Raw genomic sequence first — 257,377 nt, forward strand, 5'->3', positions numbered from 1 at the left:
GTCTCTCTGTCTCATCCCTGTCTCTCTCTCTCTCTCTCTCTCACACACACACACACACACACATACACACACTACACAACACACACCATACACAGACACCCACCACACACACATACCACACAAACCATACACACATCTCACACACACACACCACACACCGCACACACAAAAAACATACACACATACACACATCCCTGCCTGCCTGGCCCCCCTCCCTCCCCTCCTCTCTCCTATTCTCCATGGTGGAGGTGTTCCCTCAGGCCCATTTTTCTCATTCTTCTGGCGGCCTGAGCCGAACTGTGAAAATCCAGCTCTCCCGGGCCAGGCCCGGGTTATGTAAGAGGCCCCAGAAGCCCGGGGGAGGGGCAGATAGAGCCCCCATCTCCAGCGTGAGCAGGGACAACTCTCAGCTCCCACTTCAAGCCTCTCTGTTCGGGGTCACCAGGGCCATTCCTACCTACCCCCTCCCTCCCAGCCTCAGACTCCCTCACTGCCTACTCACAATGCCCCCACGCAAAATCCAATCTCTGCCAATTCACCCATCCTTTTTCAAAACCAGCATTCGGGAATGCCAGGGAATCAAACACACCCAACCCCCCACCCCTGCAATCCCCTGAGAGTAACCCAATTCCCCTACCTGCTGCTTGCCAGACGACCACCCCTAGGTCTGAGAGGGGATGCACTTCCTTCCTGGTGTGGGGCAGACAGGAAGTCCCAAATCTCCCACAACCAGAAGGAAGGGTATTACCAAGGAGAGGCTGGTCACATCTGCCCCCAGCAGGCTTCTCGAGGGACACTCACCCCCAGGCATCCATGCCAGCTAAGCCCCCTGATCGAACGGGTCTGAGGGAGGTGAGTCCAGCTTTAAGGAGCAGACCCTCACCAATGGAGCTCAGAAAAGGGTATATAAACCAAAACACCAGTGTGGAAGTGTCTGTCCCGTGGGTGGCACAGCTGGATCAGCATGGCTCCACACGCCCCCTTCCCGTGAACAGGCCTGCTGGAAGCCAAAACGGCATCAGAGGTTTGCCCACTAGTGAGGCAGAGGGTCAATTCGATGCTTCATATAGCCTTGGGGGATGGAACTCCTTGCCAGGGGTCGCCTAGCCGGCCAAGTCTCTCTTCCCTGGACACAGTCAAGATGGGAGTCCGAGACTCACGCGGTTCTCCCTAGATGGGTGAACACGTGCTCTGTTAAGGCTTGCCAGGCCCTGGGACCAGTCACCTCATCGGGGAGCCTTTGCCAGCCTGTGCTCGGGTCCTGCATGCAGTCACTTCCTAGTTCAGCTCTGAGGGCAGCTCTATTTCCGTCAGTTCTACGTTCTTGGATGGCACCTTGCTGCTGCCCCAAGGTTCAATTCGTGTGGGGGATCCAGGAATGACTGCAACTCTTTCCTGGATCCTGGACAGCAGGGAAGGGAAACGAGGGTGTGGATCAAGAAGGGTCCCCTGCCCTGCCCCATTTTCCAGGCTCAGCCACGTACTTACTTGTCCCCTCATTTCAGTAGCTGGCAGAGAGTCATAATTGAATTTGCAGTAGGGCTGAGAATGAAAAAAGAAAACCCTTTACATGTCTGGGATTAATTTATCCCTGATGATGGCCACATTCACACGCTCCTTTCTGCTTAGGTTTCCAGAGCATTCTGGCTGACAATGTGAAACACACACACACATACACACAGAGAGAAAGCATGTGTGCCCTGAGTGCACGCTGGGAGCGTGCGTGCGCCTGCATTCGTGACTGTGTCTGGAAGCATGGGGCTTCCTGGGTGGGTCTGACCATGACAGATGTAGCCGTCTGCATGAGGGGGTCTGTATGGGGCAGAGGGAGTCCTCTAGTGTGCACATCCGTAGGGATGCCCACTCTGGTCATTTGTGGGCAACTCTCCCGCAGCTCACCAGAAGCCAGAGTGGAATAACCAAGGCCGTGCTGTTTTGCTATGAAAGGAAAGCCCAGACGTGGTGGCCGAGACAGGATGGCACAATGGGCGCCACCAGGGGGTCAGGGGAGCCACATGGCTTTACCACCCCCTGTCCTCATGCAGAGAGCAGCAAGCCCAGTCCCCCCGGACAGAGAAATGGGGTCACCATCACCCCCACACTGGAGGCCCCCCCCCCCGAGAGACAGGAGCCATCTCCCACCTGTCCTGTCTTCTTCTTTAGTGCTCTCCCTCCTCCCTGAGACCCAAGTCAGCACGGAGCTCCTTTTCAAAATAAATTGAGCGCTCACTATGTGTCAGACAATTTGCATCATCTTGGGTAGTCCCCACAACACCTTGCTAGGGAAAGACCACCATCATTCCATGTTGCAGATGAGAAAATAGAGGCCTAGGGATAAAGTGACTCATGATCACACAGCTAAGTGGCAGAGGCAGGGCTTGAAGTGCTGTGTGCCTGCTGCTAAAAGCCACCCTCTGGTGATGGGGATTAAGGAGGGCACTTGTGGTGATGAGCACCAGGTGATGTATGGAGGTGTGGAATCACTACACTGTATACCCGAAGCTAACATTACACTGGACGTTAACTAACTGGCATTTCAATAAAAACCTGAAAAATAAAAAAAAATAATAATAATAGTAAAAGCCACATTCTTGCAACATCTCTTTTGACATTCCTTCAAAAGGCTGGGAATCCTTCTAAGAATGAAGAAGCCTTTTGGTCCTCGAAGCTCTGTTCCCAGACGATGTCTTCCAGGTGAGTTTGGTTGTCCGCAGTGGGAGTGCTCAGAGGGCAGGCCTCTCTGCATTCCCACATCCAGGGAGACCCAAGAGGGGTGCCCTCCTGGGGTTTCAGACAGTATTATCCTTCTGCCTTCCCTGTCTTGAAGGGTCTCTCGACACCTTCTTCCTGTTCTCTGGGTAGTGAGCCTGGATGGTAAAAGTGCTCCAGGAAAAGGAGAGGAAAATGTAGGTTACAAAGAGGTAAAATATACCAGCATTACCCATCATAAGTGTGGGTAGGATGATTTCTTTGTGGATTTTGCTCTTTTGTCTGTTCTTGGTCAAGTTCCTTTTGAAAAGATTCCAGAACATCTCTGCCAAAGCCAGCAGTAAAGGGAAGAGTTTCCTACATAGGCCTCAGCTGGCAGAGGGATGGAGTGGGCCCAGGAGACTGGGGATAGGGTCATAGGTAAGCTTCTGGAGGGCCCCACAGGGATCCCCTGTGTCTGCAGGAGGAAGGGGCAGCCAGGCTCTGGCCCCAGGCTGATGGTGGAAACATGGAAAACCGGCCAAGCTGGGGCAGCATCCAGCCCCTCTGCACAGGAGCTGAACCAGCCATGGCCCCCAACTCCACCCCACCCCCAAACACACTCAAGCTAGCCCTGCAGAGCCAAGGGAAAACATGGAACCGGGTGATCGATGGAGCCTACCATGAACTACTGTGCTATGAGGGAAATGTGACATGAGGCTTCCCCAACTGGATTTGGGGGGACTAGCTCAGGGGGCTTGTCTCTCTCTTCCTCCCATATTCTGTTTCTAATCGAATAAGTCTGGGAGCCAGTGCCGGTGGGGGGGAGGGGTGGTTAGAAGGGAGCCAGCTCTGGCCCCTGGTGGAATGACAAGCCAGCTGAGGAAATGCTCCAGCAGTTGCGTGAGGTTCTGGTCTCTTTCCTGTCCCCGTTGCCTGCCACAGTCATCTGTCTCTGTCTCTGTCCCTCACCATGAATCTGTGTCTCTCTACATCTGTCTCATCTGTTGTCTCTCTTTTACACACACACACACACCATGAAAAACTGAGACCAAAACAAAGGCAGAGAAATGGTATGAAACCCACATTGGGCCAAGCCACAGGGAATAGGAGCTACAGCTGGTTGTCCTGGAGGAAAGAACAACAGCAAATGGGGAGAGAAGGGAGAGGAAGTTCCCACCTGTCATGTCAGTATCTCAGCCGCCATTTAAGGACAAGCACATCAGGCTGAACCCTGGCCCTTACCCTGTTCTCTTCAGCAAGCGGGAAACATTGCCTGGGCTGTCCCCGTGTCCCTGTCAGGGGATGCCCACCTGGCTCCTCTGGAAATCCCATAATCCTACATTTATGAAACACGTGGAGAGAGGATTGAGACAAGTTTGAGTTCCCTGGAGGTGGAGGCAAAATGGGGAGGGGTGTGTGGGCCCAGGGGCAGGCCAGGGCTGTGCTTATAGCTCTTTCTGTCTGTCCAACCTCCCTGTCACCCTTCCTGGGCTGTCCACGTAGCCCTAGAAAGGGAAGAGAAAATGGTGTGTGTGAGCACACACACATATGTGTGCATGTGTGCACACAGAACATCTCTCTCTAAAACACTGACAGAGAAAGTAAAGGCAGGGAACCGAGTATCCTGGATACAAAGGGCTTATCAAATTCTACTGAACCATTTTTTGTAATGTTTATTTTTGAGAGAGAGACAGAGAGACAGAGACCAGGGGAGGAGCACAGAGAGACGGAGGCATAGTATCCGAAGCAGGCTCCAGGCTCTGAGCTGTCAACACAGAGCCCCACGTGGGGCTCGAACTCACAGACCGTGAGATCATGACCTGAACCGAAGTTGGAAGCTTAACTGACTGAGCCACCCAGATGCCCCTTTACTGAACCATTTTTTAACAGATGAGAGTTATTCTCCACCTTGCAGCAAGAGTGGGTCTCAAATGTTGAGAACTAACTGAATTTCATTTAGAACATAAAGATCCCTTTTGAAATGGCTCTGAGAGCCTGGCTATTTAGAGAGAACTTTCAGTGAAACAGTCAAGTCCCTTTAGTGAAGGAAGCAGACATCTCATTAAGGTCTGTGATGCGATTTCAGCCCTGGAGGCACAGACTGAGGGTGGGAGAAGGCAGAGAGAATCATGTTTGCAGCGGTGGCTGCAGGTCAGAGGAAACACCCCGGAGGAAGGGCCAAGCAGAGACCTGAGGGATGGGCAAAGGCCAGGTCTGAAAATGGCTCAGCTCAGCAGAGCAGAGGGAAAGGCAACAACAGATGACACGAGAGAGGCAAGTGAGGAGTCGCCTCTGGAGGAGCCCTGCGCCACTGTGATTGACCTCCCTCCTTTCTTTCTCTTTTTTTTTTTTTAATTTTTTTTTCTTAACGTTTTTTAAATTTATTTTTAGGACAGAGAGAGACAGAGCATGAACGGGGGAGGGGCAGAGAGAGAGGGAGACACAGAATCGGAAACAGGCTCCAGGCTCTGAGCCATCAGCCCAGAGCCCGACGTGGGGCTCGAACTCACGGACCGCGAGATCGTGACCTGGCTGAAGTCGGACGCTTAACCGACTGCGCCACCCAGGCGCCCCTTGACCTCCCTCCTGAGGACGGTAGAGAACCAGGCCAGGTTCAGTTTCACTGCTTGTGGACAGTGGGTCAGTGGAGAGGAGGTGGGCTGAAGAAATGATCCTCGGACTTCCATAATGTGGGCCCAGTGGTGGCCTCATTGCAAGTGGAGGTGGTGCCAATGGGAAGAGAAATAGCTTGATTCAGAGAGACTTGAGAGTCAGAATCTGGGATTCAGTGATGTCTTGGATAAGGGGTTAGGAGGAAGTAAGACTCAAGGGTGCCTCCCACACGTCCAGCTCCAGTGACCAAGCATCTGCAGAGAACAACAGGGCAGCAATGGTTCTCATGGGGTGCAGAATGCAGTGCTGGGTGGGAGGTCTTGAGTTTGTGGAGCCTGTGAATGACCCTTGGGGAATTGCCCCTTGGGTAAGACGCTGGATAACATGGCTCCAGCACAGAGCAGAAGGGGGGGGGGGCGGAGGTAGAGGTAGGGATTCCAGGGTCAGTAGCCTCTGGAGCACAGTGGAAGCCATAGGAACATATGAGGCTGCAGAGGAGACGTACAGTGTAAAAAGAACAGGGGGCCAGGGCAAGAGCTTGGGGAACACTGTAGACCAACAGAGAAGGATGCCTAGAAAGAGAGGAGAAAAGTCGGACAACTGTGATGTCACAGAAGCCAAAGACTGAGAGTGTATCACGAAGCAGAGCGATATTCGGTGCTGCCGGCTGCTGCCCAGACACGGGAAGGGTAAGTGGCCACAGACTGAACAGCCAGGGCTAGATGGGGCCCCAGTGTGAATTAGAAAAAGGTGCCCCTTCCTCAAGGTACTTTACTTCTATCGGCAAACTACTGTAACACACTGATTTTATTAGAACAAAACACTTTACTGCCATCTGTAGGAAAATTGTTATAATAAATAATAAATGTATGATGTCTCAGATGTGGTGCCTGTGCAGGGTAGCCCTAGTTATTGGCGATGCAGTAAAAACGGTGTTCAGGAAAGCACAATATTTGCCAGGGAGATTGCTGTGAGCTGTGGGTAGCACGCTACATCGTCAAAGATGGCTTAAACAATAAGGAATTTATGACCCCATGTAACAAGACGACTAGAAGTTAGGGCAGTTTTAGAATCGGTTCTTTCTCAACGGCTTCATGGAGAACCAGGTCCTTGCCATCCTGTGTGTGCTGGCTTTCTTCCTCAGGCTGGTCTCCTCATGATCACGAGGTGCCTGCCATAGCTCCGGTCATGACAAGATGAGAAGGCAGAAGATGAAGATGTATCTCCTTGTGTGTCCTTCGTTATTGGGGATAAAACTTGCCTAGAAACTTTCCCAGCTGCTTCCCATCCCCCATAACCACCACCACCACTTCCCTTCAAGTCTCACTGGTCATAAATGAGTCACATGCCTCCTCCTAAGCCAATCGCCAGCTAGAGGAATAGCATCAGTGTGATGGTTTGAGCTAATAAGACCCTTCCGGCTAGGGCTAGGGCGGGGCTCCTTTCTCAGCACTTGGCCGTGGAGAAAGCTGAACAGTATGAGGATTCTTTCAACAAGGAGGCAAAGAGAGGAGTGTGCCACAGGCATAAAGTCAGGCCACAGTGGGTGGAGTGCAAGGTGTGGACAGGGAGACACAAATGCAGAGGATGCTTTCTAGAACTTTGTGAAGGGAGAGGAGATACCATAACTGCAGGGACACGTGACTCTGCCCTAAACACGTCTGAACTTTCTTGTCCAAAATTGACTTCATGAATGGTACCAACCCTCATAAAGCCAGAAAATTGAGATTTATCCCATTTGGAATTTATCTCCTATCATACCTCACCCCACTCCCAGTCCTAACCAGTCAATCCTCTGGGACTATCAAGTCTAATTTTCAGTTATTTCTGGAATCCGCTATCTCTACACCAAAGGTTCTCAACAGCAAAAGAAATGGCCGATTTGGACTGGATAATGATTTGGGGTAGGGGGTGGGGGCTGTTCTATATGTTGAAGGATGTTTAGCAGCTACTGGATGCAGGCAGCACCCTCACCCCACCCCACTCTCCAGTCGTGACAATCAAAGACATCTCCAGGCACTGCCAAATATGCCTGGAGGGGTAAGACTGCCCCTAGCTGAGAACCACTGCTCTGTGCCTACATGGAAATTCGTATAGATCTTTGAGCTAGTTTCTGGCTATGGCTAGTCTTCACACACTCTGTTCCCTCTATTCTCTTTTCTACTTTCTGCCCTTGACCCTGTAACCCCTGCTCATCCATCAGTGCTCTATAATTGCCTATCTATTTATCTTCTCCTACTCAATGGTGAGATGTGGGAGGACAGGAACCACCTTTATAAACCAATGTTTATCTTGATCAATGTTGCATTTCTAGAGCCTAGCCCTTTGCCTGGTGCACAGATGGCCACACATAGATACACACACACACACACACACACACACACACACACACACAATATTTCTTTAATGAATGAATGAAAGGCATGAATGAATTAATGAGTGATTGACTCCTGCCTGAACTTTCAGAGCCTCCCTAGCTGGATATTGAAGACTACTTCCAGCCTGAACCTCTCCTGAAGAGAGAATTACTCAGTGTTTGACATATAGTTCACCCAGAAGGGTCCAGGACATCAGCCCTGTGCCAATCAGGTGGGACAAGGCAGAGCCTCAGTCTGGGTCCCAGAGTGAAGAGCAATGAAGAGCCAAGTGCCCTGGAAGGATCACTGTGGGGCCTCAGCGCCCGGGCCAGGGGAGCAGGCTCACAGCAGGAAACAGGAGAAGCCCTCCTCGGTAACAGAAAGGGAGGCAGCCAGGCCAGCCGCTGTGCTCCAGAGTTCCAGCCCCTCAGGCGAGAGAGGCAGAGGCCTCTTTTGGAAACACAATGTTTTCAAGCGCTTTGCTTTTTCTCTAAGTGTGTTTCTGCTGCCCCCATAGATTAAGCCTGATTCCTGCAGGAGACGACAGACACGCCGCTTCAGACCACAAGAAAAGGTGTGTTTGTGCAGACCCGATCTCTTAAGCAGAGTAAGGAAGCAGAGGGACGGAGTCACAAGAAATCCCAAATGTGTAAAAGATAAGGTCACAGCTAAAGGTCCAGGAGCCCTCCCTACCTGGAGAGTTTCTGACCCAACCCTTTCCATGGTGACCCACTTGTATAAAGTGCATCCTCTTCCAGGGCGTGGTCAAAGAAACTAGAAGGTACAGGTAACGGCCCACCTAAGCAGAGCACAACCTGGGAAAGGAGGAGGAGAAGCCTCAGTGAGGATGGGCAGGGGGTAAGGGGAAAGTCCTGGAGAACCAGAACAGCAAGCCTCAAAACTCACCCACCTCCGACCAGTCTTGTCAAAGGATAAAGCTCCACTCAGAATGCAGAGCCAGAGATGGCCCACACCCCACTCACACCCCACCCACCCAGACACATCCTCTACATGGTCACACCTCATTCAGCGACTATAGGGACACACATGCCAACATGGCCCTGTGGTTCAAACTGTTTTATACTGAAATACATATGGGCTGATCCAAAAAGGGCTGGGTTGAGGGGAAGAAAGAAATGATGAAGGTGGTGGGGGGGGGGGGGGTGGTGATCCCAGGGCTCGATGTCACCAACGCTGCAGCATGTGCCAGTCTGTCTGTCTGTCTTCCCTGGCATGCCGGCCAGGCCTAGAGTTCTGGAGGAGCTCAGCTAAGCTGGGTGGATAAGGCAGCCAGTCCTGGGCCAGAGTCCTCAGCTGAAGGGCTTCACCAGCTTCATGGCAGCATAGTTCTGGAGGGAGGGAAGAAGCAGGGACATGTGACAACAGCTGCCAGAGGGGCCAGAGCTGGGAAAGGAGGCTCACCTACTCAACCACCTGCCTATACCTTACCCTCACCACCCCCCATGCCACACTCAGCTCAACACCCCACCTCCTGGCCCTCTGGCCAATCACACAAGCCCATCCCCCTCCAAAATTCTGCTTGCACCCTCCAACCTGTGGCCGCAGCTACCCAAATTGCTGTCTTCTCCCCCACCAACCCAAGGCCCACTCCCATGTTCTAACCACCTGTCAAAAAGATTCTGATCATCCAGGGCCTGGTCAGGGCAGGCCTGCCCTGGCCTCTTCCATCAGACAGGTGGCCTGAAGGCATGGCCATAATTCTCCCCATCCCCCTCCCATACACCCCCGACATGGGAACCCACACAGGCTCATTGGCCACCACACTTCTGTCCAGAAAACAGAGAAAGAGGGTTGGGGGTGGGGTGTACGGGGACGATCTACCATGCAGGTCAGCACCAGAGATGGGTCACCCCTGATTAAGCCCTGCCTGATGTAGGACTGACAGGAATCTCCCCTCTCCGCTCCTCCCCCCCAAAAACCATGAAAACACATACAACACAACACAAGACTCCTAATTGGGACAGTATGTTCCCCAGCGCCGGCCCGGGAAAGCCAACTCTGGAAACAAAGCCGCCGCTCCTTCCCTGCCAGATCGCCTCCTGCCTCCCTGTGCTGGCCCTGCTCCCGGCTGGCTCTGGTGGGGGGGTGGGGGGTGGTGAGGGGGGTGGAGCTGGTAGGAATCAGAAAGGCTGCCCTCCACGTCCCCCTCCCAGGGCAATTTCCAAGAGCGTGGGAAGTTAGGCCAATTGGAGGAGAGCAGCGGTGGCTTTGGGCCCCTCTCTACCAGGCCCTCTGCCCCCAAGGCCTAAAGGCCAGGTGAGGGTCTGGGACCCACCAGCTGATTGAGCGACTTGGCTGGAGGAAAGCAGGATTTACCCAGGTGGTAGACCTACAGACAAAAACAGTGTGCAGCCTCAGGCCTAGGCTGCCCAGACCCCTCACCTAGGATCTGACCCTCACAGAGGGTCAGAGTTGGTATTTTAAAGAGGGCAATTTCCAGCAGGGCTCAAGGAGAGTGAGGCCATAGCTGGGGGACGAGACCGGGGAGGGGCTCTGACCAGGGCTACTGGCCAAAGTGCTTCTCCACTCCTGCCCACAGGGCCTGGGGCTAAGTCTGCCCCAGAGACGAGGAAGGACCACAGGCTGACACTGACACTGTCCCTCTCCTGGCCAGGTAGTAGGCCTTCTTTCCCCAGGCCCCTGAAGTGCCACCCAAGTGCCTGGCAGGACAGGGCCCAGCTGGCCAGGGGCTGGAGCTAGTCACACAATGGGCAGTGGTGACACTTTGGACTCGCCCCTGCTGGATTGACGTGCAGCACCCTCAGAGAAGGCAAAAGAGCTCCCCTAAGCACAGTGCTGTCACAGCAGGACAGAGCAGTCCTAGCCCAGCCTCCTCCTCATGAAGAGAGACTTGCCAAAGCCAAAGTCACACAGGAAGTCACTGGCAGAGCCAAAATCTAGCCAACATCTGACTCTAGGCACAGAGCTCTGTCCTGCACAGCAGTGAGTCACAAACCTCAGTATGTCCAGGGCAGATTCCCCTCCACAGACCCAGGGCCAGTCCAGGCCTCTGCATTTCTAACCAGCTCCCTGGAGCTGTTGCTCCTCCTCAGACCACCTCCTTGAGGAGCAGGGGTCTGCACCAGCTCTCCTTTGCCTGAACTCCCCTGGCCTGAGCCTCAGGATAGAGGTAACTGAACAGTACCCTGTCCCTCATTCATGGGCTTCATGTGTCTCCCGGAGAGCCACAGAGCTCCCCAGCAGCACAGAGCTCATCGCCTTCTCCTTCATCCCCACAACACTCCCTCACCTCCTGGACACACACCCTTTGCTTAGTGAGCTCTTCACCTGAACTGGGTGGCATCGGATATACCCAAAACAAAAGGAAGTGAGCCTGAGGACAGGTGGGCAAGAGGAACCATGCCTCCCTGACTTGGCAACCTGGGCCTGCCCAAATAGGAGGAAAACACTGAGGCAGAGTCCTGGGCCTGACTCCTGATGCCAGGCCACCACATTCGCACGTGCCCTTCCATGGTCTGTGATTTTGTGATTTTGTCTTCCTTTGCTTCAAAAGGGCCCCCAAAACTGCATATGTTTCAGGGCCCTACAGCCTGGACCCTCCCCTAGACCACGGCCATATTTAGCCAATTGGCCATGACTCTTCCTGGAACACGTTTTAGCCTGGTGCTCCAGGTGAGCACAGCCAGCTTAGAGGGCCTGGCCTGCAGCCCGACACATCAGCCATTCTGGCTCTAGATCCTTCTTTGTCACTTATGGCCCAGAGAGTAGAGGGAGCCTGGACGTCCAGACCAGACAAAACCCCTGCTATTCCTCATAGTCCATGATATTAGGAACTGAAGCAGATGGCTTTGTGGTTTTAACTGTCTTCCTGGAGGAAGGTGTATGCTGCTCACATAAGGCCTCACCAACCACAGAGGGAGAGAGCTCTCCATTCTCCTTCTCCTCCTAGAGGATTCACAAAGCAAAGAGCACACAGACAAGTAATTCCCAGAGCAGACTGCCCACTGTGGGGACAGTGCCCTTGGCTGGCAGCTTGGTGCTGACCAGGACTGAGGTGCATGGTGGCCGGCACTGTGGACTCGGAGCTGTCTACAGATTGCTGTGCAGACCTGAGCCAGTCCCTTCCCTTCACTGGCTGTCTGTTTCTTTGCATTAGAATCAGGGTGACATGGGGTTGATTATGCCATTCTCTCTACTTTTATATCAGTTTGAAATTTTCATATGAGAATTTTTTTTTTAATTTAAAGAACATTAAAAATCAGGAATTAGCTAGGGGCACCTGGCTGGCTCAGTCGGTTTAGTGTCCTACTTCGGCTCGGGTCATGATCTTGCAGTTTGTGAGTTCGAGCCCCACTTCGGGCTCTGTGCTGGCAGCTCAGCGCCTGGAGCCTACTTTGGGTTCCGTGTCTCCCTCTCTCTCTCTCTGCCCATCCCTCACTAGTACTCTGTCTCTTTCTCTCTCAAAAATAAATAAAAACATTTTTAAAAAATCAGGAATTAGCCTGAGAACACTTCAAGGTCTGACGTTCCAGAGACACAGTGGGATGGGGGGGCTGGAGCATCTTTGGGGCTCCCCTGATGAGCTGTGAGGTTGGGGAGCACAGACAGGGAACACAGCCCCTGATACTTCTCCCTGGAAGGGGCCCAGTGAAGCTGGGGGTACATCAGCCTCACAAGAGTGGCCCCTGCAGCTCTTTGCCAGGCATCAGCTGGCTTCTTACCAGTGCCACCAACGTTGCCCTGGTGAGGAGCTCCTGGGCCAGCCTCCTGCCAGCCCACACCTTCTCCCAAACCCAGCTCCCGGCAGGAGGCAGGACACACTCTATCAAGGTCCTCAGGTGGACACTAAGAGCCTCTCCCAGCCCTAGGGCCTCCCTTCCTCTGGACCTCAGCAGGTGCCATTCTTACAAACAGAGCGGCCTTCACCTTTGCCCTGCCATCCACATACCAACTTACACACACTCCTTCAACAAGGTTCCCCTGCCCACCCCTGCCCAAGGTGCCTCACCTTCTGCCAACATTGACTACAGATTCTACGGGCTTGCTTAGGACAGCTGTATCTCCCCATTGAGGGCAAAAACTCAGTTTCTCTCACTGGACTAAGAGAAGGACTTTGTCCCAAGGGTAGGACTTTGTCTCTACCAGATTGAGGACTCCCCAGAGTAGGGGCTATGTGTCCCTTATCAGGCCAGGGGCTCCTCCAAGGCAGTGTCTGGCCCTCCCCTGAGGCCTACTCACCGGGAAGGCATAGACGAAGATGCCCAGGAACAGCAGTAGGATGAAGAGAATGATGAAGAGAATAATGGCACACCGGAAGCGCCGCCATAGGATGAACTTCATAGTCTTGTACGGAGAGGTGAACCAGAGGAAGGAGGTATCAGGGCGCCTGGAAGGAAGACCCGAGAGGTCAGCAGGGCACCCCCCTACCAAGGCTGCCTTCTCCAAACCCTGCTCCCAGATCACCCTGGCCCTCCACCATTGGTCCCCAGAACCCACCCAGCCTCAGGGCCCCTAGCCCTCTGAGCCTTTGTCACAGCATGAGCTTCCCCATGCTCCCCTCCTCTTCTTGGTGCCGCCAAGCCCTATGCGCCCTCAGAGACCCAGTTCTCAGCCACCAGCTCCCCTTCCTGACCCGGAACTTAATCACAGACTAGAGATTTGGGAGCCGGGCAGAGCCTCAAAGGGCTGCCGCATTAGGTGAGCTATAGCCCAGTGAGCCCCAGCTAAGCCAAACTACCTGCCTAGATGCACATGGCTGGTCCACGGTCAGGGAAGGATGGTGGGACATGAACCCAGAAAGCTGATTTTCTCTCACTCACAGCCAAGAACCTCAACACCTTCCCCTAGGTCATCGTCCAACTTAAAGAGCAGGCAAGATGCTGTGTCTCAATACTGGCTGTTTTAACATCACAGTGCACACCACAGGGTATACCAGGTCTCTCTCGCTTTCCACCCAGGGCAGGGCAGGGACACCTCCCACAGCTCTGCCGGCCCCATGGACTAGGGATAGCACTGAAATCAAGTGGTCCATGTGTGCCTAGTCTGACCTGAGCTGGGCTGTGGGGAGGGACCCACCAAATGCAGCTGTCTCCACTGCCCCCACAGCCGTCCTCCTGCCCCTAATAATCGCTTTCAAGCCTTCCACATCCACTGGGTTGGTCTACATCCTTAGGGGCCTATGAAGTAGGGAAGGCAGGGACTCACAGATGAGAAAATTAAGATTGAAAGGCCATTTGAAAGCCACATTGACATCACAGGTGAGCCACAGAAGGCAGCTTGGTCAAGGTAAAAACCTTGATTGGGCTCCAGAGCCAATCAGAACAGGTGTGAGAATTTTAGCTTCACCACTTTCCTAGTGTAATGACCGCTATTTAACTTTGTCAACATGATTTCCTCATCTATAAGATGGGAATAGTAACAACCCAGCAGGGAAGGTTCCATTCTACACCATATACATACCATGTGACCGCATGCTCGGCACACAACCAACAGCTACCCAACAGTCTCTGCTTCCTGAAAGAGCTGAGGAGCCTGGTGTGCCCTTGAATGATGCCTGTCATCTGCCCCTAACTTACCGTGTGGCTTGAGACAAGTCACACCCCGCTCTGAGCCATGTGGGCCTTGTGACCTCTGCATGGCTATGCAGTGGTTGTCTCCTGGACCACACCTCCCAGCCCCCAAGCCATCAGGGGTAAGGAGTGGGCACTAACCTTGGGTCCTCAAGCTTAGGGTTCATGTTGGGTTCATCCCGGCCCTGGCCAGCAGGCCGCTCCTCATGCTCACTCTCTGCTACGATCTCCAAGGTCATTTCCAGTTTGCCCTGAGGAGACAGAAGGGACCTGGTCAGGGGCACAAAGGCTCTGCCCCATGGCTTGGAGAGGAACCTGGCCAGAACAGACATAAGAGCCACTGTATTATTTTAAAAAAGAAAGAAAGAAAGAAAGAGAGAGAGAGAGAGAGAGAGAGAGAGAGAGGAAGGAAGGAAGGAAGGAAGGAAGGAAGGAAGGAAGGAAGGAAGGAAGGAAGGAAGGAAGGAAGAAAGAGGAAGGAGGAAGGAAGGAAGGAAGGAAGGAAGGAAGGAAGTAAGAAAGAAAGAAAGAGAGAGAGAGAGAGAAAGGAAGGAAGGAAGGAAGGAAGGAAGGAAGGAAGGAAGGAAGGAAGGAAGGAAGAAAGAAAGAAAAAGAAAGAAAGAAAGAAAAAGGAAGGAGGAAGGAAGGAAGGAAGGAAGGAAGGAAGAAAGAAAGAAAGAAAGAAAGAAAGAAAGAAAGAAAGAAAGAAAGAAAGAAAAAGGAAGGAGGAAGGAAGGAAAATGATATAGGGTTGATCTGATCACAAAAGCGCTACTGCTCCTTGCAGAACATTTAGAAACTTCAGAAATGTATAAAGGAGAACATCACCCATACTTCCACTATGTGGAGATGAGCACCGTTCGTATTTTTATGCATCACAACTATTTTCCTCTGCAAGTATATGAAATACCTCACTGTGTATATAGAGTTCTAGAGCTTGCTTCTTCCACTTAGAAATATATTATGTTTCACTATATAATTATATATTCTTTAAAGTTTGCTTTTTAATGGCTATAAAAACATTCTATGGGATGGTTGACCACAATTTATTTAGTAAACCACTTATTTTGGTTCATTTAGGTTGTTTCCAACTCTTTGATGTTATAAATAATGCTGCAAGAAAACACCCCAGAGCCTACATTTTTAATTGTGTCTGTTTATTTCTTTAGGAGAGATTTTTAAAAGTGGGATGACAGAGTCCAAGGGCATAAATATTGTTAAATCCCTGGCTATATATTACCAAATTGCTTCCCTAAATGGTAAAACCATTAGCCCTCCCAGCAGAAGTAAATGAGGGGTCTGTCTCTGCGTCTTCACTAGCAATGAGCATTTAGATTTTTTAAATGTCTAATTTAATAGGCAAAAAAATGTTTTCACATTTAAAATTATTCCTTTAACTACTAGGGGGAAATGAACCTTTTTTTTTTAATGTTTAATGGCCATTTATACTTCTTTTGTGTATTATCTACGTACGCATGCCCTTTGCTCATTTTTCTTTTGAGGTGCTAATATTTCTTAATAAGTGTTCCAATTCCTTCTTCAACAAGAGTATTTTATTTCAAGGTCCACTTTAGAGGTTGGCTGGCTGCCTGTGGTTTCTCAGTAAGCTGTCAGGGATTCACTTCCTCTCCAGAGGAAGGACTGTTCTCCAGGGTGTCACAGCATCCCTGAGCAGACCTCTGGGCCAGGAGAGTAGTACAAGGATGGTCCCTGGTAGAATCCTGCTCAAATGGGAGAGGCACTCCCTCGGTTCTCCACAGGATGCCCAGGCCACAGGGGAACCCAGGACACAGATCCCCAGACACCAAAGAGCAGAGTATAAATTAAACAGGATCTGCAGGAGGTGAGGGTATCTTTCCATTTAAATAGGCTTCCTGGGATGCAAGCCTCAAGGAGAGGAAGGCTGGGAACTGAAAGAGAAGAGGGACAGTGCCTCGAAAGACAGAGAGAGGCAGAGCAACACGTATGTGCCCAGTGATATCTACAGAGGAAGCTACTTGGGCACCTGCCCTAAGCCGGAGGGAGCCGACTTACCGCCAGGATCTTCTTCTCGCCCTCTTCTGCCACACAGGGCCACCAGCCCTTCACAGTTTTCTGTTCAAAAAGGGACACAAACCACTCTGGGTGGAAGGTGCCATCCAGCTGGTCCAAGGAGCATTTCTCAGCTGTCTTGGCAGGTTTGGGCATGTGGTTGAGGTCCAGCTGCAAGGAGCCTGAGGCAGAGAGAGGTTCTTTGGCCAACGGTTTCTCAATCACTGCCAGCCCAGGGCTCCCCTGGGGCTGGGCAGTTTCAAGAAAAACTGCCACCTCCTTCATTTTGATCCATGGGCTTAGCCACGGGTCACATCCCACAAACTCTCCATTTCCCCACCCATTGCCTCTCATTCCACATACACAGCTTCCCATTCAACTACTCACATATCCATATGCTCATTAATCCACCCTTACTGGTTCACCCTTTACGGGGCTTCCCACATGCTCCATTTCAGCTTACGTTGTACAGATCCATTCATTCACCCATTGTCTCTATCCATCCATCCATCCATCTTTTAAATTGCTTTTATTGTGGTAAAATATATACAAAGTTTGTCACTTTAGCCATTTTTCAATGTATAACGGAATGGTGTTAATCACATTCACAACATCGCGCAACCGATCACTACTTATTTCTAAAACTTTTTCGTTCTCCCAAACAGAAACTCCGTACCCATTAAGCAATATCTCCCCATACTCCCCTCCTCTCGGCCCCTGATATTCTCTAATCTCCTTTTTGTCTCTATGAATTTGCCTATTCTAGATACTTCATGTAAGTCGGATCATAAAATATTGGTCCTTTTGTGTCTGGCCTATTTCACATAGCAGGCTTTCCAGGTTCATCCATGTCGAAGTATGTTCTAGTACTTCATTCCTTTTTATAGCTCAACAGTGTTCCATGGTGTGGATGGACCACACTCAGTTTATCCATTCGTCTGTCAGTGGGACCCTTGGGTTGTTTCCACCTTTGGCTGTTGTGAATAGAGCTGCTCTGAACTTTGGCATACAAGTGCCTCAGTCTGGGTTTTCAATTTTGGCGGGGTATATAACTAGGAATAGAATTGCTAGGTCATATGGTAATCTCTGTGTTTGGTTTTTTGAGGACCTGTCAAACTGTTTTCCACAGCAGCTGCACCATTGTACATTCACACCAGCATGTCTGAGCCTTTCCAATTTCTCCACATCCTCTCCAACACTTGTTGTTTTCCACTTTTCGTTTGTGTTTTTTTTTTTTAATTTTTTTTTCAACGTTTATTTATTTTTGGGACAGAGAGAGACAGAGCATGAACAGGGGAGGGGCAGAGAGAGAGGGAGACACAGAATCGGAAACAGGCTCCAGGCTCTGAGCCATCAGCCCAGAGCCCGACGCGGGGCTCGAACTCACAGACCGCGAGATCGTGACCTGGCTGAAGTCGGACACTTAACCGACTGCGCCACCCAGGCGCCCCTTGTTTGTGTTTTTTTTATAGCCATCCTGGTAGATGTGAAGTGGTATCTCACTGCAGTTCATCCATCAGTTTTTTCACCTGCCAACTGATTTATCCAAGCTTCTTTATCCATCTTCCTATACTGTTTATCTATTATTTTAATCCATCAGCTCCCCGTATAACTCCATCTGTTTGGTTACACCATATGAAAATGGTATTCAACCATCTTTGACCTATAAAAGCAGCAATTTCATGTGGTTTCACCTAATCCAATCACAACAACACGGATGAAGTCAATGGGATCGGAGCATAAATTGCTGAAGCGATTAAGTGAGAGACAAATCTAAAAAATGTTTTCTGAGGCCAAATTAAAGAAATTCTTGAATACCATGCAAAACAGATTAGGACTTTTCAGTGTGGAATGTTCAGTTATTGTAAGTATCCACTGATTGGATCTATTGTTCTAGTTTTCTTTCTTTCCACTCATCCATTTATCCCTCCACCCACCCATCTGCTTTGATCTAACTATCTCCATCCCTCTATAGCTACCATTTGTTGAGCATTACATCTACCCATTAATCAGGCTATTATTCTATCCATTCATTTGTTCAATTCTGTATCAACGTTCATATATCTATCAACCCACCCACATGTCTCTCCATCTTTCAAGCATAGATGAATGTTTATTTCCCATTTTAAATATGGTCCTAATATAATATTAAGAAAAATCAGGATATTAAACCATACGTGTGTGTGTGTGTGTGTGTATGTATGCATACACGAAATTATCCCAGCATGATCCACATATAAGACTCTAAGGAATCACAGTATTATCTCTGGATGGCTAGATTATAGATCTTAGCTATTACTTTTTTTTCAAACTAGTATTTTTAAAAAGCAAAATATGTAACTAGAAACACATTATGAAGGAGAAAAAAAGTGCTAGTTTTAATAGTTTTATTTTTATTTTTAAAAACAAAAGATGAGCCCATTTAGTTTTATTTGAACACCATTTTCTCATTCAGTAAAAATGCAGCTTTCTTTGTTTTTCTTTTTAAAACTAATTCTCTAAAGCCTCATCTCATAAAGGAAAGATTGATAGAATGATGCCAAAAGAATTTTTAAGTCTGTAAGCAAAAAAGACTCCATAAAAAAATTAAAAAGCAGCTGAAAAACTAGGAGAAATTATTTGGAATGTGTCCTTACTATATAAAAAGCTCTGGGGGCGCCTGGGTGGCGCAGTCGGTTAGGCGTCCGACTTCAGCCAGGTCACGATCTCGCGGTCCGTGAGTTCGAGCCCCGCGTCAGGCTCTGGGCTGATGGCTCAGAGCCTGGAGCCTGTTTCCGATTCTGTGTCTCCCTCTCTCTCTGCCCCTCCCCCGTTCATGCTCTGTCTCTCTCTGTCCCAAAAATAAATAAACGTTGAAAAAAAAAAAAAATTAAAAAAAAAAAAAAAAAAAAAGCTCTGAAAATCAAAAATGAAAGATTAACAAGTTGAACAATACCATGAAAAATAAAATCCCACCAGTAATATGGATAATAAATACATTTTAAAGTTCTACCTTACAAGTAATGAAGAAATGCAAGTAAAAAATTAAAACAAGGTGTTAGATTGGCAATTAAAAAAATTTTTTTTTTTGGTAGCAAAAGTTTGGAGAAAATGGCAACCTTCTCCAAAAAGGACACAGGTGGGAGTAAAATGTAAACATAAAAATGTAAAAATATTCTAGAGAGCATTTGAACAAAGTATTTCAAAAATCACAAAAATGTATAAAGACCCTAAAAATCTACTTCTTACAGTTCGGGAAAAATATGTACAAAGCCTTCAGAGATGTGTGCTGGAGGGTGTCACTCACACTGTTAGATCTAAAGATGAGCTGAGTACCCACCAAGAGAATATAGGCAGAAGAGGGTCCACCAACAGGCAGGAATTAAGCACGATGATGCAGATATAAATGTAGGCAGAAAACTGCTAACAGAAAGGATGTTCTTGAAATATTAAGTTTTCCCCAAAAAACCAGGAGATAAAGCATGTGTGATAAAAACTCATTTTGCTCTCTCTATATGCCATGTATGATTACACATATGTATGTATAAATACACATATACATATATGTGTTTGCTTATACATGAAATAATATATGCCAAAATATTAGTGGAGGTTATCTCTGGGTAGAGAAATTTTAATACATAAGTAAAGGGAGACATTGTTGATCTACATTTTCTGTTTTTTCTACAGGAATTATGTATGGCAGGAGAATTAATAAAATAACGGAAGTCCCATCGATGCCCTGATTTTGACAGGCTGACTCTTTTACAGTGAAGTTTTGCAAAAGTCCCCCCATCCTCTGAGGGCAGGTGACCAGGCCGGGAGTGACAGGGGTGGGGTGGGGAGTGGAGAAAACAGCCCTCCTCCTCACCCCTGCTGGGGCTGCTCCTCAGAACGTCCCTGCAGGGGCTCAAGGGTTCAGCAAAGACCAACTCACCTTCCTGCAATCAAGGGCCACCCAAGAAGGGCTCCAGTGATCCATCCAAAGCTGCCCTGTTCCCAAGTGGCAGAGTGGAACAGGAACCCAGGACTGCCTTTCTCACAAGGCTCACTTCTTTTTTTTTTTTTTTAACGTTTATTTATTTTTGAGACAGAGAGAGACAGAGCATGAACGGGGGAGGGTCAGAGAGAGGGGGAGACATAGAATCCGAAACAGGCTCCAGGCTCTGAGCTGTCAGCACAGAGCCCGACGCGGGGCTTGAACTGACGGACCGCGAGATCATGACCTGAGCCGAAGTCAGCCGCTTAACCGACTGAGCCACCCAGGCGCCCCTCACTTCTTTTTTTTAATTGAGTTAAAACTCACATAACATCAAATGTACCATTTTAACCATTTTTATGTGTAAAACTCGGTGGCTTTAGGATATTCAGAGCTGTACCGCCACCAGCACTATCTAAGTCCAGAACATTGTCATCACTCCCAAAAGAAACCCCATCCCCATCGGCAGTCACCTTCAATCCCCTCCTCCCAATCCCTGGCAAGCACGAGGCTACTTGCTGTCTCTGGATTCGCCTACTGCAGACGATTCATATAAATGCAATCATACAATATTAGTCCTTTTGTGAAGGGCTTCCTTTGCTTAGCATGTTTTCAGGGTTCATCCGTGTTATAGCATAGATCCGTATTTCATTTCTTTCTATGGCTGAATAAAATATCCAATTGTATGGCCAGACCACACTTTCCGGGTAACTCTTACGGTTGTGACAGGGCTGTTACTCACAGTCCCACCTGCTGGCCCAGTACAGCCATCCTCCTCGCCCCACATCTCACCCTGTCTTTACCACATCCTTCAGCCCAGCTCAGGTTTCTGCACTCTTCTCCCCCACCGGAATCCTGCCTGGGGGCTTGGAGGATGGAGCTGCGGTGGCTCATTCACTCATCACTCAGGCACAAGGGTGAAGACTGACTTGAGCCCCCCACTACTTGGGCCCAGTCTGCCCAGTCTAGACAGGGGTTGAGGTGGGGGCATCCTGTCAAGTGTGAGGCCAGACAGCCGGCGACAGCCAGCTCATGCTTGCGCTGCCTTCAAACATGTGCTTTTCCTCCCTTCCTTACCTACCTGACTCATACCATCCAACGTAGCCCAGCGTTCAAGGCCACCTCTGCAGACAGGCAGCTCTGACCACTCAGGCACTGCTCTGTGTCACAGACTTTACTCAGCACCAGGGAGCAGTGACCCTGAGCAACCTGAGGACAGAAAGTAGGACCACTCCTCCTGCCAGCCTCCCAAGAGTGGCAAGCACACACACACACACACACACACACACACACACACACACAACGGGGGTTCTGGGTCAACTCCCAATGTGCAGGATGGTGCTGACCAGAGACGGTGCTCACCTAGAAAGTCGTCAAAGGAGAACTTGTCATTGTCCCAGATCTGAAATACAACTCGTGCTGGGATTTTGCTCTCAGTCTTGTCCAGCCTCCAGAAAGCATCCTGGCCCCAAGGAGGAAGCAGGGAAGCAAGATTAGAGAGAAACAGTGGTCCCTTCCAGCCTGGAAGGCTTCCTAGAGGAGGCAGTGAATGGGACATCTCTTAGGGATTTGCCAGAACCAGATCTTGGTGGGAAGATTGCTAAGATCCCAGCCGACAGTATTCAAGGACCCAGGAAGGAACCATGCAGGCTGACTTCACATGAGGTGGCTCCTTTAAGTCTCCCAAGTCCACGGGCAGAGGCTTTGCTCCCATTTTACAGACGATGAAGTGCAGACTTGGAGAAGTTAAGAATTTGCCCAAGGTCTGACAGCTAATAATAATAATATTAATCTGCACTTCCTATGTGCCAGCCTTTTACCACTATGAGCTCATTTATCCTTCCAATGAGCTACATGGGACATGCTGCTGGCCTTACAGCTGTCAAAACCAGAGCAAGTAGCTTGCCTGAGTCACACCGCTAAGCACTGAGCCGGGATTCAAACCCAGGCAGTCAGGTTCCAGTCCTGCTCTTGCCTCTAAATCCTGCTTTGCCCATGTGCTCTTAGGGACAGGGTTGGCTGGCTGGGAACCTGGGGCCCCCCACCCAACCCTTGCTGTCACCAGAAGGATCCCCCTGACACACTGGTGGAAGGAGCTGACACCAGGGGACGGTAACCCCAGCTCCTCCCTCAGCATGGCCACCCACCCCATCTTTACCTCCAAGAGCTTGCCCTGGAGCAAATCAAAAGCCCCAGGTGCTGGCAAGTTCACCACCTTCCTGCTCTTCCCACTCCACCTCCCTCAGACCACTCAGCCTGGACCAGTGTTATCCTGGGTTTCGTCCCACAGAGGCCTTGCAGAGCAGCTGAGGGGTAAAGACCGGCATGCTGAGGCCTGAGTTCACCCCTGAATCCAGCCACGCTTAACCCAAAGGACTGTCACTGGGGCTTTCCTGCTCCCGCTTGTCCTCTGTCCTCTTGCTGGAGCTTCTGCTGAGTGAGTGGCAAGGACAGGAAACATTGTGACGATCCTACAGGCAATGGACATAGGATCTTCAGACATCCTGAGTGCCGGGTCACAGTAGGGGCCTGGACAGAGTCCCGGGGGACACACTATGGGGAGTCGGGGACCACTTACTAATACAGAGGCTTTGCCTGCCCCCGGGCGCCCTGTACACACAGGCTTGCACCAGCCAGGGCTCTGCCTGCTGTGCGGCCACCCCAGGTCACGTAGACCCATGGGGCTCCTGAACCAAAATCCATGCCCTGTGAGGAATGGTCACCTTGCAAAGCACACGACTGCAGCTTGGACTGCTGCCTGATTTGGCGAGGGGCTCAGGCCCCCAGCTGGCCCGTCTGGTGCCTCCCCTCTTCCGGGCCCCAGCCCTCCTGCAGGTGCCTCCCTTCTCTGGCGGGGCTTTTATGGCCAGCTCCGCAGGCCCGCCTGCACAGGCCGCCAGCATCCTCCATTCCTCTGGCCGGCCTGGTTTATGGGCTCAGTAATGAGCCAGAGGTTCAAACGGCCCCTGGTGGGAGCAGCTGGGCTGGGGCTCCAGCCTGGGGAATGGCCCCCCAGGTCCCAGGCGCTCATTACGCTCCCGGTCTGGGCCCTTTTACTAGCTGTTTATTTGCAGGGTGGGTGCCTGACGCGCAGGCAGGCCCCAGTGGGTGTGCTGGGCTCCAGGTGGGGAGCCAGGCCAGGGCAACCAGCGGTGGTTCAAAGCAGCCGGATGAAAGGAGACCTTGTGCTTTACGACAGTCTCGTCTGGTTAATGGGGTCCCCGAAGGGCCTGCCTGCCAGAGGCCCCGAACCCCTCGGCAGAGGGCTGGCTCTGCAGCAGAACTGGGGAGCCCAGAGGCTGTGCGGTACCTCCACACCGTCCCACCCCCAGACTCAGTCCTTTGGCCCAGGCCAGCTCATTGGTGCCTTGATATGGGCACAGCTCCACCTGCCTCCTGGGCCCCTTCCCCCACAAAGGGACCAGCTAGCTCTTCCTGGGTCAAGCCAGTTCCTCCCTCACTCTCCTGGTTGACTTCAGAGCCCCCTGGAGTCTGTTTCTCAACCTCCTCTTCTGACCTCCTCCACCCCTACCTCCAGCTACCCTCTCTTGGAGTATGGTACTCCCCAGAATTCCATTCCTCTTGCTACCCTGGGGGCCTCTCCTGGACTCCCTGACCCCTCTTCCTTCTCTCTACCCCAGCAGCCCTGGTGGCCTTCTCGTTCTTCCAGGACTAGCCCAAGCCTATGGGTTGTGCCATGGTGGGTCAGCCCAATTCTCTCCTTCCTCGCCAGTGCCTGTAATACCGAGATGAAACTCCATCATTGCCAGAATGGAGCCACCTCAGGTTCGTAACCAGCAACTCCAGCTGGGCCCTCAGAACTTCCAGGTAACTATCTCAGCATCACAATGAGCTCTCTCTCCATCTCCCTCTCCCTGTCTCTCCCTCTCTCTCTCTCTGCTCCCTCCCTCTCTCAGCACAATGGCTACTTCAAGCCTTTTTCACCTGTCTCAAGTCAGCTGCCTCAGTGCCAGGAGATTATCTCTCCTCCTACTTTGTAGCAAAAATAGAACCTCTGCTTCCTGTGACTCCTTGCCCATATCTCCACCTGTCACAATGAAGGGGGTAGTCCCACCTCCCATTTAAACAGGCCACTCTGCATCTCTCAGCCTCAGTTTCCCATCCACACCTGGCCGCTTGTATGCCATGCTGAGCACTGGAGATGGCATGCAGGATGCCTGAGCCCTCCCTTCCCCTTTCCTAGCCCCCACTTTCCCTCTGCCCACAGCAAAGACAGGCAGCGTGTGTTTGATTTGGAGCTCTTCCCCAACAAATGCAGCATTTGCTTTGTTATGGAAACAACTTGTGCTAGACAAACACACTGAGCAAAGGCAAACGAGATTAAACCTACAAAAAGGCTAGGCTTTCCTTGACGGCACAGAACCCAAGGCTGTTGCTAAATTCTGCCTGCTGGCAGGCACTATGCGGCAATCCCTGGGTGAAAGCATTCATTTAACCTTGTTTAACCCCCTTTGCTTTTCTGCGATGGTTTCAGAATGTTCCGTGGACCGTTTTGGTTTCTCTAAAATGCAATGATCCCGTGTGTCAGGCTGGGAAGGGGTCATGGGGAAAGGATGAAGTGAACAGAGCTAAAAAGACCTAAGCAGCACGTAAGAAGTACATTCTGTATTTCCCTCCTTTAAGTCACTCAAGCATTCAGGAAAGAAATTGGCATCACAGAAGCTTTGTGGCTTGAAGCCTTAAGCCACTTCAGGAAGGAAATCGGACCAGTGGAACCTCAACACCAGAGCGGCATTCATTTAGTTGAATAGAGAACACCTCAAGATGGATTGGTTCTAGGTGGGATGCAGGTGATCAGAAGCCCCAACAGGGGTGCCCCCTGCCTCCACTCAGCCCGTGCTCTGTGGACGCTCCCCAAGGGCAAGTGCAGTGCCACCAGAAAAGAGGCTGTGTGCCTCGGGATCTGCCTACTTTAGGAACAATGAATTTGTTGCCCAGATAAGACCTAAATGGAGAGGTGCTGAGACACAGAACTTGAGGTCCCAGAACCCACCTCTGCCCTCTGGCTGATGCACCAGGTCCGCCAGGTGCCTTCAGCCTGCAGTGAGGTCAGGGAGGAGGGCAACGGCTTCCGGCCTAGAAGACCACAGCTGCTCCCAGTAACTTTCCAGCTTGGACAGTGATCACAGGCACCAGACACAGAAAGGTGGGGGACAAGGCAGCAGGAGGGACTTATGTAAGCAATCCCCAGTCCTATGGAGAACCCAATCCATAGGCAAAGCCCTGGACTAGCACCACGGCGGATGGGAACGATGCTCACCTTCTTAGAGACAGTGCAGACTTGCTCAGCTGGCAGGTAGTCAAAGGGGAAAATGAACCTCCAGTTAAAGTTGCCTTCACCTCCCAGGGAGCGATAATGCACATCTGTCTTTTGCTTGTGTTCTTCAAAGCCAACCATCCAACTAGACAATGTTTTAGAGAACATTTCTATTTAAGGCTTCCACCACACTCTGCATCCTCAACTTAGGCAGTTAAGAAGGTAAATGAACTTGGTAAAGGATAAAGCAAAAATAATTCCCAAGAAATCTCCATGAAGTACCAAATGTGCCATAAATTTTAAAGCCTTCCAACTTCTCTCTTGAGGGACATCCTCAAACTTTATACGTTCAACACAGAGATTTTTGCAAAAGAAGAAATATGCTAGGAAAACAACTCTGCAAGGGCAGAGACCACCCTCTTTCCACCACCCCAGAGGGAGCAGGGCAGCACCATGGGGCCAGGGACAGGCAGGAAGGGGCATGACTCCCCACCCTTTCACGTAAATATCGCTCATCTTCTCCCCCGTGATGCTGAGGTCGTCCAGGATCACGTCCTTTGTGTTCCAGATAATACAGCGCAGGAAAAACCTGTGAAGAATGGCTCAAGTCCACACGGGGTTCCCACCAAAGGGTGTGCAGTCCTTGACTGAGAAGCCAAGAAGCCAGCTCACCCAACAAGACCCCGATGCTTGCCTCCACCTGGGCACTTGGCCAAACACACACAAGAGCGGTACCCCGTGGCCCAAGTGGCCCCCCACCCGGCCTAAGAGTGACCTCCAGGTCCCACCCACAGCTGGCTGCAACCATTCTGCCACTCTGCTCAGCTCCAAGCCGATGGCTGGGGTAAGTCACCTTCTGGCTCTCCGTGGGGTGATGTTGAAGGGAGGTCCAGGCCTCCCCAGGGCCTTTGGAAATAGGTCGATCCACATCTGCAGCTTCCCCTACGGAGACATAACTCTGTTCTCTCCCCACCTTTTTCACTCCACCAAACCTACCAACTACCTGCTCTGTGCCAGATAGGTGGGGCACAGAACAGAGAACATCCAGGCCCTGCCACGGAGAGGCTCACCAGCACCCCGAAGAGGAGGTGCCCTACATGGGACTACAAGGCCGACTGCAGCAGTGAGCCCCCTGCCGCACAAGGCTGATGACGTGGACCTGTGCCTTAGGGATCGGGGGTCAGGGCAGGCTTCTCAGAGACGATGATGTTTGAGTTGAGTCTCAGCATGCCAGATGGAAAAGGGGTGAGGGGCATTTCCAGCTGAGAGAATGACACACACAAAGTCATGGAGGGTCAGAGATCACAGTTTAGTCAGAGGGGGTCCAGAGGATTTCCGCTACAGGAAACCACGCTACCTGCCACCCCTCGGCTCCTTTCCTCTCTGCAAGCTGGGTATTACTTCTGTCCCCATCTCATAGAGAAAGAGAAGGATTGAAGTAACTTCTCCAGGGTACGTAGCTAGAAAATGAAAGCTCACATTTCAACACCTGCTGTGCCATTCTGGGGTGTCGGCAGCCCCATACCAAGGAAGAGAGCTCAGTTCCAAACAGCAGAGATGATGTCCCCTGCATGTCTACGAAGGCACCTTCATTGCTACCTTGGCTTGTCTCTGCCCGTAATCTTTTCTCTCCTCCTCCTCCTCCAAAACCTAGCCCCGACCTCACTTCCTCCAGGAAGCCTCCCAGTCTCAGCCCTGGGCCTGCTGCCCCTCTGCTCACCCTCCCTCTGCACGGAGGATGCCCTTGGCCCTCCTGGTGACTGCTCTCAGTGACAGCTCTGCCATTCTGTCATAGGGTGCCAGTATCCCTGTCTGAATTCCCCACTGCAGCCCAACCCAAGGCCAGCCACCTGGATGTCACTGACCAATGGTAGGGGAGTGCATCCTGGGGCCAGGCTGAAACAGCGAGGCTTTTGAATGCCTCATGGGAAGTCAGAGGTCTATCCATGGGGATAGAGGAGGTGACTCAGGTTCTTCCCCAGGTCCTGAGGGCTGTAGATATCTGGGGGCAGGCGGGGGCAGGTCTAAGAGCTCCCCTCATGGGCTAACAGCAGTCACCACCCAGACTGTGGAAAAACACGTCAAGGAGGAACTGGCCAAATATTGAGCTTCCCCATTGGTGCCTCTGGCATATCCATGCTGTCCTTGGGGCAGGGCTGGCTGGGGGGCAGGGCTCAGGGGCCCAAGGTTCACTGTCCTACCTGCTCAATGTCTGGCTGCAGGGGGCTGTAGAGGGGCCGGGACTCCACATGCTCAGGGACCAGGCCCTGCTGCTGGAGGACATACAAGGCCAGACGCTCTTCCACTGGGCCCAGGTGTGGGTTCGGGACCTTGCCAGCCTCTGCTCCAGAGAGAAGACAAAAAAGTTGCCGGAGCTGAGCGAGCAAGGGATGGTGGGGCTGCCTGGAGGCCTCAGGAAGCCCCTGACCATCCCCCTCCCCCTCACCTCCAGCCAAGACATACTTCTGATCCACAGGTCTCACTCTCTGTAAGGGAAGCCTTGCTGTCCACTGGCTCCAGGCTTAAAATCCAGATTCCTCATCGCCATCATTTCTACCAAGCTTCTTCTGTAAAGCTCTTCCTCTTTTCCACCAATACAAACCCTCCCTGCCCACCAAAGCTCACCCCTTCCAGGAAGCCGTCCCCGACTGCTCCAAATTCTGAGCCTCAGCAACCTATGCTCCCAGATTGGGCATCTACGTGCTTTTAGTACTACCATTCTCTACTTCACACAATCTGTTCTATTACCAGTAGTAGCTAAAACAATTGCAGTAATAGTGAACTGGAACAGGAATCAGGCACTGTTCTTCATAGATATTAAGTTATTAAGTTCTATCCTTACAATAACCCTATAAGGTAAATGCTATTAGGCCCATTTTACAGATGACAGAGATGAAACACAGAGCAGTTACACAGCTGGTCAGCAGGACAGCTGAGATGCCACCCTCATTTAGGAAGGTGCATGACTGGATGTGAACACCCTTCCCTATCCCCTCGTGCTTCCCAGGTACAGCTCCTCCCTGCCAGGCAGTGGGTTGAGCGCTGGTGCTGTGGATGAGATGAGGACACAGGGGTGGTTCTGACCCAAACAAGCCTGGCCAATCAGCCAGCAACATGAACTTGGAGCCCCCACGACAGAAGTTTTGACTGGAGGTAGGTGGATCCACATTTGTCCAAACACACATGTACACACACAGGTGTGTGCACCATGGTGTGCCCATGTTCACCAGCACAGATTCTCATGCACACCACACACACACACACACACACACCCCTATCAAGCCTGCTCTGCCCACTTCAATAGATGCCACAAAGGAAGCGCCACAGCACTGCAGAAGGAACACTGGGCCAGGAATCCAGTTCTGCCCCTAACTGTCTGGGTGACTTTGGGCAGGTCGTTAGCCATTCTTGGGCTCAGTGGCCTCATCTGCAAAAATAGGCAGATCAAGAGCTTTCTGGCTTTCCTTTCTTATGAATTTATGACCATGAGCCCTGGTCCCTGTGCTAAAGCTGCTCACAGACTAGCAGAAGGAAATGAGACCACCCCGAAAACAGATGCACATTCTATGGGAAAGGAGAATGAGGGTTGGGTTAAGGGCTAATGGAGAGGAGCTGGCTCAGCCACGACCTAAAAGAGTCAGAAAAACAGAACGAGAAGGAGGAGGGGGTTGGGGATGAAGGAATCAAAGCCGCCTTTCCCCTTTTATAACCTCAGCACCAGCTCTGACATCAAATGTCCCTGAAACCAGCAGGAAGTGAGGGGCCCCCTGGGCCTGTAAACACCTCCGGGGAGTCTGAGCTGCTCCTGGTGGGCAGCGTAGGCCTGTGGACATCCCAGACACACAGGGAGCATGTGGTGGAGTTCTCAGGTGTGAGCACCAGGCAGATCCAGGGGCGAGGGTGGAGGCTTCAGGCTCTCTGGCCGCCCTTTGCCTGCTATGAGTGTTGGGGATGGAAGGAGGGATGGGTGGGGCGGGGCTCGGAAGATACCACGAAGGCCAAGCTGGCAACCTAGTGCAATTCACGTAGAAAACCGTTTCGCAGAAGTAGTCTGCACCCCAAACTCCAATTACAGTCTGAGCAGCCAAAGCCAGAAGCAAACGAATCCTAACCACGACCTGGCCCCTGGCCCCGCCCTGATCCCTGACGTAGAGGGAGAGCCCACCGTGGTTCTGGGGTCACGTGGCAGCTCACCTATTTCCTCAATGGCGTATTCTTTATCCTGAAACACCACGCGGTCTGTGTGGTACACAGGAGCCTTGACTCTGCGCTGCTGGCAGAAGAGGTGGAGGAGCTGGGAGGGGCGGAGCTGGTCCCTCCACTGGTTGGGTCCAGAGCTGAGGCCCAAACACAAGGCAAAGAAGAGACACTCCAGGGCACCGCCGAGAGCAGAGTGATGTGCACTGCCCTGCGTACCACATGCACAGCATCACCCACCCTTCACTTTGACATGGGAGCCCTCACTCGCTGTGTCTGGGGCGCCCACTTTACACACAGAGAAACCGAGGTCCAGAGACGACGGGACTTGCTTAAATACTTACTGAGTTGGGGGCGGGGGGCGGCACGTGGGTGGCTCAGTCGGGTAAGCATCCAACTCTTGGTTTCAGCTCAAGGCATGATTTCACGGTTTTGGGGTTTGAGCCCCATGTCAGGCTCCACACTGACAGCACAGAGCCTGCTTGGGATTCTCTCTCTCCCTCTCTCTCTCTCTCTCTCTCTCTCTCTCTCTCTCTGCCCTTCCCCTTCTCTCTCTCTCTCAAAATAATTAAATAAACTTTAAAAAATAAATACTGAGTTGGAATCTAAATGTTTCTCATTTCCAGATTTAGAGAATCAGACCCCAACGAGACCCAAATTGGCAAGAAGTGGACAGGGGCTGTCCATACATGAGTTCACCTGACATTAACCCCCTCAGGCTCAACTGGCACCCATGTGTCCCACTGTCTGTCTCCCTTCACCTTTCTCTTCTTCTTCTTTTTTTTTTAGTTTTTTTCATGTTTATTTATTTTTGAGAGAGACACAACATGAGTGGGGGAGAGGGGGGCAGAGAGAGAGAGAGGGAGAAACAGAATTCAAAGCAGGCTCCAGGCTCTGAGCTTTCAGCACACAGCTTGATGCAGGGCTTGAACCCATGAACTGTGAGATCACAACCTGAGCCAAAACCAGACGTTTAACCGACTAAGCCACCCATGTGCCCCTGCCTTTCCCTTCTTGATTCTTCCCTCTACAAGGCTCGGTAATGTCTTAAGGAGAAGTGGATTACAACAATATGATGAAGAGCCAGGTTCTTAGAGTCAGACAAACAGGTTCAAATCCTAACCCCACCATTTGCAAGCCATAATATTTCTGGGCCTCAGTTTCCTTATCTGTACAATAGAGATAAGACCCTAATTGGATTGAGCAAGAGAACACCTATAAAGTGCTAAGCACAGGGCTGGCACACAGTAAGTGCTCCACATTTGGGGGGCAGGACTGTTGGCAGAGAAGCAACCAGCTCCCGTACACCTACACACAGTAGGTCTGTGGGAGTCCACAGCGAGCTCCAAACTTGGACAGCAGCCTATTCTCCAGGTCGATGACTGTCTCCCCAATCTTTTCATCTTTGGAGAGGAGGTCATAGTCATAGAGAGTGATCTTCAGGTCCTTCTCCAGAGGCAGAGTGCAGGTCAGCTCGAACATCCTGCAGGGAGCCCAGGACAGATGTCAGAATGCTGTAGGCTCCCTGATATTGTTGGACACAGCGGGTACTCAAGGGAGGGAGAGCAGGACAAGAGCAGGGGCTTGAAAGCCTTCCTTGGCCCCTTCCTCCCCTCCCAAGAGTGGTCCTGGGGTCCACCCTCCTGGGTCTCCTATATATCTTAAATTATTACCCCCAATGCTCTACTGATGCTGGGCTTTTCAGGGAGAGAGACAGACAGACAGAGAGAGAGAGAGAGAGAGAGAGAGAAAGAGAGAGAGAGAGAGAGAGAGAGAGAGAGTGTGTGTGTGTGTGTGTGTGTGTGTGTGTGTGTATGCACATGCACACGTGTATCAGATGCTCCCAAATCATCTGGGCTGAGCATATGGTATGTACCTGCCTGATAAACCACAAAATGAACCAATGAATTGGAACGGAAAGTTAAAACTGAAGCTTCTACCAGGACAACCGGAAGCAAGAGGTGTGAAAGTGCCAGTGCTCTGGAATTTACCAAGGGGATGGCCCAGAATCCACTTTGGGGACACTTAGGGCTTCACACCTGCTTGCAGGGTGGGAAGAAGGAGGATCTGTAAAGAGACTTCTTGGGAGAGAGTTCCTGCTGTGCTCTGAGATCCCCATCCCCCACCCTGGTCAAATGTAGATGTAAAGCCCCTTTCCCCCTGAAATAGTTCCCTGCAGGCGGGAGGCAGAAGCCTGGCACCCGACTCCTACTCAAGGAAGAAAAGCAGCTGGCAGCTGAGAGGAGGAGGAGAGAGAGGCTATACACTGCTCCCATCCCGGCTGGGCCACCATGATGCCCAAATGGAGCCACCCTGAATCCTACCCCACGGGACCTGGAGCTCCAGCAGTGAGACTCCAGGCCCATCTGAAAAGGGCCACCAGTAAAAGGACATAGCATCTGCCACATCGTGGGAGCTTCAGTGGGTGGGCTCAGAGGAGACTTCTGGAAAGCACTCACAAGAAAATAAATCAGCTTTAACATCTGCCACCCAGAGAGTGCCCAGAAAACAGGGGCAGTGAGCACATGGGGCTCTCCTCTCGCAGAGGCTCCCCTAGTCCTGTCCCTGCACGAACCAGAACCTCGGCAGCTAGTCTGGGATTGGCAGGAGACGTTAGACAGGACAGGGCGAGAGGCAAAGCCCCCTCCTTCCCTTCACACACACACCTACATGCTGCATGCATCTGTACCCAAAGTAGTACAGCTATACCCAGCTGGGAGAGGGGACAACTACCCTAGAGCCAGTCAGGTTCCTGATGGCACACGGAGGGACATTCTGGTTACCACCTTGACACTGTGGGTTTAGAACAAAGCGACTGTGTACAAGTAAGCAGAAGAGTCACCTGCCTGCCCTGTTTCCGCTCAGGAAATGAGGAAGGTAACCCCCATGAATAAATGTTTACAGGATATTGGCAGACAAAAACAAAGTTGTGCTTTCATTCAATTCCGTGAGTTGTGCTTGTTCACCACGTGAGTTATACAAAGAGTTTCTGCACTCACTCTCCCACCTCGCCCTGGGCCCTGACACTCACCCCCGCCCCACTTGTGGAACCGGCCACATCTTCTGCCCGGTCACCATTAGCCTGTGGTTCACGCAGGCCACTGGACCTCACCAAATAGAGCTCCTCCCACCTCCTTCCCTGTAGCCCCTCCCTCCCAGTCCAGCTTGCTGCTGGCTCATGACTGGCAGGACCGATTCACCTTCAAAACCAGCAATTCTCCAGGCTGACTAGGCCCTCGCTGCAGAGCTCAGTGACCATAGCTAAATCTATAGATACGGGTTTATGAATTCAATGCGTCATTTGACAACATCAAAACAACACATCTTCGCCTACCGATGCCAGAGAACTAGCCACCAACTTCCCTCTGTAACTCTTTCTCCAGCCTAAACAAGCTCACATCCAAACAGCAAGAAATTCAGGATGCCTGGGAGCTACTCCCATGCAGTGGGCGCGCATCCTTCCTTTCCCTGTTCTTAGATTTCAAGAAGCATCTTACTACCTTGCTCTATCTATCCGCTAGAGACGAACATGCAGCAAAGAAGAGAACAATTAGTAAATGCAACATGGGATCCTGGATTAGATCCTAGAACAATAAAAAGACATTATGGGAAAACTGGCCAAATCTTAATAAAGTCTAGAGTTTAGTAAACAGGAATGCACCACTATCGATTTGTTTTAAAGTTTTGACAAATAAGGCAGGGTTAGGTTAAGATGTTAATGGTGAGGGAAATTGAGTATAAAGGGTATGCAAAAATTGTACTATCTTTGCAACTTTTCTGTAAATCTAAACTTACTCGAAAGTAAAAACTAATCTAAGAAAAATAATAATTAGCCAGTGCGCTCTGAGTTTCCATTCAGATTTCTGATCTTTGAGGTAACTGTTTATGTGGTCAACTAGGAGCTTCTGCCAGGACTCATGTCTTCAGCACATAGTGAAAAGCTAGCTGAGGTTACATCCCTGTAGACACACAAGATCATCAGAGCACAGCTTTGCTGCAGGACCTGGGGACTTCCCAGAGGCGGCCACATCTCCACGCTGAGGTGGAGGGGGGAGGCGGGGAGGGGGGAGGGCGGGAAGGGGGGCAGGGAGAAGGGGTGGCGGGGCAGGGGGGGTGGCGTTATCCAGATTGGTACCTCCACCCCAGCACCAAAGCTGCCCCCAACTTACTTTCCAAACACAGGCTCCAGAGTACAAGGAATGTAGTTATCCTGGTCACTCACTGATTTCTTCCCTATGGAGATCTTGATGTAAGGATCACACTGAAGGAAGAGACAGAAAGACTTCAGTGAATTCACTTTCCCAGCACATCTCTAAGGCTTCTTCAGTCCTCTGCCTCCCGATGGGGTTAGGAGGCCAGCCATCAAGAAGCTGCCATCCTGCCATCATGCCAGGCCAAGGGCCCCGTCCTGCGCACTGCCACACCGGTTGGCCCTGACATGGACTTCTAGTCACGGACCGGCAGTGGCAATGGGGTACCTGAGTCCTCCACACTCCCAAACCACTGCCCCATTGGGAGACGGTGGGTGAGGACAAGGCTCATATCCTCAGAAACACAACGGCTGGTATTACACATGTGACTGAGCTAGCTGGGGTCCTCTCTGTGACCTCTGCTTCAACAGATCGAAGGGAAAGAGATGGCCAGACTTGATCAGCCCAGCCCAGCCAGCCTGGCCTTCCCCATGCCTCCTGCAAGCACTAGCTCCCGGGAGCAGCTGCGGCCACAGATTGCCCAGGGTCAGAGGTGGCATAAAGAAAGCTTGAAGTGTATGAACTGAACACTGGCCACGGTCACATCTTGGAGGCCGCTGGTGGTGCCTGGGCTGGAGATGGCTCTATTCCGTCTGCGCTTTGACTTCCCAGCAGGGCAAGGGCAGCTGTGACTTCTCACCTTGAAAGGCAGGGCTCCAGGGATAGGACACCAGACCTCCACCCACAGCCTCAAGGACATACGCTAGGCCTGCACCCATCTAAGGGGATGAGAGAGCACCTCTGAACTCCAATCATCCCTGCCTGGTCCACTTCTTTCCTCTTTCTCTCTTCCCAAGTTTTCTCTACCCCTCCCCCACCACCTCCCCAGAGCTCCAGACTCCTTCCTGACCGCCCTCAGGCCCAGGAGCAGAGCGAGGGGATGAGATACTTGCCTCAGACACAACATTTGAGTGAGTGCCAAAAACACTCAGTAATCAAGATAAACACATTTTGATGCAATATTCAAAAAGCTAAAATCAATGCCAACAGGCCATGATGAACAAAATACAAAATTTTAAATAAAGACAGGATCGGTATTACTGATTTTTCCTTTTGCCTCAGGCTCCACCCTGGCTAGGCACTGCAGTTACTGAGCCTTTTCTCTCCTCCCCATACCCCCACCACCGGAAGCCCCACAGACTCCAATCCCAGCCACACCTTCCACGTGGCCTCCTCCTGTGCCTCAGCCTCGTGCTGAACAGACACTAAGCATTCTTCTAACAAACTCTTGCCGAGTTTTTTGGCCCGTGCTAAAATACTACTTTCTTCTTCCTCCCAGCCTATCAAAACCCCATTGATCCTTAAGAATCCTATTCCTTCCATGAAGCCTTCCTCATTATTCCCAAGTCTTATGCTGCCTGGCCTTTTCGGACCTCCTGGAGCACTTGGCCCTCGACAGAACTGCATCCCGTCACCTCTCAGCGCTGTGTGTGCTCGGCTGGTTTCCACAGCTTACTGTGAACTCCCCAGGACAGAGTTGTTTCAAGATTCCGCAGTCCATTTGTACCCCTGCCTGCCGTTCGGGAAGAGGTGAGAGTCCCAGGAATCTTACCTTCCCATTGGGGTCCTTGGGCTGCAGGCCGAATGCTCGGATGATGTAGATGCGGACCAGGCACTCCTGAGGCCCCTGGGCAGCCAGCTGGTGGAACTGTCTTGGGGGCATGGGAATGGCAGGGTCCTCTGGGAGGGGATAGATTTTGAAGAGGCCCTGAAAAGAATGAGGGGCCAACTCATTCATCATCACTGTCACCAACATAAACACCATCATGACCATTAATTACCCTCATCTCTGTCAGAGTTGTCTCACCAGGGACCACCAAGCCCACCGCCATCCCTAAAGGGATGCATCAACAGCATCAACCGTGTCAACAGCATCAACCGTGTCAACAGCATCAACAGCATCACCCTCACTGTGACCACCTGTCACCTACACAGTCACCAACATCAACACCACAGTCATTACTGTAGTTACTACGGTATTGCTGCTCCTGCCCCCTTCACTTACTTCACAGTCTTAGGCCTCCCAGTTTGGGACAAGTCCTCAAGGACTTACCTTGAACTCCCCAATAACAGATGGGTCTTCGGTCTCCTCCTGAGTCTTGCCCCGGTAGAGCTTGAAGGTGTTACAAAAGTCAGACAGGCCCTCGAAGGCTTCTACATTCTCCAGTTGTGTGTCATAGACCTGCCACATGTGGGGACAAGAGGAGGAGACAAAGGAAAGAGAAAAAAAAGGGTCAGCAAAGAAAGAGGAAACATGACAGTATTCAAGTGAAGAAGCATGAGAAGGCACGGAGAAGAAAATGAAGGAAAAAGGCCATTTGCAAATTCAAGAAGCAAAGGCAGGCAGGAGAGGTGAAGGTCAGAGGCCAAGAACAAAGAGGGCAGAGAAGGAAAGCACAAACGCAGAGGTTAAAGAATGCAAATAGTGGAGAGTAAAGAGAGAGAAAGGTGAGGGACAGAAGTGACAGGAGAAGGGAGGAAGAGGGGAAGGCTCTGTTCAGCACCACTAGGGAACAGTTTTCTGTTTAATCCAATGTTCTAGGTATCTAGGAGTCATCATGTACATAGGGTGGTGTATTTTTTTAAGAGAATAAAATCAAACAAATAAATGAAAAGCTAACTTGAATGTTATCTGAAGATCGCAACAGAACTCTAGAAAGTTTACAGGTCTGCATTTCAAGCCACAAATGCTCACTGTCCAGGATGCCCGGATGGCAGTGGTACCAGACCTGGCCAACAATGACTTTTGAACACGACTTTAAATTTGTGAACCTGATTTATCGATTTCATTCCCCTTGAATTCCCACTCACTTTTACATGCTAGTGTTTTGGAATTGCTTAGGTTTAAATGAAGCAAGAGTTTCCTATTATAGATGATTAAATGTACCTAACAGTTAATGCTATTAAAAACTTAATATACAGGGGTGCCTGGGTGGCTTAAGTGATTAAGCATCCGACTCTTGATTTCAGCTCAGGTCGTGATCTTGCAGTCATTGAGATCAAGCCCCGCGCAGGACTCCGTGCTGAATGCGGAGCCTGCTTGGGATTCTCGCTCTCCCTTTCTCTCTCTCTGCCCCTCCCCTGCTCGCTCTCAAAATAAATATACAAATATTCAAAACAGAAGACCTTAACATACATGCTAAGTTGGTTATACCTGAAACTGATAGACAAGACACTTCAGGTAAATTCCTTTCTCATATTGCTGAGTATTATTTCTCATTTAGGCCTGGACCGAGTTCTGTTCCTTCCAAGAAATCTTTAATGATGCAAGTGGAGGCGGATTCATTGTTAAAAATTAGTCATATGAGTAAATATAAAGTAAATATTATTATCGCCTTACATTTTGATTCTCAAAAATAACAACCAGTTATTTGGTTAATATTTGACATGTGTCATTTTGAGTGTGCTCTTGACCCATTTACATAGTTTATTTCTTTCAAAGGACAGTTCTTTAATTTGTCGATTCTACCATATCCTCTGTTCCAGTTCCTTATTTCTGCTTTTATTTTTATTATTTTGTTCTTCCTACTATTCTCAGGGTGTTTTTTTTTTCTTTCTGTTCTTTGTAACTTGATCAGTTGAAGCTTTCTTTACTTGGCTCCCTCTGTCCTGATAAGGAAAATGCTTAATGCTATGAAATTGCCTCTGCTCACTACTGCCTTGGCATTTATCCATTTGTTTTGATTATAACATTATCATATTCATTTTCTTGGCATGCCATAATTACAGTTTTTTTTCATTCTTTTGTTTTAATTAAGCTTTTAAGGCTATAAATTTCCTCTGAATGCTGCTTTAGCTATAGCCAGCAAGTTCTAATAGGTAGCATTTTATCATCATTTCCTAGATAATCTGCCAGGGTGGGTTTATATTTTCTCTTCTACCAAGAACTGTTAAAACAGAGGTGTGTGTGTGTGTGTGTGTGTGTGTGTGTGTGTGTGTGTGTGTGTTTTAATTGTCTAGATAGAAGAGAACTTTTGGGCTTTTGATTTTGTTATTATAAAATTCTCATTTGGGGCACCTTGGTGGCTCGTGAGGTGTCCAACTCTTGGTTTTGGCTCAGGTCATGATCTCACGGCTCATGAGTTTGAACCCCACATTGGGCTCTGCACTGACAGCACAGAGCCTGCTTGGGATTCTCTCTGTCTCTCTCTCTTTCTCTCTCTCTCTCTCTCTGTGCCCCTCCCCCGCTTGTTCTGTCTCTCCCTCAAAATAAATACATAAACTTAAAAAAAAATAAGTTCTCATTTTGTGGCATTATAATCAAAAACATTGTCAGTGGTATGCCACTTTTTGAACTTTATTAAAGTTTTCTTCATGGCCTGTTACGTGGTCAATCTTTGTAACTGTGCCAAAGGCATAGTCTCTATTTTCAGGCTACGGGGTTCAATCAGGTGAACGACTAGGCCGGTTCTCTATATCCTCTTACGTTTGCGCCCCCTTGACCTGACATGAACCAAGAGGAGAGAAAAATAAATCTCTCCCTACCTACTATTTCTTCCTTTGTCTCCTGTAACTTCTGTTTTGTAAATATTGATATTGTGTTATTTAGCACATACGTATTTTCATAGCTGTCACCTCTTGGAATGGCGCCATTTAATGTTATTCTTTGTCTCGTTCATTTGGGGGACCTGAATCTGCTCTCATCTAATAGTAAAACTGTGACTTCTGCTTTTTTTTCATTTGCATTTGCCAGGCACACATTTTCACAATCTTTTATTTTCAACCTTCATGAATCTCTTGAGATCGGATTTAAATTTTGTAATTAATGAATGATTGATATGATATGCACTGATATGATAGATATGTTTGATCTGGGTTTATATTTATATTTATGTAGTCATATAATATGTTTATGTTACATTTCCCAATTTCATCAATTTTTTAAAAATCTTTGCCTGCATGGTCTAGTGTGTGTGTGTGTGTGTGTGTGTGTGTGTGTGTGTGTGTGTTTCTGACATCTAGGATGGGCTGCATTTATATTCTAATATTATTATAGATTTACATATACTAGTAATTCTCTAAGTATTTATGTCTTTAGGGGCAGTATTTATGAGTTCCCTACTATAGCAATAGTAAAATAATGGAATTTTATTTCCCTCCCCCTCCCTCTCCCTCACTCAGATTCAGGCAGTATTGTCTTCCTTAGTATTTACTCTGTACTATTTGCTTATAATTTGCTTATGCTCCTGTTATTTTATTTGCCAGTTTTAAATACAATCTGTCAACTCTATTTATTCTACAACATGACAATCCATGTCCTTACTCTGTATGCCATCATCTCTCCTCCTTCTGTGCCTAAGTTTTGTCAGTTTTGTCACTTCCATAACTTCACCATACATATTTATATTCTGTCCTGTTACCCTAATCCTGCCATTTATTTTCAGTATAGGTCAAAGATAAAATATGATCACAACCTGTCCCTTCGTTCTGGCTTTCCCCATTATCTCCCAACAGAGTTCATTCCCTAGAACTTCCTCAAGATGGGGGCATGAGACCCATATCCCCAGTTTCTGAATATGCCACTTGGGTGTCTGTAGCCATTTTGCCTGAAGTGCAGCTTGGCTGAATGTAAATCCTGGGCCACCCTTTCTTTCCTTGATGATTTTACACATGGTGTTTTACTGTCATTGAGTATTAAATGTTGTTGTGGAGAAACTGAAGCCACCTTGATTTATTTCCTACTTTACAATGACTTAATTTAAAGTCATTTAAAGAGAGAAAAGAAGAGAAAAAGGTATGGCTACCACAAAAATTCTTTATCTCCAAAGTCCAATAACATATACCAGGATACATCTCAGGGTTGACCGATCTGGGTTGATTTTTCCTGACACACAGTGGACCTTAAGAGTATGTATATTCAGGTATTCCTTCACTCTAGTGACATTCTATACACTCTTAAGTGTTTTTTGTTTTAGTTCACTGTTTTGGTTGTCTTTCTCCGAGACTCCAATTATGCAAGTGTTGGATCTCTTTTCCCTGACTTCTATATCTGTTATTTTCTCTTTATTGTTTTATAGTTCTGTTTTTTATTTCCATATCCTTTTGCTGACTTCCATCATTTCTGTCCTCTGCCCCTTCCTGTGTGCCTATGCCCCTTCCAAACTGCTGTGTTCTCCTTTCCTGAATCATACCAGTTCACATATCAGGTCTCCTCCTCGCACCATCCCTTGAGTTCTTTCATCTCTGCTTTGGATTCTGACTGTCCTACTTCTGAAAAGTTCACAGCAAAATATTTCATTTCATCTGCTCCCTGGAAAAATTTGCCTGGTGGGTATATACCCTCTTCTCTAAGTTTTGATTTGTATTTTCTCTTTTTCATAGTATTTTTTAATTAATGCCCTGAGAGTTCTTTTATTATTACTCATCATGAAAGGTGTTGGATTTTTCTAGCCTGATTATTTCTTTTGCTCCTCTCAAAGAGGCAGACTGCTTCCCGCAAATATGGCTCATCTGTGTGATTCTTGGGTTGCTCCACCTTCTCTGCTTCTCTGAACCAGACCAGGTCTAAGGAGCATTTATCTTCAGCCTGAACCTTACTCCAAAGTTCCCATATCCATTACTGCGAACAAAGGGGGATAACTTTTATATTCCATAGTGAAATCTCTGCTTCAGGAACTATATATATTTTTTTTAATTTTTTTTTTCAATATTTATTTATTTTTGAGACAGAGAGAGACAGAGCATGAATGGGGGAGGGTCAGAGAGAGGGAGACACAGAATCCGAAACAGGCTCCAGGCTCTAAGCTGTAAGCACAGAGCCCGACACAGGGCTCGAACTCACGGACCGTGAGATCATGACCTGAGCCGAAGTCGGCCGCTTAACCGACTGAGCCACCCAGGCGCCCCAGGAACTATATTTTTTAACTACTTATTATGAAAGTTTTTAAGGACACACAAAAGTAAAGATAACAGATAATAAGCACCCATGTGCCTATAACCTGTCTTAATTAATTCTCAACATTCTTTTATTGGGAAGGATGGGGCTTTCTGAGACCTGCTACCACTATGACCTTTCATCGTTTTCTCTTCATCTACTGCCTACTGGCTTCTACCCAATCTTGGTTGCCTTTGGACAGCCCTTACATGTATTTTGGAGTCTGCGGGTTTTATTTGTTTCCAACTTTTACTGAAAATGGAGTTTGTGGGTTTGAATGATTTCCAGAAGAAAAGGGGGAAAATGCTGACTTATGCAGCCATGTTCATACTGGAAGTCTCAATAAAATACTTTTTAAATTTCCAAGTGGTTGGTCTTTTTGCTTAAACTTTTGTTATTAACTTCTCATTTTATTGCATTTTAATCTGTCTTGTATGATTTCTGCTTTTGGTAATTTATTGCTAAACTAATATGTGATCAGGTTTTGTAAATATTCTCTGAGCATTAGGAAAAAATGTATTCTCTATTTTTTTTTATTATTTTTCATTCCCTATTTTAAAGCTAGTTTTTATGTAGCTTAAAAAATATTTTACCTTGTTATTCAGACCTCTTATTTACTTATTTTTTACTTGTTGCTTCATCTGCCTGGGAGAGAGATGCATTAAAATTCCCACTGCAACTTTAATTTCTCTCATTTCATATATATATTCCTACCATTTTTGCTTTAAATATGTCTAAGCTCTACTGTCCTGTACATAAATGTTTGGGTGTTTTCTCACTAAGATGTGTATTTTTTATTTATATAAAACACCCATTTTGTTTCCTTTGCTTTTTACTTTAAATTCTGTTTCTCTTTTATCTGCACTTACCTTATTTTGTTTGCCATAACATTTATTTTTTAGCCAATCTAAGTTGTACTGTTTTAGACATACCTCCTAAGGACAGTCTAATGAGTTTTGAATTTGATATAGTCTGAAAGTCCTTATCGCTTAATAGAGGAGTTTAATCCATTTTCATTTATTAGGAAAACAAATATGTTTTATTCTTTTTCTGTTGTGTTTTTCTATGATTTCTGGTTTTTGTGCTTTCTTGTTTGTATCTTTTGTTTTCTATCTTTTGCTACTGAGATTATGGGTTGTATTTTCCCCCATGCTAGTAATTTCTAAAATATGGGTTGTTTTTTTTTTTTCTCTACCCATTGTGTTCTCCATTCTCTCCAGAATGCTACAGGCTATTTTTCAAAAACTCATGGTGGTGGTGGTGGTGGTGGTGGTGGTGGTGGTGGTAGTGGTGGTGGTTTTTTCTATTTACTTATCCTTAAAGGACAAGTTTTCCTTCCAGGTCTGGTTCCAACCATCCCCCCCACCCCACCCGAAACAGGTTGAATGCCTATTGTTTTGGACGGTTCATGTTCACTTGGACACTGTCAGAGATCTCCTCGGAGAGGTCAGGCTGGAGGGCTGGGTGCCAATTCTATGTCCAGCATCTGAGGGAGCAGCAAAGGGGCCAGGGCCATGGGCCACACTGGCAGGAGTCCTCATTCTTGGTTTCTCTCATTTTCTGGCAAGGCCACAGTACCACATGCCAGACCCAATGTGTCGGACCTTCTTCCTGGTACACAAATAGTTCAGTCTCTTTGCCCAACCTCACACACCCAACTGCAAGTCAACGAAGAATTTGCTGCCTCAGGAAGACTATGTCTTCAGAGCCACTGCCACTGCCTGAGGCTTCATCTCTGCACATCCAGGCTTCCCGGCACCATTCACTCAGAGGCCCCCAATCTATCAGAGACAATTCTTGCCACCTTGTGGAATCATCCTCCAGAGTGGCCACCAAAGGCTTTTAGCCAGCAGAACTACCTGGAAGCCCAGACCACCCACCACTCGAACTGGCCTCAAATCCTGTTCATCTGGTCCCCTTCCGGGTGCTCCTCAGGGCACCTCCCTGCATCTAACAGTCCTTGCATACCTTCTCTAAGGAGGCTTGCCAGACAGAGCATAGCAAAATACAGAACACCCACTCAAATTTGAATTTCAAATAAATAACAAATAATTTTGTTAGATAAGTATGTCTCATGTAATATTTGAGGCATAAGACATATTTATCTAACCATTATACAAGATACTTACAATAAATTATTATTCATTATTTTTCTGCAATTCAAGTGTAACTGAGCATCCTGAATTTATTTGGCAACCCTCTCCAGGACCCTCTACGATTCCTTTGGGGTGTAACTTTGAGTCACCTCTGGTTATCTTTTTTTAAAGCAGTGTACTTTTAAAAAGCATAATTGTATTTGTGGAATTTCCTCAAAATACCAGAATTTGGCTGACTCATCCCTGGTTGTTTTTGTTTGGTTGGATTGTTTGGGGGGCTTTTCTTTGCTTTTTTTTTTTCACAGAAACGAAGTTTACCATATTTTTGTATTTGCTAAGCAATTTCTGTTCCAATTGTAGGGGTGAAGGAATCAGAGCTCCATTCTCAAGCTGACTTTCCTCTTATTTTAATACAATTTTTTTATTATAGAAATGTTCAAATAACTTTAAAAAACAGAATAGTATAACAAATCCCTAAGTATCCATCCTCAAGTTTTAACAATTTTAAATATTTTGCAATTTCAACAATTTTTAATATTTTGAAAATCTACCAGAGGGCCACTCACATCATCTATCTGTCTTCCCTTTTCCTTTTCTTTCCTTTCCTTCCTTCCTCTCTTTCTTTTTTTTTTTTTTTCTTTAGCATTGTAAAACAAATCCCAGGCCAGGCATGATTTCATCCATAAATACTTCAGTATTTTTCAACATTCTTCCAAAAGTACTTTCTTCATTGTTCCAGCCCACACTGACTTCTTGCTCTAAATCAGGGGGTGACCTCTCTCACCTCAATTAGCTCATCAGGATTCATTAGCCCTCATGCACCAAATGAGGAGATCCTTTGGATACACGTGTTCAAAGGAGGTGACACACATGCATATGTATTGTCTTCCTGTGCCCCTCCCCCCCTCCACTGCATATGCCCAGGGGCTGTTAGACTGAAGAGCACACTGTGGAAAGGCCTCACCTTTAGAGTGTCAAAGCCCTTCTCCAAGTACTGGCCACACTTTTCCCTCTCCCCTGTGGAGGCAAAGAATTTGCTCCACCAGTCGATGAACTCCTCCTCCTGAGTGGGGAGAAAGAAAGAGATCACTTCAGACACAGAACTTGCCAAGCAAGGTCCTTCTGGACCAGACACCTAGCAAGGCTGATGGGCTAGTGTGCACTTCCAAGCTCTCCTGCTGGGTTGAGTTCAGGGGAGCAGAGAGCCACAACTCCCCACCTCTCCGGGGACAGACTGCACAGATCAGACCACAGCACCTACGCGGCATTCAGAGGCAGAGGCTCCAGCCCTGCTCTGCCCCCCATTCATTGTGTAATTCTGTTAAGCTCCCCGGCCTCCCTTCTCCTCTCTGTGATGTGGACGTTATCATCACAGTGCCCCCTCCATTCCAGGGACAGACCGAGGCTGAAATCAGAAGGTACATACAGTAACTCTTTGGAGGAAAATGTCAACAATGTGTCATTTATGAATAAAATGACCCAGGGATGTAGACCCAGGGAAAACTCAGACCTCAAAGAGTTGTCCTGCCTCCCCAACCCCAGAAAAAGAAAAAGCATCGGAAATCAGAACTTAGCCCTCCCAAGGTCAAATCAAGACAGAGTCCCTAAAAGCCAACAAATGCTTACTAATTACCCATTATTCAAATGGAACACTATCTAAAAGAAAAGAAGTTTGTGACAACCCACTCTCTGCCCTGTCCTTCTCTGCTTACTCATATTTGTAGGAAAAGATGGACAGGTCTGTTGTGGCACACACTGGTCTCCTCACCTGCACATGGTGGGTCTATAGGTCCTCTCAGCTCTGTGTCTAGAATGCTCCTCCAGCCGTGTCCTACCTGTGTGTCCTATCACCCAGGGAGTCAGCAAGCTTCCTGAAGCTGGGATGGTCACTCTTCCTCAGGTCTCTCTCCAAACCCTGCCTGGAGCTGGGCGCTCAGTCTGTGCCCGTCAATACCATTAAAACTCACCCAGTTCAGTGGGCAGGGCCAAGGATGAGGTGTTAGGAGAGCGCATCTGGAGCTTGCTTTTCCTCCTCTGTATGAGGGAATATGCTAAATCTCCCAAAAGTCTGCTCTGATTCTATAAAGTCAACCGAATGTCTATCACTGAGTTTCTGGAAATGGCCGTGGCTCCCCTTAATGCTCAGTCCTTTGAGTTCTGGCTTATTAAGGGTGAGAACAGGCTGGAACCAGGCCAAGGGTACCTGAACAGACACCATGGGGAGAGGATAGGATGAAGTTCTCAAAGTCTCCACCCATCCTGACAGTGTGGCCCTAATACCACTGAGTGGCCAAAATGTGATCCCCAGACACACAGCACAGAGAGTAGGTATCAGAGCAAGGCTGAGTCTACAGAGTCACTGTTAGACCCACTTACCAGGAGGGGCTTCTGCAGCCAGGAGAGAGGAAAAGCCATTCAGATGGGTTAAGGTACAGTGTAGCAGAGCTTTCTGGCTTGTAACCACTCTAGAAAAAGCCAGCATAGAACAAGGCCAACCCTAGCCCTGATATTTTAAGTTCAAGTTAAAGAAAAATATGCCATGGGTGAATAAACATATGCAGACATATATATCAAGCTCATAACACAGAAAAATATATTTATACAGACATGCCCAAGAGACATGTATATACTGCAATGAACATACACCCCCACAAAAATACACACACTAACACACAGGCATATATATGTGCATACAGGTAGAAAGAGTTAGACTGGAAGTCAGTTTAGCTGTCTGATTCCTCCTAAGTCTTTATTTTCTTCCCCAGCACGGATACTTAAAGATTTGAGTGTATGATTCAGGGTCAGAGTCAGGCACAAATAGGCAACCGACCAGTGTGTTCTGTACAATGAAATAACAGAAGCACTAACAGAAGGACAGTAGTTGTGGGAAAGTTGTTACACTTCCCGCGGTCTTGAAAAACCAAGTAAATTAAAAAAAAAAAAAAATAGTATGGAGACAGAGAATCTGAACAATACCATTAACAATGTCAATTAAGAAGACAACATTATGGGATCTAAAAATAGAAAATATACCTTCTTTTCCGGCACCACTGGAGCACTTAGAAAAAATTAAAAGCCACAAGCAAAGCTCAATAAAGTCTCTTTGACCATAATGCATAAAACTGAAAACTAATGAGAAATTTAAGAATTAAAAATCTGAACCTTTTAAAAATTTAGAGCCACACTCTTACAACCTTCCTGGGTCAAAGAGAAAACCAAACCTAAAATCATAGATACTTAGAAAATACCAATAGTGAGAGGGTTATGCCCCCAAATTTGTGGATTATAGCTAAGTCTGTCTCAAATTCAGTCTCAAATGCTCTTGCATTTATAGAAAGAGAATGAAAATAACTCATCTGATAGCTCAAGAAATTCGAAAATGAAAAATAGGAAGACCAAAATTTGAAAATGATAGGTAGAAATTAATATATTAAAAAAGGACAATATTATAATTTATAATTAAATCTCAGAGCAAACTTTCAAAAGGCCAATAAAATAAACATTTATCAAATCTAATGTTTAGAAGTAGGTACACCATTAGGAATGAGAAAGATCAAATAAAACGATATTATGGGGAGAATGAAAATATTAAAAGATTTACCATAACCAGTGACAAAATGAAAAATGCAGATGAAGCAGAAAATCTTCTAGAAGAATATAAATTCCTGAAATTGATTCAAAAGTAATAGAATACATGAAGAGATCAGTAACTCTAAAAGCTCTCAAAGAACTACCCTAAAAGAGATATCAGGTCAAGTTGGTTCCTTTGGGATAAAGTTCTATCAGTCTTCCAAAGAATAAATCAGGGACACCTGGGTGGCTCAAGTCAGTTAAGTGTCAGACTTCAACTCAGGTCATGATCTCAAGGTTCATAAGTTTGAGCCCCACGTGAGGCTCTGTGCTGACAGCTCAGAGCCTGGAGCCTGCTTCGGATTCTGTGTCTCCCTCTTTCTCTGCCCCTCCCCACGCCCCGCACTCTATCCGTCTCTCTATCTCTCTCTCTCAAAAATAAATAAACATTAAAAAATTTTTTAAACAAAGAATAAATCATGGTTTACACACACACACACACACACACACACACACACACACATTAATCCCATTCCTGAACAGTCATTAAGATATTAATAGATTACAGGATGTGAGGGCGATCTGGCTACAACATCTGTCACCCCACTGATCACCAGGGTTGATTCGGCTGATCTGGCTGGCTAGGCGGGTGTCCCCTTCCTCCCTCACTGCTCTATGTGTGTCCCTCCTGAAGCTGTGCGCTCCGCTCGGTCGAAGATGACAACCTTCCCTGATAGAGGAGGACCGTTCTTCGATCAAGGGTATACGAGTTGCTGTGCTCCCCTGCTAGAACCTCCAAAGAAGCTCTCAAGATAATAATAGATCACAGCAGTAGATCTGCCATGGTCAAGCTGGATTATTCCAGGATGCAGGAGTGGTTCAATGTCACTGAATAACAAGGAGAGAAAACCCACAGGATCATCTATAACAGAAATTCGCAAACTATTGCCCACTCACCAGCCACCTGCTTTTGTAATTTAAATACTGTCTGTGGTCGCTTTTTAGTTACAACAGCTGAGTTGAGTAGTTGAGACAGACACCTTAAGTCCCCTAAACCTAAAATATTTACTCAATGGGTCTTTAGGAAAAAGTTTGCCAATCCCTGATCTATAACGTGCAAATATGAAATGGGGAGAAAGGAATGAGAAAACTTTTCAGTTATTCCTAAAGGAAACTCTCAGTTCATTCACCCTCATTCATTCGTTTTCATTCAATTAAGAAGAAAAGGAAGCTTTCTATCTTAAAGCAATGGCCAAAAATAGTGCCAGAAATTCTCCCTTCTGGGCTTCTGTAAATAGGGCTGCCTCTGCCGATAATTCTCATTGATGTGGGTATAAAAAATCACTTGAGGGGCACCTGGGCGGCTCAGTCAGTTAAGTGTCCGACTTCAGCTCAGGTCGTGATCTTGCGATTCATGAATTCAAGCCCCACGTTGGGCTCTGCACTGACAGCTTGGAGCTTAGAGCCTGCTTCAGATTCTGTGTCTCCCCCCTCTCTCTCTCCTTCCCCTGCTTGTGCTTCTCTCCCTCCCTCCTTCTCTCTGTCTCTGTCTCTCTCTCTCTCAAAGATAAATAAAACATTTAAAAATTTTTTTAAAAAGTTGAAAATCAGGGTGGTTTGGGAACCAGGAACTTGGGAGCCAGACTAGCAGAGTTCAAATCCTGCCACCCCTACCTGTGTGACCTTGGAAAACTACTTAACCTCTTTGTGCCTTAATAATCTATAAAATGAACAAATAATAGTACCAATTTGGTAGAGTTATGGCAAGCAATAAATGAGTCAATTGGTATAAGGACCTTAGAACAGTGCCTAGCATGTAAGTGCAATGTCTGTGTTTATTGCTATCGCTGATCATGGTATTGTTGTTTCTTTGGTGCAGACCGGGTTAGCTTCTTGGCCAAGGACTGGCTATCTCACAAACTGCCAGCAGGCACATAGCTAAGCACAGTCTTTCCAGAAGGTAATTTGGCTGCAGGTCTCTACAGCCTTAAAAGTGTGCATACACTTTGACCCAACAAGCTGTTCTAGAAATCTATATACACAATGGAACACTATGTGGCAATGAGAAAGAATGAAATATGGCCTTTTGTGGCAACATGAATGGAACTGGAGAGTGTTATGCTAAGTCAAATAAGTCATACAGAGGAAGACAGATATCGATATGTTTTCATTCTTATGTGGATCCTGAGAAACTTAACAGAAGACCATGGGGGAGGGGAAGGAAAAAAAAAGTTAGGGAGGGAGCCAAACCATAAGAGACTCCTAAAAACTGAGAACAATCTGAGGGTTGATGGGGAGTGGGAGGGAGGGGAGGATGGGTGATGGGTATTGAGCAGGGCGCCTGTTGGAATGAGCACTGGGTGTTGTATGGAAACCAATTTGACAATAAATTTCATATTAAACTAACTAACTAACTAACTAACTAACTAACTAAATAAATAAATAAATAATAAACTTTAAAAAAAGAACAAAGAAAGTAATCATAGGCATAAAGATTTAACTTCATTTATAATAGTGAAAAATTGAAAACAACTTAAGCATCCATCAATAAGGAACTGTTTGGGTAAACTGAACATCCACATGATTAGATGTTATGCGACATAAAAAATTATGCTGTTGAAATAGCTTTATTGATATGGAAAGCTATTCACAACTGATGAGATTGATACAAGGTTAAAAAATGAATAACATGATTTCATTTTAATAAAAGGACCAGAGCCTAAATGTTCATAGCAGTTACCTCTGAATGATAACATTATGGATATTTTGTTTATTCCTTTTATTTTTGTGCACCACTCAGAATTTTCTAATTCTTCACTGTGTGCATGTATTCCTTACACAACTTTAAAAATTAAATATTTTTAAAGTAAAGAGCAATAGCAGGATGCTTTAAAAAAAAATCACCTGGCACAAAAACAGACACATAGACCAATGGAATAGAATAGAAACCCCAGAACTAGACCCACAAACGTATGGCCAACTCATCTTTGACAAAGCAGGAAAGAACATCCAATGGAAAAAAGACAGTCTCTTTAACAAATGGTGCTGGGAGAACTGGACAGCAACATGCAGAAGGTTGAAACTAGACCACTTTCTCACACCATTCACAAAAATAAACTCAAAATGGATAAAGGACCTGAATGTGAGACAGGAAACCATCAAAACCTTAGAGGAGAAAGCAGGAAAAGACCTCTCTGACCTCAGCCGTAGCAATCTCTTACTCGACACATCCCCAAAGGCAAGGGAATTAAAAGCAAAAGTGAATTACTGGGACCTTATGAAGATCAAAAGCTTCTGCACAGCAAAGGAAACAACCAACAAAACTAAAAGGCAACCAACGGAATGGGAAAAGATATTTGCAAATGACATATCGGACAAAGGGCTAGTATCCAAAATCTATAAAGAGCTCACCAAACTCCACACCCGAAAAGCAAATAACCCAGTGAAGAAATGGGCAGAAAACATGAATAGACACTTCTCTAAAGAAGACATCCGGATGGCCAACAGGCACATGAAAAGATGTTCAGCGTCGCTCCTTATCAGGGAAATACAAATCAAAACCACACTCAGGTATCACCTCACGCCAGTCAGAGTGGCCAAAATGAACAAATCAGGAGACTATAGATGCTGGAGAGGATGTGGAGAAACGGGAACCCTCTTGCACTGTTGGTGGGAATGCAAAATGGTGCAGCCGCTCTGGAAAGCAGTGTGGAGGTTCCTCAGAAAATTAAAAATAGACCTACCCTATGACCCAGCAATAGCACTGCTAGGAATTTATCCAAGGGACACAGGAGTACTGATGCATAGGGGCACTTGTACCCCAATGTTCATAGCAGCACTCTCAACAATAGCCAAATTATGGAAAGAGCCTAAATGTCCATCAACTGATGAATGGATAAAGAAATTGTGGTTTATATACACAATGGAGTACTACGTGGCAATGAGAAAAAATGAAATATGGCCTTTTGTAGCAACGTGGATGGAACTGGAGAGTGTGATGCTAAGTGAAATAAGCCATACAGAGAAAGACAGATACCATATGGTTTCACTCTTATGTGGATCCTGAGAAACTTAAGAGAAACCCATGGGGGAGGGGAACAAAAAAAAAAAAAAAAGAGGTTAGAGTGGGAGAGAGCCAAAGCATAAGAGACTGTTGAGAACTGAGAACAAACTAAGGGTTGATGGGGGGTGGGAGGGAGGAGAGGGTGGGTGATGGGTACTGAGGAGGGCACCTTTTGGGATGAGCACTGGGTGTTGTATGGAAACCAATTTGACAATAAATTTCATATATAAATAAAAAATTAAAAAAAAATAAAATAAAATATAAAAAATTTTACTTAATAAAGTCATATTTTTCATGTAAAAAAAATAAAAAAAATAAAAATTGTTTTGGATATCCTTTAAAAAAAATAAAAAAAAATAAAAAAAAATCACCAAGAAAATGAAAATATAATTCACAGAACAGGGGGAAATATTTACCAATTATCTATCTGATAAGAGATGTGTCACCAAAATACATAGAGAACTCGCACAATTCAATAATAAAAAGACAAATAACCCAATAAAAAAGGAGCCGTGCATTTAAACAGACATTCCTCCAAAGTTGATAAGCACATAATAAGCACGGGAAAAGGTGTTCATCATTAGCCAAAAGGGAAATGCAAATCAAAACCCCCATGAGAAAACACTTCACACCCACTAGGATGGCAATCATAAAAGAGTCAGAACAAGTGTTGGCGAAGATGTGGATAAATTGGAACACTGCTGACGAGAACATAAAATGGTACAGTCACTTTGGAAAACAATCCGGCAGTTCTTCAAAAGGTTAAACAGAGAGCTATCCCACGACCCAGCAGTTGGACTTCTAGTTATATATCTAACAGAAAGGAAAACTTACATCCCCACCAAAACTTGTACAGGAATGTCTGTGGCAGCGTTATTCGTAACAGGCAAACAGCAGAATCCAGATGCCCATCAATTGATGAACGGATAAAGAAAATGAGATACATCCATACAACGGCATATTATTCGACAATAAAAAGCAATGACGAATTGATGCACAGCATGGATGAACCTCGAAAACATGATGCTGAGTGAAAGAAGTTAAACAAAAAGACCATACATTGTATGATTCTATTTACATGAAACGTCCAGAATAGGCAAATCTGAGGCAAAAAGTAGATGAGTTGTTGCCTGGGGCTGCAAGTGGCTGGGAGGAAATGGCAGATGACTGCTCTTGGGCACAGGGTCTCTTTGGAGAGATTAAAAAAAGTTCTAAAATTGATTATGGTGATGGCTGCACAACTCCGCGAATATACTACAAAACATTGAATTGTACACTAAGTAGGAACTTTTATTACGTGGATTATCTCAATAAAACCATTCAAATAAAAAAGAACAAATGACCAAATACGAGCTTATAACCTTTAAAATGACAGCAAAAGCGGCAATCTCAAGCACGTACCCTAAGGAGATAAGAGTTAAATTTTTTTTCAGAAGAACAATCAAACGATCACCAAAAAAAGACCTAAATCTTCGCACACCCACTTTTCCTCGAGAAGCTCTCTCAGCTGCAATTCCGTCATCCCTCAAAGTTCCAGGCAGTGTCCAGTGGCTGAGTTTCCCCAGCAGACCCATGGCTGGCGAGGAACACAGCCCAGGGCGCCTTCCTAACTCCCGGTTGCACCAGCTGTCCTGCCACTCAGTGGCTCGTGTCTCCCCTTCTCTTCCTGCATCCCACAGGCTAACCTCTTCTAACTCCACCCCCTTGGCAGAAATTGTATGTGCAGCAGAATCACAATTTGTGCATTAACTTGTTTATTTTTTGCCTCTACAATCCTGTTTGCCCCTTTGATCTTCCCCGTGTCTACTCCCTTGCCCCTCTCTGGGGCACTATCATACTTCCAGCCAGCCCAACCTGCCGTTAACCCTACTGCGCATCTGCCCCAATGTGGCTGAGGGAAAGAGCAAACCAGGGGCTCCGAGTTCATGTCACTGCTCCAAGTGGGTCTCGGGGCTGTCCATCCGCCCACCTCAGTTTCCCACTCCTGGAACTCTCCTGTCCCCTAACGCCACCATCCGGTACTTTCTGCTTTGTCCTCAGACCCCGGGCACCTCCTCCCTCTGCTCACTCTTGGCCAGTGACCCTCCTTCCCTTGGAAAGCAGAAGCAGTCAGAAAAGAACTGCCACGAGCCCTCACCAGCATCTGTACCATATTCTGCCTTCCATCCTGTCACCACACATGCTCTGTTTGCACCCCAACACAAGGCCAACTCCTGCACTCATGCCCTGGGTCCTGTGCCCTCTGCCTGCTCAAGGACACCACTCCACGATCCTCCTTACCCTCGCCCAGGCCATCCCACTCGCATCTCTACTGGGCCATTCCATCAGCACTCAAACATGTGACACTAGTTCCCTGTCATTCAAAGAAAACTCTCTGACTTTCTCCTTTGGCTCCCAGCTCATTTCTTTCTCCCTTTTACAGAAAAACTTACAGAGAGAGTAATCTACACTTGTGTCTAGTTCCTGCTTCTCCATTGTCTCTGCTCAACCAAAACTTGTCAAGGTCACCAGTGACTTCAGTGATCAATCCAGCAGCAGTATTTGATACAGGCAGCCACTCCTCTGCCCTTGAAACATCCCCCTTGCCTGGCAGAGGACCAGGGTGGTGTCCTCCCCTGTCACCGGCCAAGCCTTCTCAATCTCTGCTGATTCTTCCTGGTCACTCACCCTTTGGTCATCTGAGTGCCCCGGGGCTCTGTGCTCAGATCTCTTCTCCTCTCCATCCACTCTCACTCCCCGGGGTTCCCCTTGAGACTTACATCTTTAAATGGCAAAGATGCTAATGAATCCCACGCGGAGCTCTGTGCAGCCTGGATGACTTCTCTGAACTCCAGCCCCCCGTTTCACCTGTCCCACTGACATCTAATAAGTGTCTCAAATGCACCACATCCAGAAGCCAATTCCTGACCATCCTCCACCCACCTGCTCCTTCTAGTCTTCCTCGGATAAGTCAATGACACACCTTCCTTCCAGATGCTCAAGCCAAAATCCCTGCAATCACCTTTTGAGTCCTTTCCTCATGTCGCATGTTCAGTCTAACAGCAAACCCGTTGGTGCCACCTTCAGTACATATTCAGAATCAGACGCTTCTCCCAAATAACTACCACCCTGTTCTCTGTTATCTGAAATATTACACCAGTCTCCCAACTGGCCTCCCTGCTTTCACCCTTGCCCTCAAATCTATCCTCAACACAATAGCGCGCTACCCCCCCCCCCCCCCCCCCCCCCCCCCGCCCCATGCCGGAACGCATCAGCCCTCAGTGCAATCCCTTCAGTGATTCACCAACTCAACTCAGGACAAAGCTAAGCCTCCTGGGATGCAGTCTCCTCACCTCCCTGACCTCATGCCCTTTGTTTTTCCTCCTCATTCATGCTCGTCCAGCCACAGTGTCCTGCTTGGCCCTTGAGCACTTCCAACACCTTCATGCTCTTGCCAGGAGCTCTATTCCTCCTGTAGATCCATGGGTCACTTCTTCACCTCCTTCAAGTCTTGACTCAAATGCAATCTGCTTTATCCACCACCACCATATTTTAAATGACCACCTCTTCCCCCAGCAAATCTTATCCCCTCTTCCTTGCTTTTTCTCCCCAGCAACCATCACCATCTGACATTACATATATTTTACTTAGGTATTAGTTTGTTGTGTCTCCTTCCCCATGAGGGCAGAGATCTTTAGCTTTTTTAACACTATATCCCCAGTACTTAGAACACTGCCTGGCACATATTTTGAGTTCAGTAAATATTTGACGAATATGTGAATGCCTGAACAGCGGGAATGAAGGAGGATCTTTGGCTTTTAAATTTCCAAAGGAAGATAACATTGTTATTAAAAAAAAAAAATAGGTTTAAGAGGATGTTTTGTCCAGCCAGTTTTCCCATACTCTGCAGAGGAGATGAAAGTGTAGAGGAGGAGTGGAAGAAAGAACTAGAGATTTGTGATAGTTTCGATAAGGCATCCCCACACCTGGACCCCAGGTTAGCTCTGAAGTTTATATGGAAGAGACCCCTCCTTAACTTCAGGGATCTGGTAAAGGGAGGCCCAGAAGTTTCCAGAAGCATTGGAACATGAGGCACTTGGCGGAGATGGCTGCACGGGCGTCATGGGAGAGAGAGGCACGGAGCCCTCAGCATTTCCTGTAGACCCCAGAGTGTCACGAAACAGCTACCAAATTGTAACGTGTCCCCCAGAAGGGCTTGAAAATTGGTCGAGAGAGAGAGCCAGGGGATCTGAAAGGGTCTTGTGCCCAAGAGAATAAGCTATTGTCTGTGTGGTCCATGCACCCAGAAATCAGTGGGCCTATAGATACAGGGCAGACACATACTGGTGACCAGGGGACCCTGTCTATGGAGGCCATGACATTATGGAAGCTCAACCCAGAATGTAGCTGCCTCCAAGGGTAAGGACAAGGAGGAAAAACCCAAAACTGACTCAGCTTAAACCTGAACTATTGAAGGACACCAGGGCTTTTCTGCCATCAGGAAAAATATGGGCTTAAAAAGGAGATTGCGTTGAATTACAGAAAAACAAAGTTATGTTTTTAAACACACTCACAGACGTGACTTGAAAATACCATTCCTGCTATTTCACTAATTTGTCTTCTGATAGAGTTATTTCAAGTCCACTTCTTCCTTCCCTTCCAGCCTTTACCCTGATGTGTCAAAGCCAACCAACCCTCTGATGTCAGTGGAATCCCATAATCCAAAACTCCAAAAGAGTAACCGCCATATGTTCTCAGATTCCAAGTGTGCTCTTGACCTCATTTTCAACAGCTAAGCATCCCGTCTTGGAACATGGCAAACAGGAGAAACAAATGCAAAAGGCTTGATTGCTAAGTGTCATCTCAGGCTTTTGCAAGGAGTCTGGCCGTTAAAACTTTATATCCCCATGCCCAAGGTTCAAGGCCCCTCATCATTCAGCCAGCCAAGCAAGTAAGTCTGATCAAGGCACGGACTGGCAGTCTCTCCAATTTCAGCTAATAGCCAGCATTCAGTTCCTGAGCAACCAGAGCTTTGTAACAAAGACATGCTTCTCTGGGCTTGATCCAGTGTAATGGGTACCCTAATCCCTCTGAAGACCCAAATCAGCACAGCACATTCTGAACATTTAACCTCCCATTTTCATTCAGTGGGCCGAACACATTTCATGAATATAGACAGCGAAATTGACAACAATAATTCTAAGCCTGCCTTTCTGTGAAGTGAGGAAAACTGAAAGGGGGAGGGGGAGGTCTCACTGGTGTTCTCTCCCAGGATGACCAGTTGAGTCAAACAGAAAAATTCCTGGTCAAATCCATTTATCACCAAAGTTGTAATGTTAAACTTTGCTTGGGTCACTGTATGGAACTACCCATACCCACCTCTAAAACAGAAGTCTTTTTTTTTTTTAATAGTTTTAAGCAGGCCTTCATTGCCTATGGTTGACCCCTAGACTGGGTTGAAAGTGATTTCTCTCTTAGCATAAATCATTATCATCAAGATGGTAATAATGGAACCCAACACTGGGGTTACTGCGAGGCTGTGAGTCAAAGTCTGCAAAGAGACTTTATGACCTATAAAGTTTACCATGAAAAATATCCTTGTTGATACAGCCAACATCCCCAATACCACTGCCCCAAAACTCAACATCTGCATCACTAGAATAATGATATGATGCCTCTAATTCTTTAATTAATGTCCTAAGTTTTGAGCAACTGAGACTATTTTCTCATGCACAAATACAAACACAGACGTAACACACAACCACTTATGTACATATAGACAGACAAACCCCCAGACATGCAAGCACCCTGATTTCAAACCTGCCACACCCCATACATACTAAACCTCTCATGCCCCCCCAAACCGCACAAACATATGCCCACAGCCAGCTACCATGTTGATTCAGCAGAACTCCACATACTCATCACAAAATCACTTAATTATTTCCACAAGTGGAACACTAGGCTTTCAACCTCTTGTTCACACTCCCTGTAGTCCTGCCTCTGTGTCTGTCGTAGAGATCATTATTCCACTTATTCTCACTTCAAGCTGGACCAGCAGAGGTGGGAGGGAAGGGAAGACCTTTAACCAAAATGCTGAATTGTTTCCAAAAGGCCCAGTGAGTAAGTGTGCCCAAAATCTAGCAAAGTCAAGCAGATGGTGAGCAGAGAAGGGTCAGGGCCTGATAATTTGACTATTGGCCTGTTCCAGATGGGAGACACAAGTGGAATGGAAAACCTCTGGGGAATTCTAGCTTACTAGCCCTCTCCCGACCCTGGAGTCTACGGTAGATAAGATACATGAGCTCATGACTTGGTCCTCCAGGGACAGTATGACCACATATACCCATGCAGGAAGCCTAGAGGAATGGGGATCTATCCAGCAGGGTGAATAAAAGAAGGTCCCATCAGAGTCCTCTAACCTCTGAAGAAAGCAATGAGACATCACTAATTCAGGATTTGTGATGATTCCAATAGGGCCTGGGCAAAAGCTTTCCCTATCTTCTTCATTCTGCTTATGTAGATGGTTTTGCTTAGCAAGAGTTCCAACAATCTACTTAAGAGAAAAACTATTTTTGAAGGCTTTCCCAGGACTGCTGAAGCATTCATCAAACTACAGACACTAATCTTAGCTATCTTAAATTCAATTTTAAAAGTATTTTGGGGGAGCCTACTATGTGCCAAAGTCAACCTACTTTCTAGTTACTGTGTGCATTTTCATACACAAAATCACATTACTTTTCAAATATTTCCTATTTTGAACTTGCTGCTACTTCAGTCTGGTTTCCCCAGCCCTCGGTCAATGTAAGAGAGGTGTTAAAGACCCTGGGTTGGCTAATAAGCTTCAGTGAGTATACTTGGGGGATTTTTACTCAGCCATGAGCACTGTACCAAGTTCTAAGCACTGTCCTGACCCAGACTAGGGGGCAGGAGGGGACAGGGACAGGACAGTCAGGGGTAGGAAAGCATATAATTAGACCTCAGAGAGAACTTCTTGTCCTGCAGATTTCCACAGAAAGTGAGCATTTTTTCTCTGAGAAGCGATGAACCCCTTTTCTCTGGACGGGAAAACAGGTCCCCCATGGACCAGGGGAAAGACCTTTTGGGAAAAGAGGAGTATGGTGGGGTGGAGGCAGAGACAAGGAGGGCAGGTTGAAGGGGCTGGGGCCTCCTCCTGCCTGATGAGGCCCTGGAGTTTGCCAGACAAGTTTCACCCCGGGCTGTCCCCCCTGCAGTGTGCATCGAGGGAGGAGGGGCGCACCCCCGAGGAGACCACAGGAATGCCAAGCAGGGGAAAGGCGCCCGGAGCCAAGGGCTCCGGCAACGAGGATCCAATATCGGCGGGTGACTCCAGCCCCCGTAACAGGAGAGACCGTAAAGTATGTGCTCTGCTTCCCAACCAGCAAACACAGCAAATAACCAATTACTCCAAATAGCTAACAGATTTCGGCTCTGATTTCCCTCCCCTTGCCTCCCCTGTGCCTTCACTTGTCATTTGATGGGCGATTTGTATTTGCTCTGAGAAAATGAGAGAAGGAATGACTCACAAAGGAAGGTCCAGATTACACGCAGTGACAGGCATCAAACCTCCCTCATCAGAACTAATGGGAGTGGGGGGAGGCCAGGCTGCACTGGCAACACATCTGAACCGGAGATATTTTTAAAGAAGTACAGTTTTGTACTTTCGAGCACATACAGTAATTCTTGCTAAACCAATATTGCCAAATACATGTCCTCAGGAAACCTACTTTAAAGAGAGGAGAAGTATCTTCCTAATTAGCACATCTGCTAGATACCAAAGTATAGGTAAAACCATTTGTGTTATTAAAGTTAAAATACTCCCCCTCGAACTCTCAAGTTCAAAGGTGCAACCGTGAGGTTCTGAGACAAACTGCCTCGGATGCCTTCTGGAAATGCTTCCTCACTTGGGAGCCACACCCTGTAATTGATTCCTTTGCTCAGAAAACCTTTGCTTCAAAGTCTTTGGATAAATTGTTGTCAGTATTCATGAGCTGCAATGAGGCATTCCCCCAAAACTTGGAATGAAGGGAAATAGGGCTGCCCTCGGAGAATTAGACCGTGAAATCAATGCATAGTGGTTCAGAGCAAGGACAGGCAAAATCACCTCAAAGCAGAAGAGTGGCTCTTACACTAAGCCTTAACCCTAAATGGGTAGGCTGTATTAATACAACCCGAGAAAGAAAGTGAAAACAAGGAATTGGCCAGGCCTGGAAGTACAAGAGAACGAAGGGTTGGCTGTTGACAGTTGTTCACATCAGCACCCTCAGGGGATGGTCCCGACCTTTGGAGATAGATGGATCTGTCCATCTTGGTCAGCTGCTGCTAAATTGCAAGTCACAGAACCCATCTCTCCTCATTCTAATTCTTTACTCATCTCCAATCACAATTTGGCTTCCCAACTGCTGAACCTATAAGATACCACAGGCTGGACCACAATCCAAGGTCATGTCCCATGGGCAGAAGTATTTCTCACTATAAACTCATAAACTGGCAACCTCAGTTTGAGGCTTGAATAATAAGTATCCAGCCCAAAGAAAATGGGCTCATCAGGTGTCTGAACCACAAGGTTGAGGATCCACTCACAAGACTGTTGACACCTCCCTAAAGAACACCCCTGTCTGTGGGCCTGGCGGGAGAGGGTCAGCTCTCCTTTACTTCAGAAACTCCTTACGGTAGGAGGTAGGAGCCGACAGGCAAGGACCTTGGCCCTGACCTAGCTAGTTAACACCTCGCTGCCACAACAAACATAGAAAACAAGCCCTTCAGTCCCATGGAAAAGCCTCTGATCCTGCTTTCCTTCTTGCTTCTCCTATCCTGCTGGATTCCTAATTGGCAAGGTAAAGATACAGCAACCTTAGATTGTTCTCTTCTCCCTTTTATAAAAGTTTGAAATTAGAAATGGGGCCCATGCACTAATGGACAGAACCATCTGGGCTCCCAGTACGTGAAGCAAGGACTTTTCTCTGTAAGGACAGATAGAAAGAAGAGGATAAGGTTCAAAGGAAGGGGAGCAACATGAGGACTAAGGCAAGGGTTATCTTAATGAATTGAGTAAAAAGACAGAAGGAAACCAAAGACTACCTTATGTTCATAGAAAGTCTCAAGAGGATACAAGAAGTTAGAGCATGCAATCCTGAAGGAAATATAACCTGCATGGAGACAAATAGGACTGTCAAAAATAAAACTATAATAAAGACATTGATTTCTAGCAAAATGACAAACAAGAAGGCCAGAGAAACTCACTAAGTAAGAACACCTAAATTAACAGATAAGAAATCTTTAAAATCCTTTTTAAATGCATGCTAGAGCTGATGGGAATGTAAAGAAAATCCATGGGGGCAAATGAGGAAGCAAAACCGCAGCGAAATAAGGAGCCAAAATGCAAACTAACTGTGGGGCTCAAGAAGCCCAAGCTGAACATTTAGTTTTAGTGACTCTGGGTTTGTCACATTTTCAGGCATCTGGTAAAGTAAATGCATACCCTCTGCAAAAGAATGTTAACTTTCATCCAGGCCTCAAAGAACTCTCAGATAAAGTTCCAAGGAACATGAGTTCACAATCAAAAACAGTGCAACATGTAAGGAATAAGGCACCATGAGCAAGAGTCAGCTAGAAACACCAACTGCATATCAGACCTAATGTTACAGATACAGAAAACAGAATTGTCAGAAATAGGACTTTAAAAAAAAAAAAAAAACACTGTTTACAAAAACAAAAGACATTAAAAATTGTGGCAAAAGAATAAGAGACTCAAAAATAAACAAGCCAGTTGCAGGGGGTGGCAGGGGGGAAGAACTTCTTGAGATAAAAATATAATACTTAAAATTAGAAACTCAATAGATACGGTTAAAATAAGCCTTTAAAAATTTTTTTAATGTTATGTATTCTTGAGAGAGAGACAGAGCCTGAGTGGGGGAGGGGCAGAGACAGAGAGGGAGACACAGAATCTGAAACAGGCTCCAGGCTCTGAGCTGTCAGCACAGAGCCTGATGCTGGGCTCGAACTCAGGAATGGTAAGATCATGACCTGAGCTGAAGTCAAGACACTTAACCAACTGAGCCACCCAGGTGCCCCTAAACATGAGCCTTTAAAAGCAGCTAAAGACTTAGTGAACTTGAAGATCTATCTTCAGAAATTAGCCAGAGGGCAACACAAGAAAAAAGTGATATGAAAGAAAGTTGAACTAACATGGAGAACAGAGAAGGTCCATTGTAGATCTAATCAGAGTTCCAGAAGGAAATGATAGAGAAAATGGGAAATACGTAACATTTAAAGAGATAGTGATTGAAAACTATATAGAACTAATTAAAACAAAACAAAACAAAAAACATTTCTCAGATTTAGATTTAGGAAGAAAACAGAAAAATGGAAGCAAAAAGATAATAGTATCTTCAAAGTGCTGACAGAAAATAAGTGTCAGTAAAACCAGTATTTCCAAAATAAGGATGAAATAAAAATATTTTCAAGCAATAATTTAAAAGTGAGAACATTTACAATGAACTAATCCTAATTATAAGAATTTCTATAAGCTCTACTTTAGGTAGAAAGATGATCCCAAAAGGAAGAAGACTGACCTACAAAACAAAGTAGTAAATATGAGTATAACTAAAATGAAATAGGTTACTTTTAAAACTGATATTGTTTTGGGGCACCTGGGTGGCTCAGTCAGTTAAGCATCCAACATCAGCTCAGGTCATGATCTCGTGGTTTGTGAGTTCAAGCCCCGTCTATGCTGACAGCTAAGAGCCTGGGACCTGCTTCGAATTCTGTGTCTCCCAATCTCTCTCTGCCCCTCCCCTGCTCACGCACTCTCTCTCTCAAAAATAAATATTTTTAAAAATAATAAAATAAATAAAAATGGTATTATTTTTAAAATGTCATTTACAGTTAGAACTAAAATATTGAACAGAAGTTTGTAAATTTGTGTGTGACTGGAATTAAAGCATTCTAAGTTCCTTGTAATATTCTGACGGAAGCTATAAATGTTAATTAGACTTAGGATTTGCTATGTTGACTATGCATGATAAAGTTTCTATACTAATCACGAAAGGAATAGAAACAGTGTATAGTTTTGAAACTGAAAAGGGAAGAAAGAATGTGGGGTGGGGAAGTAATCTTTCAATCCAAAAAAGAAAAAAAACAAATGAGGGGGAAAACGGGCAGGATGAATAAAGACAAAAAATAAGATGGCAGAAATAAATCCAAATATATCAATAAACACAATTAATAATTGGACTCAACTCACCAGTTAAGAAAACATATTGCCAGAACACACGAAAGAAAAAACAGAATCCATCTATTTCCTGTTTACCAAAGAGACAGCTAAAAGATAACGTCACAGAAGAGTTGAAAGTAAAACAATAGGGGCGCCTGGGTGGCGCAGTCGGTTAAGCGTCCGACTTCAGCCAGGTCACGATCTCGCGGTCCGTGAGTTCGAGCCCCGCGTCGGGCTCTGGGCTGATGGCTCGGAGCCTGGAGCCTGTTTCTGATTCTGTGTCTCCCTCTCTCTCTGCCCCTCCCCCGTTCATGCTCTGTCTCTCTCTGTCCCCCCAAAAAAATAAATAAACGTTAAAAAAAAAAAAAATTTAAAAAAAAAAAAAAAAAGAAAGTAAAACAATAGAAAAAGGTATACTAGGAAAATACTGGCCAAAAGGAAGCTGGTGTGGCCTATATTAACATGAAAAAAACACTCTCATTAGGAGATATTTTATTTATTTTTTTTTAATTTTTTTTAATGTTTTTATTTATTTTTGACAGAGAGAGAGAGAGAGAGAGAGAGAGAATGAGCGGGGGAGGGTCAGAGAGAGAGTGAGACACAGAATCCAAAGCAGGCTCCAGACTCTGAGCTATCAGCACAGAGCCTGATGCGGGGCTCGAACTCACAGACCGCAAGATCATGACCTGAGCCGAAGTCGGACACTCAACCGACTGAGCCACCCAGGCGTCCCAGGAGATATTTTAAAAGGCAAAGGGCCAGAGGTTCACTAGGTATTATTAAAAGATTCAATTTGTGGTGCCTGGGTGGCTCAGTTGGTTAAGCGTCCGACTTTGGCTCAGGTCATGATCTCACTGTTTGTGAGTTTGAGCCCTGCATGGGGCTCTGTGCTGACAGCTCAGAGCCTGGAGCCTGCTTTGGATTCTGTCTCCTTCTCTCTCTGCCCCTCCCCACGTGTGCTCTGTTTCTCTGTCTCTCAAAAATAAATAAATGTAAAAAAAAAAAAAAAAAATTTTTTTAAGATTCAATTTTCTAGTAAGATATAAGAATTCTACCTGTTTGTGGCTAATAACACAGCATCAAATATATAAAGGAAAAGTAGGCAGGATCATAAGGAGAAAATGAGAAATATCAAATCAAAGCAGGCTGTTCAATTATACCTCTCTCAGAAATTAATGAATGACACATATAAAACTCAGAATAAAAATAGATTTAAATAACACAATTAACAATGGTGCCTGGGTGACTCAGTCGGTTAAGCGTTTGACTCGGTTTCAGCTCTGGTAATGATCTCACGGTTTCATGAGTTTGGGCCCCACGTCGGGCTCTGTGCTGGCAACACGGAGCTTGCTTGTGATCCTCTCTCTCTCCCTCTCTCTCTGTCCCTCCCCAACTCACACTGTCTCTGCCTCCCTCAAATAAAGAAATAAACTTAAAAAAAAAAAAACACAATTAACAAGTCTGATCCAAATGGACATGTTATATGTAAAACACATTTATAGAATAGACATTCTTTCCACACACACACAGGACAATTACCAAAAAATGATCTTGTAATAGACCACAAAGTAAGTATCAAGAAACATAACATACAGACCCCATTCTCTGAACCATAGCACAGGTAAACTGAAACCAGCAACAAAGAGATAACTTAAAACATAAGCTAGGAACTTCTACTTTTAAGCAATGCAGGTGTCAAAAATAAATATAGCAAAAATGAGTAAACACTGAACTGGAAAACTAGAAAATAACAACAACAACAACAACAACAACAACAACAACAACAACAACAAAAAACAGTCATCAAAACCTGTGGGATGCATAAAACAGTACTTAGAGGGAATTTTATAGTCTCAAATGTTTATATTAGAAAAGAAGAAAGTTTAAAAATCGATGAACTAGACATAGCACTTAAGAGGTTAAGAATAAAATAACCCTCTCCCAAAAATAAAAGGAAGGAAATGATAAAGAAATTAATAAACTAGAAAACAAGGAAACAATAGAATATCAACAGAGCTAAAAATTGGTTCTTTGAAAAGATTTTTTAAAAATCTGACAAATTCTGGCAAGAATAATAAAATAAAACCTTAGGAATTAAAAGGAACATAAATAAAAGAAGGAAAAAATTAAAAAAGTAAAAGGTTATTGTGAGAAATGGTATGTCGATAATTTTTAGGAGGAAATGGATAAATTCCTATAAAATATAAATCACCAAAAGTGACTCACATAGAAAAAGAAAACCTCAAAGGTCCTATAAACATTTCTTCACATTCTATCAGCAATTTAAAATATCCCCAGGAAAAATACTTAGTCTAGACAGCTTTAGAAATGCATCTACCAAACATTTAGGCAACAGATAATGTCAGTCTTTGTCAAGAGACTAGAAAAAGAGCATGTATGCCCCCAAGTCATTTTTTAAGATTAGTATTATGTAGCTGCCAAAACCTGAAAAAAACAGTATCAGAAAAAGAAACTTCAAGCCATTATCACTCACAATAATTGATGCAAGAAAATTTCCTAAATATTTGCAAACTGAACCAGCAATGCACAAACAAAATAATAACGCTAATGATAATGATAATAATAATAATAATGTATTGTGACCAGGATAGATTGTTTCAGAAATGCAAAGTTGTTTCAGCAATTAAAAAAAAAATCCTATTAATGTAATTCACCACATTAATAGATTAAAGGAACACCACATTTACAGATCAAACAAATTATATAAACACCTCAACAAATACATAAAGAACATGCAATAATGTTTCACATCATTCATGATAAAAACTCTTAGCTAACTGGTAATCATTCACCTGAAACACCAGTGGTATAACATAAAAATATTCACTTTTAAATTAGAGCAGATAAGAATACTCTCTATTATCAGTTACATAGAATATTGAATTGAATGTCCTTGCCAGTGCAATAAGGAAATAATAAAGAGAAAAAGAAATTGAAAGTACACAGAAGAATAAAAACTGTGATTAATCACACATTATATGACCAACTACACAGAAAACCCAGAAAAATTATCCAATCAGTGGGATTAATAAGAGAATTTAGCAAAGTTTCTGAATATAATGTCAGCATATGAGAATAAATTTCATTTATATACAAGCAAAAAATTATTAGATAATATACCTTTAAAATCCAAGTAAAAATACAATCAAGCATACAATTACTAGAACTAAAATCTAATAAAAGTTGTACCACACTTTTTTGGGAAAAAAATATAAAATTTATAGAAAAACATTAAAGAATACCTAAATAAATGGAGAGAGATCATATCGATGTTTAAAAGACAATATTATAAAAATGCTTTCCCCAAATTGATCCAAAAATTCACTCAATCACAAATCACAACAGAAGCCGACAAGCTGATTGTAAAATTGACATGGAAAAAAATAATAATAAAATAAAATAAAGAAAATTGAGATGGAAAAAGCAAAGGACAAGAATAGCAACGACACTCTTAAAAATGAGTGAGGTAGAATATTTCCTTTACCAGGTATGAAGCCTTGTTATAAAGCTATAGTAAATAAGACAGTGGAGTATTAGTGCAGGGAAAGACCAATGGAACAGAATAGATAGCCACAAACCAACCCACACTTTTATGGAAACCTGATATATGACACAATTGTCATTACAGATCAAGAAAGGATAGGTCATTCTGTGATGACATGAATTCACCGGTTATCTACATGGGAAAAAATAAAAAGAAATCCAATCTCTACTTCACACTTTGCACATAACACAAATCAATGCCAGATGGAATAAGGACTTAAGTACGAAATAAGCAAGATTTCAGAATTTTAGAATTGTGAGGACAAAATGCAGACTAATATCCCCTTTTGAAAAGAAAATTTAAACAAGGCAGAGAGGGAAGGAAGGAGGGAGCAAGGGAAAGATGAAGTAATAGCCCAAGAGATCCAAAATATAAATGACAGGAATTTCAGAGGAAGAGGGCTTAAAAATGACTAGAAATTAAGGAAGCTAACCGAATAGCAGAATTTTTGAAGAGCTGATTCTTTGGATGAAAAACAACCATAAAAGTAAAAAAGATAAGTAACATAAATCACAAAATTAGGAATGAAGATGAAAACGGGACAGATACAGAAATGTTTTTTCTTTTATTGTAGTAATAAATACAAAGCCACGGTAATGTAATAAGCAATATCTGGGGACATCAAGCTACCAAACTGACAGAAGTAGAGAGTGATCAAAAACTCCCCTTCCCAAAAAGGTCCTGGGCCCAGTTTTATAAAGAAGTGCAGGGTAGTAGGTGCATCTTACAATTATATAAGGTATGCATTCCTGAAAATCTAGAATGCAAAATTCACGTAACAGCACCATTTTCAAGAAGAAATAACTATCCTACCTATCAGCTACACCATAAATACAATTTGCTTGGCTGCCACCTTTTAAATTACATGACTGTTAGTCATTTTTCACGTTTAGGTTGATTCATATTACTAGACATTTTGTACATAAAACAAGACTATGAAATGTTTACATCATGAAATTGCCAACATGCATAATTCAGATTCATAGAGTGGCTTTAGTGTATTTTCAAACCTTTAAGAAACAGTAATTCCATGCCATAGAAACTGTTCAAGAGCACAGAAAATGAGAACACCTCAAAAAAGTATTTATGAAACTTATAATTCTGATGTCAAAACCTAACAAAGACCACTTAAAAGTAACACTTATTGGGGCGCCTGGGTGGCTCAGTCGGTTAAGCGTCCCATTTCGGCTCAGGTCATGATCTCACGGTCCGTGAGTTCAAGCCCCGCGACGGGCTGTGTGCTGACAGCTCAGAGCCTGGAGCCTGTTTCACATTCTGTGTCTCCCTTTCTCTCTGACCCTCCCCCGTTCATGCTCTGTCTCTCTCTGTCTCAAGAATAAATAAACGTTAAAAAAAAATTAAAAGTAACACTTATTAATAGACATACAAAAATACTAAATAAGTAAGAGCAAATCTAACTCATAATATAGACTAGAAGTTCTTTCAAACTTGCCCTTACCGAGGATCAACAAACACTATGCTTTCCCCCTGCTAACAGTGTAAGGTGCAAAGCCAGCTGAGAGCCTGCAGCTAACCTAGTATGCCCACTACAGCACCCACCGGGGCGCGCTGCGTGCTTAAGAGTCACTGTGCTGGTTCCCAAACCTGTTTATGCCGTTGTACTAACAGGGTAATTAGATCAGTAAGTCAATATTACAAAAACATATAAAAATTGAATTTAAGGGGCACGTGGGTGGTTCAGTCAGTTAAGTGTCCAACTTCAGCTCAGGTCATGATCTCAAGGTTTGTGGGTTCAAACCCCACATTGGACTCTGTGCCGACAGCTCAGAGCCTGGAGCCTGCTTCAGATTCTGTGCCCCCCTCTCTCTCTGCCCCTCCCTGCTCACGCTCTGTCTCTCTCTTTCTCTCTCTCTCTCAAAAACAAATATTAAAAAAAAAAAAATCCTTTTTAAGAAAAGCCATCTATTCTAGAATATGAGTTTAATGATTTTTTAACTCATGAAAATTAAGTATGAGTGAGATTCTTTTTGAAATTTTTATTCAAATTCCAGTTAGTAAATATACAGTAAAATATTAGTTTCAGGTGCACAATACAGTGATTCAATCAGTGAATTTAATTAAATAGGTGGTGGGGGGTAAGGAGTACACCTGTTGTGATGAGCACTCAATGTTGTATGAAAGTGTTGAATCATTAGTGGGATTTTTTTAAGGGAAGGTATGGGAAGGAGGAATCTTAAATTTTTAGAAGGACTCCACAGTCTGGTTTTTCTGCAGGTATCATTAAAATCTCACCAAACTTTAATAAACCTACAGGAAAAATCATAGATAATGCATTTTGGATGTGGCTTATACCAGGAGGATGATAGGACGACACTCTAATAGCAGATCCAGATGGAAGGAGGCCTTGGCACATGTCAAATGATTAGCATGGGAAGATACACAGATAGGGTCAGAAATAAAATGTTTATGGTGTGTACGCATGAATTTTAATCAGTCCCATTCAATCACCTTTTTCAATTAGCCAACCAACTACCTGTCGTGATTGCATCGGATCAGAGAACTTCAATTATAGGAAATTATAATACCATGACCAACTGACCGATTCAGATTTATCCCAGGAATGCACGAAAATTATACATCATATTAATGGAACAATATCCAACAAAATAATCATCTTGATAAATGCCAAACAGCAGTGGATAAAGTTAAACTCCTATACCTAATTTTTAAACTATTAACAAACTAATAGTAAAGGGCACAACCTTGGCAAAATCAAGAATATCTATCTTAAATTACCAATCATTATCATAACTAATGGAAAAATGGTAGAAGCTTTTCATTAGAATCAGTAACTACATATGTTTGCTCACTAGCATCGCAATTATCAAATGTTATTCTGGAAACAGGAAGAAGGTATACTTATTAGAGAGATAGTGACATATTTATTGCTGTTTGAAGAAAACAATCTTACCTGCCTGGAAAATCCAACAGAATCAACGAACAACTCTCAGGATTGATAAAGGAGCTCACTAAAGAGCATGTTTCAAAGTATACATACAAAATATTGTTTCCCTATATTCCAATAATAAATAGCTAGACCCAATCATTTTTTTAAAAAGATATTCCCTGTAGGGAATAAACAAAGGCTATAAAATGCCAAGGATTAAATGTAACACAAAATGGGCTAAAACTATCTAAAGTAAACAAAAATAACTCCTCTAAGAAACAAAATATAATACACAAGTGGAAATTAAAACTAAAATTAAATGGGGTGACTGGGTGGCTCAGTCGGTTGAACATCCAACTTTGGGTCGTCATGATCTCTCACTTCGTGGGTTCAAGCCCCTCGTGGGGCTCTGTGCTGACAGCTCAGAGTCTGGAGCCTGCTTTGGATTCTGTGTCTCCCTCTCCCTCTGCCCCTCCCCTGCTCTCTCTCTCTTGCTCTCTCTCTCTTAAAAATAAATAAATGTTAAAAAAATTTTTAATTAAAAAAAAATTAAATGTCCAATGATACGGGAGTGGTAAAACTTTATGGATGGCTATATAATGGGATTACATGTAGCCATGTTTTTAAAGAATATAAAGATATGGAAAAACATTCATGATATACTTTTAAGTAAAAGAAAGTGCAGATTACAATATGATTCCAAATTTGTTTTTAGACAAAAGTATGCACACATGCATAAAAGATATCTAAAAACGTGAGCACATCAAAATCTTTTTTTGTAATTTTTTTGAAGTTTATTTATTTATTTTGAGAGACAGAGAAAGAGAGTGGGGGGGCAGAGAGAGAGAGAATTCCAGCAGGTTCCGCACCGTCAGTGTGAAGGCCCGTGAGGGGCTTGAACTCCTGAACCGTGAGATCATGACCTGAGCCAAAACCAAGAATTGGACGCTTAACCAACTGAGCTACCCAGGTGCCCCATGAGTACATCAAAATCTTAACTGTGATTATCTCCAACTGGTAGGAATACAGGTGGTTTTCACTTTCTGCTTTGCACTCTTTTGTTTTCTATATTTTCCACAATGGGTACATCAGAAAAAATTTAAAAAATATATTGCCTCTTCCTAGAAATCCATAAGATGCCTACTACAGGAATCCCTCCCCCTGACAGCATGAACAGAATTTAACAATGGGCGGGTTCCATCTCTTAGGACTCCCCCAGCAGCTCAGGAGCTGCTCTGGCCCTCAGCATGGGACTTCATGAGTACAGGGTGAAGGCTAAACGCCCAAGTCATCTTCCTGGAGGGACCCATGACCCCCCAAGATGACACCAAGGAAATCAGCCCAGCTGTAGACTGTGGGCCCCAGCATACTTCTTAGAATCTGCTCAAGACAACCAGGGTTCCTCAGTCACACTTTCATGCCTCTGGGAGGGGCAGAGAAAATCAACCTGCCATTGCCCACAGAAGCTTCTCGTGTCCTGTTTTCCGGCAGTCAGGATCTAATTTAGAGACTTCCCTGTTTCCACTGGCCCATGTGATCCCAACCAACCCTCTAGCCCTCATGCAGGTAAACAGGATTAAGGTAAATCCCAAGATGCACTAAGAGATAACTCAGGGAACCTTCCCTGAGCTTGCCCCCCACCTTCCACCACTACACAGGGCAGGTAACTGTTTTCTGCTGGGTCTCAGGAAATACAGTCGACACTTGACCAACATGGGCTTGAACTATATGGGTCCACCAACACACAGATTTTTTTCAATGAATACAGTACATACAGTACTGTAAATGTATTTTCTCTCGCTTATGATTTTTCTAACATCATTTTCTTTTCTCTAGCTTAGTTTATTGTAAGATATATGTACAATAATATACAGTATATAATACATTTAACATACAAAATATGTTATGTTATGACTATTTATGTTATCAGTAAGGCTTCTGGTCAACAGTAGGCTATTAGTTCAGGTTTTTGAGGGGTTAAAAGTTACCGAATTTTCTACTGTGTGGGGGCTGGTGTCCCTAACCCCCACATTGTGCAAGGGTCAAATGTACTTCCTTTCTTCCCTTCCCACTCTCCTTCCTCTGTTCCCTTCCTTAACTCCCTACCCCTGCCCCCAGCCCCCCAGGGAAATCAAAGAGCCCACAAATAGGTAAACAATACATACATGAGGACTGGATGGAGAGGATGCCATGTTAGTGGGGGCAGAGCTCGACAGACCATCTGCAAGCTACAAATTAAACACTCTGGTTAGCAACAGGGTTAGAGAAACCACCTCAGGGAAGACTGGACAGCCCCCAAGGATGTAGAGCTCTCCAACCAGGGAGGCTGCAAAAGTTGTGGAGGAAACATGTGTTTTGGAGTTGGATAAGACTGGGTCCAAATCCTGGCCCCATTGCTTTATCAGCTGCATGACCCTGGTCAAGCCCCCTGACCTCTCTGAGTCGGCATCTCCATCCAGAGAATGGGCACAAAGCCCAGCTCATAGGGCAGCAACGAATATGGAGGAGATGCAAGCCGCACACACCCAGCACAGGTGAGGCACTCGGAAGGGGCTCAGCCAATGCCTGTCTCTTGCCCGCATTCTCACTACCCTTGGCACCACTGACTCAATGCCTTCCCTGCCTTTCAAACTTCCCCATCTCATACGTGCTCCAAGCTCCCCATCATCCCTGGTGGTTTCTTCTAACAGCTGAACTACACCAACCCCTGCTTGGGCATGGTTCCTAAGCTAGTACCTGTTTCTGAGTCTTTTCTATTCAAGGACAAGAACCAGGGCATCATACGGCTTCCCCGAAGCCTATATGAGGGGGGGGCTTTATGAGTCTTATAGTCCAACATGCCATTGCTATATTAAAGAGAACTTTCTGCATCCTCTTCTGGCTTTGGATCCTTGTCTGGAATCTTCTGGTACTGTGACTCAATACTTTATTGTGTGTATCCGTGGGTTACAGGGCCCAGAGGGCCTCAGGGGTCAGGACTGGAGACAAGTGACCACTACAATGGTCCCAGAGAAGGTGATGGGGTTCTGGGTGGATGAGTATTAGTCTAGGTAGACAAAGATAGGAGATGCTTTTCAGGCAGAGAGGATAACAAGTGCAAAGGAGCAGGGGCGCCTGGGTGGCTCAGTTGGTTAAGCATCTGACTCTTGATTCCGGCTTAGGTCATGATCTCTCAGTTCATGAGTTCGAGCCCTGCATTGGACTCTGCACTGACAACGCAGAGCCTGCTTGGGATTCTCTCCTTACCTCTCTCTCTGCCCTATCCCCACTTGCACTAGCTCTCTCTATCTATCTATCTCAAAATAAATAAATAAACTTTTTTTTTCAAGTGCAAAGGGATAAATGAATAAAATACAGCACATTCAAGAAAGCAAATGGCTCAGCTTTGGAAGGCAGGCACTGGGCAGTGGGCAAATAAGGTTGAGGGGCTCAGGACACCAGCAGGGACGCAGACACCCACGGTTAAGCCCTCTCTGCCTTTGAGCCCTGAATAGGGGGCTCTGAGAGACGCCACAGGAGGCTGAGCTCCAGGCAGCCCTCCCCTCCTTGGCAGAAAAAGCCTGGGAGACACATTCACCTGGGGGTCAGAAAGGGCGCAGGAAGGACAGGATGAAGACAGCTGAGACCTGGAGGGGAGTCTTGGAACCACAGACCCGTCCCTGCTTTGTGAAGAAGGCATCACCGAGGGGGACCCTAGCCTCCCCTAAACTAGTCTCATGGCTGTTCAGAGCCAGAAGCACAGGCAGGAGGGCAGAATGGCCGGTGGGCACCAGGCCAGGCCGCTGGATGGTGCTGGGGTGCTGGCCACATGTTGGTGGATGCGGTGTGACCCCTGGCATAGACTGGATGAACTCCACACAACCCGCCCCCCCCCCCCGGCCGCCTCTGCCCCTCCTGCTCTCATCCTGAGCCTCACAGAAGCCTTATTGTTATTTTTAATACAGTTTGTTTTTAGAAAGGTGAGAGGGAAACCGGCAGTTCACCAGAGCAAGAGGGAGAAAAAATAAAGCTAAACATAGTGCTCCAAAGATCTGGTCCAGCTTCCGAAATTACACGTTCTCCTTTGGGACGTGGGCATAATTTGCCGCTCCAGTTCTGGGAGCACGTTGCCACCTTCACAGCATCCCAGAGACTATAACTGGAGCGGCAGGCTCAAAATGAGCCCAAGCTAGGAAGCCAGGGAGCGGCCAGCCTCAGCACCCCACCCCACAGCATGGGGAGCAGGTCTTCAAACCTTCTGATGCCTTCTCCACACCAGCCTCCAATACCTGCCCACCTCACACACACACACACACACACACACACACACACACACACACACTCACTCACACACATGCAGTCCCACTGCCAAGCCTCTGCTCCCACTCCTCTGCCCACCAGGAAAGTCCTCCTCTCCCCTCTGCTGTTCTAACTCCACCAGCCTTCACAGTCTTTGTCTCATCTGGCCACCCCCTCCCCAGAAGCTTTCCTGATCACTTAGCCCATGCCGACCCACAGGGCCAAGAGAGTCCACAATCTTCGTCCCTTGCTGATAAAGCATCTCACTGGAGACCAGCTACACACGTTTCATCTCTCCCAACTAGTGTGAAAGTTTCAAGGTGTTCTTTCTTTATGCCTCTTCAACCTGCGTGTAGTCCCCATACCCACTCCCAGAAATTCTCCTTCTCTGGAGACACAGAGGAGCCCCCCTACCCAGGGTGGGCTCTCAGAATGATGGGCAAGAGTCACCCCTGACCGGGCGACTCCAGGGGCATCTCAGTGCCTGCAAGGTGGGTGATGTGTGGGGTAGGCAGGGGCACCACCTCTACTCTGAGCTTCAAGACCCTCTGTAGGTGATGGGGGGGAGCTCTGGGTGTGTCCCACACAGCCTTTCTCACCCCCTCTTCTTAATCAGAACCCCAAGAACCATCTTCATGAAAAAGCAGTTTAGCAAACAGAGACCCCAATTTTGTTTTCAGGAGAGAAATGGGATCTGATTCAGAATCAGAGACAAAAAGAGAAGCCCAGGGAGAAAGGAAAGGATGGGAAGGATATGTTGGTAGCTGTTCATTCAGACTGTGCCTTGGTTGGAGATGATGCCTGTTTGCTCATAATTATCCTATATTTTCCAAATTTTATGTAATTAACATGTATTTGTAACCAGAGAAAATTAAGAGATCTTTTTTAATTTTTTTTTAACATTTTATTTTTGAGAGACAGAGTGCGAGTGGGGGAGTGGCAGAGAGTGCCGGAGACAGAATCGGAAGCAGGCTCCAGGCTCTGAGCTGTCAGCACAGAGCCCGACGTGGGGCTCGAACTCACAAACCGTGAGATCACGACCTGAGCCAAAGTCGGAGGCTTAACCGACTGAGCCACCCAACTGCCCCAATATATAAAAGCAGAGCACTAAATGGAATGAAATAACCTCTGTGCCCCCTCTTTGAGGATATACCCAGCCCTGCCCTCAGAATGTTAAAAGTCAGGGCCATGATTCCTGCAAAACCACTCCTGAGTCTAGACACACTCTCAGGAGCTTGCACACACAGCTGCTCCCAGCCTTCCCCACCTCTCACACACACTCATGTGTACACACCACACACACATGCACATGCACTACCCCATCCCCAGGCTATGGATCTAAAACCTACACAAAGGATAGGCACACAAACCAAGAATAAACCATGGAACTAATTCACAGGAGCCTATCTCCTCCTCGCCTGGATCACCAGAGAGGAGTTCAAGAGGCCAGGCACGTGCTCACATGGGACCCTCCTCACCCCGAGATGGGTGCTGACCTAGGAGCCCTACGAGGCTGAGTGGACAGACCTGCTTATGTATACATTTTGGACCATCTCTAGAATTGGCCACTCCTGACAGAAACCAAACATTTCTAGAACCCTGAAAAACGCTCCGCCGTGAGTTTCAGCCCAATGACAACATCAGAATGAGTGTGAAATGACATTTCTAATGTGTGGCAGACTCATACCAGGAAATGAGCCGATGATGGTAAGCAGGCTCATCATGTACAACTAAGGAAGGGGATGGAAGGGACCAAGACAGAAGCCGGATCTCACAAGAGCGGATTTGAAACTGGGGAGGAGGCCTCAGCTGGGTCCAAAGTCAGGACCTAGTGAGCTCCGCAGTGGGGACCATGTCACCATGAGCACGAAACAGTCTGCTGAGAAATATGGGTTGGACAAAGAGGAACCAGGAAAAATCCAAATTCTGCCAGACTTCTTGTCCCTCCAGCCCCCAGAGGGCAGAGACTTCTACTCATCTGGGGAAGGGGAGAAGGGATGTGAGCCCAGCCAGAATTATCTGGCACACCATTTGGAACTCGTATCCATTGCCTCCTGGATATGCCTCAGCATGCCTTGTCCTCTCAAGTGCCAAGGGGTATGCAGGAAGGACGGAGGGAGCAAAAGATTTCCTGATCAACCAAATATGATCAATGGATCTCAGAGAAAAACACAATACAAAATTGGTTTTCCCCAAGTCCCCCATCAGACACCATCAGACCCGGGCTTCCTGGAGACCAGGACTGGTCTCCCTGCTGGCCTCAAGGTTCCTTGAGAGTAGGACAATGTCTTCTCAATCAGACAGGGAGCTCAATGAGGGCAAGGTCCATGCCTCCTCCATCAAAGCAAGCAGGTCTCACTTCTTCCTTCTCCCGGCCCACCTCTGAGGCCCTGACAGCCCAGGCCCTCCTCGTGTGGACACGCCTCCAGGAGCCCAGATTCCAGCTTCCCACCCTTTGCCTGGCCAGCAGCTCTAGCCAGAGTGGCCACGTGCTCCCACAAAGAGCGCAGACCCTGCACTGGCTCAGACCCCAGCCCCGGTTCACTCGTGTCAACGCCGGGAGGACGTCCAGACTGGGCCTCCTCACCGTCTGCCTCTGGCTGTGCTTGTAGCCAGCAGGACTCAAAATAGTCCCTCCCCATCTGAGTCTGTAGACATTTTGAGGGCAGCACACACAGAACGGAAATCCTGCTGGGCAAGCCCTGCACTTCCCTGCACAGACTCAGACAGCCCACTGAGGGGGCGGAAAACAGGAGCCAGGATTGGGTAGCCTGGAGTTTGGGGCTAATTATCTGCCTAATTCAGCTACAAACACCCACCTAGGCCAGAAGGCACTAGTATTAAACGTAGTTGAATCTTGGATAGGGCCATCCAAAATTTCCACTTGGGTTTTCCCAGTCTAGAGAAGCTCCTTCTTAGACCCATTCAGAGAGTAGGCAGGCCATCCATCCATCCATCCACCCACACATCCACCCATCCAGGTAGCCTTCACGGAACACCTCCTTTAAGCCAGTCCTGTGCTGGGCATTGATGTCACACAAGAAATGCGCCCCAGTGACTGCCCTGAACCTGGTCTGGGGAAGGTGCTGACACTTGCAGAGACAATCAGGACCTAAAGAAAAGGCAGGGACCAAGATGCAGACAAGACTTGCAGGCAGAGGCGGTGGGGAGGGAGCCAGGGATGAATCCTGGAAGGAAGTGACCACACCTAAGCTGAGTCTTAAAGGATGACCAGGAGAAGAACAGAAGGTATCCCCGGTGGAGAGGATGGTAGGAAGAACCCTAGAGAGTCACAGAGGTGGGAGAAACAGAGATCACGGTACCGGTGAGGATTCTTAGCATCAGAGAAACCATAGAGCAAGACCTCGTCTCAGCTCAGCAGCAGCTAGTCCCAGGCTCACAGCAGAGATGTTCCCGTGGAAGTGGCAAAGGTAAAAGGTGCACGAGTGAAAAAGAAGCAGAAATCAGCCCTGCGTGTCAGAGGGAAGACCCGTGACAGGGCAGCTTGGAGGATCCTGAGCCCACCTTAGCACCCCACCCAGTGTGTTCTCTTGCTCCCAAGGCCAGTATTTGTTTGGTGGTTTAAAGAAATGAGACCATCCCAGAAAGGGATGCCATCTCTGGGTGAGTAAACAGGCCAAGAGCCCGAGGACACAAGTACTGTCTACACAGGCTGGAGGCTCTGCCTCTGGGCAGCTGGGAAGCTCTGGGAAGCCAGCCCCAGATGCCAGGGGAGTGACCAGCATCATGCAAAGCCAGGAGAGGGGTGACAACCTGGAACAGATGCAGGTCAAGGCTGGTGCTCACGGTGAGGCCTTTCTTCATCTCCACTGTGGGAAGGACTGGGTGACCTTGGCCCTACAGGAACTAGAGCAGCCCAGGGCCCAAGGTGGGGAGAAGGCCTCTTGCTCAGTAAGAGATGCCACAGACCTCCTGCCATTCTGTTTGGCACTGGAGTCTGGGTCACCAGCTGGCCCCTAAGTTGCTGAGTACCTGGCAAAAGGATGCCTCTTACCTGCCCACAGGGTTGGATTCCCTTGGAATAAGATTCCCCTCCTGCCCCTTTCTCTCTCTTTTCCTAGAGTTGGGAGGAGGGGGATGGGGCAAGAGGGACTATTGGCTTGAACACAGACCCCTCTTCTTCAGCTGCCTCCAAGGTGCCACCAAGCATGAGCCCATAGATGAATCTACCCATAAGGAGGGTTGTGGCTGAGGTAAGACAATGGGGCTGGAGCACCCCTAAAACTGCCTGGTCACTCCCTCCCCTGTCTTCCTTCTCTCTTATTTGCTGCCCCCACCATGATTTCCTGAGTAATCTGCAGGGAGAGCCCTCAACACAGCCCTCTAGGTAGAGGGACCATTTTTTTTTCATGCTTTGTGGAAAATGATTGGGTCTTACCCAGGAGATCACACACACAGACTTCCCCAACCCCTCCACCCCACTCCTGACCAGAATGAAAAGTTCGCATCTGGGTTCCTCCACCTATACAGTGTCTAGCCACCAGGGAGAGAGATGTCCGATAGAGGCTATGTGATAAGGAAGGGAGGGGGAAGGGCAGCCAAGGCCAATGGAGCTAGCATCTCTCCCAGGGGGCCCAGTTCTCATCTTACCTGGATGGGGATGAGGGGCTCCTTATCATCAATGTCAATGAGCACGTCTTCCCCAGGACTGAGTAAACTCACGTCATCTGTAGGGAAGATCAGTGTCCAGGCCCGGAAGGGGCTGGCTCTCTCAGGGGGCTCGCCCCTCTCCAGCCACAAGACTCAGCCAGGATACTGAGCCAAAAGGCCCTCAGTCTTCCACACTTCTCAATCTGTGTCTTTCTCCTCCTCCCACCCAATTCTTCCCTCTCCTGTCTCTGTCTCTCCCACCTTCCCTCACATTCTCTGTCTTCCCAGTTCTCTCTCTCCCTCATCATCCCATGGAATCCATGCCTTTCTCTCTCCCTCAACTCTTCCCCTACCTCCTCCCTTTGCAGCCCTGGCCTCTCAGTAGCCCAGACCTAGGAGATGCCCCGAGGAAAGCAAGATGTCCACCCTTCTGGTCAGCTGAGCAGAAATGACTTCTCACTCACATCCTGCTAAGAGGAGGGCCTCGGGACACATCTCACCTGGGAAGCCCCACCTGCCCCAGCCCCTCTGCCCTGCCCTCTCCATCAACAGCCTCACCCCTACCTGGGCCGCCCTGTGGGGACGGACTCTCTTCAGAGTACTGGTCACACATGAAGCTCTCCAGGGAGCGGACGGTACACTGGCCCACCACAGGCCGGCGGCCAAACTGGCGGTTATCAATGACCTTGATCACGATGGGGGGACAGTAGAGCTCCTCCCTGGGCAGCATCTGGGCAGAGCAGGAGGGAAGCGCTGGACAATGGCCTGAACCCACCTCTGGGAGGTTTCGGAGGAGGGGGGCTCTCCTTCACAGGACAAGCTCAAAGAGCAGAGAATGACCATAAACCCACTCATAACCCCCAACAGCCATAAATCCAAAGTGGTGGTTGGCCAAGCCCAGGAGCTGACCAGAAGCCACACACCTTTTCTGTCTGCCTCCTGAATGCTGTATGCAGAGGCTGACTTTCCCCCACAGCCTTACCTTCCAAACACATCTAGCTCAGCCCAAAGTTACAACAAGTCTACTTTCCCTGAACCTTCACTGGCTGGGGAGGGGAAGAGGGGAGAAGTTGGCCCAGGACTCAACATTTCTTGCAGACAGTCCCCCCCAAGTGGATACTCAAGAGTTGGCTTACAGACCCAGATTCTTCCCCCTCCCAACCCCAGCCCCAAAAGCACTTTGAACACAACTTGAAATAATTTATATGCTCTCCTTCGGTGGCGGCTTTGGCTCAGCCAAGAGGAGGCTCCTGTTGACAGCCACTGGGCCTGGAATTTCTACAGTGCTTTCATCTTGTAAACCATTTTCCTTTCCTCAGGCTTGCCTTACTCCGGCCACTAGGCCCAGGCAGCCCGGGGAGCTGCAGAGGACTGGGGGCCTGAGGGCCATGGGGGTGAGCCCACAGCACGGCTGGGGGAGGACCCAGTCAGGGAGGGTTTGGAGGAACCATGGAAGGTCAGTCCTGGCAGGCCCCTGGGGGGAGCTCCAGTGGGCTGAGACCTGCCCTGAAAGGGAACAGTGGGTCCCTCTGTGCATTCGGGATCTGGGCAGGAAGGAGCAAGCTGACCCCATCTGTGCTGCTCAGAGGCTTCCACTCTTCCAGTGAGGAGAGTGTGAGCTCTGCTTCCCCATTTTCACAGACGAATGAGGTGGGAAAGATGCCATGACCTACCCAGGATCCCACAGGGAGTCAGAGCAGACACCCGAGCTGCCCAGGGCCCTGAGGAAAAGTCTAGGCATCGGGACTCAGGAAGGAGATAATAGGGAGGCCAGGCTTACCACTTCCATGAAGAGGGTACAGATGTCAAAGTTGGGGTTCTTCCGAAGGTTCTTGATGACACAGGACTGCACGGTCTGGCCTCCACACTCCACCACAAGGCTGGGAGAGGAGATACTGGCCAGCTGGTAACTCTTCATGTTCCGCAGGCCCCATGCCAGGATCTGGGGACACAGAGCGAGGAGAGCAGCTGGAAAAGGCCCAGGAGAGGCTGGGGGCAGGAAGGGAAAGGGCCAGGCTGCCTCCCCACCCCCCGCCCCAGAGCCAGGCTCACCTCTATGGCGGTACGCTGGAGCACTGGCTTGATGTTCTGGGGAACCATGTAGATGTTGGCCTCCCTCTGAGGTGGTGGGTACGGCAGGTCCGTGTCCTCCGACTGCAGGGGACGGCAGGTAGAACAGAGACAACAGTGGGAGGAAGGCCAGGGCAGAGAGATAAAAAAAGGGAAGGACAGTCGGGGCCGAAAGAAGGACATGCACGGACAGACAGAAACAGAGGCAAAGGCACACAAGTAGGCCAACGGGCAGGCAAAAATGAGAACACTGAGTCAGTTTTTGCCAAACACCATATTCTCCAGGATCACAATTTGAGCAGCCTGGCCCAGGATTCAGGTGACCTTGTTTCAAATGAACCCCAGGCCACCCCTCCTCCATAACGCAGGCTCTGATGCATCAGTGAGCTGCTCAGGGTCTCCCCATCCTTGACACACACGACCATGCGTGCACACACGCACACATGCATGCACACACACACACACACACACACACACACACTGCCCACTTTCATCCTGGCACGTCACGTCCACGCCAGCCCCTCTTAATCCCAGAGAGGACCACGTATCCTCCTGCTAGCCTGGTTGTCTTGCCTCCAGGCTCAGACCCTCCCGACATACCATCCACCCTGGTGTCCCATCTCTGTCTCCATCCCCCACACCACACCCTCCAGATACCTGCCAGCTCCACACCCCCACCTCTCGCCTCCAGCCACCTTCAGGACAGAACACTTGCTCCGTGAGCCAGAAAGACAATTCACAAACAGGAGAAGGGGACAGAAGTGGCCATCATCCACAGGCACTGAAGGGAGCTGCTGGGGAGGCTCCTTCACCACTATAGACCATAGATGAAAACAGCATGTGTCAACTCTGCCTATTAAGGGTTTGCCAGAGAGACTTGGGCAAGAATCCTCAGTGATCACGAAGAAATACACGAGGAAGCAGCTGGGGCCAGGCAGGCACGCATATACCGCTGTGGATTAAACAACTACCAAGTCTCACAATGGTTAGGAACACAGGTTCTACTCCACCAACTACCGAGCTAGCTAAGTTATTTCATCTCTCTCTGTGGCTCAATTTTTTCATCTATAAAATGGCTATTAAAGTTGCCAACCTCTAAAGATTAGTGTGAGGCCTGAAGAAGTTAACACAACCCTTAGAAGAATGGGTTCAGGCGAACCCTCAACAGGTCTACTAGCCCACGTGGCACCTTTGTGACAATTAAAGAAAGATGTCCCTTTCTTAAGACTCTTTACTTCCATGTCAGAAAATCGTCGTATTTTCCTGGTTTATTAGAACAAGACACTTTACTGCCACCTACTGGAAAATTGTTATAATAAATACAAATACATGATATCTGCCCTGGAAACTGTCTCTCTTTAGACCCAGTGCCCTTGTGCAGTGCACAACCTACACGTCCATACAAGAAGGCCTTGACACTCAGGAGATGTTAACCATAAATAAAAGGACTATGCCGGATACTTTAGAGCTTGCCTTGTGTAATCTCATTTAACAAACAATAGAATCACTAGATTAATCCGCTAAGACTCTTGCTTTGGGCTCCTTCTCAAAGGATGGTGCATCCACGTACAAATGCCCTAACATAGATGGTGGGAGCAGCTGGAGCACTGAAACACATTGGCTTCCTCCTGCCACAACCAACCCCAGCTGTCACTCTTGCCTGGTGACACACTGATGACACTACACTTCCCTGACCTGCAGCAGTAAGAAGTTCATTTCTAGAATCAGACAGACCTCAGTTCTGGTTCCAGCCCTGCTGCTTTCTAGCTGTTTGACCTTGGGCAAATTACTCAACGTCTGTGACTCATTACTCTCATATGAAGATCTGGGATAACAATACCCTTACGAGCTTGCTCCAACAATTCAATAAGAGAACAAACATAAAGTGTCTGGCACCCAGGAGCTGCTTAGTAAACTGCAGTGCCTGTAAGGATTACATTATTGTGGTCGGTACCATTGTGTTTACCATTAGTGTTCTCGATCTCCCAGGGTGACTCGAGGAGAACCAAGCCACCAGAAGCATCTCTCAGAATGACACTGGCTTCCTATGTATCCCTATGTCATGGGGCATAAAGTGAAGGAATTCACAGTCTTGCTCCAAACCTTCAGTGCAGGTGGCGTGACGTAGGAAGCACCTACATTTGTAGACTGGCTGAGAGACGAATGCTGTCGGGAGGAGGGGTGATGTGTGCTTCACCCTGGAGGCAGGGCCCTTTAAAAGAAGGGTTTTTCCTGAAGGCCTGCTCATGGTCTGTTCGTGGCCTGCTGAAGGCTGATGCCCACTCCAGTGTGGGAGGGGGGCGCCCAGGGGTAAAAACCCAAGGACAAAAGGAGCAAAAAGAAGGGATCAGGGAGGCAGAAAGAGCAAACCTTTCTCACGTGCTTGTAACATTCTCCTGAATCACCAGGAAAACTCATTAATATATTTCCCTGCCCAGAGCATTCCTCTCCAGGCCCCCAAACTCTGGGCAGTGTCCCTCCGATTCCTGTTTATCCTTCATTTCCTTATGCCCTCTTTCCTCCCGGCTCTGTTGAGCTCTGTGGTGATGCTCCTCTCTACACGCTGAGACCAGGATCCCCATTTTCAGGAACCTGTTTACGAGGAGGACAGGAAACAAGAACCTCCAGGAGGCTAGGCTCCAGTACCGTTTGGAGGAGGCCCTGGAGGAAGAAGGCAGGTGCACACAGCTGTGGAGCGCCAGGCCCGGCGGAAGCAGGAGGGAGAAACAAGCAGAGACAGTGGTTAGAGGTGTGTCCGCGGGCAGCTCCTTCGGCATGGCGTGAGGCCACCGTTCTCATCCCAATGCTATCCCCGTCCACCTCACTGTCCCCGGGGGTCCAGGGACATCTTTGCTCCCTGCCATTTGTCACCAGGATCCCTGCCTCTGCAGCCCATCCTCCACCCCCCGCCCGGCCTGCATGCCGCCACCATGGTCTTCTGCCCCCTCCGCACTGTGCACACTTCACTGCCCATCCCCGCCCTGTGGAGTTATCCCTGTACATCTACACCTAAAGGCTCTCTTGTTCCCCGACCCTGTCCCATCCTGTCCCCCACAATTCTTCACACTATCTGCTGGATCCTTCCCTTCCCCATTTAAAGATGGTCTCCCAGATCCAGCCCCAGTAGCTCTCTGCATCTTCAGGCAGCCTCCCTCCCTTCTCCTCTCTCTCTCTGGAAAGTTCTGCCTCCATCCACTCCCTCTCAAGTTCGATTCCACGAGGCCCTCTGCCCAGTGCACTCAGCTCTGCCCCCTGCACCCCTGCCTTGGAAACTTCTCTGTCCAAAGTCAACAACAACCTGCTTGTAGCTCAGCCCAAAAGGCCACTGGCAGGCTCCTGTCCTTCCCACTCCCTCAGCAGCATCCTGCCAGCTGACCTCAGCCTTCTTCCTGAAGCCATCCCTCTGGTGCCTTTACACTGCCCCTTCACCTTCTCCACCCTCACCCTCTGCTGACTGAGTCTCCTGTGCCCAGCCCTCTCCTGGGCTTTCTGTCCCCAGGCATCTCCCCTAAGCCCAGGACCCATATCCCCAACCTCTTAGAGCTCAGTTCACCTGTGCACCCTACTGGCCCCTAATGCTGAACTGGTCACAAACTGGATTCTCTAACTTTCCCCTCAAAACCTGCTCTCTCAGAAACCAGTCCCACCATCCACTTTGACAACCAACCAAAAAGCCCCATGCCACCTTGGCTGTCTTCCCCCACATCACGGTGCCCAATTGACCACCTGGGGCCTTGGGGATTCCGTCTCCCAAACTTCTCGCATACTCATCCACCCGTCTCCTTCCCTTAGTTTGCACCCTCACCCTCTCTTGCCTGGATTCACTAGCATCCCCCTAAGTGGTCTCCTTGCATCTGGTTTTGCAAATCCCTCCCAAGAGCCAATGCATGCTGTACTCTGCAGCCAGCGGGAACTTTCTAAGAATGGCATTCTGTTTAGAACCCGTCCAATATTCCCCAGCCACTCAGGATGAAGCCCATACTCCTCGGCATGGCCTCCAAGACCCTCATCTTCTAGTTCCTTCTGACTTCCTTGGTCTTGCCTCCCACTAGATAACCTTCCCTTCCGGGGTCCCGGACAGTGATGAGCCACTTCCCCGTACTTGCTCAACCCGGCCCTTCTGAACACTAGCAGGTTGCAGGAGGCAGCACGCTCTCTTTACCTTTGAGGCTTGGAGTTGCTGGTCCCTCTGTCTGAAATGCTCTTCTGCCCACTTCATGTGGCTACATCCTACTCAGACTTCAGATCTCCATTTAAATCTTCCCTGGTGTCTTGAGCTCAAGGTAAGCTTCCACAGCAACGTGACTCACTCCCATTGAAAGACCACCACCCTGTGCCATCTCTGTGTTAAACCAGCAATTCTACACACAGGGACCACAGCTGAAATCTCCATCCCATAACTGCAGGACTATGAATGGGTAATTGAGAGGAGGGAGGGCGGGCAGAGGGGCGAATGGGTGGGTGGGTGGTTGGATAAAGAAAGGACTCTGGCACACCCTCCCCTCCTTCCCAGCACTCCTATCTGCACCAGCCTGCTTCATGGGTCCTCACCAACCCCCTCCCCAGTGCCTGCGTGTGGCTCCCTCTGAACGGCTTCCCATACCACCCACCTTCCTGAATCTAACACATCTTTCAGGGCCTCGTTCAAGTTCTCCGTCCTCCAGAAAATCTCCCAACCACTCCGGAAACTTCTTACCACCCTACTCTCTTACTTCTTTTACCTCTAAGTGACAGTGTGGCCCGGTTTCCCAAGGCCCTGGCTGGTCTCTGACACCTCACTGTGAGAGAGTCCTATGGCCCTGGCCAGAGGGTCAACTCCTGAGCCTACGTTTCCCAACCTTCTCCTGGTCTGGCTGACTTGAGGGGTTCGACACCTCCTTCCAGGAAAGTGATTCTCAATGTGGCTGGGCTTCAGTGATCCTTACCACATCTGGGGAAGCATATCAGCACTGCCAGGCAGGGATAGATGTAGACTTAAAGTGTTACCAGGACATCCTAATTCACTGTCCTAGGTGAGACAGGGACTCTGAGGACCACAGACCTCAAGGGCAGGCATTCAAAGCCTAATTAGACGAAGTCACATCTGACCAATCCCTTCCTTGCTTACCCTCCCCACCCACCCTGAATGCAGGGCAGCCCCAGGACTGCCCCACGGATGGGTGTGCAGGGAGGGTGTTTACCGAGCTGCCTCAGATCAAGAGGACAAGGACCCAAGGATAGGTGAGGCTCACTCCCCCATCAGAGCAAAATCTACCCTTAAGCCCCCTTCAGTCTATCTGTCCAGCAGGCCAGCTCAGGACAGAGAGCTGAGGACAAGCCATGAGGGGGACTTCCTCTCCCAGGTCCTAGGGCCACCACACTAGACAGACATTCATTTCCAGGGCAGGGTTGAGGGAGGGGTTGAGCTCCCCCAGCCACCTAGGTTGTCCTGTTACCAGTAGCCCATAGACTGCCCCCCCACCTGACCCAGCAGGGTACAGTCAGAGGACCCTCTGGACATTCAGATCCCGGTTCCTCGGGGAGGGGAGCCCCAGGCGGGGGCAGTCAGGCATGCTGGGAGGGCTCCATTGTCTGCCTGCCCCACCCAGCTCGTTAGGAACAACATGTTGCTCTAATTACACTTCCCAGGAAAAACAGTGTTTTAAATTAAGGCCTTGGGGGAGGGAAAGGGGGATGGGGACCACTGGGTTTATTTTCCTGATTGCAAAACACCAAAATTTTCCTTCTAGTGGATTTGGGGGTGCGGGAGAGTACCTCATATACATCTCAGATTAAAAGCCATACCCGGGATTTGGAAGGGGATACAGTGACATCTGGTTGGCCCCCTGAGCCTTCAGTGAAAACATCCACGGAGCATGCAGTCCCTTCTCCCAGGGCATCCCCTGCCACAGAGCAGGACAGAAGAAGCAGAACCAAGCGTTCTGAACCACGCCCCCTTCAATGGTCAAGTCTGCAAGCCCCAGCTCACCCCAGGTGGGATCTCTCTCTCTCTGCACATGCTACACATCCTTGGGGCCCCTGGTTGCTAAGGAAACCGCCACCTCTTCTGCTGCCCGTGCGTGCACGTGTGTATTCTTGCGCGTGTACACACTCGTACACACTCACACGTGCATGTGCACGCTCTCCAGTTCTCAGGAAATCTAAAATTGCAGTTTCTTTGAACTCATTCCCCTTGGCAGCACGGACCGCCTTTGTTCTCCAGACGAAAAGGAAAAGAAACGAGACAGAGGGCTCAGAAGAGGTGGGGAGAAGGAGGGAGACAGGGAGCCAGAGGCCAAGGAGCAAACAGAGGAAGAGGGAAACAGGAAGGGAGAGCAGGAAGAGGGGAAAGTGGGCAAGGCTCAGGAAGAGGGAGGATTCTTACTCTACTCTGGCAGAGAGACAGGGGAGCTGGGGAAGGAAGTCCTCCCCTCACCCAAGCTCTCTGCAAGGACCCAGGTCTCCCAGACTTCACCACAGCCTCAAAGACACAAGACAAGAGACCCACTTCCCCACCAGAGCCCCCCAGAGAGGGCTGCTCCAGATGGGCATAAAGCCTGGGGGAGGGGAAATCATGTCAGCCAACAAACCGGCCCCAGGCAGGGCCAGGCCCCCAGTTCAAGACACCGCCACCTAGCCCCCTTCCCCAAACCCTTCTGCCAATCCTTGCTTCTGATGCTAGCTCAGCATCACCTCCTCCAGGAAGCCATCCCCACTGTCCTCCATCTGCTCTGGGAGCCATCGGCATAGCACGGACACATGTCGTTCCCAGACACTCCCACACAGGCATGGGATGCACTGGCCAGAGGCACTCCCCACCAGAAAGGCCATCCTTAAACCATCCTTCAGAGTCACAAAAGCTTTCGAGGGCTCCCGTGGCCAGTGGCCCAGAATCTAAGCTGCCAACGGGCCTTTTCACAACCCTCAGGGAAAGCAGGAACACTCTTCACAGGGATCAGGCCGGGAGCCTGGAGGGTGCTGAATAGGGGGGATACAGGCAGAAGCTCGGCCACAGCAAAGACGAAAAGCCTGCTAAAGCGTCAGGCTTCCCGTAGGACAGCAGCAGCAGCCGAACTCACCATGCTACCCCATCCCTAGGGACCCTTAAAACTAAATAGGACCCAAGACCTTGGCATGAGGCTTAGCCTATAAGTGCAGGCAAAGTGGCTGAGCTATGGAGCCCCCAGGTTGGGGTAGGGGCCCCTGAGAATGAGGGGATCCACAAGATCATCTTCAGGAATTGTTCCCTGGACCAGCTGATACTCCAGTCATCCTACTGGGCCTCAGACCCTTTGAACCTGCCGACTCAGCCCAGTCCTGTGCCGAGCAGACCCCCAAGATTTGCTCTCCTCTGGCCCTGCTGACCCACACCCCGCCTCAGTCTGTGGCCTGGCTGGCTCTGCAGCAGGACACTTGGCTCTCTTCGGGGTCTGGCCCAAAAGCGGCAAATTTTGATTTGCTTCCTGACAGTGAGACCACAGCCAGATCCCTGCTCTCGGAATCTGAGCCTTCACTGTTACATATTACAAATCCAGTTATTAAGGACTTTAACTTTTTTTTAATAACTCATCCCTGGGCTGGGTCTTCTTCAGAGCAGGCTGTGGGTTTTGGCCACAAAGTGCTCTCAATCAAGAGAAAGGGCTCCATGCTGCTTCCCTGGACAGGACTCTGCTCCCCTTTCCAAATCGGCAGTCTTTCGCAACTGCAGCCAGAAGCAGGAGGCTGCCTGTCAGGCCTAATTACGGCCAGCTCACTTGGCGGACCCCACCTCGGTCTGGGAGCAAAAGGAAGTGAGGTAAGGGGCGCGGGGCCTGCGGATCCCACATCCTGACCCTGCACTTCAAGTCCAAATTGCACTGAAAATGTCAAATGGTGTCCGCTCCCAGCCTGGGGATTCCCTGATGGCAGGAAGTGGCTGCCCTTTACCCAGTCCGTCTGACCAGGGCTCTCCTTCCTGTCTTCCTGCCCAGGCCTCTGCCCCTATTCACCCCTAGGACCTGCTCACAGATGTGTAGGAGGCTGTAAGGGAACGTGCTCCTCATCCCTCATGGCAAAGGATAGAGCCTTGCTTCCTCTGGAGGCAAACCTCCATCTTCTTCCAGAACCTAGGAATCCCCAACCCCACCAGCCCCTAAAGCAGCCAGGTCCTAAACTGGTGCTTGGCCCCTTGGGCCAAAGGCACGTTTCCTGTCTTCCTGCAACAATGTCTGGCTAATGCTACCTTCACCAGAAAGGCTTCCTTGACGACTCCGGCCCCTTATGAACATTTTATTCTTGAAAACACGCCATCTGGTACTCAGCCAGATGAGACTCTGTATTTCTGCCAGGAGGTCTGGGTGAATCCAGCCTCCAACAGGGCAGCAAGCCTCCTGGGGCCAAAATCATACCAGGACACAATCCACGCAGCTGTGGATCCACAGTGTGGGGAAGAAAACCCAGTCAGATCTCTGAATGGCAGACGCCCACTGGGGCACCAGGAACCCAGAAGGCTCTGGAGTACTTGTCCAGGGGCAGTCCTTCTCCTTCCCTCTGTCCCTGCCCACCTACTCCCAGCTACAGGCCATAGCTGTGAGGGTTCAGCTCACCTCTTCCAGGATTCCTGATGTATCCTGCACCTGGGCCACACCATGGGATAGTCCACATCCAGAAGATTGGGGGGGGGGGGGGGGGAAGAGAGGAGGAAGGGTAAAAGTTTACCATTAGTGATGAGGAGCACTAGCCTGGGGCAGAGATCCTCAAACCAGATGTCATCCTAAGAGAAGCCAACAGAACCCACTTCCCATCAAGGGTAAGGGTGATATGCTTCCAGCCATGCCCTCCACATGGTCCCTGAGAAAGAAGGGGTGATGGGTGTCGATGCAGAGACTGGTGCGAGAGGCCAAAGCATAAACCTCCAGCTCAGGCATCTCTAGAAGGGACAGGAGAAAGGAAAATAACAGATGGTGGGAAGGGTCCCAGACCCTGTGCAGCAGCCCCAGGAAGCAGACAGGCTGGACACCCTGGAGCTGCTGTTTCTACTGGAGCATGTGGACTTGGAGAGGCAAGAAGAAACAGCCCAGATCCCCAGGGACTGGCAGGCCTGAGGGCGGGAGCTTGGGCTGGACAGGAGAGGGAGAAGGAAAAAGACTAGAGGGGTGGGGGGCAGAAGCAGAGGGTAGAGTTGGGGGCAGGGGGCAAAGGACAGCCTGCAGGGTAAGAACTGTCTGCAAATCGCACAGGCTACCTCATAAGCAGAGAGGCATCCAAACGGAGCCTGCTTCTCAAAGCCGCAGCTGAGCCTGGCGGAGAATAGTACTTCCTGAATCGCATAAGCAGGGGTACCAGTAAAGGGTCTGCATTTTCTACCACGACCCCCAGAAGAAGAAGGGGGAGGAGGAATGAACTCGCCACCACTAGCAGAGGGAGGAAAACTGCATCATGGTGGAAATGAGGAGTTGGAGAAGAGTCTAAATCACAGCTTCAGGAACTCAAGCGTGCGTCGGAATCCCTTGGGGGCTTATTCACACACAGGTTCCTGCGCTGCACCCTCAGGGTTCCCTTTAGTAGGTTTGAAGTGGGACCCAAGAATCGGCATTTCTTACATTATGCCTGGTGAGACTGCGGTGAACACCACTGGGCTGAGCCGACAGTTTTCAGCCCTGGCTGCACATTAAAATCCCCTGGACAGCATGGAAGGATACCGGTGCCTAGGCCACTCCCCCAAGAGATTGTATTCTGTTTGGTCTGGGGTGCAGCCTGAGCATTGCTGATTTCTAAAGCTGCCCAAGGGATTCTTTTTTTGTTTGTTTGTTTAATGTTTATTTATTTTGAGAGACAGAATGAGCACGAGTGGGGGAGGGGCAGAGGGAGAGAGGGAGAGAGAATCCCAAGCAGGCTCCGTGCTGTCAGCACAGAGCCTGACGCAGGATTTAAACCCAGGAACTGCTAGATCATGACACAAGCTGAAATCAGGAGTCAGATGCTCAACCAACTGAGCCACCCACACCCCCCAGAAGGGGGTTTTGCTTCCCCATCAGGAAATCAAACCCTGGTCTCCCATGTGATAGACAGGGATACTCAACACTCTACTAATGAAGATGTTTATTTTTGAGAGAGAGAGCATGTGCTCAAGTGGTGGCGGGCAGAGAAGGAGGGAGACAAAGGATCTGAAGCAGGTTGTATGCCAATGTCAGTGCACCGCCTGATGCAGGGCTCGATGCAGGGCTCAAACTCACAAACCGTGAGATCATGACCTGAGCCAAAGTCGGATGCTTAACTGACTGGGCCACCCAGGCACCGTATCTAAAGCTGCCCAAGGGATCCTAATATGCCTACTGCTGAGAGCCACTGGGCTGGATGACCGTGAGGTCACTTCATTCAGAGAGTCTGTGATTCTTGGACTTCTCAGGGAAGAAGGGCAAGAAAGGCCAGAGCTGGGCAGGGACCCCACCCCCTGCCCACCTTGCCCCTGTGGTCCCACCAGGGCCTTCCCCTGCTTGAAGGCAGGACCGTAATCGTGTATGCCTGATAGCACTTCCTGACCCAGCAGGGACTGCAAACCAGGAGGCTGGCAGTCAGTTAAAGAAGAAAAGGTAAGGGGCATCTGGGTGGCTCAGTCGGTTAAGCATCCGATTTCGGCTCAGGTCATGATCTCGCGTTCTGTGGGTCCAAGCCCCGCGTTGGGCTCTGTGCTGACAGTTGGAGCCTGGAGCCTGCTCTGGATTCTGTCTCCCTCTCTCTTTGCCCCTCTCCTGCTCATGCTCACTCTCTCTCTCTCAAAAATAAACATTCAAAAAAAAATTAAAAAATAAAATAAAAAAGAAGAAGAAGAAGAAAGGGTAAAAGCAAGACTTACCTCAAAACCAGGAATATGGTGGATGGCCGGCTAGGGTGCAGAAAAAAGAGAGCTTTTAGTCAGGTGCCTTTCACCCAAGGCCCCATCACCCCCTCCTTTCTGCCCTGGCCAGGCAGACACATTTCCAACTGCAAAATGACACTCGTGGAATAGGTCAGTGATAAGGCAGCGCAGGGGTTTGCAGACTTATTTGGAGGACTAGGGACTCCTCAGAGGAAGCTGGAAGTGATGGGCGACTGCACGGGGAAGCCAGATGCCTCACCCAGAGTAGCCCGATTTCTCTCTGGCTGACACAGGGAGGTTCACATTGCAGTCAGAGCAAGTTTAGAGATATGGCTCTAAACCAAATGCCCTATTTCACAGCAGGGAAGTGGCCGGCCCTGGGTCACACAGCGAGGCCCTGGACGAGGCAGCACTAGAACAGAAGTCCTGCCCGGACCCTTCCATGGAGATGCCCCCATCACAATTAAGCTTCCCCAAACCAGATCACAGAGGTCCTACTCCCAGAAACCACATCGACTTATGACCCAGGGAAAAATATATCCAATGGCCAGAAGATTCAAACATTCGAACACAGTCCAGGTTCCAACATTCTCCCCAATAGTTAGATCATGTCATGCTTTGGGGTTTAGAAAAGATGGGCAAAACCCATCCTCAGCAGGTGGCCTGACAGCAGGTGGCTGTTGGGTGTTCCCCACTGAGTTCAGGCCCCTGGTCGGGGAAGAAGGATGTATTGCAGCCCCCTCTCCTCCACTGGGGCATCCTCTCCCTGTGCCCCCCAACATTCCCCCACTAGGTACTCCCTGCCTGGGCCTCCTGGATCCAGGCATGAACCAGCCTCACCTTCTCTCTCTGGATGAGCTCAAAAGAGGCCAGCAGCTCACCCGCTGGCTGGCTGCCCCTAATCAACGGGAACCAGGCCAGCCGGGGCATCCGTTCCAGACTTGGCTGACAGATGCAGCGTCCCATGAACTCGTCGGCACCCTAGACCCGGCATGGAGAAAGAAGAGTCAGCATCTCCCAGTCCGGGGCTCTGGGTGGCCTCAGAGCAATCACCAGACCTACATCTGGCCTCCTGAACTAGAAAGGGACTCAGGAGTCAGGGCAGCCCCCTGGTGCAGAATGGTGAGCTCTGCCCCCCTTAAAAGAATGTGGGGACAGCATGCAAGTGGCCTCCTGCCACTGTTGCTAGATTTGAATTCCCATCACGGTCGAATATCCCTCTGTCTAACTAGCCTTCACCTTGATTTCATTTAATCAAGCTCTGAGCCCATTAGAGACTAGGGTGGCACTAGCATTTCTCCAATGCCCTCAGCAGAGTAGGGATTCGACATTTCCAAGGGCTTTTGCCTCTCCTTTAAATTCCCCATTTCCAGCTGGGGAAACTGTGATCACTCATCAAGTTAAATGAGTCTTATTAAAATGATGTTTGGGGCGCCTGGGTGGTGCAGTCGGTTAAGCATCCGACTTCAGCCAGGTCACGATCTCGCGGTCCGTGAGTTCGAGCCCCACGTCAGGCTCTGGGCTGATGGCTCAGAGCCTGGAGCCTGTTTCCGATTCTGTGTCTCCCTCTCTCTCTGCCCCTCCCCCGTTCATGCTCTGTCTCTCTCTATCCCAAAAATAAATAAACGTTGAAAAAAAAAATTTAAAAAAAAAATAAAATGATGTTTTCATCTTATCATCCCTCTGCTCAGGCACCTTCCATGGCTCCCACTCCCTAGAGAATAGAGCCCACATCTCCTCCCGGCATGGAAGGCTCCTCATGGAGTCTGCTGGCCTCTGCTGCCCTGCCTCGTTCTCTCTGCACATCCCCCACTCCAGTCTGCTGGCCTCTGCTGCCCTCTCAGCCCCTGGCCTTCACATGGGCCATCTCCCCTGGCCGTACTGCCCTCTGCCCTTCTAAGCCGTCACCCACAGCCCTGCCCAAGCTTGGCCCTCTGGCGTGGTCCTCTGTGACCTCACTGGCCTGTGATTCTGGCCTTGTGATCAGCTTCCCCAAGGGGACAGTGGCAGGACCTGGGTCTTGGCCAGATGGTGTGGCAGCTCTCACAAGCCCTAGTGTCTTGCCCAAGGCCCTCATCTGGAAAGACCCAGAGTGGAATTGGAAGCCACTGCCTACAGTCACACCACTGCTGGGGACGTCCCGAAGAGCCATACCAGAGTGGCCACCAGCTCCTGCATGGACGCCCACACAGCAGGTGATAGCCCAGCACCAACCTCTCAGCATGAACAGCAGCCAAATGCTGGGAGTGGTCCTGGAGGCCCCTCTGGCCCTGGTGTTGCCCCGTTAGTTGCTGGGTCATGGAGAGGTTGTGGGGAGGGGATCCGGGGCAGCCAGGCCAGCAGGAGCTCGAGGCAATGGGTATTCACCAACAGGTATGGAGTTATTTGACTATGTTAACAATGCACACAGCCTCTGCTCTCCCCCAGGACCCTGGAGCCCCACACCCAGAAGCCATGGCTCTTCTCCCCCCCACCCAGAAGCCATGGCTCTTCTCCCCCGGTGAGATCCCTCCCAGGCACTGGCCTGCAGGGGAGAGGCAGGGTCAGAGTAACATTGTAAAAGAGGAGGTGGGATGCTATTGGAAGAAAGTGTCTGTGTGCTGCCGGCCTCCTGGCCGGCCCTGCTCTAGCACTTGCACCTGCTCCTCTGCCTAGTCCCCCCGCCCAGCACATCCCGGTCCTCCTCCCTCCCTCCTCTCCCTGCCCCAAAGGTGCCAGGCCCTGTGCTCTTTCCCAAACAGTCCCAAACAGACTCTTCCTCCAATTGCTCATTCCCCTCCCTGAGCCAAGGGAAGTGCTCGCAGGTGGGCTTCCCCAGCCCAGGCCCGAGTTGCCCACTGCGAGTGGGCGCCCTCCACCTGGTGGGACACCTTAAACAGCATCACCTTGCCCCACCCCCTGCTGACCACACCCTCCCAGAGCATCTGACATCCAGCCATGGCAACTCTTTCTGGAAACATCTTCCGAACCCTTCCCCTCCCCTTTTATCCGCGGCCACCCCACCAACCCAGGCCGGACCTCTCTGCTACGCATGCTGTCAGCCAGCCCAGTCTCTCCCTTTTCTCTTTTTTTTAAAATGTTGCTCGGCCCCGTCACTCCCTGCCTACCCTGGCCTCATATTCCTTTCTCCTTCCTCCCAGCCTGCCCTCTGCTCTCCTCAGTCTCCCCCTGCCCCACACCGTGCTGCAATGCCCCTGTGCCTTGCCCCAACACCCCAATCACATTTCCTTCAGGGCCTAGGTCTGCCCCACGGCCTTCCCTCACATTCCAGCCCAGGGCTGCCTCTCCCTCCCGGGAACCTTCTAGAGCTGCACTGCCCAGTACCTGTGGCTATTTAAATTTGAAGCTTAATTAGTTAAAACTGAAAGTTAAAATTCAGTTTCTCAGTTGCACTAGTCACTTTCACTGCTCGATCACCATGGGCGTCGAGGGGCTCGCATTCTGAACGGACAGCCGTAGAGCATTCCCAGCATCGCAGGAGGTTCTGTTGGACAGCTCTGGAGGGCCCTGCCTGTGCTACTGGAGGATTCCCTGCTCTGTGGGTGATTCTCGGCTCCCACCTAGACTGGGAACCCCAAGTGCAGAGCCACTCAGCCTAGCACACAAATGCCTGATAAACGTTTGTGGAGTCAATGCAGCTCTCAGATGGGGACAAGGAACTGGCCTGGGATCTTACAAGCAGGTTAGAGGCAGAGAAAGCCTGACCCCCAGCCAAACACCCTTTCCAGTTCCATCCCCTGTGTCTGCCACCGGCACAGCACATGTGTGAGCAATCCAATTTTAATTACTCTAGAATAGTTTTAACTGCCCTGTAGGCTGTGGGGTCAGGGAAGAGGCCACCTGGCTGGGTAGCCCTCACAGTGGTGTCTCCCCCTGACTCCTGCAGGGCGTGGGCAGTGAGGGGACGAGGGAGGAAGGCAAGCAGACTCACGTAGGTGTCATGGTCATACAGCTCCACCACAATGCTGGGCGGTTGCTCGGCGATGCTGGCTGGCTCACCAAAGATCTCAATCTCATAGAAGATGAGTGTCTGGTCCCAGGTGGGGTTCAGAGTGTTCTTCGCCACCACGGTCTTCTGGCTCTGGTGCAGGAAGGAGACGATGGCGTAGGGATCTGTGTGCGCCGGGCACAGGGAAGGGAGGCAGGACACAGCAGAGACCGTGAGAGTCGCCCGCTCAGGAGTCACGCGGACCACAAAGCTGGAGCAGAGTCATGGCCGCCGTGCTGCAGCAAAAACCTACAGGTGGGAGCCCACTTCCCCAGGGCCCCTCACCTAGGTCTCTGTAAGGCCAGCTGGTGGGCCACAATGGGGAAATAGAGACAAGGTCCAGGAGAGCAGGCCAGAGATCCAAAGAACTCCCCTACTGGACTCCTCCCTGGGCCGGCTGCCGGAGGCCAGGCCCAGCTAGAGGAAGCAAGTGCCCAGATGATGCATTCATTCCTTCATCCAGCAAGCATTTATTGAATGGCTTCTACATGCCAGGCCAGGAACTAGGTGCTAGGGGCTGAGAATACATACAATTGAAGCAAAAACATAATCCATGCAAGCAACCATAAAACCACAATCCTGGTCAGCACTTTGAAGAGTGCATATAAGGTGCGGGGGCATGTGTGAGACAGTGTGAGAGAAGGGCCTATCTTCCTCAAGAAAGGGAGAGCAGACCAGAGATGTCGGTGCCATCAGACCGGGGTGCCTAGGCCTGCATTTCAGCAAGCCCCCTCTGGCGGCCACACAGCCTGGAGGGAGCAGGGACATCAGTTATGAGGTCTCTGTGAGCATGGGTGATAGTGATGCTTAGATGGGCAAGGACACCAGAGGGAAGCACATGGGCTCATAAGCTGTTTAGCACTAGGTAGGGTTCAGAGGAGCCCTGAGATCCCTGCAGCTCCCTGCTGCCCCAGACTATTTTGCAGTCTTCCAGCCCCAGGCATGCTGGCTGGGGGCCCGTGTGCTGGCAATTCCCCCTGCCTGCTTCCAAAGGGAAGTTGGTGTTACTAGAGAAGATCCTACGGCAGTGGCTCTAAAATGTGAGCATACAGCAGAATTACCCGGAAGGCTTCCCCAGACTGCTGGGCCCCACCCCCAGAGACGTATTCCTCAGGTCTGGGGTGGGGCCTGAGAATTTGCATTTCTAACAAGTTCCCAGGAGTACTGATGTGGTCTTCCAGGGCCACACTTTGGAAACCAGTGAAGGAGAAAGTCCTACGGAACTGAATGCATGTAATTTGGGACAGGGGCAGAGGGCCCAGAGGTGGGGCTCCTCCAACTTCTCCAATTAGGATGTCAGACTTGGTGCAGGGTCCAGTTTGCTGCCATTTTGTAAGACCCAGAGTACCAGGCATTTGCACAGGAAAGTCTGGAGATGCAGGAAGCTGGCAGTTGGATGCTAGATGTCTGGGAGGGCTGAGCCCAAACGCTCTCACACATGCCTTATACCCTTGGCACCTGCTCCAGCCTGCAGCATCCTGCATCCTCTGAGCCTCACAGTTTAGCCCCAGCGGTGCTCTAACCCCCATGTGACCTCAAGAGACCCTCAGCACTAGAGGTCCGGTGCTGGGAGGTCCAGCTATAATGCTGGGGCTGAGATGGGGAGAAAGCACTTCCTCACAAAGGGAAGGGAAGCAGGATAGGTTCCTTGGCCATAAGGAGTCCAAGTGGCATACTATGGCCATTGTGCAGGAGGTGACAGAGAGTGACCGTAGAAGAGGTGAAAGACTGGGATGGAGAGTGGGAGGGCTCCCATCAAGAGATGAGGAGAGTAGGATCCAAGATTCTGGCTGTTGGCCGATGGGCTAGTTTTAAGGGTGGGGGAGATCCAACTTAGGAGGCAGAAGCCATGGGCACTCATTGGCTGAATAATGCTGGGTTGGGCTAACAGGAGGGAGCCACCCACACGGAACCAGACTTTAAGCACAAAATCACAGTGCAGTCAAGCCTGGAGGGCTTCCCGAAGGAAACTGGTTTTGAACTTGATCCTGTGGGTAGAAGAGGGCAATGCAAGGCCCTTGACAGGGGAAGGGACAGAGGAGACATGCCCACCCATCCTGCCACCGCTACCTGGTGGAAGCCTCCCTGGCATGGGGCTCCCCCTTCCGTGCACCGGCCCTGGCAGGGTGGGCCCCAAGCACTTCCCCTCCTGCCCCTGGCAGGGCCCAGCGGCGTCTGTGCATTTAATGAAACCGTCTGGCTGTGATACCATCAGTTCCAAGCTCGGCAGAGAACCTCTCCCTGGTTCCAGTAAGGGAAAGAGGGCGCGTTCTGATAAATAAAACCATATTAGAGAGCCGGCGAAAAAGCCCCTTTTGTTCCCACCCCCCGTGCTTCCCAACGCTTTATTTTTATAAGCGCGAGGGCCCCAGACCGACCGCGTTTACACAAAGATCACAATTGCACATTGTAGCGGCTGTGCACGCTGTGTTGGTGTTGCCAGCACCCCCCACGCTGCCCCCCCCCGCCCCCCCCAGCAGGCCGACTCCTTCCAGCAGCCCCAGCAGCGCAAGCAATGAGCTCAGCTCTGGGGGAACAGGGAGGGGGTGGCTTTCAAACAAAAATCACCCAGACCCACACACGCGCCCCACCCGCCCATGGGAGGAAAAAACACACAACAAAGGCATTGTAAAGAGCAGGCCTGGAGGCCTGGGGCCTCAGACACTGGGCTACTGTGTGCTGGGCCTGGCTTCTCCCCCCCACAGGGCCCAGCCCCTCCGAAAAAAAGAAACAAGGCAGGCGGGGGTGTTGCTGAAGCAAGGTGGTCAGATGAGGGAAGGCCAGACAACCGCACAGACACATCCCTCTTCCAGGAAAGCCAAGAGGAAGGAGAAGCAGATCCCCAAGGGGAGGTGGAAGGGAAGATAAGGGGCTGGTTCTTCTCTGTCGACCCCAGCCTAGCCCTCTCCCCAGGGCCACTCCCATAAAAGAGGGGCGGCATTGGCCCCCAGGCCTCACCCCCCAACCCACACGGAGCTGAAATGGAAAGTGGCTGGATCCGAGCTCTCTAAGCACCATTAACTGTCCCAGGAAGCTCCAGCCATGAACACACATGGTTCTACTGGGCACCATCACCTAGAGAGGCCCCAGGCAGGTGGTTCTTTTGCTGGGCCTAGAGCCCTGCACCTGAGCTCTGCTGCTCAGACCTTCCTAGAGCCTTCCTAAACCTTTACAGTACACTAAGCTTTCCTCATAGGCCCTGCCACCTTCCCAGCTCAGATCACCAGAATGGGGGACAGGGCAGGTGGCATCATCCTACTTGTCCCCATGAAGACTAGGTTACTAGCCCATGCTCAAATGTGACGAGGGCCAGACCCCCTGACTCCTAGTCTAGTGCTCCTTCCACCATGCCATGCTTTTAGGAAAAGAACCCTTAAGAGAGAGGGGAGTAGATCACAAATAAGGCAGTGCAAATGAAAACTATAGTATAGCAATATTTTCCCTATTAAGTTAGAAAAATTGTTCAGAATTATAAAACCCAGTGCTGGCAAATATTTGATGAAATAGGTACTCTCCTTTACTGCTGGAAGCAATTCAGGAAAGCAACTGGGCATTATGCCCTAAAACACATAAAACTGTTTATATTTTGTTTCCTATATTCCTGGGAATCATCCAAATTAACCAAAAAGCTATATGTATAGAGATGTTCATTCCAGCATTATTTGCAATCCATCATTCATACAATATACAATTTCTGACTGCCCAGCACGTGGTAGGTAAGCACAGCACTAGGAAAACGAACATAAATGAGATGCAATCTAGGCTCTTAGGATCATGACTATGGTTGGAAATGGTGACCACACAACAGAATCCAAGGTGATGTGCAACTTAATAGGGGAATGTATAAGGTGCTGCTGGTGGGGGACAGCCCATGTAGCCTGGTGGCATCAGGTCAGTCTTCTCAAAGGAGGTCTCCCACCACGAGTCTCAAGAAGGAAGAGTAACCACGGCAGACCAAGGAAGAGGGGGCATTCTGGACATCCAGCGTGGCATACGCAAAGACACCAAAGAGCATGGGCATTTGGGAAACAACAGGAGCTGGTCTGGCTGAGGAGGGGAAGCCCAGGGCAGTGGGGATAAAAGAGGGAGGAGGAAGCGAAGCAGCTCACAAAGGTCCCAGATCCAAGCTGAGCAATTTGGACTGAATCCTGTAGATCAGGGTTTCCCAAAATGTGTTCTTCGTAAATGCGAGTTCCCTGGGGAGCTAATGAGTGCTTAAACAAGTCAAACAGGCTCCTTTCCTGCAGCCATTTCAGAGCCTCTCAATGCCACTGTGCATCATAAATCTTCAAGTGTGTAGTGTTTCCCAGTCTCCCTTGCTCAGGGACCCTTTTTAAGTGGAGCATTTCACAAGCCTCCAATGCACTTTGGAAAACAGCTCCGTAAGCTCAACGGGAGAATTCCCCTAGCCGGAGCCAACCTGACAGAAAGCTGTGCTTCAGGAGGAGGTGGGCCGTGACTGGGGTCCAGACACAGTAAGCCCCAAAGCAAGAGCTCTCCAGCCCCACCCAAGACAGAGTCTGGATCTGGGTGAAAACTAAGCACCGGTCCCCACGGAGGTGAACTCAGCTGTGGGGCAGCCATGGATCTTCAGACCTCATTGCGGCCTGCCCTGGAGCGGCACCTCTCAGGACCACCTGCCTGCCACGCATCTTTGATCTACCAGGAGCCATGAGGCCAACAAAGAGGGCACAGGACCTTCTGCTTTCTTAAGAAACCCCACTCTGGTAAATTAATAACTTGGCATCTGGTCTACCTACCCTCCCTGATTTGCTTGGTTAAAACCAAGTCAGGCCGCCTCAGCCCAGTGACCAGTGAGATCCTCAAAGAGGAGTGTCTGATTCCCCCATGCTAAGGACCATCTTCTCTTTTCTTTTCTTTTTTTTTTTTTAATTTTTTTTTTTAATGTTTATTTATTTTTGAGACAGAGAGAGACAGAGCATGAACGGGGGAGGGGCAGAGAGAGAGGGACACACAGAATCGGAAGCAGGCTCCATGCTCCGAGCCATCAGCACAGAGCCCGACGCGGGGCTCGAACTCACGGACCGCGAGATCGTGACCTGGGCTGAAGTCGGACGCTTAACCGACTGAGCCACCCAGGCGCCCCAAGGACCATCTTCTGATACGTGGTGACCTCACAACAGAGCTGCCCACGGGGTGTCTGTCTTGGCGGGAGATCTGTAAGCAGAGCTTATGGCTCGCTCAAACCCCAGCGGAGGTGCCCAGCTGGAGGAGAGAGCAAATCAGAATTCCCTGGGGAACAGTTTGGCAAATGAGACAGCTTCTGTCCTGATTCCTTTTGAGAAACACCATTCTACACTGAAGAGCAGTTCCGCTCAGGCTGCAGCGTAAGGAAGCGATGCTGCCCGCTAGATACAGCGTTGAGGACATGTGATTTCTAAGTCCTCCAGAGTCATATCTTTCCCAGTCAAACTGAATTCAGTGCACAGTATAGATGCTCACCAAGCAGGGGCAATCCCAACCCAATCAAAGCGAAGTCACTTGAGTTAAGCATCATTTTACATTTTTTAATGCCTAATTGCTACACAGGTCACACACGCTCACAACCACAAGCCACACACGTCCTTCTAGTGCCTGGAGAATCAATGCTGGCTATATATTCAAACCCCACTGGAGGTGGAATCCTCATGCAGCCTGGGCAGAACATCACAAGCCTCCCTTTCCTGCCTGGGTTTAATATTATTCAACAAGTATTTCCTGGGCAGTTCCTGTGTGCCCCCCAAACCCCTTGGCCAGAGAGAGAAGAAAGCAGACACAGCGCCCCCCCCCCCTGCTTTGGGCAGCCCCAAGGCCCACCCCTCAGGGCACAAGCAGAGAGTACAGCTCAGGGCCATGGGAGCCCGGCAGTGCAGGAAAGGCCTAGAGCACCACAGGTCACAGTCGATGGAGTACTTCTGGAGGAGAGCCCTCTCTGCCCCAGACACATGGCAGGCAGGCTGAGGGTGATACCGGTGACAGACACTGCGCTAGACCCTCCCCTGGCCCCAGACATTCTGGATTCACACATGAGTTTCCTCCACGAAATGCCAGCCGGTGGCCACGCACAGCCTCCGGCCGCCAGCCGCCCCAGGGTCAGTGCCAGGGGAGAAATTGCTTTGGTTTAGGGTTTGGGAGTGAAAATAAACACTCTGGGTTTTATAGGTTCACCCATGTTGGCTGCTGTTTTCCTTTCCAGCAGCTGGTCAATCAGGCCTTTCATTCAGAAGCCAGCGGCCTCTGAGGAAGCCCTGGGCAGTGCCCTCAAAGCTCAAGGGATGTTTATTTGGGGGAGGGGGTGGGACTGGGATGGAAAGTGTGACATCTCCCACAGACCAGCACCAGGCTGACCTGCCTGTGGTCCCCAGGGTGCATGCTGCCTCCTAGTGGGTTCCTTAGGAGGGGCTCCCTCCCTGCAGGGGCCTCGGCCAGCCTAACCCACAGAGGACGAGGGCTCCCCCTCCTTGCCACATGCCCACACAAGCCTGCCGCCTGCACCCCCATCTCTCATGCCCCCCTCAAGGAGGAAGAAGCAAGACTGTAGATTAGTCCACCTCTTTTCTCTGGGCTACATTCCAATTGTCAGCAAGCATCCTGGCAGGTTCCCAACAAGGGGCAATCACATATCTGCCCCTAGCCCGCCAGTCCCTGCGTGTTAGTTTTGCATGTGCTTTTCAGAGGGCACCCTCAGGACCCCGGGCCCAAAGCACAGAAGAGAAATTGCCCCATCCACCGTGTGCCTGGCTGCACAGGGCTGGAAAACAGGTCACCGAGAGGACAAAATGCGAGGGAACACAGCTGCTAGGGGTGAGGGATGAGAGTGGGCCCCCATGGGGGGAGGAGTAGGAGGAGGACAGGCAGGTGGCTATAGGCTGCAGTGCCTTTCTAGGAACAGAGAGTCACTCTCATAGAAGAACTCAGTTCTACTCAATTAAGCGGTAAGCTTTTGGAGGGTGGTAAGTCACTTGTCAGCTATTTTCACTCAAGCAATTTAGTTAAGCATCTGAGTCTCAGTTTTCCTCATCTATAAAATGGAGATATGAAATACCCACTTCAGAGGAGAGTTGTAAGGGTTACATGAAATAATGCCAGTAAAATGCCTAGGCTTGTCGTGAGCACTCAGTAAGTATTCACTCTTTAGCTACCAATGCTGCAGGTTCAAAGGCAAAGATAAAGCCCCTTCCTAGAGGTGTTCACAATCATAGTGACAAAGGCAGATGTCAGCTGATCTATGCAATGGTCAGGGCTCTGAGAGATGTGTTGGTGGGGAGCTGGCCAAGTGTTGAGGAAGGAACAACCAGCTCAGCTCAGGGAAAAGTCAGAGCATCTGGGCTGCGTCTTAAAGAATGAGTAGGTATTTGCAGGGTTCAAGATAGAGGGAATACATCTAGACAGAGAGAACACTGAGTACAAAGGTCAGGAACGTGGAAAAGCTCAACAAATGTTGACAAAAGCTGGCGAGGCCAGAACCAGTGGTTAAAGGTAAAATAGGGAAAGGTTAAAGGCAAGGTCCACAGGGGTCAGGTCAACAAAGGAGCTGTCTGCCAGGCTAAGAGCTGGGGATTTCTCTCTCAGTGTCTAGAGTTGAAATCAGAGCAGTGACATGACCAGATCTGTCTGAGGCAGTGTGGAAAGTGGCAGGGAGACCATGAGTTGACCAGCGTGTCCAGAGAAGAAGGGGCGAGGCCAGTCCTCAGGAACATCTCCAAGAGAAATTCAGAAGCCAGAATCAACAGGACCGGATGACTGATGGTTTCCAAACTGATGGATAATAGACACATGCTGATGTGATGCCAGGACCAAGATAGGCAACAAAGGGGCCCCTGGATCAGGGGAGGAGGCACACGGAGTTCAGTTTGGACAGGATGAACTGAGGAGCCGCTGAGGCATCCAGGGGGAGATACTTAAGATGTGACTGGACATCAGGGGCGCCTGTCAACTAAAAGCCTAGAAGCTTCCCTGACATGAGTGGCCCATGAAGCCAGGGAAGGTGAGGGGACCCCAGTACCCAGAGAAGAGGACACAGACCATCAGGACCATCAGACTGAGAGGGCCATGAAGCTGAGGAGGAGCAGGTAGAGTAGTAAGAGGCTGCAGAAGACCTAGGAGAAAGAAGTATCCCTGGGGGTCAAGGCCAGAGGAACTTCCAGAAGGAAACGATGGTCAATAAAGCCAAACCCTGCAGAAGGGTCAAGCAGGCCACCTGACAACCAGAAAGCCATAGTGACCCTGGCAGCCACCTCCACAAATCCAACAAACACAGCTAAAGCCCCCACCCACAGACGAAGCCCCGGGGCCATGTTTCCTATGGTCCAAAGGTCTGATGGCTCAGCTCCCAACCCTCAATCCCTGGTCCCTGGCTCCCCTCCCACCTACCAGAAAAAGAGTCCTTGTCCATCGAGGGCAGGTCCCGGGCCTGGTACATGTAGCAGCGTAGGTGGTAGCGGTTCCCATCTGCACCAAGGAAAAACCAGAGATGCCAAGTGAGGGGCTAGGAGTGGCTAAGAGGGGGAGCTGGGGCGAGGGTAGAGTCTACCCCTAGGAGGGGTCACAGATGAAGGGTCTGAGCAATAGAAATGACACACGTCACACTATGCGGGAGTGAGCCCCCCACAGGATCAGAACAGACTACAGCTCAAAGGTAGACACCTAAGTGCCATGTTCTTGGGCCTAGCGAGAAGTGGTGAGGGGGGATGGAGGAGAAGGAGGAGGAAAAGCCAAATAAATGATGGGGGCAGCCAGAATGCACAGGGCCTTGAATGCCTGAGTCCAAGCTTTGAGTTGATGCACACGCCACACGTAGATAGATGTGTGCATGTGCTCACAGATGCCTGCACACACACCCCCCCCCAAAAGATACTGACCCACCACAGAGCACATAGACTTGATTCTCCCTAGCCCCCCATATACACTGGACCATATAACCCCATACAAACAAGCACAAGGTTACACATCCATCCATATCACCCCTGTAGACACCCCCAAGCATCACTTACAATCAAAGATGCAGGAAATCGTGGGTCTATTCACACCAAAGCTCAAGGTGGACACGGACATGGAATCTTCACTCTTGTCATCCACCACGCCGCCCTGGAGACACAGAGCTGGTCATGGCTGATTCTGACCCCAGAGCCTGGGAGTGGCAGGGAGACTGGCCCGGGTCAGGAGACCTCTAGCCACTCTTCAGATGCTGAGAGCTGGGCCATCAGCCTCTAATTTTACTCTAGGGTAGCACATCCTCCTACAGCATCCCCAGACTCCAATGTCAAGTCCACAGGGAAATTGTTCTCTCATTCTCTCTCTCTCTCTCTCTCTCTCTCTCTCTCTCTTCAATGGAGACTAGACTCAGAATGGAATTTTGAGTTATTCCAACCCAAAAGGTTAGAGTCTGATAGAAGGAAGGACTCCAAGGGAGAGAATCCAGTGGGGATTTCCCCAGCGGGATGAGTTAAGAGAAGCCAAAGTCTGGAGGGCCCGGTCCACCATCTCTGTCCACCCCCTACATATTTGGACACCGGGTCCTAGCTCTGGGAGAGTCTATACCGTATCATCACCACCTCTCAACCAGCTCCCCCTGAGCCGAGGGTGAAAGAGAGTGCAGGTTGAGGCCAGGACAGGCACAGGAGCAGGAGGCTGACTCAGAAGCCAGTCTGCAGTTTACTGTACATAAAGTTAGTCAGTCAGCCCCTCACTTTGTCCTTGTTAGCACTGAGCTCTAACCACTGGGCCACGCACCAGCTTCCTTGGACCAGATGCCCACCTCCCTGATGCATCCAGGGCTACCTCTGCCACCCTGCAGCCTCTCACTGGGGTCCTGAATGGTTTGGGGAACTCGGAGACCAAGCAGGACCTCCCCCTCAGTGACAGAGAGATACAGTGGCCTGCTTCCTGTGATCACAACTTCAACACAAGCTCTAGAACCAGACTGCTGGAGCTCCAATTCTGGTCCTGTCACTTATCGGCTGTTTGACTTTGGGCAGCTTGCTTAATCTCTCTGAACCAGTCTCTCTGTAAATTTGGAATAATTCTACAGTATCTAGCTCAGAGAGCTGCTGTCATTGTTAAGGAAATACATTACATATTGTTCTTAGCACAGCTCCTGGCACATAATAAATGCTCAACCGATGTTTGCCATTAATGATCTTATGAGAGAAATGAGGCACAGGTGGGACAAAGGCAGAAATGAGGCACAGGTGGGACAAAGGCAGGGTAGGTCATAAACTATAAAGTTTGCAATTATACTTGGGGGTGGTTCATATACCTCATATTTGTTCAAAATTATTCCAGGAGCTGGAAAAGTGGACATTTCAGGAGCCACAGCCCTGGGTAGAAATCAAAAGCAATCAATCAAGCAATCAATCTCTCAACACACACACACACACACACACACACACACAGGAGAGCAGGATAACAGGGAGGGGTGTCATACTACAGACAGGGAAAAACCCAAAGGCCACCATGCCTGAATCCTTCCCTCCTGAGCAGGTGTGGACCCCAGGCATCCTGGGCTCCCAACAGAAAAGGCATTTGGCCTGGCCACGTTACACTGGCCTCCCGCCAGGGCATGTACCAAGTCCAGCAACTAGTGGCTCCCAGTTTCAGGATCTGCAAGGCCGCACACAGGGCTGGACCTGGGGGGGGGGGGGGGGGGGGCGGGGCCGGCAGGCCACCCCGGGCGTGAGGTGCGGGATGCCAAGGAAAGCAGTTCAGAACAGGGCTTGGCCAGCCCCCCGTGCAATAGCCATAGTCCGTGCCACCCAGAGCACCTTGGTGGGGCGAGAGGGGGTTCAGCTGGAGGCAGGGTGGAAGGCCCAGACCCCTGTAGCCCCTCCACCTCAGCCTGCAATGCACTGTGCCCCCCACGGGTAGGATGCTAAGGTGAGTGAAGGGAGGGAGGCTGGCTCTGACCCCGCCCCCCCCCCCCAGCCCTATAATTTCTTCACTCCCTCTCAGTACCTACAGGGACCTCCGTGCTCGCGGATCGCTGCCAGTGCACATCCCCACTCACCTCACGCCTCCTCCAGATGGCTCCCCTAGCCTCCCCTCAGCATCACTCCCACCAAGAGGCCTCTGTCTGGGGCTTTGGCAGCAATTTCTGGGTCTCTGTCCAAGGGCAGTCTGCCCTCCTGTGATCAGAAAAGGTGTCCCCCTCCCTGGGATTTCCATGTGGGCGGGCGCCAGGTAGCTCAGGCCTAGCTCAGTGTTTGGCCCACAGCAGGCCCTGGCCCTGAGAAATAATGTCCTTCAGAGGGAGGAACCAGTGTCCCCTTGGGACATACCCCTCACACTGCCTGGGCTTCTCCACCTGTCCTGCCTCCAGAGTGGGGATCCACAGGGTCCTCGGCCACCCCCCGACCCTTTAACCTACCTCCCAAGTGCAGACCTGCCTCTTCCTTCCCTTCCCCCCCAGCTCAAAACGACAGATAGGGATTGCTGAGAAGAAGCTGGGAGAATGAGGAGCCAGGCTGAGGGACACCCAGTAAGTTCAGTCCCTCCCAGCAGAGCGCTGGCCCTGCAGCCACCCTGGTTCCCAGCCTGGGCGGAATTCTACCCATCCCACTGGCCAACATCTTTACATCCTCTGGCCCACTGACCTTCCCAGGGTGCTCTGCACGCATCCTCTTCAGGCCCTGGGAGCAGAGAGAGGCCAACTTTCCCCCAGCCAGCCCAGACGTGGCCTCTGAATTGAGTCTCCAGCAGTCTGGACGCTCCCAGACACCCCCATCCCTGATGATTTCCACGCTCAAACCAGCTGAGACCCTCTGGGGGCCCCTTCCTTGTCCCCAGGCCTCTTGCACATAAGTCTTTCTGCCCCTTTCTTTTCCTTCTTTTTCCTTGGGTGGCCAGCCTCATCCTCAAGGTCACCCTGCCAGGATGAGTCAAGCACCCCTCCCATGTGCTTCCATGGCACCCTGGATCTAGCACCCCCCATCTACCCATCTCCTCCCACTGAGACCTCTGTGAGGATTCTGTCATACGCCCGGCACACCTCACACACAGCAGGTGCTCAAGACAGACCTGGAGAGCGAGTGAGTAAGTGAACACATGAATGTGGACACCTCAGGAGACAGAGCATGAGCTCTGGAGAGAGCTTAAGAAGAAGGCCGGCCTGTCACCCGGGCTCAGTCTATATGTACATTAACAGATAATCCAATGTCACACTTCCTTCACTCCGAAGTATTTTTTGGTTTTCACGCGTGGGCATACAGGGCTCACGCTCCAGGAATTTCTCTCAAAGCAAACAATGAAGCCTCAAGAAAACCCGACGTGGGAGCTTCTGGGAAGCACCACCTTCCCGTCAGTCCTTCCCTCTGCCTGTCTTGTGCATTGCTGGATGTTCAGCAGCATCCCTGGCCTGTACCCATGAGACCAACACAGCTTCCTGACCCCTCAGTTGTGACGACCAAAAATATCTTCAGACATTGTCAAATGTCCCCTGAGGGATGGGGTGGGGGTAGAAATCGCCCCCAGCTGGGAACCACTGGTGGAAAGGGAATGCAGGGGAACATCCACAGCCCGTGGCAGGTTCCTAGCACACAAGCAGCACTCAGCAAATGGTGCGAGTGAGGTCAGTTTAAATCTTTCAACTCTCCAGTCTCGTGCTAAACAATACCTTCCTGCTTTAATCTGTTTTCTTTCAATTTGGAATCCATCGTCTTCTCTCTGCCATAGGACCTTTGCACGGGCTGTTCTCTCGACCTTGAATGTCCTCCCATGTGAGCTAACTTGAGCTCTTCCCTCAGCTCAGTCATCACTGAGGCCTGGATACTGCTGTGGTGGACATGTCTTCAGCCTCTCCTCACTTCTCTCCTGTATCCGTCTCTCCGTGTGTCCAGGCAAGGCACACACGCTCCTTTATCCCCAGCACCCAGCCTGGCATCAGGCACTTAGTAGTCACCCAGTGAAGATTTGTCACATAAAATGAATCACCGGCATTCCCTGTCCTAAGCCACATGGGCAGCATTTAGGCCCTAGGTTCCAGGGGAAGGGTCTGGAAAGCGTACATCAGCTAGCACCCTGCTTCCCTCGGAAGGCTCAGAGTAAGATGCCACCACAGAAAGAGCAAACGATAGGGACTCACCGCCCCCCCCCCCCCCCGAGGACGGAGCCATCTCTGGGGTGGAACAGAATGGAGTGAACCCTTGGAAGGCCCCATTCAGGAAAGCTTCCTGGAGGAGGGGAAAGAGAAGAGGTGCTGACTCAAGGGGAGCAGCAGTATGCTGGATGTGTGCCCCCCGCCACCCTCACCCCAGAGCTTAGAGGAAGCCTCAGCTAAAGGGCGAAGCTGGGGCCGGGCAAGGAAGGAGAGAAAGGCTGGCTGACTCCTGCTCCTGCTCAGAGCCCTGGGTGGAGAGAGCCAGGCTGCAGTGGCGGCTGACACTCCGCTTTCTGTCCACCCACCCTTCACCCCCACTCCATGCACTCGCTCTTCCCCAGCCTCCAGGGCTGGGCCCTGGGCATTGGGTTTCCCACAGCCACATTCCTGCCTCCATAGCTCATGCCGTTGCGACTCCCAGACTGTGGTCTGTGGCCACGCACTCCATCTTGGGGCTAGCTGTGTAAGGGATCCTACTGCTCGCCCAGGGGACTGGGTAGCATCCAACCCGCTGCTGCCCGGCTGGCGGCCACGGATCTCTGGAGGAGCCCAAGCTTAGGACCGTGAGGAGCTCTCTCCCTCTCAGATGGTGCGGGGCTGCCCCCGGGGGTCGCCAGAGGCAGCGGCCAAACCCACTTTACCTGCTGAGGACTCCTGCCCTAGGACCCTAGTGCGGCCACCACACCAGGAGGAGGCGGACAGGTTCTGGGAAAATAAGCAGCCTATGAAGGGGACCCCTCAGCCCACCTAAATTGGATACGAGATCAAGCGCCAGACCGCTAGTGTGTCTGGAATTCCTCCTGCGCTGCTGCTTGTCTGTCACACACACACCTCCTCCCTTTGCCAGTGGTTCGATGCCTCATCCATACAGGGCCTAGACATCCAGCTCAGGAGCTCTAACACGGGGGCAGGACGGAGGGGCAAGAGCGGCGGTAGATGCAGCGGAAAGGCTGAGCAGAGGGCCTCTGGGGCTGAGCAGGCAGAGGGCGGAGCCACCGCAGCCACACCATGGCAGTCAGGAAGCAAACAACAGAGCCTCGGTGGTACCTCAAGGGGGCTACAAGGGTACCCTCTACCCCATCAGAGTCAAGCAGGTGGGTTTCGGGGACCAGCTGCTCTCCTGGCTTCATGAGGAGGACCCAATCCCAATGCCTGATGGACCCAAAGAGCACAGGGACAGAGCTGTCGGGAAAGCTGCTACGATCGGGGTCCTTATCTCTTATGTAAACAGGATCAGGGGACCCCCCCCCCAGAGCAGCAAGTGCTGGAGATGGCCTGCATAGATCATAAGAGCAGATTCTTAAATCTTCAGGTGTATTGCAAGCCAGCCGTTAAACACAGCCATTTGTAACCATTACCCCACATGTATTTATAACTACAGACATTTTTTTAGAAACAAAGATGATACTCAAACTCATCACTTCCTGATGATTTTATGACCTTTGACTACTGTCCTGCTCCTGAGGTTACTTGCGCCCAGTGTATCTGTGGGCTGGAAATACTATCTAACCATCTGCTACTGCTCATCTCTTCCCGTCTCCACTCTCAGTGATGCCACATTGCTAGCTTGAAATCGGCCACAGCGGGGGTATGTACACCACGGAAACCAGCAAGTACTACAAACCAGGCTGAGTTTGTTTTTTGGATGTTTTTTCTGGAGAGCCAGCTGTTTAACACTGACCAGCACGCGCTACGGTGAAGTGCCAGGATCTCTTCTCCACTACTGGCTTTGCTAGGACATCCAAATAACAAACAGCAGCATAGGAGCAGTATGCTATAAACGCTGCACGACCCCACCATTATCCACAAAATTTTTCGTAACACTCATGTGAGGAAACGCCGCTAGGACAATTATGACTTGCCTTCGCTGTACCTCAACTTGCCTATCCGTAAAATGGGAGTGATGATAAAACCTATCTCTTAGGACTGCTGGGAGGGTTAAAGGAGATGATGCACCAACAGGGCGGGGAGGCAGTGCCTGCTCTAGAACAGGTGGCAAACGTTGTTCGGAAAGGGCCAGAGAGTAAATACACCTCTTCAGGACATATGGTCTCAGCAGCCACACACCATGCATACACAAATGAGCACAGCCATGTGCCAGTAAACCCCATCTATACAAGCCGGCAGAGGCCACACTTGGCTCGTAGGCTATCGTTTGCCAATGCCTGTTCTGTAAGGAGAGATGCTTATTTTTGCTGTGTTGTTCTTACCCCCATCTAGAAAGTGAAAAGGCTGGGGCCCAGAGAGGGTAAGGTCTTCCCTAGGATTGTACAGCAAATTAACTGGCAGAGCCAGGGCATCTCCCGGCAGCCTCTCGGGGCTCTTCCCAGTTTCTGCTTCCCCATCAGAACTCGGCACCAGAGCAGGGCTCAGGGACAGGACAGGGCTGAGCGCCAAGTCAGGGCCTTGGGGAGCCCAGGGCCCACGTCACTGCCCTGGCTGCCCAGCCTCAGCTTCCAGGGAAACCCCACACAGGCTAGCAGGCCAGGCCAAAGGAGGGGAACGCTTTAAAAGAGGGAACTCGGGAACACAGACCTCCCTTCCTAATCAGGGCTGATTGCAACCTTAAGTAGAATAGCAGGCAAGGGTGCACCCCCGTTTAATTTACAGCTGGAGCCGAGGCTTGGAAGCAGCTGCAAAAATCCTTGCAAAACTACTGGCCGGCCCCTGGGGAGTTTGGGAATGGAATCAGGAAACCTGGAGAATCCACGATGCCACGTGTGGGCTGGCGCAAGCGTCTGCGTGTATGTGTGTGTGTGCGCGTATGCGTCCCTCTAGGCTTTCCGTGTCTCCCAACATGGAGGCTGCAGAGAACGCTCAAGCAGGTTTTACCCAATGCCAGGGTGCCTCCGTAATCAGGGCCATAATCAGGTTCCGGTCTGTCTGGGATGGCCCTCCCTTATGCCTCTTTCCCAGCATGATTACACATAGTATAGGCAATAAATTATAAGGTCACCCTAGCAATTGTGGCTGCAGACCCCAGCACATGGACCGTGACACGCATGGGGCACCAGACACATCTGCCCAGCTGTGACACTCACACCCCTCAGCACCCATGCATGCCTGTGTGCTGGCATTTTGTCTCAGGTACCCAAACATACAATTGGACCCTCAAGACTTCAGCATCCACATCTGGAGTGAGACTGATCCAAGGGTCCACCCATTTAAAGGAATTACCCAAATGGTCCTTCTGTGTGGGGCAGCAGAAGGCTCTTGAGCGGCTGGCCAGCCTTCCGTTAGCTCCCGCTAGCACAAAGCCAGGTAGAGAACAGGTGCTCAGCTACCATACTCAAAACATAGAATCCAGGGAAACCTGCAGCCACCTCCCCCGCCTGTGTAGACCAGTGGGGATTTTGATTACTTAATGAGGCAAACCCCTCTCACCTCCCAGACGCTGCCCCTGGTCAAAGCGCCCGCTCTGGGAACCGGGCCTGCATGCTCTGCGTACGGCATGGGCTTCATCCAGGTGCAGAGACGGCCCCTCCCCTCCCCACTCACATCTGACCTCCTTCTCAGCCAGCTCAAAACCCACATTGCTCCTCTCTGGCACCAGCCTTTCCCCAAGCTCGCCCACCCCCACCCCCAGCACTTCCAAGTCCCAGCTGCTCTTCTCTGCCCCTAGGCTTGTTCTGGGAATGCCTGTCTCTGTAGATCCTCTCCACTTCAGGTCAAGACTCAGGCTTCTGACAACCAACTGGAGGCTTCCAGGGCTGACGGCAGTTTTGCCAACTCCCCTCTAACTGCCCCAGGGAAGCCAAGCCACATGGCTACACAACAGCCAAGAGCTCTAGCCAGCAGCCCAGGACCCTCCCTAGGACCCCACTCAAGGGCCCTCTCTAGGGGGAGGACATTACGCCTTAATAGGAATGGAGATACGCACTTGGGGAGAGAGGACAGAAGAGCCCGTTGTCTGGCCTTGGTTCTAGAACTGACTCACGCTGGGCCACTAGGCAAACCCCTTCTCAGGTCTGTTTCTTCTGGAGTAATATGAGGGGCTCAGAGTTGTTCTAGAACAGCACTACTGTCCAACAGAACTTTCTGCAACGATGAAACTGTTCTAGAGCTACACTGTCCAAAATGGTAGCCACGAGCCGGGTGGGGCTATTGAGCACTTGACATGTGGTTGGTGTGACTGGGGAACTAAATTGTCTTATTTTAATTACTTTAAATGTAAATTTAAATACTCACATGTGGCTAGTGGCTACTGTATTAGACAGTGCAGTTCTGGAACCTCAGTCTCCCCAACTGGAAAATGGGTATAATAATAGAATCCAGTCTTCTGGAGTCACTGTGAGGATAAAATGAGACAATGTATATAAAGCTTTCAGCCTGATCTTTAGCACACGGCAAAATGGGTTTTAGCAATTCTTATCCTCTTTGGGGTCCTAAATTCCCTTGAGAATTGGAGGAAACCGTGAACCTTATGTCAGAATTTACACACCACAGACACACATGTGCACATACATGCACATCACACACGTGTACACACATGCGTGCACATACATATCACACACAAGCACATTGCGCACATATTGGTATGTGCACACACATCATCCATGTGCTTACACATCACATCCGCACACCCACAACCATGCATCCAATTTCAAAGGGACCCAAAGCCAGGTGGAGAGTGCCTTTCGAACATGAAAGCTCCTTCCAGCTCTAAAAATCTCCAAGGCTGTGAGCACATGTTGCCGAGTCCCCATCTCCTTCCCTCCTGCCCAGGCTCAGGCATTTCAGAAAACCCTTCCTAACCCTCGGGGCCAAGCACAGAGGCAGGGCTCTGGAAAAATCCTTGCACATGGAGGGCAGGCCCAGGGCAAGGGCGACAGGATGGATTCCGTGAGCTCATCCCAGCAGCCGTCACCAGAGTTCCCAGAGAGGCTGGTGGCGTCGGGAAGGGGTGCCTGGGTGGGAGCCGGCGGTGGCGGCAGCAAGGGGTGTGGGGCGAGGAGAGGGAGGCTGGATGGAACGCGTTATAATAGCAGCTTTGTGCTCTGCTTCCCAGCTCCCTGGGAACGCCAGGAAGATTATGAAACCGGTGTCTTTGGGAATGCCAGGATATTAGCTGGAAAAAGAATAATACGAAAATAAAATAATGCTCGGGATGGAGACAGCAGACGATTAGCAGACGGAGCCAGGGCCTCCCGCTCCATGGAGGGAGCCAGGCTTGGCCCCAGCAGAAGGTTTCAGGGAAAGGCTGCCCGTGCTAATGAGCAGACAGGGCCTGCCTTCCAGCAAGATGTCTTCAGGAGGGAAACTGGCAGGCAAGGCTCGGCCTTCTGGTGGACCTGTGGGCCAGGAGAAGGATGGTAGGAGGCAAGGGGGCGCCACAGGCCTGGTGCTCGGGCCCAGACAGCCAGAAATGTCAGATTACCAGGGAGTCCACCTGGCCACCACCCACAGCTCTTCCCTGGACTCCTTCAAGGTCTGCCTCCCAATGTCCTTCCCTAAGAAGCCTCCCTCCCTAGACACCATCATTCTGGAATGACTCTCATTCTGCCCTCCAGCACGTCAAAGATGCAGATCCTATGGGGTTTATTTGTACTCACATGTGAATGCCTCTCTTCCTAATCAGACAAGAGTCCCCCATAAGCCAGGCCTCCACCATCAGATCAGGGGATCATTAGAAGTAAAAATCACTTTTCTCCCACCAAAGAGCAAGGAGAACATGTCATCATACCCTGTCTCCCTCTCTAGGACCCTGGCCACACACCTTCCCCAAATAATGGATACACTCCGCCTCTCTCTGAAAGGCATCTAAAGGGGCGCCTGGGTGGCTCAGTCGGCTAAGCATCTGACTCTTGATTTTGGCTCAGGTCATGATCTCACTATTCGTGAATTGGAGCCCCACCTGGAGTCCTGTGTCCACCCCACTACTAGTGCAGAGCCTGCCCGAGAGTCTCTCTCTCCCTCTCTTTCTCTGCCCCTCCTCTCTCTCTCTCTCTCTCTCTCTCTCTCTCTCTCTCTCTCAAAATAAATAAATTTTTTAAAAACATGAAGGAAAAAAAAAGGCATCCACGTAGGGAAGGAGGGCGATGTGACCACCCCCCTCATCTTCCTCAGGCACGATGTACTTCACATCTTCACTACTCAGAGATGGTCCTTGGACCCGCAGCACTGGCATCACCCAGAGTCCTCTTAGAAATGTAGACTCTAGGTTCACCCAGACATGTAATCAAGAGTGTGCAACAAAGCCGCCATATTGCTCCTACATTGACTAAGGCTGAGAAGCACTAAAGACGTGCCATGTGGTTTTTCCTTACAAGGACTCTAGGATGCAGTGACTTTCACAGGTGAGGTAACAGAGTCGCTAAGGGGATAAGTAACCTGTCCACAGCTAGGAAGCAGAGAAGGCAGAATCCAAACCAAACCTGCTCCCCTGAGAAGCCTCACCTATCCCACCATGCTCTCACCAGGCGAATCAGCAGACAAAAGTAACCAGCAGGTAAGGGCAGCACCCCGGACAGTAGCTGGGTCCTGGCACCCAGAGATCCCTACCATCTGCTCCCATGATGCAGGATGGACTTTAGCTCCCATGCCTTGCTGGAGCATCAGTATGTCCCAGGACAAAAGACAGCAGGTTCAGGGCAGGAGCACAAAAAAGTGGCCATGGAGGAGTGTGTGTGTGTGTGTGTGTGTGTGTGTGTGTGTGAGAGAGAGAGAGAGAGAGAGAGAGAGAGAGAGAGAGAGAGTTTGTGTGCATGTATGAGTATGCGTGCGCATGTGTGTGTGTGCATGTGTGAGTGTGTGTTGTGTGCTGATGGAGGTTCGATTCACTAAAGTAGAGTAGTCTAGATAGTTACCATCAAATGGGCCTGTGGCCCTGTCCAAATGCTGGCCACACCTAAAGACTTTCCAAAACTGTGTCCTCCAACTCCAGGTCTGTGGGATCCAGCCTCTCCAACCACTGTCTGCCTCTGGTTCTCTATGTCAGCCAAGTTCCCGCAGGATTCAGAGGACTTCACTATGTTGGTTTCTTCTGCATATCACAGGCAGGTCACATCTGCTTCACAATCAACCATCTCCCCATGTCTGTTGCCTTGACATTTGATTTCAATGCTCCCTCATGACATTTTCTCCCACATAAAGAATAAACGGATTGGTTTCTCCATGTCTGGGAAGTACCCCCCTTCATTCTCCCAGTCACCGAGCCATGAAAGCTTGGCAGTGGGTCCCCAGCCTTGTTCCTCTTCTTCCCCCAGATCCTGGCCAGCCCCGGAACCCATCCACACTTCCGTCCATGTGTCTCTGGCTACCTCTGGCCTTGCGTTCTCTCTCCCACGGCCCTGGCCTTCCTGTCCTAAGCGGCCCGGCAAGCGGCTGCCAGGTCCGCCTTCTTCACACAGCACTTAACCCTGTGTGTCAGACTTGCCAGGGCCAGCCATGAACTCATCGCAGCCCCAGGCCCACCACGCCCGCCCCATGGCCCAGCAATGGGAGAGGCCCTACCACGCACCCAGCAGAGACTCTGGGCCCATCTGACCCTCTCCAAACTCTGCCACTATACTGCCCTCTACTGCCTCCCCTAGCTCCCACCCCAGATGGTCGCCTCATCCCAGATCACTAATCAAGGTTCCTGATGGTCTCTACTCTTCCACCCCCAATCATCCTCCATGACTACTTGATTAATGGCCCTGAAGCCCAGCTCTGACCAGAGCACTCCTCTGCTCAACAATCCACACTGGTTCCCTACTGCTCATTGAACAGAGTCCTGTGGCCATCATCAAAAGCTCTTTGCCCAGCACCGTTTGGGGTTTTTTTTTTTTTTTCCTTTCCAGGTGCTCTTCTCCCCATCCTGGTGGTGCTGTCGACTACAGAAAAGGGGCATGACCGAAGTGGCCAATCAGAACATTCCATTCTTCACCTTCAGGCTGGCATGGGCACATGACCAAGACAGCTAGTTAGTCACCCACGAGACTGTCACAGCATTATGGTGAAAATAGCACTCTCCTCTCTGGGGCCTCCAACTGTGAGGAAAACAGAGGATGCCAGGTGGGCTGTGCTATTTTACCTACCAGGATTGGGGCGCCTGGGTGGCACAGTCGGTTAAGCGTCCGACTTCAGCCAGGTCGCGATCTCGCGGTCCGTGAGTTTGAGCCCCGCGTCGGGCTCTGGGCTGATGGCTCAGAGCCTGGAGCCTGTTTCTGATTCTGTGTCTCCCTCTCTCTCTGCCCCTCCCCCGTTCATGCTCTGTCTCTCTCTGTCCCAAAAATAAATAAACGTTGAAAAAAAAAAATTTAAAAAAAAAAAAAAATAGCACTCTCCTCTCTGGGGCCTCCAACTGTGAGGAAAACAGAGGATGCCAGGTGGGCTGTGCTATTTTACCTACCAGGACTTTGCCGGCTATAAAGTTGGTGTCAGTCTTTTTTTGGGGGCACCATCTTTGTTACCACACAGAGTGAGGCAGTGTGAGAATGAGGCCAAGACAGAGGCAGATGTCAGAAACAGAGTCCTGCCAGGCTTAATGCCTGTTTGGCCTCTTGGGCTCTCCCATCAATCTGAGCCCTTAAACTCCTCTTCTCTCTTTAACCCATTTCATTGAGTTTCTGTTCACCTTAGGGTGCCCGCCCAGCCTTCTCAGACATGGCCCTGACTCAGTTCTGCCACAGAGGCCTTTATCCTCCCACCCCTCAGCTGGAGCCACAAGACCACCCCCAGGCCCTGCCTTGCGCCCAAGCCAGACCCTTTCTGACAGGACAAAGAGAGTCAATGGACACCAGCCCTGCCCTACAAGCCCTCCAGCTGTGGCTGCTCCAGCTGGGGCAGCAGTTTCCTCCCACCCAGGCTGAGCATGAGCCCAGCAGCCCAGAGCTCTGCCGTCTCCTTTCAGCCTCCCCACAACTTGGCCCCAAGACATCATCAGACATCCAGCATTATCCGGCCCCCAGAGGGTTTCCTCTCCCATACTGCCACCTGGCCCACCATCAAGGCCCGAGAGGGCTGTAACCCCTCTCGGGACACTGCCAACTTCACCTCCTCTCCCTGATTCCATCCCATCAGATCCTGGGCCTGTCCTCTGTACTCCCTGGTTCAAGGCAAAGACCCACTGCTCCTCACTCAGACCAAATCCTCATGTACATGCGCACATGCACACACACACACACACACACACACGCACACATGCACACACACACAACTGGTGCACATGTCAGCTATAGAAGCTGGTGGGACCTGCTCCCTGAGTCACAGCCCAAAGCCCCAGGGGGTGGGCAGTCCTGGCTAGATTTCAAAAGAAGGGTCTCTGACTCTGTATCTCCTCCCACCTCCAGAAATCCCCAGGCCAAAACAGAGCGGAGAATGGCCCTACTCAGACTAGCCAGGAAGGGCCTGCTCATCTTTTGGGGGAACACATCAGCCAGACCCCAGGTAACCTTGAGCTGCCCCAATGTGACCTGCTCCAGAAAGTGTGCTCTAAGGCAGAAAGCCAGCCTGCGGACTCAGTTTCTGAGGTACATCTCTCCCCCAGAATTCCCAGGGATGCCGTGACACGGCTTCTGTCCAGCCAAGGAGCACTTGTGTCCAACCAAGGACATTCAGGGGTTATTAGACCTCTCTGGCTACTCCCTGGGGTGAGGCCAAAGCCTCCGAGACCCACCCTGCAGCAGCCAGCCTCTTCAAGAAGAGCCAGGTCCCTTGGCTCTAGCCATAGGTCAGACCGAGACCCTCTCTGCCTGCTCCCAACTTGACTACACAAAGCAGCAGTGGATCTCCCAGTGCCAAGAAGGGAGCCATTTTATTTTAGGAGCACACCCAGACTGCCATCTACTTTCCCCACAGGCAACCCTAAAGGAACTGTGTAGCCAAGGTGACCAGCCACTGTTCCATCTGAAGTGCTATCCGCGGGCTCCTACTTCAGCCCTGAACAGCCCTGGAAAGCAAGTTGCACCCCGCTGACCCACCACAGGCCCAGGGACAACGTACCAGAGCCCCCTCGAGGGCAAACACGGCCGCAGGCCCTGTCTTCTCCAGGGGCTCCATGCGGCGGCGCCAGCGGCGGCGGCGGAAGGCATCCGTCTTGCGGTACTCCAGGTGGAACTTCCAGCCAAAGAGCGAGGCGTACTCCCAGCCCTCGCCCTCCGCCTCTGCCTGCCTGTGCTGCATGGGAGAGAACAGGGCAGGCTCAGGCACTGCTTGGAGGCTTGCAAGGAGTCCTTGGGCTGGACTCCTGCTGTGCCTCTCTGGCTTGCCCTCCAGGAGTCCCCACCCGCTCCACACCAGCACCCTCCAGGTGGGAAAACCTGGGAGGGCTACCTGGAGGAGGGGGGCTCTGAGCAGCTTCTGCAATGACAAGAAGGAGCCCGAGTCAGAAAATCAGGAGGGGAAGAGGCTTCCCGGGTTGTGGGGACCCAAGGAGCCAGAAAGGGAAGGTCGACTAAAGCAGGGCTGAAAACACTCGGCTTTGGGTTTGTTTACTCAGATTAAGAATGGATTTCATGGATCCAAGGTTTTCTTGTCATTTCCTTTTTCTTCTTCACCTCCCAGCTTATAAAAATAGAAGAGGGTAAATGAAGATTCTGTTTCCCAACTCCAGGCTCTTTTTCCTTAGGCTAGACCTAGGTCAGCTGTGGAGGTACCCCGCCCCCACATTTCCTCGAGGGGACCCTTTCCCAGACCTGGAGAGAGACCTGGAAGTCCCTTCCTATTCAGCTGGTGACCTGAGAGACTGTCCTCGGGTACGCCTCAGTCTCAGGCTATGAACTAAGCAGTAAGTGCATGTCCTAGAGGGAAGCTGGACTGGGCAAGCCACGCTGCCTGACACGGTTCACCTCTGTCCCCTGGGTGCTCCTGCAGGGAGAGCTGAGTCTGTCTGGTTCATGGCACCAAAAATGGTTTGTTGCCTCAAAACCTTGCTTCTCCCTGGACCCAGTGACATACTTGTCTAGATTCTCTGTGCCCAAAGAGAAAGGAAGAAATTTGGGTGATGCCAAAGGCTACTTTTGGACTGGGGGAGGCCTGGTTCTTGGACCAAAATTCAACTGCGTGCTTGGGAAGGAAGAACACAGAGCAAGAGGCCCCAGGGAAGACAGGCACTGAGGCTGTGCAGCACCTGGGCATCTGCAGGACTCTAGGAGCAGGTGCACGTGCTGTGTGCACTCATGTGTCCACTCTATGCCTCTGTGCTGTGGGTATACGGGCATGCCTGTGGGCATGTGTACTTGCACTGTGTACACATCCCCTGGTAAATGCTGAGGGAGCCCACCGAGGCCACTCTCCCAGCTGGCAAACTCACACGATACATACGTCCTCACCTACCAGCTCCAGCGGCCCCCTTCTCCAGGGAACTGCCCATGCTGAAGGAAGCAAGCCCCATGGGGAGGGTGCGTCCCTCAGCCCAGCCCCAGCAGCCCCAGCCGATGACACAGCTAAGAGGGTACAAACCCCAGCCCCCTTGCCTCCAGGTGAGAATGATTTTCTGCTGCTCCAAGGGGCACCCCTCCCCAAGCCACAGCTCAGACCAAATTTGACTTGGCCTAAGACCACATCTTTGCTCCCAGCACTCCTGAGAGCACTGCTTCTGTAAACTACCTGCAGCCAAACCCGTGCTCAGACCCTGCCTCTAGGACACGCAGCCACAGCCAGAGTCTGGCTATGTCTTTGTACCTCCAGGTCTTGTGCAGTTCCAAGTGCATCTCCTTGCGTAGTCATGGGCATCTGGCTGTGAGCATCTGGACAAGCATGGGAAGATCTGTGTGTGCACTGTGCACATGCTGGGTGTGATCTGTGAGCATCTCGAGGGAGCTCATGTGCCTTATACGTGTCCTGAGCACACACGCGTGTGTCTGTGCACACATGTGCCCAGCTGGCCTCCCCCAGCCAGGGCTTCATCCCACCCACCACCTAGTGGGCTCACCCTCTTCAGTGCCTCCATCTGGCTGAGGTCCCTCCTGCGCAGGCGGACCCAGCGCCGTCGACGGTGCGTGTAGTACATCTTCTCAGCAGGAACCCAGTGCTTTGGCTTCCGATCCGGGGGGATGGGGATACTGTACTCCCAGCCTGGGGGAAGGGCACCTGTCAGTCATTGCCCGGCCATTCCCCATCTTTCCAGAGGCTCTCTCTCCCTCTGGAGCACACTCACAGGCTCATGACTGACCACCGACTCTTAATTTATAGCTACAAGTATGGGCTGATCTAAGAAGTCCCCTGGATGAAGCAGCCCATTGAAGGCCGATGCCCCGGGGCAAAAGGCCCTGCACTCAGCTGTCCCACCAGCACACCTCTTGATCTTGCTGGGGTGGGTCCCATCGGGCCCCATGTGCTGCCCACCTTGCTCATCAACGGCCCGATTGAGGTCCGTGGACCACTCTTCATCTTCCCACTTCCAGCCCAGGGGGCACTCAATGTCATCCTTGGGAAGCACCTTCTCCCCATTCTAGGACAGGCAAGTGTGAGAAGAGACAGGTATCAGCAGGGAAGCAGAAAAGATGCAACTTAACAACATACATCCCTGAAGCCCCAGGTGCCACTCCAGATCAGCATCCTACCCACACTGGTTCTCACACTGTTTCTCTGGAAACCAGAGCATGAAGCTGGGGACTTGGGAACGGGAGAGAAAATGTCCCATCTCCTCTGAGCCACAGGACCCTCCTGAGCCCAAATATCCAGGACCCCGGGAAAGCAAATGCCACCTGCCCCTGGAGCACCCACTTACCACATCCGTGTAGTTGTCACTCATGTAGATCCACTGGCCTCCAGGGAGCCGGGTCTGGTTCTCAAACACCTCCTCCACAAAACTCAGGTGGCCCGCGTCAATGTCATGGAGCAGGCTGGAGGAGGGGAAGGGTCAGAACCTCCCCACCTATCCCCACCTCCAGCAGAGTACCCCCCAAGGCCTTGGCCAAGCTTCCCGCATCAGCCTCACCCCACCAACAACAGGGTAAAGAGAAGAGGGAAAGGAGGGGCAGAGGGTCAAGGGGAGAGAGAAAAGGGGACACAGGGACACCTAGAGACACTCATAGACAAAAGAATATACCACCACCCAAGGTAAAGAAAAAGACATCAACAAGAGAGAGAGGGCTGAAGACACCAAAAGCCTGGTGGGTGTTGAAGCTCAATAGATAGATAGATAGTTGTTGAAATGGAAAATGTCATCAAGCTGTATGCTTAAGAATTGCATGCTTGAGATAATATATATTATACTTCAATTTTTTTAAAAAAAAGCAAAAAAAAAAAAAAACCAAAAAGAAAGAAAGAAAGAAATCCAGTTCTTTGTTGAACGTCAAACAGGAAAAGAGAAAGGAGAAAGAGAGAAAGGACAGTGATACAGATAGACCGCCTTGTTCTGAGAGGCACTTAAGAGAGAGAGGAGGGGCCTCAGGCATGGGAAGGGTTAACACAGAGAGGAAGAAACAGGCTGTGACCTCTTGGAGAAGAAGGTTGCAACCAATGGATGCAAATTCAAATGGAGGCCAACTTTAGTTTAATAATAAAGGACTTTCTTGGGTTGCCTGGGTGGCTCAGTCGGGTAAGCGTCCGATTTTGGCTCAGGTCATGATTTTGCGGTCCGTAGGTTTGAGCCCCACATCAGGTTCCATGCTGACAGCTCAGAGCCTGGAGCCTGCTTCATATTCTGTGTCTCCCTTTCTCTCTGCCCTCCCCCCAGCTCTCTCTTTCTCTCTCACTCTCTCTCTCTCTCTCAAAAGCAAATACACATTAAAAAATAATAATAATAAACAATAAAGGACTTTCCAATTGTTAGAGCCCTTCCAGAAAAGAACGGCGCCTCGCCAGCACCTGGCCCTGGAAGAGTTCAAGTGGAAGTCCCCATTGCCAGCATAGGGGTGGTAGAGTAATTAATAGCACTGTAGCCTTTCGGAGGAAGGACCAGAGCAGAGGGGTCCCCCAGCCTCCCTGCCCGTGACTCACGTCTTCTCTGGACACACGAACCAGTCTCCAGCCCAGGTCCAGCCGGCCGAGGGGCGGAAGCTATCTTTGGGTAGCTTAATCTTTCCCGTGACATCAGAAAACTTGGGGTAGGTGAGGCCTGTTGTGCCCCAGTTCCCAACCAGGGCCAGTTTGGTCTGGTTCTCATACTGGAGAGCAAGCAATAAAGAGAAGTGAGGGGGTCCAGCACAGCTTGGGGCACGGAGGGCAGGCAGGGCAGGCCAGCAGCACTCACCGTTTCAGCAAAGACGGACAGCTTTCCCTCAGCAAACTGGTTGAACTCCTTCTCATCCACAGAAAGCCCAAACCAGAGCTTCACCCGTATCTGCACTGGCATCCGGGCTCCAGGAACGCCCTCCATTGGATACTAGGTACCAGAGAAGGACAGAAACCCATGATTCCCTTTAGGATCAGGATGTCTCAACTGAGACAGGGATTGGGGGTAAGGGGGGAGGGGTCCTCCAGGACTGGACATATTGGCCTGACACCCACTAGACATATGTCCTGTTGGAGGAATTACCAGAATTTCACAGAAAGAGAAGATATAAATTTTTTTTAAAAATTCTTAATGTTTATCTATTTTTGAGAGAGACAGACAAAAAGCACGAGTCAGGGGAGGGGCAGAGAGAGAGGGAGACACAGACCCCGAAGCAGGCTCCAGGCTCTGAGCTGTCAGCACACAGCCCTACGCGGGGCTCAAACCCACAGACCGCAAAATCATGACCTGAGCCGAAGTCGGACCCTCAACCGACTGAGCCACCAGGTGCCCCAGGAATGTATAATTAAGAAGGCTTCTTCCCACCTGCCAAGATTCCTCCCCGCCAAAGAAGACTGTATCATCCGCACCTAGGTGATCTCTGTTAAAATTAGCCATGCCTAGATAGACCAGGGTCCCCCATTCTCCCCTCTCCCACCACATCCCATTTCTGTTTCTTCTAGAGTAACACTGCCCAATGGAACATATAACATTTCCGTCGCAATGAAAATGGTTTATACCCACATGGTCTAGTCTGGTAGCACTAGCCCCTTGTGGCTGGTGACTGAACACTTGAAACGTAGCTGCTGTGACCGAGGAACCAAATTTTTAGTTTTATTTCATTTTAATTAACTTAAATAGCACCTTATGGCCACCATATTGGAGAGTGCAGTTCTACTACGTATCTCTAAAGGAGATAACAATGATCCAGGTCTGGAAGGGGAAGAGGTTAAAGCTTCCTCCTTAATTTTCAGTTTGTTTGGGATGGGGGGTTGTGTTTTTGTTATTTTTGTCTTGGCTCGATGTCAGTGTATCATCTGATAGCCCTATCCTTTCAAGCGCTTATCAGCATGTTAACCACTAGGCACTGGTCCTCAATTGCTTATTATCCTGAAACTTTCAGAAGCTCTGCCAAAATGGAATAACCACAACGACCCAGCATAAAACATTTATTCTCCACAACTACTTCCCTGTTTGATTGAAATCAACGGTCAGATATGGCCTGAGGAACAGAAGTTCTCACTCTTAGAACAACACCCTGTCTCTTATAGGAAGTAGCACATTAAGTACCTAGGTTTCGTGAGCATGAGCCTGGAGGGGTATCTCCTCCTCTGCAATGGGGTGGGGGCTGAATGAGAGGAGAAGGGAGTTTTGATGGGTTCAGAAGAGGAAAGGGGGGGCCGAGGTAAGAGGTCCGCAACAGGTAGAGGAGGCCTACACCCCAGGAAGGAGAGCCCAGGCCATGGAAAGGGATCAGAAAGGGGTGCAGGGCATGCCACGACAATGACGGTCTCACCCTTCACCCGGTCTCTCTGCTTTTGGTTCATCCGTGGTAAAGCCTGGAGGAGGGCCTGACCCCACATGTCACCCCCTGGAAACCTCCCATGGCTGTTGGCTTCAGCTGTCCCCTCCCTGGGGTGGTTAGTGGCCTTTTTCCCTCCAAACCACGAGCCCCAGGGAGATGGCAGGAATGCCTGACCCTCCCTTCCCCCTTCCAACCCCAGTCTCTCCCCTGCCCTCCCCTAGACGGGGCCAGCCTGCCGGACCCAAAATAGCAACAGCAAATAAAGAAATGTCTAGTTTGGGGCTCCTCTCCCTCTCTACTGGTGCTCATTTTTTCCAACTTTGGTTTAAGTTAAGAAACACCAATGTTTTCTTGGTCTCTGCTTGCTGCCAACATTTTTGTAGAGCTTGCTCAGGAGCTACTGGCGGGGCTCATAAACTCAGTGGGGAAGACTTCGAGAAACAATTCTATATCTTTTTTTTTTCCTTCCCTTTTTTTTTTTTTTTTTTTTTTTTTTTTTTGCTTGGAATCAGGGAAAAATTTTCAGTTTGTGTTTCCCCAAAGACGCAGGGCCGAGAGGTCAGAGCCTGAAGCTCGTCCTGTTCAAGTACATCCCCACCTGCACTCTAGCCAGACAACCTTTCCTGGTTAGCCCTGCTCCGATGCGGCAGCTCCTTCACTTCCTTTCCCTTCTGCCCTGCTAGGGGAGAAGCTGGCTTAGGAGAGATGTAAAGCAGGATGCTAGGAGGTTAGGACAGCACAGGGAACATGCCCCAGGTGGCACGTATGCAGGTGAGAGGGGGCAGCCCACTGCCTGACACCTGCCCACTCTCCCTAGGCAAAGCTGGCCTCCCCAGTGACCCCAAGTCCAGGTATCTGCTCATCTCTGCCTTTATGTCGGCCTCCAGTCGTGCTGGTGGAGCCTCCTCTCCCCAGGGAGCAAGGGAGCTCCACAGGGGAGAAAGGGGAGAAGAGCGGAGAGAAACGGACATTCATGGATCACCTCGTTCCAGCAGGACCCATGGCCTGCGTCACCTAACTGAATCCTGAAAACCTGTGAAGTGGGCAGCCTCCTGCTCATTTTACAGGTCAGAAGACCGCCAGCAGTTCAGGGAGGTTAGGCAACACAGGATTCCAGCCAACCCCGTAACCTGTCCACACACACTGTGCCGTTGAAGCCTGTCCTCTCTACCGACCCCAGGGGGTGACAGGAATGACTGGCCAATACGTGAATGGGTTGACCAACAGCCACTGAGAGGTTTGAGGCTAAGGCTAACCAACAATGAGTGGCTGGAAGAGGCGAGGCAGGTGCTGGTCCTAGTGTGGATAGAAGGAGGGGTGGGGGAAAGAAGGCTGAGAGCAAGGGGCTGGGGCAGATGGGCCAGGCTGGGAAGAAGGCCAGATGGCTTATAATTCCAACAGAACCATCTGGAGTGAGCAGTGAGTGGCAAGGGGCAGGCCTGCCTTCCAGGGCTACTCTTCCTCCGGCAGGACAGCCTCAGTGACAGCCCTTCTAACAGGGACTCTCCCCTCAGACCCGGGCAGTCACGGCACAGGAAGGGATTTCCCTGAATTGTGTCCTGGCCACCAGGCCACAGTATATCCCAACCAAAGCAGCCTCGGCTCTCTGTTCCCACATTAACCTAGAGAGGAGGATGGGGTCCTCAGGCACCTGCTCACATCCCTGTCACTCAGCCCAAGGCTGGCCAGTCAAGAAGACAGGGTGCAAGGATGGGGGTTGGAGGAGGAGGAAGGGGAGGAGAGGTGCAGGCAGGACAACATGAAGGGTACTGGATTACTCGCCCCCAGCTCCCTGAGGGGCCAGAGCCTTAGGCACACTCGATGCCCAAACACCAGCCTTCCCACAGGGAAGAACTTGAATCTGAGCATGATCCCAGCTGGAGTCAAAGCACTCGGGCAGAGCATTGAGGTCTCTACCAAGGCTCTTACAGGTTGGGGTGGGGGCTGAGAGCTGAACCCCTCTCCCAGAGATCTGGCTGGGGAGATCGAGAACAGCCTTGGGAGTCAGCCCCTCCCAGACAGCCAGGGGGCGGAGGGGCACAGACCCTGTCTCACTCATTCCTAGCACCTCCGATTCCAGCTCCCACCTGCCAACTTTCTAGACCAGGTGTGTGGGGTCTAGGGACTTGGTAGGGGAGAGACAACAGAAAATGGTTTTACACAAAGCCCTCGGCCCCTTCTGAGACTCAAGCCTAAAGACTCAGATGGAGAACAGGAGGGGACATGGAACAGGGAGGGGACAACCTGGGAGAAAATACGGTCACGACTTGAGAAAAAAGAACCCACTTTCAGAAATATCGTCTGCAGCTTCCCACAATTCTTGCCACAGTAGTTGGGACCCCGCCGGGAGAAGAGGATCTCGTGGGCGGGCACCCGCTGGTACGCCACTCGCTTGTCTCCCTGCAGCATCCAGATGATGATGTCAGGCAGGCTGTTCTGGGGCTGGAGAGAGGACGGCAGTCAGGGTGGGGAAGACCCACGCCCCACAGTCCACCCTGAGACACCCAAGCCTCTCCTCCCAGCTTCCAGCTCTCCCACCACCCACCCTCAAGAGTGGCCCACCCCTTGACCTCCCAGGGCCAGCTGGGCACCTCTGTCTTCAGCAGCTATGAGCCCCCAGGGACAGGGCATGAGGCTGCGTCCGCTCACATCAGAAGCCTGCCAAAAATTCACTGAGCTGAGTCCACATTTTCCGGGAAGAGACACTCCTGCCTGGAGCCGAGAGCTTATGTTCTTAGATCTCCCTCCCCAGGGTAGATAGATGCTTCTTGGCGGGGGCAGAGATTGGAGGATTTGATTTGACTCGAGAAATGACATCATACTTAAGATGCTACCCTTCTTCCTCACCCCCGAGAATAGCAGCAAATCCATAGATGTGCCCCTTCCCCGAGGACACTCCCACCCTCCTCTCTCTAATAGCAGGGACTTGTGGGGTCTGGTCCTTTTCTGGGCTTAGTGACATTGGGCTCTGAAAATGGTGACTAGCCCGGAACAAAACTGCAAGGCCCTGAGCCCCTCGGAGCCACCAACTATGAGTGAGAACCACTGGGCACAGCCCATCTGCTTCCAAGGTTGGTGAGCAAAGTGTGCTCAGTGAGGTGGCACTGGGCCTCTAACCAGGGCCACGGCTGACAGCTGATGCTCCTAGAGCTTCGCTGGGCATTTCCCAGCTGCACTCCCTCCCTGCAGCAGAGATAGGCAGCCCCACTTGCCAGGTGAGGAAATTCAAGCTCAAAGAGGGTAGGAGCCAACCAGGTTCCTCTGACTCCAAATAATGGTTCCTAACCACTCTCCCAGCGTGGTGCCAACAGAGCGGCAGCTGCAGTGCTCCTGGGAACGTGCTAGAAATGCAAATTCTCAGGCTCCACCCCAGACATGCAGGATCAGACAGGGTTTACAACCTGTTTTAACAAGCCCTTCAGAGGATTCTGATGCACACTCAAACCTGAAAAAGACTCTCTCTGGGTTCCCTTGCAGTCAATAGTACACACTTGACCTTAACCCCTCCCAGCCATATCACAATCGGTGCTGAGAGTTCCAGGGTCAATCTGGGCCAAGATTATGGAAGGCAGCCTTTGTCCAGCCCAAGAGATTGGTCTGTGGCCACTGCATGGGGACAGCCTGTGGCTGGGCAATACAGTGTTTGCCCAGGTAGCTGGCCACATGCCCAAGGCCTTGCTCAGGGACGAGTCCAAGGCTCACTCTCAGGGACCAACTCTTTGGGCTGCCTTCTGCGCAGCCTCCTACCTCCTGGACCCCCTCTCCCCTTCCACAACTCGCCTCTCCAGAAGCCCCTCTCAGGCCCCGCCCTTTCTTACATTCCTTCTGGGGAGGTCCCTCCTCATCACCCCCACCCCCTCCATAGGGGGACCACACACCTCTGGTCGGAATGGGCAACAGCTAGTCTACCCGTAACATCTGAGCAGAACTTTGTCCTCATTCTGGACAAATCTGTAGGATGCTTGCTTGCCCTAGGAACTGGGTGGGTACATCTGACCTGGGGCGGGGAAGGGGGTGCTATGCAGGTGGGGACAAACTGCAGCCACCACTCTCTGATTCAATATAACAAAGTTCAGAGTTACTATAAATGCAGCCTCCTCAGGCCTGGGGCTCGGAGGCATTTGGGAGAGCAGGAAATGCAGGGCCACCAGAGAGGCAGGTTCAAGGCCAGGTGCAGAAAGGTACTAGTTGGCAGGAAGGAGTCAGGTCCCCGGGGAAGCAGGCCCCAGCACTGAACCTGGAGCCAGGCATCCTGGGTTCCGGTCCCAGCTCTGTCTCTGGCACACTTTGGTGACATTTATTGGGCACATTGGGGGCACCGTGCGAACACTACCGCACAACAGGCTCTGAGCTAGGCCCCGTAACACCCAGGATCCAATTGCAACCTCTCTCCTCCTGCTGGGGACATTGAGGATCAGAAAAATTGAGTCACCGGACCAAGCCCACCCAGAAATGGAGCCAGAGCTGGATCACAGTCCAGACAAGTGCCCACATCCCTCCCGGTTCTGATGCTCTCAGGGAGGAAGAAAGACACCTTCCAGGGATTGACTACCTCATCTGCCAGGGCCCGGACACGCAGCAGCCAGTCTTCCGCCTGCTCCAGGGCAGCAGGGAGCTCGCTGCGGCCAAGTTTCAGTGCCAGGGCCGCCTCAGTGATCTGGCCTAGGTGACGGGTACGCAGCCTGTACAGGTACTGGTCCAGGTGGGTGGCAGAGGGTATCTCTTGGACGTCGCCTAGGGGCTGGCTGTGAGGGAGAGACAGATGAGATGAACCCGGCAGTCGTCCAGGCCCAGGTACACATGCTGTACACACACATGCACACGGACACCCCCCCCCCCACCGCCAAAATAGGCCCCACACCCTCCGCCTGCCTGTTGGGTACTCCGTGTGCCCCAAGTGCCTTCTCCAGCCTGACCCACATGCACAGTCATCTCCATGTGACCGGCTCCATCGTCACCTCCTCCAGGAAGCCTTCCCTAACTACACTGGTCTGTGTGCCTCCTGTTCTGAAGTCCCTCCGCCCGTTATTCCAGAGCTGCCTGTTTGGAACTTAGGAGTTCTTTTGTATGTATGTGAGTTCTGTTGCATGTGTGTCTCCTCTGCCCAACTGACTGCAAGCCCTCAGAGGGCCCAGCAGGTCCCTCGGTGCCCTGCACCTTCCTAGAGCAGAGGCCGGAGTGCTAAGTTGCCCTTGGCTGAAATGAATCCATTCTGTTGTATGCACACTTTCTTCAGGAAGGAAATTTATGGACCCCTGACAAGCCACTGCAGACACTGTGGGGAGGCCGGCAGCCAGCAATACAGATGTGTCGACCTGGGGCAGCCCCATGACACCCCTCCCAGAAGCCTTTGGAGAGGAGGTGCAGGGTACATACAGCCTCAGAAATACAACCCTAGGCCCCAAGTGGGGGTTGGGTTTAAACTCAATCCTATTTGGAGGCAAAGAACTCTGACCCTCCCCATCCCTCTGGGCTCCCTGGAAGTCTTTCTTCACGTGGCCCTTCCCGACCATACTAAGCCTCTGGGGTCAGTCCATACACACACAAGGGTCATGCAGGGAGCATGGGGTGGGGGCCTCTGTGCTCTCCCTCAGCAGGCAGGAGCCCTCTGGATTACCCCTGCTTGGGGGTCTGGGGGCTGCTCCACCCCTGCCCCACCCCCACTGAGCCCTTGACTCCCAAGCAGGACATCAGTCAAACCCGCTCCACCAGTCCTGCCCCCAGCACTTGCAGCCCCCCCCCCCCCACCTCACACTCCCCTCCCCGCAGCGTCTCGACTCCGGCTCCCGGCTGATTTATTTTTCTGCCAATTTCCCCGAGCTATGCAGAACCAATTACCGCCGGAGCGCAGCGGCACTGCGGCCGCCAGATACACCACTCTGGCAGGCCCTCGGCGCACTACATTTTTCCTGTTATTTTTTTTAATTGAATTTTTAGGGTGGGGGGAGCGGTACGCAAACTCCATCTCGGGGAAACTTAAGCCCCGGGGCCTGTCTCAGGTCACGTACTGCACACCCTGTAGTAATATAATATTTACTGCCCCGAGGGTGCCGCGGATGGGGCTGCCCCAGGCCAGGAGAGGGGCGGCCTCCATCCCCAGCCCACTCGATTGGGGTGGAGGGGCATGCCGGGTGGGTAAAGGGGGGCCTGGGCCAGAGTCCTGGCTGGGGCCTGCCTGGGAAGGAGGCCTGAGTGGGCCTGAGGGTGGGGGCAGGCAGATCTGGAGTTGGATATGGAGAGCTGAGCCAACGAGGCTGATTTACGCTCCCAGCCTAGGTCGGGAGCTGGGAGGGACTGCCATACAGACCACCAGAGGGAGATTTTCATGGAGGCCACCAGTCCAGCCAAGACTCCCTCAGAAACAGCCAGGACCCATGACTGCCACCAGCAAGATATCCTGGACCTTTCCCACCCCAGGAAAGCCCAAGGCAAGAGGTACCAAAGGACAGGGAGACTGGAAAATGAAGGTCAGATGATATTGGGGTGCCCCCAACCTCAAACAGGGACTGTTGCCCTGCCAAACCTGGCTGACTCGGAAATGGTGGGCAGGCCCGGGGCAGGGCTCAGTGCAGGCTGAGAACAGAGCTGGACCGCTCAAAGTCGCCGCTGTCCCCTGCAGTGAATGGGTGTCTTTGTCAAGAATAGCCATCTGGAAGGGACAGTGTCCAGCCTGAAAGATGAGCTGGTCCAGGGGTCATTCACTTCATTCCTCATGAGCTGGTCCTGATTGGGGGGGAGGGGGCTGGGTTTGGAGACCCCGGCTTGCCCACAGGGAACACCCAGAACAGAGAGGCTAACAGGCTAGGTCCACTGAGCAGCCTCAGAGGCAGAAGTACTTCCTGGAGGAAACTAGTCAGGCCAAGAAGAGCCAGATGGCATTCTGGCCGGAGGAACAGCATGTGCACAAGTCGAAGGCTCAGGGGCAGGAGGGAGCACATGTGGGGTGGTGAGAGGCTCCAAAGGGCCGGAAGGTAGGACTTCTGAGGTCCATGAGGCAGAGAGGGAGTGGGGACAGAGAGGCCCCTCCACCAGGATGAGAGCTGGGACTTTTCCTGAAGGCAGTTGGGAGCCACTGAGGGCTGAAGCCAAGGTGGCACGACAGTTTTAGGAAGACTCCCAAGAGGGAACTGGATGTGCTGACAGAACATCCAGGTAGAGATGTGTAGCAAGCAGATGGGTCCGTAGGTCTGAGGACAAGAGGAGAAGGCTGGGCTGGAAGAACAGAGGGGGCACCACTGGCAGGGGCAGACCAGCTACCAGGGAAAAGGGTGGATGGGAAACGAAGGACACTGATTTCGGAGGCAGGACGGGGCTGGCTGAAGGAACGGTGAGCAGCCAGGGGTCGGCTCTGGTGCACTGGCTTGGGGCCCCAACGCTTGTCAGCATAGAGTCAGAGGTGAAGGCAGCCCTCTTGCTGCTGTCCCAGGGCTATCGGTGGCCTCGAGCGGTGCCTGAAGGAATTGGTCCTGATGCTTAGTATTCCTCCCTGGAGAGCCATTTGTGCATTCCAAGAAGATGGGAACCTTCCCCCCAACTCCTGACCTGGGATCAGTGTCCCTAGGGGGCCCCCAGGCACCTTCTATCCCCAGGAGAGGGACTCAAAGGGGACCAGGCTTGGGCAGAAGTATGAGAACAGAGTCCTGAGAGGGCCAGTGAGGGCAGCCCAGGACTTGGGTCCCACCTGTCTCTGATGTTTCAGGCACTTGAGACCCGCCAAGGTCCACACGACCCATGATTCAGGAGCAGTGCTGCGGGTAGAGCCCAGAGCCCTGGCCCACCCTCCACACCCAGGCTCTCAGGCTCCGAGCCCCTCCCTGTGCTGACTGTGCCCCATGTGCCCCTCCAGCCTCACTCTGTCCTCCAAACTCCAGACCACAGCTGTCGTCAGGTACCTCCCACCCAACACGGCCAGTCCTAAGCTCCTCGTCTTCCCCTAAAGCTGCTCTTCTCCCACTGATCCCCTCTAAGAATAGCCCTATGTCTACCCAGCTGCTCTGGCCAGAGCTGGGGAATCATTCGAGACCTTCCTTGAGCCCCCATATCTAATCAGGCCCAGCCACTTACTAGAGGTATGAATCCTAGCACAAAAAGCGTTCATGACGAGGCTGTTGTCATTATGATGCCTCCTCAGGAGTCCACACTGCCCTGTGTCTCTCTCTGTCCCCATCCCTCCCCATGTCCCTGGCTTGGGTAACATCTTCGTCCAATGTCCGCTCGCCACCCCACCAACCCCCTGGCTCACACTATAGCCAGGGCGAGCATCTGAACCACGAGGACCCCCGTGGCCCCACCTAAAGCCTCTCAGAGCCGAGCTCACTTTGGTGGACCCCTGGGTCTGTCCCATTTGGGTTTCAGCTTCCCCTGCCAATCCAGGGAGGAAGCAGGCATTTCAGGCTTCCGCACCCTTACCTAGACAGTCCCCTCTCCAAAGGCTGGGTCCCACTCCTCCTTCAGAACTCACATTGGGGGCATCCCCTACTCCACGAAGCTTCCCTGAATTCAACTTGAGCTTGATGTACCTGCTCTGAGCTCCTATGGCACACGCCTCTAACTCCCCAACGTATGTCATTTGCTCACTTTTGCATCTGTCACCTCAGGAAGGCTGAAGCTGCAGGCTTCAGAAAGATTCAGGGAATGGGTGAATGATCTGCCTGAAATTCCACCACTGTGGGGCAGGGGAGTTTCTCTGGGGTAATGTTTTGTTTGATAAAGATGCGCTTCCCAACTGGGGCACAAAGGACGAGAAGGCCCTGTGTCAGGCGGCCACGGTTACCCATTTCTGAGTGCGAAGGCACTTCTCGGACATTCAGCAGAAGGGGAATGGTAAGATTGAGAGGGGCACAGAATACGGTTTCATACATTTACGCTTAACCCCGCAGACAGTAGAAAAACAACTGTTTATCATTAAGTCCATTTAACAGCTGAGAAAATGGAGGTCCAGAGAAATGAAGCTGCCCAAAGCCACAATGCCGGTTAAAGGGACAAGAAGCTAGGTCTTCTGACATTTTTTCTTAATAGTAATTATAGTTACCATTTATCAAATACTTCCTAAAAGACCAAGCATTTTGCTTACATGCTATCATAAGCAGTTATTCTTAATATGTGGTTGAAGATGAGGAAAGGGAGGCTCAGAGCAGGTGGGTGGTGAGCCCCAAATCACCCAGCAGTGGAGGGGAGGCCGAGATGCTTCCCCTTCTGCTAGGCCTCTAAGCACCCGCACTTTCCATCACCCCCAGAGCCCTCTTTTCCTGAAGCTGATGATCAGCCGTGTCAATAGAAGGTTAAATAGAAACCGGGGTCCCCGACATGGCCTTGGGGAGGAGGGGCACTGTCACCCCCACCAGCCAGCTCCTCCTGGAGATTCCATCAGGGAAATAGGAGGTCGGGGATCAGAGACACAATGCTCCCCATTCAGGTGAGCCGGGCCGCCCCAGGCCCGCAGCTGCCGCTGCTGCAGGGAGATTTATGACCTGCTCTAAATGTCACCTTTTCAACTCCCCACGCTGGCTCCACCACCTTTGGACTCAGCACGGGCTGGACCGCTGGCCAAGCGTGGCTGGGGAGACGTGCCGCCACTCACTGCCACACACGAACACTCCTAGGGAAAGGGCCTGGCTGAGCCAGGAGCGGGCGGGGGGGGGGGGGGCGGCGCGTGGGTGCCAGGCACCCCCTACCTGCAGTCGGAGATGAGCTCATCCATCAGCTGAGCCAACAGGGAGTCCACGTCCTCGGGGCTGCACTGAGCCTTCAGGGCCAAGTGGACTTGCTCCAGGCCAGCTTCCTGCGGAACAGGCAGGCGAGGGTTAGGAGCAGCACTGCAGGGCGGCAGGTACGCACCAGACCCCCAACCCCCAGGCCCCGTCACCGAAATCTGAGTCCGTCACCCTGAACCAAAGGAGAGAACAGGTAGAGCAGAGAAGGCGGAGCCCAGACCCAACAAACCAGAGTCTGTCTCGCCTCGAGAAACTTCCGGGGCTCCCCACACCAAACAGATCCAAATTCCCAGCCTGGGACCCCAGCCGCCGGCCTGGTCACGGGACTTGAGGCCATGCACAGGCTCCCACAGAACTCCGCTGCATTTGGCTCCTCACCGGGCCCCCTCAAGCTGGTCTGATAACTCACAGCCGAGGGACCTGCTGAGTCCACACCAGTCCCCACCTGGAAGGGCCCATCCCTTCCCAATCTGCCCGCCCTTTCTTCAGGAACACTCAGACAACCTCCAATAGCAGGGAGTACCCTCTCCAAACTCACGGCCCAGTCCCTCCCAGGTCACATCCGTCTCCTCCTGGGGTTCCTCTACAGCCATCTCCACGGGCCTCAGCCCTGAGTTGTGAGACAGAGACCTCTCACAGAATACCTGTCAGATCAAGGGCTCACCCCTGAGTCCTCTCAGGTCCCCTCCCCACCTGTCAGCCTCCCTGAGCACATGCCATTCTGAGGACAGGCCTTGGGAAGGACACCCAGTCCAGGCCCTCAGGGAGCATCTTGTGGGACAACAGCTGACCCCCAAGGAGTCTGGACCTGTAGAACATGGACACCAAGCCCTGAAGAACTTGGGCGCTGGCTGGTCTCCTCCTTCCCCGAGAGCTGCCAGTCTCAGGAAGGCTGGCCACCATGCCTTCACATAGGCCTGTATCCCCTCCCTGCCCCTTCAAGACCCCAATTGCCCCCCACACCGCTCCCCCATCCTCCTCACTGTGCTCACCTCCACACCCACAGACATGCCCAAGCCTCTGCAACCCCCTCCCTCCACCCCGCTGACCCGGGCTTGCTCCAGCAGCGTGGCCGCACCTGCTTCCCCGAGGTTCCCATGGGCCACCCTCCTTGTGGATGAGCCTCCATGCACGCACAGAAACAGCGTGGCCACCACCAGGATCACCAGCTGCACGCCCTTGACCTCTACACCTGTGTCCACTTTGATGTCCTCCACTCTCTGGCCAAATGCCAGGCCCTCAGCTCTCAGCATCCACAGGGAGACCCCCAGAGGGCCCCCTGGTCACATCCAAAGCAGGACTCACTGCCTGACCTCATACACACTACTTCTCCCTGCCTTTCCAAGTCCCCAGCCACCAAGTCCTTCTAGCCCAAGTCCTGCAGCTTTGCTCCTGAGGTCCCTCCTGCCTGGCACCTCATCACCGTTTCCGGACTACCTCAATGGCATCCTAACAGGGCTCCTGCCTCCCATCTCCTCGCGGCCTCTGCAATGCCCCCCCCCCAATGCTCCTTGGCCCTTTCCCTCCTCTGAGCCCCCATCCATTCCCGTGGTTCTCCTAGAGTGTCACCTGCACTTCAGTTTGGAACCTCTGTATGAGAGGTGTGGGGTGAACCTGCGCTTGCCTTCACTCAACTGACTCCCGAAGGCATTTCTGTTCAAGTCTACCTTGTGGCTGCAAGCCTCCAGCATGTGGTCAGAGTCAAACCCCTGCATGTGGTCAGAGTCAAAGGCAGTTGGTGAATGAATGAATGAATGAATGAATGGGTGCAAGGCTCCATCCTGTTGCTTCAGCGTGGCTCCACTCAGCTCCTTCTCTGCATCGTCTCCTACCTCAGTCTGGGATCCTCAGATCATTCTCACTCCCTCTCCCTGATCCACAGGCCCCCACAGGGACAGAGGGCATGCACAAAGGTGTGTGCAGGTGTGAGGCAATTTCTACTCACCAGCCGGTCAGCGATCCTGAGCAGTTGGTTCTGAGCCTCGACTCGGTGGCTGATGTCCTCCCAGTAAGATGACAGCACCACCACGGGCTTCACGTTGCCCCAGGGCAAGTAGTAGTAGTGGCACCCTGGAAGGATGCAAAGGGCCTGGTACTGAGCCAGGAGCACAGGGGTGGGTAGGAAAGAGACCCAGGGTGGGTCACATTCAGGCACCTGTTCCTTCCCCCTGAGAACTCCCTTGGACATACACATGTGGTTCATATTCCCCAAGGTTCAAACAAGGGGTCTGAGCTCCCTTCGTGTGCGGAACAAACAGCAGCTGCTCTCATTAGGGCTCTTTAGCTCATCCAAACAAAGGGGTTGTTAGAAGGACCCTGGGAAACCCACGCTCTCCAAAACCTCAACACCAAGCCAGCATGAAATTGACTACTGCCGTAGGTCAGCATCAACGCCGACCACAGCCAGTTTTAGGAGCCCCATCTGTGGCCCTGGCAACAGGGACCCACCTGGAGGTGAGCGGGGAGTGGGGGGTAGCACAGGGGGACAGAGCTGGGAGTCACCCCAAATAGGTTTGCATGGGCCAGGGCCTTTGCGTGGGCCTCCGGCAGCTTTCCGTGAGAAACCGTATTGAGGGTTCAGCCCCTGCTCTGTGGTCTGGGTCCCAGCCGGGCGCACAGCCTCTGGCCTCACCGTCAAAGACCGCCCGGCTGTACTGGGTGGTGGAGGCCAGCGGCAGGCAGGTCGTGTCGAACTTGTTACCGTAGTTCCCGATGCTGACCTCAAACTGGATGGCATCATCAACATCCTGGAGCATGGAGGCCGAGTAGAAGGCAGCAAACAGGGAATACTTGCGCCTCCGGAGGTACTTCTGGGAACAGAAAGGGCAGCCGAAGGGTCATGAGGAGCAGGAAGGAAGACACTGGGGTGGGGAGGGATCACGTGTCTGGCAGGCCCTGGCCGTGACTGGCGCCCAATAAATCCTGGCTGGACAGATGGGCGGTGAATGGTCCAGCTAAGCAACAGTGCCCAGATTTGGTTACTAACTGAGCAAGCTCATTCCAGGCCTGTGTATTTGGCCCCGTTCCTCTAATAACGTCTGATCCTCCAAGGTCATGCTGCTCCTCAATCCAAACCGGCAGCAGTGGCCTTGCCACCACGGGGATGCCTGGTCGCCTGCATCTGCCACTCGAAAGGGGCCAAAGGGTCTAAACCACCATGCCTCTGCCCAGAGCTCCCAGCCCATGCCACTCAGAGTCTCCACCACACCATCCAGCCCTGCATTATATACAAGCTGCCATGTGTTTGGGACGAATGTCCCCTCTGGGCATCAGGCACAGGACTGAGGACATGGCAGGCACTCAATCACACATCCCAAGATGACTTTGCAATCCCCTTCACGGAAGGCAGAGAGAAGATGGTTACACAACTGGGTTTTTGAATCGTGTAAATAGAGGGGCGCCTGGGTGGCTCAGTCAGTTGAGCATCTGACTCTTGACTTTGGCTCAGGTCATGATCTCAGGGTTCATGAGACTGAGCCCCGCGTCAGGGTCCACACTGACAGAGCTTGGGATTCTCTTTCTCCCTCTCTCTCTGCCCTCCCCTGTTCGCACTCTCTCTCTCTCTCTCTCCCCTTCAAAATGAATTTAAAAATTTAAAAACTAAGTACATAGTAATAATAGCTAACGCTTATTGACTGCTCACTGCATGCAGGTTTGAATTAATTTAATTCTCCCAACAATCTTATGAGGTTAAGTATAATCACTACCCCAACTTCACTGATATGGAAACTGATACAGAAGGATTCAAACCAGCGCTTTCTGACTACAGAGTCTGAAAGCTTAAAACACCACACAGACCCTATACAGCTGCCTCCTGGACACAAGGCTCAGCTATACCGCTTGCTGCTCTGGTACATATAAGCCTCAGTTTCCTCATCTGTAAAATGGAGATACTAACAGCAGCCACTTCACAGGTGCTGGGAGGACTCAGTGCCATCAAATGTCACTAGCGTAGCGTTTGACATACGGTGAGTGATTAATAAGCGTTAGCTATCTTTACATTATTGTTATAAAACACACTTCTCATTTTGCATCGAGCTCTAGACTTTTAAAATATTTTCATTTATTTTCTTTGAGCCTCTGAATATCCCTCAGGAAGGTAGGATAGCTGTGGGGTTACTCCCATTTCACTGCTTAGGTACTGAGGCCCAGGGGGGTGAAGGAACAGACTGTGGGTACAGCTGAGCCCTCCTCCACCATGACAATAGAAGCCAGCCCCATTTGGTCGCCACCTCCTTCGCTTCTTCCAGAGCCACACCCCTCACCTCCACCCGAAGGATGTCATCCGCAGGGAGGTCCTCCACCTTCTGCTCGCTGTGCTCCACCAGCTTGGTCTCCAGGGAGAGCAGAACCCGACCTCGGTAGGCCACACCTTCCCCCTAAGAGGGGAGGTTGGGTCACCAGAAGCAGAGAAGGGAGCGGTGGAGGGGAGGAGAGGAAGGAAAGGGGCCTGATCTGGCCCGGGCTCATCTCCCAGACAACCAAGAAGGCCCTGGGCTACCCCCATCACTCTGCAGATAAGGAAACGGTGGCCCAGAGAGTTCAGGGGACATGACAAGCCACCCAGATGGTCAGTACCAGACTCCAACCCAGCCAGGGAAGGATGAAACCTGAGACAGATAAGGCCTGGGTCCCTCAGGGGGACCAGGAAAAAGGCGGCGGCGGGGGGCAGGGGGGTGGCTGTTAGGCTGGCGCTGAAAGGAAAGCAAAAGGCAGGGGAGTAAGAAGGAAGTAGAAGCCAGGAGGGGGCCAGGTGGAAAGAGGGTTCTCTGAGGGGACGCTGTCTGGCCCTGGGCTCCCATCGGGCTCTTGGAGTCCAGACTGGAGCAGACGCTGCCCAGGCTGGGAGAGCCCCGCATGCAGGCCTGGGGATGTGGGTTTGTGGGGGTGCTGGCTCACCTTGCCCATGTTCAGTTCTGCGTAGGGGTCCGGGAAGCCAGTGAACTCCCTGGGGCTGCCATAGAGGTTGACATAGCAGGGCCCAAAGGTGGGGAGGAAGCCCAGATGGTCGTCCACTGGGAGACATAGGTGAGGATCAGAAGAGCCAGCCCGGTGTGGCTTTCTAGTGCTCAGCCCAGCCAACCTCAGGCCTGAGCCCATCCCTGGCCCTGAGTTCCCTGAACATGCAGAGGATGCAACCCCCATAAGTGTATAAAGAATCATGACACTGACCATTGTCTCCCATAGGCCCTTTAATTCTCACCACTATGCTGAGATGTGGAAATGGTTATTACTTTTATTATCTCATTTTACAGATGAGGAAACTGAGGCTCAGAGATGCAAAGGAACACATCACGACAAAGTGGCACGGCCCAAAATGGTCTAACCTCAAATCCCATGCACTTTGGTCTAACCCCAAAGCCAGCACGCAAAGCTGGGGCCCAGGGCCCTCCGCTGCCCTGCCCCTCTCAGGCCACACCCCAGCCTGCATCCCCACTCCCTCTTTCACAGGAGCGTGGGGACACACAAAGGAGGCCCAAGAGTCTGGTGACCAGAGAAGCCATCACCCAGGAAGCCGGGGGTGGGGGGGAACCTGGCTAGATGTCCCAATCCACAGGGCACTCCTCCGGCACGTGTCCCCCATACCCACCACGTCATTATGAAGTCGAGACAGATCACCCAACAGCTCTGACTCACTCCAGCATTCTGTCTCCCTCCCCACATTGTACAAAGAACCACCTTTCAGTGGAACAGGTTGGAGGACAGTGCAAAGGAGAATCCCACCAGTGATGAGGGAAATCTTTTCTCTACATCACTGTCTCCTCAGAGGCTCTCTGTTGTTATGGCATGATTTTCCAGTCAACGGTCAAGTTTCCCAGGACAGGACGTCACTGGACAATATTCTGAGAACCCGGAAAAGCCAAGGTGTCTCTTCCAGAAGAAGGGGGGAGAGGCTGTTTCCAGAATGCCAACAATGGGAAGTGGGCCTGCGAGCAGGAGCCATCTGGGATGATCCAATCCTTATGAGCAAGGATGGGGCAAGGAAGGTACAAAATAAATGGCCTCAGCAGGAAAATGCTTGAGCCGGACCTAAGGACAGGAGCTGTGAAGCCCAAGTCCCACTGAGTGCCAAGACCCTGGGGTAAAGTGGGGTGGGCAGGGACAGAGCTTGAGCGCAGGAGCATGCCTCCCCACAGAGCCAGCTGCCGTGCGCCTGTCACCATTCTCCCTCCAGTCCCCAGCACAGACAGGGCTCTGGCATTTGGGACAGAGGTGGAGGCCCAGGCTAAGGAAACTAACATGAGCTTTACTAATTATTTGTACTAATCATCTCCATTATGATTTACCCTGTAAACTCCAACTTCAAGAGTTTTCCACTTACCCTGGCCTCCTCCTGGTCCCCAAGATGCCTTGCCCAGGGCCCTGCCCCACCCCCTCCCTGCCTGCAAGAGTGGACTCATTTGAGCCTGAGCTGGAGCCTAGCAGATTCAGGAAGGGGTTGCATGGGGAATTGTCTTTAAAGCATTCCAAGCGATTTTCATATTCAACCGCGGTACAGAAGTAACAGCCAAAGGTAAGCTCAGGGACCGTGGTGGTGTACCTCAGTCCCATCTCAAGCAAATCAAATAATCCCCAGCAACCAGCACCCTCTGGCCTCCAGCTAAAAACCCGCAGCCCACCCCCTTGCCATCCCCAGGAAAGCACATACGGTCCATGGCTGGAGAAGGCTTGACCACACCTGCAGGCTCCTCTGAAGCGTAAAGAAATGGAAAAGGGGTTTAGATGGACATGACTGGGAGGATTGGTTACATGAACAGGCATGTGGATGGAGAGTTGGCAGACAGACAGATGGAAAGACGGCTCCTGTGTGGGAAATAGATGTGGCCCAAGGCCCCAACCCCCTCCCACCTGTGAATTTATCACAAATTAAGTCATTACTGCACCACCACCCCCAGCCAGACACAGCCCCCAGCAGCAAGATGAGCCTCCAGGTCCCTCCCCACCGGTGTCTGCCTACCTATGTCTGAGTGTTCTGTTTGCCAGTTGAAAATGGGACCCGAAACTTGACTCAATACATTCAAGTAACAACACAGAAAAGAAATTGTGCTTTTTTTCCCCCTGTATTATAGCCAAATAAGTGAGAGAAACAAAGCACAGGCACAAAGAAAGGTGGGGGGAACATGAAAGGCAGTGAGGCATACCCAGCACTCCACCTAACAGGCAGGTTAACAATTGGGACCAAGGTCCCTGAGCAATGGCATTTCAAGGTACGACATCTCCATCTAGTGGCCATTTTCAGTATTGCCAGCAAGAGCACCATGTTGCATTTTCACAACTGCAGGCACTGGCGTCTTGCTTCCGGCACCCACCACTCCAAGTGAAGCATAGTGCCAGACCCTGCCCATCAGCTGAAGGTTCTACACCCTGGGACATGCCCCTACATTCTGGTAAGGGGTCTCCATAAATGAGAGAAGCAAGGAAGGAGATGTTCTAGCACCCTTCTGGGCTCTTAGAATCTGTCCCTCACTTCTGAGGTAGATATAAGACACCCCCAAGGGAGTGGGCACCCTTCAGTCTCCTTCCATGGTCCTCTCTGATTTTAGCCTCTTCCTGCCCTCTGACCCTCCCTGTTTCCTCCTCCAACTAGCTAAGCATAACCAGGTCTGGGGGCATGACCAGTGATATGGTGGTAAAATCTTTGATTATTTTCATTTGTTGGTCATCTTTGCCTACTTGTCTCCTCCTAAAATATATATCTATGCCTATTTTCCCACAGCTTCATGGCTATAGTTAAGAGCCAAGAGTTGAGCAAAATATCATGAAGCAAGACTGAATAGAAGCAGAGAGAGAAACAGCGAAGACAAGAGAGAAGGGGAGCATGGAAGTCCAGAGACGAGGACAAGGATGACCCACTGGTGCAGAAGGCAGCAGGAGGGTGAGCCCCTGGGACCCAGTCCCGCAGCTCTCTACAGCCAGGCCTCAGCTAGGAATGCCGGCTGGCAGAAGTGAGGACTGCAGAAACCATAATTCACGGCCATTTCCATATCCACAGGAATAGGTCTTCCTCCATGGAGGAGCCAGGCCTCTGGTCTTAGGGGAGCTTTTAGCAACAGGGAGAGGACCCACATGGGTACAGCTGCAGCCCCGAGGAGAGCCGCGGCCAGGACCCACCGGAAGGAAACAGATTCCATTTTAAGCTCTTTTCAAATGATTACAAACAGACCCGGCCAGTTATCTCAGGCTAATGAGGCCGAGGTCATAGTTCTGACTGCCATGTGCTTCTTGCAGGGGCAAACTCCACTTCACATCCACAGACTGACTCTGAATCCTGGCTGTAAACCGGTGCCCCACCTAGACACCGAGGTCCCCCTATCCCCACCAGCCATCTGACCAACACATGCCTCTGGTGTCCAGGAGGACCAAGCGGTGACTGCTGAGAAGCCTATTTCCCAATGGCACCTTTCATTAATTCCTTCATCTCTTCGTTCGTTCGTTCGTTCATTCAACAAACCTAATCAGGCACAGTGCTGGGCACCTAGTAAGACATGGCCCTGCTGACAATTTAGACCAACGATTCTTAATTTGGGGGCAGAATCCTAGGTCTCCAGGTGCCAAGGAGACCTATCCCAGGTTCTCTCCTCTGCGTCTGCAGGCAACTCATAAAGTCAAGGGCAGAGTGACCAGCGAAGCTACCTAAGACAAGGCTTCTATTTAGTCCTCATCACCCTTCTGCCAAAATCCAAGGGTTTTGCCGTGTTTTCCCTAAGCCCAGGGAACCGTGGCTGTAGAAGCCCCAAACACAGATGAATACTCCCAGTTTGGCGGCCTGAGCCACGCAGCCCAACTCCCTCACCTGGGGGAAGACCAAGGACAGGCCCTCCCGGCCTGGTGAGCCACACAGCACAGCTGTGCCCTGGGACACCCACGTCTTCTTCTGGAGAAGGCGAGGCCATTACCTGCCACCAGCCCCGCCAGCTCCTTCTCTCAGCAATCTCCCACGCCCACAGTTTGGCTGCCTGACACCAGCCCGTGCCAGACAGGAGGAGAAGCCGAGAACTGCTGGGAAATCATCATCTGTGCTCCAGAGACCAAAGGAAAAAAACAAAAACAAAAACAAAAAACTCTATGGATTTCTTAGCTGTGGAAAAAACTGTAGGACCCAAATGCCGTCGATGTAGGATGATTTTCGTACGTATAAAATTATAAAAGAGTCTGTGTCGGTTTCACGGGCCTCATGTGCCCGTTACCTTTCGAAAGAGCTGCAGCTTCTTAAAAAAAAAAAAAGAAGAAGAAGAAGAAGAAGAACTGCAGCTTCTAAGGAAATCACTCCTTTTTAGAAAACAAAATTTTTACTAAATGCTTTGGAGCACAGGGTCCAAGGAATACTTAAGTGTGCCCAGGCAAACTTGTGGGCAGCAGTGCTTAAGAGGCTAGTGTTAGGTCCTGTCCTCACTGGAAATAAAAACAAAAACATGAAAACAAAAACTCCTGGTTGTGCCAGATAACCTGGTGAACCACGAGGGCAGAGGAATATGGAGAAACAACGCGTTTTTACAGTTTGGTTTAGTCGGGGTATTGAGAGCAGTGAGAAAACAGCGTGGAGCACCGCCCAGATGTGATAGAACCCCCTAAAGGGAAGAAAGAACACAAGCAGCTGAAAGGAAAACTGGAGTGACACGTTCTGAGATGGCCTCAGGACAAATGGGAGAAGCTGGGCAGGGAGCAAGGCAAATACGAACTTTCAGGGTCTCAGTGACGCACCTCTGCCAGAAGGGACATTGGAGCAGTTGTGAAGAACAGCTCTATTTTGAGCAGTAAGTTAAACTCTTGTATTGTTTCAGAGATCAAGCTATTTAATAACGCATTTAAAACTGGTTAGCTAGTTGCAAGAAGAGTCTCATTTACTCCCAAAACAATCTGCGGGAGAGGATTGAACCCACCTTGGAATGCCTCCCTGACCCATGCAGGGTTGCCCATGACCTGAGCGCCATCTAGTGGCCAAGTAAACCTCTTTCTCACATTCCCTTTAAAACCTTCATAGTGACCCTGAAAAAGATCAAGGCCAACATCACCAACAGAAATGAAGACTGACTGGGGGGAGAGGGATCTAAACTCTCCCTCAGGCAGCTAATAGCAGACACAGGTGTAGCCTCATGAAATAGTAGCCATCAGGAAACAGTCAGAAGGTCATTTTGTGCTTCTACAAGGGTCTGCCCCTGGATTCTAAAGCCAGAGACAGCACCAATCAGAAAACTGGAGAAGATTCCTTCCATACCAGGAGTTTCGATCTGCAAGGGGTCCAGAATGCCCTCCCTTCCACCCCACCCTCATGATGCACTGACCCTCAAGTCTTTCTACCTGCACATCCAAAATAGCCATTCTCAAAAATTATCTGAACAGCATCAGAGAAGTGGGATGATTGTTTCCACAGTCAGTGGGGGTAGGAGGCTGGAGCAGGAAGGGCCCTCACAGCAATGTCTTATGGATGGCAGTTTTTATGTGTTCCACCGATTAAAAGTACCAATGATGAAATGAGAATGCCAGAGAGCAATTGGATATTAAAGCTACCTGAGGACACCTGGAATTTCACTGCACAATTCTTTAGTTTCATGTGTGTTTGAATTTTCTATAATTAAAAGGTGGGTTTTTTTTAATGTTTCAGAGAATGTAGAAGAAGGGGATTGCTCAACTTTAAGAGTACCAGATGGAATCTTCCAGAAACTAGACACATTAACCTGTGCTCCAAGTAAAGATTTGTCAAGGTGAATGGACAGAGAACAATGCACCCTGTCTGTACAAAGGCACCAGCACTGACCAGGTCTTGCCAGAGAGTGAATAAAGGAGAAAGGAAGAATCACAGAGTGCTGACCAAGGTTGAGAAGCAGCATCTGTAAGATTCCAGACAGCATTCACCTGAAGGTCTCCAGAAATGATTTGGAATTCTCAACAGAGTGCAAGAAGACATAGGTGTTGTGAAGCAAAACAAAACTTTTGGGAGAGAACCGACCAAAAAGAAAATGAAAAATATAAAAGGAATGACAGAGGGGAACGGAGGCGGGACAAGAAACTCAAAATGCGATGGCCAATTTTAAACTACATGGAAAGCAGTAAGGAGAACTGGTACAGGGGAGAAAGATCAGATTAGTGGTGCAGAAAGCCAATAATAATGATACTACACAGCAAAGTTACTTTACTTTAGGTTTTCATGCATACCAGACACTCTAAGAATGTTACATTTATAATCTCACTGGATCTTTACAACAGCCTTATGAGGCCTGGCCTGGCGAGAGGGGAGGAGTGACTCACTCAGCTACAAAGAAGCAGAATTGGGACCCAAGCTGCCTGGTTCCAGAGTTCCTGCTCTTATCCCCTACCCCACCCTGCTTTCAGCTGCTCCTGTTCCAATGTTAGAATAAATTCCTCTTCAACTCAGATTTAAGAATTCACCACGACTCAGATAAAATTCACTGAAAAGAGTCCCGCACTTGGCTAGATCAAAGTAACTTAACTGTAAGAAAAAAAGATGCGTTCCTACAAGCAGCATCTAGTTAGAAAAATCAAATCAGGCTGCTCTCAGAAAGTGCACCTGAATAAATGCAAAATAGACTAAATATTTAAATGTAAAAAAAAATTAAAAATAGAGTTAAATATAACCTTGGGGTTTGCTGAAGGCCTTCCTAAGCTTGACATATGGGACAAAAACCGTATCATTATGTAGATAAGAGATTTTGAAAATAAGCGCAAGAAGTTAATTAGAAAGCTTTAAAAGGAAACAACAAAATAAGCTGAAGAGAGTTAAAGAGTAAAAAGATGAGAGAAGACAAAATTTAAAAAGAAAAAATTAGAAAATTAAGAAAAAATATTAGAATTGATAAATAAATCCAAAAGTTGATTCTTTGAAACAAAGTTCGGGGGTAGGGGACTTGTAACAAAGCTAAGCAAGAAAAAAAGAAAGAGAACTCAAACACATAACATTAGAAATAAGAAAAGGGAAAACACCCTAGGTAGAGAGAATTGTTTAAATTATAAAAGATTGCTCTATACAACACTATGTAAATAAATTAGAAGAGTTCGACATAGTGAACACTTTTCTATGGAAAAAAAATTATCAAAATTGACTATAGTAAAAGTAAGAAGCTAAAAATAACAATGGTCACAGGAGAAACTGAGAAGTTTTTAAAGAGCTAGTACTATACCCACTCAAAAAGGGCACCTAGCCCATCTGGTTTTATGGGTGAATTCTTTCAAACCCTCAAAAGACTATATTCTTATGTTATATAAACTTCTCCAGATGTTAGAAAAGACTTTAAATCTTTCCAATTAATTTTATAGAGCCAGCATAACCCAGATACCAAAACCTAAGAAATAACAAGCAGACATACCAATTAAAGATAATAGAAAATCAAGAAACAGGCCCAAGAACACATTTAAGAATTTGGTAGTGGATAAAGGTGGCATTCCAAAATATAGGGAAAAGATTATTTAATATACAGTGTTGGTATTACCAAAGAACAACTGTGAAATAAGTAATGTTAGATCCTTGCCTTATTTGCTAAGGAAAAGGTTAACAGATTTAGCTACATAAGAATTTTATATATCTACACATCAAATTCTATTACATGGTAAAATAAAACAGACAAGAATTATTTACCACATATACAACAGGGGAAAAGTTAACATCCATATATATACAGAACTCTTACAAAACAGTGAGAAAAAAACAAACATACTATCAGAAATATGAACCAAGACAATGAATAGGCAATTTATAATAGAATAAAATACATAATAAATACATAAGTAATATGTAAATATAAAACAACTATTAAAATATTTTTAAAGTTGCATTCATCAACTTAACCATCTATTGATGAAATGAAGATTAAGACAACGATGAAATTCAACCATCAAATTAACAAAGTTCTTTTTTAACATTATTTTATCCTGTGTTGGTGAAAGTAGAGCAAAATAAGCCTATGTGAGTGATTAGAGGGTACATTAGTTCAGTCTTTTGAAGGGCAATTTTGATATATACAAATAGCTTTAAAATGTACAAATCCTGGAACACCTGGGTGGCTCAGCTGGTTAAGGGTCCAACTCTTGATTTTGGCTCAGGTCATGATCTCACAGTTCGTGTGATTGAGCCCTGTGTTGGGCTCTGTGCTGACAGCATGGAGCCTGCTTGGGATTCTCATTCTCTCTCTCTCTCTCTCTCTCTCTCTCTCTCTCTCTCTCTCTTTCTCTCTTTCTCTCCCTCTCTGTCTCCCTTCCTCTCTATCCCTCCCCTGCTCACACACACACACTCTCTCTCTCAAATAATAAATAAATAAGCTTTTCAAAAAATTTACAAATCCTTTGATACAGCAATTCTACTTCTAGGTATTCATCCAAAAAAAAAATCATGAATTGTATAAAAGATTCATCTACAAAAATGTTCAATATAAAATTAGTTTTTTATAATGTAGAAAAATTAGAAAACCTGAATATTCATCATTAACTAGTTAATGTGAATTAAGATACATTCACACAGTGGACAATGGGTGTTCATTTAAAATGCTATTGTACAATATTTAATAACATGAATAAACATGTATGTTATATTGCCAAGTGACAAAAAGCAGTCTTCAAAATAGTTGTTTCAAAACAGTTTTTAATGCACACACACCTGGGTATACATACAGACACATTCATGTACATATGCATACATACACACAAAAAACTCCCAGAATATTAATAATTAGCTCTTATCTGGGGGGTAAGCATATGGGTAATTTTAGGGTCAAATTTTATATTCTTCTTCATTAATTATTTTTTAAATTTTACAAAATGATCATGGCCTACTTTTTCACTGACCAATGAAAGCTATTTCGAAATAGAAACGCCTAGAACACAGTTGGCCAACACAGAACCTGATGCACAGAATGGCCGCAGCCACCCATGTTATCGGCAGGAGGGAATTATCCTCTCTATACCATTCAGTGATGTATCCCACCCGCCGAGGTGTAGAGAATCCTAAGTGTCTGTAAGGCCATCTTTCTCATTGGCCACAGCCCTTCTTCATGACAAATGGGCTGCAAAGTCCTCATAATTAATATTCCCTTTTCTGCACTCTCAAAACTACAGGTATAAGACAGGTAGGGGTAGATCAGGGGAGAGTGTGCAGGACCAGAGGACAGAACAAGGGAGGGAAACTTACCTTCTATTTCTCCTCCAGGGGCAGAGATTTTCGACATACTCAGGTAGGTGGTGGCCACGATGTCATTGTGGGTGAGGCGGTCCCTAGAATAAGAGGGCAGAGAGGGCCTGAACACAGGAGGGGGACTGCACGCCACAGCCCACCCAGGAAGGAGAGGGTTATACATCTTTATGGGTCTCAGTCTTCATACTGGGTATGTTACTGAGGCCTGGTAATCCTAGGGAAGAAGAGACTGGAAAGGAAGTGTTGCTCAAGACTCCTCTGAGGGAACTAGTCCATCTGGCCAACCACCAGCATCCCATCAGCCAACCAACACTGGGCTGCCAGCCTGGATGTCTGGGGAGACATCTGCAGGTTGAAAGGAAAGAGGCCAGAGGCAGGAGGGAGGGCAGGAGAGCAGGAGGCTGCTCTGGGAACCAGACCCCCAGACCCAGGTTGAGCAAGGTTCTAGAAGCTCAGGAAATATCCAGGCCAGGAGAAAATGGGGCATCCCAAGAAGAAGCTATCTCCAAGGCCACAGTCTTAAATTAGTTTATATTAGCTTATATTAAATTAGCTTATATTAGCTAATGCAGGATTACTTTTTGTATCTGACTTTATATGTGACGAGGCACTTTCAACCTCCTTTATCTCAAAGGATCCTCTCAACAGCCTTGAAGAACTAGTACTTTTATTATCCTCTCCATTGCACAGATGAGAAAATTGAGGCTCAGAGGTGGAAGGTCCTTGCCCAAGGTCAGCCTGGGAGGGAGGGGCAGAGCCAGAACTGAAACCCTGGTGTCCTGACTCCTGACCCAGAGCTCCTGCCATGGTACATGCACAGGGGCCTATCCCTGTCCTGCTTCCTCGGAGGAAGGCTTCTCCCTTCCCTAACCAGCATGGGGGACTACAGGTAGGAGTTTGAGCAGACTGACTGTAATGAGTCCATTAGCCAACAACGTCCCATGCAGACCCTCCCTCTGGGTCCCACCCCTGCCCCCTTGACAATAACATAGAGAATAGCTGGCATTTATCAAGCACCTACTGAAAGTCAAGCATTGTGCTAACATCGTCATACGAATTAGCTCGAACCCTCACTCGGTAGCTCGAACCCTCACTCAGCCCCATGAGGCAAGTACTCATGAGGATCTCAATGAGGAAACTGAGGTTGCCAACATGGCAAAACTAGGATTTGAGCCAGATACACCTGACACGGAAGCAGAGCTTTGATTGCAGTCACCCACTGCTTCCTTGTCAGGCTAGACCAAGAGTCCTCAATCCAGTGATTTTGACCCCCAGGGACATTTAGCAAGGTCTGGAGATAGTGTTGAAGGGGGACAGGGAGCAAGAGAGAGATGCCATGGTTGCCACCAAACACCTTACAATGCATAGGACAGTCTTGTCCAGTAAGGAATTTTTTGGCCCAAAACGCCATAGTGCTAAGTTGAGAAATGCTGGACTGGGCAAGACCTATCTCCTTCCTGAAATTTCCGGGGATCCATGTTCCTTGGAGCCCTGTAGGCTCTCTCTCCCTCCTATGGGTACCTAGGCCACAGACAGCTTCAGAAAATGACACAGCCAAGCCCCATTGCGAAAGACCCGCTTGGGCAAGGCTATTATTCTATTTCTCTTTTCAGTGCTATACCCATCAGATACCTGATCTCTACTGCTCCTTTCCTCCCTCTTTGCACTTCCCAGATTGGTGATTAAGCTTTGATTTTAAAGTTTTCCACCCGGGTGGGGACTAACCAACAAGAATGGATTGTCAGCAGAGATCTTCATCATTTTTCCTGATGAAGGATGGTGATAAGCCCTGGGAAGTAAGAACTTCCTGACACATCTTACAGTGAGATCATCAACAGCAGATCACTGGTAACTGCCCTCATGACCGGCCCCTGGAAAAGACCAGCACTTAGAGAGGAGAATGAAATTTCTGACCTCTGGTCTTATCTGAACTGTGTGAGAATGGAGACAGATTCCGTTTTTATGGGGTAGAAGGAACTTCTTGAATTTTTGTTCTTTAACAAAAAAGAAAACATGAAAGGATTGAACAGAAGATTAAGTTACAAGGAAAAGGCCATGTGGACCATATCATATTTCCAGGGCTCAGGTGATAACAAAAGTTTATCTGAGTTTTCTGGGAAGAAAGCACTTTTCTGGACAGGAACTTGCAGCAGCAGAACACTTTCTGGCCAAGAGTTGGGTTTTGGGGCTTGGGGTTGCTTTTGGAAAATACAGCAAGTCTGAAAATAGACTCACAATAAAAATGCCGCTTCAACCCAAACCAGAGATGCAACCACCGGATTCCGTAATGTGTTTGGATTGTACAGTATGCTGATGCCTTCGACACAGCTCACACGGACCCCGGCAAGGCCCACCCACCACACACAACACAACCACACCCATGCGCACATGCACACAAGAGTCCACAGGCACAGACACACACAGACGCGTACAGCCAATCAGCCCCCATCACCACAACACACTCAGGTGCGCACACACATCGTGAGCGGAGTTACAGAGGTGGTTCTGGGGACATGGAGCACATCTCTCCCCAAGACCGCTTGCCCACGGAACATACCTGCGGTCAGGGCCCCAGAGGCCTCTCCCTCCTGGCCCTCCTGGCTGCTGCTTTCCTCTCTAATTCCCACAAGCTGTTTTCTCTAGGCCTAGGGAACTGGCGCACACTTTAATGGTTCTGTGGCCTGGGGGTTTTCCCTGGTCTCTCATTACCCTCCTGGCTGGGGGTACCATGGCCTGAGACCAAAGGAGAACACGCTGGGAACCGCACGGCCAAGACTTTTTGGGGGCAGAAAGAGGACAACTCTTTTTGGAAAGCCTCATGTCTGGAAGGTCCCGGAGCTCATGCATGTGGACCCCTAATAGCCCTCCAGGTGTGACAGAGATCACCTTAACACAGTGGGAAGCAGAGAGCCCAGTGGTTAAGAACACAGGCTCTGGGAGCAGCAGGCTTGGGTTCGATCCCAGCCTCAGCTGCTTCCCAGCTGTCACTTTAGATAGATCACCCCCTCATCTATAAAGTAACCAGGAATCGAGCTGAGGATCACATGATGTCACGCATGTAAAATACTTGCTGGGCACAGGACCTGGCCCACGGTAAGTGCTCATTCCACATTAACAGCCCACAGCGGGCGGGGGGGAGGGGGGGAGGTAGGCGGGTCACAGCCCATCCTCCCAGAAGCCCTACCGTTTCCACCTTCCTTGCCTTTGCTTATGATCCTCTTTGCACTGGAATGCCTTCACCCTGGACTTATCAAAATCCTACCTCCTCCAGGAAGTCTTCCTGACAACCCCCTGCCCTAGGGGACCTCAGGCTTCTGGAGATCTCTCTGCTCTGCCTGGCTGCCCTCTGTACCTTGGAGTAGGGCTGTGAGTAAGCTTCCCAAGAAGAGCCCACGACCTCTCCTTCTCTGGCCTCCCAGCAGAGGAAACTCCCTTACCTGAAAAAGACTCTCCCACTATGTGTTCTCAACTGAGGAAAACTGAAGGACCCAGTGAACCCTGACAATAGTCACCCCAAAGACTCCAAGACTCAGCACTCACCAGTCTATGACGCGAATCCTCATTTTTTCACACATAGAGGGAAACTGAGGAGGGAAGAGAGACATGGTGGAGTGGGATCCTTTTAAAGAAGGGGAAGTCCAGGGGAGCCTGGCTAGTTCAGTCAGTAGAGCATGCAACTCTTGATCTCGGGGTTGTGAGTTCAAGCCCCATGTTGGGTATAGAGATTACTTAAAAATAAAATATTTTTTATAAAAGGGGGTGGGCATCTGGGTGGCTCAGTCAGTTAAGCATCTGACTCTTGATTTCCACTCAGGTCATGATCTCACAGCTGTGAGATCAAGCCCCGCGTAGGGCTCTGCGCTGGGCATGGAACCTGCTTAGGATTCTCACTCTCCCTCTCCTTCTGCCCCTCCCCTGCTTTCACTCTCTCTCTGTCTCTCAAAAATAAATAAATAAACATATAAGAAGAAGGAGGAGGAGGAGGAGAAGCAGAAGAAGAAGAAATAGAAGAAGCAGAAGAAGAAGAAGAAGAAGAAGAAGAAGAAGAAGAAGAAGCAGAAGCAGAAGCTGGAAGAGGAGGAGAAGGAGAAGTCCAGGATATAAGCAGGATGCTGGGGAAGCCAGGAGCCCAGGGTCTGCTGGGATGGGCCCGAGGAGGCAAGGCTTACCATGGCAGGCAGGGTGATGCTCTGGTTCCACTGAGGGTTGGCTGTCTTCTCCAGGATCTTGCTGCAGAGCTAGAAGACAAAGAGGACAGGTGGATGGAGCTCCAAGGGAACTATGATCTCCTTGGGAGACCACCTCACCAGCCAGGGCTGCTCTCTACCATGTTGGCCACCCTTCAGGCTGGGCAGAAGATCCTAGGGACCTTAAAGGCTCAGACACAAGGAATTTGCAGAGACAAAGCTCAATGGTAAATCAGATCCAGAGCTGGAGAGGATGGGGTGGGGGTGGGGTGACAGATTGCCTGAATTCCACGGCCCTTCTACCCTTATCTCCTACCTTTGACTGGAAATCCTCCTGCCCCAACTCCCATATGTCCATGACCTTAGTGTGGGGGCCCTGAGTCTAGACTGGCTTTCCCAGGGGTCCTACAGCTAAACACACTAACCTCTACCAGTCAGCCCAGACCACCTGCCCCTTTGGAACACCATGAGCCCTAAGAGATTGAAGATGGGGGAAGGAAGTGGAGGCGAAGGGGAAAGGGGAGCTAGAGGGCCAGGGCTTGAGGGCCAGGCACCAGCATCTGAGAATGAGAGAAGAATGCAGCAAACACAAAAACCCCGTAAGCCACAGTCTGCCTCAGATCAGCGCTGCTCTTAAGACTGGGCTTTCCACAATCAAGAAAACTGGCAGAGGTGGAATCCGGATCCAAACCAGTGACTTGTGTGCTCTACATGTGCTAAGAATGCCCTGGGAGGTGCCACACCCCATAGCCAGCTCCGGAGAATCACGTCCCTGCACAGGGACAGCAGGTAATCTATTTCAGATACATAGATCCTGGTAGGTTGACATGTCCTACAGCCTTTCTCAGAGCGTTTACTGTGGGCCCTGCACTGTGCTAAGCATTTATGTGCATTATCTCATTTAATGAACATCTGATCAGGGGCTTCCATTCTTCCATTAAATGAGGGTACAGCTTCCATGAAGGTCAGGACTTTGTCTCCACCCCTGATCTACCCAAAGTCAGCCCCTGTCCCCACCCTCCCCGCCTCCCTGTGAGAATAGCCCAGGCAAAGCTTGGAGGCCAAGGATGGGTGCCAGGATTTGCTCCTTGTGTCAGCAAAGAAAGGAGTAAGGAAAGAAAAGAGACTGACAATTTCACAGGCAGAGGGTGAATGAAAGTTCAAAGGGTTGAACACATGGAAAGATACTCAACCTCCCTCATAAGAAAAGAAACACAAATAAAACCAAGACACCATTTGTCACCCATCAGATTCATAAAACTCTAAAATCCGACAGCCCTCTGGTGGCAAGGCTATGGGGAGACTCCTTTCTCATATTGTGCTGGCGGAAGAAAAAAATACCTCAACCCTCTAGAGGGCAACTGGCCACTATCCATCCAAATTGCAAGTGTAAAAACACTTTAACCTACCAGTTCTACCTCTAGACATTCATCGTACAGAAATACTTGCATACGTGCAGAACGACATATGTAATGAAGTGATTCACTGCACACAGCTTGAAGTGTCAAGGGTACGGAACAACCCACGTGTCCACCAACAGAGGGCGGCTTACCTAAACAGCAGTCCGTCCGCACAACGGGCTGCTGTGCAGCTCTGAAGAATGAGGACTGCTCTGTGATACGAAACAATTTCCAAATTATATTATTAACTGAGAAAAGGTAAGTGCTGAGGATGTAATGCACTACATGATGACTATAGAAAACATGGCCGTATGGTATGTTTGGAAGTTGTTATGACAGTAGCTCCTAAGAGTTCTCATCACAAGGAAAAAACACATTTTCTGTCTTTTTTTTTTTTTTTTGTACTTTGTATCTATATGAGATATGGATGTTAACTAAACTTAGGATAATCACTTTGCAGTTTGTAACTCAAGTCATCATGCTGTACATTTTAAGTTTATACCGTGCTGTATGTCAATATCTTAGTAAAAGTTGGAGGGGGAGAAAAATTAAAAAGCAAAGTGCAGAGCAGTGAGTATAACATACAACCATCTGTGTTAAGAGAACAGCACGTAAGGATTTGTAGTCTGATTTGTTTGCACACGCATAACGAAACCAGAATGATGCAAAAGCATCTAACTGCAATGCTTCCCTCTGCCAGGGAGAGAGTGATGGGTGGATGGGTGTGGGACAAGAGGAAGAGATTTCATGATGGCTGCTACGTAGAAGATGATAGATAGATAGATAGATAGATAGATAGATAGATAGATAGATAGAGTCTCCACAATAAATATATTACCTAACCCAAATATTTGATGACCAAAATTTTTAAATAAAAGGAAAAGAAAGGACTCTAACCGGACACAGCTGAGAGATCCTGTCGATACCATGCCTCAGCTCCCTGGTACAAGAAGGCACAGGAGCGATGTGTGTGCTCCCCACACTCCCAGGAGCAATGCCCCCAGGGCCTGCTTCAGCTTTGGCCCCAAGTTGCTGAAGACACCCTCCACAGCAGGTGTTTCCACCTGGCCACCCTGGGCTGTGGGTCTGGGAGCCTGAACATAGCAGGTCTCCCCACCACACCCAGGCTGGCACTGCCTCTGGCCCTGGAAGACCCCAACAGCCTTCCCACACTCTGCTCCACTCCCCACACACTCAGCCGAGCCAGCACCGAGCTTCCTCCCCCTCTTTCTTCCCCTCTTCCTCTTCCTCCTCCTTTGTCTCTAAGCCTTTTTTCTGTTTTACCCTCCTTCACTTCCTGATAGAGTGTAATTCATATGACTGTTCTGGAGGGCTATTTGGCCATCTGTATCAAATACTGAAAAATAAGCATGCCCTCTGCCCAGTTCTAGAAACTTCTCTATAGAAAAAGCAATCTGAGTATGAAGAAAGATTCCTGCACACTGATTTGTCACAGAGATGTTCATAAAAGATGAAACTAGCAACTACAACAAAAAAAGTTATCCCAAAATAGGTTAAATGTTATGTCATAATCATCTAATGGAATATTATACAGTCTTCAAAAATTTATTTCAAAGGCTGTTTAATAGCCTAAGAAAATACTAGACTAGGGGCGCCTGGGTGGCGCAGTCGGTTAAGCGTCCGACTTCAGCCAGGTCACGATCTTGCGGTCCGTGAGTTCGAGCCCCGCGTCAGGCTCTGGGCTGATGGCTCAGAGCCTGGAGCCTGTTTCCGATTCTCTGTCTCCCTCTCTCTCTGACCCTCCCCCGTTCATGCTCTGTCTCTCCCTGTCCCAAAAATAAATAAACGTTGAAAAAAAAAAAAATTTAAAAAAAAAAAAAAAAGAAAATACTAGACTATAAAAATAGTTTACCAAGTTGAGTAGATAGAATTGATTCTTGTTGTTGATGGTAGTTACATATTCTATAAATCACCGAGAACATTGAATTTGTGAATATTAAACCACTGTTCTGGGGGAAATACAGGGTTAGGCTCCTATCAGCCTCTGTCACAACAGTTTTCTCAACTAATCAATACATAACCTTGTGTTATGTGTGTTTCTGTTTAAGGATTCTTACTTAATATATACTGTTGTGGGGCACCTGGGTGGCCCAATTGGTTAAGTGTCGAACTTTGGCTCAGGTCATGATCTCGCAGTCCATGGGTTCGTGCGCTTAGTCAGGCTCTATGCTGACAGCTCAGAGCCTAGAGCCTGCTTCAAACTCTGTGTCTCCCACTCTCTCTGCCTCTCCCCTGCTCACGCTCTGTCTCTCTCTCTCAAAAGTAAATAAAAGTTAAAAAAATTCATATATGGGAATGCAAGCTGGTGTAGCCACTCTGGAAAACAGTATAGAGGTTCCTCAAAAAACTAAAAATAGAACTACCCTACGACCCAGCAATTGCACTACTAGGTATTTATCCACGGGATACAGGTGCACTGTTTTGAAGGGACACATGCACCCCCATGTTTATAGCAGCACTATCAACAATAGCCAAAGTATGGAACTGTCCATCAATGGATGAAAGGATAAAGAAGATGTGGTGTGTATATATATATATATATATATATATATATATATATATATGCATGCAATGGCCAAAGTATGGAAACAATAGCCAAAGTATGGAAATGTCCATCAATGGATGAATGGATAAAGAAGATGTGATATATATATATACATATAGATAGATAGATAGATAGATAGATAGATAGATAGATAGATAGATATAGATAGATAGATATAGATAGATAGATATATATACACAATGGGGTATTACTCAGCAATCAAAAAGAATGAAATCTTGCCATTTGCAACTACGTGGATGAAACTGGAGGGTATCATGCTAAGTGAAATTAGTCAGAGAAAGACATGTCATATGACTTCACTCATATGAGGACTTTAAGAGACAAAACAGATGAACATAAGGAAAGGGAAACAAAAATAATATAAAAACAGGGAGGGGGACAAAACAGAAGAGACTCATAAATATGGAGAACAAACTGAGGGTTACTGGAGGGGTTGTGGGAGGGGGGATGGGCTAAATGGGTAAGGGGCATTAAGGAATCTACTCCTGAAATCACTGTTTCACTATATGCTAACTAATTTGGATGTAAATTTAAAAATTTTTTTTTTAAAAAAGAGAAGTTGAAAAGAACATTTGTAACTTACTATAACCTAAAATTGTTTAATAGTTTCTCTGATATTATACAGCTTTTATATAGGAATTAGATAAGAACATAGCAATAAAATTGCTGGTAATATATAATATGAAGCAAATATCTAATAAACACTAAAAAAAGAAAAATATCACCTAATAATTTATGGGTGGTCTACCAAAGAATTTTACAAAATAGGGGCACCTGGGTGGCTCAGTCGGTTGGGCATCCGACTTCAGCTCAGGTCACGATCTCGTGGTTTGTGAGTTCGAGCCCTGCATCTGGCTCTGTGCACAGAGCCTGGAGCCTGCTTCGGATCCTGTGTCTCCCCGTCTCTCTGCCCCTCCCATGCTCATGCTCTGTCTCTCTCTGTCTCTCCATAATCAACATAAAAAAAAAAAAGAATTTTACAAAATAGTGAGCTATCTGACACCAAAATTACGCAGTCAGATGTGTTGTTTCTTGATTTAATCAGAAAGCCATCCTGACATTTGTCAATAAAAAGCATGAATGGTCATTTAAAAAAAAATTCATATATACTGTTGATTCATTAACACTGAACTCACAAAAAAAAAAAATTGAACTCGCAGTCAGCGTCACTGTAACTCATGCCTGAATGCAGCTTATCTAACATATCTTTACTCTATAAGGTACACCCAGCCTTTTTACACAGAGGAACACTTGAGCACTACACTACAGCACTACACTAGGGGAGCATTTTAAACAGTCAACTCACCAATAAAGCGCACAAAGATGTGAAAAACACAACACCAGGCAGACCAAGAAAAGGACACTTAATTACAGGATGAGAACTGAGACAAAAAGGCAGGGTCACATTGTTCCAACTCAGCTGGCAACGTGGGCCTCAGTCATACTGCACAGACCACAAATGATCATGAAGCAGCATGACTATAAATTTTAGGATTACAAATAGGGGTACCTGGGTAGCTCATTTGGTTAAACATCCAACTCTTGGTTTCAGCTCAGGTCATGATCTCACGGTTTGTGAGTTCAAGCCCCATGTCGGGCTCCACGCTGACAGGTCGGAGCCTGCCTGGGATTCTCTCTCTCCCTCTCTCTCTGCCCCTCCTCTGCTCTCTCTCTCAAAATAAATAAATTAAAAAAAAATTTTTTTAGCGAGTAGGTGAATTTGCAAATATCCCCAAATAATGAAAATCAACTCTGAATCCAATTTTTTTCCAGTGGGGGAGTGGAGGTTTGGGAGTAAAATCACTAGAGAGAAAAACACACTACAAGGAAATACCTACAAATGTTAACAGTGGTTATCTCCAGAGTGATGTGGGGTACAGAAATATGGTTAATTCTTTTCATTTTCTTTTATTTTCTCTGATTTTTTTTCAATTTTTTTATAATTGGTAGGTTTTTTTCTTGAGTTCAGAAAAAAAATTCCTTGAAAATCTCTCACCCTGCCCCCCAAGTACCTTTCCTTTCCTTCTCATATACTACCAAGAATGTGTGTGTGTGTGTGTGTGTGTGTGTGTGTGTGTGTGTGTGTGTAAAATCAGGTATGGTTCACATCTTGAATAATAGTGCCGCCAAGTGTCCATAAGTGGAAGTGCAATGAGACCCAGACTGGGGTGAGTGGGCACACAGAGGGCAAAACTCCAGGACTCCAGATTAAGATGTAGTGAGAAAAAGTGACATACTGGCAGGCTAAGAGAGAGGGACAGAAAGAATGAGACAGGCAGTTCAGATAGCTGGAGGAGAGAGAGGGTGAGACAGAGGCCTGGGGACTGCCAGGGGTGTCCAACAGGATGAAGCTTTCAAAAGGGAGGGTCTCAAATGCCTCCGCCACAATAAGCCTCTTCCTTCTGGGGGCTTCTTGCAGAAGCCCAGTCACCAATCAGCTTTAAATATAGCCCCTTGCTTTGGCCAGGTCCCCTACCTCCATCACATCCCACGAACATGTGCACCTACCTAGAAAAACCCAGGGCCAGCCAAGGGCATCTCAGAACAGAAGACCTTGGGAGGTCAAGGTGCCTGTGTGGACCCAGGAGCAGCCAGGAGCCCCAGAACTCTGAAACTCAGCTCCAAAAAAAGCCATTAAATTTGAAGGCAGGTCAGTCTCGGTTCTCACCACCATCAAAGCACCCTACCATTTGGAGGAAAGTGGAATAAAAACAATCTTGAGATGTGACCTTCCTCATCTGTCAAATTCGGAAATTAATCCCAGTCTTTGGAAGAAGTGTCCCACAGGCCTATCCAGCCACACCTTTCCCCTTCCTTCTTGCCTTCATTTATTCTGTTACAGTCCTTCCTGTGGCCAGGTACAGGGCATCAGACCCCGATCCCAAACCCACACTAACACAGCACTTGGGTGAGGACCCACAGTGAGCATTTACACCTCTGCGTAAAAGAGTTTAAAATCGGAGTTACCTCCCCCAAATACATTTTCATTGAGACCCTGAGTTAGGCTCAGGATGGAGGAACCAGCTTGAAGGGGCCCCCGATGGCCAACTTGAGGACAGTTCATACACCCAACACATACATGACTGATTTTAACACATTGAATTAATAAAAAGTATTGAGGTCTATAAGTAATGCTCAAAAGGGCCAAGGAGGAGGAAAGCTCTTCTTTCCAGAAAAACACTAGCTTGTAAAGAGAGAAGGAATGATAATGAGAAAATCACCACTTTGCAACCCCAAGTAAATGACTTATTCCGGCAAGGAGGTCAATGGCTGCATGGACCATTAGGTAAGAAGCTGCTGGGAAACAAGATACACAGTGCCAAGACATCGCCCACAGTTACTTGCAAAGTACAAAAGGGAGCATGTCGTTTGACAAGAGGGTGTTCTGGAGACACTATCTCAAGCAAATGATCAGACAATCATCACCAGTGGTGGGACAACCTCACCTCTCTTCCTGTTATGATGCAGTACGATGTACACAACATCACGTGTGACACATTCTTGCCGAAATACTGAATCTGAATCTAGTCTGGCCTCAACACCTAATTTCCAGTTTGTAGGAAATACAGGGCCAGAGGAACAAGTTAAACAACACCAGAAGGAAACAATCAGACAGATCCAGAACATGGACAAACGGCCTGGACTCTCCAAAAAAGTCAATATCATGGGGTAAGAAAAACTATGTTTGTCGGGGTGGGGGCGGGGGGATGGTTAGGGGAAGGGAGGCAGGAGGGGCTGTTACAGAAGAGACTAAAATAAATCGGCCCAAGGACCAAATGCAGAGCGTGAATTACAGTTAGGTCTTCAATCAGCACACTAAGCCAGCTCTAAAGGAAATTTGGGGGGATGATCAGAGTAAATTTATATGAGCCAGGATGGGATTATATTAGGGAATGATTGTTGATCTCATAGGTCTGATAATATTACTGTAGCTACAAAGAATTTTGTTACAAAGAATTTTCTTTTTCTCAGGAGATGCATGCTGAAGCCTTTAGGAGTACAGCCTGCAACTAGGTTTCAAATGATTGCCCAGGGGGAAAAAAAGTATCTATATACAGAAAGTAAATGTGACAAAATGTTAGCAAGTGCTTCATCTAAGTGGAAGTCATACCAGTGCATGGGTGTTCACTGAATAACTCTTCTAACTTGATGTTTTAAAATATTCAAAGTAAAGAATCAGAAAAATGTCTATCATCTACACACAGGAAAATCACTGGAAAGATGGGCACCAAAAATGAACTTTGTGTGGTGCATTATGGGTCATTTTATTTACTTTTTTCTGTAATTTTCAAAATGCATTAGTAAACACGTATGTCAGTAATAAAAAGAGAAAAGAAACAAAAGGTGGGGAGTGGATCTGGGCATCAGATGATAGGACACCTCCCTCTCCCTCCACCCCACCCCCATCCCAGGGCCTCCTTTTGTCCGTGGGATGGGCTGGCAGACCCTGCTCCTTTTCAAAATGAATCTAAGAAGAGATTACGAGAAAGGACAATGGCAAAGTGCTGTGTGAATGGGAACCCACACCACCCTCACCTTTGGGTGTATATTATTTTTTAAAACTTCTCTGCAATTGTCCTGTGACACCCGTGGGTTGTCTCCCCCACTCCCCACCTCTGCCTAGGGAGGGAAGGGTAAGCCCACTGCCTCGCACCCACCCTCTGCCACCCAGCTCAGACTCTCAGCCCTTCTTCTCTGCCTTGTTCCAATTTTCCCGCTAACATCCGAGCCATGTGACTCAACTCTCCCAACCCTGGTTCTACAGCAGGTGGCACTATCCACAAGGTTGGCACGACCTCAGAGGGCCATGACCCCACCCTTGCCAAACCCCTGTGGTTGGGACACAGAGGCTCCCTGCCAGGGCTTCTGAGAACGGGGGCAGTCTGCACCCACCTGATATGTCATTGTCCCACCATTTCCACCACAGTCTCTGCTTTGAGGTTACGGACTAAATACGATTGGGATCAGGCTCTTACCCACAAGTGGGAGAAACAGATGCTAACGACTACTGTAATGAAATGGAAAACCTGCTAAAAGAGGGCCCAGGGCACCCTAGAGCCCCGATGACTTAGCGCATCAGGCCTGGGACCTTAGGGAAGCTGAACATTAAAAGATGCTGGACTTGGGGCGGGGAGTGAAGGAAGGGCACAGGCATGTGCAAAGCCTAGAAGTGTGACCCTGAAGGGAAGGAAGAGGCAGGACAGATGAGAGGACACAAGGCCGCTGTGTGAGCAATGTAGTTTGTATGCACAGGAGGATGCAGGAAGGGAGCCCCTGGGGCTGAAACCCTGCGCGAGGCCACGCTCCAGCAGGGGCTGCAGAGCTGCATGTTCCCGGCAGGGGGCGCCATTCTCCCACTTGCACAGATACCATAGCAGCTGACTTAAGCCATGGAGACCAGGTGAGCAAGTTCAGATGCACAGCACCTGATCAGCCAGATTATACGTTTGAACTTCATTGCACAAACAGGGCTGTTTTAGACTAATTATTCTGGTGGCTTTCTCTGGGGAGAACCCAGAGAAGAGAATGAAACCCAAAGCTGTTGTGTGGTCCTGGGAAGAGACGACAGTGGGCACAGGGGAAGGAAGGGCCTTGGGACACGTTTGAAATCAAAAGCTAGGGTGGCATGTTTGGCATAAGGAGGTTTAAAACGAAGGAAGAATCAAGGCCCACGTCTTCTCCCTTTGACGTCGGTACCTGCTTATGATGGAGGCTCCTGATAGAGGGCATATTGGGCAGAAGAGGACTCTTCTCCAGGGCCCAAGGGGCAGCAGATAGAGCTGTGCAGAGGCCTGTGGAGGTCTGGGGCTGAAGTGGGGGTCAGAGTTAAACAGAGCTGTGGGAGTCTTCTGTGGAGGGGTGAGGCTGAAGCCTGGGAGTGGCCCAGCTGCCAGGGAGAGCCCGCAGGATGGGCAGAGGAGGCCGCAAGAGTGCCCGCCTGCCTGGGGTGGGCTGGAGGGAGGGAGCCCGCAGCAACAGCCCTGCCGCTGGGCAGGAAGGTGGGCTGCGAGGAAGAAAGGTGCCAGTCATCCCTAGGGCCCCTACCAAAGTGGACTTTCTCCACTCAACTCCTGCCATGACTTTTTAAAAATAATCACTGTGTGGGGCGCCTGGGTGGCTCGGTCGGTTAAGTGTCCGACTTCGGCTCAGGTCATGATCTCGCGGTCCGTGAGTTCGAGCCCCGCGTCGGGCTCTGTGCTGACCGCTCAGAGCCTGGAGCCTGTTTCAGATTCTGTGTCTCCCCCTCTCTCTGCCCCTCCCCTGTTCATGCTCTGTCTCTCTCTGTCTCAAAAATAAATAAATGTTAAAAAAAATTAAAAAAAAAATAATAATAATCACTATGTTTTTATTGCTTTTTAAGTTTCCCTACCTTTATGACTTCACATCTGGTTTCCATTCTATTGCTTCATTTTCTCCCAAATACTCCTCTATCTACCCACTGCCTGTCCGTCCTCGCCGTGTCTATCACCTATGTCTCCATCGCAGATACCCCAAGCAGACCCGCCCACGTGTGTGTGCCGGGCAGCCCCAGAGAGCCAGGCCGTGATGAGTGCCTCACCGTGCATCCTCCAATCAGTCGCCCCGTGCACACCTTCTATGGGCAGCACCAAGGGCAGTATGCCCCCTCACCTTGTCCTTTACTCTGCTCAGCACCCATCCGCAGACACACCCAGCCGTCACCCTCCGGAGAGACTCCTCCTGCTTCCTTGCTTCTTACCATTTTCCCTGCAAAGCTGACTTCCATGAAGGGATCCACCAAGTTCTTCTTGTTACTGTCAAAGCCAAAGATCTGCTTCACATTGTCCATCACGGCATCATCCACTAGGGAGAACACTCTGGTCACTGCCCGCCTGCTGTCCGACCACCAAAACCCCAGCATTCCACCTTACTGTCTCCAGACAGTCTTGGGACTCCCTGAGGGAGTGGCACCCCCTCAGCCCGGGGACTCCCGGAGCAGCAGCTCCTGAGGGCACACACTGCTTCTTCATCCTGCCCAAACAGCGTGTTCACTGGCCCCTGCTCTCAAGGGCTTTCTGTATAGACCCAAAAGATAACGGAGTGAGGACTGACTGATTGATTGATTAGCAATCCACATCACTAAGGGCAATTAACAATCCAGAAAAAGACTGGAAGTTGTTATAATAATATCCCATAACTGGTGGCCTGTTTCACATTTTCCTTTATGTCTCTTAGCACAGTGATTTACCTGACCTTAACCAATAAGTCACTTCTGCTTTTTTAAAAAAACAATTTTTAGTCTATGCTACTCCAAATCAATAGTTTACTGAGTTAGTTATATTATTTGCAAATGTATACACAGATAAATAGGTATGTGCACATGTATACTTATGGCATGTATAGATGTTAGTGTGTATATGAATGAGGGGAAAGGCAGGTACAGATTACATACCAGCTGCTGTCTACATGAATACAACAGATAACAATTAGCAAGTACTCATGTCCTATGTACCCACTTACTTTGTTTTATTTACATTTAAACAAGACTGCAGAGAATTAAATATAAAGCACATTCACCTTGAACAAAGCCAACATTTCTATTTCCCCAGTCCCCTGCGGGAGCTCACCAATCTCACTTCTGCCTAGTTTCAACCAATCAATGCGGAATGTTTTGAAGCATGCATTTTAATGCCCATTTAAAACCCATTACTTGCTCAAAGGCTTTCTCCTTGATTTTGGTACAATTCAGTTTGTACAGAAAGAATGCATTTCTCTTTTTAAGTCATTAGTCAAAGTTTAAGCAAAACTTCAAATAATTAGCTTTATGCAAAACTTATAAACAGGGATCTCAGTTGCAAATGCTCTCAGTGACTCTTCTATGGACAGGAATTGGCTTGATTATGCTAACACATGCTTCAAAACAGTGAGCCGCTTTGAAAACGACCCGTGTGTGAGCCCTACTCCAAACCTAATCAATACAAAACACTGGAGGTGGGGCCCAGGTGTCTGTACACCTTTAAAGGTCCCAGGAGACTCTAACGTGCGGCCCGGATTGAAACCTATGGCTCTGAAATATTCAGCATAATTCCTCCAGCAGTTCCTGAGCACACAGGGTGGGCCCAGTGCAGGGCCAGTCACTGTGAGCAACCAGGCAGTGGCCACCCTGTCACTCTTTCTTGGAAAGATGAGGACACTTCCCCAGTTGGCCAGGGACTGAGGGGTTCCCCAGGCTGTGGGACTCTCCATGACGAAACCAGTCCCACGCAAATGGCATGATGGGTCACCAAGTGGATGGATGCTTTTCATCTGTGGAGACACTGAGCCCTTCCAACATCTCAAAGACTGCTTCCCCAGCCCAAGGTCCCCCACTTACAATCTCCCAACCCAGGGAGGACACCAGACTCACTCTGTGGTAAGTCCTCAGCTCTGAAGACCTTCAGGCAGAAGTGGGCTCCTCGAAGGGCCACGCCAGTTGGCCTGAGCAGATTGTTTTCGATGTCCTCCTTGTCTTCAGAGGGGTCCTTTCTCTCCAGCTACAATGCAACCAAATACGCACTTGAGCACAGTATTTTCTCTCCTTCAACCAACACCCCTTAAATGGTGCGATTTGAACAAAGGTAGATCTCGCCCTGCTGCTTACTAACATGTGATCTCAGGCAGGTTCCTCCCTTGAGACTCTGCTTCCTCACCTGGACCGTGGAAACAGTAACACCGACCTTGCAGACTGCTAGGAAAATCAACTTCAGTAATGCGTAAATGCATGCGGCACACGGCGGGTATTCAAGAACCTCAGTCTCCTTCTCACTCCACCCATTAACAAGAGTGCAGACGTGACAGGTCTAAGCTTCGTTCGTTCAGTCAACAAGTATTCAGTGAGTGGCTACTAGGTTGCGCTGAAGGGGGAGGGATGCAGCAGTGAACAAGGTAGTCAGAGGTCCCGCCTCCATGGAGCTCACCATCTCACAGGGAAAAAGCACCTTTAAGTAAGATCCTGCTCTTCCATTCCACTGACTGGAATACAGACATGATGACGGGAACTGAAGCAACCCTCTTGAACCATGAGATGGAAGCTTCATGATGAAGACAGCGGGGCAAAGACCAGGAGCCTGGGTCTCTGGTCACCGTGGAAGCACCAAGCCAATTCTGGACCGCCTACCCAGGCATTCATGACAGAAAGAAATTCACTTCTATCCTCCTTAACACCTATTATTTAGGGTGTCTTTGTTATAGCAGCTGAACCTATATCTTAATTCACACAGGGGCCCAGGGGAGGCGTGAGGGGAGTGTGACCTCAGTCACTCTGGTCTTGGGATGGGAAAGAGAAGCATGCACTGAGGTTGGCACGCCAACAAAACTGACCAACCCCTTGCATGTGGATTGACTGAGGGATGAGAAATGAAATCAGGCCTCTGGCTTTTGGTGGAACTGAGTGGATGACAGCCATTTCCTAAGATGTCACCTCACACAGGATGGGAGCAGTTGTGAGGAGCGTGCAGCAGATAATCCTGGGTTTTTATATGTTAAGTTAGAGGGGCCTCAGGGACATGTTAATGTGGCTTTCTTACAAAGCAACTGAAACTGGGGCGCCTGGGTGGCTCAGTCGGTTAAGCATCTGACTCTTGATTTTGGCTCAGGTCATGATCTCACGGTTCATGAGAAAGAGCCCTGCATTGGGCTCTGCACTGTCAGTGCTTGGGATTCTCTCTCTCCCTCTCTCTGCTCCTCCCCTGCTCGTGCTCACTCTCGCCCTCTCTCAAAATAAACAAATAAACTTAAAAAAATAAAATAAAAGCAACTGAAACCAAGTGTCTGAAGTTCGGAAGATCCAAGCTGGAGATGAGCAACTTAGGAGTCTCAGGTGGAAAGAGATGGGCTCCTGGAAAGTGAGAGTCAAAGAGACAGCAAAGAGGCAGGCAAACGAATTTTAGTGAGCCACTGAATTTGAAGGATCCATATTTTTATAAACTTTTTTAATGTTTATTTTTGAGAGAGAGAGCGCAAGCAGGGGAGGGGCAGAAAGAGAGGGAGACACAGAATCGGAAGCAGGTTCTGGGCTCGGAAATGTCAGCACAGAGCCCCACATAGGGCTCGAATCCAGGAACCATGGAATCATGACCTGAGCCGAAGCCAGACATTTAACTGACTGAGCTACTCAGGCGCCCCCAAAGATCCATATTTTTAAAGCGGGGGAAGCATCAGGAGAATCACTGATGCTAAAGGAGAAGAGGGTTTGAAATAAGCCTCAAACTCTGTGGAGGAACAGAGAGGATTAATAGCAGAGAAGAGCCCCTGGAGGTTGGCAACAGTGAGCCTCCAGCACGTGGTTCCAGGGAAAGAAGGTGGCGGGAATCCTAGTGACGAGGAGGAGGAATGAGCAGTTGGGAGAGGAGTAGAGAGCAACACAGCGGACTCCCTGAAGAAGTTGGCGATTCCTGGAAGCGAGCTGCAAGCACTTTGGAGAAGAGGGATGGGGAGCAATGAGTGAAAGTGAGGGTGTTCGAAGGTAGGGACATCTTGGGCCTGGTACAGACCAAAGGGCAGAAGAGGAGACACCAGGAGGAGCACGTAGAACAAGATGGCAGAGGACGCGAGAACATGGCAAAGGAGGCGGGAAGATGGGGAAGGGAGTGAGGACAAATGGAGTCAGGAATGAGGAACCATGGAGCTTCCAGGAGCTCACATCCTTCACCGCTGTGCAACCCTGCCTCTCCAAGGAGGCGGAGGTTGGGGCTTAGGAAAGACAGCAAAATTTGGAAACAGCCACTGTGGAGAATGGAATGAGTAAACCACAGCCAAGTAAAAGAAGAGGCTGACAGCCCCCAGGTTCATCTAGCCAGCACCTCCAGGTGACCTCTGCCACCCAAACTGACCAAGGAGTGGTACAGACAATAGGGGATGGCTGAGTCGTGAGGTGAGGCAGAAACCTCTGTTGTGGGGCCAGTAAGCACACGGTGAGAACTGTGATGGAGGTGGGTGGGGTCCGTCCAGCCTGGAGGAGGGGAAAGCATGGCAGGAGGACACTGACGGACTGGGAAATCTGAGAGGAGTCAGAGGGGGCTGTAACGCCAGGGAGGAAGGACTGTCATTCAGCAGGGGTGAGGGAGGAAAAAGGCAGAAAGAGAGCAGCGGAGAGAGGGATTTCAGAGCTCAGGGTCTTAAAGGAAATAAAATCAGATATTGGTGGCTCATCAGCGAGGACACGTCACACCTCGGGACAACGGCAAAGATGAGAATCCGCAAGCAGACATGTCCCTGGACCAGCTCTGTCTGTGCCAGGGGTGAGTAACAGCCCAGAAGAGGGGGACTCAATCAGCGAGGCAGCGTTTGAAGGAGGAGGCAGCACCGAAGTTGGGAAAGCTGCTGGCCGGGAGGCTGCAGTGGGAAGTGAAAGGTGGCTGTTCCTGACATTCCAGAACCCATGCAGAGTCGGAGCAGAAAGTGGGGGCTTCTGCCCGAGTTTCAAAAGAAGTGGCTTCATCAGGAAAAAGCAAGGTTACGATTAATAGGAAGAGGAGGAAGAAAGGTTTTAGGAAAGGGTAGCAGGCTCAGAGATGCCACAAGAAGAGCGAGATTGTACAATGTCTGGAGAGAGGTGCTACAGAAGGACAGGGCTGGACTGTGGGGTGAGAGGCAGGGACGGGTGCCTTTGGGAGGGCGGGGCTTGTCCACCTGAGCTCCATCAGCCCCCTGCACGGCACAGAACCCTGGGTTCTCCATCCCCTAGCCCTCCCCACTGTGGTCTCCTTTGTCATCAGCCAACCCCTATTCCTGACGTCCTCGTGGAACCTGCCCTCCGCCTCCATGATTAGTGGCTTTCCCTGGGCGACTCCACCTCCCACCGCTCTCGTCCCTAGAGATCCGCTTTCGCCACTCTCGCCTCTCCCTCTCCTGGCTGTCACAGGCTGGGAAGAGAAGTCCACACCTTGCACGTGCACCCACCACCACTCCACCATCTCTTTTATCTGCAAGTCCACACCACCGCATGTGCCCCTCTCTCCCCTGGTTCCCACGGATACCGGCCACCAAGCTGAGGACGCGTGGTCACCTTTCCTTGATGACTCTAGTCCCTGCCTCATCGCTTGCCTATATGCCTTCCAATTCTCCCAGCAGATAACCAACATCCATGTGGACAAGTCAGTCACCAGCACAGCTCCCTTCCTCCACCAGCAGCACCTTAATCTCCCCTCCCCTTCAGCTGCTGGAGGCATGGCCATATCTCAACTTCCAGCCAGCCACTCAGGGCCCTTCTTCTAGCAAAACTGCGACCACTGAAACCTTTCTCTGAAGACAGCTTTCAACCCGTCTGCCTCCTCCAAACTCTCAGTCACAGTGTGAGGCAACCAACGCAGCCTGGCACACTGCAGGTGCTCAAAAACTGTGCGTTCCCTTCTCTCTGCCCGCCCCCCTCATCAGCTCTAAGCCTTGCACCCACCCCTGCATCCTCCCTGCCCGGCACCACCAGCCATGTCCCGATGCCCTGGCTCCCTCGGCCCAGTGCTTCCACTGCTCCTGCCTTGCCCACGCCATCTACCTTCCTCCCTCCTGCTTCCAGGCCACTGACTATTATGGGGCCCCACCACAAAGCTGCCAACCCGGAGTGGGCGCTCTTGTGTCTGCTCAGAAACCCTTCTGTATACCTGGAATTAACCCCTCATTCCTCTCCCACAACTACTGCAAACTTTCTCTCTTCTGGCCAAACATGCAAAGATGCTGTTACCTCCCCAATTCCGCATGCCTCTCTTGTTCTTCCCACTCTCAACCTGTAACTTGACTTACTGGCGTGTAAAGAGGATAATGGTATATGCTCAGCCGATAAAATTCAAGGTGGAGTAGATGCAGAGAATGATCTCACTTTTGCAAAAAAAGAAAAATATGCAATAGATGGGTGGTTGCCAGGGGGGCGGGGAGGCGGGGAACTGGACGAAGCATGTCAAATGGTACAACCTTGCAGTTATCAGATAAGTAAGTCACGAGGATGTAATGCACAGCATGGAGACTCTAGTTAATAATACTCTATTGTATATTTGAAAGTTACTGAGAATAGATCTTAAAATTTCTCATCATAAGAAAAAATATTTTTGTAACTATGTAAGGTGATGGGTGTTAACTTACTTATCATGATAATCAGTTCACAATGTATACAAATAATAAATTTTTATGTCATATGCCTGAAACAAATACAATGTTATGTCAATACCTCAATTTTTTAAAGTAATAAAAAAAATAGAAAAAATACACATGTAGATCCTTCTGGAAGGATATGCAACAAGATGTGAATCACAGCTGTCTCTGAGGGGTAGAATTATGAGTGATTCATTTTTTATTTATACTTCTCCACATGTTCTACAGTTCTCATAATTACCATGCATTCTTTTAAATCAGAAAAACCGGGCACCTGGGTGGCTCAGTCGGTGAAGCGTCCGACCTCCACTCAGGTCATGATCTTGAGGTTCACGAGTTTGAGTCTTGCATCGGGCTCTGCACTGGGATTCTCTCCCACTCCCCCTCTCTCCACCCCTTCCCCACTTGCGCTCTCTTTCTCTCTCTCTCTTTCATCCCTTCTCTAGTTGCACACATACACTCTCTTTCTCTCTCAAAAGAAATAAACTTTAATAAAGTAAATAAATAAATCAGAAACATCAAGTTGTGTTTCTGTTTGTTTGTTTGGTGCCTCTCCTGCCAGATGAGGGGCTGTGAGGACAACCCAGGCAACGTACTCACCGGCGCTTCGTCTCCGGGGCCCAGTACACAAAGGCTGGCTTTCAGGTAACCTCTGGCCCCAGCAGAGAAATCATCAGGGTCCGAGAGTAGCAGCCACTTCCTGAGATAGGCGTGTCCTAAGAGAGATGACGTCTGTTGGTGATGGCAGAATTAGAAGGGTCCAAGTCTGCAACCACATCTGGGAGCCCGGGGCCAACTACATTTGGGGGAGAGGAGGGATTTATTCACGCAGACCTAGGGGCCACACGTCGAACGTTCATGTGGGTCCAAGTCAGAAATGTCAACAGGAACAACTATAAGAGGCTACCAAAGCCAGACCCCCGGCCATTTTACCTCCCTCTCAGGAAGTGACCAGACCAGAACAGAAACCAGAGTGTGGAGAAATACTAGACTTGTTATCAAAATGGCCCACCCCTGTCGAAGGTGACACCAGCAACCCTTGCTTGGGAGCTTCCAGATTTAGCATCCCTGACTGGGCCAACCGAGACCCACATGGGGGCTTGTATCTCCCTGACGGCCTGTTTTACTTGGATGATGGAAGCCTGACTTCTCTCCATTCCTGCAGCTGTCATCTCCAGGATCAGAGTCTACATCTAGATTCTAAAACCCCGAAGGAAGAAAAGTGATTGTCCCAACTGGCTGTCCCCAACAGCCTCCAAAACCAAAATGCAAGGATATGGCCAAGGTGATGAGGATATGACTCACGGGGCTCTCTGTAGATGGTACCCACATCCATCTGAAATCAAACCAAGAAACACAAATCAAACTCTTGCCTCTGGAGTGTTAAATGAAGTGTGGTGCATTACGCCGTCACATTAAAAATCATGCTTTGAAAATCAGCGACATGGGGGCGCCTGGGTGGCTCAGTCGGTTAAGCGGCCGACTTCGGCTCAGGTCATGATCTCACGGTCCGTGGGTTTCAGCCCCGCGTCGGGCTCTGTGCTGACAGCTCAGAGCCTGGAGCCTGTTTCAGATTCTGTGTCTCCCTCTCTCTGACCCTCCCCCGTTCATGCTCTGTCTCTCTCTGTCTCAAAAATAAATAAATGTTAAAAAAAAAAAAATTAAAAAAAAAAAAAAGAAAATCGGCGACATGGGGAAATGTTCATAAGCTGACATTACATGGGGAAAAAAAGCAGAATACATTTTGATCAAAGCTTGGTAAAGCGTATCTATGCATAGGAAGAAAGAGCAAAAGAAACACAGCAAAATGGTAACTGTGCTCTCTGAGAGGTAGCTTCAGGTGGTAGATTGATTTTACTTTTTTATTTTGTCTTTCTTATATTTTATGATTTTTTATAAAAGTGCATAGATCAGCAGGACACTGATGGCTGGGGAGGCTATGCCTGGGGGCAGCCAGAGGTATGAGAACTCTGTCCTTTCCACTCAATTTTGCTATGAACCTAAAACTGCCCTAAAAAAAATTTTTTTTATCATGGATTACTTTTATAATTAGAAAAAAGAAAATAATTTTTTTACTTTAACCTCTGGGTTCTCAGAACAAGAATATACTTCAAAGATTAGAGACTCAATACATAAAACCCCATTTATTACAGAAAGACTCAGGATAGATCCCAGTCTTTTAAAACTGCCTCTCCAGGAAAACTAACTTAGTTTTCTATCTTGTGATTACTTCCCAGAGAAGGAGCCATATTTTACTTGGATAGCATGGAGAGGTTAAAATAAGCCTGTACCCCTTCCTTCCATTTGATAAATGCCTGAAGATTCAAAACTGCGAAAATCAGTAAGGACCCATCAAAACGCCATTCGCGAAGGTCTCCATTGCTAGTTGCTTTTGCTTTATGAGACCTGCTGATGCCTTCCTGCGAGCTGAATCATACTGTCAGTTCTTGGTTCTTTGCAGTGCACTCTTGGCTTCTGAGTGATCTGGAGCAAACGGAGGTGCAGGCTCCCCCCTCTCCCGTGTCGCACCCTGATCCCCTGGACTCCACATCTGGACCCAACTCCAAACCCAGAGCGAGGGCCTGGTCAGAATTAGGAGGGCCACCTAACAGCCAATTCTATGCTGTCTTCCCAGATGTAAGGACCAATACAAATCAGAAGAAGCTGAATTCCCCCTGTTGGACGTAAGGGAAGAGATTTCCCTCTCTTCCCTTTTTGTCAGGACATTAGAACATCATTTTGTTTTGTTTTTTTAACTGTATTGGGGCAACCTGGGTGGCTCAGTCAGTAAAGTACCCGACTTTGGCTCAGGTCATGATCTCGCAGCTCATGAGTTCGAGCCCCGCATCGGGCTCTGTGCTGACGGCTCAGAGCCTAGAGCCTGCTTCAGATTCTGTGTCTCCCTCTCTCTCTGCCTCTCCCCAGCTCATGCTCTGTCTCTCTCTTCTTCAAAAATAAATAAATATTTTTTAAAAAATGTTAACTACATTTCTCCAACACAGACCAATAAGAACAGGACCCTTAAAGCACAAGCCTCTGCACATTATGTACAGAGTTTCTACTAACATGAATTAGCAAGAAGTAACCAATTTCAAGGAAAATAAATAATTACCCGGAATTCCCCAATGAGAGCATCTGTCCTGAGAGAACGAGAGTCTACCACCTGGGGGGAAAGATAAATTAAAACTCTCATTTACAAGTAAATGTTGGCCCAGAAAGGACCAACACAACATCTCTTCCCTCCCAAGCAGTTAACAGCCAACACTTAGGTAGCACTTGCTCTGTTCCAGAGATTGTTCTGAGAGATGTTTAACACTCACATGAACCCCATGAGTAGGGAGTATTATTGCCCCCTTTTGACAAATGAAAAAACAGAGGCACAGAGACATTATAGGACTTGTACAGGGGCGCCTGGGTGGCGCAGTCGGTTAAGCGTCCGACTTCAGCCAGGTCACGATCTCGCGGTCCGTGAGTTCGAGCCCCGCGTCAGGCTCTGGGCTGATGGCTCAGAGCCTGGAGCCTGTTTCCGATTCTGTGTTTCCCTCTCTCTCTGCCCCTCCCCCGTTCATGCTCTGTCTCTCTCTGTCCCAAAAATAAATAAACGTTGAAAAAAAAAAAAAAATATATAGGACTTGTACAGAAGCACAGAACCCCAAAACACACAGGCAGAACCAGAATACAGACAGTTTGGCTCCCGAGCCCACACGTTCAGCAACTAAACTACACTGCCTTCCAGAAGAAAGACCAAAAAAAAAAAAAAAAAAAAAAAGCTAAGGCCCAAAAAAGAAAATCCTGGCCAGAAGCAGGCACATGGACAAACAAAATAAAATGAAAATAAGTGTCCACTGCAGGAATGATTTCAGGGCCCTGACCTACAGCGTCTGGGGGGTTCCTGAGCAGTGGGGGTTCCCCACCCCACTGCTGCCTCCATCTGAGCTTCCGAAGGCATTTCTGTGACCGGCAGAACTTCATGGTCTTGAACATCACCCATCCCCTGGGCTTCACGGCTTCTTTCTCGCAAATGCTGACACTCATGCCGACAGGCATACACGCCCATGCACGCTGAAACGCACATGTGCACACATGCACAGGGACATGCATGTGAGTGTACATGTAACAGAGAACACTGTTGCCTGAGACATACCGTGATGAAGATGGGCTCGTCAAACAGCTCCGAGGGAGAGTCAAACACATTGAAGAAAAGAGTCTGTGGTCCAGGGCAAAAGGAAAACAAATGAGTAGCTGCTGACCACAGGGCTAGACAGCGAGGGGTTCTCCACCACCCCTTGGACCACCACCCACAGCCTTGACGTCTGGTCCATACAGAAGTGTGGACTGAGCTCAGCCCAGCAACGAGCTCTGGGGATTGACAAGTTCTGGGGTATTCCACCCCTCACCTCACGGAGGCTGTCATCTCAGGGACAGGGTGGGTGGCTAGCCCTACAGCATGACAGAGATGTGGAGCATCGAGAGCCCAGTGCAGGAATAAGAGCTACAACCCTCCCTCCAGGTCCACAGATAACCTACTCAGAACCCAGCACATCTCTCCACACAAAGTTAGCACTATATACAAAAACAAGTGGTTGCCAGGTATCTGCTGTGCGCTCCCAGTTCAGAAGGGCCACCAAGGTCCTAGCCCTGCTAACCAGTGCCTCCCACCTCATTGAAGAGTGGGCTGTTTCCCTTTTGGATCCGTGTCCTCTTGGTCTGCCCGGCAGCAGTGACCTTGACCACAGGCTTGATGTTCACCCCTGGCAGCTGGCGCCCCTCGATCACTTGCACCCTGATCTGAAAGCCAGGAGAAAGTATGGGCAGCAGGAAGGGGGAAAGCAGTCAGGCCCCAAGGGAGTCAGAAATCACTGCTGGCTTCTCAGAGGGGTGTGAAGAAGGAATTAGGGGGAACCTGGGTGACTCGGTCGGTTCAGTGTCTGGCTCTTGCTTTTAGCTCAGGTCATGGTCTTGTGGCTGGTGGGATTAGCCAGTGCAAGGCCTGCTTGGGATATTCTCTCTCCCTCTCTTTCTGCCCCTCCCTCACTCACAATCTCTCCCCCCCCCCCCCCCCGTCTCCTCTCTCACTCAAAATAAAGAAATAAACTTTAATAAATAAATAAATAAATAAATAAATAAATAAATAAGAATTAGGAAGAGCATTATAAGAACAATCGTATTTTCCTACCAAGGTCCCTTGTATCTATCAAATCCTATAGTTCCACACACGAGCTGCCAGGATGCCCCAGGGAACCTCCCAGAATTAAATTCCAGGGCTGGGCCAAGGACCCAGACCCCAGATTGTTTCATGCCGCCATTGGCACAAGCCCTCCCGCAGACACCTCGACACCAGCACATCTGAGTGGTTTGAACATTCTTCACTGACAATTCCCTCAGAGGCCAAGCTTACATAGTGGAGTAACCCCACTGTATCCTTTATAGGATGCAATGCTTTCTCAGGTTCTGAGAAATAAATTAAGAGTTTTCTCCACTGAACTTTGAGTAATATAAGGTTTCAGGAATATCTGTGCTTCCACATTTAGGCAAGATATTTTAAAACATGAACTTTTAAAATATTAGAACAATTTTCAAGGAAAAATAAGATGTTTACTGGTTTTAAGTTTTAGGCAGCAGTTACTTATTGACAGATCAATCAATACTTTCTTTTTAAAAGCCATACTATAGGGGTGCCTGGGTGGGTTAGTCCATTAAGCGTCTGACTTCGGCTCAGATCATGATCTCAAGTTGGTGCGTTCGAGCCCCACATTGGGCTCTGTGCTGACAGCTTGGAGCCTGGAGCCTACTTCAGATTCTGTGTCTTCCTCTCTCTCTCTGTCCCTCCCCTGCTCACACACACACACTCTCTCTCTCTCTCTCTCTCTCTCTCAAAAATAAATAAACATTTAAAAAAAATTAAAAAGCCATACTATAGAAGAATATATTATTAATAACAGTGGGAATGTAGAACCATGATTTTTATTCTCTTCATTTTCCTGTATTTTCTAAATTTTCTACAAAAGGGGCGCCTGGGTGGCTCAGTCGGTTAAGCGGCCGACTTCGGCTCAGGTCATGATCTCGCGGTCCGTGAGTTCAAGCCCCGCGTCGGGCTCTGTGCTGACAGCTCAGAGCCTGGAGCCTGTTTCAGATTCTGTGTCTCCCTCTCTCTGACCCTCCCCCGTTCATGCTCTGTCTCTCTCTGTCTAAAAAATAAATAAATGTTAAAAAAATTTTTTTTAATAAAATAATAAAAATAAAAAAATAAAAAATAAATTTTCTACAGAAAAAAAACATACATCAATTTTCTAAAAAGAAAAAAAAAGCAGTAGGTACATGTCTTGGGAATAATAATAATGTTAGAATTTTGTCTCTCAGGCATAGATAGTGGTTACTACAGCCAGGATTTTCACCTAAATTACCACGATTTAGAACTAATATATTATTACAATTTGTTGCACTTAGTAAAGAGCTAAGTTTCCTGTTTTTAATTTGAAAAGTAATTCTAAGACTTAGTTCAATGTCACTAAATGTCACTATATCAAAATGGAAACATTTGTAGAAAAGAAAAAGCATAAGCAAAGGACCAAAATTAAAATGCAAATAAAATGGGATGAACTTGGGGATTAAAATATGTCAAAGGATTAATATTAACAGTTTTATTGTGTGAAGAGCTTGAACAAATTCAGATTCCACACGACTTTTCTGAAGAATCCATGGCTCTAAGGAAGGGAATGGATCGAGAGAGAAAAGAAGAGAGCTAGACAGAGCTTCCTAGGTTTGGGGATCTTGTTAAAATGCAGATTCTGATTCAGCAGGGCTGGTGGGGGTGGGGGTCTGCATTTCTAACCAGCTCCCAGGTGTTGCTCGTGCTGCTGGTCCAAGGACCATACCCTGAGTAGCAAAAGCTAGCTAGTTGGAAATCACAGAACAAATGTAAAGATACGCTACATCTCTGCAGTGACACTCCTGCCTCATTTTTTTAAAGAGCAAAACCAGGGCTGTGTTCTGAAGCTCCAGCACATGAACTGCTCATTCAGTGTCTCTCAGGGGCCCGGGGAACCACAGACTCCCGCCTGGGAGAGCCCTTAGGACCCTGCCCAGCCTGGACAGAGGAGGCTGTGGTTGGACAGTCAGCCCATTACCTGGAAGTCCTGTGGTTTGTCTGACAGCAGCTTTCTGGATGTGGGAGCACTTCTCTTCCTTTTGATCCCGGGGTGGTAGGGGGGTGGATGGGAAGGTGGCTTCCTCGGGGTGGCGGGAGCCCCAGGGCCTGGGGCCCCACTCTGATCCACTAATGGCTCTGCCTCATCTCCTGTGAGCCCCTGGTCTTCAGTGTCCTCCTCTCCTCCTGTGTCTGGGAGGAGAGGGTGATAATAAGGGCTGGTCCCTCTGGCCCTGGGCTTGGGACGCCCCCTGGCCAATGGAGGAGCCAAAGGGCATGGGCGCTGAGACCCACCACCCACCTCCCCTCCCCATCAGTGAGCCAGGATGGATGAGGGAGAAAGAAGAGGAGCTTCCAATAGCTGAAACTTGAGGGCGGTCAGTCCAGTTAGTCAACAGGGAGGAAACAGAATGGCCCTAGCCCTCCCCGCCATGTCCTGCAGGATCAGCCCCTCTGGCCAGCTCGTCCCACTCTCCAGAGCTGACAGATGGCGGCAATGAGACAGTTATGGGTGGTAGGATCAGGATCAGGATAGCCTGGCCCGTGTCTCACCCGTGGGGGCCAGCCACTTCTTTCCAGAGTATCTTGTGTCCACGGTGCTGTCACTGAGCAGGGACCAAGTCTCAGCCCGGCTCTGTCCCCCACCTGGCACGCGGGCAGGGCACAGCCCCAGGAGGGGAGGAGGGAGCTGGGTGAGGGCAGCCAACCTAGGGCACCCCCATCCAAACCTGTTCTCCCTGCCTGCCTGAGCCTGGCACAATAGCTCAGAAACAGTTCCCATGCCTGTTGGGGACTGTCCCTTCTCACTACCTTCCAGGCAGGACTAGGAATATGTCACCTTTGGGAGTTTTCCCTGAGTGGCCCGAACCTAACTCTGTCAGATCCATCTCCAAGGCGGTCCCAGAACACTCGGGGCCCTTCACTCTCCCTACTCTCTGTGCCCCAGAGCACCCCTTCTTTCTGCCCACCGCCTCCCCTGCGTGGCAGCCTATGCCCCAATCCAGATTGACCTCCCCATCCCCAAGCTCCAACACTGTGGCTGGGCAGGACAGGCTAGGGCACACCCCCACCAGGCGCCGCTCAGGTTTTAATGTGGTGCCTCTCTCTAGCTCCCTGCACCATGAGAGAAATTGTAGGCTCTTTCCCATGACCATGTCCCCACCTGGAACTTCTGTGGAGCTTCCTGCACATTCAAGCAGGCTGGGCCACATGGAGGCCTTACCAGCCCCACACCGGCAAGCCAACCACCCTGGGCTGAATCCTCCCTTGACTGAGCCAGCAGAAGCAGGTGAAGAGAACTGAGGCAACCCTGCAACTTGTTAACTCAATCTGCTCATTTCGCAAGTGATAAACTATAGGCCCAGAGAGGGAGAGTGGCCAGCCCAAAGTCACACAGCTACTTGGTGCCAAAGGCAAGAAAGGAACTCATGTACCCTGAATTTGGCCCAGGGCTCTTTCAAGGAAAACCCAGCTCTTTTGTCACATGCCATCACCAAAGGCCTATTAAGTGCCAGACCCAGGCAGCATTCACTGCTGGGGAGCGGGCGGGGCCTCTGGTATCATCTGGGACTGACCCCATCCTAGCACAGGCATGCCTTCTGAAGCCCCCACCCATCCGAGAGCTGAACAGTACAGAGCACCAGCCCAGACATGGCCCCTCCCCAAGAGGGCTCCCTCACGCTAATCCTAGTGGCACTTTTTCTGCACCGCGGAAGGCAGCTATCAGGACTCCCCACCCACTGGTGTCTTCTCGCCTCTGGACTGGGCAGCCTCCAACCTGGGGAAGGCGGCAGAGGCTGCCTGAAGCCTCACTATGCCCCCCACCCCCAGGCTTAAGCACTGCTACTGGGCTTCTTCCCAGAGGCCCTGCCAGGGTGGGCTCCTCACCAGCCAGCATATCCAGGTCCGGCAGAGTCGGGGAGGGTTCCAGAGACGCAGACGGTGGGAACAGGGGCACAGCTCCAGGGAGTGGCGTGTAGGACACCTGCAAGACTAGTGAGGCCTGGAAGAGACGGGAGTGGAAGGGCAGCAGGTCAGTACATTGGCCTTGGACCACCACCTCCAGCATCCTTCCTATTCCTTTTACCCCTCCACCTAGGAAAAAGGCTCTAACAGGGGTCAGGTTTGCAGGAGGCTGTGGCAAAGCCTCCCCCAGGGGCCCATCAGCATGCTCAAGTGGTCAAAAGCACAGAATCTGGAATCAGGTCCTACCACTCAGAAGCTGTGCGGACTTGGTCAAGATCTGTAACCTCACCATGCCTCACCTTCCTCATCTGTAAAATGATAGTACTAACAGCAATAGTACCTTCCTCGTAGGGTCACGTGGGGATTAAGTTAGCCGATAAAGCACATCATAAGCTTCTATAAACGAATCCACAATTCAACCTCTCCTGCAGAATTTTTCTTTCTTTTTTCTTTTAATGTTTATGTTTTTATTTTGAGAGAGAAAGAGAGGCCGTGTGCACGCAAGCAGGGGAGGGGCCGAGAGAGAGGGAGAGAGAGAATCCCAAGCAGGCTATGGGTTGTCAGCACAGAGCCCGAAGCAGGGCTCAATCCCATGAACTGTGAAATCATGACCTGAGCTGAAATCAAGAGTCAGACGCTTAACGCACTGAGCCACCCAGGCGCCCCTCCTGCAGGATTTTTCATCTCTCAGCCTAGGGCTATCATCAGGAAAAAGCCCCCTTGGCCACTCTGCTTAGCTGAGCCTCCCCCCTGCCCCCACTGTTTCTCCACAGGCGGCTCAGGCAGCAGCTAACTCTAGAGGGTCTTGGGGTGCTGCTCACCTTTCTGAGCCCTCTTTCCTCCCAGGTGTACCCCTGTCCCCCACCTCAACCCCAGCTATTCCAGCTCTGACCAGCCAAGAGGAGAGGGACTACTCACCATACTCTCATGGACCAGGAAAGCCTGCCCTGTTTTTCACCCCATGGAACAACTCCCCAAGACCTCACACTATTCAAACAGCCCCAGAACCTGAAAAAAGGTACAGCCTCAGTAGACTCTCCAGCCTTACAGCTCCTAGGCCAGTGGGGGCCTGGCCCAGCCTTCCCTGGTACCATAGGTTCAGCAAGCCTCCTGGGGCAGCCTTTTTATTGATCAAAATAATAAATGCTCTATTTAAGAAAGTTTAGGGAATACAAAAGCCTTAAAGAAAAAAAATAATGCAAGGGAAAACAAATTGCCGTTAGGTCCACCTTTATTCACATTTTGATACAATTCTCTTCCATCTTTTTAAACAAATAGTGTATAGCCCTGCTGTATATAAAAATGCTTTGGGAAAAAAAATGGTTTGGGGATGCCTGGGTGGATCAGTTGGTTAAGTGTCCAACTCTTTTTTTCAGCTTTTGATTTCAGCTCAGGCTATGATCCCGGCGTCATGGGATCGAGCCCTGAGTCGGGATGCTGAGCATGGAGCCTGCTTAAGATTCTTTCTCTCTCTCTCTCTCTCTCTCTCTCTCTCTCTCTCTCTCTTCTCTCTCTCTCTCTCTCTCTCTCTCTGCCTCTGCCCCTCTCCCCTGTTTGCTCTCTCTCTCTGTCTCTAAAATAAAAAAAAAATTAGGGGATCCTGGGTGGCTCAGTCGGTTGAGCGTCCGACTTCAGTTCAGGTCATGATCCCGAGGTTTGTGGGTTCGGGCCCCATGTTAGGCTCTGTGCTGACAGCTCAGAGCCTGGAGCCTACTTCAGATTCTGTGTCTCCTTTTCTCTCTGCCCTCCCCACTCGTATTTTGTCTGTGTCTATGTCTCTCAAAAATAAATAAACATTAAAAAAAATTTAATAAAAAAAATTTAAACGCTTTTATTATGCTAGACAGTAAGCATTTCCCAGGTGTTGACAAACCCTTTTTTTTTTTTAATTTTTAACGTTTATTTATTTTTGAGACAGAGAGAGACAGAGCATGAACGGGGGAGGGTCAGAGAGAGGGAGACACAGAATCTGAAACAGGCTCCAGGCTCTGAGCTGTCAGCACAGAGCCCGACGCGGGGCTCGAACTCACGGACCGTGAGATCATGACCTGAGCCAAAGTCGGCCGCTTAGCCGACTGAGCCACCCAGGCGCCCCAAACCCTTTTTTTTTTTTAATGTTTATTTTTGAGAGAGAGGGAGAGACAAAGCGTGAGCAGGAAAGGGACAGAGAGAGAGGGAGACACAGAATTCAAAGCAGGCTCCAGGCTCTGAGATGTCAGAACAGAGCCTGATGTGGGGCTTGAACTCACAAACCGTGAGATCGTGACCTGAGCCGAAGTCAGATGCTTAACCAACTGAGCCACCCAGGTGCCCCTTGACAAATCCGTTATAAACATAATTGTTAATAATGCATCATATCCTCTGAACAGCTCAGCATAATTCACTAGACATCTTTACTGATTCCAGAAACTCCTGGCGGGGGAATCCTGGTCCTGAGACAGAAAGGGCTGAAGGTCCTTCATTTCTCTAGGTCTGGGGCTTGAATCTCCCAGACTGGGGCCTTGGCAGGGGCAGCCAGGCTGAGGGAGGGCAGGACCAGTGGAAGGGTGGGGCTCTGAACATCAAGGAAGGAAGCCAGTGTAGCCCAGCATCCCCAGAGACCCAGGGCAAGGCCAGGGAAGGCAATGAGACCCTTCATGTGCTGAAACCAAGGGACTGCCCTCAGGGCGGTCCAAGCTTGTGAAACACCACCAGGTGTCGCCACTTGAGCAGGCAGCGAGCCGTGTGCCCTAAGCTCCGGCAACCCAGAGGAAAGAAGAGCTTCTGGAGCCCCACCTCGGTGCCCAGACCCGCTCACAGTCACCCCAGAACTCTTGGAGATTTCAGTCAGCATCTCAGGGGTGGACCTGGGCATCTGTATTTTTAACAACCTGGGGCTTTCCCCCACTTCATCAAAAGGCAAGTTGGGCTTTTTGGAAAAGTAACTAATTCTAGTAGTAGGCCAGGGAAAGTAGATGACCCTGGAAACTTTTTGTGCCAGAAAACAAGGAAATACTCAAAGAATGATAGGAACATGTCAAAAGGACACAGAACTCTAGTTTCATGGACTCCCACTGGCCAAATCTGGGACAATTTAAATATGAAAATAAATATAGTAGCAGATTAAACCATTGAATAAAATAGGAATAGGTTAATCTACACAGAAATAGAAGAAAGCTTTTCCTTACAGTGAAATACAAACTGATGTATGCAGACAAAAATAATTGATTTAGAATATCACCATTTGGCAACCATCCAAGCAATAATTAATCCAACCAAGGAAATAACAATGGATGTGAAAACTGCCGGGTAAAAATCAGATAAGGATCAGAGTATTTAGAGTCACAAGGTACCCATTCCCCCCTGCCCCCCACAATTCCTACCTATGAGAAAAGGGAATGGATTGGTGATTAATGGAGAAAGCCAGTAAATGTGATGTTAATCAAATGATCAAAGTTAAAAGCTCAGTAATGGGGATACAAGGAGGGCAGCAGAGCATCATAGTATTCTCTTCCTGCCAAAGACGCTCAGCCTAAATCTAATCACAAGAAAACATCAGACAGACCCACACTGGGAGACGTTGTACAGGATAACCGACCTCTATTCCTAAAAGCGTCAAGGTCACAGGTTGTAGAAGTCGAAGAAAGACTGAAGAATTCTCCCAAATGGAAGAAGAATAAAGACAAAACAACTAACACAACATATAATCCTTAAGTGGATCTCTTCGTTACAAAGCACTGTTGAAAACACATGAACTCGAATGGGGGTCTGTGGCAGTGCTGTTATCAACATTAATTTCTTCAGTTTCTTCAGGCTGTGGGTTCTGTAGGAAAAGTCCTTAATCAGAGAAAATACACACTAAATTCAGGGTGACAGGCCAGGAGGTTGGAGACTTAGTCTCAAAGGTTTAGAATAATATACTCTTTGTATTATTCTTGCAACCTTTCTCTAAAACTTAAATTATTTTAAAATAAAAGGTTAGGGGTGCCTGGCCCCTCGTGCGCTCTCTCTGTCTCTCAAAATGAAAATTAAGAACTTTTTTAAAAAAATAGTAAACTAAAACAAAAGGTTAAAAACCTGAGAAACGTGCTTCCGCTATAACCATAGGAATCTCATTCAGAGAGACAAATAAGCCCCCTACCCATTCATGCTGAATCCCACTTTAGGACCAGCCACAGGCCAAGTGCAAAATGAAAATATGGTCCCTTGTTTTTTGTTTTTTATTGTATTTATTTATTTTTTGAGAGAGAGAGAGAGAGAGAGAGCAGGGGAGGGGCAGAGAGAAAGGGAGAGCATCTCAAGCAGGCTCAACACCATCAGCATAGAGCCCGACACAGGGCTCAAACTTACAGACCGTAAGATCATGACCCAAGCCGAAATCAAGAGTCGGATGCTTAACCGATTGAGCCACCCAGGCACCCCAAGTATGGTCCCTTGTTAAAAATTTATTAGGAATTTCAAGATGGCAACAGCAGAGAATTAAAGCAAGTGCAGGGCCTAACTGCTCATGAGGCTGGCCCGGTGTGGGGTAATGGCTTGGCTCAGCCTGTGTTGGGCACTTTTCTGAAAGGTGGAGGGCGCCCTACCTGACGTATCTGGCCTGACCCATTCATTCATTACTCTGCTTACTCATCCCCTGCATAAATATATAGGGAGCACCCGCTAAGGGCCAAACACGTCAAGATACTAGACTACTTCCACGAACAAAGCAAAGGCTCTTGCCTCCATGGATGGAGCTGACATCTTGGCAGAGGAGACAGACATTACATAGTCAGTGAAATAGATGTGTAAATTATAAAGTATGTTGGAAAGAAAAGGAAACCAGAGCGAGCAGGATTGGGGGAGCAGGAGGAGCTGCAGGTCGCAGTATTAAATCTACCCCACTGTGGTGAAGACAGAGGAGCAAAACCTTGGAAGGGGCACAGCTTGGCTGCCTTTCAGCCCCAGCTCTACTAATACTTGGTGACTCGGGTCCCCCGGCCCTAGGAGCAGATCCCCTTGGAGAACACCCCTTCTTACGTCTCAGACCCTGCCCCCCTTGGAGAACACCCCTTCTTACGTCTCAGACCCTGCCCCCCTTGGAGAACACCCCTTCTTACGTCTCAAACCCTGCCCCCCTTACCAGGCCCTCCCTGCACCCTTGGAGACTTTGCACACCATCTCTGGGTCAGAGAGGAGGTGGACCCGCAGGAGCATAGCTGCTGCTCTCCTGGGTGCCAACACCTTAGCAAGGGGGCAGCCCTGCAGGAGAAGCAGGAAGGAGCAGCAGCCCCGAAATTTGAAGACCATCCAGGCAGCATCAGGCACCTCCACACTGAGAGCCCCACACCAACCTCCGGAAGAAGTGGCAACATCCTGGTGGATGAATGAGACTCCAGTCACTCATTCAGGCACTTGAATGAGACTTCCAGCACAGAACCAGCTCCATCTTTTATTTACCCATCAAGGAACTACAGGGGCATCCCTGGCAGCTTCAGATGACCTGGAGCCCAGGACCTAGAACAGACTCTGGGGAACCACAGCTGCAGGTGATTAATACTGGAGGCCTTTAGCTCTACTGGGGATCCACAGGGGCATGTCTATGGATTCCACCCATGGTCAGGACCTCCCACCTTCACCATGATGTCATACCTCACTGCCTGTCCCCTTCTGCAGACGTAACCAGACCTGAGATTTTCCTCCTGTAGGATGTATGTGAGCTCTGCGCTCTCGCAAACCAAATGACCTTGGCCTAGAGTCCTTCCGGGGCTGTCCACATCAAGGTACCCCACCTGATAGCCCTGTTCAAGTCTCCGGCCCTGGACCGTCACAAGACCGTCATCCCGTCACAAGACCATTATCAGCCAGTCATGTGTCCACCAGAACACGCTGCCCTGGAGGAGCAGGTAACCTCAGTCACCCATGTCTGCCATCTTGGGGTCCACAGTCAATAATATCACAGAACTCTAGAGGGTCCTGTCTGGTCACCAGGCTAGGAGGGCCTAGGAAACCAAAGACAAAGGCAGAGGACAACCTCATCAGATCCTCCTCCAGGTTATGCGGCCCAGCTCTGGGGTCCTTCGCCCACCCCACCAAGCTCAGTCCATTGCTTACTGCCTGCTTCCTAAGCCCTGGCTCTCTTCACACTGATTAGCGCGACCAAACCCTAGACCAGCCCACTCCCACCTCCCCCGACACACACTGCATGAGTGGATAGGAAATCCCCATATGTGTCACGGTCTTATTTATTACCTTTCCCTGAGAAAACACCTAAGAAGCTGGGGGGGGGGGGGGGGTGGGTAAGATGTGGCCGTGACTGAGGCAGGAATGGTTGGCAGCATCTTCAAATTGCTTAAAAGAAACTCAGGGACCCACCAGAGCTGTGCATCCACTCGCCACCAGTTCCTGCTCCCAACACACACAGTGCCCTCCGGGCTCCCAACCCACCACACCACTGGGGTTCATGTTTCCTTGTCACCCAGCAGGTTTCATTTTCGGATCTGCCTCTGGTTGTGAAGACCGAAGCCTGGAAGGCTCAGTCGGTTAAGCATCAGACTCTTGGTTTCGCTCAGGTCATGATCTCGTGGTTCGTGAGTTCAAGCCCCACATCAGGCTCTGTGCTGATGGTGTGGAGCCTGCTTGGGATTCTGTCTCTCTCCCTCTCTCTCTCTGCCCCTCGTTCTCTCTCTCTCTCTCTCTCTCCCTCTCTCTCAAAATACATAAACTTAAAAAAAAAAAAGACTGAGGTAATACCCACAGTTTTCATGCTGTGTCCACACGCTCATTAGCAAGCTGCTCTCAAAGGAAATTTGTGAGTACGTTGCTTCTTTCCTCCATGTGTGTCCAGAACCACCATAGGCCTGGAGGCTCCCCCAGGACAGGGATAGTGTTTTCCCCTTCAGTCTAGAACCTGTCTGAGGACAGATGTGGTATCTTCTCATGGCACACAGTGCAGTGTGCCACATCTGAAGGGATTTGGGTAAATGTAGTCTATAGGCCAGCCTGCAGCAGGATTTCACAACCTGTCCCAGCCTTCCTCCTCCTCTCAGTCTTTCCAAGGTTATCCAAGGATCCCGCACCCTGTCTTCACTCCTATCACTCCCTCAGCAGGTTGCTTTGACAATCTGAGCTAAACTCAATTGGGTACGCCTGACATGCTCTGCCCATTAGGCCCAGCCCAGAAATCTGCCTCAGTAAATAGCTAGTAGAATCCTGAGCTTCTGACAGGGCTCCCTGTCCCTTCTGAGTACAACCTCAGTTCTCTGTGCCTCCTGCTCCATTTGCAACCATCCCCAGGTCCCAAAGTGGGAAGCCCCAGCTCAGACGGTCTTGGGGCCTGGGGCCCCTGCCTGGGCTGCCCTGTGACTTAGCACTATCACAGGCACTAGAAAATGGACTCGGATAGTCTCCACTGGCCAGAGCTGCCTCCTGGCCCCACCTCCCCTAGCCTGTGCTCAAGTGGGGGCTAAACCATGCAGGGCTTAGACCTCCTCTCTCATCCATCACCTTCTGGCTTTCACACCCCACTCTTGAAGACATGGTCTATGAAGAATTGGCAATCTCTGCAGTCAGACAGGAGTCCCAACCCAGAAAGGAGAAGGCAGTAGGTTCCCAGCTGGTGAGCATGAAGCGCAAACAGTGCAGAAACAAAGAACCAGAGGAGAAGAGGTGAGACATCCAGGGATGGTCACCAACCTGGCTCAGCCCCATGGACAGGGTCCAGGTATGAAAAGCTGTGTCTCAGGGGCTGGATGGGCCTCTGAGCCTGGAGAGGCACAAATGCAGGAGAACTTTCAGGAAACACCAGTCATGGATGCACAGAGAGCAAGAGTGGAGAGGTGTTTTAGCAGCACATCCAGGAAGCTAAAAACCCTGGTTGGAGGTACCAGGGGCTGTGATTTAATGATTTAAAAGAAATACATATTTGGTCATTCAGGTGACCAAAATATACTTCTCAGATATATTTGGTCTTCATCCACAGTTCCTGAAAACACTTCAGAGCCATAAAGATAAAATGGGTGTCTTATTATTAATGAAGGTGACTTTTGGACCCCACTCATGGGTGGGAGCTGGTTGCCAGGAGGACCAACCATGTGATTAGAGAGTTGGAACTTTCAGTCCCATCCCTCCCAACCTCTGGGAAGGGAAGAGGAGTTGGCAGTTGAATCAGTCAATGGCCAATGACTTAGTCAATCATGATAACAATGAAGCCTCCATTAAAAACTCAAGTTTTTTGGTCTCTTTTTTCAGAGAGATCCTATGTTTAGGGAACCAGAATGCTTCCATATGCCACTGAACAGGGCCCCATGCTTCACAAGGACAGAAAGTTCCTTTGTTCAGGACCTCGCCCTATGTATCTCTTTATCCAGCTATTGATTCATATCCTTTATCAAATCTTTTAATAAACTCATAAATGTTAGTAAGTGTTTTTCTGAGTTCTGTAAGCTGCTCTAGCAAATTAATCAAACCTAAGGAGAAGGTCACTGGAACTTCCAATCTGTAGCTTGTTGGTCAGAAGCACAGGAGACAGCCTGGGGCTTGTGACTGGCATCTAAAGCAGAAGGTGGAGGCACACTACTTGTAGGACTGAATCCTTAATTTGTGGAATCTGATACTGTCTCTGGGTAGATGGTATCAGAATTGAGTTGATGTTGGGGGGGGCACCCCCTGTTGAGATTGGGTCTAAAAGAAGTTTTAGAGGAACTCTAAAAGAGGGGCTCAATACACAACAAAGTGCAGCCCAGCCCTGAGGTTTGTTGGAGAAGCTCCAAGCAGATCCTTGACTCAAAGTATCTCCTTCACCAGCTACGTACAGTTCATCCATTAGTGCTCTACACCTGTAGAGAAAGCCGTGGTCCTCCTCAGAATCCAGAAGTGCTTGGAGTCCTTCTTGTCTATGTGGATGTGATACTGTGATTTCTAATTACAAATATATGTGTGTATATATGTATATTTGGTCATTGTCCCTGATTCTGGCACAGAGGTCCTTTTGGGAACTCCTTGGCATTTCCTAAGTGATAAGAACCATAAATGTGTCTTTTGTTGTGCTAATGGAAATCACCTAAGGATTGGATCTGGTCGCTATTGGAGCCAACCTTGCAATTAGAAGGTTGTAGAACTTTCAGCCCCACCACCTCCACGGCTGGTGAATGAGTTCAGTTGCCAATGAAGTCTCCATAAAAACCCAAAGGACAGGGATTGGAGAGCTTCCAGGTTGGATAATAACCAGTAATCTAGTAAATAAAATATTTCTCTGAGTTCTGTAAGCCACTCTACCAAATTAATCAAACCCAAGGAGGGGGTCATAAGAACATTCCGCCTAGAGACTGGACTTGCGATTGGCATCGGAAGGGGAAGGGAAGGTCTTGCAGGACTAAGCCCTTAACCCAGTGCTGTCTCTGGATAGACAGTGTCAGAACTGAGTTGAATTGTAGGACACCCAGCTGGTGTCAGAGAATTGCTTGGTGGTGTGGGGGGAAAACCCACATACACACATTGGAAATTGGTGCTAGAACCCTTAGATTGCACGACTAGACTGGAGAATTCAGATGGAGGACAAGGGGGGATCAAGAGGTGATGGAGACTGAAGGAGATTATCAGAGGACACGCCCACCAGTTGACCCATGAGCTAAACCTAGACAATTAGAGGCTCCTCACCCCCTCTACCATCCTTGGAATGTAAGTTCTGCTTGCCGTCCTTGCTCCCAAAGACTGCTCCAGGCATAGTCTTGAGCTAGTGACATGGCATTGAGACTATCTGGATGGTATCCATGACTGAACCCAGTTATGATCTCTATACAAACTTTTGAGATTTGGTGGATGGGTACAGATATCTACTTATCTTGCTGTTGCCCCAGACAAGCCTCATAGGTAAGTTCCCTGCTTACTAAACCGGCTGCCTACCAGTCTGAAGTGCCCTGCCTCTTTCTTTGCTCTCTCCCTGCCTTCCTTGAAAGGGAGCTGGTTTCAGATTTCACCTGGAAAGCTCTTAAAGAGGTTACAAACTTATGAGTGATCACTGCACTAAACCCAAACGTTCTGCCCATAAGCACTATCTGAGAAAGGGATGGATTCTCCTGGGAAGTAACATCTCTCATCAGGGAAGCATCCAGCCAACATTGGCCTAAGTAAGATGCCTCGGGAAGAAATTCCAGCATCAGAAGCACAGTGGACCAGGAATCCATTCAAGTCTCTTCCACTCCTGACAGTTTAAAAGATGTGCCACCCTGTAATTTGTCCCTTTTTGGACATGGATTCACTATGTGACTTCAGTCAGTCACTCTCTTTCCCCAGCTCTCAGTACCCAGTAGTAGTTCCAATCAGAGTTCTGCCCAGATTGGCCACTTCCTGACTCACCAAGCCAGCCAAGAGCCTCCCCCCTTCACACACACACACAAGGTAGCCCCACTGTGTCTAAGAGAACTCAGCCCAGAATCCCCAGGGCCTCACTGGGAGGAAGTATTTCCAAACGGATAGTCCCCCAGTGCATCCTGGGAGGTGGAGCTGACCCAGAGGGAAGGTCAGGAATTCTACTGACCAGGAAGAAAGAACCCTGCAGCATATATTTAGCTCCCTAAAAATAACGGGAAGCCAGAGATGAGAGCTGGAAATTGTCTGCTAGGACTGGGAAAGCACTGGAAAGGCTGGGGGAGGGGCAGGAAGGACAATGGAGGAAAGGAAGAGGGTCTGACAGGTCCCGGTGGGCAGGGGAGGGAAATGTCTGTCCCCCTTCCCTTGTGATCTGTGACCCAGATGACTCAGATATTCCAGATCCAGAGATGGGGGCTGGGTGGTGAGGGAGGGCTGCCAAGGAGATTGGGGGAGCCATAACCAAGGCTGCCCAGGAAGCTTGGGGAGACATCAGGTTTCTAGTGGAAAACCAGTCCCAGGAGGTGACTGTGCTTCCCTCCAGAGCAGGAGGGGACCCAGGGGACAGGCAAAGCTGGTGTGAAACAAGGCTGACTTGAGCCCAGCAGGTGGGGCCAGGATTCCCTCCCGTCCCCTTCCCACCTCTTCCATGCCAGTTCCTTTCCCCAGCACCCTAAGCTCTAGCCAGGGAGGGCCTGTCCTGGTTGCTGGTAGCTGGACTATGAAACACCACTTGGGTCAGAAAGGCAAGTTCTCAGACCAGACACTAGCCTGATACAAAGACCCAGTGCGCACTTACCCCTGTGGGCTGCTTCTTGGTGTCCAGCAGGGGAGCATTGAAGCTCGCAGACAGACTGGGGGTGGCAAGGACCTCCCGGAGTGGGATGTTGGCTTCCCCCAAGAACCTAAATGGAGAGAAAAGTAGAATGTAAAGAATTAGCCTAATGTGCCTGACTCTTCTCCCAACAGACCACCCCACCCCCACCCCACCCCTGACCCTACCACCTTACCCCACAAACAAACACCCTGCAGGCAAAGCTGATCTGCCTAGAACACCACAGTCCCTTAGGACCCCTTAATGCTCCCTAGCACCATGCCCCCAGCCACCCCATGTACCATCCGAGGAGGGCCAGGCCCCTCTCCCTGCACACAGATGAGAGACACCTTCTCCCAAGGTCAACTTTGACCCCTTTCTGCCTCTCCCCAGAGGCCTCGCCCCATCACCCCTGTCTGCCTAGACACTCCCATATAAGGGCTGTCTTGCCCATCACACCTCAACAATCCACCAGACCCGTGTCTCCTGAAAGCCATCACACCTGCATTGCTCTGAAGGTGCAGTAGCCCCTCTAACCTCCATCTACACTGGCCATCTATATCGCTTTCCCAGGCCTCGGCCAGCAATGATCATAAATGAAAAACAGTCTTTCCTGTCTTCAGAGACAGGGAGAAAAGCAAATTGGGCCAGGGTGGACATGTCCCACTCCCAAGAGAGGCCCAGGACTGTCACACCACATACACCTAAGGCAGCACCTCTGACTGAGGGGTGGGAGTCCCATAAATGTATGGGCTCTTGGAAAGAGTAGATGATTGAGTGACAATCAGTTAAGGGATCCTTCAAAGAGTGCCAAGGAAAATGTGTGTGTTCCCTAAGCTAAGAAATGGGCAAACTGCATTCTGCATCTCTGTAGTGGTGGCCGGAAATCAGGAACAGCAAGTGGCCCGTGTCTATCAGAACTGTCGCCTGATGTCGCATCAGACTTCTGTGTGCTTCCTGCATATTGCTGTCAGGGTGTGAACAACGAAAAGCCACAGGAGTGCTCTCATCATTTGCTTCTTAATTTTTTTTACCTGATGAATAAACAGCACACCTATTATTTGGGGCCTTCCTTCTTTTCTAGTGTCTGTAACAACTGATTAGAATATAGGTTTTTATGAATACAGGTTTTATGAAGCTTTATTGAGATAAAATTTCTATCTTGACCTAAATAGCTGATTTTTAAAACTGGTTGCTCACACAGGAAGCCATCAAAATCCTAAAGGAGAACACAGGCAGCAACCTCTTTGACTTTGGCCACAGCAACTTCTTACTAGACACGTCTCCAAAGGCAAGGGAAACGAGCAAACATGAACTATTGGGACTTCAAGATAAAAAGCTTCTGCACAGCAAGGGAAATAATCAACAAAACTAAAAGGCAGCCTATGGAATGAGAGAAGATATTTGCAAACAACATATCTGATAAAGGGTTAGTATCCAAAATCTATAAAGAACTTACCAAACTCAACACCCAAAATACAAATAACACAGTTAGGAAATGGGCAGAAGATATGAATAAACATTTTCCCAAAGAAGACATCCAGATGGCTAACAGACACATGAAAAGATGCTCAGCATCACTCAGCATCAGGGAAACACAAATCAAAACCACGATGAGATGCCACCTCACACCTGTCAGAATGGCTAAAATTAACAACACAAGAAACATCAAATGTTGGCAAAGACGCAGAGAAAGGGGAACCCTCTTGCACTGCTGGTGGGAATGCAAACCGGTGCAGCCACTCTAGAGAACAGTATGGAGGCTCCTATGATCCAGTAGAACTACCCTATGATCCAGTAATTGCACTATTAGGTATCTACCCATAATACAGATTTACCCAAAAATACAGATTCAGAGAGGTACCTACACCCCAACATTTATAGCAGCATTATCAACAATAGCCAAACTATGGAGAGAGCCCAAATGTCCATCCACTGTTGAATGGATAAAGAAGATGTGATATATATATTACATAATATATATTATATACATCACATACATATACTATATATATAATATATTATATATATACACACATACATATATATATACATATATATAATGGAATATTACTCAGCCATCAAAAATCATGAAATTTTGCCATTTGCAATGACAAAAGGAGCTAGAATGTGTTATGCTAAGCAAAATAAAGTCAATCAGAGAAAACAAATACCATATGATTTCACTTATATGTGGAATTTAAGAAACAAAGCAGATGCACATATGGGAAAGGGGGCTATGGGAAAGAAAAGAGAGGGAAACAAACCACTAGAGACTCTTAACAATAGAGAACAAATTGACGGGTGATGGAGGGACGTGGGTGAGAGATGGGCTAGATGGGTGATGGGTACTAAGAAGGGCACTTGTGATGAGCACTGGGTGTTGTATGTAAGTGACGAATCGCTGAATTCTACTGCTGAAACCAATATTCCACTGTATATTAATTAAAATTTAAATTTACAAAATAAAATAAAATATTCATAAAAAGACAAAAAAACTGCTCACAATGAGATACTACCTCACATTCATTAGGATGGCCACTGTCGAAAAAAAAAAAAAAGCAAACAACAAAGGTAGGTGAGGATGCGGAGAAACTGGAATCCTTGTGTCTTGTTGGTGGGAATGAAAAAAAGGGAAAGGAAAAATGGATCAAACCACAGAATCCAGCAGTCCATTTCTGGGTTATCTATTCAAAGAATTGAAATCAGGAAGTCAAAGAGATATTTGTATACCCATGTTCATAACAGCATTATTCACAATCGCCAAAAAATGAAAGCAACCCAAGTATCTATCAACAGATGAATAAACAGATGAATGAATAAATAAAATGCAATAAAAATTAAAATAAAATTAATTAATTAAAAGCATGCATACAATTAAATATTATTAAGCCTTAAAAAAGGAAAGGAATTCTGGGGGCGCCTGGGTGGCTCAGTCGGTTAAGTGTCCAACTTCGGCTCAGGTCTGATCTCACCATTCGTGAATTCGAGCCCCACATCGGGCTCTCAGCTCAGAGCCTGGAGCCTGCTTCGGATTCTGTGTCTTCCTCTCTCTCTGACCCTCCCCCACTCCCACTCTGTGTCTGTCTCTCTCAAAAATACATAAACATTAAAAAAATTACAAACAAAAAAGGAAAGAAATTCTGGCACCTGCGACAACATGGATGAACCTTGGAGACATTATACTAAGTGAAATAAGCCAGATACAAAAAGATATATACGGTATGATTCCATTTACATGAAGTTCCTAGAATAAGCAAGTTTTTGAAGAAAGAAAATAAAATAGAGGTTACCAGGAGGGTAGAGGGAATGGGGAGTTATTATTTAGTGGGTACAGCTTCAGTTTGGGGTGATGAAAAAGTTCTGGACACAGATGGTGGTGATGGTCGCACAACAGTGTGAATGTGCTTAATGCCACTGAGCTGTGCACTTAAAATAGTTAAAATGGTAAGTTTTGTTATGTATATTTTACCACGATAAAAGTAATTAATTACTAATTAATTAACTGCCACTTACATAAGTTTCTAGACAATAAAATCACTTGAGCTCCATTATTCTTGGGACCAGTGGACTGTCGGTCACCTTACAGGTTCCTTCGCCAGCAAGGCAATAGCCTGATTTGTGCGGAATTTTGTAATATTTTTCTGACATTTCTTTAAAGAAAGGGCTAAAGAGAGAGACGTTCACTACTATTCATTCCTCGTGATGCCAGGAGTCACATTTTCTAGAATTTGGACTGGTGTGTGTTATATTCTTTTGCAGCATGGAGCAGGCTTGTACCACAGCGTAAGCAGGGGCTCCTGGAGTGTCTCCATCCTATAGGGCCAGCATGGGGAAGGCACTTGTCACCAGTGTGTTGACTGAAGTGTCCTCAGTGTCACCAGGTAGAACCCAAGACCTGCTCTTTACTGCTCGCCTGCTTGTACCCTATGACCTTTGTCCCACATTTTTCTATAAGCTCTTCTTTCCAGCTTGTCTCTTAACTCAGGAAAAAGACCCCACTGGCATAGCATCCCATGATGGAAACCAAAACTACCCCTCAAACAATGACCGCCCTGATGAAGAGTTCCAGTAGCCCAGACTACCCAGACCAGGTCGAGTTTAACTCTCCACTTACACTGCGCGGATGAACCATGGAGTGAGCCATGGAGTGACTAACAGTTACCTTTACCTCATTATAATACTAAAATCTCTGCCTGAGGAGGAGCACAAACCTCATTTACATAACATACAATGTAAGTACAGGCATATTTCCTTAAGGTGCATGACTGTCCTCATGCCCTGTCTAAAGATTTTAAATAGAAGGAACCCATTCACCCCTTGCTAGGGAAGTCATGGCTTTGGAAGTTATTCCCCATGATCTTTATTTGCTGCAAAGAAAGTTTCCTTTGTGCAACAACTCTACCAGCTGCAATTTCTATATGTGACTCACTGAGGAGCAACCTCATGTTAGTTAGTTGGGTTACATCTGGACCCAGGCAATGTCAAAAAAGACAAGACAGTCGGTGTAAAAGACCTGTGAATCCATGGCATCAGAGTCACACTTCCCTCCGGGCAGCAGAGCAGACAGACTGGCTTCAGCAGGTGGATGGCAGAGCCTGCCCTAGAACTCAGGTCCCCACATCCCTGAGGGGTCACCTGGGAAAGGGAAAGGCAGAGCGGACAGTGGGAGCGGAGGGGGTGGCAGGCTTGGTGGTGCAGACATGCTGCTGGAAGGGAGCCCTGGAGCCTGCTGCAAGAGCAAGGCCTGGCCTCCAAGGTCTCCCTTTCTGGCACCAGGCCAGCCAACCCTCCGCCCCACGGAGAATTCCCGGAAGTGGGGCAGGAACAATGGGAGGAAATGCAGAGGGAAGTGCCGGCCCCACCCCTGCCAGCCCAGGCACCTCCGGAGGCAGGGAGACCTGGGCCAGGAGGGACTGCTTGTTATTTCCTCCCTTAATATCTTTCTGGACCTTGAAATGCCCCCACCTCCCACCCCTGTCATAGGCCTTGGAACCAGTCCTTTGGAGGAACTGGGTGGCTTCACAAGCCCCCACTCCTCTAGGAGGAGAGGCTGGAGGCAGCACAGCCAGCTGCCTGTCCCCACCCCTAAGGAGCAGGCTGCCCCAGAGTGGGCAGCACAGAACTGCTCTGGGAGGCCAGCCTGGGGAGGTCGGACTTCCTGGGGAGGTAGGCTGGGTCTCAGGCTTGATCATAGGAAACCCTTATGGCCACTCTTCATTCATTCTTCCATAGAGTTGGAGGAGAGGTGGCTTTATTCAGGAGGCCTAGGGGAAGAGGGCCCAGACCCTCAGGGAGACCCACCACATCCAGAGGTCAAGACTGAGGCACAGACTCTAAGGCCCAGAGGCCTACACGAAACCAGCGATGCCAGGTGCTCAGGAGCACTGGCACTGGCACTGATACCAACCAGTGGCCACTTGTGGCAGACAGGATTCAGCAGAGGTCATATGAGGCAAGGAGGGGCCTGGGGGTCCTGCACCAGCTGCCTGAGAGCCAGCTCTGAGTGTGTGCAGAAACTGGCAGATGGGAAGGAATACCCACCCCCCCACGTCCCCATCTCCCCCCGCCCCCCGCCCCCTGCAGCCTACTAATAGAAACAGGTCTCTGTTTTCCTCCCCAGACCTGGCCATCCCTCTTGGCAGTGCTATGTTCTGGAGCCATTGGAATGTGGGGGCAGGAGAAATGCGAGAGCTGAAATCACTGCTGCCATCCCACAGACTGAAAGAGAAGTCAGGAATTGGCACGGGGGAGGAGGGAGAGGTCCAGGCAGTTTACACATTGACAGGGCACACATTTTTCCTCCAAGGAAAAGGAACTAGTTCCCAGACTCATCACCCAGTGAGGCTACTATCCTATCAGAGATGGGAGAAGAACTACAGGGTAATGGCCTCCAAATCTGAGCCCTAAGTGGGAGGCTATAAATTAAAGTGGCCAAGTGAGTTTATTCTAATGAAACACAGAGAAATCTAAATAATTTCATTTAAAAACCTCAGGCCTTTTTCTGTGGACGCTAAATTTAGGGGCACATTTTGATGAGGCACAGGATATTTGCAGGGTCTAAACGTGTCTCTTAAAAGACTTCGGGAGGAGGGTGGCACCTGGGTGGATTAGTCAGTTGAATATCTGACTCTTTGAGACAGGGTTGTGGGATCAAGATCCACATTGGGCTCCATGCTAAGTGTGGACCTGCTTGAGATTCTCTCTCTCTCCTTCTGCCCCTCTCCCCTGCTCGCTTGCTCACTCTCTCTAAAATAAAATAAAGAGGGGTGCCTGGGTGGCTCAGTCGGTTGGGCGGCCGACTTCGGCTGGGGTCATGATTTCGCGGTCCGTGGGTTTGAGCCCCGTGTCGGGCTCTGTGCTGACAGCTCGGAGCCTGGAGCCTGTTTCGGATTCTGTGTCTCCCTCTCTCTGACCCTCCCCTGTTCATGCTCTGTCTCTCTCTGTCTCAAAAATAAATAAACGTTAAAAAAAATTAAAATAAAATAAAGAAAAAATATATTTAAAAAAATGAGACTTCAAGGGGGGAAAAAAGCAGTAAATATGCAATGGAAAAATCAGACACCACCTTGACAAGTGATCAAAATGAACATCTCCAATGAGGGACATCTTGTGCTTCTAGAACCTGAGACAGATCAACACACCCACAAAGTACTCTGGCCAGAAATTAGTAACAAATCTAACCATGAGAAAAACATGAGACAAACTTCAAATGAAGAACATTCAATTAACAAAAAACTGGTGTATTATATTATTCAAAAATGTAAGTTGTTGTAAAAGACGAAGGCTGTGGGAAATGTTCCAGATTAAAGAAGGCTGGTGACCCTAGAGGAGAAAGCAGGAAAAGACCTCTCTGACCTCAGCCGTAGCAATTTCTTACTTGACACATCCCCAAAGGCAAGGGAATTAAAAGCAAAAATGAACTATTGGAACCTCATGAAGATAAAAAGCTTCTGCACTACAAAGGAAACAATCAACAAAACTAAAAGGCAACTGACAGAATGGGAAAAGATATTTGCAAATGACATATCAGACAAAGGGCTAGTATCCAAAATCTATAAAGAGCTCACCAAACTCCACACACAAAAAACAAATAATCCAGTGAAGAAATGGGCAGGAAACATGAATAGACACTTCTCTAAAGAAGACATCCGGATGGCCAACAGGCAGATGAAAAGATGCTCAACGTCGCCCCTCATCAGGGAAATACAAATCAAAACCACACTCAGGTATCACCTCACGCCAGTCAGAGTGGCCAAAATGAACAAATCAGGAGACTATAGATGCTGGCGAGGATGTGGAGAAACGGGAACCCTCTTGCACTGTTGGTGGGAATGCAAACTGGTGCAGCCACTCTGGAAAACAGTGTGGAGGGTCCTCAAAAAATTAAAAATAGACCTACCCTATGACCCAGCAATAGCACTGCTAGGAATTTACCCAAGGGATACAGGAGTACTGATGCATAGGGGCACTTGTGCCCCAATGTTTATAGCAGCACTCTCAACAATAGCCAAATTATGGAAAGAACCTAAATGTCCATCAACTGATAAATGGATAAAGAAATTGTGGTTTATATACACAATGGAGTACTACGTGGCAATGAGAAAGAATGAAATATGGCCCTTTGTGGCAACATGGATGGAACTGGAGAGTGTGATGCTAAGTGAAATAAGCCACACAGAGAAAGACAGATACCATATGGTTTCACTCTTATGTGGATCCTGAGAAACTTAACAGAAACTCATGGGGGAGGGGAAGGAAAAAAAAAAAAAAAGAGGTTAGAGTGGAAGAGAGCCAAAGCATAAGAGACTCTTAAAAACTGAGAACAAACTGAGGGTTGATGGGGGGTGGGAGGGAGGAGAGGGTGGGTGATGGGTATTGAGGAGGGCACCTTTGGGGATGAGCACTGGGTGTTGTATGGAAACCAATTTGACAATAAACTTCATATATTGAAAAATAAATAAATAAAATAAAAAAGATAATATAATAAAATAAAATCTTTAAAAAAATAAAAAAATAAAAATAAATAAATTAAATACATTAAAAAAAAAAAAAGAAGGCTGGTGAAATACAACAACTAAATTCAATATGAGAGTCTAGACTGGATCCCATACTGAGAAAGAGGGGGAGGGGGACTTGCTATAAAAGGCATTATTTGGTCAATTGATAGGACAGAAGATGAACGGTGAATTAGATGAAGTATGGCAGCCGTGTTAAGTTTACTGAAGTTGGTAACTACAGTGTGATTATGTAAAAGAATATCCCTATTCTTAATCCCTATTTTTAAATTCTTAAAAATATATTTTACACATTTAGGAAATATACCCTGAAGTATTTAGGGATAGAGGACCATGATGAATGTAACTTACCCTCAAATGAGAGACAGAGAAAAAGGAAGGAAGAAAACGAGAAGGAGGGAGAGGAGAGAGAATATTATAAAGCAAATGGAGTAGAATGTTAATCAGTGATATTGATATTTTTTTAAGTTTATTTATTTTGAGAGAGAGTGTGTGTGCACAAGCAGGGGAGGGGCAGAGAGAGAGGGAGAGAGAGAATCCAAAGCAGGCTCCTCGATGTCAGCTCAGAGCCTGATACGGGGCTCAATCCCATGAATGGTGAGATCATGACCTAAGCCGAAATTAAGAGTGGGACACTTAACTGAGCCACCCAGGCCCCCTTCTTTGTTCTATTTTTGCAACTTTTTTGTAAGTTCAAAATTGTTTCTTAAAAAAACTCCAGAAGTGTTTCCATATGTCAGTTTCTCATTTTTTTATCTTTTAAACTAAGAAAAGGACATGTCAACTAAAAATACATACCTGACAACTCAAATCTGCTCATCACTGACTCAGCTGCACCTTCCTCTCACCAGATTCAATGAATCAGGCGTGACAGGAAAGTCAGACTCCCTGTTCTGGCAGGATGCACACAAACACGCACACACGAACACACTCCGGGGAGATTTAAGATCCCTGTGAGGAGACAGCTGTGATCTGTGCCCCCTCCAGCCCTCAGCCATTCGTGTCTGGCAATGAGGAGCAGGAAATGAGGGACAGCCGGACATTCCCACCCCTGGCCTCTGGCAGCCTTCCCCCTGGTATCTGATTCCCCAGGGACTGCCCAAAGGTGACTAAATAGTTTTCCACTTCAATCCAGAAAAAAACAAAAAAACAAAAAAACAACAAAAAAAGAAAAACTATTCTGAAACTCAGGGATGTCCTGGAATCTATAGTTATAAAAATCCTTGGAATATAAGGGAACGGTCAACACTTCCGAGTATGCTGAAAACAATGAGGTGGTGAACTGTAAATATTCCTGCCTCCCAAATAAATATTCCAGAAAGGGGGAGGCCTGCAAACAGCCTGCTGAAACCCAGAGGCTGAACTTAGGCTTACTTTCCCCAACTTCTAGCAACAGCAAACCGCCACTCTGCCTCTTTAAATGTCTTAGTGCACACGCACACATCTGGGTGAGTGTCTATTCCTAGGTGGGAATGACATTTGTCAGCAGGGAGAAAATACCCTCCACACATAACACAGATGGAGAGTTAATATTCCCAATAGGACCCCAAACACACAAACTGCTATGAATTAGTAAGAAAAAAAGCAAGCAATTCAAAATATAACGATAGGAAATTGACAGAAGAAGAAGTACAAATGGACAATAAAATACATGAAAAGATGCCCGACTTCACAAGTAGTCAAGAAAATAGTTTAGGGGCACCTGGCTGGTTCAGTCAATAGAAAGCATGTGACTCTTGATCTTGATATAGGGCTTGTGAGTTCGACTCCCCCAGTGGGTATAGAGATTATTTTAAAATAAAATCTTAAACACACACACACACACACACACACACACACACACAGAGTTTATAAGATACTTTTCTCCCCCTACCATGGCACTAAGCAAAAATAAAATTTGACAGGCACCTTTTTTTACACTGTTGGTAGACATAATTAGAACACTTTTTTGAAAAGTAATTTGGCAGAATTTATGAAAATGTTATATGTTCATATCCTTTGATCCAGTAATCCCACTTTTAAGGATCTATTTTAAAGAAAAAAATAATCTAAGGACATAAAGCAATTTGGATAAAGATACCCACTGAAGGGGCAGGAAAGAAATGAGAAAGAAACCGAATCCCAGCCAGTAAGGATACGGTGGGATAAATTATGGGGTGCCCACCCTGTGAAATACCACACAACCATTTAAAATGGGGCTGGTCAATACATACTGACCTGGGAAAGGGTCCATGATGAATTGACAAAAAGCAGGGTGTAGACCAGTATGTATGGCATGATTTCATTTTTGTTTAAGAACATGCATACACACGTATGTAAACTGATGTTTGCACAGGCTTAGGAAAAGCGGAGGAAGACATGCGCCAAATTGTCAACAACAGACACACTGGAGGGAAGGGAAGCAGCAGATGGGGGGAAGGCTGGGAAAACTTGCACCTCTTCCTTTATAGCTTTTTAAGAATGGAGGTTACTTTTGCTTATAAAAAAAACACTTGAAATTTTTATATCCTTGTGAGTTTTCATAAATTAAGGAATGTGTGTGCACGTATGTGTGAGGCATGTTGGTGCACACTCTGTGTCCACGAGGAGCGTGTGGGTGGTACGTTCAGTCGGTGTGGTCTGTGTATGTGTGTTTGCACGGACCCAACAGTCCCCTCACGCTACACACCTTCCAATGTGCCAAGCACGCAGTAGGGCATCTGACACCCACACACTATCTCATTCAAGCTTGGCGACAACCACGCAGTGTAGGTACTATTGTGGCCATTATCCTGATGAGGAAGCAGGTTCAGAGAAATCCAGGTCGCAGACAGTGTCAGGATGAGGCTCACTACAGACAGGGGGTCCCTGAGAGAAGGCTTTGAGCCTCATTGTCATGCCACCACCCCTCCCCTGCTCGGCTCTGTGGACACAGCTGGGGACCTGAGACCCCCTGCTCCCTCAGGGAAGAAATCCCTCCACCACATCAACGCACTCCCTGTAGGGGCCACAGGCACCATCCGGCCAGACCCCCTCCCCCAGCAGCCACGGCCATCCCCTGTGCATTCTTGTGCTGGGCTCCTCTTGTTAAGGACTGAGACTTTTGTTCAGCTCCTCCCCGGAAATGCCCACATGCCCCAATACGTTAGCCCATTGTCCCAGGAGGCCCAGGACACCCCTCCACACACAAACCCTGAGGGCACCAAGGCCTACTCTGGGCTCAGAGGCTGCCCTGAAAACGATAGTCACAGAGGTCAGGTAGACCACTATTCCCAAAATATCTCCTCAAAGCCTATAGTGGCGCCTGCTGCTCACCATTAACATTCTTTTGCTGGTCTACACAGAGTCCGGCAGGGGCGCCTGGGTGGCTCAGGCAGTTAAGCCTGCGACTTCAGCTCAGGGTGTGATCTCTCAGTTCACGAGTTCAAGCCTACGTCGGGCTCTGTGCTGACAGCTCAGAGCCTGGAGCCTGCTTCAGATTCTGTGTCGCCCTCTCTCTCTCTGCCCCTCCCCTGCTTGGGCTCTGTCTCTCTTTCTCTCTCAAAAATAAATAAACGTTAAAAAAAATTTTTTTTAAACAGAGTCTGGCATAGACAGCACCATTCCCCAGGCTCCTAAGAGGAGCAAAACATTAAGCCATGGGCTGCCACCAACACTTTAGTATGAATTAGTCTTTTTTCAAATCATCACTGGCTGAGAACAGGCTTTGATGGGAAAGGGTTGAGCCAGTGAGAACGGAAGGAACTGGGGCAGCAGGAGAGCAGCACAAGAAAGACATGGAAAAGAGGATGTGCCAAAAGGAACTGCCATGTATGGAGCAGCCTCTTCATAGCACTTCCCTCAGATGAGCTTGTGCATTTGATTTGACACCCCTCGAAGAGGAAGAAACAGAGAGAGGCTCAGGGAGCTTTGCTGAGACTAGACCCCTGTTCTTCTGCTGGACCACAATGTCAAACCCTGTGTAAGGGTGGGAAGAGGAGCAACCAAAAGAGGAAGGAGGAGAAGGAGCAGGCATTCAAGAAGGTTCCCAAATTGCCTCGTGGGCCCCCAGCCAGATATGGACACCATGACTGATGACCCAGATCACGGGCAGGGGAGGGCAGGCAAGGCTCTGCGTAGGGCTGAGTGGGGCTCAATGCCCCACTTTACGGAGTCACCGGGTCCCTAAGAGGTACCAAGTAGACCACACTATTGCATAGAAAATGCTATCCTAAACACTAAACGAAGGCTTTTTCATACGCAGTTAAGTGCCTCTGAACTAGTCCTTGGTGTAGAGTTAGGGGTCCTTCTATGCTGCTTGATTAAAGGGAGGCAGGGTGCATAGTCACCCTGAGAAAGAGTTGCCAGACCAAATACAGGATTCCTTGTTAAGCTGACATTTCAGATAAACAGTGAACAATTTTTTATTATAAGTAGATCCCATACAGGGCGCCTAGGTGGCTCAGCCAGTTAAGCGTCTGACTCTTGATTTCAGCTCAGGTCATGATCTCACGGTTGCGGGATCGAGTCCCACATCAGGCTTGGTGCTGAGCATGGAGCCAGCTTAGGATGTTCTCTCTCCCTCCCTCTCCCCCTCCCCCACTCACATGCTCCTTCTCTCTGTCTCTCTCTCAAATAAATAAATAAATAAATAAATAAATCCCATGCGATATTTGGGTCAAACTTAACTGGGTATCCCGAATGTTTCTTTGTTGAATCTGGCCACCCTACCCCAGGGCTGGCTAGGCCTAAAGCCAATGAGCTACTGTGGTCAAAGTGGAGAACGTTTTGACCCTGGTATTTTTTTTGACAGGCAGGTGTTCTGACCCCATGGAGACTTTTGCTTCCATGTGCATGTTTACCAAATGTTTAAATCAAAGATATACCTACATTAATTCATTTCCACTGAAAAGACATTCTCTGGAACAAATTAAATTAAGTCCATTGAATTTGTTGATGTACTTTCTATACAGTGCAATTAACTATTTCCTTTTCCTTCAATCTTTATTTCTATTTGACTGAAATTAGTGTCAATGGTAGCAACTATTTTCTGTTTAAATTTCCCAAACTCAGATTTGGCTCAAAGACTTTTTTTTTTCAATTCTTTGGTTCACATCAAGCTCTATCGAATATAGCTCCTTTCTATTTTGAGTTTTCTCTTACAGAATTACTTCTATTATGGCCCATTTTCCCAGGTCCATATTCTGAAGAATCCCCAGAATACCAACAGGATTCTTCATTCCCTTTTACATACCCTTCGCGATTCTACCCATGTGTGGTTCTAGCCATAAGTATTTTGTGGTGACTATGTCCACCAATAATTACACACATACACTATTACAAGAATGACAGTTTCTATTTCTTTCCTAGCTAATCCATGAAAAAATTGAGAGTAGTTTAGGGGCGCCTGGGTAGCTCAGTCAGTTAGGCATCCGACTTTGGCTCAGGTCATGGTCTCACGGCTCATGGGTTCGAGCCCCACGTCGGGCTCTGTGCTGACAGCTCAGAGCCTGGAACCTACTTTGGATTCTGTGTCTCCCTCTCTCTCTGCCCCTCCCTGCTCACACTCTATCTCTCTCTCTCTGTCCTCTCTCTCTCTCTGAAAAATAAACATTAAAAAAAATTTTTTTTTAATTCAGAGTACTTCCTTACAGAAGTGCCAGTTCAACCTTGAGTGCACACTGGCCTCCCCTGAGCAGTTACAAGAACCGCTGAGGCCTGCACCCCACTCCAGAATTTGCTGTGGAGCCCAGACACTGATCTCTTTTACAGCTCCCACATCATGCTAATATGCAACCAGGGCAGGAACACTTTTGTAAAACTCTAGAGCTACACTGTCCAACACTGTAGCCACTATGAGCCCCACACCAATGGTGGGGGGTTGGGGGCTCTCTGCTGCAGCACAGAATGGGTTTTGGGTCTCTCTCTGCCCCTCCCCCTCCCCCACTCACACACACACACACACACACACACACACACTCTCTCTCTCTCTCTCTCTCTCTCTCTCTCTCTCTAAGAAATAAATAAATAGAGGCACCTGGGTGGCTCAGTCAGTTGAGCATCCGACTTTGGCTCAGGTCATGATCTCACAGTTTGTGGGTTCAAGCCTCGCGTCGGGCTCTGTGCTGATAGCTCAGAGCCTGGAGCCTGCTTTGGATTTTGTGTCTCCCTCTCTCTCTGCCCGTCCCCCATTTGTGCTCTGTGTCTCTGCCTCTCAAAAATGAATAAATGTTAAAAAACAAACTTTTTAAAATAAATAAACATTAAATTTAAATTGATTAAAAGTAAATAAAGTTTAAGGTTCAGTTCCTCAGTTATACCAGCCAACACAGAACATTTCCATCATCCCAGAAAGTTCTGTCAGGCAGCACTGGTCTGGACTGAGATGAATGGCTCTCACCCTGGGCTGCACAGTAGAAATACCTAATACCTGGGACTTTGTAACGACACCCACAAGGCACGGATATAGATAAAAGCTGTAGGTGATGCTATTGTGTTGCTCGGATTAGGAACCTCTCGGCCGAACATCCCAGTGGTCAGAGCAGCCGGTCAGGGATCAGGGTCAACACCTCTGCAGCGTCCCTCTGAGAAGCCCAGAGCAAACAAGAAGTTGTTCAGTGCAGCCTGAGACAGGAGTCCAGGACCTCCAGCTGGGCTTTCAAGAGCGTCTCCTATCCATAGAAGTGGATAGGAGTGGATAGGAGTGGATAGGAGTCTCCTATCCATAGGAGTGGAGTTTCTCTTTCTCTGCATTTCAAACCTGGTTTTATCAACACAAAGTCGGCCCGGCCCCGTAGTTGGCTTTGGGGTCCCTCGGGCTCAAGGTGGGTGGGTGTTGAGTAGCCAAGAGGCTCCCAGCCTCCATTCCTGTCCTGAGGCATGGAGGCTCCCTGAGCTCCCACTCCAGGCCAGCAGACTAGTCAAGGCCACCCCAAACTGCCAACAGCCATGAGGGGAAACACAGCAGTACCAAATGCCCCTCCAACAGCTTCACCCTTAGGCACCTCACAGTCCGGCGAACTGCTATGGAGGCTGCATACCCCACTGGCTGCTATAAGGAAGCCAGAATTCTACTATTTCCACACATGACCATGTGGTTTGGGCAATCTCTGAAATTCTTCAGATGTGTACGAATATAAGTTTAAATTTAAATTTAGTTTAATTCAAATTTAATTTTTAATTGCTACAACTACAAAACTAAGACACGTTTGGAAAACTCAAAACCTACATGCAAGTATAAGAAGTTTCTAGCAAATTGGGAAGTTTTGAGAATTGGCAATTCTGCAAATTGATATTTGAGGAACTGATTTCTAGCCCTGGCCCTGCAGTAAACTCGTTCAGGGAGCCGGCTTCCCCCTAGGAGCTAGAGGACACACAGAGGGGCCAACGAGAAGGCCCCAGGGTGCTGTAGAGCCGGGCTGCCATGTGGGACACTGGCCTCGTGCCACCCAACCTGGCCCTTGAATTGATAAAAAATATCTTCACATCCCCTGCTCTCAGGTCTCCTTCATGATCTCAGAAATCTCCCTACAGGGCCTGTAAAATGCTGAATATGATCACAAAAATGAAACATGCATTTCCTCCCGCGTGTCTTGCAGTAACCAGACCGTCCCACCTTTGCCTCACTAAGCTCTCTCAACTCCAGCATCATGAGGGAATGGAACTCTCCAGAAGGGTCCAGCACTGGCCGGGGCCTTCTAGGAACCTCTGACTCAGTGACTACGAGCATGCTGCAGATCTGCCTTCAAGAATAGCTCTGCCAGGGGCGCCTGGGTGGCTCAGTCAGTTGAGTGGCCAACTTCAGACTGTGATCATCAGACTGTAATCTCACAGTTTGGGAGTTTGAGCCCCACGTCAGGCTCATGCTGTCAACATGGAGCCCGCTTCAGATCCTCTGTCCCCCTTTCTCTCCCCCAATTGTGTGCTCTCTCTCTCAAAAATAAACATTTTTTTAATTTAAAAAAAGAATAGTTCTGCCATCACCAGCCTCTAAGAAAAGCACCCCATCTCTCAAAGCCACAGTCTCCCCCTGTAATGACTATCATTGTAACAGTAGTACCCAACTGATTAAAAAAAGATCTTGTATTATAAAGACTCGGCACAGGGCCAGACACTCAGCTCAGCCCTTGGTAAACATCAGCTGTTGTGCTTTTGCTATTATTATCCTCAGCCTAGTATCTGAGAATTCCTCCCAATCGGGTCCCGCGGCTCCCTCCTCACTGGACTGCATGTGTCATGTGACTGAGTCCCACCTGTGAGGCCTTGGCCCGACTGTCTGCCATACCCAAATGCTGGAATGCCCTCCCTTCTTCACCCCCCAAAGCCTTAGAGTCAGTCTGTGAGGCCCTCTTCCAGAAAGCCTTCCAGGACTGTCCTGTGCTCAGCGTTACTCCCTCTCGCACCTGCAGATCCACCATTCACACTTATTAGAGGCTGCATTTTCTCCACAGAATGTCTGTGTTGGGGTACATTAGCATGAACTGATTCCAGCCCCTGCCCCCCCCCATGCAGATGGGGTAGAGGTCCCAATGAAAGTGCACCCACCCTCCCCGCACATACCATGCCCCGCACCCATGACCAGCAGAGCCACAGAGAGACTGTGGCAGTTGGGTTTTCTTCCAAGCTCCTTAAGATTTCAAACGTTCCAGGTGTTTTGCAGCCTGAGACCCTCGTTGGCCTTCCCTAGGCCTCTCAATCCTCCCTCCTTCCCTCTCTCTCCTCTCCCACCCCAGGGTAACACAACCAGGCCTCCCAGGCCTTAGACACTGGCTGACCCAGTTCCCAGACAAAGGCACCCCTGTGAGCAGATCACAAAACAGCAAGACGATGCTTCAGTAAATGGCACCAAGAGCAGGAACCCACTGCTGTCAGCACCTAACACAGCTGTACCCTGCCATGCCCGGCAGGGATGCTGAAGCCTACCTTCACAGTCAAGGCTAAGGGGCCTCACAGGCTGCATCTCTCAGACCACCTGACCCCGCAGTGAGCAGAGCCATCAGTCTGCATGCTCAGTTGGTCTTGCCCGCCCCCCGACACTACCACCAGCATATATAAGGCCTGGAGCTCAATAACAGGAGAAAGGACCCATTGCCCGCCTGTAAAGAGCCTGCTTTTGCCTCCACAACTTTGCTCCTCTACTGCCCCTGCCTGGAAACCTCCACACCACATACATGAAACAAGAGAAAAGTCTGCCAAAGGGAGGTATGCAGTCACTACAAACCTTTACTATCTTTTGGCGTCTAAACCACAAAGCTCACCTCACGTCCCTCCTCTTCCGTGAAGCCTTCCTTGAGAACTCCCTGCTAGCTGCAGCTTCACTTTGCCAGTCCGTCTGCTGGGGTGTGTGCCAGTGCCCTCACCAGCCTGGACTGGGCGGGGAGAGGTGGCCGCACCCAGGCACCCCTAGGCTAGAGCAGGACACTGGGAGCCTTTTCCTCTCTGCTCCCTGGGGCACAGGCTGTCTGCACAAACATGTACACATCTGATTCGAGCCCATCTCCCTTCCCTGGAGCCTGCACAGCTCTCAGATTTACCCCTGGCTGAGTTCTTGAGACTACAAGCAGGCCCCTCCCGACAGCTACCATTGGCCCAAGCCCACAAAAGGCAGGTCTTCAATAAATGCTAAATTGAAACACTAGCTGCAGATTCTGGAGTCTATGTCCACAACAAACCTACCTGTGCCTTCAGGGCACAGAGTCACCCTTGCCCACCTCACCTGTTCCTTCCCATTGTCTCATGGTCTTTGACCACCACATGAAGTTCAGAGCTCTGGTCCAAAGGGATGCCCTTGAGGTCCCACTCAAAGCCCTGGAAGAAAAAGAGGACAAAAACATCTTAACTGGTGGCCCCCTAAGAGAAGAGACTGTGTCTGGTTCACCCTGGTCCCCCCCCCCCCCCACGACACTGAGCAGCCATCCATGAAAAATGCTGGTGGGTGGGTAGATGAATTAGTAAATGAATGAATACATGAACAGCAGGGTTCCAGAGCTTCAGAAGAGGCAGTGAAAGCCACAGGCAGCAGAAGAGAGAAGGTCAGGCTCCCATGGCCCCTTTCCCCCAACTCAATTCCACCAATCACCAGGAAGTCAAGCCAGGAGCACAGCTGGGGAAAATCAAGTGACCCTGCAGGGTCCTCAGAGACCAAGATCAATGTGCTCATGTGGAAACCGGGCCCCTCATGGGCAGCATGAATTAGTACCACACGGAGAACGCCCATCCAGACGACCTGGGACTCTCTTCAGAGCAAAGGTACCCCTGTGCATCCCAACCCCGTCCACAGAAGGCATCCAGAGCTTCCAAAGGACCACCAGGGGGCCATGTGCAGGGAGATGGTAGAGGTCCTGGTTTATCAGGGAGGACTGTGGGGAGGAGGTAGGCTTTGGGCAGGAAGAACAGCTGGTGTTAGGGAGACGAGGCAGGCCGGAGAGCCCCTAAACTATCTGGCTGGTAGTTCTGTGTGGATGGCTAGAGCTGAGAGGAATAGAAACAAAAGACATTGCACTCCTCCCCGTGCCACACCCACATCAGAGGAGATGGTTCTATCTCCCTGGCAGGCCATGCCATCAACCCTCCTCCCAGGAGGCAAGCAGATTTAGTTGACACGCTGGACCAGCAGCCCCTCCCCTCCTTGACAATACCACTGAGAAAGTCACCTCCTGCACAAGTCCCTGGATTGTCACTGCAGAGATGGTGGCAGTGGAGCAAAAAAGAGCGAGAATGGAAACCTTATATACCTCATTCCATACGGGGTTCACACTGTTCTTGATGACTTTGGTTCTCTTCTTCACCCCTATGAGAGACACAAAGGGACAGTGGAGAGACAAATCTTTTTAATGCCTGGCTGGATATCATGTCTCCTTCTACATTGACTCTGTTGAGATGTCTTGTTTTGGTTGACATCTAGGAAGAAAACCCAACCAGATATATAGTTGTAAAAGAAAGTGTATTTTAATAAACTTTCAGATCATTGTGGATATCCTTCTTTGACACTACCCCAAAAATTCAACAAGTAGTATTTCTTGAAACAAGGTAGATGAACATTTTGTAGTCTATTACATTGAAATCCATTGTTCTGTCTTGTACTTTGAATGAATATCTTACCCATGCGTGATTCTGTAATATCTTGCCTTGGTTATTTGAAAGGTTTCTGCTCACTGAGTTATGTAGACCTTCCAAATATTGACACATTTTAGTATATAAAACCAGAAAAATCACATTCATTAATATTACCATCAATCTCATCAAGAAGCTGAAAGATACAGGTTTTCTAAGATTCCAATTCTGGTTTGAAAGCTCAAATTTTATGATTGGCAACAAATAATAAATGTCTGCTTGAGGTGGAAAGTTCGCTCATTCATTTTCTTTTTTAATTTTTTAAACATTTATTTATTTTTGAGAGACCGAGCATGAGCGGGGGAGGGGCAGAGAGAGAGGGAGATACAGAATTGGAAGCAGGTTCCAGGCTCTGAGCTGTCAGCACAGAGCCCGACACGGGCTCAAACTCAAGAGCCGTGAGATCATGACCTGAGCCGAAGTTGGACGCTTAACCGACTGAGCCACCCAGGAGCCCCTCACTCACTCATTTTTAAGAAAATGTCTGTCGGGGAGCCTGGGTGGTTCAGTCATTTAAGCATCTGACTTCAGCTCAGGTCATGATCTCGCCGGGTTTGTGAGTTCAAGCTCCGCATCGGGCTCTGTGCTAACAGCTCAGAGCCTGGAGTCTCCTTCAGATTCTGCGTCTCCCCCTCTCTCTGCCCCTCCCATGCTCATGCTCTGTCTCTCTCTGTCTCTCAATAATAAATAAACGTTTAAAAATTTAAAAAAAAGAAGAAAGAAAATGCCTATCAAGTGCCCAAGTCTGAAAAATCAGTTTGCCAGTCATTCTTTCAAGTAAAAAAACAGTATTACGTTAAGAAAAAGAAACTGGCTAATTCAGCTTACAACTTAAGCAGCCATACATGTGCTTTTTCTTGTAACAACTATTTTTCAGCATGTAGCAGATGTGTTCTATGCATACTTCTGTTTCAACACGCAAAATATTACAAACACATGTACTTAGGGATCTAGTTTAATAAAATTAATAATTGTACTGCTTTATCAAGGACATTCTTCAACAAAACTGGCTTTATTTTTAACTGCAAATACATAAGGGTGAGGAATACAATGCCAAGTACAATGTGGCACCAAGGCCTTCACTAGTATTAAGGCACCAGCAGTTTTACCTTCCGTTGTACCATTAGTGCAAATATCAACACAGTTGAAAAGGCACATATCATCTTTGGGTCATTCTGAAAATAGTTTTAACCTTGCTGACCTGCTCAAAGAATCGTGGGTATTCCTCCAGGAGTCCCTGTAACACACCTGAAGAAACTCTTAAGAAATTCATTGAACATTTCAGCCTCTGTTTCCTCATCTATAAGGTCATAATAATACCTCTTCATGGGGTTTTGTGAAAACTAAAAAGATAATATGAGTGAGGTTCCTGGCACACAGCATACTCATTACATACGAGGTTCATTTCACTTCCTCTTCCCCCATGCCCCACTCAGATGCATCGAGTGGACTCCTACTGATTCTTCAATACCCAGCTCAGTTGTCAATCTCCCTTGTCTCTCCCAGACAGAGATGGTTGCAAGCTGTGATCACATATCAGAACACATATATGTGTTTCTGTGTCTCTCCCCAACTGGACTGTGAGGGGACACCATGCCTTACTCATGTAGTAACCCTAGTGTATAGCAAGGCAATGGAGTAATGAAGTGCTGAATAAATGGGTCTTTTCTTTCCCAAGTTGGCTCCAAGTTCACTTCATCACCAGGGGATAGAACTACTGTCCTCAAGGAATGCCATAAGACTGCATTAAGAGTAGGAGAGTATGTCAGTGGACAAAGGGGATGAGAGGAGTCACAATGAGAAGGAGGAGATCTGGGAGGGGCAAGAGTTATCTTCTCAAACCTGCCCTGGCTGAACCATTCTTGAAGGCCATGTTGGTATGTCTCCATCAGTGAGACACAGCTTTGGAGTCATTCAAATAATAGCTACTGTTGCGTGACCTTAGCTAGAACTTATTACCTCTCTAGGCCTTAGCTCCCTTGGTGGTAAATTGATAATAAGAAGAATGTTCACTTCAGGGGTACCTGGGTGGCTCAGGGGATTAAGCATCTGACTCTTGATCTAGACTCAGGTCATGATCTCACAGTTTGTGGGTTTGAGTCCCATCATCAGAGCCTGTTGTGATTCTGTCTCTCCTTCTCTCTGCCCCTCACTTGCTTGTGCTTTCTCTCTGTCTCTCAAAATAAATTTTTTTGGGGGGGGCGCCTGGGTGGCTCAGTCGGTTGGGCATCCGACTTCGGCTCAGGTCATTATCTCACGGTCCATGAGTTCGAGCCCCGCGTCGGGCTCTGTGCTGACAGCTCGGAGCCTGGAGCCTGTTTCGGATTCTGTGTCTCCCTCTCTCTCTGACCCTCCCCCATTCATGCTGTCTCTCCCTGTCTCAAAAATAAATAAACGTTAAAAAAAATTTTTTTTTAATAAATAAATTTTTTTAAAAAAAGAAGAAGAAGAAGAATGCTCACTTCATAGAGTTTTGAGGAGATAAGAGATTCTATCTAAGTGTCTATTTCCCTTCCCCTATCAACTCCCCATGACCTGCAAGAGTAACATGGAAAAATCCCATCTGCAGCCACTCTTGAGTCATCCACTTGGAAACATTTCCTGGTGCTCCTGGTGCTCCTGGTATTAATTGAACAGTGTCCATGTGCCAAGCCCTGTGCAAAGTGTCTTTCAAGCATTTCCCACTTCCTGCCTTCCCTAAAGATGAGGCGAACAAAGGCTCTCAGTGAAATTTCACTAAGTATGGTTAGAAGGACCAACGCTAAGACTCTCTGAGTGACATTAAGGGAGGGTCACTGAAGGGCACTACAGCCCCTAAGAGGTGCAGGAAAGAAGAAACCTTAAGCCAGTACAATCACATGACTTATAGATGGCAAGGAAAGGGAAGGCATGCTGCTAATTAGGAAACAGTTAAGAAAACAGTTCCTTCCTTATCATATATTTAGACCTGTCCTGTCCTTGATAATTAATTTTGGCCTTGAGAGATGTGGCTCTACATGTGTAATTTAACAGATTCAATAGTTAAAGATACAGGAGAGCCCACAGGTCACGTTGAGGTTGGGGACAGGGGACCACGTCCTCTCCCTGGATTGCTCTGCAGAATTGGAGGCCAGCAGGCCTCCATAAGAATCATGTTGTAGCTCCAGGGTATTCCTCCAGACCGAATGACTCAGCGAGAAGGAATAAATGTACAATGGGAGGACTCTTCTGTTCCCCATGAAAAATCTTCACTTGTTTCCCCAGGCCTACCTACCCCAACTTTTACCCAAACCAGAGCCTCCCATTGCCATAGGATAGAGTTTTCAAACTGCTCATTGGGACCCATTAGTAGGCCATGAGATCAACTGAGTGAGTTGGCCAGTATGTCTTTTTAATGACAGAATAGACTAGAAAAGAAAATATCAGAGTACATCTTTCACTGGGTCATATATTCACATACATATTTATATGTGTGTATTATGCCTTTTTAAAATGTTTATTTATTTTCGAGACAGAGGGACGGGCGTAGGGAGGTGGTAGAGAAAGAGGAAGACACAGAATCCAAAGCAGGCTCCAGGCTCTGAGCTGTCAGCACAGAGCCCGACAAGGGGCTCAAACCCACAAACCATGAGATCATGACCTGAGCTGAAGTTGGACGCTTAACCAACAGAGCCACGTACACACCCCTGTCTTGATATAAAATATATTTCTTGTTGTGGATAACAATCCAAAAATTTTGAAAATAATGCCTTAAATGAAGGTCATCAGAGGAGAACTGAAGAACAAAGAAATCACCATCTTGGGTCTTGAGTGCCGAGAGCCAAGGTGTGTGACAGGAATGAGGTAGGACACCATCCTGGTCCTGGGGTTAACTCTGGTAAAGACCATGGCTGTGGGAGGGAAGCTGAGGGGCCTCAGAGACAGAAGCAGAGCAGAGGTAAGAAGACCGCCTATCTTGCCCCATCCAGTACCTGGGGCCACCTGGCTAAGCAATCTCCCTTGGTGGGAGCCTCCAACATCTCCTGACAGCCAACCATCAGGCATATCCATGGCCTTACATGAGAAGCCACATCACTACCCTTCTGCTCACCACCTGGTGAGGTCTACCTGTCAGTGGCCAGGGAGCTGTCTCTCCAGCAGTCTGGGCTCCAGGTCTCACTCGTATCTGTAGGCCCATCTTGTGGGGACAGGCTCCTTTCAGTGATCAGGATGCTTGTTAGCCCCAGGGACTTGGACACCCACAGGGGTTATGGGGTGGAAGGGAGCTCCCTGACATCTGGCAGAATCAGGTGGCAATCTCCCAGTAGTCCCCACAACACGACTGTAAGGTCATGGCACATTTGGGAAGCAGACAGAATGCTTGTTTTCATGACACTGATGACAATGGAATCTTTAGGGCTATTGGGATCATACAGAAGACAAACTCTAAAGCAGGGGTTTTCACTGAGGGTACACTCAGTCTGTAATTTGGGAGGTTTTTATGACTGTTGAAGGAGGGTTTAAAGAAAAGCTGAGAGATACTGATCCATTTCCCAATGCACCTCAAAGACATCAAGGCCCACATGTCCATTGACAGATGAATGGATTAACAAAATGTGGGATATACAAACAATGGAATATGATTCAGCCTTAAAAAAGTAAGGAAATTCTGGGACGTCTAGGCGGCTCAGTCAGTTGAGCATCCGACTTCGGCTCAGGTCATGATCTCATGGTTCATGAGTTAGAGCCCCGCATCGGGCTCTGTGCTGGCAGCTTGGAGCCTGGAGTCTACTTAGGATTTTGTGCCTCCTTCTCTCTCTCCTCATCCCCCCCTCACACTCTGTCTCTCTCTCCTTCAAAAATAAATAAACATTTTTTAAAAATTTATTTAAAAAGGAAGGAAATTCTCGGGGCACCTGGGTGGCTCAGTCGGTTAAGCATCCGACTTCAGCTCAGGTCATGATCTCACAGTTTGTGAGTTTGAGCCCCACATCGGGCTCTGTGCTGACGGCTCAGGGCCGGGAGCCTGCTTCGGATTCTGTGTCTCCCTCTCTCTCTGCCCCTCCACAGCTCATGCTCTCTCTCTCTCTCTCTCTCTCATTCTTTCAAAAATAAATAAACATTAAAAATTTAAAAAAAAAAAAAAAAAGGAAGGAAATTCTGAGGAACCCTTTTGCACTGCTGGTGGGAATGCAAATTGGTGCAGCCACTCTGGAAAACAGTATGGAGGTTCCTCAAAAAATTAAAAAATAGAACTACCCTACAACCCAGAAATTGCACTACTAGGTATTTATCCAAAGGATACAGGAGTCCTGATTTGAAGGGGCACATGCACCCCAATGTTTATAGCAGCGCTATCGACAAGAGCCAAAGTATGGAAAGAGCCCAAATGTCCATCAATTGATGAATGGATAAAGAATACAATGGGGGGCACCTGGAGGGCTCAGCCGGTTAAGCGTCTGACTCTTGGTTTCGGCTCAGGTTCATGGATTCGAGCCCCGCATCAGGCTCTGCACTCACAGCACAGAGCCTTCCTGGGTTTCTCTCTCTCCCTCTCTCTCTGCCCCTCCTCTGCTCCCTCTGTCTCTCAAAATAAATAAACTTTTAAAAAAATTTAAATTTTATTACCCATCAATAAAAAAAGAATGAAATCTTGCCATTTGCAACACTGTAGATGAAACTAGAGTGTATTATGCTAAGCAAAACAAGTCAGTCAGGGAAACACAAATATCATATGATTTCACTCATATGTGGAATTTAAGATACAAAACAGATGAACATGGGGAAGGGAAGCAAAAATAATATAAAAACAGAGAGGGAGGCAAACCATAAGAGACTCTTAAATAGAACAAACTGAGGGTTGCTGGTGGGGTGTTGGATGGGGTGATGGGCTAAATGCGCAAGGGGCATTAAGGAGGACGCTTGTTGGGATGAGCACTTGGTGTTATATGTAAGTGATGAATCACTAAATTCTATTCCTGAAATCATTATTACAATATATGTTAACTAACTTAGATTTAAATTTTTAAAAAAAAGGAAGGAAATTCTGACAGCACTACCACTTGGATGAACCACAAGGACATTATACCAAGTGAAAACAGCCAGTTACCAGGGACGTGAGGAGTTCTTATTTAATGGGTTGAGGACCATTAAAGAGTTCTGGGGATGGATGGTGGAGATGTTTGCACAACAATATAAAAGTACTTAATACCACTGAAGTGCACTGAAGTGCACACTGAAAGATGATTAAGATGATAACTTTTATGCTATGTGTATTTTGCCATATCTTTTCAAAAAGTCCAGGTGTGAGACAGTGAGGACACAAAGGCTATGGGTCTCGGGCACACTGACCAGCGACTAGGTGGGGAAGAGAGAAGCAGGGAGAGCAGAACATGTCTCAGGTTCTGACAAGGATGCATGGGTGGCTGGTGGTGCCATTCACTTAGAGAGGGAGCAGAGAGAGGGGTGGAGTTAAGACGGCGGAGAAGTAGGGGGACCAGGATTTTCCTCGTCCCTCAAACACAGCTGGGTTGACATCAGGTCACTGGGAACACCCAGAAAATCAATCTGCGGAGTGGCAGAAGGATCTCCACAGTTGGAGGGAGACAGCTTGGCAGGACTGGGGTGCATGTATGTGAATTGGGGGAGAGAAAACAGCATAGGCACGGAGGGAGGGAACCCCTTCTGTGCGGAGACAAAAGAGAGAGAAAGAGAGAGGGCTTCCCTATCGAGTTTGCCCAAAAGGAAAACCTCTCCAGACCATGCACTGGGGAAAGAGAATTCCAGAGAGCGCCAGTTTCTGTTTTGCAAACAGCCTTAGGAGCTGAAACTCAGAGGTTCCTAAAGTGAGCGACTTTCTCCGGAGTGGAGCCGGGAGCCGTGTGTGCGCACTCCTGGGGCAGAAGGAGCCCACCCTGGGGGTGCTGTAGCCATCTCAGGGGTACGCTGGGAGAGAACAGTCCCCTTCCTCGAGTACTTTGGGAAGAGGGTTTGTTGCCTCCTCAAGGATGAAAGGCTCTGCAGGTGCCAGCCAAAGGCCTTTTATCAGCAGGGCTGGGTGGCGCTACACCAGAACAGGGTTGGGGGGTGGGGGGGGGTAAGGGTCCTTTGACACATCAGGTTTTGAATCCCAGCTGAGCCCCTAGGAGGCACAGGAGACTGGAGCAGGGCAAGCCTACTGCCCCTGAGCAGCGTGGTTTGAGACACCCAGTCCGGGGTAGAGAGACTGGGGTGTCACCATTTTTCTCCCCAACACCAACACGGTGGGGCTTCAGGGAGCAGCACAGCAGCCCCCAGTGGAAGCAGGATCTGCTTACACCAATCCCCGCCCCTCCATGCCTGCTAATTACTTCTCTACCAGGGCGGGACTGACACTGACCCACCCAGCCAGCCTCCCCTCCAGACCAGAAGAGCCACTGGTCCCAGGGACCAACAGACAATTGGTTTTTGTTTGTTTGTTGTTGTTTTTGTTTGTCTGTTTTTCTTTTCTTCTCTTTTCTTTTTCTCTCTATCCTCTTTTTCTTTTGGAATCGGATTCATAGTTTCTGATTTGTTTTTGGTCAATTCTTACTGTGTGTGTGTGTGTGTGTGTGTGTGTGTGTGTGTGTGTGTGTGTTGTTTGATCAGGCATTTTTACTCTATTCTTTTTACACATTTTCTTTCTCTTCCTTATTTTCCTTTCTCTTTCTCTGGATTTAACCTTATAGTTTTTTTTAATGTTTATTTTTTGAGAGAGAGCACAAGCAGGGGAGGGGAAGACAGGGGGACAGAGGATCTGAAGCAGGCTCTGCACCGATAGCAGTGAGCCCAACGTGGGGCTCAGACTCACAAACCACAAGATCATGACCTAAGCCAAAGTTGGGCACTCAACGAACTGAGCCACCCAGGTGCCCCATAGCCTTATAGTTTTTTGATTCTCTGTTTGGTCTTCTTTTCTCCCCTTTCATTTTTCTCTCTTTATGGGATCAGGGTCCCGCCTTGCTTTTTCCTTTTTTTCCAGGGTTAGTTCAACAAACAAATCACAGCACACCTGGTGGAAGGTCCAAACAATCCATCACTACAAGCAAGGAAGAGCTTTGCAGAGGACAGACCAGTGGAATAGAGCAGCCAAAATGCAACAACAGAGTGCATGCAACATACACCAAAAACACTTCCTGAAGTCGCAGCCCTGGACAGTGTATGACCCCTTCTTAATATAATAGTACTCGCAGGTACAGGGCACATAGCAAGCTATTAAAATATGCAAAGGACAGAAGTTAGCCAAAATGACAAAACAGAAGAATTCTCCCCAAAAGAAAATTTAGGAAGAAATCACAGCCAGAGTTTTAAACAATATATCTAAACAAGAACTTAGAATAACAATCATAAAACTAACAGTGGGGCTTGAAAAAAGCATAAAAGACAACAGAGAATCTATTGCTACAGGAATCAAAGACCTAAGAACTAGTCATGAAAAATTAAGAAATTCTATAAATGAGTTGCAAAATAAACTAGATACGGTGACAGCTAGGATGGAAGAAGCAGAGGAGAGAATAGGTGAAATAGAAGATAAAATTATGGAAAATGATGAAGCTGAAAAAAAGAGGGAAAGGAAATTACTAGATCATGAGGGGACAATTAGAGAGCTAAGTGATTCCATGAAATGAAACAATACCCATATCATAGTAGTTCCAGAAGAAGAGGGAGAAAAAGGGCAGAAGGTTTATTTGAACAAATTATAGCTGAGAACTTCCTTAATCTGGAGAAGGAAACAGACATCCAAGTCCTAGAGGCACAGAGAACTCCCCTCAAAATCAACAAAAACAGGTCAACACCATGACATATCATAGTGAAACTGGCAAAATACAAAGATAGAGAATTCTGAAAGCAGCTAGGACAAATGGGCCTTAACCTAAAAGGGAGGCATAAAAGGGTAGTAGCAGACCTGTCCACTGAAACTGGGCAGGCCAGAAAGGAGTGGCAGGAAATATTCCATGTGCTGAATAGGAAAAACATGCAGCCAAGAATCCTTTATCCAGCAAGGCTGTCATTCAGAATAGGAGAGATAAAGCTTTCCCAAACAAAAACTAAAGAAGTTCATGACCACTAAACCAACCCTGCAAGAGATCTGAAGGGGGACTCTGTGAGTACAAAGTAGCAAAGACAACAAAGGACCAGAGACATCACCACAAGCATGAAACCTACAGATAACAAAATGACACTAAATCTGTATCTTTCAATAAGCACTCTGAATGTAAATGGACTAAATGTCCCAATCAAAAGACATAGGGTATCAGAATGGATAAAAAAAAAAAAACAAGATCCATCTATATGCTGCCTACAAGACACTCATTTTAGACCTGATGACACCTGCAGATTAAAAGTGAGTGGATGGAGGGGTTCCTGGATGGTCAGTTGGTTAGGCATTCAACTCTTGGTTTCAGCTCGGGTCATGATCTCATGGTTTGTAGGTTTGAGCCCCACATTGGGCTATATGCTGATGGTGCAGAGCCTGCTTGGGATTCTCTCTCTCTCTCTCTCTCTCTCTCTCTCTCTCTCTCTCTCTCTCCCTGCCCCTCCCACATCTCTCTTTCTCAAAATAAATAAAAAATAAAACCTTTTAAAAAATAAATAAATAAAAGTGAAGGGATGGAAAACCACCTATCATGATACTGGGCATCAAAAGAAAACCAGAGTAGCCATACTTATATCAGACAAACTAGTTTAAAACAAAGACTGTAACAAGAAGTGAAGAAGGGCATTATATCATAATTAAGGGGTCTATCCACCAAGAAGAGCTAACAATTGTAAATATTTATGCCCCAACATGGAGGAACCCACATATATAAATCAATTAATCACAAACATAAATAAACGTACTGACAATAATACCATAATTGTAGGTGACTTTAATATTCCACTTTCAGCAAAGGACAGATCATCTAGGCAGAAAATCAATAAGGAAACAATGGGGGTGCCTGGGTGGCTCAGTCAGTTAAGCATCTGGCTCTTAATGTCAGCTCAGGTCACGATCTCCCCATTCATGGGTTCAAGCCCCATATCAGGTTCTGCCACTGACAGTGCAGAGCCTGCTTGGAATTCTTTCTCTCTCCCTCTCTCTCTCTGTTCCTCCCCCAATTGTGTGCTCTCTCTCTCTCTCTCTCTCTCTCTCTCTCTCTCTCTCTCTCTTTCTCTCACACACACACTCTCTCTCTCTCTCTCTCTCTCTCTCAAAATAAATAAATAAACTTAAAAAAATAAGGAAACAATGACTCTGACTGACACATTGGGCCAGATGGACTTAACAGATATATTCAGAACTTTTCATCTAAAAGCAGCAGAATACACATTCTTCTCAAGTGCACATGGAACATTCTTCAAAAGAGATCACATACTAGGTCACAAAACAGCCCTCAACAAGTACAAAAGGATTGAGATCTTACCATTCATATTTTCAGATCACAATGCTATGAAGCTGTAAATCAACCACAAGAAAAAAATTGGAAAGCCCCCAAATACATGGAGGTTAAAGAACATCCTATTAAAGAATGAATGGGTCAACCAGAAACTTAAAGAAGAAATTTAAAAATACATGGAAGCAAATGAAAATGAAAACACAAGTCCAAACCCTTTGGGATGTAGCAAAGGCAATCCTAACAGGAAAATGTACCGCAATTCAGGCCCATCTCAAGAAGCAAAAAAGGTCCCAAATACACAACCTAACCTTACACCTAAAAGAGCTAGAGAAACAGCAGCAAAGAAAGCCCAAAGCCAGCAGAAGAAGGGAAATAACAAAGATTAGAGCAGAAATAAATGATACAGAATCAAAAAAACAGTAAAAGAGTTCAATGAATCTAAGAGCTGGTCTTTTGAAAGAATAAAAAAAAATTGATAAACCCCTAACCAAACTTCTCAAAAAGAGAAAAGACCCAAATAGATAAAATAACGAATGAAAGAGGAGAGATCACAACCAACACCACAGAAATACAAACAATTATTAGAGATACTATGAAAAATGATATGCCAACAAACTGGACAACCTGGAAGAAATGGACAAATTCCTAGACACCCACACACTACCAAAACTCAAATGGGAAGAAATAGAAAATTTGAACAGACCCATAACGAGCGAGGAAACTGAATCGGTTATCAAAAATCTCCCAACAAATAAGAGTCCTGGGCCAGATGGCTTCCCAGGGGGATTCTACCAGACATTTAAAGCAAAGTTAATACTTTGCACCTGGGTGGCTCAGTCAGTTAAGCATCTGACTTCAGCTCAGGTCATGAGTTCACAGTTTGTGAGTTCGAGTCCTGCATCAGGTGAGCTGGAGCCCCACTTTTCTCCCTCTTTCTCTCTTTTTCTCTCTCTGCCCCGCCTGGGATTGGGATTCTCTCTGTCTCTCTCTGTCTCTCTCTCTGTCTCTCTCTCTCTCTGCCCATTGCTCACTTGCACCCTCTCTCTCAAAAAATAAATAAAATAAAGCAGAGTTAATACCTATTCTTCTCAAACTGTTCCAAAAAATAGAAAAAGAAGGAAAGCTTCCAGATTCATTCTATGAAGCCAGCATTACCTTGATTCCAAAATCAGACAAAGACCCCACTAAAAAAGGAGAATTACAAGCTAATATCCCTGATGAACCTGGATGCAAAAATTCTCAACAAGATACTAGCAAATCAAATTCAACAGTACATTTAAAGAATTATTCACGATGGCCAAGTGGAATTCATTCCTGGGCTGCAGGACTCATTCAATATTCGCAAATCAATGTGATACATCACATTAATAGAACAAAGGATAAAAACCTATGATCCTGTCAATAGGTGCAGAAAAAGTATTTGACAAAATGCAGCATCCTTTCTTAATAAAAACCCTCAAGAAAATCGAGATGGAAGGAACATACTTTAACACTATAAAAGCCATCTATGAAAGGCTCACAGCTAATAGCATCTTCAATGAGAAAAAAATGAGAGCTTTCTCCCCTGAGATCAGGAACACAACAGGGATGTCCACTGTCACCACTGTTGTTTAACATAGTGTTAACAACAAAACAAAATAAAAGGCATCCAAATTGGCAAGGAAGAAGTCAAACTTTCACTCTTCACAGATGACATGATACTCTGTTGGAAAACCCAAGACTCCACCAAAAACCTGCTAGAGCTGACACATGAATTCAGCAAGGCCGCGGGATATGAAATCAACATAGAGAAATTGGTTGCATTCCTATACACCAATAATGAAGCAACAGAAAGAGATATCAAGGAATTAATCCCATTTACAATTGCACCAAAAACCATCAAATACCTAGGAATAAACCTAACCAAAGAAGTAAAAGATGTGTACGTTGAAAACTATAGAAAGCTTAAGAATGAAATTGAAGAAGACACAAAAAAATGGAAAAACATTCCATGCTCGTGGATTGTAAGAACACATTTGTTAAAATGTCAATACCACCCAAAGCAATCTACACATTCAATGCAATCCCTATCAAAATAGCACCATCATTCTTCACGGAGCTAGAACTAACAATCCTGAATTTTGTATGGAACCACAAAAGACCCAAAGTAGCCAAAGTAATGTTGAAAAAGAAAACCAAAGCTGGAGGCATCACAACCTCAGACTTTAATCTATATTATAAAGCTGTAATCACCAAGACAGTCTGGTATTGGCACAAAAACAGACACATATAGGGGCACCCGAGTGGCTCAGTCAGTTAAACATCTGACTTCGGCTCAGGTCATGATCTCGTGGTCCATGAGTTCAAGCTCTGCATTGGGCTCTGTGCTGACAGCTCGGAGCTCGGGGCAGGCTTAGGATTCTGTGTCTCCCTCTCTCTCTGCCCCTCCCCCACTCATGCTCTGTCTCTCAAAAATAAATAAAGCTTAAAATTTAAAAAAAAAAAAACAAAAACAGACACATATATCAATGGAATAGAATCAAAAACCCAGAAATGGACCCACAGATGTATGGCCAACTAATCTTCAACAAAGCAGGAAAGAGTATCCAATGGAAAAAAGACAGTCTCTTTAGCAAATGATGCTGGGAGAACTGGACAGCGACATGCAGAAGAATGAACATGGACCACTTTCTTACACCACACACAAAAGTAAATTCAAAATGGATGAAAGACCTAAGTGTGAGGCAGGAAACCATCAAAACCCTAGAGGAGAAAACAGGCAGCAACCTCTTTGACCTTGGCCACAGCAACTTCTTACTTGACATGACCCCAGAGGCAAGGGAAATAAAACCAAAAATGAACTATTGGGACCTCATCAAGATAAAAACTTCTGCACAGCAAAGGAAACAATCAACAAAACTAAAAGGCAACTGACAGGGGGACACCTAGGTGGCTCAGTCGGTTGGGCGGCCAACTTTGGCTCAGGTTATGATCTAGCAGTTTGTGGGTTTGAGCCCCACATTGGGCTCTGTGCTGACAGCTCAGAGCCTGGAGCCTGCTTCAGATTCTTTGTCTCCCTATTTCTGCCCCTTCCCCACTCGTGCTCTCTTTCTCTCTCAAAAATAAATAAACATTAAAAAAAAATTAATAAACAAATAAATAAATAAAAGGCAACTGACGGAATAGGATTTGCAAATGACATATCTGATAAAGAGTCAGTATCCAAAATCTATAAAGAATTTACCAAACTCAACATCTGAAAAACAAATAATCCAGTGAAGAAATGGGCAGAAGACATGAATAGACACTTCTTCAAAGAAGACATCCAGATGACAAACAGACACATAAAAAAAATGCTCAACATTGCTCAACATCAGGGAAATACAAATCAAAACCACAATGAGATACCACCTCACACTGGGCAGAATGGCTAAAATTAACAACTCAGGAAATAACAGATGCTGGTGAGGATGTGGAGAAAGGGGATCTCTTTTGCATTGTTGGTGGGAATGCACACTGGTGCAGCCACTCTGGAGAACAGTGTGGAGATTCCTCAAAAAATTAAAACTAGAACTACCCTATGGCCCAGTAATTTCACTACCAGGAATTTACCCAAAGGATACAAAAATTCTGATTTGATTGGAGCAAATACACCCCAATGTTTATAGTAGTGCTATCACAACAATAGCCAAATCACGGAAACAGCCCAAATGTCCATCAACTGATGAATGGATAAGAAGATGTGGTATAGGGGCACCTGGGTGGCTCAGTTGGTTAAGCATCTGACTTCAGCTCAGGTCATGATCTCGCAGTTCATGGGTTCGATCCCCTGTTCATGCTCTGTCTCTCTCTCTCTCTCTCTCTCAAAAATAAATAAACATTAAAAAAGGGAAAAAAAGGGGCGCCTGGGTGGCGCAGTCGGTTAAGTGTCCGACTTCAGCCAGGTCACGGTCTCGAGGTCCGTGAGTTCGAGGCCCCGCGTCAGGCTCTGGGCTGATGGCTCGGAGCCTGGAGCCTGTTTCCGATTCTGTGTCTCCCTCTCTCTCTGCCCCTCCCCCGTTCATGCTCTGTCTCTCTCTGTCCCAAAAATAAATAAAAACGTTGAAAAAAAATTTTAAAAAAAGGAAAAAAAAAGATGTGTTATATAAATATACAATGGAATATTACTTGGTGATCAAAAAGAATGAAATCTTGCCATTTGCAACAACATGGATAGGACTGGAGGGTATTATGCTAAGCAAAATAAGTCAGTCAGAGAAAGATACATATCATATGGTTTCACTCATATGTGAAATTCGAGAAACTTAACAGATGAACATAGGGGAAGGAAAGGAAAAATAATATAAAAACGGAGAGGGAGGCAAGCCATAAGAGACTCTTAAATACAGAGAACTGAGGGTTGATAGGAGTGGAGGAAGGGATTAAACAAGTGATGGACATTAAGGAGGGCATTTTTCGGGATGAGCACTGGGTGTCATATGTAAGACATGAATCACTGGGTTCTACTCCTGAAACCAAGACTACACTGTATGTTAACTAACCTGAGAAGAAAAAAATAAACTTTAAAAATTTTAAAAAAAGAAAGAGAGCAGAGAAGAGAGGAAATGGGGTGTTCTGGACTCCCAGAGAGAGAGAGACAGGCTGTCTCTGCCCATGAGTCAGGTGACAAGACTTACTGTAAGAAGCTTCCTGGCAGCTTAAGATTGTGCAAGCGGCCTTGATTATTCAACAAGTATGTATCGAGAACTTGTTCTGTTTTGGGTACTCGGTTGCCACTTCATTAGACTATCCATCGTACAAAGAGCATGATAAAGATTCAAAGTATCAGGACAAAACCAGAAGGCAATGGCAACTGAAAGGAGAAAAGATAGCCCTGGCTTCCGCTGAAGGAAGATCTGCTTTACTTGTCAGCACGGATACCCTCTTACGAAAAGGAGGGGTAGACTCTGATAACTGATACTTGCCCGCCATCTGTGCCCCAACCTAAACCTATACACCTCAGGAACTGGGCAGCTGTCATTGCCCCCCATTTCCAGAAAAGTCCTACTCTTCTCACCCTCAAGAACCCACCCTAATATCCATCTTCCTAAATCCTCACTGAAACCACCCTTTCCAGGAAACAGCCAGGAAGGGGGGACGGTAGGTAGATATACCGGCTGTGATAGAATGTACTCTGAGAGGGGTACTCTTTAAACCCAACGGGCCAATTAGAACTGGGGACTATACCTGAAATATCTATGACAAAATGTTAACATCCTTAATATATGAAGAGCACTTGCAACTAATTAAGAAAAAGACAACCCCCACAAAAAACTGGGCAAATTAAAAAGCAATTCAGTAAGAGGGGCACCTGGGTGGCTCAGTCAGTTAAGTGTCTGACTCTTGATTTCAGCCCAGGTCATGATCTCATAAGTTCGTGGGACTGAGCCCTGAATCTGGCTCTGTGCTGACATCGCAGAGCCTGTGAGACTCTCTCTCTCTCTCCCTCTCTCTCTGTCCCTCCCACCATCCCTCCCTCTCTCTCCCTCTCTCTCTCTCTGTCTCTCAAAAATAAACTTAAACTTCTTAAAAAAGCAATTCAGTGAGACATAAATGCAAGTAAGTAATACGTAATAACACTGAAATATCACAAATACTATTTGAACCTAAGAAATGGTTCAAGATGATTGTTAAAGCATGATAATGTTTTGTGTTAGCAGGATTATAGGGAAAAAAGTTTCATACTCAGCTAATGAGAGTGTAAAACTGGTATAGATGTTCAGGAAAGCAGTTTGGGAAATGCAGCAAAGCCTTACACGCATCTCTCTAACCTCTGACACAGACAACAGCAATGCCACTTCCAGTGTTTACCCAAAGGGAATAATTAAATATGTTAATAAAGATTTAATCAATTGGGGTACCTGGGTGGCTCAGTTGGTTAAGCGACTGACTTTGGCTCAGGTCATGATCCCATGGTTCGTGGGTTCAAGCCCCACATCAGGCTCTCTGCTGTCAGTGCAGAGCCTGCTTCGGATTCTCTCTCTCTCTTTCATTCTCTCTCTCTCTCTCTCTCTCTCTCTCTCTCTGCCCCTCCCTGTGCCCTCTCTCTCAACAATAAACATTAAAAAAATTTTTTAATGAAACAAAATAAAATAAAATCAAGCTTCACTGAAGCATTAGCACAGCCATTTAAAAAAAGATTTAATCACTAGGATATTTCCCACAGTGACAGTATAACTTAAGCAATGGATATAAATATAAAAAATTTGATATAACCGAAATATACATCAATAGGGGGTTGATGAACTGAATTAGCGTGCATCCATGTAATAAAATACTATGCAGACATTTTTAAAAGACATGTAAAGGATTATCTACTGATAGAAAGATGCCCATGGTTCATTGTCAAGTGAAAATGTAAACATTCAAACATTTGAAAAAAGATATCTGGGATGGGACTATCTCTAGAGAGGAAGGCAAGGGATCTGGGAATTGTGATGGAGGGGTGAGACTGGCAAGGTTCTGTTCCTTGTCCTGGTGATACACATGGATAGTCCCTTCCCCATTTATTCATTAAAGCTGGGTGTCTCAACCTTGTCACTATTAACATTTGAGGCTGGATAACTCTTTCTTATGGGTATTGTGGGCCAGTCCTATACACTGTAGGATATTTAATAGCATCTCTGGCCCTTTCCCACTAGATGCTAGTAGCACTCCAACCCCCTCCCCAACTCGGTGGTAACAACCCAAAATGTCTCCAGACATTGCCAAATGTGTCCTGAGGAACAAAATCACCCCCAGCTGAGAACCAGTACATTAAAGCATACATTTACATTGTATGTACTTTACATGGGTGTTAAATTTCACACCTAAAAATTGCTTTTTTGAAAAAGAGGAAAAAAGAATCTTGGATAACTGATAACAAGTTAATTCAAAGTACCTGGATTTGGGGCCATTCATTACTTTTGCCTCATATATTCCTGCAATATATCCTTTTTAAGCTTTTTATTTATTTATTTTATTTTGAGAGACAGTGCACACGCACTCAAATTGGGGAGGGGCGGAGAGAGAGGAGAGAGAGAGAGAGAGAGAGAGAATCCCAAGCAGGCTCTGCACCAACCTGGAGATCACGACCTGAGCCAAAATCAAGAGTCAGACACTTAACCGACTGAGCCACCCAGGCTCTCCTATAATAAATCCTTTTTTTACACTGAGTATGCATTATGTTCACAAAAAGAAAATAGAAGGTTATTTCAATGCTTTAAAGCCACTTTATAATGTTTAAAAAGCCAGATTCAGACAGCCCTGCAGCCCACATTCCCTCCACAGCTGAGGCACACCAGCCCCTAAGAAGCCTTTCCACCTTCAGAAGTTTCTATAAGATCCCCCAGCCTCCTGCCCAGAGCCTAGAGACCAGCCCCCACCTCTGTGCTCCCCCACCCCCACAGGAGACAGAAGGATGGGAAGGAGGAGAAAGGGAGAGGGGCCCACTAGAGAGACACAGGAAGGAAGAGAAGCCCTGACAGGATGAAAGAAAGGGAAGGAACAGTAATGCCTGGGTGAAGCAGGGTAGAAATTCACCAAGCCAGGTCACAGGAGAGCACACCCTCAAGGAAATAACATGTCTGAGCTCCAAGGGAAGAGGGATCTGGTTTTGCTTTTGGCTGTGTCCCCAGCACCTTGATCAGCACCAGCACATACTAGGTGCTCAATAAATATTTGTTCGGTGAACGAAGTGCATGAATGAAGAGGCATAAATAATCACATTAGCCAGTGGAAAATGGGCAGAACAGAAGAGAGGCACAGATCATCAAGTGCTATAGGAAATGAAGCCGTTCATTCATGCAGATAATCTGTCAAACCTATCTGCCACAGCCCAGGTACCCATGGTAGTTTTAGTTAACTAATTAATTAATTAGTACAGAACAAAGGAATGATAAGTATTCATTAATAACCTCCACCCTGAACCCATGAGAGAGGGAGAACCCATGAGAGAGGACCCAGAAAGTGGCCTCAGAGTCCAGCCTCCCAGAGCTCATGGTCTATTTCGGGAGGTAGGTCCTGAAATTACATCCGAGCCTGGAATGCCCTGGGAACAACTGCGGGGAAAGTGGGGCCGGCCAGGCCCATGCATTTGGGGCTGCAAGTGGGAGCCAAGCAACCAGTGCAGGCTGGTTTCTCTGCAAGCAGGCCGCAGTGCCCTCTGTGCCATGAGGGGATCAGGCTCTAGGCTTCTCACCCCACTAACTGCACATCTGAAACGTTGGAGAATTTTTAGAAACACCTATATCTGGGCCCCTCCTCCAGAGATTCAAGCGAAGAGGGGATAACGAGGTTGGTAGCGGTCTTTTTTAAAGCTCTCCACGTGTTCTGTTGTGCAGCCAGGGTAGAGCACCCCAGCCTAAATGATCTGTAAATTCTGGGTCTGATTCTAATGGCCTCTCCCCCTAAGTGTCAACTCAGCCATGGACTGCAGTATGAATAGCCTCTGGGGTGGGAGTGGGGGAGGGAATGACATTAATTTCACATTTCACCACATCTCACATCAATTTCTCTTAAAGTGTGGTTCCAAAATGTTCTGCATCAAGTAGATGTTAAGCGCTGAGTCTCAGACCTCTTGGACCTTGCTGGATCAGAATCCAGAGGATTCTCAGGCACAGCAAGTATGAGGACCACTGGCCCAGACTGCATGAGGCTTCAGGCACATCTGAAGGATGGTCAGAGCCTGGGCCAGAAAGCACACGAACACTACAGAGAACTGCTTTGTGCTCAGCACTGGGCATCCTGATAAATAGGACAGGCTGCTGCTCTCAAGCAGTCACAGCATTCTAAGCGTTGATCTGAGTGCTGGGCACAGGCTGGCTGGGGTGAGCACTCTAGCAGACCTAGTAAGGTGCTGTACACACAGAGAGAAGAGACTCGTGAATGCCAGCGGAAGCCTGGGTGCCTTCTTGGAGAAGGTGGCATTGCAGCAGAGCTTTGAAAAACAATAGGCTTTGAACAGTTGGAGATGTTACATTCTATTATATTTCCATTTTGCTAGGAGTTTATCAATGCAAATAAATAGTAAAGCAACACAAGGGGTCGGGGGGGGTGTGAATACTGAGAGGACAGCCGCTGAATGGGGTACCTGGGCCAGGGCAACAGCCAACAGGGGCCTCAACAGATGTGGTCACCTTCCTGACCCAAGGGCACTGCCCACTCCAAGCACTCCCTGCCATGACCACTGACCTGGACACATGGCTTCCCCAGGTTTCCATTTCCTTATCTGCAGAATGGAGAGATTGGGAGTTACCACAAGACTGTTCCAGAACCAGGGGGAAAGAGCTGTGAACAGATCCCAAAGCATCCAGGAGACCTAGGCTTCTTTAGGCCCCTGGTCTCAAGACCCTTACAGAACTTCTTTTCCAGCCAGAGGTGGACCCACAATTTCTATAAGGGAATGGCTTAGGCAGATGAGCTAGCGACCTTGTAGTGAAGTTGCATTTCATAGTAGGCATCCAGTAATGTCACCAGCTCATGAAAAGAGCAAAGCTTTCCAAAATGTGTTTACTTACATTTTTCAAAAGAGGGATAAAACGTAAACTGTCCCATAACAAAGAATAAATGTGAGTATTTCTCACTTTGCCAAATTGTGTCTGCCATCTATGGTCCATTATTAGTTTGAGGAGCTTGAAGTCCGGATGGAGATCCTGGGTCAGAGCTAAAGAGCCCCCTGGTGCCCTCACTGTTTTCAAATCTCAGGAAAACACCGGCCACTTTTCCCTCTACTTTTGGTAAGAGAGAAACCCTCTCTCCTCTCCTTATTTATCTTTCTTTGCAGAACTGGGGTCCTGACTCACAGCCATTGTTCCTTCTCTTCATTTTAACATATCCTTCCTTTTCTCCTTCCCCCTCTTGAGACACCTCCTCCCATGAGAATGTCTACCTTAAAGGGAATGGGTTAAGGGTACATGGTGAGAAGGGGGGTTAGGAGTCCTTTGTTGCTCCAGAGAGAGAGAGAGACCCTCTCTTGTCTAAGCACCTCATGTAGATGCTTAGGCTCTTTGAATTCTGAAAAACATCCTTGACACCGCTCAAAATTCTGGCGTCAAGGCCATATCGCTCCTATTTTGTTCCTTTTCTTCCCAATTGAGGCATGGCGGATTCAATATGGCCAGTGTTCAATAAAGACGGGCGAATGAATGAATGAATGAAATAAAGACACAACTTCAAAAGCACACCATCTACACGCCCAGTTTGTAAGCGATCCTGATTCCTCTCTTGTTCTGCACCCATCTTTTCTCACCCTTAGCCTCACTGCCCGGTAAAGGGTTCTCGCATCATACCTCCGGGAACGGGTCTTAGAAAAGCGGCAACTGTTACATACTATAGCACTTTCCGTTTTCCAAAACTGCAGAGCACTATGGTATTTATTATGCTCTGGTTCATCCTCCTCGCCCTCCCTGCAGGGCTGAGATTTCTGTCCCCGTGCCCTGGGCTAGGGTTAGTGCCGGAGCCGTGGCCGCAGATGCGGCCGCGCGCGGAGGGTCGGGCGGCGCGGGCGCGCGGGTGCCGCGGCCAAGGGGCTCTCACCTCGGAAAGTCAGGCTGGCGACCGGGTCGCTGCGCCGGTCCTTCTTCACACTGGGGAGGTTGCTGGCCCTCACCAGCAGGCAGCACAGCATGGTTGGGCCGCCCCGGGCGCGCAGAGGCACGCGGGCAGGACGGGAGCGGGAGCAGGGGGCCCGGGCACCAGCGAGCGAGAGCCCGGCACCGCGGCACCCGCGCCAGAGGGGAGCAGTCGCCTTCGCTGCGCTTCCGCGAAGAAGTCCGCGCGCCCGGCCGAGGCCGCGGGGAGGACACAGGACACCCGCTGGGCGGACCGTCCCACCCCCGCCCGGCCCTAGCCCCCGCCCAGGCCCGCCCCGCGGGTGGCGGGCGGGGCGGGGCTGGGGTCAGATGGGCGCCGGTGGCTGCGCTGGTCCCCCTCGGCGGATACCCGCCCCGGGCCGGGAACGGAAGCGGCGCTGACGCGGAGCGCACAGCTGAGCCAGGCGCCGGCGACTCGAGCCCGGCGCTCTGCCCGCCGGGGCCGGAGCGCACCAGTGCCGACCTCGCGGGAGGCCGCGGCTCTGCACCCCGCTGCGCCCAGCCAGGCTCCGCACGCCTAGGACGCCGGGAGACTGGGGAACGAGCGAAGGCGGGAGGAGGGGACATCCGGCCGCAAGAACGCGAGAGTCTGCGGAAAACTACCAGTTGCAGCGAGTGTGCGGAGCGGCGGGGCGACACGCTCCAACCCGAGCCCCCGGCTTCGCGCCGCCCGACCAATTACCCGCCCGCGGTGCCCAGGCGGCCGTTCTGGAAACACTCCCGGACCGGCCCGAGCCCTCGCGAACCCGCCCCTCAGCTTCTCCAAGCAGTCTGGGGTCGCTCGTCTCCGTGCGCTGAGGTGTTTAAATTATATTGCGTTCCCTGAAGCACACCGATCCACACGCTGCCCACTCGGTCCCCCTGCCACCGCCTCGACAGCAACCTCCAGGCCCCCTCGCCCCCTACAGTGGGGAGGAATTGAGTTTAGCCCGAGCCTTGAGTGCTTGTCAGGTCCTTTGCAGCTGGTGGACTTCTCGACCACGGGAGCCCTGGCTTCTCATCTCTACACCCCTACACCGCAGCACCTAGCACGGGGCAGGACACTGCCCCTCCTCCACCTCCTCACTGGTCCTTAGCCTGAATTCGGTGACTAGTCATCATTCTCCCGCAAAACCTCTCAACTCGCTTTCCCCTCTCTTACTTAGAGGCTCCAGCATTTTTCATGTGGGTAAACCATAACCTGGTGAAATCCAACTCTGCTTACTCCACCCTGCACCGAAGATGTTGGAGAATCGCAGATCTAACCTGCCCCCACCACTTGATAACCGTGACTCCTGACTCAGGTGCACCCTGACTGCTACCCAGCAAGCAATCTTTCCACAGTCTCTTCAGAGAGGACTGTCATACTTCTCTCTCCCCAAACCTACAACACGCCAAGCCACCCTCACTCTGTTTGCTTCCTATTTACTGAGTACAGAACTTCCCCCAGGCTCCCAGGCTCCTAACCCCCATCAGCATCTGTGCCCAAATCCTTTGCCTTCTCTCCCATTTTTAATTGTTTTTCATTTTATTTATTTTTAGAGAGAGAGAGAGAGAACGCGCGTGCGTGCTTGGGGGAGAAGCACAGGAGACAGAAAGAGAATCCCAAGCAGGCTCCATGCTCAGCGCAGAGCCCGATGTGGAGCTCAAACTCACCAACTGTGAGATCATGACCTGAGCCCAAACCAAGAGTCGGAAGCTCAATGACTGAGCCACCCAGGTGTGCCAACCTTCTCTCCCATTTTTTATGAATGAAACATCTATACTCCTAAGACCGGCTGGACACTTGGGCACTGGATCCCACCCCTTCAGTGACAAGTCTGAGGCTGTCTTCTCCCCAACCTTAAAGGTTGCACCTTTTCTAGCTGGCTGGGGACTTCCTCTGGACTCTCCCACTCTCCCTGGGTGACCCCACTACCTTCATAATGAGGTGGACACTTGCTTCCTCTCCAACATTCAGACCTCCTTCATCCCTCTTAGCAGAACGCAGCTGTTCAGGTATGACCCCCCAGGCCCAGCTCCAGGTAGATCCTGATCTATCTGAGCCCATCTCCTGGCAACGGCTCTTGCTTTAGCACCAGACATACGTCCTGAGTTGTTCTCCAGAAGGGATGGGCTTTTACTCCAGAAACGGACAAGCCCAACTCCCTCCCCTGATTCTTAAGAATAAGGAAGCATGAGGATCCCATTGGCCTACCATCTCTAGGATGCAGCAGACACCTGTGGCAGCAGACCGGAGAGAAAAATGGTCTGCCTGGGTCTGAGATGACTCTGGAGCTGTACGCTGTATATGCACAGAACCCACCATGTCTCTGGATCCTACTGGGGCCTAGTACTCGATGGGAGTTCCCTCCAAGGGGGCATGTATTGCGAGGGAAGGTCACCCTAAGACTGTTAATTATTAAAGCCTACTTGAGGCAAGATCTCACTTACTTGAAGCTTAAATCTTCCTTGCTGACACCCATGACTTTGGTAGCATCTATGTGCCCACAGTATCCAAATGCCTCCGCTGAGGCATTTTCTCTACTACCCTCTCCTGCCTGGGCCACTGCAGGGGCCTCCCAGCTGGTCACCTCTGGTCCATTATCTACACTGGGGCCAGGTGATCTTACAACAGATATGATCAGGCCTCAAAGGCCTCCCTTGCTCTTGGGATGAAGCCCAGATCCCTCACCTCCACCCACTGAGAAAGGCCACTCCACCCCTCACTCTCTGAGTCCCAGCTCCTATGGCTTCTCAGGTTTGGGAACATGCTGAGCTCTCTTCCAACTTGGAGCCCTGCCGTCTCCTCTGCTTGTGAACGCCTTCCCCTCTCTCTTTACAGGGCAATCCCCATGCATCCTCAGGCCTCAGCTTACATATTGCGCCCCGGGGGAAGCCGTCTCTGACATCCTGGCCTAGGATGGGTTCCTCTGGCAAACAACTGGACAGCCGCACTTTTATTCTTGGCATTCATTGCAATTATAAGGAATAACTGTGTAATTACCTGCTCGAGGTCTAGCTGGATGGTGGGGTCAAGGAGGGGAGAGACCAAGGACATCTCAATCGGCCAGGTATTCCCAGTGCACAGTAAGTGCCGGCCTGAGGTTGGCATAGTGGCCAGTGGACTTGGTTCCCCAGTGTCTTTTCCACCCCATGATGAGATTAAGCCAGTGGTTCTCAAAGAGGGCAGTACTGCCCCCTGGGGGAGTTTTGGATATGATGATTTGGGATATTTTTTACTGTCCCAGTGATTCCAGGCTGTGTTCCTTTCCCCCAGCTCTCCACACCCCGCCACCTCCTCCTGCTTGAATCCATCAGAGGTAGCACAGGAAATCTGTAGGGGGCATATCTGATATTTCCAGAGGAATATTCCAAAGGACTCGTACATACAAACATTTGGCTTGTGTCCCAGCAACAGGGGCTCCACACGTCTGTTCTGTAAACCAGAAAAGCAGCAGCTGGTGGCCTGAGCCCCGGACACTTCCTGAGGCCCCTTTCCCATTCCAACCTCCAGCTTCCCAGCCTGGCTGCTGTTTGCTGCTTCCTGATGAGATAACTGACCGTTCCTTTGGAGACATCATAGTGCAGCCTCGTCCTAAAGGGGGCTTCCTCCCAAAGGGACTTGTATCAGGAATGCAGTTCTCATGGACAGCCAGCTGGGCCCTCAACTTGTCACCTTTCTATATGTTCTCCCCTTCTTCTACAGAAATGTTGCACAGTTTTACCTGGACACATGGCCACCCAAATAGAAACTAGATACGGCCTCACAACTAGATATGGCCATGAAACCAAGTGATGGCCAGCAGGGTATGAGCAGAATGTACAGAACTGTCTGATTGTATCCTTATAGGGAAGAGGCACGCCTGCCTGTGCTGTGATACAGGTTGTGATGGTGAAGTCACCAACCATGTTGTCAAGGGGACCCCCGGGAATAGCAGAGCAACAAGACAGGAGGATCTGGTGCTAGACAGCCCTGTGGGTCAGAACCTTACTGGCCAGAACTGCCTAAACATCAACTAGGAGGTAAGTGAGAGAGACCATCGTGTTCACACCACCATTAGTTAGGGCTCACTAATAGCCAGGTTTGCACCCCACCTGAAGCTCACGTACGGGACAGCTCCTCAGCACCCCAGACTACCCCAGTACCTCTGTGAAGGTGGTAGGGCCAGCTTAGGAGCCACTGAGAGGTAGCAAGGCGGTGAGGGGACCTGTTTTGAAGCTGAGTCTGCATAGCAAGCCCGGACTTTACTTAAGATGTCACGTTAACTGCAACAACATTTCAGGGCTGATAGAGATGAGGAGGAAGGGACTAGAGTTCTCCTCGATTTGCCCCATTGCCCCATCGGTGTATTCACAGATAGGTGCTGACTGATAATCCCAAGAGAGAGGAGACTGGCTGTCTGTTATCCCAAGAGCCCAGGACTAAGGTCTCCAAGATTGAATGAAACACCGTGCTTCACACACTGTCATTGGTGTCCCCTGGGGGTACATTCGGCCTACAGACCTATTGTCTTTGAGCAACACAATGTTTTATAACAAAATAATACCTTAATTAAACATCAGGAGGTTTCTCCTACAAATCCGAGTTTATAGCTTCTCTTGAAAAACCAGAGAAGCTGGCACACGGGCCCAAATTCTCTGCCTGACAGTGTCTATCTGGCACCTGTGCAGTGAGCCGTGCACTCTCAGCTCACTCCACTTGCCACCACTTACCCAACGCGCATGTGCTTTTCCTTCTGACCTCATCTTAGTTACACCACCTCCCAGGCTCCCCTAGGCATGTGAGTTTTTGGTCCCTGCCCTCTTCTGTCACCTATTAGGGGTCCTACCTCCCTGTCAGTCGAAGAAGAGGTACTTCTAACTGAGATTCTTCTTGTTGTTGGAGTTGGGCCGACTGGTATCTTCTGGCTCAGGTCTCTCTTTTTACCAAGGCCTGACGTGGGGTGACCAAGAAGCAAACACACCTTGCCCCTCTGCTCAATGATACCAACCTTGAGATGAAGACTCTGCCTATGAATTTACAGGATTCCTTCAGGGCACAAGTGTCAAGGTCCAAGAACTTCCAAGAGTATGGACGGTCCAAGGCATCCTTCTGCCCTCTCCCCTCACATTCACTGAAGGATACGTGCTCCATTGATAGCCCAATCCAAAGCTGGGACTGAAAGGGCACCTGTGTATCCACCAAGGGTGTAGAATGTACAGGCAGCAGTGACTCTGGCCATGGCCATGATCATGTGACTTCCTGGGCAGAACCATCTTGTAGTGGGAACAATCAGATAGTCCTGGGCCTCCATCCCAGTCCACCCTTTTCTAGCTGTGTGACCCGAGGCATGTGACTTGATCTTTGAGAGTCTGCTTCCACTTCTGTGAAATCGAGAGAATGATACTTCACAGAGCTGTTGGGAGGATTCAAACTGAACGATAGCCCTTCCGGCACAATGGCTGGTGCACAGTAGGTTACAGTAGATGTTAGCACTCTACTGGCTAACATTTCATTCTAATGAAGCAATTTGGAAAGAGATCAGCATACAGATAGCTGAGATTGAGCATGACTTTGACCTGGGGAGAGGCACCGAGAAGGTTTGTAGGCTTGAGGGGTCACCAGAGGAATATTTGTCCCAAGAAAGACCTACCACCACGGTGATAGCCGTGGCCAGACATCAGGCAGGATGGACAAATGCCTTCAGCTCAGAAGGGGCTGCTCCAGAGTGGGCAGCCAGAGGAGATAGGACCAGGGTCCCTTGAGGCAGAGGGGATGGCCACTCACCACTGAGCCCCTTGTGCCCAGTGTGATGCAGCTGATGATAGGAATGACCAGGCAAAAAAGATAGTGACAGTCTTCTTGGATGTGTGAAGTGATTGCCTTGTACATGTACAATGCATGTTAACTATAATAATTATTATAATAAATATATATATAATCATATATAATATTAGTAATAATAGCTAGTATGCATTGAGTGCCAAGAGACTGTGCAAAGAGACTGGACTCCAGGGTGTGAGCAGACCTGGGTTCAAATCCTGCCCCTCCACCTTTTACTGCTTGTCTCTTGAAAACCAAAGGTAATTATGACCCAAAGGAAATCGTGAAGCGGTGAAAGATGGCGCTCTGGAGCTAGATTGCATGAGCTCGATTCCCAACTCCACTACTTACCAGTGTATAATGTAACCACTTTGTGCCAGTTTTCTCATCTGTAAAATGGGGGTGACAGTTGCTATTATATATGGTTGCTAGGAGGGTTAAGTGTTTACATACAAGTGCCTGGTACAAATTATAGCTGGAACATGATGTAGCTCACGGTTAATGAGTTTTATTTAGAACAGTGCCTAGCACCTACTAAGCTCGGTAGCAGTTAAATACGTCTCTTTCAAAGATTATTTTTTTGAGAGTGACAGAGCGCAAGCAGGGGAGAGAGAAAGAGAGAGACAAAGGATCTGAAGTGGGCTCTGTGCCAACAGCAGAGAGCCCAATGCTGGGCCTGAACTCAAGAACCAAGATCATGATCTGAGCCAAAGTCAAATGCTTTGACTGAGTCAAAAGCTGAGCCACCCAGGCATCCCTAAATATGTCTCTTTCAAAGGATTGTTATGGGGTTTTAAAGAAACAGCAGCTGAAAATGGTACATTGTTTGTACTTAAATGAATGCCCATTCTCTCTCCTTGTGATGAATGTACATTTTCAAAACCAGAATCCTCCATCTATTAGTCATTTGTCTTATGTTGTGTGCCCTGCAGGCTTGCACTGCCCCCTACTTTGACTCAGCCCCATGCCAGGTACCCCAAGCACCCCCCCCCCCACCCGTGCTGGCTCAGGCTCATGGTGCCTGGGTGTGGGCAGCACATGGTATGCTTATTCATGAGCCATGGATGCTGAGAACAACAGAGGGCGGTGAAGAGGGGTGTGGGGGTGAGGATGGGAGGTGCTTTAGCCCCTGTATGACCTTGGCCAGGCCCTTGCACTTCTCTGGGCCTATTTGTTCATCTCTAAAGAGGAAAAATATCCCTGCCTTTTGGCCTCACAAAGCTGCTGTGAGCATGACATGAATTTATGTGTGCACAGAGGAGGTGTCATTATGGGATATTATAATCAGGTAGCCAAAGGAGGAGCTTTATGGGCCCAACACCTAAAGGGTCTGGCTAACTAGTGAGGGACTACTCCCCAGAAGGGTGTTTGGCTCTGAGTAGTGATAGTGTGTCCCTGAGACTGGGGCCTTCTGTGTAATCATTCGCCAACTTGGCTCTGGCTGGGAGAAGGAGGGTGAACAGGCCTGAATGCGGCAGGGAGGCCAAATTTGGACTTGGGTTAAGAGCAGGGACAGTGCAGGAGGTGGAATGTGTCCAGGGCTGGGGGAGGGAGGGACTGCATTCCCGGTGGCTGGGAGTGTGGGCTCACCAGCCCCCTCTGGGGGCACTCACTGTCAGTGCAGACAGCCTACTTCCTTTCTCCCAGGGAAGGGGAGACCGACCACCCAGGGGAGCCAGGCAGCAGGCAAGGGGCAAGGCTGCAGACTGACATCACGCAGGTGGGGGGAGGGGCGAGTCAGGGACACCAAGGGAGGATGACGGATGCGGGATGGGGAAGATGGCCCCACAGACAGCCCTTGGGGTTGAAATAATGACAGGAGAGGAGCCACACCAGCAGTACTCCTGTGGGTAAAGCACTTCAGGGGTTAGAAAGTGCTTCCCCATACATTATTCATTCTTTCCTTTCTCCTACTAGGGTTCAGGGCCTGGCATGGGTAGGGGAACCATGAATTATGAGACAAGTATGTGTGTGTGTGTGTGTGTGTGTGTGTGTGTGTGTGTGTGTGTGTGTGTATGTTTGTGTGTGTGTGTATGTTTGTGTGTGTGTGTGTGTGTGTGTGTGTGTGTGTGTGTGTGTATTAGGGGTGGGGGAGGGTGGGAGAGGTTGTGATCAGGGAAGAAAAATCTGGTTCAGGCTGAATGGACACCAGAGGAGACAAGACCCCTGAGAACACAGGCAGGGCTCCATGGTGGCCCCCCTTGAGGTTCTTTTATGCATTGGACAGCTCTAGAGGGTGCCATTTGCAAAGCTTGTTCAGCTCTTAGCCTAGGGCACTGTGATGGGGGCTAGGGCACTGGAGCAAGAGGCAGCTATTCAAGCACAGGGTTTCCCCCTCCCTCCAAGATGACAGTACCCTCCTTCCCCTCAGCTAGAGGGATATTCACGGTGGGTATGATGCTCCCTGCAGCTGAGCAACTAGGAACCCTGGGCCCTTCGTGAGGCTGCTGGCCTGGCCTGACATGCCCAGTGCTGAGGATGCAGAGGAAGTGTGGAGGCCCCCCATTTGTGCCTTTGTCTTTCCCCTGGAAACACCTGGATAAATTTCATTTCCGGAGAAAACTGTGGGAAACTGGTGGAGAACAGGTCAAAACAACACATTAGCAAAAAAACATCTGTAGTGTCACCTCCCACTCCCCTTCTATCCCTCCTCTTGGCTCAGGCTGCTTCCCAGGTCACAGGTTCATTCAGTGACTCCTCCTTGAGAAGCCCCAAATTTCACATCCAGGAGTGTGTGTGCACATGCACCTGTTCTGACATGTCTTTGTGTGCTGTGGTGGACACACGCCTTCTTTCTCTGAACCTCTACCCCTTGGAACATCACAGATGTCATATGCAGTCCTGGGTGTACATGTGTCTCAGAACACATATGTACATAGGCATCGGGCGTCTGGGAACAAACAGGTATATCCAGGAACTCACGAAACTGAAAAGGGAAGTCTGTTGGATGTTATGATTTCTGAGGGCCTGAGATGAAGCCAGGTCTCTGGAGAGAAGGGAAGTGACAAGTAATAGAAACTGAGAACAAACCCACTGGGTTGGGGCTGGGGGCTGGACTCTCATACCCTTGGCTCCGGTCCTCCCCCCCCCCCCCCCCATTGGCTCTAAACCTAAAAACCCAGCGGGGTAGACCACAGCTCTGGCTTGACCTTGAGGGCAGTCCCAGGAAGCAGATTGGGCCTGGTCCTCACTTCCTGGAGAAAAAGTTCAGTCATGACCATGGGAAGACTGTACTGTGGGAGGTCCCAATCTGATAGGGGAGTAGGCTCCTCTGTTCAAGGATGATGAAGATACCACTCCCCAGATACCACTCCCCAACAAGCTCCAGTCTGGTGGGAGGGGAGGGGAGAAGAGAGAAAGTTCCTAGAGGCTGGTGCTGGTGTCAGCCCTGCCAGCTGCTAAATTTCTCCCATCCTGTGCGGAAAGCCAGAGTAGGATCCCTGGACAGGAGAGCGCTGCCTCTGCCCCCAGTGGCCGCCTGCCTGCCAGCCCAGCCTGTGATAGAGAGCTGAGGCCTCGGAGAGCAGCCAGGCCCAGGCCCGGGGAAGACAGCAGGGCTATAAATAGGCCTGGGACCCAGCCTTTGGTGGAGAGGAGGAGATCCCCGCAGTACAGTGCGGGAAGACCTCTGCTAAGAAACCCAGAAGAGTGAGAGGAGAGGTGCTGGCCCCAACTTCCAGGCCCACTTTAGCCCCAACCTGGGTTCAGCTTCCAGGATCCAGAGAAGCGCTGCTCAATCACCTCACTCATTGCCTCAGTTTCCCTCTGGGTCACCCCTTTCTGAGGATGTGTGTCTTTCCAACACTCAAAGTCAGTCTGGCTGGGGCGTGGAGTCTCTTCTCTCCCATCCCCGTGCCCTCTGGGTGGAGGTCTGAGGTGTCCCCTCTCTGACCAATCCCCCCCCACCCCATCCCTCCGCCCGGCGGGGATGCAGGCCCCTCCTACCTGCAAACACCGCTGAGCAGTAGGCATCGCTGATATCTGTGTCTGGGGTGTGGACATTCTCGGCATAGAGGATGAAGACTCTCAACATGACTGGCGCGAGAAAGGGCCCCGTGCGCCCAGGGCGCGGAGAGGGCTGGAGAAGGTCGTGGAGGATCTAGGCGCAGCTCGTGGGTCTCCTCGCTGGAGAAGGCTGGAGGAGGGAGGCCGTTTGGGATCGCTGGCTGCCGGCTCAGATCTTCTGCTCTTAAAGAGGAACAGGCCAGCCCCGGGCTGCTCCAGTGGGCTACACGCGGTCCTCGCACCCTCTGCGCTTACCAGCTTGTCAGCAGGCGCTCTGAGAACTGGGGCTTCTGCTCATCTTCCACCCCCGCCGCCCTACCCGGCTCGGCCGAGCTGTAATTCAATGCTCCGGCCGCAGACTCTCCCAATGACAAGGCATTTTGCACCTGGCTGGGGAAGAGCGGACTGGGCGGCGGCCGCGATGGCGGAGGGCTGGCCCAGGGCTCAGGACGCCCAGCGCAGTCCAGATCTCGCTCCAAATGGGAGAAAGGCTCTGCCCCTCCCCCGACCTTCCACCCCCGGCCTCGCTCCTCGCCAAGTCTGTCGCCTCCTCCCGACGCGGGGATTTGAGCACTCCCGGTCGGTCGGAGTCAGCGGGCCGCTCTGAGGACCAGTTGGGGAGCAGGCGCAGGGACTGCGCTTTCCCGAGAAGCCAGGAGCTGAGGAATTTCATTGACCGACCTGGTCTAGCTGCCTTAAAAACTCTTACTTACCGCCCCCTCCCCCCCCCCGCCCCCCACTTTCTGGCTATAAAAGCAACATCTGGTACCTTTAACACAAAAAAAAGAAAGAAATCTCTGGGTCTGAAAAAAATAGTATTAACATTTGGAGATTTACCAATCCAGGCTTTTCCCTCTTGAGTGTGTGTGTGTGTGTGTGTGTGTGTGTGTGTGTGTGTGTGTGTGTAAAGTAGAGCATTTATTATATTTCTGAAATCAATGTATATGCAGTTCTGTGCACTGCTTTTTCAGGTAACATTTTCTTGCATCATTATTCATTTTTCATAGACAATTTTTTCAATAGCTACATACTTTTGTATCATATGAATGGACTAGATTTACAAAACTTTCCCATTGTTATACATCACTATTGTAACAGTGAGAAATACTTTTTTTTTTTTTTGTATAAAAACTAGGATATAACCCCATCTTGAGCCCCTTGTGCTAGTTCCTTAGATTGGATTTTCAGCTTTGGAATGATAAGGTTGCAGGACATACTTTTTTTTTTAGGTCCTAGTACCTATTGCTAAACTGCTTTCTGGGAGCTGTGTAGATCCACATTCCCAGCAGCTGGGTGACTCACTTTCTAAAGAGGGCCACTCTGATGGGTGTGCACCTGTCAGCAAAACTTCTCTCCCAGCAACCCATGGGGGTAGCACACACACCCAGGGCAGGAACGGATTGCTGGGGCTTTTTGCCCCACGGGTGGTAAGAGTGGGAGCAACCCTCCCTGAAAGGTCTGTAATTTTAGGATCAGGACAGCAAACATTTCCTGCAGCAACCTGTGTCTCTTCTTTTCTTTGCCTCTAGCACACTATGTGGTTGGGGAGGAGGGGGAAATGGGGATTGAAATTCAATCATTCATTTAACAGGCGTATATCAAGTCTTACAACATGCCAGGACTGTCCTGGGTCATGGGGACACAATGATGAGCAGAAGTGGCATGGTGCCTGGTGCCTGTTATGGGCTGAATTGTCCTCCCCCCCCCCCCTGCCAAATCCGTAAGTTGAAAATCTATATGTTAATCCATATGCCCTAACCCCCCAGTTAGGAATGTGACTGTGTTCAGAGATAGGGCCTTTACAGAGGTGATTAAGTTAAAACAAGTCTGTGTGCTCTAATCCAATCCAACAAGTGTTCTTTTTTTTTTTTTAATGTTTATTTTTGAGAGAGTGAGAGAGAGCATGAGCAGGAGAGGGACAGAGAGAGAAGGAGACCCAGAATATGAAGCAGGCTGAGCTGTCAGCAGAGCCCAACGTGGGGCTCCAACTCACGAACCACGAGATCATGACCTTAGCCGAAATCAGACGCTTAACTGACTGAGCCACCAGGCGCCCCCAGCAAGTGTTCTTATAAGAGGAAATTTGGAATGGAGACACCAGGGATGCATGCACACAGAGGAAAGACCATGTGAGGATACAGTGAGAAGGTGGCTCTCAAAGCCAAGGAAAAAGGTTTCAGAAGAAATCAAATTTGCCAACCAATAACTGGATTTTGGATTTCTAGCTCCCAGAACTGTGAGAAAATAAATTGCTATTAAGTCACCCAGTCTGCTGTATATTGTTATGGTAGTTTGAGGAAACTAATATAGTCTCTGATTTCAAGGAGTATACACTTCAGTGGAGGAAACTGACACTTAATGAAATAGTCAAGCCAATCATATACCAGTGCAAATCTGTAAAAGCAAAAAAGGACAGAAAATGGCAGCCCTCGTGTATCCTAGGAACAATGAGAGGTATCTGAGATGAGATGTGAAGGCCAGTTAGGAGTTCATTGGGCAAGACTGAGGTTGCGGCAGAGAAAAAGGGTGTTCTGGAGAGCAGTAAGAGAATGCTCTGGGTCAAGGCTCTGGGGAGAGCCTGGGAAAGACCACTGTGACTGGAGAGCAGGCTGGGCGTAGGGGGTGTGGAGGTGTGGAGGTGTGGAGGAGGTGAGTCTGAGAGAACCACACAGGACCTGAGGTAGTCCAGAGGAATGACAGGATCTAATTTACTTTTCAAATGCTCCCTCTGGTTGCTTTTTGAAGAATGAAGTGCAAGGCGCCAGACTGAAGGCAAAGAGATCAGTTAGAAGCTCCAGCGGAGGGATGGTGACCCAAGGTACTGAGAGTGGGTTGGAAGGAAGTAGAGCAAAGCTGGGAGGAAGTGGGAGGGACGTTCTGCAGAGCAAGTGTATGAGTAGATCAGGTTTCTTGCTGCTAACCTTGGCCATTATATGTTGCTGGACAAAAAAACTTTGGCTTGGATGAAGTAATTGACTCATTCATTCATTCACTTAGCCAACATTTATAGGGTGCCTGTATGTGGCAGGAATTGGCCAGATTCAAGTTTTAGAGAAGGGTACCAGGTAGGGGGTAAACTTTAATTTCATTGGGAAGAAGGCAAGAGGCCCTGTTGATACAAGGAAAGCCCAAATTAAGATCTATTTTTAAAGAAGTACAGTTTGGCTCTGTTCAGATGTATAAAGTAACACGAACCTGCTCTAAGGCAGAACTAAAATTGGATCTCAGAAGCACCTAGCTGCTTGCAAATGTGGTGTGACTAAAGTGATTTGACCAGAACCAGTTTTCTTTATCGGTTAAACACCCATCCCCTTGCAACTTCTCTACGTTATTTATTCATGCAGCAGGTTCTCTTCAAACTTTTTAAGTAAACTCTCCCCACAACATGGAGCTCACACTCATGACCCAGAGATCAAGAATTGCATGCTCTACTGACCAAGCCAGCCAGGCTCCACTCTCTTCAAACCTGTTATCCACAGGACATTCTGTACAGAAATAAATGGTTAGTAAGAATGCACCTCAACTTTATTCCTCAATGTGTAGGATATGTTTGGGGTGTCTTCTGTATTTCAAAGAACTACATTCTTTGAGACCACCCCCTGGCAAAGGGAAAGAGACCCAATTCAAGATTCAACACTGAACCAATCTGCTGCTCTCTTTCCAAGAATTTGGAATTGAGACTGAGGGATGCTAGCCTCTATGTGTGGCTGGAGCTGAACTGAATAAAACTGGAGGCTCAGAGGAACCACATGCATGGAAAAGTGGAGAAATTTGGGAAAAAAAAGAGATACCTTGATCTTGGACTTCTGGCCTCCAGAATTGTGAAAGAATAAATTTGTTGTTGTAACTACCACAGTTGTGACAATTGGTTAAGAGCAGCCACAGGAAACTAATACACCAAGCCTCTGACAATGCAATCAGACCATTGTTGAAAAGAGCAGGCATTCAGAACGTTTTTACTGCTTATTGTTTTGGGGCAGAAAAGGAAGGTCAACTCTCCAACCTCACTGCGAAATCAAGGAGCAAGTTTTATATTATTTCCCAGTAGAAAAAAGAAAGAAAAAAACCAGCAGATTTTTAGCGAAGGAGGTAATTTGGAAAACGTACATGATTTCTATGTTCTCTGCCATACATATCTTGGCAAAGCTTCCTGAGAACCACAAACCTTGGTCACACTTCAGTCATCTTATGTTTCCCCTGAGAAGAAAAACTCATGGTAGTTTCAGAGGGCTTCAATTTCCCATGAAAGGGGCCTTTCTGAGAATCTACCATAATAAATACTTAGTAAACACTTGATAAATAGAAACTATTATTATCTGTTCAGGAATGGCTGCTGGTACAAGGGAAAGGAGTGTTCAGAATGGATGGTCAGATTCCTCTGGTCTGAAATTCCTCCCTGAAAGCCCTCCCTTTAAGCAGGGAGTGGAGAGCAGCTTGTCTGCTGAAGTGCATAGAACACAGCTCTGGGCCCATGTAAGTGGGTCCACTGGTGTGCACAGCCCTCCTTTTAACTTTATTTCAGAGGGTGAGGAGTCTCTAGATTGGATGAAAGAAAGCCTAAACACACACACACACACACACACACACACACACACACACACACACACACACACACGGAGGGAGGGAAGGAGTAAGGGAGAGTGAGACAGAGTTTCTGAGGAAAAAGATGTGGTATGGGACAGACTAGGAATTAAACTTTTTTAAAAAGGTTTTAGTTGTTATTAAATTTTTAAAGTTTATTTATTTATTTATTGAGAGAGAGCAAGTGGGGTAAGGGCAGAGAGAGAGGGACAGAGAGAGAATCCCACGCTGATAGCATGAGCTTAACTGACTGAGCCACCCAGGCGCTCCTAAACTTTTTCTGAAGTGAGGTAATCTCACCTTGTAAAAGAGGCTACAACATCCCATTACGTACCAATATTAGCAAATGTGAAGAAACCTACTGCAGGCCCCAGCAGGGGGGAGACTCAGGTCTTGGTGATGAATGGTTCTCTGCTAAGATGCAGAATAAGGGCACCAGCAGAGCTAATGCAGATGAGGGGGAGCAAGTGTGAGGGGGTCCCTGCTGTGTGTCTGGGGGAAGAGATTGGCCAGGGAGCTTTCTGACGCTCCATACCCTAAAATTCCTGTTGAATCATGGGAAGATATCACCACAAGGCCTAAAGAACATTTCCAGGAGTTAAGAGGGCAACAAACTGGTAGCATTTTCAGTGTTTCCTCCTTGGCTGAAGGGTAGGACTTTAGAGAAAGAAAGGATACCATGAGAAGTGAGTATCTGACATGTCGATGTTTCAAGTGTGGTCAATCTGAAGGTCCCCTGTATCAGAATCTTCTTATAAAAAGTGGAGATACCTGGGTCCCTCTGCACTCCTACATCTATTGAGTCAAAATCTCTGCAAATGGCCCAGGATTCTGACTTTTAAGAGCTCCCCAGTTATTCTTTTGCAGACCAAAGACCAGGAACCACTGACCTGGGTAGTATCAAAGAAAAGGCTTTGGCTCTTTGGATCACAACCTAATATACCAGATGAATGCACTCTTGAATCCAGATGGAGTACGTTTCACAAGCACTGAAAAGATTATGTTTGGAGACTGGCTTTAAGTGGAAAAAAGAGAGCATTGGGAAGAAGAGGGAGAAGGTGAGGGAGATAATATTCAGCTAAAAACTGTAAAACCAGTAGGACAGGAAAAGAACAATGGCAGCAGTGTAAAAGGATGACTCTGGAGTCAGACTACCTGGATTCAAATCTTAGCTCTCTTTACGTACTAGTTGATGGGTCTTCAGCAAGTTACCTTACTTCCTGAGGCTTGGTTTCCTTATCTATAAGAATATCTGCCTCATTGGATAAATGCTTGTGATGGTTAACTTTATGTGTCAGTTTGACTGGGCTGGGGGATGCCCAGATAGCTGGTAAAACATTATTATTATTATTGTTGTTATTATTATTATTATTATTATTTAGCATTTGAATCAGTAGACTGAGTAAAGATCATCCCCACCATCTTGGGGGGACATCATCCAATCCACTGAGGGCCTGAATAGACTGAATAGACCAAAAAAAGGCAAAGCAATTTGCACAAGACATTCATCTTCTCCTGTCCTCAGGCATCGCCTTCCTGTTCTCTGGCCTTTGGACTTGGTCTGGGACTTACACTATTGACTCCTTTAGTTCTCTGGCCTTTGGGTTGGGACAGTTACTACACCATTGGCTTTTCTGAGCGAGCCTCCAGCTTACAGACAGTAGATGATGGGACTTCTGAGCCTCCATAATCATAAGAGCCAATTCCTCATAATAAATCTCTTTATATATTAATATTGGCTCTTTCTCTGGAGAATTCTAATACAGCGCTTTGCATATATTATATGTGCCTGGTGCGTAGTGAGCATTCAATAAATATTAGTTGTTATTATTATTGGAATGTGTAACTAGTATTTCATAGGATTAAAACTTTTTTTTTAATATAATGTATTGTCAAATTGGCTTACATACAATACCCAGTGCTCATCCCAGCAAGTGCCTCCTCAATGCCCAACATAGGATTAAAACTTCAGAAATGTGGGGCACCTGGCTAACTCAGTCAGTAGAGCACATGACTCTTAATCTCAGGGTTATAAATTCGAACCCTGCATTGGGTGTAGAGATTACATAAACTTTTTAAAAAATATAACAAAACTTCAGATATGAAGCCACCATATTTATGATCTCTGATATCTATAAAAATGTTGTAAGCTGCCCTAGTCCATTCAGGCTGCTATAACAAAATACTATAAACTGGATGGCTTTTAAACAACAGAAATTTATTTCTCACAGCCCTGGAGGCTGGAATTAGAGATGAGGGCAGCAGAGTACTCTCTTTCAGGTTGCAGACTTCTCATTGTATATCTTCACGTGGAGGAAGAGGGCTAGGAATCTCCCTGGGGCCTCTTTTTTAGGCACTAATCCCATTCACAAGGGTTTCACACCCATGATTTAACTACCTCCCAAAAGGTCCCACCTACTAATCCCTATTACCTTTAGGGGTTAGGATTTCAACATATGAATTTGGGGGAACACAAACATTCAGACCATAGCAGAAACAGTTGAAGTTGTAACAGTAGAGGTATGTACATAAACCCAACAGAGTGATATAAGATACTCTTTGTTCAAAGAAGCATAAATACCAGGTGAGAGAGTCCTGCAGATCAAGAAGACACACCCCCTGCATGGAAATCCTCAGCAAGACACAAGCAAGAAAGGCTCTAGATGGAAGGAAAGGAAAGGGGAGATTAATGGAAATGATGACTCTTGTGTAGGTACAAGCTGAGGTGGTAAGGAGAGATATCCACTCTGAACATTTAGGGAAGTTACACTAACTCAAAGATATGTATCTGGTAATGTTCTGACTTCTCTTAGGGACAATTCCATCTCTCAGATGAACTGAAAAAGAAGGGACCTGCTACAAGAAACCTAATCCTGACCAACAAGAAAAGAACTGATTGGAGAAGCAGATGCAGAAGGTATGCTTGGGGATTGAGGCTGACCAGGGCGATGGCCGGTTTTCAAGGCCCAAACCCTGTCAATTCTGTAGGGCTCTGCCTTTCTACAACATGCTGTATTAATCAAGCTCCCCCAAACCCAGGGCACTCACTTAATTCTTTGACCCTGGCAAACAGTCACCATTACCAAGAGCTTTCTTGGTAAGCAAGAGCTGAGGAAGACCTCTTGAGGTTTTTCACATATTTGGCTTGAGAAAAACAGGACTGAGCCAAAGGTCCTGGGAGACAACAGGATAAAGCATGCTACGGTATTTCCTACCCAATCACAATACTTCATAGTTGCTCTTCTCTCCTGCCCATTGTCCAGTGACTGGTCCAGAAATCAGATACTATTGACACCCCTAACATCTGAGAACACTATCAACTCCAAGATGATCCCCATCAAGCCTAGGCTCTGAGGTCAATCTCTACTCATATTCAAGCCTCTTAGTGATTTTGGGTATTTGTCAGAGCATCCTTAGTTTGTTACACCCAGCATATAAGATAATGGTGGGGGAAAAGATTTGGGAAAAAAAATTATCATATAACATGGTTGCTATAGTCTCCACCTTTGTATTTGATAACAAGACCTATGTTGATCATTACAGTTGAACGTTTCCACTACTCATTCAATTTTCCTCTTAACCTCTGCCAGCATGAAGGCTGGTCAAATTTGAGTCTTTCCTGGTCTTGTCATTACCAGATTGCTGCAGTTTTCCTTTGAGCAGGACTATTGGGCCAGAGTCATAAGGGGGCACACCCATGGATCTGCTAGGTTCCAAACAAAGTCCTTCTTGCTCTCACTGTGTAGTAGCAACTCAATTTCCCTCTGGTAAACAAGACCAATCATTCTATCAGGTACAATAAATTCTTTTCCTTCCCGTGGTCTAGTGGCATGAGTAAACCCAAAAGGTGAAAGGGTGGCCTCAGCTTCCAATTCATTAGAATCATGCCCTATGTCTTGTGTATGCATTCTTTTTTTGGATACTTGGACTTCCAAAAAGATTGAGGCCAAGGTCATGGAGAAATAACAATCCTGGATTTTACTGGTAGGTAGAAATCCTTCAAGTGGGTTAGTTGGTTTAATAGTGAGGGGCAGCACTCCCACTTCTACTCCTTAGTTCCCAAACCCATACATTTCAACCATGGGTGAGATGGTTCTACATACTGGCTTCTGTCTAAGGTATATAAAGCATTTGTAGGACAACACCCACACATCCCAAGGTGTTATCTCCAACTTGTGTCATAACTAGTCTTTAGGTCATTCTAACTATCAAGCCAGCTGCTTCTGGGTGGTAGAGCACATGGTAAAACTTGTAAAGTGTGTAGGCATGAGCCCATGGTCCATATGTTCATTTACCAAAAAGTGTATCTCCTTGTCAAAGTTATGTTGGGTGTTATTCCATGATGATAAAGTCTACCCATAAGTCCACAAACAGTGGTACTGCTAGAACCCCTGAGTTTAGGGAAGACAAATCCATACCTGAAACATGTGTATATTCCTAGTGAGGACAAAGCACTGTTCCCTCCATGATGGGAGGAGTTGAATATAGTCAATCAGCTACCGAATGGTTAGCAGGTACCCAAGGGGAATGTGTCATGTCAGGGACTTCTCACCCTTACCTGCCCTGTGATACCAGATGAGGAATTCCTTCAAAGCTGTCTTAGAGGCTTTCTGGTTCTAATCATACGTTCATAACTTTCTTTTTCCCTAAATATGTTCACTGGGGCCATAAGAACCAAATGATTCTACAGTCTTAATAAATCACTATTGTTGTCACTTAAGTGCCACAGATACTTGGTCTTCCAATGCCTGCCCTCTATCTGCACTTTGTACTTTCCCTGATGCCACTGGTGATAATTTGAATAACTGTGGTGACAGTGCACACCATAGATCACTGTGTCCTATTCACCCGTGGCAAAAAGGTTACCCATATACTCCTTGAATATATGATCAATGCAACCCCAGAATCCAATTTTTTAAAACTATTAATTTTGAAATAGTTATAGATCCACAGGAAGTTGCAAAGAAATGTACAGGGAAGTCCTGTGTACCTTTCCCCTAATTCTCCCATGTTAATAAACAACTATAGAACTATAACAAAATCAACAAATGGCATTGGTACAACCCATAAAGCTTTTAAAGTTTCACCAGTTATAACTGCATTTATATATGTATATGCACTATGCAGTTTTGTTATGTGTAGCCTTGCATAAACACCATGATTACAATACTCAGTCATGCTATCACAAGATTCCTTCCTGTTAATAACCCCTTTATAGTCTCTCCTATTCTCAATCTGTCAATAACTAATCTGTTCTCCATCTTTGTAATTTTCATTTAATGAATGTTACATAAATGGAACCATGTGGTACACATATCTTGAGATTGGCTTTTTTCATTTAGCATAATTTCTTCAAGGTTCATGCAAGTTATTGTGTGTATCAATAGTTTATTGTTGAATGGTATTTCATAGTATGGATGTACCACAGTTTGTTTAACCATTCACCCATTGAAGGAAATTTGGGTAGTTTCCAGTTTGGGACTATTATAAAGTTGTTGTGAATACTCATGTACAAGTTCTTGTGTAAAAATAAGTCTTCGTGTCTCTGGGATAAATGCCCAAGAGTGCAAGTGCTGTGTCATATGGTAAGTCCATTTTTAGTTTTGAAAGAATCTGTCAGTTTTCCAGAGTTGCTGTGTCATTTTACATTCCCATGAATATTTCAGTTTCTTTGAGCCCTTGCATTTGGTATTATCACTATTTTTCATTTTAGCCATTCTGATAGTTGTGTAATAATAAATATCTCATTGTGATTTTAATTTACATTTCTCCAGCAGCTAATGATGTTAATCATCTTTTCATGTGTTTGTAATCTAGATGTCCCCTTTAGTATAAAGTCTTGTCTTCTGCTTTTCTAACTGGATTTTTAAGGTTTTTGAGACTTCTTTATATATTCTAAGTATTAGGCCTTTTTTGGATATGTGATTTGTAAATCTTTTCTGCTAGTCTAGAATCCCATCCTTTTAAACTTTGGCAGAACAAGTTTTCACTTTGATAGAATGCATTTTATCCATTTTTTTCCTCTTGTGGATTCCACTTTGTGTCAAGCCCAAGAACTTCTTGCCAAGTGCTAGATTTTAGATTGTTCCTTCCTTATGCTCCTTTCTAAAAGTTTTATTTTACATTTTATGTAAGTTTTACATTTAAATCCACAATCCCTTTTGAATTTTTAATGTAAGGTGTGAAGTTTACATTGAGGGTCATTTTTTCTGCTTATGAATGTGTTGATGGTGCTCTGAAAAGGCTACTCCTCCTGCATTGAATTGCCTTTGCTTCTTTGTAAACAATTAATTGGGTGTATTTGTGTGGATCTATTTCCAGGTTTGTTCCATTCATCTCTGTGTCTTCCTCCCTGCTAGTACCATACTTTCTTGATCACTACATGTTATTAACTCAGTCCTAACGTTGGAAACTGATTCCTCTCGCTTCATTCTTCTTTTACAAAGTTGTTTTGGCTATTCTAGGGCTTTTCCTATCCAATGTAAACTTTAGGAAAAGCTTGTCTAGGTCTACAAAAACATTGCTGAAATTTTGACAGGACTGCATACAATCTATAGAACAAATTAGTGGAGAATTAGTATCTTTTTTTAATTAAATTTTTTGAGAGAAAGAGCGAGTGTGAGTGGGGGAGGGGCAGAGGGAGAGGAAGAGAGAAAATCTTAAGCAGGCTCCATGCCCAGTGCAGAGCCCAGAGCCCTATGCAGGGCTGAATCTCACAACTGGTGTGTTGGAAATCAAGAGTTGGACATTAACCGACTGAGCCACCTAGGCATCCCAGAGAATTAATATCTTAACTATGTTGAATTTTTCAATCTATGAACATAATAAATCCACTTATTTAGGTCTCCCTTAATTTCTTTCATCATTTTATAATTTTCATTACCCAAATCCTATACATGTTTTGGCACATTAATACCTAAGTAATATTCTTTGCAGCAATTGTAAATGGTATTGCATTTAAAAATTGTTTGGCTTTTGATTATTCATTGTCAGTATATAGAAAACATAACTAACTTAAAAATTTTTTTTAATGTTTATTTATTTTTGAGAGAGAGACAGAGTGCGAGTAGGGTAGGGACAGAGAGAGAGGAAGACACAGAATCTGAAGCAGGCTCCAGGCTCTGAGCTGTCAGTACAGAGCCCCCACAAGGGGCTCAAACTTGGGAACAGTGAGATCATAACCTGAGCCAAAGTCAGATGCTTAATCGGCTGAGCCACCCAGGTGCCCCAAAATATAATTAACTCTTATGTTGATCTTAGATCTTAAACTCATTTGTTAGTTCTAGGAGCCTTTTTATTATAGATTTCTTGGAGTTTTCTAAGTAGACAATCATGTCAACTCCACAGAACAGTTTTATTTCTCCTTTCCAATCTGTGTGCCTTCTTTTTCTCTCGGAGGCTGGAAAGAATTTGCAGTACTATGTTGAACAGCAGTGGTGAGAATGGACATCCTCAGAGGGGAAAGCATTTGGCCTTTCAACATTAAGTATGATGCTAGCTATAGTGTTTTGTTTTGTTTTGTTTTTTGTAAATCCTCGTTATGAGATTGAGGAAGTTGCCCTCTATTTTAATGTACACACATTTACCATGATTAAGTATTGAATCAATTGATATCATACAGTTTTTTCCTTCTTTAGGCCTGTTGATATGGCGGATGACACTGATTAATTTTCCAATACTGAACCAGCCTTGCATATCTGGAATAATCACTCAGAAAATGAATTGGGAAATATTCACTCTTCAATTTTCTGGAAGAGATTGTGTTTTTGTTACAAATTCAATTTTAGAATTATTCAGATACTCCACTTCATCTTGGCTTAGTTTAAATGGTTTGTGATTTTCAAGAAATTTGTCCATTTATCAAAACTGTTGAATTTGAGCACTGTTGTTCATAGTATTCTTTTAATGGTTGCAGGATCTGTGGTGATATTCATTCCTGGTATTAGTTTGTCTTATTTTTGTTAATCTTGTTAGAGGTTTATCAATATTTTGTTTTTGAGAAACTAATTATGTATAATTTTCCCCTCATTTCCCTCTTTTCAACTTCATTGATTTCTGTTATTTCATTGATTGCTTTGGGTTTATTTTGCTCTGTTTCTTGAGCTATGAACTTATTTTGATCTTTCTTTAGAATGTAAGCACTCACTGCTATAAATTTCCCCAGGAATTTATTAGCTGTATTCTAAAAATTTTAATGTTTTCATTTTCATTCATTTCTGCACATTTTTTGAGACTTCTTTTACTCGTGGATTATTTATAAATGTGTTTACTTTCCAAGTGTTTTGTGATTTTCTCGTTATCATTCTATTATTGATTTCCAGCTCGATTCCATTATCGTCATAGAATGTATTCTGTATGATTGAAATTCTTTTAAATGTGTCAATATTTTATACCCCAGATTATAGCCTATGTTCATGTATGTTCCAGTGTGTACTTGAAAAGAATGTGCATTCTACTATTGCTCGATATTCTGTAAATGTCAGCTTGATCCCGTTGATTCAATAGCGTTTAGTTCTTCTATATCCTTGCTGTTTTCCTCTGGCAGCTCTATCAGTTGGTGACAGAAGTTGTCTGTTAGACAACTGGGAGTTAGAAGCTCCCAATTATAACTGAATTTGTCTATTTCTCCTTTTAGCTCTATCAGTTTTTGCTTCATGTATTTTGAATCTTTGTGGTTTGATGCATATACATTTAAAATTGCTGTATCTTCTTGGTGGATTGATCCTTTTATCATCATGTATTGTTCCTTATTGTCTCTAGTAATACACTTTGCTTTGAAGTCTAATTTACCTGATATTAATATAGTCAGCCCTTTTTTTTTTTTAAATTAATGTTAGCTCAGTTTTAAAGGTCAGTACCAATTATTCTAACAGGGTCCCAATAAGAAATAGATGGCACACTGATAGGTAACCTGAGGGACATTTAATAAAGGACTATTTATAAAGGTATGGACAAGCTGTAGGAGAACCACAACTGGTACTTCAGCACACAAGGACTAGAAACACCAGTTATTAGTTACTAGAACGAGACGGAGAGTCCTATAAAGAATGTGACCTGGATGTAAACATTAATCTTCGGTTGAAGAACAAAGCCAGAATGAGGTGATCCTTCAGGGAACCAGGAGAAATACCTTGACCTCACTTCCTCTGTTCAATCTCCTGCTCTGCTTAATTGTTCAAATCCAGTTAGAAGTGAGGAGCATGGGGTCCACACGGGTTAGCCTCTTGGGGCAGAGAGCAGGATGGAAAAGAGTGGAGAGTGAATCTGGTTTGGCAAACAGAAAATATCCAACAGTTTCAACCTAAAGGACTCTGAGCTGATTAACTTTTCTCTTGGATTACACCTCTAGGTTTTTAAGATCTAAATTTTAGGGAGAGAACTATAGTTAACTAAAATCATCTAAAAATGGAACTGGCCATAGTGGAAGCACCCAGAACCTGGAAATACTCCTTCAGTGGATAGCCAGTGGTGGGAATGTCATGAAGAAACTACAAACATTTAAGGACTGGCCTTGGGAACCTCTGAAGTTCCCCTCAGCACCAAGCTCCTGCTGCTGAGAAAGCCACAACAAAGTAGACTAAAAACCCTAGTTAGTGTGGAAGTCCTAAGAAATCAGATGGGAGTGCAGAGGAAACAGATTAGGGCTGTCCCTGGGGCACGACAGAGGCACTGTGTGAGGATGTTTGGGGCATGGTGGAAAGATGAACAAGGGCACGAGCCTACTGGACACTGGCCACAAATGAGTAAGAAAAGCAGCAGTATCACATTATACAAAAAATGGAAATTAAACGGTTCTGTTCCATCAGCACTGAAGTAGATGGCATGTATAAATGGGACTTCACTTAAACAGGGGATTTCATCTCAAAAACCTCTGCAAATTTTCTGACCATGGATTAAAGTTTAAATTCCCTAACTCAACACCAAAAGCCATATAAATTCAAGAGAAACCCTGACAAAATAGACTTAAAAACATTAAAGAAAGAGATTAGCTTTTAAGGACAGGAAATCTCAAGGTAGAGTGGCTTCTGTGTTCATTGATCTAGTAACATAAGGATGCCATCCTGGGCCCAGGTATGTCCTGTTTCTCTGCTTCACTGGCCATGGCATATATTTCTCCTAAAGCCTGGAGACCCATATGGTGGCAGGATGGCAGCCAGTGCTTAGGGCTACCAAATATTAGAAATAGGGCTGCTTCTGTGTTTCTACAAAGGAGGACTCTTTCTCAAGAGTGCTGGGCAAATTTCTCCTGGCTCAAACTAGAAAATCACCCTGACGGGGCGCCTGGGTGGCGCAGTCGGTTAAGCGTCCGACTTCAGCCAGGTCACGATCTCGCGGTCCGTGAGTTCGAGCCCCGCGTCGGGCTCTGGGCTGATGGTTCAGAGCCTGGAGCCTGTTTCCGATTCTGTGTCTCCCTCTCTCTCTGCCCCTCCCCTGTTCATGCTCTGTCTCTCTCTGTCCCGAAAATAAATAAACGTTGAAAAAAAAAAAAATTTGAAAATCACCCTGGCAAGGTAGCTAGGCTTATTCTTGAGAGGAAAACCTGGCTAGGTACCACTTAACAAGACTCAACAGCTCAGAGCAAAATATGGGGCCATTTCTGTAACTGTACCTCAGTGCCAAAGTTAGAACCTCACCTTTGCAACCTCCCTGAAGTCCCTTGATCCTATCCTTCCTTGGCCGGGGCAGCTCAACATGAAGGGTTGCCTCAAGGAGGTGGTAGCCAACAGGTCTAAAGAGTTGGGAGGACTGAAAGTGAAGAAGTCCCAGACTCCAGCGCCATCACAGTGCAGGTAACACTTGAGTGCAGCTTCCAGCTAGTCCCTGTGGGTAATTATATGAGACTAGGCATCATTTCTCTGATCCTTAATATAGACTAAGATCAACTTAGGGGCTTACACAAACCTGGGGCCACAGGGCCATGGGACCATGTTCACTGCCTTATGAGAGGTAGTGCCTTAGTCACATTTCCACCCAAGCCTCTGGCCAGTATTTACAAAAAGGCACAAGCAAACCCCAAGTGCCCTTCCTGGCCACTCAGAAGCCTTCCCTGGTAAGTCAGGATAGGCTCAGAAGGTTCCACTGCTCTATAGTGCTGTACTAAAGGCAGATCAATAGATACAGTCTATTCCATAAAAGCAAATAAAGGATACAGTCTGTAAGAACTTAAAAATAGCAGAACTGACTACATCTTTTTATCATTGCCATTTGCTACCGGCTATTCTAAACAGTATTAGTGATAAAATATCCCACCCTACTGGAGACTGGAGACCACTTCTACCAGTGAGCTACCAGGGTTTTCTTACCTTATCCATTAATGCTTTTGCAGGTAACTGAAACAAAGTATTCCACACTCATTCAAGGAAAACCATCTTTCCTCCCTCTCTGATCCCCAAGTCCTGCCAATTCAGCTACATTGCTGTTTATTTATGAACTTCTCTTCCCTGTGACCCCAAGAGGCCTGACATGATGAGCAGAATGCTGGGGGTGGGGATTGGGTGGTGGGGGAGGTAGAATGAACATAGGTCTGGAGTAAGATTCACTGGCTTCCAGTCCCAGTTCTATCACTTACTAGCTGTGTGGTCCTGACCAAGTGACCATCTCTTTGAGCTTGCTTCCTCATAAATAAAATGCAAATTACCACAGCATCTATTTCCTAGAATTATTTTGAGGATTAAGTGAGAATGCTAAAAAATCATGAAGGACACTGTCCAGCACATGAATAGGATTCATATTTTCACCTACTCCTAGGTTATGAGAAAAAACTACCAGCCACACTGTACTGTGTACTTTTTTTCAACCCTGACTCCAGTTCCAATGTCTAGTTTGAGAAATGAGCTCACCTTACATAAGTGAAAATTCTTTACTTCACACAAGTTTTTTACATACCTACAGTAACTGGAGTTGTTTCCTCACAGGTTATATATATAACTTTTTGGTAAGAAACTTCAGTTTAACAAAAGCAAATCCTTCATCTCCAAGGTTTAGGGCCCAAGTAGAATGCAGAGATGCTGGCAGAGAGAGGATGTGCTAACCAATTAATTCCAGTTCATGCCTAACACTTCAATTTAATTGGAATGTATAGTCTACTGACATTTAATAAATTTACTGATATGGTTGGGCATAAGTCTACCATCTTTCTGTAAGTTTCCTATTTGTCTCTTCAATCCTTTATTCTCCCTTTCCTGTCTTTTTTGGGTTAGACTATTTCTTAGTTATCCATTTTAGCTCCTCTTTTGACTTTTTAACCATATCAGTTTGCATTGAAAATTTTTTTTTTATTTTAAGTAGGCTCCACACCCAGTGTGGGGCTTGATCTCACCACCCTGAGATCAAGAGTTGCATGTTCCACTGACTAAGTCAGTCAGGCACCCCTCAATTTGCATTTTTAAATGGTAGAGATCCTTGACTAATTACAGTCTATCTTATTATACCACTTTAGAAATAATGTAAACTTGTAAGTGTAATTCCATCTTAGTCTCTAATCCCCTCAATTGTTACCATTTCTTTTACTTCTCCATATGTTAACCCCTGAGATCTATACCACTCAGTGAGTATTTAGCACAGGTAATGTTGTCAAGTTACTTTCTATGTTCATGTTCTCATGTAAGCCTTGAACAAGAACATGGTTTATATACATACATGCACTACATATACACTTAAGTTCACCACCTACCTCATAAGCCTGTAATGTTTTGCTGATGGTTTATAGATGTCAGAGTAAAGTAGTAGGGAGTCCATCATAGCACCTTACTCCTCTTTTTTTATGAACTCTGTGGCAAAGAAGTTACCCTTTTCCCCACCTTTCATTTTAAATTTTTAGGTCTTCTTATAAAAACTACCCCTTATAAAAAAAAAATCCTAAAGTTTTATCAGAAGGTGAATTTCCCTTAGCTCATGGAGCTTACTGTAATTTATCTCGTTTTGTGACCTATAGTTCAGCATCTGGTAAATTTCCTTCTCCTAGGTTTATAGAGGATTTAGATATTTCCTAGCTCTCCTCTCCCTTCAACCTCTATTGTTGTTGTTTTCATTGGTTCCCCTTATAGATTAACAATCATTATAAAGACATAGCCATTAAAAACTGATTATCCCATAGATATGAATCTGCTTACATATATAAAAAACATATTGCAAAATGAACAGCAAGGAAGTTACTTATATTAGGGAGGAAGGCAATAAGATAGAATGAGAGAAGCTACAATTCTTTGACTATACCTTGTTTTAGAAGTTTGGTTTTAGGGGCGCTTGGGTGGTTTAACTGATTAAGTGCCCGACTCTTCAGTTCAGGTCATGATCTCAAGGTTTGTGGGATCAGGCCCTGCAGCAGGGTCTGTTCTGGGGTTCTTCCCTCTCTTGCTCATTCTCCATTAAAAAAAAATTGTGACTTTAGAACCATGAAATGCTTCATGTAACATAAAATTAAATTTTAAAATGTAACCCCTAAATATAAAAAATAAAATAAAGAAATGAACCTCAATGGTAATCTACAAGGTAGCAGAGCTACTAAAGAACTATCCAGGTGACTAGAAAGCTCTGCAATTTAAATATATATTCTTCTTAGGATATACCCTAAGGACAAAAACAAAACTGAAAAAGTATTTTAAACTTTTTAATAATCACATTGTTGGTTGTGGTCTCAGTATTGTTTTTCTGATGTATGATACAGATAAGCAATTTTGATAGTTTAATTCCATCAATCGGAGGTCCTTGCGACTTACAATACCTGACATTAAGACAAATAAATCTAGATTTAAGATGGAAGAGATGGGGCACCTGGGTGGTTCAGTCAGTTGAGCATCTGACTCTTGATTTTGGTTCAGGTCATCTCAAGGCTATGGGATTGAGCCCTGCATCAGGCTCTGCACTGAGCGTGGAGCCTGCTTAAGATTCTGCCCCTTCCCTCCACCCTTATGCTCCTCTCCCTCGCTCCCTCACTAAAATTAAAAAAAAAAAAGGAAGAAAGAAAAGGCATTCTATCACTCCCATAGGGGGAAGAAATCACTGCAGTTAGGGTGTTAGATAGATGTCTTTGAGTTTTCCCATTATCCATCCATCCATCCATCCATCCATCCATCCATCCAACGATCGCTATACATCCATTCAGGCCTGCTTCAGGCTCTGTGCTGGGCATGGAGCCTGCATTAAGATTCTCTCTCCCTCTGACCCTCCCTTGCTTATGTGTGTGCTCTCTCAAAAAAGAAAAAAAAAAAAAAAAAAGATAAATAGAAACCTGAAAGTCCTGTATTTGAGCCAGAAGAGTATAATGATGAATTTTATCATAAAAACAAAACACATATTTCCAAGCTCTGTCCACTGAAAAGCAACAACCACAACAGAAGCAATAAGCATCCTAAGGAGCCACTATTCCTTAAAGAAATGGCTAACTTCCTTAAAGAAATGTCTGGGGCAGAAAGTGTACAAGGTGAGCCTGCAATGTATCTATACATGGAGAACAAGGAATCTTTGAAAATTAGTAGTGTCCTGTTAAAAGGAATGAGGAGTCCTATCAAAAAGGCCCAAACTATGACCATTTGACCATCAATAAGACTACTACTGCAAAGGTATGCAACATCAAGTATGTTAAAATTCAGGAGTTCAATACTTAAATAAAAGAACTTACCATAGTTGGTGGGTGCCAGCAACTCATCTTAAAAAAATGATTAAGGAAAAGCATCAGTATTTACCATGCTTGAAATCATGACCTGAGCTGAGATCAAGAGTTGGACGCTTAACCAACTGAGCCACCCACCCCTGTCATGCCTTTCCTTATTTTGAGAGAGACAGAGATAGAAGAGGAGGGGCACAGAGAGAGAGGGAAAGAATACCGAGCCGACACAGGGCTCGAACCTATGAACCATGAGATTATGACCTGAGCCGAAATCAAGAGGTGGAGGCTTACCA

General features: G+C 48.4%; 1 protein-coding gene across 23 annotated transcripts; it reads right to left on the reverse strand.

Annotated features, from left to right (window-relative positions):
- Window positions 1–8,723: 8,723 nt before the first annotated feature.
- Window positions 8,724–238,372, reverse strand: DYSF (dysferlin). Of its 23 annotated transcripts, none has more exons than XM_086700867.1 (58): window positions 237,836–238,372; window positions 206,807–206,862; window positions 205,789–205,880; window positions 188,083–188,188; window positions 176,880–176,994; window positions 175,545–175,637; window positions 174,973–175,184; window positions 172,505–172,633; window positions 171,990–172,052; window positions 170,958–171,008; window positions 169,151–169,181; window positions 168,446–168,561; window positions 163,131–163,257; window positions 161,484–161,587; window positions 150,761–150,829; window positions 150,132–150,175; window positions 146,589–146,671; window positions 139,101–139,142; window positions 137,351–137,466; window positions 136,717–136,830; window positions 135,084–135,261; window positions 134,397–134,521; window positions 132,413–132,519; window positions 127,291–127,483; window positions 125,025–125,180; window positions 121,193–121,324; window positions 120,940–121,106; window positions 119,726–119,840; window positions 119,341–119,446; window positions 118,928–119,070; window positions 116,998–117,171; window positions 102,974–103,067; window positions 102,354–102,431; window positions 93,924–94,105; window positions 90,833–90,973; window positions 89,990–90,019; window positions 87,741–87,770; window positions 81,823–81,864; window positions 79,159–79,260; window positions 78,887–79,048; window positions 77,671–77,836; window positions 77,107–77,183; window positions 70,383–70,445; window positions 43,861–43,959; window positions 35,980–36,108; window positions 35,479–35,634; window positions 33,846–33,937; window positions 30,989–31,159; window positions 29,674–29,816; window positions 27,681–27,820; window positions 26,333–26,421; window positions 25,973–26,068; window positions 25,483–25,624; window positions 21,564–21,663; window positions 16,247–16,425; window positions 14,354–14,463; window positions 12,882–13,029; window positions 8,724–9,010 (listed from the first exon to the last, which is right to left on the reverse strand). In XM_086700867.1, the coding sequence occupies exons 1-58, from the start codon at window positions 237,921–237,923 to the stop codon at window positions 8,972–8,974; spliced, it is 6,447 nt and encodes a 2,148-aa protein (XP_086556993.1). In that variant the 5' UTR covers window positions 237,924–238,372; the 3' UTR covers window positions 8,724–8,971. The 23 variants fall into 23 exon arrangements, 22 of the variants coding, with proteins under 22 accessions (XP_086556993.1, XP_086556992.1, XP_086557002.1 ...); XM_086700866.1 differs by lacking the exon at window positions 237,836–238,372 and adding an exon at window positions 228,071–228,351; XM_086700876.1 differs by lacking the exon at window positions 175,545–175,637.
- Window positions 238,373–257,377: the final 19,005 nt, after the last annotated feature.

This window comes from Puma concolor, chromosome A3 (genome assembly GCF_028749965.1).
Source record: "Puma concolor isolate L17-30 chromosome A3, mPumCon1.1.hap2, whole genome shotgun sequence".
Classification (NCBI taxonomy): domain Eukaryota; kingdom Metazoa; phylum Chordata; class Mammalia; order Carnivora; family Felidae; genus Puma; species Puma concolor.

Bases quoted from the DNA above. Each gene is read 5' to 3' on its own strand.
- DYSF (XM_086700866.1), bottom strand. From the start codon at position 228,161: ATGCTGTGCTGCCTGCTGGTGAGGGCCAGCAACCTCCCCAGTGTGAAG. The intron at 21,664-25,482 runs GTGAGCATCGTT...CCTTGGGGCCAG, and splicing joins TCTGCACTGTCTCTAAGAAG to GATGCTTTCTGGAGGCTGGA. The intron at 13,030-14,353 runs GTTAGTGCCCAC...TCTTCCTTCCAG, and splicing joins CCTAAGCTTGAGGACCCAAG to GCGCCCTGATACCTCCTTCC.